Source organism: Euleptes europaea, chromosome 2 (assembly GCF_029931775.1).
Source record: "Euleptes europaea isolate rEulEur1 chromosome 2, rEulEur1.hap1, whole genome shotgun sequence".
Taxonomy (NCBI): domain Eukaryota; kingdom Metazoa; phylum Chordata; class Lepidosauria; order Squamata; family Sphaerodactylidae; genus Euleptes; species Euleptes europaea.
The window spans coordinates 139,738,534-140,026,891 of NC_079313.1; the positions used below are offsets into that span (position 1 = coordinate 139,738,534).

The window sequence follows — 288,358 nt, forward strand, 5'->3', positions numbered from 1 at the left end:
CCCGCCCGGCGGAGGGATCCGAGGGGGCTGGATCCAGCCTCAAAGTTTCTCAAAGAGGGGGTCGTTTTTAAAGCCGCGGTTCGTGCCGGGGGGGAGGGGCCTGTGGGCGGGGGCAGCCGCAGCTCCAGCTGGGTGGGGAGGGGGCGAGGGTGCAAACAGCAGCGCAGGGAACAGCAAGGACCGTCTCCCACCCCCCCGCCTCTAATTGTGTTATGGGGGGGGGGAAAGATGTGTTGGACTTTGCATTTGGGGGGGGGGGATCCCGTCGAAGATGCAAGAAAGGGCTTTCCTGTGAATCCCGATCAGGGCATGAAGTTCACAATTTTTCGTGCCTCTTGTCCCCTTCATCTCCTCGGGGGGGGGGACTTTTCTGCTGGCGCCGGATCTGGAAAAGTCTGCCCAAGTCAACGTGAGGGGGGGGTCTCCTTATGCCCCCCCCCCGTCTCCCAGAGACGTGAATCGGCCTGGAAGAGCGGCCCGACATTCCTATCTGGGAGGTGCAGGGGGCAGGAGAAGGGGGGGGCGCAACAAAACGGGACCGTGGGACAATATCTCGTTGCGATACGCCCGGCGAAGAGGACGCCCCCACCCCTTTATTTGTCCTTCCACTTCACTTGGACACCCGGACCCACGGAGCTGCCCCCCACCCCTCCCGCCCATTCGCCGCGCCCCCCAGCCCCGCGCTCAGCACCGGCCTGCGGACAGCGCCCAAGCGCGGCCGCCTTCAGCACCAGGGCGGCGGACAGCGCCCCGCCCGCCCACCCACCCGCGACGCGCCTCTGCCCTCCTCCACAAGAGCCGCAGAGCCTAATCTGGCGAACTGGGTTGGTTTCCCCACTCCTACACATGAAGCCCGCTGGGGGACCTTGGGCTAGTCACAGTTCTCCCAGCCCCACCTACCTCACAGGGTGTTTGTTGTGGGGAGGGGAAGGGAAGGTGAGTGTAAGCCAGTTTGAGCCTTCCTTAAGTGGTAGAGAAAGTCGGCATATGAAAACCAACTTCTCTTCTTCTTCTTAACTTTGTGCAGAGCTCCTCCCCGAGGGGGTGAAGGCCTGGGCCGTGGCCTCGTTCTTGCTTGATGAAGGCTTCTGAAAACCTAATTTCGGACTGAGCATTGGGAGATTAAGGCTTCTGAATGCATAGACACCCTGGTGAAATCACAAGACACACATGAAACTGCCTTCTACTGAATCAGACCATCAAGAACAGTGTTGTCTATCAGACTCGCATTGTCTCTCCAGCGTCTCAGGTGGAGGTCTTTCTCATCCCCTGCTTCCTGGTCATTTCAACTGGAGATGCTGGGGATTGAACTAGGGACCTTCTGCATGCCAAGCAGAGGCTCTTCTGCTGAGACTTAGGGTCATAAGTAGGGCCAGTTTCCCCACCCATGTGACAGCTTGGGGCAGCACAATTGATTTTACTTACTTACTTTATTTATAGTCCACCTTTCTCACTGAGGCTCACGGCACATAACACAGTGTACATGGATGCAATCAATATAAGATATGGCATCTAATAAGCAACATAATCAGACTAGGATTTCAGAAATTTGAAACAAAGCAAAAAAAAAGGTATTAAATTGGTTTGTTAAAAGGTAAAGGTCCCCTGTGCAAGCACCAGGTCATTCCTGACCTATGGGGTGATGTCACATCCCAAAGGCAGTCTTTGTTTGTGGGGTGGTTTGCCAGTGCCTTCCCCAGTCATCTTCCCTTTACCCCCAGCAAGCTGGGTCCTCATTTCACCGACCTCGGAAGGATGGAAGGCTGAGTCAACCTTGAGCCGGCTACCTGAAACCGACTCCCGTCGGGATCGAACTCAGGTCGTGAGCAGAGCTTTTGAATGCAGGACTGCAGCTTAACACTCTGCACCACGGGGCTCCTAAACTGGTTTGTTAAAGATGTAGAAATGGTAGACGATAATGTGGTAAGAGCAGGATAATTCATACAGCAAACAGATAATGAAGATGATACACAGTGGAGGAGAGGACTATTCATGGCTACTAGTAAAAATGACTTCTAGTCATGATGCATACCTATTCTCTCCAGGATCAGAGGAGCAGGCCTGTTATTTTAGGTGCTTTGGAATGCAGGCAGGATAATGCTGCTGCGGTGATCTTGTTTGTGGGCTTCCTAGAGATACCTGGTTGGCCACTGTATGAACAGTCTGCTGGACCTGATGGGCCTGGGTCTGATCCAGCAGGGCTTTTCTGATATACTCGTGTTCTTAGTTCACAGTATTGTTCTTTATTAAAGAACACCTTCCTGACCCATTCCATTGTAATATAGCCCTATTACCTGTGTCAAAATGCCCTCCTGAACAATTCTGTTTGAGGAAATACAGAAGCGTGGGAGCCTTCATGACCTCCTCTGGTAGGCCATGCCACCAGGTAAGAACGCACCTGTATGGGCAGTTGCTGATCTTGCCCATGTTTAGGCCAGCATCCCTAGAAGGCCCTGCTTGGACATATAAGTTTTGTGGTGGTACATGGAAGGAGAGGTGGTTTTGCAGACATGAGGGCCTTGGGGCATGAAGGGCCTTGGATGTGATAGTCAGCACCTTGAATCGGACATGGTAACTGGTGGGCAGCCAATGGAGTAACTTCCTGAGTAGGGTGCTGGCACACTGCTGGGGCTCAGCTCCTTCCCAGCCATCAACGTCCCGGGAGATTATTGGCATCCTTTCCTGGGCCTTTGTGATTGAGGGTCAGATCTAAGCAAAGCCCTGGTGCAGGCCTATGCCCAAGCCTATGCCCAAGCCCTGGTCACACAACCCAATTATCAAGAACTTTCCCCCAGGATATTGTTGGGTGTGTAGACAGAAGACTTTGCAATGGCGAGATTGTGGGTAAGTGTCATGGTTAATCTGAGCTGCTGTTGTCAACCAGCCAGTCTTTGATCAACTATTTGAGGCCTTGCCTACATCTTCCCTCATCACTACTGAAAGCTTAACTTGATCTTTCTGTAGTAGAAAAGGGCAAGAGTCCAGTAGCACCTTAAAGACTAACAAAAATATTTTCTGGTAGGGTATGAGCTTTCGTGAGCCACAGCTCACTTCTTCAGATACAGCTAGGATGTGAATCCATCTGTCTTTAAGTAGAGGAGAGTGAATTCAGACAAGCATTAGTATGTAAATGTTAACAGTATGTAAATGTGAATAGCAGGCGTGATGGGATTAGGTGTGGTATGCAGAAGAGTGTCAGGGTCTTGACTGGGATCTTCCTGCCTTGGTCAAATGCCGTGCTGTACTGCGGGTTTGTTTCTATGAGTGATATCAAGCAGCCAGGCTCTTGACATGAGTTAGGCCTCTCGCTACTTAGTAATGCTTTGTAGTTTCGTTTTCATGCGCTGTACAAGCAGCTTATTCTCCCACCCTCCCTCCCTGCTCCGAACTTGGGGCTCTAACGAGCCTCACAGTATTATGACTAGCCTACTCCCCTGCTCACCACCCGGCCCCGTTATCTTTTGATTCTCAAGCTGCCTTACCCTGCACTTGGGACAGTGTCATGCTTAAAGTTATGCTTTGTAGTTCTGGCAGCCATTAGCAGCTTTGAATTCGTGTTGTGCTCATGCTGTATTCCTACGTGCTCTTCAATAAACATTTACCTGCTTCATACTCATCTGTCTGAGCAAGTGACTTATTGGGATTGCCGAGGGCAGCTGAAGAACCTCACATTGAGTCTGTGATGTCCAGGGGTCTCTCCCCTGGACATCACAAACTCTTCTGCATACCACACCTAATCCCATCACGCCTGCTATTCACATTTACATACTGTTAACATTTACAAACTAATGCTTGTCTGAATTCACTCTCCTCTACTTAAAGACAGATGGATTCACATTCTAGCTGTATCTGAAGAAGTGAGCTGTGGCTCACGAAAGCTCCTACCCTGCCAGAAGATATTTTTGTTAGTCTTTAAGGTGCTACTGGACTCTTGCCCTTTTCTACTACTGCAGACAGACTAACACGGCTACCCACTGTGATTGGTCTTTCTGTGTCTACCAATAACCTTATTAGAAACATAGAGCTGGAAGAGGAAGAGTCATCTAGTCCAACCCCCTGAACAATGCAGGAAATTCACAAATGTTTCTCCTGTCATGCCTCCAAGTGGCAGCAGGCATTGAGGGTTAGAACCATAGAATCATAGAGTTGGAAGGGACCCCCAGGGTCATCTAATCCAGCCCCCTGCAGGGTTGCTGGCAAGAGGCATTCTGCCATAGAAGAACACCTGGCAACCCTACTCTCAGCCCTGATACCCGAGAATCTTTATGTCAGGGACTGAATTGAGGATCTCCCATGTGTTCTAGCTCTTCTCCCAATGGATTGCCTGCCTGAGGGAAGGTTTCTGCCATCTATAGCACCTGCACTTCTTTTTCTCACCTCTGCCTCAGCATTTGGCATCTACAGGAGATCCTGGTATTTGCCATTTTAATTGGGGGGGGGGGAGCCACACAATTAACGATCACCCGTCTTGACTATCAAGGTCAGTTTTCTCCTGGTCCAGAAAAACGCCACGTCCCACCTTGGGGAAAGTCCCTCTGGCCGCTCTTGTGGTGCTGTCGGTGGTAACTGCTCTAAGATTTGTTCTTTTAATCCAGAATCAATAGCAAATTTCATTTAAAAATAAATTAAAGCCGGCATTGGAAATCATTCACCATGTGGGATGGGGCTGTATGTGGAACCGTCTAAATGGCTCCCTTTGGCTCATCCATCACTGCTGGGGTGAATGGGGGGGAGAGACTCTGCAGCACTGATTCATGGGAAACCTACTTAAATGGATCAGCTCTTCTCAATGAGCGATTGATGCAGGGTAAGAGGCAAACCTCTTAACATACACCAAGACGAGCTTATCAAGGCAAACGGGCCAAGAGCAGAAGTGGAGCCTGCGCTGGAATGGCAAGTGGTCCTTTCCCTGTGAAGCCAGCCGTTTTCACATCACGCCTGGCCTATGCAGGGAAAACAGCAAGAGATTCAGCCCCTGACGAAAAAGAGACCCAGCTAGCTGGGGGATCAAGACTGCTTGTGCGGATTCCTAATCAGAGCAGGTTTTTCAGTGCAAGCTTTCCCAGAAAATGCTCGAAAGAAGCTCAATTCCTTGCCCAGAGTCGCATGAACACATGAGGCTGCCTCATACTACATCAGACCACCATTCCATCAAGGTCATTATTGTCTACTCAAACAGGCAGCAGCTCCCCAGGGTCTCAGGCTAAGATCTCTCACATCACTGATCCTCCTTTCACCTGGAGATGCCGGGGATTGAACCTGGGACCTTCTGTATGCCAAGCAGAAGCTCTGCCACTGAGCCACGTCCCCTCCCCTCAAGTGCATGTACACTTGGTATCAGCATACTGCACTTTTGGTTCCTTGCTGGCTTTCTTTGGCATGTGGGCAAACGTCCACGCAGGAGGAATCTGCCATCATATTCAGGGAAAGAAGCACTCCATGAACCAGAAGAGCAGGAGGAAGAAAGAAGGTGAAGAGTAGAGAAGGCACATATTGGATTCTACGCCACTCAGGGCCTTTCTGCTTCATGGTTCTGATGGAGGCTGGAGCTCACTCAAGGCCTCTGCAGCCCGTTGGGTGGCCCACCCTCCACCACCCCTGATCTCAACAAGTCTGTTTTCACATGAACACACATGAAGCTGCCTTATACTGAACCAGACCCTTCTTGGTCCGTCAAAGTCAGTAGTGTCTACTCTGACCGGCAGGGTCTCTCCAGGGTCGCAGGCAGAGAGAAATCTTTCACATCACCTATCTGCCTAGACCTGCACAGCCCTGCTTTTCCTTTTTGTATTTTGGTTCTTTTCTCGCCTTGATTGCGGTCAGGTTTTTCAATCAGCTTGGCTGCTTTCAGAGAGACAGTTGGTGCTGGTTCTACCTGCCAGGCGGGCATTCAGTGGGCAAGTGGATTGCCCAGGAGGACACTCGCCAGCTCTGCTGCTTAGAAGAGCCCTGGCCGTGCCCATGGGCCAGCTGCTGACCCCAGCTCCTCCCCAACTTCCTTGAAGAGTCCATATGCCGGTCCAGCTGGCCACCACTGCAGGAGCATCTTGGGAGGGTCCCTGCTGGCTGCTTAGCTGCCTTTATGTGGTGGAGGAGGGGGGGTTACGCCTCTGCTTGCAACCCCCCCCCCCCCCACAGGAGCATATGAACCATTATAAGGAACTGCCTTGCATTAATATAAACATTTAAATTTAACAAGGCTTAAATAATCACGCTTTACTTTGATTAATTCTTCTTTATTAAATGCAACTTAACTTAATAAAAAGGGCAAGAGTCCAGTAGCATCTTAAAGACTAACAAAAATATTTTCTGGTAGGGTATGAGCTTTGGCTCGTGAGCTGTGGCTCACGAAAGCTCATACCCTACCAGAAAATATTTTGTTAGTCTTTAAGGTGCTACTGGACTCTTGCCCTTTTTAGTCTTTAAGGTGCTTTAAGGTGCTACTGGACTCTTGCCCTTTTCTGCTACTGCAGACAGACTAACACGGCTACCCACTGTGAATTAACTTAATAAAGGCATTTAACTTAAATTTTGTGGCACCTTTGAGCAACTTTGAAATTAAAAACAAAACAAAACCAACAAGTGGCGATCAAGGTAGGCATTATTCCCCTCCTTGTCCTGCTGGACAATGGACGCCGCCTACCTGGGCACCTCCCACGGAACAGGCAAATCTCCAGAGCCCAAGTTTTCCAGCCGCTCGGTTTGGCTGCGTTTGCATTTGCCTGAGCTGGAAAGCAGCACACGAGCACGCACGAAGCATCTCAGCAAAAGGGAAGAAGGGAAAAGCTGAGCTAGTCACCTTGATGGAATTGCTGTGGTGGATGATGCACACACACACACACACACACACACACTGCTGGCAGTAAACAACTCTGCAGCCAGCAGGAGGGGAGGAGTGAGTGTACGGAGGTAGCCCCCAATTAACAGAGGAGGAGAAGAACTCTTGCAAAGCAGGAAGAAGCTGGCGAGAAGGCACAGGGCCTTGGCACAAGGCCTTGCTAAGGAGTCATCTGGGTGATTTCTCACTGCCAGCCCAGGCAGACCTGGGCTGAAGCGAGGAGGAGAAGGAGGAGGAGGAGGCAAGCTTACCCCCACTGTCATGGTAGGCATGGCCCTAATCCAAGGTGAACAGCTGCTCTGGTTTAGCCTGCTCTTGACTGCCCGACGCCTGTAGCACTCCGGGGTCCCTTTCCTAGTCAGTTAAAATGCCAGTCTGCGGGGGAGGGATTTTTATTATGGGGCTCAGGGACTGAACAACAGGATTTGCAAAAATAAACTCCCAGCAATTTAATACATGAGAAACAGCCATGATGGCACAATCGGAGAGATTCCCCCCACCAATACCTACACAAGGCAGGATTTTTTAAGATGGGATTTTGGTGGACAATGTCAGATGTTCGCAGGGGGACAAATTTAAAAACAAAAGCCAAGCCTAGGAACAAATCACATTGGCAGGGAGTCACTCGGGAGGTTCACTCCCCCTCCCTGCAAGCATGCTCAGGGAGGGTGTGGGGGAGCAGGACCCTGAGTCCAATTAGCGCCATCGCTTCAATGAATCAGTGTTTCCGAGTTATCGTTTGTAAACTCACCAGAGCATGAAAGATGATTAATTTATTGCAATCAGGCCAGGACGTTTGTTGCTGTCCTCTCACAGTTGCCGTTTTTTGCAGTGGGAAAGGTGTACAAATGATTGTTGATTCACACAACATCGTGTTGTTTTGTAAATTACATCTGCGATCCAAAGAGCTCTGGTGACTTTCAGCAATGAAGGAGAGGCTCAGACAAGGAAAGAATCAACAGTAAACATCACCTTTTCTCCCTGGGCCCTTGGATCCTCTCTCTGTCTCTGTTTGTTCGTCTGCAGCCCACCTTTCTTTCAAAGATGCAAAGTGGAATACAAAATATAAATAACCTTCCAATCAACTCATGCATGTTGTGGTTATACTTTGCTTTGAGCTGCATGTGAACAAATTAATACGCAGACCTCCTCACCCACCCACCATTTGTTCCTTTGAAGCAACCTAAGCTGCTGTGGGACTTTGAAAGGGTTGCCAGGCTCCTCTTCACCCCTGGTGGGAGGATTTGGGGGTGGAGCCTGCAGAGGGTGGGGTTTAGGGAGGGGAGAGACTTCAACGGCATAGAGTCCAATTGCCAAAGAGGCCATTTTCCTCCAGGTGAACTGATCTCTGTCGGCTGGAGAACAGTTGTAATTGCAGGAGATAGCCAGCCAGTTACCTGGAGGTTGGCAACCCTAGACTTTGATTATTCAGAAACTACCATTATCCTTTGATCTTCAAGATTTCCGCAGGGTCTGTAAGATGGAGCTATTCCGTCGGGCTTATGGTTGAGGTCAGTGATGGTTCTCCCTACAAAGACTGGCCTCCCTATGTTGCCTAGTCATGTCCCCCCCCCTCGCTGCTGAACCCCTTTCCCCATTTTGGGGGGAAGTCAGTTCCATCTACCAATTTGCAGACAACGTATGTGATTTTAACACCATCGGGTGGGGGGGGAGTATTACTCCCCCATTTATTGGAATGATTTGGGTTATTTTAAATGTATTTAAATTATGTTTTGAAGTTTTATTAATTTTCTTGTTCTGGGTTTTGTAAGACACCCTGAGTCCAGCCTTTGGGCCTTTGGGCTGGGGAGTGTGGGGTAGAGACCCAGCATGGTGTAGTGGTTAAGAGCGGTGGTTTGGAGCAGTGGACTTTAAACTGGAGAACCGGGTTTGATTCCCTACTCCTCCACATGAGTGGCAGAGGCTAATCTGGTGAACTGGATTGGTTTCTTCACTCCTACACACAAAGCCAGCTGGGTGACCTTGGGCTTGTCACAGCTCTCTCAGCCCCACCTACCTCACAGGGTGTCTGTTGTGGGGAGGGGAAGGGAAGGTGATTGTAAGCCAGAGTTGGTTTAGTCTTCCTTAAGTGGTAGAGAAAGTCAGCATATAAAAACCAACTCTGCTTTTTCTGCTTCTTCTTCTTCTAATATAAAATAAAATAGAAGTGACAGGGTTTACAAGTAGTTGAGGGAAGGATGCATAGGTGGGGGGCTCAAGAATGAGTGGGTGGGAAGGGAGGCATGACTGGGGGGCGGGCAGTGAGCAGAGGAGAGGAAGGGGGGTCCTGAACACTCTCCACTCAAGGCCCTATAGACAGCCCCAAAGTCCCTCCAAAATGTATCATTCTCAGTGGTTCCCCACAACACCTATCCGAGGAGGAAGAGGAAGAAGAAGAAGAAGAATTGGTTTTTATATGCCGACTGCCACTTAAGGGAGAATCAAACCGGCTTACAATCACCTTCCCTTCCCCTCCCCACCACAGACACCCTGGGAGGTAGGTGGGGCTGAGAGAGCTTTGACTAGCCCAAGGTCACCCAGCTGGCTTTGTGTGTAGGAGTGGGGAAACAAATCCAGTTCACCAAATTAGCCTCTGCAGCTCATGTGGAGGAGTGGGGAATCAAACCCAGTTCTCCAGATTAGACTCCACCGCTCCAAACCACTGTTCTTAACCACTACACCACGCTGGGGTTAACCAACCCCACAGAAGAGGCAGCAAACCCCGAAGAGAGCCTGGTGGCTGTCGCAAGATCTGCTGTTCGTTCAGTAAATAAAATTCCTCCATAAAGTTCCCTGGGCTGGTCTCTCGTGGCGTTGACTTTTTATAGCCTTGGCATATTTCACTCACTGCGACCGGTCAGCGGAAGCTCCTGCCTTCTCCGAAATGCAATTAAACGGTGACATGCAAATTATAACGGGACGCTTGACTCCAATGAAACAGTTATGGCTAATTGCGGCTGCCCCTTCCCTGCCGCCAGATGCAAAATGGGTTGCTTCTGAACTGCCACCTGGCGAGGATCCATGCCAAGCCAAAGAGCCCCAGTGGAAGCTGGTCTTTTGCCAGCCATTGGGCCAGTGGGCACTGGGGGATCGTGCCCTTTGGAGCCGTGGGCTGCCCTGAAGGGGCATGGCTGGTGCCATGGGAGGCCAAGGAATAGATTCTTGAGGCCCAGATTGGCATTGGGTGAACCCTAGGATTGAGCGTCAGAGAGAGAGACAAAAAATATACAGCCTTGATCCGATCTGCCTGGGAAAGGAGGCCTGCAGAACAGCTCCCAATCCTGGAATGCATCCACAGACCCTGAAGCTCTAGGGATGCCAACATCCAGGTGGAGCCTGGAGATCTCCTGGAACTACAACTGATTTCCAGATAACAGAGGTCTGTTCCCCTGGATAAAATGGCTGTTTTGGAGGGTGGACTCTTGGGCATTATAGCTTGCTGGGCTCCCTTCCCTCCCCAAACCCTGCCCAGGCTCCACCCCCCAAATCTCCAGGAATTTCCCAACCCAGAACTGACAAAGCTAAGCAGCTCCCCCACCCCACCCCACATTGCAAAGGATCCCAAAAGACACCATTATCCCCTGAAAATCTTGTTGGTTTCTAAGGTGCCACTGGACTAAAATCTAGCTGTTCTGATGTGTATATCATCATGTGTAAAGTCTGTTTGACTGGACCCAGAAATCATCCGTGATAACGCCCTGGGTTAGTGAGGGCGGAGAAGGAAGGCAGAGTGACATCGCCCACATTTCTCAGATCTCAGAAGCTAAGCAGGATTGGTACTTGAATGGGAAACCACCAAGGAAAACTCTGCAGGGCAAGACAACTGAAAACCACCTCTGCTTCTCGGTGGCCTTGGAAGCCCCTTGCCGGGGTCATCATAAGTAGATTGTTACTTGACAACACTTACATACATACATAATGAGGAGGAGGAAGAAGAAGAGTTGGTTTTTATATGCCGATTTTCTCTACCACTTAAGGGAGAAACTGGCTTACAATCACCTTCCCCTCCCCTCCCCACAACAGACACCCTGGTAGGTAGGTGAGGCTGAGAAAGCTCTAACAGAGCTGTTACTTGCCCAAGGTCACATGAACACATGAAGCTACCTTATACTGAACCAGACCCTTGGTCCATCAATGTCAGTATTGTCTACTCAGACTGACAGTGGCTCTCCAGGGTCTCAGGCAGAGGTCTTTCACATCACCTACTTGCCTAGCTGGCTTTGTGTGTAGGAGGAGGTGAAACAAATCCAGTTTACCAGATTTGCCTCTGCTGCTCATGTGGAGGAGTGGGAGCAGGAGGAGGAGGAGGAGAAGAAGAACAAGAAAAAGAGGAGGAGGAGTTGGTTTTTATCTGCCGACTTTTTTTTTTTTTAAGGAGTCTCAAACTGGCTTACAATCTCCTTCCTTTTCCCTCCCCACAACAGACACCCTGTGAGGTAGGTGGGGCTCAGAGAGCTCTAAGAGAACTGTGACCAGCCCAAGGTCACCCAGCAGGCTTCATGTGGTAGAGGGGGAAAACCAACCTGGTTCCCCAGATTAGAGTCCGACGCTCATATGGAGGAGCAGGGAATCGAACCCGGTTCTCCAGATTAGAGACCACTGCTCTTAACCACTACACCACGCTGGCCATCTTGCTGGAGGGAAGGTCAGCCTATAGATGACACATGAAGAATAACACCTGACCATCGGTCCATCAAGGTCAGTATTATTACTCAGATTGGCAGCAATTCTCCAGGGTCTCCGGCAGAGGTCTTTCACATCATGTACCACCTGATACTTTTAGCTGGAGGTGCCTGGAATTGAACCCGAGACCTTCTGCATACCAAGCAGATGCTTAGCCTCTGAGCTGTGGCCCCTCCCTGATCTCAACAAATGATCTCAATGGACTTCATAATTCCTGACTTCTGGAATGTAATCAGTGCTCACCGACCTTGAAGGACGCTGCATGTGTGAAGGTCATGCTAAATCCTTGAACCTGTTTTCTCCCCATTCCCCTATTTTGGGATGGAATATGCATTTATTGTTATTAAAATGCATTCATTTCTCACCCTGATTTTCTGGTTAAGTGGTCTAATCTCTCACTGTTAATAGGGGAAAGTAAAATGTAAAAGTGGAGCCCATGAAAAATAAATGGTGTGAACCTATAAATGCTGCATTAGCTATGGCTGTTTGCATACATTATGCACGCAACATATTGAGGGAAAGGAATTTGTCCCCCGCAAAGGAGGAGAGGCGCGTCGCAAATCACCGCTTTCCCGAGCGCCCCTTCATAACGGAATACAATAAAATCAAAGCGTAATAGTCTTTAATATGAGATTTGAAGTCTTCGCCACCTCCTCTCTCCCAGCGAGAAGCAATAATCCATGCAAATCCCATTGCTGTGTTTTCCATTTGGTGCTTTAGTGGAGGGGTGGGGGTGGGGCTTGACAGCCTCTCCCTCACCAACAAGGAAAGTATTTAAACAATGAAAGAAGAGCATGAAGGAGGTTGTTCCTGGCCTTGGTAGGCTCTGTCCATCCCCTTGAGCCGCAGCGAGCCGGTCCGATTTCAGCTGTTCCTTCTCCAAGGAATGAAAGGAGGTGATCCATACCCTCACCTGGGGAGGCTGTGACATCTGCCTGTGGGGAGGGGGTTTCCAGCCCTCTCTAACTGCTGTGATGTGATTCATCAGCTGCCCCACCTTACAGAATCATAGAGTTGGAAGGGACCACCAGGGTCATCTAGTCCAACCCCCTACACAATGCAGGAAATTCACAATGGCCTCCCTCACACACCCACAGTGACCCCTACTCCATGCCCAGAAGATGGCCAAGATGCCCTCATGATCTGCCTAAGGTCATAGAATCAGCATTGCTAGGGTTGCCAACCTCCAGGTACTAGCTGGAGATCTCCTGCTATTACAACTGATCTCCAGTCAATAGAGATCAGTTCACCTGGAGAAAATTGCCCCTTTGGCTATTGGAATCTAGGACATTGAAGTCCTAGAAGTCCCCTCCCCAAACCCCACCCTCCTCAAGCTCCGCCGCAAAAACCTCCCACTGGTGGCAGAGAGGGTCCTGGCAATCCTAAGCATTGCTGACAGATGGCCCTCTAGCCTCTGCTTAAAAACCTCCAGGGAAGGAGTGCTTACCACCTCCCAAGGATGCCGTTCCACTGAGGAACCACTCTGTTACAAAATTCTTCCTAATATCTAGATGGAAACTCTTTTGATTTAATTTTAACCCTTTGGTTGGGGTCCGACCTTCTGGGGCAACAGAAAACAACTCAGCACCCTCCTCTATATGACAGCCCTTCAAGTACTTGAAGATGGTTCTCATATGGTTATCACCTCTCAGGCCTTGTCAGCCTGTCTTCCTTCCTTCCTTCCTTTGAGGCACTGCGGCTCAGTGGTAGAGCATCTTCTTGGCATGCAGAAGGTCCCAGGTTTGGTCCCTGGCATTTCCAGCTAAAGAGATCAGGTGATGTGAAAGACCTCAGCCTGAAACCTTGGAGAGCTGCTACCAGTCAGATTAGGCAACACGGATTTTGACAGACCAAAGGTATTCAATATTCGGCAGCTTTGTGTGTTCAAAAGCTTGCAGCCCATTTCAGTTAAATCAGACACAGGGGGTGTCATTCATGCAATGACAATCAACCGGTTAAACCAATCACTGCCAGTCTTTGGAGAGGGGCTGTGGCTCAGTGGTAGAGCATCTTCTTGGCATGCAGAAGGTCCTGGGTTCAGACCCTGGCACCTCCAGCTAAAAGGACCAGGTAGCAGGTGTTGTGAAGGACCTAATGAGTGGAGGGCGATTGTTTAAGGTTGTGGGTGAACTAGAAAGCTTTCTGCCCAGTTGTGGCTGAAAGGAGATGGGGGTGCAGGCCGTGTTTGCCCAGCAAGAACAACCTAAAAAGAATAAAATTACTGATGCCACAGAGCTGAAGGAACAACTAAATTTAGAGACTCAGGGCAAACATGGCCAATTCATGAAGGGAATCAAACAAAAACATACATACAACTTGATAAAGCTTTTGCGAAAAGAGTACCAAAGCCGGGCGGCTCGTCACAACTGTATCATTTAAGACAAGATCTCATTTATAGCTGAATTGTTTAAGACAAGATCTTGTGTATTTACATCATTTATTAGCAATTTTTCCTGATATTTTTTTCTGTTAAGTCCATATGGCACCTTGCTTTTGTTACTTTGGAATTTGATACGAAAAGCTATTGTGATTCTGAAACTTGTTACAAAACTTGCTGTGCGTGATATAACTCACAATAATAAGCTTGTTTAATTGGTAAGTCCAACTGGTTAGTGTGCTTCATTACATGGTGGCTTTCTACAGTCATTACGTTTGGTAACCTCCAGGTGGTAGCTGGAGATCTCCTGGGATTACAATTGATCTCCTGGGATTACAATTGATCGCCAGGTGACAGAGATCAGTTCCCCTGGAGAAAATGGCCTTTGGCAATTGGACTTTGGCAATTGGACTCTATGGCATTAGAGTCCCTCCCCTCCCCAAACCCGTACTCAAGCTCCACCCCAAAACCTCCCGCTGGTGGCAAAGAGGGACCTGGCAACCCTAATGGCATGGATTATTTTGATCTTGGTGGCCAGCGAGACCCCTTTACACACAAGAATCAGAGAAGCATGCCTGTTATCTTAGGTGCTGTGGAACACAGGCAGGATGGTGCTGCTGCAGCCGTCTTGTTTGGGGCTTCCTGGAGGCACCAGGTTGGCCACTGTGTGAACAGACTGCTGGACTTGATGGGCCTTTCTTATGTTATTAAGAATAATGTTTAGCTCCTTCATGGCTGCTCTTCCCAGTCTCAATCTTCTTCTGATTTCTTGGTTGCAGTCTCCCTTTTGGTTGATGATGGAACCAAAGAATAAAAAATCTGGAACAATTTCAGTTCCTTCATCATCAGCCGTGTAATTCCCCAGCAGTCACGGTAATCACTAGCCATGAATAAAGCAGACCTTGCAAGACCTTAGCTGCTGTTCAGCAATTTGCAAAGTGAAAGAGGCCTTGCAGGAAGCTCTGATAGGATCTAGTAGCTTCAACACATGATTTATCTTCACTGCCTTTCAGCAGCGGGACTTGGCAATTATCTTGCAAGAATGAGAACATCACCTTGAATGACATCAATGCGTTACTGGCTACTGCCAGTGCTAACACTATGCTGGCTACCTCTCCCGAAATCCTAGAACTTGAGGAAAGCTGACGGGCAGCGGATTCAGGATGGACAAAAGGAAATGCTTCTTTTACAAAGCAAGTGATTACAATGTGGGGTTCTCTGCCAGAGGATGTAGTGATGGCCACAAGTTTTAAAAGGGGATTAGACAGATTCACGGAGGTCTATCAGTGGCTACTAACCATGGTGGCTAAAGGGAACCTCCACGTTCAGAGGCAGTCAAACTCTGAATCCCATAGCCAGGAGGCAATATCAAGGGAAAGCCTTGGCTTCTTTGCCCTGTTTTTGGACCTCCAGAGGAACTGGTTGGCGACTGTGTGGGACAGGATGCTGGACTAGATGGACCGCTGCTCTGATCCAGCAGGGCTCTTCTGGTGTTCTTATGAAGGTCTCGGCCTCTAGGCCCTGTTATTGGACCTCCAGAGGACCTGGTTGGCCACTGTGTGAGAAGAGGATGCTGGACAAGATGGACCACTGGTCTGATCCAGCAGGGCTCTTCTGATTTTCTTACGAAGGCCTTGGCTTCTATGGCCTGTTGTTGGACCTCCAGAGGAACTGGATGGCTACTGCGTGAGATGGGACCCTCACTGGTCTGATCCAGCCGGGATCTTCTGATGTTCTTATGCTTCTAGGGGTTGCTTTCTCTGACCCATCAAGGCAATACTGCAGGGGACCAAGATTTAAAGAGGCGGGGAGAGGGAGATCCCCTGCCTCCTGCTGTGAGGTTGCCTTGAAGGCTCTCTTGCTCACGTGAGCCAATGAGCCTTCCTTTCCTCTGCCTGCCTTCTGACGGTCTCATGACCTCGCTGGGCTCCTCTGCCAGGGTCTGCCCACCGAACAGCTGCACGCGGCACAGGTAGCAGACGTATTAATGATCTATCTCTGGAATCTGGATGCCGACGTTGCATAATTGCATTTAAATGGCTGAAACCTACTAAGATCTTTTATTGTATAATCAAACGTATTTAAATCATGCTAGGAGGAAGCAGGCAGGGCATAAATTTTGCACAAAGCTGGGAACATCTCCAGGTGTGGAGCAGAGGACTTTGCATTCCTCTCAGTCACCAGAAGAGTTCCGTCTCCCTTCCAGGAGGACAGAGGGATCATAAGTCATCCGTGCAAGTACCCTGATGCCGATGCCAGGAAGAAGAGCGCACAGAAATCTTTTGCCCAGCAAATACCTTTGGCCATCTTTTCCTCCTCCTGCAGAGTGGGGGTTGGTAATAGGGTAGTTTGCTGTTTCTGGGGAGTGAAGGGGTTCGCCCCCGGCTGAAATCAGGCCGACGGCTTGAATGAGATATAGGACCGCTTCAGAATCACACAGAAGCGAAAGGAGAGGAAGCCACTCCAAATGGACGTCTGGGGAAATGTGCAAAGCAGGGACGTGTCTGCTTCCCCAGAGGGCTGTTGCACACACACCTCTCTGATGGGAGAAGTTGTCCAAGATTCCTCTTTGGCCATCACAGAAAGAGAGCCGTGGAAGGCACCGGAGTTACTTGTCCCCTTGTTTCTGTGTATCATCCAAAGCCGATTCTCACGCCTGCACAAAGGGCTTTACAATTCTCACAGCAGGATTCAAATTTCACACTTTAGTAGGAAGCTGTGAATTTTTAGGATATGTTATAGGTTTTCATTGTAATTTATTGTATTATGATGTATTGTATTTTAATTGGAATATTGTTGGCTGTTGTTGTTCTGGATGTGAGCTGCCCTGAGCCTGGCCCCAGTGGGGAAAGGGCAGGACAAACAAACAAACAAACAAACAAACACCCCTTTGATGTAGACCAAGCCTGGAGACTGTTTGACAAATGTTACGAGAAAACAGGGACTGCAACTCAACATATTTAGTTCAGTGAATAGGGTTGCCATGTCCCTCTTCGCTACCAGTGGGAGGTTTGAAGAGGGCGGGGTTTGAGGAGGGCGGGGTTTGGGGAGGGGAGGGACTTCAGTGCCATAGAGTCCAATTGCCAAAATGGCCATTTTCTCCAGGGGAACTGATCTCTATCGGCTGGAGATCAGTTGTAATAGCAGGAGATCTCCAGCTAGTACCTGGAATCTCTGATCAGCATGTGAACTGGCTACGTAGCAGTCCATGTTGATGCCTGATGAAGATTTACCAAAATCGAAACAGGAGAGTACTGGATCCCTGTACCCACCTTATACCAACAACAGGCTCACAGGAACCACGGTATCCAAGTGGATGGTCATTACACCTTATTGAGAGTCTTGCATTATTTACTCCAGGTCTTGCAAACTGAGGGCCATGGCTTCTTTTATACAGTCAATCCATCTCTTGTTGGGTCTTCCTCTTTTCCTGCTGCCTGGTGTAGTGGTTAAGAGCTGTGGTTTGGAGTGGTGGACTCTGATCTGGAGAACCGGGTTTGATTCCCTCCTCTTCCGCATGAGCGGCGGAGGCTAATCTGGAGAACTGGATTTGTTTCCCCACTCCTCCACATGAAGCCAGCTGGGTGTCCTTGGGCTAGTCACAGCTCTCTCAGCCCTACCTACCTCACAGGGTGTCTGTTGTGGGGAGGGGAAGGGAAGGCAACTGTAAGCCAGTTTGAGTCTGCCTTAAGGGGTAGAGAAAGTCAGCATATAAGAACCAACCTCCTTCTCCTCCTCCTTCTCCTCCTCCTCCTTCTTCTTCTGATTGTCTTTTCTAGAGAGAGTTCAGGCTTGATTCGATCTAAAACCCTCTAATGAAACAACGGCATTATACTCTGTGTCAATCATTTTTGGCCCTGGATTGGCCCAGTTATATCCTCCATCCACAAACAAAATTGTTTCAGACCCTGAGTCTGCGTTGTTTGCCATCAGAAAATGTGACTTTTGCTGAGACTGCAACAATACAGCACTGAGTGATGATTGTGCATTCCACGAAACACATCTAACCGTATGCTGTGGTAGACACTGGAAAAGCAACTCTTAATACTGAGAATGGAATAATAGAATCGTAGTGTTGGAAGGGACCACCAGGGTCATCTAGTCCAACCCCCTGCACAATGCAGGTAATTCTGAACTACCTCCCCCACACACACACTCAGTGACCCCTACTCCATGCCCAGAAGATGGCCAAGGTGCCCTCCCTCTCATGAGAGAACATTCATTCAAGGGGGGGGGGGGAGCTTGTCTAAGGCTTGTCCAAATGGTTTTTTACAACAGAAGACCCCTCCCACCAGGTGCCTTCAATTGTCTTTAACCTTGGGTAGCCAGCTCCAGGTCAGGAAATACCTGGACATTTGGAGCCTGGGGAGGGCGGGGTTTGGGGAAGGGAGGGACTTCAATGCCAAAACTGAAGCACTGAAGAACGACGTGGACCACTTTGAATTCAAAATGTATCATTCAGAAATCCGAGTGGAGTGTCTGAAAAACTCAGCAAGTTTGGGCTCTTTGCAAATATTCCTTTCTGCTTAAGCCCACTGGATATCGAAGCTAAGTGTGCCAGACCTTGCGAGCAGAGGGTATCCGGGCACTCTGCTGGCAAGCAGCTTGGTCCAGCCACACGGCCCTTAGCAGCGCCTTCCTTTTTTGGCCCCTTCAAAAACAAGCGGAGTCGGCGGCCTCTGGCCCCGTGCCTAACCCTTCCCCCTCCTCTGCGTGGCCCTGCAGTCGCACCCCCCCTCCCTCTCTTATTCCCCGAGATCTTCGTGCATCGCAAGCTGACAATATTACCAGCAGCCGGCTATCAAACAAAAGACGACATTTTATTACACAAGCATGTTACAACAACGATAACAGCTCCATGGAGACAGCTAAGGGCAGATTTTAGATATAAAAGGAATAATCAAAAGGAAGGCTGTGCCAAGAATTTACTGCTCGCGTGGGGAACGCTGCCCTGTTTACTCAATGGAAAAATAATGCCAGGCGGAAGATGGATTGAAACACCGATGGGATTGGGTGGCTTCGCAAGGGGCTTGGGGGAGGGGGATAAGATACCGCCTGAGTCGATGGAAGCCAAGTAGCAGGGGTGGATTGGGATGTTCCAGCAGTGGCCGGAACAGGCTGGGCCAAGCGCCCCCTGCAGTGCAGGCCACCTTGACTGCAGTTGCCTGCATTTATCCTTGATTACCAGAGGCCTTCTGCCATTCTGCCCCAGATTCAATCTTTGGTAATCTCCAAGGATCAGCTGGTAGGAGATGTGAAAGACCTTGACCCGAGACTCTAGACAGCTGCTGCCAGCCTGAGTGGACAATACTGACCTTAATGGACCATTGGTCTGAGTCAGTAGAAGGCAGCTTGATTTTTAAGTGGGTGGGGGCATGACTCAGCATGGCGAGAGCCAGTGTGGTGTAGCGGTTAAGAGCGGTGGTTTGGAGCGGTGGACTCTGATCTGGAGAACCAGGTTTGATTCCCCACTCCTCCACATGAGCGGCGGAGGCTAATCTGGTGAACTGTATTTGTTTCCCCACTCGTACACATGAAGCCAGCTGGGTGACCTTGGGCTAGTCACAACTCTCTTAGAGCTCTCTCAGCCTCACCTAACTCACAGGGTGTCTGTTGTGGGAAGGGGAAGGGAAGCCAGTTTGATTCTTCCTTAAGTGGCAGAAAAAGTCAGCATATAAAAACCAGCTCCTCCTCCTCCTCCTTCTCTAGGAGACCCTGGAGAGCCGCTGGCAGTCTGAGTAGACAATACTACTTGATGGGCCAAGGGTCTGATTCAGTAGGGTTCAGGCACATTCTTGCACTGTTTCATTGATGGGACACTTTTTGCAGGCAAAGCTCATTACAGTTTGGACTTTCTTTTCTGTTCCCATGACCTGTGTGATGTGTGCTTCTTGAGTTGCTTCCTTCTCAGGTGCCACCCCCAAATCTCCTGTAACCCCTACTTGCTCAGTATTTCCTCTACCACTCAGTCATAAGAGCCTTTCTCTCACTGGAGGAACAGGACTTAGGGTTTCCAGGTCCCTTTTTGCCACCAGCGGGGTTTTTTTGGGGCGGAGCTTGAGGAGGGTGGGGTTTGGAGAGGGGAGGGACTTCAATGCCATAGAGTCCAATTGCCAATGCAGCCATTTTCTCCAGGTGAACTGATCTCTATTGGCTGGAGGTCAATTATAATAGCAGGAGATCTCCAGCTACTACCAGGAGGTTGGCAACCTTAATGGAACTGCAGCATTCTCTCTCACTCACTCCAGCATGGAAGTGTCAACCTGCCCCCTGCCTTTACTTTTCCTTTGGTAAACATGAGGAACAGTGATAGGTACATAAATTAGACATTAAATTATAAAGGTTTATTAAAAGAATAAATCACACACCCCATTCCTCTATGCAACAGAACCAAGCAAAGATTAAAAGAAGAATGAACATAGAATCATAGAGTTGGAAGGTACCACCAGGGTCATCTAGTCCAACCCCCTGCACAATGCAGGAAATTTACAACTACCTCCCCCCGACACCCCCAGTGACCCCTACTCCATGCTCAGAAGATGGCCAAGATGCCCTCCCTCTCATCATCATAAAATCAGCATTGCTGACAGATGGCCATCTAACCTCTTCTTAAAAACCTCCAGGGAAGGAGAGCTCACCACCTCCTGAGGAAGACTGTTCCACTGAGGAACCGCTCTAACTGTTAGAAAGTTCTTCCTAATGTCTAGGTGGAAACTCTTTGGATTTAATTTCAACCTGTTGGTTCTGGTCCGACCTTCTGGGGCAACAGAAAACAACTCAGCACCACCCTCTCTATATGACAGCCTTTCAAGTACTTGAAGATGGTTATCATTTCCCCTCTCAGTCTTCTCTTCAGGCTAGGACCCAAAATTTGGTGAGCTCCCACTTGTCCGTGAAAATCTGGCCAGCTGCCCAGTGGAGTGGCTGTATATCAATTGTGGCTGCTCACACACCAGTCACAGGTTTTTCTGCACTCTCTCTCTCAAAAAGTCACTTTTGCCCCCGAATAAGCAGGTTTGTGGTGAATCATTCCTCTCTTGCTTCCTTTCATTTAACTTGTTCTTCTACGGCAGCCTCCCCGCAGACGATGCCCAGTCACAGCCCACCAGAATTATTTCAGCGATGATTTTGTGTAATGATTTCCAGGGCCAGAAATCAAACCTGAAAGGAAAGGCCCTGTTTGCTTTGCTCTGTTTTATTTGCCTCTGAATGTTTCCTACAACGGAGGAAAATCAATAGCAGGAGAGAGAAAAGGACGGGCGCCTCGGAAGACCTGCTCCCCAATTTTGACAATGTCGCTTTGCATTTAGCGCTGCGTCTATTCCTGGCAGGAGGATGCCAAAAATTATTCTTCACTCTCAATTTGGGCTCATTTCTCTCTGCTTAGAAGCTGCAGTGCATTGCTCAGGCGGGAATGAAGCTGGAACTGCGCACAGGTATCTCACCAACTCTGATGCGCATCTGAGCCATCTAAGGGGGGGGGATAGAACTGGAATGCTTGAATCACCCAATTTCCAGACTCTTTCCAGAAGTCATTAGGAAGGAGTAGACACACTGCTCTGAATGAGACTCTTCAGCTTAGAGCACCCAAACTTGCATTTCCACCAGGTCCCTCCCGGGACCCCCAAGGAAGCGAGAGGAATGCCACAGATGATTTCTCTGCTCCTCAGATTAGCGAAGGCATCTCTCAGTGGGGATTTCTGCCTTCCAGGCAAAGCTCTGCCGGCGCAACCCTCTTCTTCACCGCCTTCCGTTTCCTTCACCACCAGTACAGAATCCAATTATAAGCAAACAGTACCTTTGCAGAATTCCTGTCCAGTTTAATTCAAAAATAATCCAGAGGTACCAGACTGTTTGCTCAGATACCCAAAATGGCATTTTTGCAATTTTGTTAGAAGAATTGGTTTTTATAAGTTGACTTTCTCTACCTTTTAAGGAGAATCAAACCAGCTCACAGTCCCCTTCACTTCCTCTCCCCACAACAGGCAACTTGTGAGGTGGGTGGGCCAGCTGGCTTCATGTGCAGGAGTGGGGAAACAAACCCAGTTCACCAGATTAGAGTCAGCCGTTCTTAACCATTACACCACGCTGGCTCTCAGAGGTATTAGAGGTACCTCTTAGAAGTACTGCACACTTTGCAGCAGACAATTTTCACCGGCTGTGATCACTTGAGCCAAATCTCAGATGATAGATCTATTTGTTTGCACACACACACACACACCCCATCACCAATGGCTGCTGAACAACTCTGCAGTTTCACAATAGAGATGGTGGCGGAATTCCTGTTCTTCTATTATGCTGAAACCGATTCTCATTATACGTTGCTGAAGTCCCTCCCCTCCCCAGGCTCCACCCCCTCAAATTTCCCAATATTCCCAGGTATTTCCCAGCCCAGAGCTGCCAACCTTAACCTTGCCACAGAGACAGTGCAGGAAAGGGTCAGAACCAGTGTGGTGTGGTGGATAGAGTGGCATACTAGGTTCGTGAGCTACCCGAGTTTGAATCCCCACTTCTACCACGGAAGCTCATCCGGTGACCTTGGGCCCGTCATAAATTCTCAGCCTGGCCTACCTCAGAGGGCTGTTGTTGGGAGAAAAGGGAGGAAGGGAGAATTATGTTCTAAACTGCTTGGAGTCCCAACTGGGGAGAAAAACAGGATATGAATAAATGTGTTCAAATGCAAATGCATCAAGGAGCCTGCCCCACAACTGAGGGGCCTCTCTCTGGTCAGAAACAGCACAGCTGTTGTGAACCTGTAAGAGCGGTTGGAAGAGTTGCAATGTCTTGCGTGCAAAGGAACTGAGAAGAAGACCCAGCAGGGGGGCAGGCAAGCGGTCAGCTAGGTAGGGCTGTAAGGCTAGAGACCTCTCCATCCTTTTTTCACACCTATTGTCTGTCCTTAGACTGATATTCTTAGGGGACAATTTCCTCCTTCTTCTTGGAAGTCACTCTACCCTCTCTCTCCCTCCTTAGCTAGATAGACAGCTGGAGGCTCCACCTCTTGGCTTTTCTATCCTACAAATGTAGTTCCCTCAATAAAGTCAACGTTGGGCCCTTATGGCCCCGGCCCATAAGAACTTTTAGAAACCTAACACAGACAGTAGAAATGTGCCCTTGTGCATTGCAGCCGGCCACTGCAATTATAGCCATGGGAAAGAAAGCAGAGGAGCTCAGCCAATGGAATTCAGCACCAAATTCTCTGCTTATGCAGCGGGCATGGTGCCCACAGCCCTACGATGGTTCCTTGGCAGGCAGGTTCCACCATGGCTCCCCAGCCTCTTCCCGCAGGAACACACTCCCAGTAGTGGCCGGTGCCCAAATCTCTCACCCAGCTCTGAGACGAAGCCTGGCACTGATTCCCACATCAGGAGCTGCCTTTGGGAAGGGGCGTGGCTCAGTAGTAGAGTACCTACTTGGCATGCAGAAGGTGCCAGGTTCAATCCCTGGCATCTCCAGCTGAAAGGTTCTAGTAGTAGGTGATGAGAAAGACCTTTCTCTGCCGGAGGTCCCGGAGAGCCGCTGCCAGCTTGAGTAGACAATACTGACCTCGGGGGACCGATGGTCTGGTTCAGTATAAGGCAACTTCATGTGTCCCCTTGATCCTGTCTGCCATGGGAATACTGATGCAGGGATCAGCACTTGGCTAAGGCTCGGTCTCAGAGCTGTGGGAGAGATTTGGGCACAGATCCACTCCGGGGAGGGTGCTCCCGCTAAAGGGGCTTTTCTTCCTTGCAGCCGCAGAACCATAATGGAGCATGTCGAGACGGAGTCCCCCGGCCGCCTCGCCTCTTGGCACCTCACCAGCCAGACCGGGAGGCTGTTAATTGAGCCTGGACCGGAGCTGGCTGAGCCCAGCTTTCCTCTTTCCCCGGGGGCTGCTTCCTTCCTGCTTAATTCCCAGCCAGGTCTTTAAGCAAAGCCCCTGTGGCAAACTCTTCTGGGTGCTTCTCTTAGAGCCAGCATGGTGCAGTGGTTAAGAGCGGCAGACTCTAATTTGGAGAACCGGGTTCGATTCCCCACTCCTCCACATGAGCAGTGGACTCTAATCTGGAGAACCGGGTTCGATTCCCCACTCCTCCACATGAAGCCTGCTGGGTGACCTTGGGCCAGTCGCTGGATGTGTGACGATGCTGTTGAGGCTCCCTGAAGAGTAAAGGCAAAGCAGGTAACATTTGAGGAAAACTCAAGATGAGTCTACATAGGCAGTGGACTGAAGTGGCAGAGAGGACTGTACCACTTCTGACTGCAGGTGAGAGGGTCGCTTAAAATATATATATCTGTGTGAACAACTCCCTGCATGTAGGATGTTGGCACAGCAGGCGGGGCCAGAAAGGGCCTCTCCCACTTGAAGGCTGGGCTTCTACCACCCCCTTTTGCTACAGACGTAGAGCGGACCTCAGGATGGCTGGCATGAGAGTATGGCTGCTCAAATGTGGAAACTCAGCTGGGGGCAGCAGGATCACACAAGGTTTGGGCACCTGCAGGGTTGGCATTGCGCTTCCTTGGTCTTCTGGCAGGGGGCACAGAAGACCCTGGATCCCTGAGCAGGAACTTGGGCCATTTATGTAGGCATGTGTGAGCCATCAAGTGGCAATTGACTTACGTCGACCCCCGCAAGGGTCTTTCAAGGCAAATGAGAAGCAGAGGTGGTTTGCCATTGCCTTCCTCTGCGGAGTCTTCCTTGACAGTCTCCCATCTGAATATCTACCCTGCTTAGCTTCCAACATGGCCACACCAGCAAGGGTCTTTCAAGGCAAGTGAGGACCAGAGATGGTTTGCCATTGCCTTCCTCTGCAGAGCCATCCTTGGTGGTCTCCCTTCCAAGTACCGACCCTGCTTCGCTTCTGCGATTAGACAAGATTGGGCTATACCACACCATTCCACATCCCTCGGGCCATTTCATCCAGGCAAAATAAGTGTGACTTAATTTTGTCCGAAAATGCATCCATCTGCTGATGGCAGTTTGTGCACCCTTGGCGCAGTGCTTGGGTGCTGAACTGGGAATGCAGGAGGGGCCGTGGCTCAGTGGTACAGCATCGGCTTGGCATGCAGAAGGCCCCAGGTTCAATCCCTGGCATCTCCAGCTAGGGACTAGGCAGGCAGGCGATGTGAAAGACCCCTGCCTGAGACCCTGGAGAGCCGCTGCCAGGCTGAGTAGACAATACTGACTGTGATGGACCGAGGGTCTGATTCAGTATAAGGCAGCTTCATGTGTTCATATGAGGTGCAGAAAGAGGGCTCATCATCTAAAGGGGCTCCCAACTTAACTCTTGCAATGCTGACAGCCACCCTGACCCCACAGATTGCTGCCGGGTGCTGCCTTTCTGGAGATCTCATCTATTAACCTATCAGGAAGCAGCGCAGGATTGTGTGTGTGTGTTTCCACGTCCTCGCTGCTGTCTTTGTGTTTTCTACATGAGTTTTAGCTTTGGTTTAAATTGGTTTTACAATAAAGCATTTTGATAATGCTTTATTGGCCTCTTGGTGGTCCTGATTGGGCAGAAAGGGGGGATGTAAATTTTGTAAATAAATAAAAATAAATGTGTTGCTAGCTGCGCATCTGGCCGGCTTGACGACATCCATCCTTCTGTTTGCCCATTACATTTTTACCCCGCCGTTCCTTGAACGAGTTGCCGGTGGTGCTCAAGGTCCTTCCTTCCTCCGTCCTTGAAAAACAAACCTCATTCTGGGAACGAAGGCGACCCATGGAAACAGCAGAACTGGACTGAGCCCCAGCGGCTCAGCTGTGCTTTGCTGAGCGCCCTTCCTTCCCGGGTCCTGCACAGCCGCTGGATGGGTTCCAGCGGCGCTGAAAGGTGCCAGTTCATTACACCTTTGCTTTGGGCTGTGTTTTCTTGTCTCTGGCCATAAGCAGGTTTGACTAAAGAGGTAAATTAGACCTTCTCTAGAGGAAAGGTGATTGATGAGGCACTCAGAGGTGAGCAGAAGTGGTTGGTGTGAGAGTGGGAGGGGGGAAGAGAGTGGCCGTCCAGCTGGAAGGGTGCCTTCCCTTCCAACGTGGTGTAGTGGTTAAGAGCAGTGGTTTGGAGCGATGGAGTCTGATCTGGAGAACCGGGTTTGATTCCCCACTCCTCCATATGAGCGGTGGCGGCTAAGCTGGAGCACCCGGTTGGTTTCCCCACTCCTCCACATGAAGCCAGCTGGGTGCCCTTGGGCTAATCACAGTTCTCTTAGAGCTCTCTCAGCCTCACCGACCTCACACGGTGTCTGTTGTGGGGAAGGTGATTGTAAGCAGGTTTGATTCTCCCTTAAGCGGTAGAGAAAGTGGGCATATAAAAACCTTCTCTTCTTCTTTGCAGCAGCAGCACTGTTCTTCTTGCCACTTGCCAGATGCGCTGCAGCCCTCCAAGAGGAAAGCAGGCACACCCTGAAGACCCTCTGCCCTCAAATATTTCCTGGGAGCCTGCAAAGGGATCTAGAGAAGGGATCTAGTCTGCACATACCTAGAGAAGGTTGACTGCAGTACCGGTCCAACTGGAGAGGGACGTGCTTTTCCAAGCATGATGAGCATTCAAAAACGGCCAAAGATGAATTGAGGACTGTGTTTACCACAGAATGTGCTGTTTGGCAAAGCTGTGCCTGCCCGGAAGTGCTCTTGTTGGCAGAGTATGCTAAGTACGCAGAGAAGAGTCAGACCCACTGATTAAAGATAAAGGGCACTTTCACACATGCCGGATAATGCACTTTCAATCCACTTTGCAGCTGAATTTTACTGTGTGAAATGGCAAAATCCACTTACAAGCAAAATGCATTGAAAGTGGATTGAAAGTGCATTATTTGGCATGAAGCCAGCTGGGTGACCTTGGGCTAGTCACAGTTCTCTTAGAGCTCTCTGAGCCTCACCTACCTCCCAGGGTGTCTGTTGTGGGGAAGGGAAGGAGACTGAAAACCTGTTTGATTCTTCCTTAAGTGGTAGAGAAAGTCGGCATATGAAAACCAACTCTTCTTCTTCATCATAGGGAAGGGGCCATGGCTCAGTGGCAGAGCATCTGCTTGGCATGCAGCAGGTCCCGGGTTCAATCCCCAGCATTTCTAGTTAAAGGGACCAGGCAAGTAGGTGATGTGAAAGACCTCTGCCTGAGACCCTGGAGAGCCGCTGCCGGTCTGAGTAGACAATACTGACTTTGATGGACCAAGGGTCTGATTCAGTATAAGGCAGCTTCATGTTTTCATGTGTATCATTATCTTCTTCTTCATCAACTTCAGACAGCAGAGATCAGTTTTCTTGAGTTAACTAGCAGTATTTTTTTTGGGGGGGGGATTCTATGGCATTATACCCCACTGAGGTCCCTGGCCTCCCCAAACTCTTCTCCCCAGGAATTTCCCAACCTGGCGTTAATAATCCTGGCACGATGGTGCCAAGCGCCCTCAGTGCTACTCCAGGAAATATATTCCTCTCCCTGCCCCATCTCAGCCCTGGAGGGATGGCAGGTGTGCAGCCCCCGCCCTGGATTTAATTGCTGTAATCCTTTTAAGAAAGGGTTTTGCATTCAGTAGGTAATGGGCTTAACAGGAATTACACACAAGCTTGCTTCACGCATCCAAGGAATTGGGATGTGCACCAAAGTTTGACCAAACCTCAGCTGTGCAGGCGGCTGGTTTTGGGACTGCAGTTCGGGTTGCCAACTGCCGAATGGGAAATTCCTGGAGATCTGGGGGTGGAGCCTGGGGAGGGCGGGAATTGGGGAGGAGAGGGATCTCAGCAGGGTATAATGCCATAGAGTTCCCACAACAGGGGAACTAATCTCTGTAGGCCTGGAGATCACGACGGCTCAATGCTTCCTGTTGAAATGCAAGAATTGCACAAGGGCACAGTGGGAAGAGGGCTTCCTGGTGGATTGTAGCCCCTGGAGAGTGCAAAGCCTCTCTGCTAGCCAAAGAGAGATTGCTGAAGGGCAGAAGACATCTTGTGATAGGGTTGCCAAGTCCCTCTTCGCCATCAGCGGGAGGTTGTTGGGGGCGGAGCCTGAGGAGGGCAGGGTTTGGGAAGGGAGTTCAATGTGAGTCCAATGGCCAAAGTGGCCATTTTCTCCAGGTGAACTGATCTCTATCAGCTGGATAACAGTTATAATAGCAGGGGATCTCCAGCTAGTACCTGGAGGTTGGCAACCCTGTCTTGTGAGCTTGTGTGTTAAGTCTCCAACAAACTGCCCCCTCCTTGTTGGTGGATTCCAAAAGTTGCCAGTTAGAGCCAAGTGGTTTCCCTCCCACCCAGGGCCTGTTCTGGTTATTGAGGGGCCCTGGGCCCTCTATGCCCCACTGGGCCCTTCCCTTCCCTTCCCACTCACCCACCTGCATCTCCTTCCTCTGCCCACCAGCCCTCCCAAACACCCTTTCTCCATGAGTGTCACACAGTGCATGGTTGGAAGAACCACCGCTGTCACCGCAAAAAGCACTCCCTCTCTGCAGCGCCGGCACAATTTTAGAACACAAGCACAAGACATGCTGGGTCAGACCATCAAGTCCAGCAGTCTGTTCACTCAGTGGCCAACCAGGTGCCTCCAGGAAGCCCCCAAACAAGACGACTGTAGCATCCTCCTCTTGGCTGTGCTCCAAAGCACCTAAGATAACAGGCATGCTCCTCTGATCCTGGAAAGAATAGCTATCCATTTGTACTAGTAGCCATGAATGCCCCTCTCCTCCATGAACATGTCCACTCCCCTCTTAAAGCCTTCCAAGTCATAAGAACATAAGAAAAGCCCTGCTGGATCACACCCAGGCCCATCAAGTCCAGCAGTCTGTTCACACCGTGGCCAACCAGGTGCCTCTAGGAAGCCCACAAACAAGAGGACTGCAGCAGAATTTATCCTGCCTGTGTTCCACAGCATCTAATGTGACAGGCCTGCTCCCCTGATCCTGGAGAGAATGGGTCTGCATCAGGACTAGTATCCATTTTTACTAGTAGCCATGAATAGCCCTCTCCTCCATGAGCATGTCCACTCCCCTCGTAAAGACTTCCAAGTTGGCAGCCATCACCACATCACGGGGCAGGGAGTTCCACAAGTTCTTTCCCACCCAAGGCAGTGATGCTTGGCAGTGTGTGTGGCAGGGAGCGTGAGTGGTAGAGCACCAAACATCTGGGGGGGGGAGTTCACTCAGGGAAGAGGTCAGTGGCAGTGGTCCCCGCCAGAAACCCTGGGCCCTGGCAGCTGTGCCTCCTCGAGGTATGCTGGCACTGGCCCTCCTCCCGCCTCCTGCAGCCATCTGCGCTCCAAAGCCCTGGCCCTGCTGGAAGAAGCTCTCCTGGAGAAGCCGGAGCTCGACTCTGAGCATCCCCGGCCACGATTTATGGAGCTCATTGCCGGAGCGCTGCAGCTTCCGCTCTTTTACTGCAGGTGGGAAGGATAAAACATCCCAGGAAGTGTTCCTATTTATTCATTATGGTTATTTATGGTCCCGTGAACGCCCTCGGCTCCCGGCACTGCCTTGCCAGAGACAAACCTGGAAATCAGGCCAACCCGTCAGCTCGCGGGCAGGCGTCCTCGGGAGAACCGATGCCAAAAAGGCAGACCACGCCAGATGGTCTCCCTGCCCTGAATGTGTGCTTCTCTCTCTGCCTCCTGTACGCATGCGCAGACGCACAATAGGCAATAAGCGGCAAGGGTGCACCATCTATGTCATCCAGAATGCTCATTCACATCACAAATGGCACCAGAGATTCACATTCACTGGCCAAATGGTTTATGTATCACCAAGAAGGACACCCTTTCCCATGCCAAGCAAGAAGCACCGGGCTTTTTCAGGTTGTCTGGGAGTCTTACAGTCATAACTAAGAAGCCTGCCCCCATCTATGGGCATGAGCCAGAGCGGTGTAGTGGTTAGAGCATCAGACTACGATCTCAGAGAGCCAGGTTTGAATCCCCTCTCTGCAATGGAAGCTTACTGGGTGACCTTGGGCCAGTCACACACTCTCTGCCCAACCTACCTCACAGGATTGTTGTGCAGAGGCAGGTAATGGCAAACCACCTCTGAACATCTCTTGCCTTGAAAGCCCTGTGGGGTTGCCATAAGTCAGCTGTGACTTGGGGTGGGTGGGAGATGTTTGAGCATCTTTTGAAGTTAGTCTCTCTCTGTCCACATCATTTAGAAAGAAGAAGAGTTGGCTTTTATATGACGACTTTCTCTGCCACTTAAGGAAGAATCAAACCAGCTTAAAATCTCCTTCCCTTCCCCTAACACAAGGATGTATTAAATGAATGGTAAATAACTGACTGCCCTGACCTGGAAAATCAGATCTCGGATGCTAAGGTCAGCTCTGGTTAGCACCTGGATGGGAGACCAGTAGGGAAGTCCAGGATTGCTATGCAGAGGCAGGCAGATGCAAACCACCTCTGTTCTTCTGCCTCGACTTGGATGGCCCAGGCTAGCCCGATCTCACCAGATTTCGGAAGCTAAGCAGGGACACACATGGTTAATATTGGGATGGGAGACCACCAAGGAAGTCCATGCACAGGCAGGCAACGGCAAATCACTTCTGGGTGTTGTTTGCCCTGCCCTGGATGGCCCAGGCTAGCCCCGATCTCGTCAGATCTCGGAAGCTAAGCTGGGTCGGTCCTAGTTAGTACTTGGATGGGAGATCAGCAAGGATGTCCAGGGTCGCTACGCAGAGGCAGGCAAGGGCAAACAAACTTCTGAACATCTCTTGCCTTGAAACCCCACGGGGTCGCTGAAAGTTGGCTGCGACTTGATGGCGCTTTCCACTACCACCAAATGACCGAGCAGTGCAGCAGCTTCAGCTCTTTTTGAGAGCCACAGCTGATGGTCACCAATTTTCTGCTCTGATGGAATACAACAAATCAGTAAACGGAGGCTAACTATGCTGAACCACCCCTCCCTCAGACATACAGATTCAGTGGCATCTAAATCTGGCTGCTTTGCCGGTGTGCTCCCCTATCCCCTTCCAAAGGACTCTCAGAAGGGGCCCCGCAGTTATCTCCCCCTCCCACCATGTATTGGGGGGCCGTGAAACAAAAAGCCCAGACCCCAGGCCTGGCTCCAAGGCAGCCATCCCTGGGCAAGATAACAAGAACCCCGAGCTTAATACCTCTAACATCTGGAGCCTCATTCATCATCCAAGAGATACCAAGATTGCTTTGTTCTCTGATAAGCTCTGGCATTTCAGATTTTTTATAATCCCCTCAAAGGTTTCTTTCATTTAGAAGAAAGCGGAGAAAAACAACAGGCGCCCACCTTCGGAATTCATCTCGGCGCTTTCCTTGCGATGACCTGCTAATACAGGAAAGGGAGAGAGACCGACCTCCCCAAAACACAATGATTTAGGGACCATTTTAAAGTACTCAAGAGCTCTTCAGACACTAGTGGTGGGAATCTTCCGGGAGGGGCAGGCTCCCTACGCCCCCACTTTGCCATTAGATAGGGTAGCAGGCCTCGGGCTTCTGGTACGGAGGGCCTGACCAGGATGGGCGGAGTAGGGAGATTCCCACCACTAGTGTGGGAATCCCTGCAAATGAACGTAAGAACCTCAGAAGAGCCCTGCTGGATCAGACGAGTGAGGGTCCATCTAGTCCAGCATCCTGCCTCATACAGTGGCCGGCCAGTTCCTCTGGAGGGCCAACAACAGGGCACAGAGGCCGAGGCCTTCTCCTGATGTCGCCTCCTGGCACTGGGATTCAGAGGTTGACTGCCTCTGAACATGGAAGCTTCCTTTAGTCACCATGGCTAGTAGCCACTCCTAGACCTATCCTCCATGAACCTGCCTAATTCCCTTTTAAAGCTATATTTGTGGCCATCGCTACATCCTCTGGTAGCGAATTCCACATTTTAATCACTCGTTGCGTAAAGAAGTATTTCCTCTTGTCAGTCCCAAATCTATTGCCGGTCAATGTCACTGGATGCCCTTTAGTTCTAGTATTTTGGGAGAGGGAGGAAAAGTTCTCTCTGTCTACTCTCTCTCCCCAGTGCATAATTTTATCAGCCTCTGGAAGGGGACCAAGATCCCAGGACAAGAGTGGCTGGCATTCTGCACGACTCCTGAAGACAGCGCTGCGTCTGCCCACTCTCAGAGCGGTTGCTCTGGCCTGCTCCCTCCTTCTGGAGTGAAAAGCCAAAGGGGAGCGCTTTCGAGCGCTGGGCCCCGTTTGCTTAAACTACCCAGCAGAAGACGCTCCAAGCTGCCCTGTAGTGGCTGCCGCTGCTGTCACACACCTTTGAAGTGCAGCAGCTCCCCACGATCCATGTGCAAAGTTGCAGCATCGGCTTCCCTTTACCTGGACACTGTGGGCGTTGCAGCGACACCAACCCAACAGTACTGGAAGGGAAGGGATTGTGTGGATGTGAAGCTGCCTCTGTACTGAATCAGAACCATCTCAGTCCATCAAGGTCAGTATTGTCTAAGACCAGCAGCGGCTCTCCAGGGTCTCTAGTGGAGGTCTTTTGCATCACCTGCTACCTTGATCCTTTTAAATGGAGATGCCGGGGATTGAACCTGGGGCCTACTGCATGCCAAGCAGAGGCTCCGCTGCTGAGCCACGGCCCCTCCCATTTCCACTGAGCTGGCACAGGAACAGCTCCAACACTGTGTGGGTCACTGATGAACTGAGCACGAGAAACACCTTGCCAAGTGACTGGTTTGGTGGGCTCTTTGGACTATTTTGGTGCTGCTGATGAACTACACTGATATGTCCATGTGTCCGTGCACCACTTAAAGGGGCCCTCAGATACTTGCTCTCGGAGAGAGTTCTAAATCAGGGCAACAGCCAGAAGAAATATCTCTCGACGTGCCTTGGCCAGATATTCCTGCTTTATAAACACCACCCTTACACCCTGCTTGTATCAGACGAAGAGAGCTGTGGCTCTCGAAAGGCTCATTCCCCCCAAAATCTAAGGTGCCACGGGACTCGAATCGAGCCACCTTTATAGGAGAAGGAGAAGAAGAGTTGGTTTTTATATGCTGACTTTCTCTACTACTTAAGGGAGACTCGAACCGGCTTACCATCACCTTCCCTTCCCCTCCCCACAACAGACACTCGGTGAGGTAGGTGGGGCTGAGAGAGCTCTAAGAGAGCTGTGACTTGTCCAAGGTCACCCAGCTGGCTTTGTGTGTAGGAGCGGGGAAACGAATCCAGTTCACCAGATTAGCCGCCGCCGCTCATGTGGAAGAGTGGGGAATCAAACCCGGTTCTCCAGATCAGACTCCACCGCTCCAAACCACTGTCCTTAACCACTACACTTCATTCATCCATTAACCTTTAATAGGCATAGTAACCACTACACCACGCTGCTGTAGTGGTCAAGAGCCACTCAGGGATGACGGCTGAGACTCCAAGGGGACAAGGAACGGACCCCTAAGAAATAGAGGGGTTTTTATGGCAAGCGAGGGCCAGATGACAGGCAAGCCTGTGCCCCCACCCGAAAACAAGCAACCCGCGACTCTCCTGCTTCCTCTGGCCACCGGCTTTGCAGTTCCTGGGTTAATGGCTTGAACAACAGCGTTCAGCTCTACTGTGCCACCGAGACCTGGAAGCTTCCCCAACGAGGTGTTTTTCGCAGAGATAAGGAAGGAAAGCTGCCGGCATGCAAATCTCCCTCAATGAGGCCCAGCCCACTTAGGGGAGCAGCTGCTCCATAGCACTGGCCATCATTACCCAGCAGAATGGAGCAAAGGGGAGCCGGGGCAGCTGCAAATCCCCTCCACTCTGGTGGTGCGCCTGGAAGCTGCCAACACCGAACACGCCTGCCAGAGAGGAGGAAAGAGCGCCATGGGAGAGAAGGCGCCTCTGGCACCGTCAGCACCTTTGGAGAAGGGTCATGCCCAGAGTCTTCTGCCGGCAGGGAGGCCGAGGCCCAGAGAGACACTCGCTTTCTTTTCTTTCTTTAAAAAAAACGTTTCTTTTTTTAGAAAACCAAACTTTAATATCTCATAAATCTTAGAGAAGCTCAGTGTCTTCAGCCAGTCCCTTCATGGGTCCAGGACAGCGGAGTTCATGGATACGTCCAAGGGGAAGGCGACCAACGGGGCCCTCAGAAATTCTCCAGCAGCTCCGCAATCCGCTTCTGCTCGCTCTCCTGGTATTCTGGGTTTTTCCCGTCTCCGATGTTCTCTGCATACTCTGCAGAAAGGAGAGAAGACCCTGAGAAAGAGGCACAAACAGCAATGGGGTCCCTTTTGGCGCCACAACCGCCAACATGGTCTTGGCAGCCCTTCGAAGGGCAGAAAGGCGGGGTAAAAAGTTTTGTAAATAAATTTTAAAAGCTGTCAAAGGCTTTCACAGTCAGAGTTCATTGGTTCTTGTAGGTTTTCCGGGCTGTGTGACCGTGGTCTAGGTATTTTCTTTCCTGACGTTTCGCCAGCAGCTGTGGCAGGCATCTTCAGAGGAGAAACACTGAAGGACAGTGTTACTCTCCGAGACACTGTCCTTCAGTGTTACTCCTCTGAAGATGCCTGCCACAGCTGCTGGCGAAACGTCAGGAAAGAAAATACCTAGACCACGGTCACACAGCCTGGATAACTTACAAGAACCAAATTTTAAAAGCATTCTTGTGAGAAGCCCCGCCAGAGGCCTCTTCGCCCCGCCGGAGTCTCTAGCAACTGCTCCAGCACTGCGCGGCCCTTCCTCTCCCTTCACCGGCCGCCCCCTTCTCGGAGGTCAGCAGGAACCTGACCGAGGGTCCAGTTACTGGGAAGACCGGTTCCCTTCTCTGTGCCGCCTCCAAGAGAACAACCAGCATTTTGGGGAAAAAGGGCTGAAGAATGGCAGAGAGACAGGAGGGCCAGGGAGGGCGCCGGCACTAGGAGTGGAGCAAAACCTGAACGCCCACAGAGGAGGTAGCAAAATTTCTTTTAGTTGCTATGAGGAGGTAGCAAAATTTCTTTTAGTTGCTATGAGGATTTAAGGAGCTAAGAAAAAGAAGAGTTCGTTTTTATATGTCGACTTTCTCTACCACTTAAGGGAGACTCACATCAGAGTCCACCGCGCCAAACCACTGCTCTTAACCACTACACCACACTGAATTCGCATTGACAGTTATGGAACCTGCGCTGCCGTGTGTCTGAAAAACTCACCATATCCCTTAACACGAAGCTGGCAAATGGGGAAGGCTTTCCCCCCTCTCGAGCACCGACAAACAAAGCAGGGAAGGAGCTCGCTGCTGGCACTCCCGGGAGGAGAGCCCTGAATATTTATGAAATCCAAGGCGAGCTGCTGCAATGGGGGGAAGGGGGGCTCCAGGACTTTGCATGCTACAACCTCTGCTCCTTCCGGGGAGACGGGAGGCCTTGAGGCCAGGCAGCCTCCTCTGCCGCAGGGGGCGCGGCGCTCCTTTGGGCTTCTGTGACTGGGAGCCCACTGGCTGCCTGGCAGCCCTTGGAGAGGCTGGAGAGGGCAGAGATCTGCAGTGCCATCTGTGCCCCAGGCCCTCCTGAACGGGCGCCAGGGGCAAGTCCGTCTCCCTCCCTCTAACAAGGACTTTGAATGAAGACAAGTGGCGAGGGAGATGCTGCCCTCCCAGAGTTGATAACCATCTTCAAGTACTTGAAGGGCTGTCATATAGAGGAGGGTGCCGAGTTGTTTTCTGTTGCCCCAGAACGCCAGACCAGAACCAACGGGTTGAAATTAAACCAAAAGAGTTTCCATCTAGACATTAGGAAGAGTTTTCTAACAGTTAGGGCGGCTCCTCAGTGGAACAGGCTTCCTCGGGAGTTGGTGAGCTCTCCTTCTCTGGAGGTTTCTAAGCAGAGGCTAGATGGCCATCTGTCAGCAATGCTGATTCTGTGACCTTAGGCAGATCATGAGAGGGAGGGCATCTAGGCCATCTTCTGGGCACGGAGTATGGGTTACTGGGTGTGTGTGGGGGGAGGGGAGGTAGTTCGGAATTTCCTGCATTGTGCAGGGGGTTGGACTAGTTGACCCTGGTGGCCCCTTCCAACTCTATGATTCTATGATATCTCTGCCCTGGCTCTGGAGCCCAAACTGCTCCAAGTCCCTTCACCCTGAGAATGGAATGCAGGATATTTACCCAAGGAGCCCTTGGTGCAAATCTGCTCAGCTGTGATGATCAGGACACTATTTCTCAGCCTCGCCCTAACTCACAGGGTTGTTGTGAAACATCTTTCCCAGACCTCCTACCCAAGAGTTGCTGGGGACTGAACCGAGGGCCTACCGCATGAAAAGCGAGGTGCTCTATCACTGAGCCACAGCCTCCCGCCCCCCAGAAAGGTTCCACGTGGTGCTGTTCCATGCCAGTCACATGAATCTGGGGGCAGAGACACAGGTGCCTCCACCGGGGCAGGACAATTAAGCAGCGGCTTTTTCGGGCACTGTCAGCGACTGCTTCTGCTCCAACCTTCTCCACTAACCATGTCCATAAGTTGCCAGAAAAATCCTCCCCCCCAAACATGATGCCATCAGGGAGAGGAATCAGAATGCCAAAGCTCCCTCCCTCCTTCCAAACATGCTGTCAAAATGTCATTAGCACCAAGGAAGCAGCAGACGGGCAAAAGGCTTTCAACCAGCAGCTGTGAGGTCGCTGTTCGGGACGAGGCATTCAGCTGCCGGAAGTCAATTGCCCTTTTCCCTTGCTGACAGAGAGGGCCTGAAGGGGGGGGGGCTGAGTGCCCCACCCCACAGCAAGGCAAGAGCCAGGCTGGCAGGAGCAGAGCCGCCCCCCCTTCCCCTGATCAGTGAAATGGCCAGGCATGGAGAAGGCACGGGCTCATGCTTTGGCTGCTCCCCTCTTTCCTTGGGACAACTAGGTGGGCGCTGGATCTCCCTTGGGTACCTGGACTCTCCCGCCATAGAGGACCACTCAGGATGAGCTGACCATGAGACCCTCTCCCAAAAAACCAATATGTTCCAAGACAGGGCTTTAAGGCAGGGTCCAGCACGTAGCTCCCCCTCAACCGGCAGAGAGCGAAAGAACATGCAAGCGAAATCATTCAGATGGCTCGAGAAAGTGAGCCAAGCTGCAGAGAAAAACAAGCCTGAAGGTCCCAGTAAATCACACCTCGGGAAATAGCCTCTCAATGGGAATTGGAGACGGTCAGGCGACACCCCCCCCCTCCAAGGGAAGACTCTCCAGCATGCTCCCCCATACGGTGCTGGCCTGCCCTTGGATCTCACATGAGACTGGCAGATTTTGGGGCCCCATGTTGAGCTCAGTGCCCCCTCCCCAGCATGGCCCCCTCCCGGACGCCTCCACTCCCCCCCCCCAAGCTCCAGCTTGGTCAGTCGGCAGAAAAAAAGCGTTAATGAGCCCTTCCGCTCCCCCCTCCCCTCCCCTCTGAAAATAAACAGCCAGAGGCCCGCTCTCTCCCTTGCATCGGAAGCAATCCTCGGCCCTCCCCGGGGGCCCATCAGCTGTCAGCCTGCTGGAGAAATACAGAAAATATGTAGGCCATAAAAATCAAACTAAGAAACAGGCTTCCAATTAGCATGCAAAAAAGCAGGAAGGAAAGGAGGAAAGAGCCCCACATGCAAAACAAGGAAGGCTCCAAATTGGCTGTGGCCCAGGCCCAGGGAAGGCTGCTTGGGGGGGGGGGCACTCTTGCCAGGGAGTGCCCAGACCAACACCCTCAAGGAGAAGAAGGAGAAGGGGAAAAGTTGGTTTGTATATGCTGACTTTCTCTACCACTTAAGGAAGAATCAAACTGGCTTGCAACCACCTTCCCTTCCCCTCCCCACAATAGACACCCTGTGAGGTAGGTGAGGCTGAGAAAGCTCTAAGAAAGCTGTGACTAGCCCAAGGTCACCCAGCTGGATTTGTGTGTAGGAGTGGGGAAACCAATCCGGTTCTCCAGATTAGCCTCCACAGCTCACATGGAGGAGTGGGGAATCAAACCCGGTTCTCCAAATCAGAGTCCACCGCTCCAAACCACAGCTCTTAACCACTACACCACACTGGCTCTCCCTCCCTTCAGCCCCTTCCAATCCCAGGGCCCAGCCTCCCTCCAGACAGCAATGGATAAACCAGCAGAGCCACAAGATGTCTGCATTATGACCCAGCTGCGCAGTCCTGACCCAGGAAGACGGGCTGATGGATGCCCATGCACAGAAGCCGCCTCTTGGTGAGTTCGACCACTGGCTGATGAGCCGTCAGTGCCAACACAGACTGATGGAGGAAAATGAGGTCGAGGGGCACCTGCGGAAGCTCTTCTAACACCCCCCATGTCCATGGGGCGCTTCGGGCAGGCTGTTCGCCTCCCCTTTCTGTGCCGTGGTTGAAAGAGGACCAGGCTGCAGGGACTCTCAAGGGGGCATACACCCTTGTTTCCCAACGTGGTGCCAGCGCACTGTAGCGATCAGAATGTCAGACTAGGATCTGGGAGAACCGAGTTTGAATTCGCACCCTGCCATGGAAACTGGCTGGGTGACTTTGGGCCAGGCACACGCTCTCAGCCTAACCTACCTTATAGGGTTGTTGTGAGGATAAAATGGGCAAGAGGAGCATGATGTAAGCCACTTTGCGTCTCCACTGGGGGAGCAAAGTAGTGTATAAATAAAAGGCGGTGTATAAATGAAGTAAATGAAAAATGGTGGAGGGCATAAGCATTGAAAGATCTCAGGCTGGGTGGAAACAGGAGGAGGAGGAGGAGAGCTATTCCAGTCCCCTTCCTGGGGTTTCATCTTGCAAAGCAAATGAAGGGGCCCCTGTCCCTCAATGCAATGTGTATATCCCCCTCCCCACCCCCAATCCAACGGTAGACGCAAAAGCCTACAAGTTGGAAAAATCAAAGAAGTGAGCCAATGACCCCGCTTCCCAGCACTTGCCAATGCAAGCAGTTCAGAGTTCCACAAGGAGAAGAAAGGGGCCAGCAGGCACAGCGAGGGGAGGGGGCAGTGGGTGGCTTTGCCAGGGGCTCCCAGCATTCAGGAGCAGCAGAGGAGAGGGGCAGCCCTTCCCGGGACTTTGCTGCTGCTGGTCTGAGCAAGAAGAAGAGCTGGTTTTTATACCCTGCTTTTTCTCTACTGAAAAGAGTTTCAACTCGGCTTACAACCTCCTTCCCTGGTGTAGTGGTTAAAAGCAGTAGCTTGGAGCGGTGGACTTTAATCTGGAAAACCAGGTTCGATTTCCAACTCCTCCACATGAGCGGCGGATGCTAATCTGGTAAACCATGTTGGTTTCCCCACTCCTATGCATGAAGCCAGCTGGGTGACCTTGGGCTACTCACACTCTCGGCCCCTCCTACCTCACCGGATGTCTGCTGTGGGGAGGGGAAGGTGATTGTAAGCTGGTTTGATTCTCCCTGAAGTGGTAGAGAAAGTCGGCATATAAAAACCAACTCTTCTTCTTCTTCCTTCCTCTCCCCACGACAGACATCTTGTGAGGTAGGTGGGGCTGAGAGAGTTCTCAGAGAACTGTGACTGGCCCAAGGTTGCTCAGCAGGCTTCATGTGGCTCATGCGGAGGAGGGGGGAAACGAACCTGGTTCTCCAGATTAGAGTTGCTGTTCTTTACCACTACACCAAACTGCCTCTGGCAACACTATGGGGGCTGGCACTGGAGCCAGCAGGCCCAGGAGAAGGACAGGCACATCTTGTCTTGCTTGGGCAACAAATTGCCTAGGGCTGACCCCGTCTGCCAGCTGTGGAGTGAAAAAGGGGCTGGCTTCTGCCCAGCCCTAGAGGCTCCTTCCCTGCCGGGAGACCTCACCTTTGATGATGTGCCGAACAATCTTGATGGAGCTTCCCCGCATGTTCAGGATCTGATGGACTCTCTGGCGGATCTGTTGGGGAACCAGAGCTCAGTTAAGAAGAAGAAGAGACGGGGTTGCGGCCAGGAAATCGCCAACCTTCTGTGGTAGGAGATGGAGGGGCTGTGAGGGAGGCCACCGTTCACTTGCGGAGGGAGGCAGGAGAGGAAGGGGGATTCAGGCCAACGGGCAGCCAGGAAGGTGTCAGAAATGAAACGGGTACACCTCTAACAGTGAGAGCGATTTCTCAGTGGAACAGGCTTCCTTGGGAGGTGGTGAGCTCTCCAGGATCAGAGGAGCATGCCGAATACATTAGGTGCTGTGGAACACAGGCAGGATGGTGCTGGTGCAGTCGTCTTGCTTGTGGGCTTTCTAGAGGCACCTGGTTGGCCACTGTATGAACAGACTGCTGGACTTGATGGGCCTTGGCCTGATCCAGCAGGGCCTTTCTTATGTTCCCTGGAGGTTTTTAAGAAGAGGCTAGATTGCCATCTGTCAGCAATGCTGATTCTATGACCTTAGGCAGATAATGAGAGGGAAGGCATCTTGGCCATCTTCTGGGCATGGAGTAGGGGTCATTGGGGGTGTGGGGGGGAGGTAATTGTGAATTTTCTAAATTGTGCAGGGGGTTGGACTAGATGACCCTGGTGGTCCCTTCCAACTCTATGATTCTAACAAAGGCCCCTCACTGACCTCGCCCGTTCTGTAGGTCAAGGAGAGGTTTCTGTGGGGCTTCAGGTGTGATCCCTAATCCAAACCGACCAATGAGCAGGGCAGGAACAAGCAGGCAGCCTTGCCTTGAGAGGTCTGGCTACCTTTCTAGCCCACAGGGGTGCCAGAAGAGCTTGCCCCTGGCCTGGGGAAAGGTCTGCCAAAACCTGCGCTGTGTGACAATGGGGGGGGAGGGTACTGGGCTCCTGGCCACCTCCCTTACCCAGTTGCCCCCATCCCCTCACTTCCACCTCTGGGAACGAAAAAGAGCCGTGCTGTGTCAAGCCGGTGGTCCATCCAGTCCAGCATCCTGTCTCACACGCCTGTCCCAGAGGCCCAACACGAAGGGCTTAGAGACTGAGGCCTTCCCCTGATGCTGCCTCCTGGCACTGGGATTCACAGGTAGGCTGCCTCTGAATGTGGAGGTTCCCTTTACTCACCATGGCTAACAGTCACTGATCGATCACTCCTCCATGGATCTGCCTAATCACCACCACCCATTTAAAGCCACGCAAAAGCCCCACAGAGGGTTGGTGGGCTACGGATGGTGGGAACAGTGGTGTGTGTGTGTGGGGAGGGACATGGCCAGAATGCCTGGCAGGATTGGCGGCGGCTGTGCTGCCCTCACCTGGGCGATGTTGCTACTGCAGATCTCCGCCATGATGTAGCAGATGAGCTGGAGGGCAAAGAGGCCGGCGTCCAGGCGGCGCAGGTAAAACTCGTCTTCCAGGTCATCGTCTATGATCTCGCCACGGCGCACCATGTCCTGTGGGGGGAGCAGGGGCAGAGAGGTTGAAAAGCTGCTCCCCATGCGAGAAGCAGCGGCACCCTTTGCATTACTGCCTACTTCACCGCAAGTCCCCCTTGTAGACACCCGCAGCCGGCCTTACGGTCAGCCAGAGTGAGCTCCCTCTACACCTGCATTCCCAGGGACAAACATACCAGATATTAAGAGACTGTCTTTTTAAAAACAATTTTAAAGAGTTGTTGGTTGTTGGTTTTTTTTTATATGCCGACTTTCTCTACCACTTAAGGGAGAATCAAACGGGCTTACAATCACCTTCCCTTCCCCTCCCCACAACAGACACCCTGTGAGGTAGGTGGGGCTGAGAGAGCTCTAAAAGAGCTGTGACTAGCCCAAGGTCACCCAGCTGGCTTCATGTGTAGGAGTGGGGAAACCAACTCGGTTCACCAGATTAGCGTCTGCCGCTCATGAGGAGGAGTAGGGAATCAAACCCGGTTCTCCAGATCAGGCTCCACCGCTCCAAACCACCACTCTTAACCACTACACCACACTGGCTCTCAATTCCATACTCTCAATTCCATACTTGTAGTGCTTAAGTTTTATTACTCATTTTAGTTAATTTAATACATTTCTATGTCATGAACACATGAACACATGAAGCTTCCTTATACTGAACCAGATCCTTGGTCCATCAGTCACTATTGTCTACTCAGACTGGCAGCCGCTCTGCAGGGTCTCAGGCAGAGGTCTTCCACATCACCTACTTGCCTAGTCCCCTTAACTGGAGATGTCGGGGATTGAACCTGGGACCTTCTGCATGCCAAGCAGAGGCTCCACCCCTGAGCCACGGCCCTTCCCCCTACGGCCCTTCATCTTTCCACCTAATTCCTGGTCTCCAAAATGGTGAACATATCTTAAACATTAATGCATCTTAAACGTTCAAACATCTCAGTCATTAAATAAAACCTAAAATAAACACTTATGCACATAAAAATATTTTAAAAGCACACAGGCACAGAGCAGAGTTAATAAGAGCGAAAGAACCCCACACAAAGCAAAAAAGTCGTCACCCAATGGTGGAAGACAATGATAGAGGGAGACAGACAAATCTCCCCGGAAAGGGACTTCCAAGGTGTTGGTGCCACGACCAAGAAGGCCCTTTCACAAGTTGTCACCTGTCTAGCCTCAGATGGCAAGGGCGAGTGAAGCACAGCCTCAGAAGATGACTAACAAAATTTCTGGCAGGGTATGAGCTTTCGTGAGCCACAGCTCACTTCTTCAGATACAGCTAGAATGGGAATCCATCTATCCTTAAGTAGAGAAGAGTGAATTCAGACACCCAATGCAATAGCATGTAAATGTCAAAAGCAAGTGAATGACATTAGCAGGCGTGATTGGATTAGGTGTGATGTACAAAGGGGTAGTAGGCGTGGAGAAATCATCATTGGTAATGAGGCAGGAATCCCAGATCTCTATTAAGTTCCGGAGAATGCATAGTCTTGAGCTTCATTATTATTTGTAATTCAGCAGTCTCTCTAATCTCCCTCTGAAATCCCTTTGTAAGAGAACTGCTACTCTTAAATCAGCAACTGAATGTCCTGGAAGGTTAAAATGCCCCCCCCCCCGGTTTCTACATGTTGTGGTTTCTGATGTCAGATGTATGTCACATGAAGCTGCCTTCTGCTGAATCAGACCCTTGGTCCATCAAAGTCAGTACTGTCTACTCAGACCGGCAGCAGCTCTCCAGGGTCTCAGGCGGAGGTCTTTCACATCACTGTCCATTCTGTCTTTGTCACAACGACTGGCCCGTTTGTCCAATGTTGCTGGCATGTGATGGCATAAATCACGTTAGAAGATGAACAGGAGTATGAACCTGAGATGGTACGGCTAACACGGCTGGGCCCAGTGATGGTGTTGCTAGGATCTATATGAGTTACCAAATTACACAAACTTGTGCTGTAACCACGGAAAGTTAAGCAAAAACACAGCACCTATGACCAAATCACAGAATAGAATCATAGAGTTGGAAAAGACCACCAGGGTCATCTAGTCCAACCCCGTGTACATTGTAAGAATTTCACAACTACCTCCCCCACATGCCCCAGTGACCCCCACTCCATGCCCAGAAGATGGCCAAGGTGCCCTCCCTCTCATCAGCTGCCTAAGGTCATAGAATCAGCATTGCTGACAGATGGCCATCTAGCCTCTGCTTAAAAACCTCCAGGGAAGGAGAGCTGACCACCTCCCGAGGAAGCCTGTTCCACGGAGGAACCGCTCTGTTAGAAAATTCTTCCTAATGTCTAGACGGAAACTCTTTGAATTTAATTTCAACCTGTTGGTTCTGGTCCGATCTTCTGGGGCTACAGAAAACAACTCGGCACCATCCTTGATACGACAGCCCTTCAAGTACTTGAAGATGGTTATCATATCCCCTCTCAGCCTTCTCTTCAGGCTAAACCTTTCCTCATAGGACTTCGTCTCCAGACCCGTCACCATCTTTGTTGCCCTCCTCTGGACACATTCCAGCTTGTTTACATCTTTCTCAAATAGATGTAAGATAAGAACAATCCATAAATAAACAAAAATAGACATACCTTTTAGATAGGATGTTTGTGAAAAAGAACAACTCCATGAACCGTCACTTTTGTGTTCCACAATTTAATGCGGCCAACATTAAATTCACCCATGCCTCATTTCATGCACATTCTGAAGCTTCGTCAAACCACAGAGCACACCTCCTCTGCCTCACAATAAAACACATTGTTTTACCAGGTTGATAATTGCACACATTTTACATGGGAGACATATACAGCCCAGTATAACAATTTGAGACAATCTAACCAGATGTTTGTCTAATTGGTAATACATTATACAATCTATATACATACCTGGTCTGATATATATTGTCTGTATATGTATATATCTGTAAATGTGCATGTTTTACATGGGTTTCAATTGACCACAGAGGAAGGCCAAACAGACCAAAACGAGTCTGGCATGTGGTTATAGATATCAACCTTAGGAAATGCCACTGTGCTGTCTTAACGTTTTAAAAATAATTTTTATCTTTACATAGCGCTTTAAATAAATTATATTTTCATTATCTATATATTTTGTTTATCCCACCCAACCTTGGGTACCCAGCTGTTGTTCTTTTCACACACATCCTATGTAAAAAGATTTATATGAGAGCAAAGCTGGCAGCTTGGTCAGTTGCAGGCCTTGGCACCGGACTCCATGCTCATTTCGATGGGCTTAGTCTGGAGTAACTCTCCTTAGGAATGTACTGTAAGTGCCAGTCCGCTTTCACTGCCTTTCTGCTCCGAAGTCTGGTAGAAAAGCTGCAGACCGAATGGCTCCTCAGTCTCTCTCTCTCTCCCCACCCCGAGCAAGCCCGCCTTGCCGCCCGCTGCCACCTGGACCCCCGCCAGCAGTAACTCAGGCCACGTGTGACCTTTCAGCAGTCTTGGCGTTGGAATTTTTGTTTTGCCAACCCGTGAGTGCCCTGCCGCTCGCGTGATTTATTATACGGAGGCCTGGCAGGTGGGCACACTCTGCCGGAGCAATATTTCCTCATTAGGGCCGTCGCCAGCAAGAGCGACTCGTACCTGCAATGCTCAGCAAGGAGAGGGTGGGTGCGTCGCAGGGAAAAACCTCTACACAAGGTCGCAGCGCCACAGCTGAGGCAGGCTTTCCCCCCCCGCGCCTCGGCCAAATGCCCGGCCCCAAGTAGAGGAAAGCTCCAGCGGTGGAATTAAGCTGCGGCACTCCCTGACCCCCATTCTAAGACTCTGGGGGGCAAACTCCCCAGCAAAGGAACGGCTAATGGGAGGAGATGCAGGACGGCAGCTGGCACTGGCACCCGTACGTACGCCCTGGGGAGACTTTCTCCCTCTCTCATCATACTAGAACACGGGGTCATCTGCTGAAGCTGGAGGGTGAGAGATTCAAAATAGATTAAAGGAAGTATTTTTTCACACAACGCATAGTTAAACTGTGGAACTCCCTGCCCCAGGATGTGGGGATGGCTGCCAACTTGGAAGGCTTTAAGAGGAGAGTGGACATGTTCCTGGAGGAGAGGGCTACCCATGGCTGCTAGTCAAAATGGAAGCTAGTCATGATGCATCCCTGTTCTCTCCAGGATCAGAGGAGCATGGATATTACCTTAGGTGATGTGGAACACAGGCAGGATGGTGCTGCTGCAGTCAAAGTCTTGCTTGTGGGCTTCCTACAGGCACCTGGTTGGCCACTGTGTGAACAGACTGCTGGATTTGATGGATCTTGGTATGATCCAGCAGGGCTTTTCTTATGTTGTTATGACTGCAACTGCCAATTTCCAATCTGCCCACTTGAGAAAGGCCATGAGCCAGGCCTACAGGACCTGTGATCCAGCAAGCCAAAGACAGATCCCTCCCTCCAGTCACATACTGTAAAGAAGAGTTGGTTCTTATAGCCTGCCTTTTCTCTACCTTTAGGGAGTCTCAAAGAGGTTTACAATCACCTTCCCTTATCTCCACAACAGGCACCTTTGAGGCAGGTGGGGCCGAGAGAGTTCAGAGAGAACTGTGACTAGCCCAAAGTCACCCAGCAGGCTTCATGTGGAGGAGTGGGGAATCGAACCCGGTTCTCTGGATTAGAGGCTGCCACTCATGTGGAGGAGGGGGAAGCGAACCCAGTTCTCCAAAATTAGAGGCTGCCGCTCTTCACCACTACGCCAGGCGGGCTCTCTGTAGTCTGCCAGCTTGACCTGCACCCGCCCTGCTCTCTGTCAGAGACTGGAGGGAAGGTGCTGCCCCACCTGAGCAACCTTCACCTGCCCAAGAAGGTGCTGCACTGGCTGGGAAGCTCCGCCCTCTCCCGGGGCTCTTGCTCACCTTTGCCCCTGCTGCAAGCACCCTGCTCCTCAGATCACCCCTCAGCTCCTTCTGCCTGGACTGATCCCCTCCCTGGCCCTTCCTTCGGTACACAATCCAGCCTCAACTCTGGATTTACAGTGCCTGCCCCTTGGGCGAGTCACTGGGACTTGTTCCAGGATAGACGAAAGGAAGTGCTTCTGCACCTGGTGATTACTTGAACTGTGGAACTCACTGCCACTGGATGCAGTGATGCCATGAGCACAGAGGGCTTTAAAAGTGGGCTAGGACACACTCAGGAGGAGAGGTCCATCGGTGGCTACTAGCACTGGTGATTAAAGGGAAACTCCTTATTCAGAGGCAGCAAACCTGTGAACACTGGTGCTAGGAAGCAACACTGGGGAAAAGCACCGGCCTCTGTGCCCTGTTGCTGGATGTCCATAAGAACTGTCTGGCCACTGTGTGAGACAGGATGCTGGACTAGATGGACCCTGTCTGGTCTGGTCCAGCAGGGCTCTTCTGGTGTTCCTATGAAGGCTTCGGCCTCTGTGCCCTGTTGTTGGACTTCCAGAGGAACTGGTTGGCCACTGTGTGAGAAGAGGATGCTGGACAAGATGGACCACTGGTCTGATCCAGCAGGGCTCTTCTGATATTCTTATGAAGGCCTCGGCTTCTGTGCCCTGTTGTTAGCCCTCCCCCACTTAGTCTCACATTCATCACTGATCCTGCATTCAATCACTAGCCCGGTTGCAGCAGCGGCCTCTCAGGGAAGGTACCAGAGTCCTCTAGGGCTCCCCCGAACTCTGCTCAGGATAGCAGGAATCCGACTGATGCTCACAAGCCGTGGCAGCAGTTCTATCGTTTCCCACGATTTCTGCACATTTGCCTTGACAGCTCTTGAAATTTTTAAAACGAGTGGCAAGATTCAGGGAGCTGTCAGTGCCGCCTGCCCCTGGCTGACATCTGACAAGCCGGATGGACGACACCTGCAATCCCGGCAAAGGAACTGATTTGGGAGGCAGAATCCACCGACGGCACGAGTGGGAAAAACAGGAGTGCCACAAGGGAACTTCCTCCACAGTACTGACAGCGGGACAAGAACGGCACATGCCAAGAGATTAAGCACCAGCCCCTCCCTGGGGGAGCAGGAAGCCCAGGGGTGCCCAGCGTCCTCCTGTTAGCCACTACTGCACCCCCTCCCTCTCCCAGATGTTTCAGCTCATATGCCAAGTGGTCCTCCTCGCCTCTCCTTCCTCCCTCCAGTCGTCAAGATGCCAGTCTCCCAGGGAGAGCTTAGTGTGCCGTTCCTTATCTGCCGCAAGATGCCCCATGCCGATGGGAGATGACAGACAGAAGATGGGCTGGTGTGAAGCTGAAACCAGCTCTTCCATCAGACTAATAAGGCGGCAGTGACAGGTGAAGAATGGGAAGCAGAGAGAGAGAGAAGGGGGGGAGAAGAAAAGAAAGAGGAAGAAGTGGTGAGCTGTCCTTCCCTGGAGGCTTTTAAGAAGAGGTTAGATGGCCATCTGTCAGCAATGCTGATTCTATAACCTTAAGCAGATCATGAGAGGGAGGGCATCTTGGCCATCTTCTGGGCATGGAGCTGGGGTCACTGGGTGTGTGTGTGGGGGGGGAGGTAGTTGTGAATTCCCTGCATTGTGCAGGGGGTTGGACTAGATGACCCTGGCGGTCCCTTCCAACTCTATGATTCTATGATTCTAAGAAGAGGAAGAGGAAGGAGAAGTTGGTTTTTATATGCCGACTTTCTCCACCACTTAAGGGAGACTCAAACTGGCTTACAATCACCTCCCCTTCCCCTCCCACAACAGACACCCTGTGAGGTAGGTGAAGCCGAGAGAGCTGTGACTTGCCCAAGGTCACCCAGCTGGCTTCATGTGTAGGAGTGGGGAAACCAACCCCGTCTACCAGACTAGCTTCTGCTGCTCATGTGTAGGAGTGGGAAATCAAACCCAGTTCTCCAGATCAGACTCCACCGCTCCAAAACACCACACCACACTGGCTCACGGAGGCCAGAGCAAAGGTCTCCCCAGTCAAGAAGTCTTCATCCCTGGCTTTGGTGTGAGAGGAGGGGGGAGCGTGCCATCCTGGGGGTGAAACCAGGCTCCATCGCAGCAGAGGTTGGCTGGTGATGCCTGGAAGCAGCCACTGTCCATCGCCAGGGGAGGGGGGAGGAAGCTCTTGCGGTGACCGTCTGCTCCTAAAGGGAAGCCACTGGATTGCAACAAAGGCGCCTGGGAGCCAAAGAGCGGGAGGGCTTCCGGCATCCCAAGGCTAAGGCGGGGCTGGGAAAGGTCTCTCTGCCCCAAGACCCAGGTCAGAGAAGTCCTACTCAGTTGCAGGTGCTGCGAGAGCCATAAAGCCCCTGTACACCCTCTCTGGTTTATGCATTTATTTGCATCTCTTATGCCCTGCCTTTCTGCCCAATGGGGACGCAAAGTGGTTTATAGCATTCCCCTCTCCTCCATTTCACCCTCACAACAACTCTGTGGAGGTGGGGTTGGGCTGAGAGCCTGTGACTGCCCCAAGGTGGACCCAGGAAGCTTCCATGGTAGAGTGGGAATCCGAACCTGGGTCTCCCAGATCCTAGTCCAACATTCTAACTAGATGTGTGCATTCATAGAATCATAAGAGTTGGAAGGGACCACCAGGGTCATCTAGTCCAACCTCCTGCACAATGCAGGAAATTCACAACTACCTCCCACACACACACCCAGCGACCCCTACTCCATGCCCAGAAGACGGCCAAGATGCCCCTCCCTCTCATGATCTGCCTGAGGTCATAGAATCAGCATTGCTGACAGATGGCCATCTAGCCTCTGCTTAAAAACCTCCAGGGAAATAAGAGCCCACCACTTCCCGAGGAAGCCTGTTCCACTGAGGAACCGCTCTGTTAGAAAATTCTTCCAAATGTCTAGATGAAAACTTTTGATTTCAACCCATTGGTTCTGGTCCGACCTTCTGGGGCAACAGAAAACAACTCGGCACCCTCCTCTATATGACAGCCCTTCAAGTACTTGAAGATGGTTATCATATCACCCCTCAGTTGTCTCCACGGCACCTCTACCACAGCTGCAGCCCACGTCTCTGACTTATAACATCTGGGGAGCTCACATGACCTTCGGGGCAAAGACTTCCCAGTTTGCTAAAGGATCACGCTGGACAGACACGGGTGGGGCACAGTCTGGCTGACTGTCAGCCACAAGGACCAGCTCTGAACGTAAGTAGAGCCCTGCTGGATGAGACCCCTGGTCCATCTAATCCAGCATCCTTCGCCTTTAGGCCCAACTTTGAGAAAGTTCCAAAGCCTGGAACAGAAGGATCCGGGGGCTGAGGAAGTTCAGCCGGCCTGTGAAGCAATGCCCCCCGCAACGAAAAACACGGCGTGCGTCACGCTGTGCATTAACCCCCGTCATTCCTCTCCTGCCCGCGAAACAATTCCACGCAATGGAAACCATTGGCGGGCGCACTCAAGCGCCATTTAAGCTATCAAAACCCACGGACACCGCCTCGCTTCCGAGAGCCCCATTTCTCCTTTTTAAGGATGGAACGACTTAGCTGTGGCACAATTAGCATCTAATTTGTAAGTCGTTATGGCGCAAAGTATCCGGTGAGAACATTTTATTGAATAAACCTGCTGAGCATAATTTTCTCACGGAACTCAGAACAAAACGCATTACGCCGCCTCCTGCTTCTGCCTCCTTTTGGCAGAGACGACTGCCGAGGCATGCCAATTACATCCCATTTCAGAGGCGTTAAGTGCCGCGGGGTTCGGCCACCTTCCCCCCTGAAGGAAGGATGAAAAGAGCCGGAATGAGGACGGGGCGTTCCCCTCACAAGCCGCCACTTTGAAAGTTTCTGTGTAGAGTCTGCGGCAGAGCTCAGGAGATGCCCCCGTTCTCTTTACTTCCTGAAGGGTTGGGCCAGTGAGGTGCCCAGGATGGCTGCTGAGCCCGACTTTGCGGCCCTCTCCACGATGCTCTGTGCTCGCCACCCCCCATCTAAAATTCTGAAGGACGCCAGCCTCTTTTGCCCCCCCCCCCATTCATTGCAGCCCTGACCTGGATGGGCCGGGCGAGCCCGATCTCGTTAGATCTCAGGAGCTAAGCGGAGTCGGCCCTGGTAAGTAGCTGGATGGGAGACCACCAAGGAATACAGGGTTTCTATGGAGAGGCAGGAAACGGCAAATCACCAGCGTGGTGTAGTGGTTAAGAGCGGTGGTTTGGAGCAGCGGACTCTGATCTGGAGAACCAGGTTTGATTCCCCACTCCTCCTCCACATGAGCGGTGGAGGCTAATCTGGAGAACTGGATTTGTTTCCCCACTCCTCCACATGAATCCTGCTGGGTGACCTTGGGCTAGTCACAGCTCTCTCAGAGCTCTCTCAGCCCCACCTACCTCACAGGGTGTCTGATGTGGGGAAGGGAAGGTGATTATAAGCGGGTTTGATTCTTCCTTAAGTGGGAGATAAAGTCGGCATACAAAAACCAACTCCTCCTCCTTCTCTTCTTCTTCTCTCTGATCTGACCTCCTTCTCTCTGCTCTGACCTCCTCCTCCTTCTCTCTGCCCTGACCTGGATGGCCCAGAGAAGCTCAATCTCATCAGATCTCAGAAGTGAAACATGGTTGGTCCTGGTCAGTACTTGGAGGGGAGACAACCAAGGAATACCAGGGGTGCTACGCAAAGGCAAAGGCAGGCAATAGCAAACCACCTCTGTTTGTCTCTTGCCTTGAAAACCCTACGGGGTCGCCACTTCACGGCACTCTCCACCTCCACCGTTCATTGCAGACTCCCAGAAGGGCTTGCAACCGCACCTCCCAATGTAGCAGGGACGGGCACACAATCCCTCAAGGGCAACCCCCGTGGAGAGTCAGGCACTGTCTTGCTTGCAAGCAATGGGGCGGGAGGAATGGAAGCCAGCTGGGATGATGTAAGAACCCCCCCTCCCCAATAAGGCACAGGGAAAAGAGGAGGGCTGCGGACACCGTTCCAGGATGGGGAGGGGGGAAAGGAGAAGGGACCAGGGACACCTACGTGCTTTTCGCCTTCTATCTTCTTATCGGCTGCCTGCATCGCGTCCAGGTACTTGAAATACAGCTCCATCAGTCTATCCACCTGCCGGGGGGGGGGGGAGCAAAAAGAGAGAGCAATGAGAGAAATATGCATTTGACCCGGGCAAAGGACCTGCAAAGCAGAGGGCCGTTCTGTGGTAGACTATAATCTGGGTTTGATTCCCCACTCCTCCACGAGTGGCAGAGGCTAATCCGGTGAACCAGGTTGATTTCCGCACTCCTACACATGAAGCCAGCTGGGTGACCTTGGGCTAGTCACAGTTCTCTCAGCCCCACCTACCTTACAGGGTGTCTGTTGTGGGGAAAAGAAGGGAAAGTGATTGTAAGTAGGTTTGCTTCTTCCTTAAGTGGTAGAGAAAGTATAAACTTTCTCTATAGTATAAACTATAGTATAGTATAGTATTATAGTATATAGTATAAACACCAACTCTTCTTCTTCTGTGCCCTGTTGTTGGCCCTCCAGAGGAACTGGTTGGCCGCTGGGTGAGACAGGATGCTGGACTACGTGGACCTCTAGTCTGATCCAGCAGGGTTCTTTTTACGAGTCCAGAAGAGCAATCCTGCTGAATCGGTACAAGGATCGAGGCATCTGTTGCCAGCAGTGACTGGACAGAAGCCTCTGAGAAGTCCAGATACCAGTCACAAAGATTGCAGGCTCAACCCCTGACCCCCTGCTGCCTCTGAACATGGAAGTTCCATTCAGATCTCGGGGTTCACCATCACTAACAGATCTCTCTCCTTCCATGAATTTTGGGGGGAGGGGAGGAAATCAATAAAAAAGGGAGACTTAGCAGCATTTGAAAAGCATTTTGGTCACATTAATTGTCTTCTTTGCAGAATAAAACCAACAGAATCCCCCCGGGGACTTGTTTGCAAGTCCCACTGGAAATACTGACTGGCAGAAGCTGATATTCGGCTCACCTCTAGCAGCCCAATCCTGCTTCTGGGCGTTCTTTTAATTGATTTTCAAGCAGATACTTATTTTGAGCCAATATTTTCAGGAGCACCAAAAACAACAGCAACCCCCCCACTCCTCATTTAACTCAATAATTGCAGGCAGAAAAGCTGGCTTGGCAAACGGAGTCAAAAGCCAAAACTGCCCTCCCCCTGCGATGAATCCCCCTCTCCCCCCCCCCCCCCGTGGGGGAAGACCCTCTGGCAGACTGTTCACAGGTCTGCCCCCTTGTGATTTTCTGCGCAGTCAACTTGGATGGTTTTCTGGGAGTCAGAAGGGCTCGAACACCTCTGCCAGCCATGAGATGCCCACAGCTGGGCTGGCTCAAGACCTAGCTAGTAGGATGGGCAGATGGGGCAGCTGGGTGCAAAGGAAGCAGATCCCGGTGAGGCGCCAGGAAAGAAGCCCCCATGCCCCTCTGAGCCTCGCTGCCCAGGGGCTGTTTCCTAACCTGCATCTTCAAGATGGGCCCAGAAGCCCGGGACAGTTCCCTGGTGTCTGATGCAGCCTCACCTTCCCCACTGCACCTCTGGCTATGAGAGCACTGCGTCGGGCGGCAGACTTTGGGGTGATGTGGGAGGGGGGCAAAGAAGGGGACAGATTGCACCCCAGATTAATTCGTGGACCAGAAGGGGTGGATTTTCCTCCGGAGGCAAAGCTCTGCTAGTTCAATCTGGTAGAATCAATACAGCCTTTTATTTATTTATTTTTATTCGTATCCTGCTTTTTCCCCTGGTCGAGGACTCAAAGCAGCTCTTTGCATCGTTCCCCCCACCTTCACGTAACCCTCACAACAACCATCTTGCATGGTGTAGTGGTTAAGAGCGGTGGTTTGGAGCAGTGGAGTCTGATCTAGAGAACCGGGTTTGATTCCCCATTCCTCCTCCACATGAGCAGTGGAGGCTAATCTGGAGAACTGGATTTGTTTCCCCACTCCTCCACATGAAGCCAGCTGGGTGACCTTGGGCTAGTCACAGCTCTGTTAGAGTGCTCTCAGCCCCACCTACATCACAGGGTGTCTGTTGTGGGGAGGGGAGGGGAAGGGAAGGTGATTGTAAGCCGGTTTAATTCTTCCTTAAGTGATAGAGAAAGTCGGCCTATAAAAACCACCACCTCCTCCTCCTCCGGAGGGCTGGTCTGGCTGAGGGGTTGTGATGGGACCACAGTCACTTGTCAGGCTTCCGGGGTTGAGTGCGGGATTCGAACCCAGTAGTCCCAGGTCGTATTCCGACACTCTAACTGCTACTCCACACCAGCCAACAAATGACAGGGTCAACACGCTCCCACCCCTGGGACTCCCCCTCGCAATGGGCCCCAATCCCACACGCCCACCCCCCATTTCTTACCTTCTCGCTGTCATTCTCTGTAAACTTGTTGAGCAGACGGGTCCTCTGCTGTCCTCTGAGGTTCCTCAGGAGAGAAGCGAGGATGGAGCAGATGTGTTCTGGAGGTGAACAGACAGACAATTTAAGAAGGATGTAGACAAGCTGGAACGTGTCCAGAGGAGGGCAACAAAGATGGTGAGGGGTCTGGAGACCAAGTCCTATGAGGAAAGGTCGAAGGAGCTGGGTATGTTTAGCCTGGAGAGGAGAAGACAGAGAGGGGATATGATAACCGTCATCAAGTACTTGAAGGGCTGTCATAGGGGTTACCGCACTCAGACTTCTAGGGCATTTTTTAAAGTTGGACAACGTTATATAATAATCGTTTCCGATGTGTTCCCTACCGCACTCTTCTACTCCAGCACGGTATAGGATTTCAGAAACGTTGCATGGAGGTGGGGGCGGGGGGTTCTTGCCGGACTTGCGGGTCCTGCCACCGCGCCGAGAGGCGCCCTGGAGAAGGGCGGCTGGCTGGGATTGCGGGGGGGGGGGGCTTCTTGCCAGACTCCCGGGGCCCGCCACCGTGCGTTTCCGATGTGTTCCCTACTGCACTCTTCTACTCCAGCACGGTATAGGATTTCAGAAACGTTGCATGGAGGGGGTTTTTTTTTTCTTGCCGGACTTGCGGGTCCTGCCACCGCGCCGAGAAGCGCCCCTGGCTGGGCTGGGAGGGGGGGGGCGTGAGGGCTTCTCCCCGGACTTCGCGGGTCATTAGTGATGTCACTTAAACGGAGCAAACCAATACACTGCTTGTAAAGGGTTTTTGGATACCACGGCCAATAAACGGTTGGAAGATGTCTTCACAGCTGAAGGGGCCAAAGTTAGTGGGAACACTATTTTTTACAACGATTTCAAACTCTTAATAAATCGGTGGGAAAACATTGAAAGTGCGAACAGATTTTTTTACAACATTTCCAAACTCTTGAAACATCGCTGGGAATACCTAGTGCGGTAACGGCCATAGAGAGGAGGGTGCCGAGTTGTTTTCTGTCGCCCCACAAGGTCTGACCAGAACCAACGGGTTGAAATTAAATCAAAAGAGTTTCCATTTTTCTCCCCAATTCTTGCATTGGAATCCTTGCTCTGCTAAGGAAGCTCGCTGGGTGACCTGGGGCCAGTCACACACTCAGCCTAACCTGCCTCACAGGGGGGTTGTTATGAGGATACAATGGAAGACAGGAGAATAATGTAAACTGCTTTGGGATCCCTTTGGGAGAAAGGTGGGTTATAAATGCAATAAATCAAGAAATAACCCTGCACCAGCTACCATCTCACCCCAATCTGGGGCACGTGGGGCAGAGAAAACCAGCAAGGCTTTAGCGCAGACAGGACCTTTGGCATGCCCTGAATTTTGCCCAGGGTGTGGGCAGGATCTGGGGCCCAGCTTGTTTAGGACCCGAGCCCTCGATCAGGACAACTGGGGACACACCCTCTCACCAAGGCATGCGCAGCCACGCTCTGTATTTCATGCATGCCTTGGCTTGCGGACATTTCACTGCAGAAGCTGCCCCAATTTCTCCACATACCCCTAGTGATTAAAGCTGATGAGGTGTGTGTGTGTGTGGGGGGGATAAAATGTGCCCCTTTTGTCTTGCAGGAGAGGTGGCGTCAGCATTCGCTCCGTTTCAGAGAGGCAAATGCAGAATCCAGAAGAGAGGGGTCCCTTTCCTTGCTGCCGCCAAGACAGATGAACTGCAGCTTCCTATTCCAGTAAGACCGGAAACAATTTTATTAAATTATTTTCCAGCTAAATCAAAGGATATTCGAGTTATGTTTCTCCATATGCTAACGGTTGCTAGAACAAATTTTGCAAGATATTGGAAAAGCAATAAATTCCCTGATTTAAATAACTGGCTTGATAAGGTTAAAGAAACCTATGCTTTAATTAAGTTGACATATTATAACAATGACAAAAATACGGAAGAACTGGACGCTTGCTGGAATTTGACCATTTCAAGGATGGAAAAAACACTACAATGTGTAAATCGCAGAGAGGGAGTGATGTAATAATCATGTGGATTTAGATAAATAGAGTATTGCTTGGTTCATCGTTATGGGAACTTTAGTTATATTAGCAACATGGTTTTAGTTTCTTTTCAAGAATTTGTATTATGAGTATCTTAGTAATGTTATGTTTCCATTTTCTTTTATTGTTATATTAGCATTATAGATAGATAAATGAATGAATGAATGAATGAACGAACCGCAGCTTCCTCGGCTCTGTCTCAGCCCGGGCCCCTGAAAAACGGAGATCAATTTCACCCAGCACAAGTGACATTTACCTGCTTGCAACTGGGGAGGGGGGAGGGGCTTTCCATAAGTGGACACCCCCCTTTTTTCTTAAGAGGAAGGCCCCACATGATGGACAAGCCCCGGCTCTCCTCCCGGGCCTCAGGCACTGCATCTGGCCGGGGCACCGCGAACAAAGGACAAGCGTGCTCGGAGCACAGGTTTCACGAGCCGCTAATAAATGTGGCTTCCTCCGCAACAGATTTCGGCCTGAGGAGGTGTCAATTTTTCACACGCCAAGGAGACATGGAGAAGCGCCGGGCAGGGAGAGGAGAGGAGATAACAGGTTTATCAGGGGGCCGGCCCCGGCTCGGCCGCTCCATCACTCCGAAGGGGCGAGGTGAAGGATGGCGGCGGAGACGCCGGCGCACAACCTGTGTCAACACGGCAGGCTGCAGCGGTCGGCCACGGAGGCGCGCACTACATCAAATCCGTGGCCTCTGCTTTAACAAGAGGAGTGTGGAAAACTCTGAGCCCCGGCAAGACTGTTTGCAAATAATCGGAGTCCCAGGGGTTCTCTCTGCTGGCTGGAGAGACAAAGATGGATGGCAGCACGGCAGAGGCTCGAGTTTCAGCGCTGGAAAAAAAAGGGAGCGAACAACAACGGGGAGCCTGCACTGAAAAGCTGGCATCCCTAAATGTATCCACTAATAGCCTAGTATTCCCTGTTACCGTGTATGGGTATGAATGCTAGACAATGAAGAAAGCTGATAGGAAGAAAGCAGATTCCTTTGAAATGTGCTGTTGCAGGAGAGTGTTACGGATACCGTGGACCGCCAAAAAAAACAAATCAGTGGGTTCTAGATCAAATCAAGCCTGAACTGACCCCAGAAGCTAAAATGACTAAACTGAGGCTGTCGTACTTTGGTCACAATTATGAGAAGACAAGAGACACTGTAAAAGACAGTCATGCCAGGAAAAGTTGAGGGCAGCAGGAAAAGAGGAAGACCCAACAAGAGATGGATTGACGCAATAAAGGAACCCAAAGCCCTCTGTTTGCAAGTTCTGAGCAAGACTGCTAAAGATAGGATGTTTTGGAGGACATTGGGTCACCATTAGTCGGAAGCGACTTGACGGCACTTAACACACACACACACACACACACACACACACACAATAGCCTAGAACACACATCAACAAAATGCTCAGGAGGGGCTCAAGGCCCATGGCCAAAGAAGACTGGGCCCGCCTGCCCAAAAGTCCCCACCGGAGCTTTCCTCCCAGCCAAACGCCACTTCCACTTCCCTTCCGGCAGTGGCAGCGGGGAGAGGAACCGGCACAGCCTCTGGAAAGCTCTCCGGGCATTTTGCTAAGTTAACGGAAGAGAGCTGAAGCCAGAGGAGCAGAAATGTTCCTCTGACAGCAGATCTGTGAGTCTCCGGGGGCTGATGACACCCTGCGGGAGCCAAACACTCTGAGCACACCGGGCACAACAGCCTGGACCGGCTCCTGGCTGGGTGAGGGATGCGACGGAGGAGCCAGGGAGCTCACCACACATACCGTTGGCCCAGAGAGACCACATTTCCAGAAATGTTGAAGACACGGAGAAGATCACCCTCCCACCGGGGGGGGGGGGAATTGAAATCTGGGGGAAACCTGAAATACATGCAAACTTAATTTCTGATCAAGCCTAAACTTATTCTGCTGCTTTGACAACATAAAACAAATCACTTAGAGCCAGCGTGGCGTCGTGGGTAAGAATGGTGGTTTGGAATGTAGACTCTAATCTGGTGAATTGGATTTGTTTCCCCACTCCACCACATGAAGCCAGCTGGGTGTCCTTGGGCTAGTCACAGCTCTCTCAGCCTCACCTACCTCTCAGGGTGTCTGTTGTGGGGAGGGGAAGGGAAAGGTGATTGTAAGCCGGTTTTAGTCTTCCTTAAGTGGCAGAGGAAGTCGGCATATAAAAACTAACTCTTTGTCTTCTTTTTCTTCTTCTTGTTCTAACTTAACCAGCATATCAAATTGTACTAATGGACGTATTTGTGGAATTTGAAGGTATAAACCACCTTCGTTTTCTACAAGTAAAATTGTCAGTGTGTCCAGAGCTGCAAACTGCTGCACTGTAGCACAGAGATCTTGATGTCTGCTATCTGAGAAGTGGGACAAGTGACAGAAAACAAATATTGAAGTCAATGGGGAAAGCGTATCATTTAGCCAGAACCAGTCACAGAGAGTTACAATGCGCAGGGCTAACAGCATGCTTGGACATCATGTGAAACTTCATAACACCAAAGACACCGTGAACTCTATTACAATTTATCGTCCTCGTCACATGGTGTAGTGGTTAAGAGCGCTGGTTTTTAGCAGTGGACTCTGATCTGGAGAACCGGGTTTGATTCCCCACTCCTCCACATGAGCGGCGGAGGCTAATCTGGTGAACCGGGTTGGTTTCCCCACTCCTCCACACGAAGCCAGCTGGGTGACCTTGGGCAAGTTGCAGCTCTCTTAGAGCTCTCTCAGCCCCACCTCCCTCACAGGGTGTCTGTTGTGGGGAGGGGAAGGGAAGGCGATTGTAAACTGGTTTGATTCTCCCTTAAGTGGGAGAGAAAGTCGGCATATAAAAACAAACTCAACCTTTTTTGCTCCATTCCCCCCTTTCATCATTGTTCAGAACATAATTCCCCCTTCCCAAGATAGTCTAATGGTTATTTAAAACAAACTTCAATTTTAGATTGTACATAATGTACAGGACATCACACTTTGCTGAACAGTGGTCCCAATTTCCCCTCTGGAATCCTAAAATCCCCCCCCAGGGGACTCCCCCCTTGTTGAAAACCCGTGATTTAGACAATAAAATAACCACATCCATGAAAAAATGTGTACAGAACGTATAGGATTCAATAAGCTATATATTTGGTGAGAGAAAATCTTAGCGAGAGAATTTCATTGATTCCCCCCCCCCCAAAAAAAGGGGGGTCAGTTTTCAGCACTCCCCAAAAATGTCTCAATTTTTTCCATCAGAAAAACCATCTCCAGTAAAAAAAAAAAAAAACACCCCACAGCCGTCCCCCCATTTCCCCATTCACTCCCCCCCCCACTCCCCATCTCGAGAGACGCCTGCCGCGACAGCCTTTCATCTCCGCTGCGTGGGCCTGTCTGTGCGCTCCACCGGCTGCCTCCAGGCCTTGGGCGACTCTTCAGGCGCCGCAGAGGAGCAGACGCCGCCGTTTTGCCAAGAAAACTCCCCAAACAGCCGCATCAAGGAGCTCAGCAAAAAACCTCGCCCAGCTTCAAAAGCTCCTGCCCCGGGGGAGAACTGAATTCGCGTCCAGCAGCGCCTTAGAGACCAACGCATCTCTCCCGGCCCAGGGGAGAGCAACCCAGCTCCAAACTGTTGGGGGCAGCTGAAAGGGAGGACCTTGAGAGCGGCAGGGCAGACTGGGGGGGGGGTCATCACCCCCACCCCAGGGCAGCCGGTCCTAAGAACATAAGAAAAGCCATGCTGGATCAGACCAAGGCCCATCAAGTCCAGCAGTGTGTTCCACAGCGCCTCATGTAATAGAAGGAGTTGGTTTTTATATGCCAACTTTCTCTACCACTTAAGAGAATCAAACCGGCTTACAATCACCTTCCCTTCCCCTCCCCACAACAGACACCCTGTGAGGTAGGTGGGACTGGGAGAGCTCCAAGAGAGCTGTGACTTGCCCAAGGTCACCCAGCTGGCTTCATTTGTAGGAGCGGGGAAACCAATCTGGTTCACCAGATTAGCCTCCGCTGCTCATGTGGAGGAGTGGGGAACCAAACCCGGTTCTTCAGATTACAGCCCACTGCTCCAAACCACCAGTCTTAACCACTACACCACACTGGCTCCTCTGATCCTGGAGACAATAGGTATGCATCATGACTAGTCTCAGTTTTGACTAGTAGCTGTGAATAGCTATCTCCTCCATGAACATGTCCACTCCCCTCTTTAAGCCTTCTAAGTTGGCAGCCATCATCACATCCTCGGGCAGGGAGTTCCACAATTTAACTATGCATTGTGTGAAGAAATACTTCTGACTCTGTTTTGAATCTCTCACCCTCCAGCTTCAGGAGATGTCCCCGCGTTCTGGTATTATGTGAGAGGGACATTCTCCCTGTCCACTCTCTCCATCTTCTTCTGCGGGATGCTGCCATATCCCCAGCACTCAGAAACCCACCATGCTGCCTCCTCAACGAGGCAGCAGCTCTTCCAACTCTCAGGTAGGGAATGGTCTTTCCTCATACTGCTGCCCCCCCAAGATTGCTTTAAACTGGAGAGGCTGGGGGTCTATCATGGGACCTTCGACAAGCAAAGCTACCAAGTTATGAGCTGCCTCCCATCGCGGGAAGGGGCAACCTGGGCCCAGCCTCTTACAATGTACCTTCTGCCCTTCTGCTAAGGGATTCGGGATGCCAATTGTAGCGATTACCCCTACAAGGACCCTGTGAGGTCGCTGGGGCAGTACAGCAAGCAGACTACAGGCACCCAAGAGAGCATCAGAGCCCAGCCAACCCCAAGGATGCTTGAGCAGCAGGGCAACCTTGGGAGACACAGACCACGGGCCCCCCAAGTGCTGCATGTTATGGATGGGAGGGGCCGTGGCTCAGTTGGCAGAGCCTCTGCTTCGCATGCAGAAGGTCTCAGCTTCAATTCCTGGCATCTCCAGTTAAAAGGGTTAGGCAGGAGGTGATGTGAAAGACCTTTCTCCTTCTGAGACCCTGGAGAGCCACTGCTGGTCTGAGTAGACAATACTGACTTTGATGGAACGAGGGTTTGATTCAGTATAAGGCAGCTTCACGTGTGTGTGTCAGAAGCGCAAATCCTGGAGAGGGGCCATGTCTCAGTGAAAGGGACTCTGCTTGGCATGCAGAAGGTCCCAGGTTCAATTCCTGGCAACTCCAGTTAAAATGATCAGGCAGCGGGTGATGTGAAAGACCGTTCTCCTGCTGAGACCCAGGAGAGTTGCTGTCAGTCTGAACTTGATGGACCCATGGCCTGATTCAGTACAATGCAGTTTCGTATCGCTATGTGTTCGTGTGCTGCTTCGCACCCAGGCCTGGATCGAGGATTCAGCACAGACCAGTTTTTATCAGTCCCCCCCCCTCTCCTGCCCCGGGCTCCCATCACTAGGCAAACGGACAGAGAAGCCTTGAGACGCAGCCAGTGTTTAAAACACCCTAATTAGATTGAGCCTGGCTCTGGAGGTGGCGTGCCAGAATACAGATTAATCTGTCCTGGAGCTGCAGCGTTGGCAGCTGCACCAGCAGGAGGTCCCATCAAATCCCGCCATCTCCCCCCTCCCCTGCCTCTGTTGTTGTTTTTTCTCCCACCCACCCCCCACTTTACATTGCATTATAACGGACATCTGCCTAGCAGGGGAGGAAGGCGGGTGGGCGGAGGGGAAGTGCTGGAATACATGGATGGCGGCTGGAGGAAAAGCAGGGCTGTCCCTCAAAGACCCGCCGTTCGGGCCTCGAGAGCAGGCAGAGCCCTGCTGAGCCTCACAAAGGAAGGGCGGGGTACGCCTCCGACAAAAGGAAGGGGAGGAAACGCAAGGGAAGAGCTTGGCACCGGCCCCTTTGATCTCCGGTGAGGAGCAGCCTCACCCGGGAAGACAAGCAGGCTCTGTGCCCTCCGTGCCAATCCACGAGCCACCCCCTCCGTTTGTTATTTGTCATAGAGGAAATTGGATATTTTCTTCCACTCCAGAGCCCAGCTCTTTGCCCATCAAAATGGGGGGGGGCACCTCCTCGGGCAAGAAAGCTCCATGCCAGGCCGAAAGGAGGCTCTGGAGGAAGCCGGTGATGCTGGACAGCTGCTTCTCCCAGCTCCCTCCACTGCCCCAACCTCCCAACCCCAAGGAGCTGGACATTTCCTCCTTTTGTCCCACAGATCTTTGTGCTTGCAATGGTGCGATCACCACACAGAAACCGCAGCACACCGAAATGGGTGGGTGGGGGTACAGATCCTTTCCATCACGAAAACACAAAAGGAAACAAGGGGAGCCCCCTTTTTTGCAACCAGCCACGCCAATTCTAAAACATTTGCATTTGGACAAGAGTTTGTTCTTTTTTGAGATACGAAAAAGTCGACAAAGATACAACAAAGACGAACATTTGCTTATTCTTTCCCTATCGCATCAGACCCCCTCCTCTGCACCCTTCACAAACCCCTCCAAGTGTACACAGGAACTCCTTCAGTCTCAGTCCCACTAATGAAAGATGCTTTGGTCAAGGGACAGGCGCTCCCAGGTTATGGAGCAACCTCCCAGGGGAGGTGCGCCTGGCCCCCTCTCTTTTGATCTTTAGGAGGCAGCTGAAGATGGCCTTATTTAAGAATGAACTTGGTTAAGTTTAATAGCAGCCCTGAGTTGTGATTTTAAATTTTGGTTTTTATGTTTTTAATGTAGTTTATTTTATGTGTTTTATCTATGTTGCAAGCCTCCTTGAGCTTTGTAAGGAAGAAAGGCAGCGAATGTTTTAAATGAATGAATAAAATACACAAAAAGAACACCTCTTTGGGTGTTTTTGGCGACCCAAAACCTCCTTCTTTGGAGGTGTTTAAGCAGAGGCTAGATGACCATCTGTCAGCAAGGCTGATTCTGTGAACTTAGGGCAGATCATGAGAGGGAGGGCAAGAAGGGTTGTGTCAGCGTTTGGCTCTCGTGGCCCTTTTTTACATGCCCAGGGTAATGCCGATCATCACTTTGGGGTCAGGAAGCAATTTTCCTCCCGGACAGACTGGCCAGGGATCCTGGAGGGGTTTTTTTATGCCATCTTCTGGGCATGGAGTAGGGGGTCACTGGGGGTGTGGGAGGGAGGTAGCTGTGAATTTCCTGCATTGCACAGGGGATCGGACTAGATGACCCTGGTGGTCCCTTCCAACTCTGATCCTATGATTCTAAGGCCCAAGTGTTAAAGATTTGGCAAAGGGAATATCCTGTTTAGGAAGTTGCTGAGCTAGCTGCAGGGCAGAGGTTACACAAGGGAGAGTCCTACTAAAGGTGAATTCATACATGTCCCTGCTACAAGCCCCTTGAGACATAATTCACAGCAGCAACTCAGAAGCCAGGGAAATCTTGGGTCTATTTTGGAACTTGGCATTTCAACGTCTGAGTGCACCTCAGAACACTTTACATTTATCAAATTTTCTGAGGGCAGCTGTGCTAGTCTACAGTTGAACAGCTGGATTTGAGGCCAGGAGCACCTTAGAGACTGAGATGTTTTTGGAGGTATCTGATGAAGGGAACTTCAGCTGTCAGAAGCTCACACCCCTCCACACAATCTTGTCGGTCTCTCAGGTGCTCGTGGGCTTGAATCCAGCTGTTTACATTGATCGTGAACCTGACTCTCAGGTCTTCAAAGCGGGGACAGGCAACCTGGCCACAGACTCAGGGGTTTCAAGGAGAAGATTGAAGGATGGCCAGTGTACCTGTTAGAGGGTTGGACGAGGGCCTGGGAGACGGGGGCTTCGATCCCACTCAACTTATGGGGCAGCTCAACCTGGCCAACAAGAGAGTTGGGAGAAGAAAACGGAGGGGGGAGAACTACGCACTTTGCCCTGAATTCCTAGGAGGTAGAAGGGGATGAAAGACAGACCAACATCCAGCACAGCTGGTCTGCTGGGGAGGTTCCAAGCCCCCGCCAACCCAAGCCCCGGCCCATCCCCCCAGACCCGCATCGAGAACGCCAGCCCCCATACACAAGGCTTCCCCATACTGAATCAGACCCTTGGTCCCTCAAAGTCAGCAAGGTCTAACTCAGATTGGCAGCAGCTCTCCAGGGTCTCAGGAAGAGAAAGGTCTTTAAGGAGACCAAGAAGAGTTGGTTTGTTATATGCCGACTTTCTGTACCTTTTAACCGGCTTACAATCACCTTCCCTTCCCCCCACAACAGACACCCTGTGAGGTAGGTGGGGCTGAGAGAGCTCTTAATAGAACTGTGACCAGCCCACGGTCACCCAGCAGGCTTCATGTGGAGGAGTGGGGAAACCAACCCAGTTCACCAGATTAGAGTCTGCCACTCATGCGGAGGAGTGGGGAATCAAACCTGGTTCTCCAGTTTAGAGTCCACCGCTCTTAACCACTATACCACACTGGCTCTCACATCACCTGCTGCCTGGTCCTTTCAACTGGAGATGCCGGGGATTGAACCTGGGACCTTCTGCCTGCCAAGCAGCTGCTCTAACGCTGAGCCACAGCCATTCCAGAACTTGCAACACTGCTGCCATGAGACACAAAGCCTGCTGGGGCAGCCAAGCTCTTCTTCCCCGTCAACCATCTTAGCATTCACGACAGGCAGCCTTTCCCTCCCCCTGGCCAGGGCACAGCAGTCCCCGCCGAGGTCACATTTTGCCTCCTCCTTGAGTGTTTCTAATTTTCCCTTTTTATTGCCCAACCCCAAGTATTTAGGCAATTAACAAATTAATTTTCTTCAAGCTACTTGACACCTTGATTCATTAAGCCCGTGACGCTGCCAGCAAGGCGCACAAAGCGCCGGCCAGGAGATTTACACGTTTCAGGCAGAATGGCAGCTGCGCTTGTCACGGGGAAGGTTAAATGGGAAGCAGCCTGGAAGCCCCACTCGGGGCACAGCATCCCTCAGAGGGCCAGAAAGGGAGTCTTGCTGCAGGGACTCACTCAAGCCCCCCAGAGACCATGGGATAAACCCTTCCAGGATTAATGTCACATGAACACATGAAGCTGCCTTATACTGAATCAGACCCTTGGTCGATCAAAGTCAGTATTGTCTACTCAGACTGGAAGCGGCTCTCCAGGGTCTCAGGCTCTCTCAGGGTCTCTTTCCCATCACCTATTTGCCTAGCCCCTTTAACTGGAGTTGCCGGGGATTGAACCTGGGACCTTCTGCATACCAAGCAGAGGCTCTACCACTGAGCCACAGCCCCTCCCCTCTGATGTGCAGTAAGAGATGAAGGAAGAGGAGAAGAGACCTCCCAGCCCCTGGCAAAACCAGGGGGGCCTGAACGAGACACATGTGGTCACATGTAACCAACAGCAGGTGTATTGTGGGGGGTGGGGGACATTGGTAATTCTGCACAGAACCCACACAGCACCCTATGAAGGGCCCCAGGAGGGGTGTGCAGCTGAGGCTCCGTGCCATTTGCCTGCCTGCGCTGAAGTGTTTGTCTTGGGTGGGGAGATATCGGTGGGACATTTGGAAAACTTTTTTAACTATCGGGGCAGTTCAATGGTGGAAGTGGTTGCCCAGGGATGTGGTGGGTTCTCCCTCCTTGGAGGTGTTTAAGGGGAGGCTGGACATTTGTCAGGGATGCTTTTGTTCAGGGGTGTCGAACTCATTTGTTATGAGTGCTGGATATGACACAAACGTGACTTGGTCGGGCCGGGCCATGCTTTACCAAGATCGGGACCGGGGGTGGGGGGTTGCCTCGGCTGGCTCACGGGCAGATAAGACCTCTCAAGGGGCCAGATCCGACCCCCAGGCCATATATTTGATGCCGCTGCTTTAGTTCATCCTGCATGGTGCAGGGGGTTGAATTGGATTGTCTTGAGAGCCAGCGTGGTGTAGTGGTTAAGAGCGGTGGCCTGGAGCGGCTGACTCTAATCTGGTGAACTGTGTTGGTTTCCCCACTCCTCCACATGAAGCCATCTGGGTGACCTCGGGCTAGTCACAGTTCTCTTAGAGCTCTCTCAGCCCCACCTACCTCACAGGGTGTCTGTTGTGGGGAGGGGAAGGTGATTGTAAGCTGGTTTGATTGTTCCATAAGTGGTAGAGAAAGTTGGCAACTCTTCTTCTTCAACTTTCTGATTCTATGGTTCTACAGGTGTGGGCCCCCAAGACTCGTGAGGGGATTCCATCTTCCCCCCACCTCAACCACCAATGACCATGCAGGAGGTAGGTGCATTCTTTGTGCTTACAGAACAATCTTTTGAGAAGGAATTTAGACTCCCCAATGCATTTTTTTAAGATTTCAGATTTTTCTGCAAGCCTAGGGGGGGCCCTTCCCAAGTTTGCAGGAAAATCAGTTTAGTGATCGTGTGGCCCCGATCTGTGGATTTAGAAATCCACAGACGGGGGCCACTTCACTGTTAGCTATTAGAGGAAATAGGGTAAAGTTTCTCCCCTTTCGTTGCATTTTCTGCAGCTCACCGAAGAGACAGGTCAAGCAGACAGGTTCAAAGAGACGTGCTTCATAATGAGCAGGAAAAACAGTGATGCTGGATGCAAAAGAATCTCCTTCTACAAAGACTTGTCAAGATGAAAGGCTGCACAATTATGATGCACTGAACTTGGATTAGAACACTTTATAAACCCGGCTTTTAATACCTAAATTGATACCTAATACCTAAATTGCTATTAACTAATGCTAATCCTGACCAGCATTTGTAGGTTTATTGCACAGTCCCCACGGTGCTAGAACTGCTTCTATACAGAGGAAATACACAGCTGGAGGACCTTGAACTCGTGGCTGTAAAGAGGCGGTGGCAGCAGGGGCTGTGACCAAATCCCCGCCAGCTGTGAGAAGTGCCAGGGGCTCCGGATAAACACACCCACTTCTTCTCAACAGCTTCTCAAGACAGAAGGAGCTGGAAGTCCCTGGCAGCAAGGGCCAGCTCGCCTCATGGGGCTGCGGGACTCCCACGGTCCTGCGCCTCAGGCAGGGCGCCTGGACCTCAGGTCTCAGCACCTTCTGCCATCCAAAGTGCTGTAAGAGGCAGGCTGAAGGGCACCTTTTCTTTTTTTAACTAAGAAGCCCTTATCAGACAAAGGGGGGATCTCTTTTTATGAAGCAGCAGGAGGAGGAAAAGGAAGAAGAGGAGGAGGAGTTGGTTTTTATATGCCGACTTTCTCTACCACTTAAGGAAGACTCAAACTGGCTCACAATCACCTTCCCTTCCCCACAACAGACACCACGTGAGGTAGTTGGGGCTGAGAGTATGACTACGTCACCCAGCTGACTTCATGTATAGGAGTGGGGAAACAAATCCAGTTCACTAGATTAGCCTCTGCCGCTCATGTGGAGTAGGGAATCAAACCTGGTTCTCCAGATGAGTCCACTGCTCCAAACCACTGCTCTTAACTACACCACCAAGGTCAAAAAGAAGAAAAGAAGAAACCAGAGAAGGAAGCTCTTTGTACAGGGAGCTAGGTCTTTAAGATGAGAAACACAGCCTTGTCTCAAAGTGTCTGTCGCACTCTGGCTTGTTTCATCCCCTTTCTTGCCCATCTGCCCCCAAAGTAATTGGAGTCAGGTCAACGGTGCTGATGCCCCCCTCCCCCCAATATCTCTGTCAGTCTCCATCCTGCCGGTCAAGGAGCAGCAGGTGTTCCCGGGGGGGGTACAGGTGGAGGTGGAAGCAGGCACCTGCAGGGTCACGCGAGGGGAGCCCGCCTCGCGCCAAGCCCGGTCCAAACACAGTCACCAGAGTCCAAGTGGCAAGGATGGGGGGGGATGGGCACATTGGCAGGATAAAGGCAGAGGTTGTGGGCCAAACCCTGAAGAAAGGAGGAGCTGCAGTCACCAAAGGCAATGCTGGTGGAGGTTCTGACTGAGCACGGACCAGACGTCTGCTGTGAACCTCAAGGTATCAAGCATCGGGAGCAGATTGAGGAGGGCCGTATCGCTGGGGTCGCAGAACAAGGTCTTGATGGCGGTTGCATTATCTGGATGGCTCCTGTACGCTCCTGGTGAGTTGTCCAAGATGTCTCTTAGAGCTCTCTCAGCCCCACCTACCTCAAGGGCGCATGTTGTGGGGAGGGGAAGGGAAGGCGATTGTAAGCCGGTTTGATTCCTCCTTAAGTGGTAAGAGAAAGCCATCATATAAAAACCAACTCTTCTTCTTCTTCTTCTTCTTCAAAGGGTGTGTGTGGAAGCCCCCCTCCCCAACTTCTGTCCCAGAGCAGTGCGTTTTCGGACAGTTGCTGCCAACCACCCTGGCCGATAGAACGGCCTGCCCCCCACATCCTTTAATTGTTACTTAGTTGGAGAGATCAATTGCCTCCAAGCGTCCCCCGCAGCTCCCCTCCCTCAACTCCCGCCCAGCTTCTGCTTCTACAGGGATCTTAATCCTTCATCAAGAAGATTATAACAAGCCAACTAATCCGAAAACAAACAGCACCAGCGCTGGGCAGAATTAGGCGTTTGGCTCGGTGCTAATTTCGATCATTAACTTGCCATCACCTGCAGCAATCCTTAATTCCTCCCTACACCATCCTCTGGGAGCGTTATTTAATGGGGAGACGCAAGGGGCCATTTTTACACATGGCTGCAGAGCTGGGCTGGCCGGCTCCCTTTCCCTGCAGGCTGAGGGTGGCTACACTTGAGAGGTCTTGGCACGGCTCTGGGCGAGGGGGCAGATGTGCCCCGCCTGCAACATCACGGACAAACCCATGCTGGGGCTAAACGGATTAAAAGGCGCCGCAAGGAGAAAGAAGGGCAAATGTGTTCACCACAAGGACAGACACGGTGCTGAAAAGGGGAGTCGATTTCCAAGACTGGCCACAAAAGAGATAAGGAAATGAGGTGAACCGTTTCGGACCAGGCCTGGCCCAGATCCACGGCAGGGACCTGCTACTGGCCAAGATGATCACCACGCAAACTCCACGGTCTTTTACGCAGGGAGGTTTCCCCTCAGTCACCCCTGCCGACTGCTTCGTCACTTCCTTTTGATTATGCATGCCTTTCCCGCCCATCAATGGTTGCCTCGCTCTCCCCGCGCATTTTGCCAAGGTTTTCCAGATTCTGGCTAAAACAGCATCCAAAAAAAACGCACGGGGAGAGCAAGGCAATCTCTGATGGGCGGAAAAGGCACGCATAATCAAAAGGAAGCGACGAAGCAGTCCCTGCATACAAGGCCCATCTCTCTCCCCTCCCATCCACAGACCTACATAAAACTGTTTAAAACCCAATGGACAGGGGAGGGGCTGTGGCTCAGTGGCAGAGCATCTGCCTGGCATGCAGAAGGTCCCAGGTTCAACCCCCGGCACCTCCAGTTAAAAGGGATGAGGTGGTAGGTAATGAGAAAGACTGAGACCCTGGAGAGCTGCTGCCAGTCAGAGTAGACAAGACTGACCTTGATGGACACATGGGCCTGATTTAGTATCAGGCAGCTTCATGCAATAGCAACTGATGCCAGACTAGCAGCCAGTGCATGGGCTTTATGGATGCCAGAGACACAAAAGGCACATGGGGGGGGGACTTTCTTCCCATGCTGTGCTCCACAGAGAATTCCCACTTACATGTTCAAAGGACCATGTAAGGGGACCATGTTAGCATGACCTTGGCATGCAGAAGGTCCCAGGTTCAATCCTTGGCATCTTCAGTTAAAGGGCATCTCCAGTTAAAGGGACCAGGCAAGTAGGTGATATGAAAGACCTCCGCCTGAGACCCTGGAGCGCCACTGTCAATCTGAGTAGACAGATTGAGTAGACTTTGATGGAACAAGGGTCTGACTCAGTAGAAGGCAGCTTCATGTGTTCATGTGACCACGTGGGCTTCCAGCTGAGTCAAGCCAGTGAGTCATGGCACATAGCTGACCACAGGGCTTCAAGCTTGTTTAACGGAAGGAAGTCACAATGCTGCCTTATGCTGAACCAGACTGTTGGCCATCAAGGTCAGTGTTGTCTACTCAGACTGGAAGCTCTCCAGGGTCTCAGGCAGAGGTCTTTCCTGTCACCTACTGCCTAGTCCTTTTAACTGGGAGATGCCAGGGATTGAGCCTGGGACCTTCTGCATGCCAAGCAGATGCTCTTCTGATGAGCCACGGCTTCTCCCTTTGCCATCTTGGGCAACAAGTACACTTTTTCCAGGAAAGGTCTCTGAGACAACCCCAGAACCCTGCAGGCTATCGGAGGCTGCCAAGGTGAGGCAATGCAGTGATTACAACCCCGCTGGCTGTGCATCTTGGCATCCCACCACAACCTCAGCACTTCCAGGTACAAAAACCCGCCTCCTTCCAGCACAAAAGGCAGCGGCACTGATGAGGTTCTGTTGCAATCTTCAAAGGCTGCCAAGTTCACTGCTATTAAATATCCTTCCTATCTCCCCTCCGCAGCCCGGAGATTAGGGCGCCCACGGTGGCCTCCCGTTCAGGCAGCCAAGGCAGGCAACTAATCTCCCCCATCAAAAGAAGTTTTGTTTGTACATACAAGATCAGAAGATGGCACAAACAAGAGGCCGGCTCTCCAAGCGGCGCCTCTATCGCAGGGACAGATAACGGCAATAATTAAAAATGTATAGTGGGGGAAAAGGAGGTGGTTTTGCCAGATTGGAACGGAGTGGTGGCGGGCGGGCGACAGGAATGGAGAGAGGACGGCACCCATCTCTTATGCTTTCCATTTCCACGGGCACCTCTGTGAGGGCCAGGGCAGTGGCCAAGGGGAAAGGAGCAGAAAGGCCCCATGGCAGATCCCCACTAAGCAGCGCCCTGGGTGGCCTGGGCAAGCTCAGCTGAAGATAGCCAACAGATAAAGGATGGTAGCTCAGTTTGTAGAGCATCTGCTTGGCATGCAGAAGGCCCCAGTTTCAATCCTCGGCATCTCCAGTTAAAGGGACTGGGAAGCAAGGTGATGTGAAAGACCTCTGCCTGAGACCCTGGAGAGCCATTGCCGGTCAGAGTAGACAATACTGACTTTGATGGACCAAGGGTCTGATTCAGTGTAAGGCAGCTTCATGTGTTCATGATGATGATGATGAAGAAAAAGAAACAGAAGAGTTGGTTTTTTATATCCCACTTTTCTCTACCTTTAAGGATTCTCAAAACAGCTGACAATCACCTCCCCTTCCCCTCCCCACAACAGACACATTGTGAGGTAGGTGGGCCTGACAGAGTTCGGAGAGAACTGTGACTAGCCCAAGGTCGCCCAGCAGGCTTCATGAGGAGGGTGGGGAGTCGAACCCGGCTCTCCAGATTAGAGTCCGCAGCTCTTCACCTCTACACCACGCTGGCTCTCTCAGATGCTCTGCCATGGCTCACTGGCAGAGCATCTGCTTGCCTGGAAGAAAGTCCCAAATCCAATCCTTGGCATCTCCAATCACAGAATCTGGAAGGAGGTGATGTCAGGCAGCTTCACGTGTACTGCAGGTGTGTTGTGGCAGGCTGTCATGACTCAGCTACAAATCAGCAATCTGATTTGCTCATGCTCAGAGGCTCCAGATGGCTGAAATTAAGCTCTATGGTCAAGCCTGCATGGCAGAGAGAAGCAGCTCCCAGTGTCAAGCCAAAGACCCCAACAGAATCCGCATAGCTGTGTGTGGGGGTGGGGATGGTGGGGGATTGAAGGTGAGAAGGACAGAAATTATTCTGAGGAGGCATGGGGCCCCCTGCGCACACCGTCCCACGGTAAACACGCTTCAGGTTTGTTCTATAAAGTTTAATTGAGACCGTGAAATTTCATAATAAACAAGAGCTGTCCTGGCCACATTGATTAATAAACATCCAACAGCTGGGAGAAGGAGCTTTAAATAAGAGGATAAACACCGTTTTACACCTAATCTCCCATGTGAAATGCAAAAGGACCCCACAAGGTAATGGACTGCCCCCCCCCCCGAGAAGCCACTGCCACCCCTTCCAAGCAGTGCCCCCCTTCCTCCAAACCCCTCGAAGGGGAAGGGTGAGAAGCACACCCAACAGTCCCCAAGCAGCCCTGACTCTGCCCAGATGCTCGGGCGGGGAGCTCCTGGGATCATAGGAGAAGCGGGGCCAAAGCACAGCTACAGAGGTCTATACCTGGGAAAAGCCACGACTGGTTCCCCAGGGCTTCAGGGTCTTTCAAAAGTAGCAGGCCCTCTGCAACTGGGGAACTGGGAGCTGTGCTCTTCAGAACCCTCTCTGCTCTGAGCACTGCCTACACTAGGGGATAAGTGAAAGGCGGGGATCCGCCAGGGCCTGGCCCCCCTCACCTTGGCCCAGCGGATCCCAACTTCACCACCCTCAAACGTTGCTCTGTGTGCCCAAAGCGTCTCTGGCTTCCAACTTCAACAGCAGGGAAAACTGGGTTGGGAACAGAGGAGACCTTGCTGGCACCTTGAGAGCCAGCATGGTGTAGCGGTTTAGAGCGGTGGACTCTGATCTGGAGAACCGGGTTTGATTCCCCACTCCTCCACACAAGAGGCGGGTGCTAATCTGGAAAACAGGGTTGGGAGGTATAAGCTTTTGAGAGTCAACCATCTGGTATCTGATGAAGAGAGCCAACGTGGTGTAGTGGCTAGAAGTGGTGGACTCTAATCTGGTGAACTGGATTTGTTTCCCCGCTCCTCCACGTGAAGCCAGCTGGGTGACCTTAGGCCAGTCACAGATCTCTCAGCCCCACCTCCCTAACAGAGCGTCTGTTGTGGGGAGGGCAATTGTTAAGCCGATTTAAATCTTCCTTAAGTGGTAGAGAAAGCCAGCATAATAAAACCCAACTCCTCTTCTTCTTGCAAAGGCAATCACAAGACGGTGTGTGAACAGGACGGGGGAACTGAGATGTAGGTCAGCCCAAAATCTTGCTGGGCGTAACCAAAAACAGCTCTCCTGGATTCTGGCCGCTAGGGAGAAAGACTCCACTTGCAGATTCAGAAAAGAGTGCCCCCTTGCCTTCCTTTCGAGAGGAGGGGGGAGAAATTAGGCCGGTTCTGCTGCGTCCACCAGGAACAGATCCCCAAAGGCGAATCGTGGCGGCACTACCCGTGGGGAGCCCCGTTCATGCTAGTCATGGGCCATGCGCCCCTGCAGTGGCTCCTGAGGATGAAGAAAACTAACCCGAACCTAAGCAGTCCCTCCCACTCCACCCGGACACCTTCCAGGTGTGGGGAGAAGGCAGGGTGGCAGCACATGCCAAGGTGAGGATGGAGCCATCTGCAGACCCAGCAGTGACAAGTATGGTAGCTGAAGGGAATGCTGTAGATGTAGTGTACCTTGATTTCAGTAAAGCCTTTGATAAAGTCCCCATGATCTTCTTGAAACAAAGCTAGTAAAATGTGGGCTGGATACTGTTAGGTGGATTGGGAATTGGTTGACAAATGGAACCCAAAGGGTGCTCATTAATGGCACAACTTCATCCTGGAGAGGAATGACCAGTGGGGTACCACAGGGGTCTGTCCTGGGACCGGTACTATCTAATATTTTTATAAATGACTTGGATGATGGAACAGAGAGCATGCTAATCAGATTTGCAGATGTAAAATGGATTTCAATAGGGAGAAGTGTAAAGTACTTCACCCTAGGCAGAAACAACATAAGGTACAGGATAGGAGAGAGTTGGCTTGACAACAGTACATGTGAAAGAGATCTGGGAGTCTTAGTGGACCACAAACTGAGCATGAGTCAACAGTGTGATATGGCGGCTAAGAAGGCCAATACAAGTCTGGGCTGCATCAATAGGAGTATTGTGCCTAGATCAAGGGAAGTAATACTACCACTGTACTCTGCATTGGTCAGACCTCACTTGGAATACTGTGTCCAGTTTTGGGCTCCACAATTTCAGAAGGATGTTGACAAGTTGTAGCGTGTCCAGAGGTGGGCGACTAGAATGGTCAAAGGTCTGGAATCCATGCCCTATGAGGAGAGACTTCGGGAGTAGGGTTTGTTTAGTTTGGAGAAGAGAAGGTTGAGGGGACACATAATAGCCATGTTTAAATATTTGAAGGGATGTCATGTTGATGAGGGAACTAGCTTGTTTTGTTCTCCGTTGCTCCAGGGACTAGGACTCGGAGGATTTAAACTAATAGAAAAGTGATTCCACCTAAACATTAGGAAGAACTTTCTGATGGTGAGGGCTGTTTGACGGTGGAATGCACTGCCTTGGAGGGTGGTGGAGTCCCCATCTTTGGAGGTCTTTAAGCAGAGGCTAGATGGTCATTTGTCGGGAGTGCTTTGATTGTGGGATCCTGCATGGCGGGGGGAGGGTTGGGGTCACTGGGGATGTGGGGTGGGGGAGGTAGTTGTTAATTTCCTGCATTGTGCAGGGGGTTGGACTAGATGACCCTGGTGGTCCCTTCCAACTCTATGGTTCTATGACTCCCTGCTTTGGGTGTTCCCGCCTTGAGACTAGGCAAGTGGGAACGCAGGACAGGTCCTTCTTGGTCGTGGCACCCCCTGAGAGATTAGTCTGCCCCCCCCCCCTCAGTTGTCATCTTATGCCAGCGAGTTAACAATTTTGTTTTGTTTTGTTTGGGATTCTCTCAATGACCCTTCCTTCCTAACCAACATTTTAATTGCCTTTTTAATATTTTGTATGTATTTGAACTCGGTTTTTAAATTGTTTTAATGATGTATATCTCTCTCTCTCTGTGTTTTTTTTTGGGGGGGGGTAGTTTTAGTTGTATTAAAATGTGATTTCATGATGTATGTCTTAACTTGTTAGCCACCTTGGGAGGCCCTCGTTAGAACAGAAAGGCAGGATACAAATTTTGTAAATAAATATATAAAATAAATAAAAAGAAGAGTAGGTTTTTATATGCCAACTTTCTCTACCACTTAAGGAAGAATCAAACAGGCTTACAACCACTTTCCCTTCCCCTCCCCACAACAGACACCCTGTGAGGTAGGTGGGGCTGAGAGAGCAGTGACTAACCCAAGGTCACCCAGCTGGCTTAATGTGTAGGAGTGGGGAAACCAACCTGGTTCACCAGATTAGCCTCTGCCGCTCATGTGGAGGAGTGAGGAATCAAACCCGGTACTTCAGATCAGAGTCCACTGCTCTTAACCACTGCACCATGCTTGGCTTTGCTTGCCAAAACCTGCTCTGGGAATGCCCCTCCAAGGAGATCTCATCTGACTTGGGGGGGGGGGGGGCTACTTCACAGGCCTGCCTGCAAGCAAACCCTTTGCGGAAGAGGGGAACCCATTTGGGAAACTCTCATGCAGTGACCTTCTGCATCGAGACTGCCTCTCTGGCCAGCTTGCACAGCAAACGCACAGCTGGTAACCACAACTTTCTTGCCTGTCACCCAGACTGGCATAATTATCCTCCCAAGTTAATGGACCATTAAGACAGACAGATGCCTGCCTGGCTGCTATGTCAGTCAGCAGCACAAGGACGCCCCCTCATTATCACGGACTGGAGACATACCCTAGCGAGCACGATGATGTCTCTACCCTGTGCCCTGCCAGGAAGCCCTCCTGTGAAACACTAATGAAACAAAGAGGAGATGCCTGTGCCCTTGGTGCTCCTACTCATCGCTGGCACAAATCTGGCACAAGTTTGTTTGTGGGCTTCCTGGAGGCCCCTGGTTGGCCACGGTGTGAACAGACTGCTGGACTCGATGGGCCTTCTTGGTGTGATCCAGCAGGGCCAGTTTCTTATGTCCTTAGGCACTGAATGAACAGCCTCCAGGCATTCTGCTACCACAGAGACCCTTCCCGGCATGCAGAGAAGTCACTACGTACAGGCCAGGCCCGCTCTCTGCCAGTCTATGGGTTGAAGGAACCATCCACCAAATCTGCGACGTTTCCAAGGCAGCTTGTTCCGGAGAGCGACCCGAATGAGTCACGGCTTCTGCTTTAAGAATAAAAACCCCTTTGCGACAAGGATCACGTACATGAATCCAGCGAGTGAATTCTTACAAATCTCCTGTCAAAAGCCTGCCGTGTATTAACCTGTCGTTACTGTCTCTGGATGCCCCCAAGGAAACTGAAGGCCAAGTTCAGCAGCAGGCCAACCCCCCCCCCCCCAACAGCAGCTGGGGCAGCTCATGGGGCCTCTGCAGAGTGTCTGCCTTTCAAAGGACAAGCCGGGACAGAAGCCCAGGAATCCTGGCGGAGGGCCTTCCCTTTTCAACGCCATCTCAGTGGGTAGCCATGTTGGTCTGCAGTAGTACAGCGAGATTCGAGTCCAGGAGTGCCCCAGAGACCAGGAGGTGGAGGTAGAAGAGGAGGAGAAGGAAAAGACCCATCGGGTTGGTTTTTATAAGCTGACTTTCTCTATCACTTAAGGAAGAATCAAATTGGCTTACAATCACCTTCCCTTCCCGCCCCACAACAGACATCCTGTGAGGTAGGTGGGGCTGAGAGAGTTCTGAGAGAACTGTGACTAGCCCAAGGTCACCCAGCAGGCTTCATGTGGAGGAGCGGGGAAACCAATCCGGTACATCAGATTAGAGCCCACCACTCCTGGCCACTACACCACACTGGCTCTCTTCATCAGATACCAGATGGTTGACTCTCAAAAGCTTATCCACCCCCACCCCCCCACAAATCTTGTTGGTCTCAAAAGGTGCTACTGGACTCCCAATCAGCTTTTTCAAAGCCGTTACTGAAGTTCCTTTGTGGGACCTTTCTAGTGGCCAGTGCACAACCCTTGGAGGCACAAAGACCATACGCACAAGCACAGAGTGAAACTAGTGGCTGTGCCAGGAAGCAGAGAGGGCTAAAAATAAAATAGAGAAAAATCAATGCAAATGCATCGCAGCGCAGGGCCCGAGCTCAGAAGCTGAAGGTGCTGGGACCAGCTAAAGCATCTCCCGTTCAAAGGATCTTGGGAAGGGTCTTTGTCTGCATGAGACCCTGGAGAGCTGCTGCCAGTCAGAGCAGGCAAGACTAAACTAGACAGAGGGATTTCCCACACAACTCACAGCCTTAAACACTACAAAGACGGGCTGAAAGAAAACCCACCTCTAATCATTTTGCATTATTCCTTTTACAGAAAGCAGAGAGTGCTCGGAAGCTCATTTCAGTGCGCGCAGAACGCAACAGGGAGATTAAGTGATGAGTGCGAAGAGAGAGAGCCAAGAAGGGCCCCTTTCTGCGGGGTGTCAGGCAGGGCTGGCGGAGGAGACCCAGAGCAGCCTTTGCTCAACAGGAAGGAGAAATAGCCATCAAGGCACACATTTTAATCCTTGCTTAACACAAAGCACTCGTTAAAGAACAGCTTAACGCCATTCTTTAATTTAAACGGCATCGACTGTTTAAGGCTTTATAGCCAGGCAGGAAAAAAAGTCCTCTCTGAAGCTTCCCGGTGAATAGGAGGGGGTGGCAGGCCCGTAGAGCCGCCGTGAACTGCCTCCCTGGCCCCGCTTCTCATGCAAGAAAGGCCAATTCCAGAGGGGCACCTGTGGGTCAGAGAAGTGGCGGGTTGAGCGGGGCCGAAGCCCTCCCTCCCAACAATTCCTCCCTGCCCCGTCACCCCAAGAAGTTCCTTCCCCGACACCCCAGTGTGGTGTAGTGGATGGGGTGGTGGACCAGGATCCCGGCTCACCCATCGGGTTCGAATCCCCCCTTCTGCCACGGAAGCTCGTTGGGAGACCTTGGGCCCCTCACAAACAATCTCAGCCTGGCCTACCTCAGAGGGCTGTTGTTGTGAGGAAATGGAGAAGGGGAGACCCAGTTTCTAAAAGCCACTTTGAGTCTGCACTGGTGAGAAAAGTGAGATGTATGGAAAGAGAGTCATAAACGCAAAAGTGTGTTTGCAAGCGTGTCTAGGGTTGCCAACCTCCAGGTGGTGGCAGGAGATCTCCTGCTATTACAACTGATCTCCAGCTGATAGAGATCAGTTCCCCTGGAGAAAAGGGCCGCTTTAGCAATTGGACTCTATGGCATTGAAGTCCCTCCCCTCCCCAAACCCCATCCTCCTCAGGCTCCGCTCCAAAAAGCTACCACCAATGGCAAAGAGGGACCTGGCAATCCTAACTTGGTGGCAAGAGGGTGGGGTGAGAGGGAGCCAGCTCCTCCCTGTCTTCCTGTGTCTCTGATCCCACCTCCTCCTCCCCTCCAGAAGGGGTACTGGGGTTCTGCCGTGTGCGCCTGGCCCCAGCATCCAGGAGGAAGCAATGTAGCTAGGGTTGCCAACCTCCAGGTGGGGCCTGGAATCGCAAGCCATCTCTAGACTTCAGATATCATCCTCCCCTGAAGAAAACGGTAGGTTTTGAGCATATGGCATCAAATCATAAGAAAGGCCCTGCTGGGTCATACCCAGGCCCATCAAGTCCAGCAGTCTGTTCACACGGTGGCCAACCAGGTGCCTCTAGGAAGCCCACAAACAAGAAAACTGCAGCAGCATTTATCCTGTCTGTGCTCCACAACACCTAGTATAATAGGCCTGCTCCTCTGATCCTGGAGAGATCCATGTGAGTTCCGTCCCCTCCCCAAACTCCACAGTTCCCAGGCCCTGCCCCAAATCCCTACGAATTTCTCAACGTGGGGCTGGCAACCCTAAATGGACGGCTGGTCTCTGGCCAATCCGCACACCCATTTTCACAGCATCTGCACCCAGCCGTATCAAAAGTACTTTCATTCATCTGCAATCAAACGTAGAAACAAGACTCACGCAAAAATCTGAAGTCAGAAGTTCAACTTATTATAGGTTTGAAGGCCTGGAAAGAATTTCCCCCGCCCTACATAACTTCTCCCAATTTTTCCGATGATAAAATGGGGGGAACTGTAGGGAGCAATATAAAAGCTCCTATGGAATACTCTCTCTTTCAGAATGAGTGAAATGCTTTTTAAAGACAGCATGTGGCGCATGAATATTTTAACGTAAGACAATCCACAGAGCATTAGAGAAAGATAATGTCGGCGTATATTCTGCAGGCATATACGACATCGTCAGTGATAGGTTTACTGTTTCAATGCAAATAATTGTTGCCCAAAGTATTTATTTATTTACAGAAATGATATCCTGGCTCTCTGCCCTCACCAGAGATACGAAGCTGGCTAAAACAACATACTATGGTATTTGTTGATAATATGCTACTAAACAGTTCTATACTTTGCGTGTCATATCGTTTAACTGGATACCCAAATATGTAGCTAGTTCAACTGTGACTGGTTCTGTCCAAATAATAAACTTTCCTTTTTTTCTTGTAAAATCTGTTTTTCTTGTTTGAACTATTTCCTCCGACCTCTCAAGATACATGTGCTAAGGTAGTAGCAAATTGCAGCTCCCTCAAATATATGCAGTTTCGCTTGTAGACAACTAAGCCATTTATACTTTCAAATTCCATAAACATGCCAAGCAGTACAATTTTATAAGCTAAACAAGTAATAAATAATGCATTTATGCTGTTAAAATAGTAAAATAAGGTTTGATAGGAAAGTAAGAATTGCTTGTATTTCAATTTTTGCAAAATGTCCACCCCACAAAGAAAGCCCCGGGGGAAAAGGTTTCAATTCTATTTTTTTCAGATCTTGCATCTCTCATTTTGGTTGCCACCCCAAAAAACCCAGAAATGCCCAAAAGGTTATTTAAGCTAACCGTTCAGTTACTTAACCCGAACCCGGTTTTTAATGCCACAACGGCACTTTTATCATTTTGTAATTGTTGTCTAATCTGAGGCTATCATATTTAGGTCACATTATGAGAAGACCAGAGTCACTGGAAAAGACAGTCATGCTAGAAAAAGTTGAGGGCAGCAGGAAAAGAGGAAGAACCAAGAGATGGATGGACTCAATAAAGGAAGCCACGGCCCTCAATTTGCAAGATCTGAGCAAGGCTGTCAAAGATAGGACATTTTGGAGGACTTTCATTCATACTTTCGCCATGAGTCGGAAGCGACTTGACGGCACTTAACACGCACACACACAATTGTTGTCATTCAGATGATGACAAAATGTGGTTGAAGGACTGGGGAAAGATGACTTCGGTCACCTCGAGCACAATCAAGGGCACGGGGTGTCCTGCTTACGATGGAGACAGACCAGAACGTTCTGGGCTGCGCTGGGAACCAAAACGCACGCCCCGACCCCGCACATACACTGGGAAGCGTGGCACCTTAGGAGGAGGTCATTCCCTGCTCTCTTGGCTGCCACCCACAAGAAGCGGCTGCGAGGTATGGATGGAGAGTGTGGGAATGAGTCTCCAGACAGTGTTTCCATTCTGATTCAGGACATCTCTTGATGTTGAACTGCTGAACAACTCTTACTGTAAATCCCGCCCCCCCCCCCCCCAATATCCAGCTGGTACCTCTCCGGCCGCAATTTAAACCCATTATTGCGAGTCCTATCCTCTGCTCCCTGCCCTCCAAATCCTTAAAGAGAGCAATCAAGGTGGCAATAAGCCCCTCACAACAAACAATATCCACATTCCTACTCAAGTATCATCATGGCTTCATTGACACTCAGAGTGTCGGTCTGAGGCTCAGCCCACATATCAATTAGCCAGTGCTCAAACTACAGAGATGGCGAGAGCTACAGTCGTCAACTCCTGGCTGGAAATTCCTGGAGATTTTTTGGGGGGTGGAGCCTGAGGCGGGACCTCAGGTGAGTATAATGCCATGGAAACCACCCTCCAAAGCTGCCATTTTCTCCAGATCTCTGTCATCTGGAGATCAGTTGTAATTCCGGGAGATCTTCAGGCCCCAGCTGGAGGATGGCAACCATAGGGGCCAGCCACACGTGTGGCCTACTTGGTAGTGCACAGTGCGAATGGGGGACTTCAGAAACTATATCCCAAGAGATGCCTCTGAGCCACTGAAGGCCTGCAGGGATGTGTACCTATCAGCAGAAGAGCGATGGAAGAGCATCTGCTTGGCATGCAAAATATCCCTGGTATAATTCCCGGTGTTAAAATGATCACGTGATGTGAAAGACCCTCCTCTTGAGACCCTGGAGAGCCGCTGCCAGTCAGAGTAGACAAGACTGTCCTTGATGGACCGAGGGTCTGATTCAGCAGAAGGCAGCTTCATGTATGTGTGAGACGCCCAGCAAGGCTCAAGGGATAGAGGCTCGGAGACACACAGCAACTCAACACACGCAGCCCCTCTTCCGACACAACGGGCTGGACAGACCCTGGAGAGATCTCCAGAACGTCTCCACTAATTGGGCCTGCAGGAAAGTCAATCGCTCACCTGCCCACTGATACAAAACAAAGAAAACTAAAAAAACCAAGATGCTGATACTGTGTCAAGTCTCTACCAAAGCCACCTCTGGCCTGTCTGCCAAACCCCCCAGCCCACTTCCAGGAATCACCAAGTAAGAGGCAGGCAAGCCCAGAGCCTGGAAATCCAGTAACCCCATGTTCTCTCCCCGCCCCTCAGCTCAGCTTCTCCCAATCAATCAGGCTCCCTGTTTACAGTGTCGAGTTGGTTCCCATGTCGAGAATGGCTGCAGCAGACAAAGTTGGGGTTAGGGGGAGGAGGGCCTCTGGCGCACCAGGGGCTCGTTCCATTACAAGGGACTCCCGGGCCAGTGGTATCCTCTGCCACAAAGGAGGCTCATGGTCCTATATCAGAACCACTGATGGGAACACCCCCTAACCAAGGGGCATAGTTAAATTGTGGAACTCCCTGGCCCAGGATGTGGTGATGGCTGCCAACTTGGAAGGCTTTAAGAGGGGAGTGGACATGTTCATGGACGAGAGGGGTATTCATGGCTATTAGTTAAAATGGATGCTAGTCATGATGCATCCCTATTCTCTCCAGGATCAGAGGAGCAGGCCTATTATATGGGGTGCTGTGGAACACAGGCAGGATGGGGCTGCTGCAGTCAATGTCTTGTTTGTGGGCTTCCGCGAGGCACCTGGTTGGCCACTGTGTGAACAGACTGCTGGACTTTATGGGCCTGGGTCTGATCCAGCAGGGCCTTTCTTATGTTCTGAAGGGCTCCTGAAGAACATCAGATGGGCCTCTACCTGAGGCACACCAGACAGGCGGATCTGTGCAGCTTCACGGCCCCCCTTGCAGGTTGGACGGCAACACTTTTAGTGCAGCAGCTTTCCTCAGGGTTCAGGGGCTCAGGCGGAACGACTGCCTGAAACGCTCGTGTCCCATGGCCATCCCTGCCTCCTCCAACGAATGCCCATTTCCAGTTGGCCTCTGTACAGCACTGGTTATTTAACAGGAAATTAGACACCCTCCGCATTTGGAGAAGGGTGCCCTTCCTCAAGGAGAAGGAAAGCACGATCTGGGGATTTGCCTCCCATGAGCCGTGCTCAGCTCAATGCAAGCAAGACACTTCATCAAGCGCAAGAGTGGTCCAGGGGTTGGAGATGGGGTCTGTAACCGGGGAAACCAAAATCCAGCCCCTGAAGGGCCACGGAGCTCACAGGGCAATGCTGGGCCAGACATTCTTTCTCTGCCTTATCAATCCTTCACAGGGTCATTGTGAGGATCCCCTGTGGAAACACCTCCTGTGCATGCCTTGTAAATCCCTTTGGAGTTAACGGCAGCATACGAAGAGGAATGCCAGCATAATATTATTCAGAGAAGCCTCATCTTATAAAGTAAAGGCAAAATGGTATAGCCCGATCTCATCACATCTCAGAAGCCAAGCAGGGTCGGTACTTGGATGGGAGACCACCAAGGAAGGCTCTGCAGAAGAAGGCAATGGCAAACCACCTCTGAACACATGAAGCTTCCTTATACTGAATCAGACCCTTGGTCCATCAAAGTCAGTATTGTCTACTCAGACTGACAGCGGCTCTCCAGGGTCTCAGGCTGAGGTCTTTCACATCACCTCCCAAGCCTAGTCCCTTTAACTGGAGATGCCGGGGATTGAACCTGGGACCTTCTGCATGCCAAGCAGATGCTCTACCACTGAGCCACGGCCCCTCCCCTCTGCTTCTCACTTGCCTTGAAAACCCCTTATTGGGGTTGCCATTATTTCACTGCGACTTGATGGCACTTCACACACACACACACACACACACACCCTATAATATTTGATGACGCCTTTGGCAAGGCAAGTTTCCAGCTGCCACCAGGCACCCTCCGCTGCACATACAGTGTTTGGGACACTGGGGCCCCGCCCCATCAGGTGGTCCTAAATTGTGATTTTAATGTGTTTTTTTTAATTATTATTATTATATACTCCATTTTAAGTATTTTATTTATACTGCAAGCCGCCTTGAGCTCTGTAAGGAAAAAAGGCAGCTAACAAATGTTTTACATAAAATAGACACAGCAGCAGCAGCAGACAATCACACACACACCCAGTCCAAGAGGTGCTTTGGGGAGACAACGTTTTCAGAAGTGCCAAAAGGCAGTAGCCAACCAGGTCCCAAGGCATACCCCAGAGCCTCACGCCTGTTCCTTATCTGCAAACCCCATCTTGGCTTCGGCCCACTGCAACGAGCCTCCCGAGCAGCAGATAAAGAGAGATGAAGCGTCTACAATCCAACCGCGCTACACAAAAGAGAGCTACCGTGCCCAAATCGGCAGGTCAGGTCAAGCGGAGTCCACAGATCTCTGCCAAGCACAGAACCGCTTGGCGAGAGGGCGGGCAAGAGGGAAGCCGAGGGAAGGAGGAGCAGCAGCCACAACCCGTTGGCGCCTGTGATGCCTGATGTTCGCGTCACACTTCACTGCTCGGAGCCAGGGAAAAAAACGCTGCTTTGGAGGTGACATTTGCAGTTGGCTCATTACTCTTTTCAAAAGAGTTTGGCATCAAAGAGACAACTTCAAACGACAGGCGCGCATACGCAGATGCAAGAGCTAATTAACCACCCTGCCGGTAGTTGGGCTGGCGAGGAGTCGCCGGGAACGAGCGGAGCGTCCTTGTGCATGCTGACTGCGCAAGACTCTTTATGCATTCTGAGCCACCAGGGCAGGGGCGGGGGGATGATGCTCGGGAGATTGGGGAGTGCCCCTTCCCTAGGAGGCCGGCTTCCATTCAATCCTACCTTCGTGCTCCTTCTCCGAGGAGCCGACCTTCTTGATTTTCTTTGGAGACTTCATGAAGAGTGGGAAGATGGTCCTCAGGCCAAGGATGTCCACGAATTTGTGGCAGTTGTCTGCTCCCTCCGGCCCAATCATAGCGTGATCCAGCACTTTCAAGGCGCTGCTTCTGGAGATTTTCTTTTCCCTGTGAAAGAAGACTTTGTTAATGGGGGTCGGTGTGGAAGAGCGGGCCAAGGTGCTGCAGGACTAGGACCGAGGAGACCCGGTTCTAGCCCCTGATCAGCCTGGAACTCCCTGGGAGAGACGCCCTCCCTTTTCTGACAGCAGCATGGAAGGATAAAAGAGTGGCTGAGTTTTTATTATTCATTATTATCTGCAAAGTTTATATCCCACTTTTCTGCCTTTACAAGGGCCACCGAGGCAGCTAACAATTTAAAACATACAAGATAAAATCTATATATCTGTTTCTCAACTGGGCCCTTTGCCCCGGATAGCTAAATCCGCAGATGGGGGCACACTCCCCCCAACAGGTTTTTCTGCAGACTCGTGGTTCTGCAGAAAAATCTGATTATTTTTTTTAATGGGAGGGGGGTTTAAATCCCCCCAAACCCTCCCTACTGAGTCAGTGGGGAGAGTGAGCTGGAGACGGCAGAGCTGTGGTGGTGGGGAACGAGGCCTGGCCATGGCTCCTAGCGAGCCTGCCAGAGTGGGGCTGTGTGTGGGGGCGGGGGGAGAGAAAGGGAGTGCTGGGGCAATGTGGCAGAAAGAGATAATTGGGGTAGTGGGGCGGAAAGAGAGAGATGGGGAGGGAAAGAGAGAGAAGGGGTGGCAGGATGGAGAGCGAGAGGCAGAGAACTAGGGGGAGAGGGGAGGAAACAAAGGTGGGGGTAATGCCCCCTCCCCGCCAGTTTCTTGCAGGTCCCCACTTGCTACATTATAAAACCAATGACATCAACCCCCCTCCTAAACATGCTTCATTAAAACAATTTTGAGAAGAATTAAAAATACAGAGCTTAAACATATACGAAACATAAAAACATTAGTTCTTGTAGGTTATCCGGGCTGTGTAACCGTGGTCTTGGTATTTTCTTTCCTGACGTTTCGCCAGCAGCTGTGGCAGGCATCTTCAGAGGAGTAACACTGAAGGACAGTGTCTCGAAGACATCTGAAGGACAGTGTCTCGAGACATCTTCAGTGTCTCTGAAGATGCCTGCCACAGCTGCGGGCGAAACGTCAGGAAAGAAAATACCAAGACCACGGTCACACAGCCCGGATAACCTACAAGAACCAATGAACTCTGACCGTGAAAGCCTTCGACAATAAAAGCATTGGTTAGGAAGGAAGGATCACTGAGGGAACGCCAGACGAAACAAAAGAGGTCTTCACCTGCTGGAGGAACAGAAGGGGATGTACAAATCCCCCTTGGGAGAGACTTCCAGAGCTTTGCTGCCACGGCCAAGAAGGCCCTCTCCTGGGCTGCCACCTGCCTAACATCAGAAGCCACGGGTCCCCGAATAAGCAGAGCCTCTGAAGAAGCCCATAATGGTCGAGTGGGTTCATAAGGGATTATTAGGCGGAAGTGCTGAAAAAATCTTCTATGAATTCTTTTGCTCTGTTAGAACGAGTGTAATGCTTCTTATAGCAAGGTTTTTCACATTCACATTCCCACACTGTATAGTATAAAGAACTCTGAGGACTAGTTCAATTTTCCCAGTGGAAAAACAGGGAAATTCTGGGAGACACCAGGGGTGGGGGAACCTGTCATCCCCCACCCCCTTAGGCATGAGTGAAATGAAAAACAAGGTTTTACTCAAAAATTATAGTATGAAAATTTTTTATATAAGGTAATCTACAACTTTGGATAATGCCAATTCTCACTGTAGACATGCAACGTTATCAAGAATTGTTTTCTGCAATTATTATGTCCTTAACGACAATACATTATTAAAGACTTCAGTGATTTCAATGTTATAAAGTTTAATTTAATATCCAATTATGCTGGTAGTCCTACCTCATTACTGAATGAGAGTGTTCCCATCCAAATAATACACTTTCTCTTCCTTACTGCAAAATGTATTTTCTACCTTCAACGTTTGCTTTTTCCACCTCTCCAATGGCAAGAAAAAAAAAGATACACCATACTATGGTAGCCCAGGATTTTGGCAGTTTGCAACTCTTTCTCAAGTACTGGGTATACTTGCAATTTTTCTTATTGAAAAGAAAGACATTTACACTTTTAAATTACATGCATTATCACATATATATGCCAAACAGTACAATGCTATATGCTAATTAAATTACAAATGATGTCTTGCGTTTTTAAATCAGTAAAAGATGTCTCGGTTTGATAAGAAAGTAAGTACTGCATATATTTAAAGTTTTTCCCAAAATGTTGATCCCCTCTACCACCACCCTCCAAAAAGAGGGGACCCTGTTTTTTCCCATAGCTTCGAAATTTCCAAAAACGTTACTTCTCTACTCCTGTGGCATGAAAACTAAAAGGAACAGACCTCCAGAGGACCAACCCATATAGAAGAAGAATACACACACCTGCTGCATAATTTGCCTTCCAACTGCAGATTGTCTCTTTGTGGAGACCTAACATTGCTGGCTGGAGAGAAGGATTATGGGGAAGAACCAGCACATCTCAGATGCTCTGCCCGAAAAGCCTTGGTCCAAAGAGCAATCGAGCTTGTGCAAGAAAGGCAAGGGGAGGGACTCTCTCGCAAGAGTGACTGGCATGAATCGCCACTGGCAGGGGAGAGCTGTTGGCAGTTCACCTCCAAAACCTCTTCTCCATTTCATCCACAGGTGCAAAAAGAACCGGCGCCTGCCACCCACACACCATTTCTGCCCACTGCCTCAAATCACGAAGAATCAGCCCCTTCACCTTTTGACTCATTTAGAACTCAGCTCTTGCAACGAATCTCTACCGTGCGCCAGGAGAGCTCCTGCAATCCGGCAAAGTTCTGCCTGCACTCCTTCCCTCCCCTCCCCTTTGAAATCACCACACTGGGAAGGGCCTGGTAGCTGCACCCCAAAAACCTCCAAGAAGACATCTGGCCAGGCCTTCTCGGAAGCCTCTGTGGGAGTTGGTTCTCCCCCCCTCCACCATCAGCTGGATCCACCGCTGCAACCCTCTTCGGGCTAAATCAAAGAGTGGGCACGGCAGTCTTGGACACATGCTGAACACAACAAAAGGTGTATATCCGGAAGCATGCAATCAGCGCACTGCCAGTCACATCTCACCAGTACATGAAAACCGCATGCCCTCCAGACCATCGAGGCACAAGCACCAAAGTCTCCCCATTTCAAAGTCCACAGAAGAGACCAGTGTAGGTGAGAGACCCGTCAGCCACAAAACCATCCATCAGTCCTCCTTGTTCAGTGGTTAACTTGCATCTCTCTCTCTCTCTCTCTCTCTCTCCCCACCCCATCTCAACCCACTGCTTCTTGCACTAGCCTCAGCAGAGAAAACTGCTGCCTCCTTTCTTACCAACGTCTTTCTGAATATTAAAGGACATAAGAACAGCCCTGCTGGATCAGACCCAGGCCCATCAAGTCCAGCAGTCTGTTCACACAGTGGCCAAGCAGGTGCCTCTGGGAAGCCCACAAACAGGACGACTGCAGCAGCATTGTCGGTGTTCCAAAGCACCCAATACAATGCTCCTCTGAGACTGGAAAGAATGCCCCCTCCCTGTCCCTCTGAGACTGGAAAGAATAGATATGCATCATGACTGGTATCCATTTTGACTAGCAGCCATGGAGAGCCCATGGAGAGCCAGTGTGGTGTAGTGGTTAAGAGCGGTGGTTTGGAGAGGTGGATTCTAATCTGGAGAACCAGGTTTGATTCCCCACTCCTCCACATGAGAAGTAGAGGCTAAAGTATGGTCTTCTCAGACTGGCAGAGGCTCTCCACTGTCTCAGGCTGAGGTCTTCCACATCGCCTACTGCCTGGTCCTTTTTAACTGGAGATGCCGGGAATGGGACCTGGGACCTTCTGCATGCCAAGCAGATGCTCAGCCATTGAGTCATGCTCCTTCCCCTACAACAGGCAAGCATCGAGGGGGAGAGAGTTCCAGAAGCATGGCGCCACCATGGAAAAGGCCCCGTCTCCAGTCGCCACCTGCGGTCTCTGACGGCGGGGGCATAGAGAGAAGAAGAAGAGTTGGTTTTTATATGACAACTTTCTCTACCACTTAAGGAAGAATCAAACTGGCTTACAATCACCTTCCCTTCCTCTCCCTACAACAGACACCCTGTGAGGTAGGTGGGGCTGACTAGCCCAAGGTCACCCAGCAGGCTTCATGGGGAGGAGTGGGGAATCAAACCTGGTCCTCCAGATCAGAGTTCACCGCTCCAAACTACCGCTCTTAACCACTTCACCACACCAGAGTTTGAGAGGCAGATCTTAACTGGCAGGCTGGACAGTATGGGAGGAGATGGTCCTTCAGGTACCCTGGCCCCAAGCTGTTTAGGGCCTCAAAGGTAAGAACCAGAACTCCTAATTGTGCCTGTAAACAGATGGGTAACCAGTGCAGATCTTTTAGCACAGGGGTTTTCAAGAGCATCACCACCCAGCGCCTCCTTTCTTACATTCCAGTGGTTTTCCTTTCCTGTGTGTGGCAACAGAGCTGGCATCCAAGGGAAATGCAGGACAGGAGGTTGCAAAGCAAATCCAGCAAGATTTTCTGCTTTTTTCTTGGCTGCTGCCAATGGCAGGTGCAGGAAGGAACAAAACACCCGCCCTTGCAAAATGCTCCTCCAAAACCCTGCTGTCTGCCAGCCATGCCAACCACACAGATGCGGGGAGCAGGCATTCTACAGCTGACAGAACTTCATTCGGCAAAGCGTTAACTCCCAATTTGTTCAAGGGGGCGTCTCATTCTGAGAGACAAAATTCTGAAAACATAAATTGAAAGATCAGCCACGGGGATGCCTGAATTGGAACACAAACAGATGAGAGGAACAAAGGGGAGGCAGAAAGAGTGGAGCAAATCTTGGCTGCCTCTTCTGAGGCTTTCCAACACAATGCAGAACTCAAGGCCAGCGCAGCCTCTGCGAGCGTTCCCTCGCAAGCTAACCATGCCGGATCAGTTCCTTAACATTCCTTAATTAGCAGGTGGATGACTGCGGGTTTCAGTGACAAAGGAAAAGTGCCCTGAATTAGTGACTGACTTATGATGGACACCGGGGATTCACTGATGTGATCACTACATGATTTCAGTAACCAGGATGGACAAGGATCCAAAGTACAAGTGATCCCAAGATCCTGTCAGCATCCATTGGGGTAACCAGATCAAAATGATCCATAACTGAAGCAGTTATGGGTATTTCTGCCCTGACCTGCTTGGCCCAGGCTAGCCTGATCTCGTCAGATCTTGGAAGCTAAGCAGGGTTGGCCCTGGCCAATACTTCGATGGAAGTCTAGGGTTGCTACACAGAAATAGGCAATAGCAAACACCTGTTTGTCTCTTGCCTTGAAAACCCTACAAGACTGCCATAAGTCTGCCACGACTATGCAGAGGCAGGCAATGGGAAACCACCTCTGTTCGTCTGTCCAGACCTGGATGGCCCAGAACGGCTCAGGTTAGCTAGATCTCGCCAGATCTCAGAAGCTGAACTAAGCTAACTGCCCTGGTTAGTACTCTGATGGGATACCACCAAGGAAGTCCAGGGTTGCTACACAGAGATAGGCAATAGCAAACACCTCTGTTTGTCTCTTGCCTTGAAAACACTCCGGGACCGCCATAAGTCAGCCGCAACCTGACAGCACTTTGCTCTATCACTGGGTATTTCCAGAATATAATTTCAAGTAAAACCCAAACCAAACTTAAAATATAGCATTTACAGTTCTTAGGGGGACCCCTCCACCCCACTCCTGCGCCAATGCCAAACTCCGTGAGCATCTTTAAGGGCCATTTTCTTCCAAAGCTGCTCTCCTCTAGAATCCTACAATCAGAGTTGGAAGGGGCCATACAGGCCATCTAATCCATACAGGCCATCTACCCCCTGCTCAATGCAGGATCAGCCTCTGTTAACTCCCTCCATCCCTTCTGCGTGTTTCAGAAGAAAGAGGCAACAGTTCTACACAAATCCCCTGCAAAGCCAAGTCTACAATATAGGCTTTCTTCCCTATCATATTGCAGCTTCACATTTACAGTTTCAATGGTACGATCAATTTAAATGCCTAATGAGATCGTGCGTTTTAAGAGCCTGGGCTTCGAGGCATTAGGAGATAACACGGTACAGGTTATCTTTCAACTCCGCACAGCAGAGCGCTGGAGAAAAGTCCAATGAGAAGAAGAACACAGATATTTCAACATTTGTTAAAAGTAACCCCCTCCCCTCAGTTTCCACTCCACCTTGAGAGTCAAAATAATAAAAGGCTGAAAAATAAAGTTCAGGTTTTGGCTGGAGAACTTAAGGACTGTTTTCGGGGGAAGTGTAATTGCATATTGATCAGCATTTAGGTAGGATGCAGAGAGCTGATCCCTGGAATATTCATTGGGTTTAAGTTCAGGCTTTTAGGGATCAATAGCTGTTTGACTGGACTGTCTCGGGTTGATTTTATTTGAAATATTTATTCTACTGGAGGATAGGCAGTTTATCTTAGTCTCATCTTGGGCTTATTGAAGTATCTTTTAGCTGAGAACTAATTCAGATACGAACAGACTGGGAACCTCAAATGAAGACGGGGTCAGGCAGTAAGAAGGCCAAGAGCGAGTGTCCCCCGCTACGCCTACGCAATCCACGAGGCGATTCTCCAGCAGACCCACACGGAAGGCAGCCATCGGTTGCTGCCTACCCAAGCTCAGGAGGCCGTTAAGTACCTGGCAGACCATAATACCAGGGATGTGTGCCTGCCGCTGAGTCACAAGTTCACCCGATCCACATCTCCTGTGTGAGCCTTTTCAGTGGTGGCCCCTACACTGCCCAACAACTGCCTGGAAGAAAGGAAGGAGAAGAAGAAGAGTTGGTTTTTATATGCCGACTTTCTCTACCACTTAAGGGAGAATCAAACCAGCTTACAATCACCTTCCCTTCCCCTTCCCACCACAGACACCCTGTGAGGTAGGTGGGACTGAGAGCTCTAAGAGATCTGTGACTAGTCCAAGGTAGTAGAAGCGCGGAAACCATCCCAGTTCACCAAATTAGCCTCTACTGCTCATGTGAAAAAAGTGGGGAATTAAAACCAGTTCTCCAGAACAGACTCCACCACTCCAAACAACTGCTCTTAACCACTACACCACGCGGGCTCTCAGGAATGGTTCTAACTTGCTGGTATCCCAGAGAGGCAGAAAGAGGCTTTTTAAGAGAACTTTTTGGGCCCATGCAAGGTTTGTAAATTGCAATGTTATCTATATGAGGGCCCAGTTGTGGTTTGCTGCTGTTTTTGCTGATTTTTACTGGAAGTGTTTTGGTTTTGCTTGTCTGTTTTAAATACCATGGTTTTAACTGATTGTGTCATCCGCCCAGAGTCCCGCTGTGGGGAGAAAGGTGGGAAACATACTTTAATTTAACTTGCGTGCAGATCGCAGGCAGAGTGAAGATTCTTCCCTTGACCAATCTCAGAGGCAGCGGCGGGGACCGCAAGTGGAAAAAAAAACCACCAGAAGGAGCTAATGAGAGACCGGAACATCACTCTACACCACATTGGCCAGGCTGCACATGGAGTCCTGTGTGCAGTTCTGGAGGCCTCACTTCAAAAAGGATGTGGGCAGAATGGAACGGGTGCAGAGGAGAGCGACGAGGATGATCAATGGGTTTAAATTGCGGGCGGAAAGATACCGGCTGAATGTTAGGAAAATAATTTTTACACTAAGACTAGTTCAGCAGAGGAATAGGCTGCCTAGGGAGGAGGTGAGCTCCCTCTCACTGGCAGTCTTGAAGCAGCGGCTGGACAAAGACTTGTCAGGGATGCTCTAGGCCAGGGGTCTCAAAACTGCGGCTCCAGAGCCGCATGCGGCTCTTTGGCCTGTTGAGTGCGGCTCTCCAAACTTGGTTCAGAGCCCCTGCTCTTGCGCCCGCTTGCGCCGGCAGCCGGGCTGCGGAGCCAGCACGCCTGAGAGAGAGAGAGAGAGAGTGGGCGCGCGCTGTCTCTCCCCCCCTCACACCGTGGAGAATGGCCGGGGCCCCCTTTCCCTTGCCCTCAATGGTTGGGAGGCTAAGCCTCCCCTCCCCTCTGGCTGCATGATTGCTGGGCGGGCAGCTTGGCGGTTTCTGCCCCCCCCCGCCTATCAGCTGTTGGGCGGGCTTCCTTTGGTAGACCTGGCCTCCGGCTGAGTCCCATTGGGAGGCCATGTCTACCCACTGGCTTTCTTGGCGGTAGACCTGGACTCCGAGGAGGGGAAAAAGTCCCCCTTCAGAGGCCAGCTCTACCAATTGGCTTCTATGGGCCTCCGGAGGCCAGGTCTACTGCCAAGAAAGCCAATGGGTAGACCTGGCCTCCCAATGGGACTCAGCCAGAGGACAGGTCTACCAATAGGCTTTTATGGTGGTTGACCAGGCCTCCAGACGAGGACTCCGGACGGGGAGGGGGAAATGGCAGGGACTTACAATTTAATTTTTATCAATAAATAAGATCACTATTAAGTAAGATATCAAGTTTTATTCAGTGTACCTATAGTTTAATTAAGACTTAAAACTTTAATTAAAGTTTATTAAGTTAATAAACAGTGTACCTACCTATATAGTTTAAGTTTAAGAAATGTGGCTCTCAAAAGAAATCTCAATCGTTGTACTGTTGATATTTGGCTCTTTTGACTAATGAGTTTGCCGACCCCTGCTCTAGGCTGATCCTGCATTGAGCAAGGGGTTGGACTAGATGGCCCCTTTCAACTCTTATGATTCCAACAATGAAGAGCAGCAAACTTCCACCCCGCACCAGGCTCACAACAGCAGCCCCACTGCAGTGATCAGGGGGAGGAGGAGGAAGAGTAGGTTTTTATATGCCAAATTTCTCTACCACTTAAGGGAGACTCAAACTGGCTTACAATCACCTCCACTTCCCCTCCCCACAACAGACACCCTGTGAGGTAGGTGGGGCTGAGAGAGCTGTAAGAGAGCTGTGACTAGCCCCAGGTCTCCCAGCTGGCTTCGTGTGAAGGAGCAAGGAAACCAATCCAGTTCACCAGATTAGCCTGTGCCGCTCCTGTGGAGGAGTGGGGAATCAAACCCAGTCCTCCAGATCAGAGTCCACCGCTCAAAACCACCGCTCTTAACCACGCTGGCTCTCACTACAATCCAAACTCACTACAATCCAAGCGTCGGTTCTGCCAACACCCATGAAAGTCACACCTGGTCACCTTGAAATTATAGCGATCAACAGACCAATGGCTGGCCAGGCAGGAATTCCCCCGCTGGCCCCTGCTTGGGCGCCTGGCAGTGGTCCTGGAAGGAGGTCGAGGGGGCACCCTGAGAGGCTCCCACTGCAGGGAAGTCCCCACCAATACCAACCCACGGCCCCAAGGAGGTTCGGACGAAGAAGGGGACCGAAGCTCAGAAGCCCAGGGAGAGAGGCCAAAAGAGGCCGCGTGCAGAAATAGCAGAGAAGGAAAGCAGACAGGGGAGCCTCTGACTCTGCTAGGTAACCACAGCAGGAAGCTGCTAATAAAAGGCAGTTTCAGTAGATAACACACTAATTTTGAGTTTTTAACCAGTCGATGAGAAAGGAAAACAAGAGAGATCACGACTTAGGATTTTTCATCTCTCTTCTTTTCTCCCGTTTTGATTGAAAGAAAGAAGTTAAAAAAAGGAAAAGAGGCTTGACTAGGGCTGCTGAAGGCAATTCTGCCACCTGCTCCGGCCCAGACTTTTTTCTTGGTTTCAGTATGCCTGGGCTGTGCCCACCTCCACCCCTGCTCATTCAGCAAAGGGAAAACCAGTGCAAATGGATTTGATCATTGTGTAGGGATTCCCGAACCCTTTTTCCAATCCATTTTTCCATTGTCACACGTGCCCCCCCCTGAAACCGCAGAGGCAAGCTCAGTCCCCACTTGCCACGTAACAGGAGAGCCCTTAATCAGTGACCCTTTGAGAAAGAGGGGGGTCTTCTCTTCCACAGCGCTGGAGCAATAAGCCCCATGTCAGCGTTCAGAAGGGACCTGTCAAGGCAATCCCCCCTCCCCACGTTAGAAGAAGCCTCCGGTTTTTTTCCTGCCTCAGGCAGCTCCTGATCGGAGAAGGAATTGAATTGTGCTCGGCGAGAGACATTAATTGGATGTGACATTTCTAAACCTCTATTGGAGACCACCAACTTGCAACTGAGTCTGCTCACATGCCCTGCTGGCCGCTTGGAATCTCAATGTGCCTCCGCCCCTGGGCTAGGACACACTGGCCCCAAGGAACGGGGCTGTCTTCATTCTCTCCCAGGCGTCAGGAGCAGAGGGGCCTCTGGCTGCTTGCACTGGCATTCCAAAATCTATACAAGGAGACACGAGACTCTTCCCCCAGCCCTGCTGCAACCCAGAGAAGCCAACGAGCGAACACCAGAAGAGCCCTGCTGGATCAGACCTAGTCCCATCCAGTCCAGCAGTCTGTTCACACAGTGGCCAACCAGGTGCCTCCAGGAAGACCACATGCAAGACGACTGCAGCAGCACCATCCTGACTGTGTTTCACAGCACCTAATATATTTGAAATGCTCCTCTGAGCTCCTCTGATCCTGGAGAGAAGAGGTATGCATCATGACTAGTATCCATTTTGACTAGTAGCCATGAAAGCCCTCCCCTCCACAAACACATCCACTCCCCTCTTAAAGCCTTCCAAGTTGGCAGCCATCACCACATCCTGGGGCAGGGAGTTCCACCATTTAACTATGTGCTATGTGAAGAGGGTTCTGGGATGGAGCTGCCGCTGCCGGAGAGTGTCTGGGCCCTCGACACACAGCGAAATGGTCCCGGCTCAAGCCGCATATCCTGCTTCGCTTCTGTCACTGAAGGGGAAGAGGTCTGCCCCGCCCCCCCCAGCTTTGAGTATTCTGAGATTCATGTCCCAAGCTACGCCAAACAGCTCATGTGCAAGCCACCCCATCGGCAGACAGCCAGGACAAATGTCCGTAGGAGCAGCATCCAGCCTCGCCCCACTGCTGGCCCCCAACCCTTACCCACTCACAGAGGTGGTGGAGGAGGAAGCCCTGCTTTTTCGGGGCAGCCCCTGCAGCTCAAGAACCCCGGCTGTTGCCCCTGCTGCTTCACTCTTTGTCCTTCAGAGCTCCTTTCCAAGGCAGGGGGACGTTGCCTCCCTGTCATTATCTGCCAGCTGGGACTAGGGGGAGAGGAGGCTGGTAAACAAGCACAGCCTGGAACAGGAGAGAAAGCCATTTAAAAAGCATTGAAATGCAAGGTCCCACCCATCTGGCTCCAGGACTCCAGGTAATTAGTTTTGCAAGACTAGCAGAGCAGCTTAGCATGCAGAGGAGAAAAGGACGGGGGATCCAGGAGGCAGGGAGAGCTCCCCTCTTGCCTGAGCTTTCAGAGCTCTGACACTTGGCTCTTGTTCGCCTTAACGACAAAGCAGCACCCCTCTTGGATCAATCCACGTTACTGGTTATTTACTCAGTTGCATGCTGCTACTCACCACCCAGTCTTGGGTGGCAGGGAAGCATCCTCTCTCCCCGACATGCAGCTCAAGGCCAGAGAAAGTCCTTTCAGCACAGGGTTCTGGGGAAGGGCAGTTCAATTTAGAATAGAATCATGCAGTTGGAAGGGACCACCAGGGTCATCTAGTCCAACCCCCTGCACAATGCAGGAAATTAATAACTACCTCCCCCCACATCCCCAGTGACCCCAACCCTCCCCCCCGCCAGTAGGCAAGCAGGCAAGTAGGTGATGTGAAAGACCCGCTGCCAGTCTGAGCAGACAATACTGACTTTGATTGACCGAGGAGGGTCTGATTCAGTATAAGGCAGCTTCATGTGTTCATGCAGGATCCCACGATCAAAGCACTCCCAACATATGGCCATCTAGCCTCTGTTTAAAGACCTCCGAAGACGGGGACTCCACCACCCTCCGAGACAGCACATTCACCGTCGAACAGCCCTCACCGTCAGGAAGTTCTTCCTAAGGTTTAGGTGGAATAGCTTTACTCTTAGTTTAAATCCATTACTCCGTGTTCTAGTCTCTGGAGCAACAGAGAACAAGCTAGTTCCCTCATCAACATGACATCCCTTCAAACATTTAAACATGGCTATCATGTCTCCTCTTAACCTTCTCTTCTCCAAACTAAACAAACCCAATTCCCTAAGTCTCTCCTCATAGGGCATGGATTCCAGACCTGTGCCCATTCTGGTCGCCCTCATACATAAGAACATAAGAAAGGCCCTGCTGGATCAGACCAAGGCCCATCAAGTCCAACAGTCTGTTCACACAGTGCCCAACCAGGTGCCTCTAGGAAGCCACTAACAAGACGAGTGCAGCAGCACCATCCTGCCTGTGTTCCACCACACCCAAAATAATAGGCATGCTCCTCTGATACTAGAGAGAATAGGTATGCAGCATGACTAGTATCCATTCTAACTAACAGCCATAAATACCCCTCTCCTCCATGAATACGTCCACTCCCCTCTTAAAGCCCTCCAAGCTGGCAGCCATCAACACATCCTGGGGCAGGGAGTTCCACAATTTCACTATGCGTTGTGTGAAAAAATACTTCCTTTTATCTATTTTGAATCTCTCATCCTCCAGCTTTAGCAGATGACCCCGTGTTCTAGTATTATGGGAGAGGGAGAAAAACTTCTCCCTGTCCACTCTCTCCAAACCATGCATAATTTTATAGACCTCTATCATGTCTCCCCTCAGCCTTCTTTCCAAGCTAAACAGCCCTAAGCGTCTTAAACGCTCTCCATAGGACAGTTGCTCTAGTCCCCTAATCATTTTGGTTGCTCTTTTCTGCACCTTCTCAAGCTCTGTAATATCCTTTTTTAGGTGTGGTGACCAGAACTGCACACAGTATTCCAAGTGTGGAATCACCATAGATTTGTACAAGGGCAGTAGGATATCAGCAGTTTTATTCTCTATTCCTCGTCTAATTATGGCCAGCATGGAATTTGCCTTTTTTACAGCAGCCGCACACTGGGTTGACATCTTCCTTGAGCTATCCACTACCACCCCAAGATCCCTTTCTTGGTCTGTTGCTGCCAGCACAGAACCCATCAGTGTATATGTGAAGTTGGGATTATATTATATTATATAGTACCGGTCCCAGGACAGACCCCTGTGGTACCCCACTAGTCACTCCTCTCTAGGATGAAGTTGTGCCATTAATGAGCACCCTTTGGGTTCGGTTGGTCAACCAATTCCCAATCCATCTAACAGTAGCAGTGTCCAGCCCGCATTTTACTAGCTTTGTTTCAAGAAGATCATGGGGGACTTTATCAAAGGGTTTACCAAAATCAAGGGCTCACAGTACACTACATCTACAGCATTCCCTTCATCTACCGTACTTGTCACTCTTTCAAAAAAAGACATGAGATTAGTTTGGCATGACCTGCTTTTGAGAAACCTATGTTGACTGTCAGTGATCACAACATTTCTTTCTAAGTGCTTACAGACCGTCTGTTTAATTATCTGCTCTAGTATTTTACCTGGCATTGATGTCAGGGTGACTAGGCGATAATTGTTTGGGATTTCTTCCCCCCCCCCTTTAAAGATGGGGACCACATTTGCCCTCCTCCAGTCTGCTGGAACCTCTCCTGTTCTCCATGAATTCTCAAAGATTATTGCCAGTGGTTCTGAAATCGCTTCAGCCAGTTCTTTTAACACCCTTGGATACAGTTCGTCCACCCCCAGAGACTTGAATTCATTAAGAGTAGCCAGGTATTCCTGTATTATCTCAGTGTCTATACTATGCTGTAATTCCCCTATTGCATCCTCTGCTCCATTATTCCCAGGTTGAGCACTATTCCCCTTTTGGGAGAAGACTGATACAAAAAAGGAGTTAAGTAATTCTGCCTTTTCTGCCTCCCCTGTTAATAACTCACCATCCTCTCCATGCAATGACCCGATCATTACCTTGATCTTCCTTTTGTTATGGACATAACCAAAAAACCCTTTTTTGTTGTTTTTAACTTCCCTGGCTAGCCGGAGCTCATTCTGCTCTTTAACCTTCCTGACTTTCTCCCTACATGTGCCGGCTACTTGTTTGAATTCCTCTTTGTTGGTTTCTCCCTTTTTCCATTTCTTGTACATGCCCTTCTTAAATCCTATCTCAACCAAAAGTTCTTTAGTCATCCACCCTGGTTTCTTCAAACCTCTACCTTTTTTTCTCCTCATGGGAATTGACTGAAATTGCACCTTCAATATCTCCCTTTTAAGAATTTCCCATCCTTCATGTACTCCCTTCTCATTCAATATTCTCACCCACGGGATCACACCCAGTAGTTCCCTAAATTTATTGAGATCAGCTTTCTTAAAGTCTAGGGTACATGTTTGACTATTTCTTGCTTCTCCTTTCTGCTGTATAACAAACTCCAGGAGAACATGGTCACTCCCATTTAAAGATCCCACTCCTTCTACCCCATAAACCAAGTCATCATAACTGGTTAAGATCAGATCCAAAATGGCTGTTCCCCTTGTCGTTTCTTCTACTTTTTGGACTATGAAGTTGTCTGCAAGGGAAGTGAGGAATTTGTCGGACCTAGTTGTTTTGGCAGAGTTAGCCTTCCAACAGATGTCAGGATAATTGAAATTTCCCATTACTACTACATCTTTCTTTTTTGAATGTTTGGACATCTGTTCCAGGAAAGCATTATCTAACTCTTCAGTTTGGCTTGGGGGTCTGTAATATACCCCCACAATGACATCACTATTTTTCTCTCCCTTAATTTTTACCCAGATGGTTTCAAGCTGGGTTCCAGCGTTTAAGTCCTGGATCTCCTCGCAGGTGTAATCATCCCTAATGTATAATGTTACCCCTCCCACCTTCCGATTTGGTCTATTTCTCCAAAATAGGTTATACCCTTCAATTAATACATTCCAATCATGAGACTCGTCCCACCAGGTTTCCGTAATGCCTATTACATCATATTTGCTTTTTGCTATTAAAAGTTCTAGTTCATCTTGCTTATTTCCCATGCTCTGAGCATTAGCGTAGAGACACCTTAGACCACAGGTCCTTCTTCTTGGCAGCTTATTTAAGATTGTCTCCCTCCCATTGTTACGTTTTTGAACTGTCTTTCCTTGTGTATGTGCTACCCTCTGCAAATCATTCAGATCTATATTTGCAATTATTGTCCTCACTTGAGGCTTTAAATTTACGTATCGCTCCCCCGGAAGATTTAGTTTAAAGCCCTCCTTATCAGGCTTGCAAGGCTGTGGCCAAACACATTTTTACCCACCTTTGAGAGGTGCAAACCATCTCCCGATAGAAGAGCATTATCCAGGTAGCGTAAGCCACGGTCCAAAAAACCAAACCTATCCTGGCGACACCATTAACGCAGCCACTCATTTCTTTCCAGAATTTTTCGTTCTCTTCCCAATCCGCATCCTACTACAGGAAGAACCGACGAAAACACAACCTGTGCTCCCAGTTCCTTCACCTTTTTACCCAAAGCTGTATAGTCCCTTTTAATACTTTCTGGGCTGTGCCAGGCAGTATCGTTTGTTCCCACATGAATAAGAAGGAAGGGATAATGATCTGTGAGTCTAACAACTCTATCCAGACTTTCCGTCACATCCCGGATATGCGCTCCCGGCAGACAACACACCTCTCGAGACAACAAGTCCGGTCGACACACTTCACCCTCTACCCCTCTCAGTAGGGAATCCCCAATAACCAACACCAACACTCGCCTATTCCTACATTGGGGAGCAGAAGTTTGAGTCCTGTCATCCACATGGACTTGAGAGACCAGAGAGGACTGGGCGCTGAACCTTTGGTCCAATGATCCAGGCTCAGCATCTATAGGGAGGTTTTTGAAACCGATTGCTAAGCAGCAGAGGAACGGAATGTCTCCTGACTTTCCTATTTCTGCGGGTAACATTCTTCCACATGTTCTTCTCCTGAGGTGGGTCCCCCTCCCTAAACGAGTTATTTGGCCCTCCTCCTCTTGCTGCACAAGAAGACCGGGAAGAGGGCATCCATAAGGACAGCCCTGCTGGATCAGACCTAGTCCCACCATGTCCAGCAGTCTGTTCACACAGTGGCTCAACCAGGTGCCTCTAGGAAGCCCATAAGCAAGACGACTGCAGCAGCACCATCCTGCCTGGGTTCTCCAGCACCTAATATAACAGGCATGCTCATAAAAACATAGGAACCTAAGAACGGCCCTGCTGAATCAGACCTAGTCCCATCCAGTCCAGCAGTCTGTTCACACAGTGGCCAACCAGGGGCCTCTAGGAAGCCCACATGCAAGATGACTGCAGCAGCATTATCCTGCCTGTGTTCCAAAGCACCTAACAGAATAGGCATGCTCCTCTGATCCTGGAGAGAATAGGGATGCATCATGACTAGTAGCCACGGATAGCCCTCTCCTCCATGAACATGTCCACTCCCCTCTTAAAGCCTTATGAGTTGGCAAGAGCCCAGTAGCACCTTAAAGACTAAAGACTGAAGAAGTGTGCTGTGACTCACAAAAGCTCATACCCTGCCAGAAATTGTGTTAGTCTTTAGGGTGCTACTGGACTCTTTCTCTTGCCATTGGGTGTGTGAATTCTCTCTTCTCTACTTAAGGATAGATGGATTTACATTCTAGCTGTATCTGAAGACGGGAGCTGTGACTCACGAAAGCTCACACCCTCCCAGAAATTTTGTAAGTCTTTAAGGTGCTACTGGGCTCTTGCTCTTTTCTAAAGCTATGGGAGTCAGGCTTCCCTGATCTGAATCCCAGACAAGAGAGAGGATCAGCCCCCCGCCCCTTGAGAATGCCTTCTTGGCCCCCCTAGCCCCCCCCCCCCCAATGCCTAGAGCCTGGAAGGCCAGTGTGGCTCATGCGCAGAGGAGCATCAGAGTCTTCTCACCTGAGCATGAGGTTCATCAGCTGCAATCCCTCCCCCTTCAGGAAGCGGTCCCGGTTGGAGCTCAGCATCAGAGAGGAGCAAAGAGAGTCGAACAGGTTCTCCATCATCTCCTGCTCCTCCGCCGTGCTCGGGTTGTGGCGCTTGAACACCTGCAGAAACAGAGAGCCAAGAGCGTTAAGGCCCTACGGGGGGGGGGGGGGAGACTCCAAAGTTTGCAATAAGCTTGCTCACGACAAGCGGATTTCTATGCCATGGTAGCTCAGGGAGGTAGAATAATAGAATCACAGAGTTGGAAGGGACTTCCTGGGTCATCTAGTCCAACCCCCTGCAGGAAATTAACTACTACCCCCCCCCTCCAAACACACACACAGTGACCCTACTCTATGCCCGGAAGGTGGACCCCCCCCCCCCAAATCTTTCAGGATCCCTGGCCAGTCTAGGCAGGAGGAAAATTCCTTTCTGACCCCAAAATGGCGATTAGCATTTCCCTGGGATTTCTTTACACTGTATTTCTTTACATTGGTTATTATAATAGTTCTCTTTGTCTCTATGCGTGAGTTGCTGAATCACTGCATTTAGGCTTTTGATTCTGTTCCCTTGTACTTTTGCTTCTCATCTCTCTAGCAATTTTAAGAGTTTCATTAGTCGTCATTCATCCTATTCATTTCTTTTGGCTGCAGAAATAGTCTTCACACATTCTTCCTTGATAATATCTCTGGTTTCAACCCACAGTTCTTCTGGTTCATGTTCACTTGGACTTAGTAATGCAAATCTGTTCTTTACATGGTCTTTTAAACGCTTCAGGAAAGTTGCTTAGATTGTATTTGGACACTATTAATATTTTGGTGTTTTTCTTCAGCTTTATTCTAATTGATAACAACAATTCACGGTCTGTACCACAGTCGGCTCCTGGTCTTGTTTTAGCAGATAGAATAGAGCTTCTCCATCTTCTGCTTCCAATTCTGTAATCTATTTGATTTCTAAACTGTCTGTCCAGTGATGTCCATGTACACAATTGTGTATTTGGTTGCCTGAAATTGTGTTCGCAATGAACAAATTGTTTTCTTCACAGAATTCTATGAGCCACTTTCATGCTTCATTACATGATCTTAACCCAAATATCTCAACAGTACTGGATTCTACTTTGTTTCCTACCTTTGCGTTCCAGTCACCTATGATTTTATCAGCACATCTTGTTTAGGTGTGTGATCAATTTCTTCCTGGACACTTGCATAAAAGCTTTCAATTTCTTCTTCATCAGCACCTGTAGTTGGAGGGTGAACTTGATTGATGATTATAAACTTTTCTTGAAGTCTAATTGATATTATTTGGTCAGACTATGCATTATAGCCTGTGCTGCATCTCACCTCACTATTAGAGCAACTCCGTTTCTTCTGCGTTTGTCATTCCCTGAGTAAAACACAGACTGAAAATGTTCTAATCTGGTCCACATTAGTTCACTCACTCCCACGATTGCAACGTTTAAAGGGTCCATTTCTCATTTTATGATTTTGAGCTTACCTTGATTCATAATTCTCCCATTCCATATTATGTATGTCAAACAGCTCTGGACTTTCCTTTGGCATCCATTCACACCAACAACTGAAGGTTCTCTCAGCTTTAGTCCAGTTGTGCCATTAAGAATCACACTACTCATACTTTTCTTCCACTCTTCCCCAGTAGCTGATTGAGTGTCATCCGAACTGAGTATACCATCTTCCAGGACTATATCCTTTTTCATTTGGGATTGCCTCATCATAGGGTTTTCGAGGTAAGAGGCAGTCAGAAGTGGATTGCCATTGCCTTCTTCTGCGCAGTACTAACCAGGGTCGCTCTCAGAACAGCAGGGCTGGTATGCCCGATAGTGTGAGCCTGATGCCACTCTGAAGCCACTATGCCAGGGACCTCTGGAGTTCTCTACAAAGGGACAACCAGGCTAGAAGCAGGGACTCCTGGCAGCATAGGGTCTCGGGGTCTAAGCATTAGGATTCCATTAGGAGGTGGCGGGCGCTCCTTCTGCCCCCCCCCCCACCGTTTACTAGACTGGGGCCATGAAGAAGCTTGGCCAGCCACCAAAGGCCAGCAAATGGGATCATCCCAGCCCCTGCGGCCCAAGAATGCCCCGTTCCTACTGGTCCCCTCGGAGCTCCCGCATTTGGCCCCCGCCTCTCTTGCCTCAGCTCAGCTCCGCGCAGCACCCTGCCTCCCCCTCCTGCCCGGCCCCAGTGCTCTTCTCAGCAGGAAAGAGGGCAGCAAATTACTCACCGACAACTGCTGAAGCAGCACATCGATCCCGTCCAGTTCCCCAAGCAACTCCCTGTTGTCTACAGGAAGGGAGGGAGGGGGAAGGGTGAAAGAGGGGGGGGGAAATGAAGCCCACTGTCAGATTTTACAGCCATCTAACACGGGTATATCAGCAAGGAAAATCAATACGGCTTGACAGAGTACAGAAGCTGCAGCCCGAGGGGGGGCGGAGAAAGTTCAGAGGCAGAAACCCGGGTGAAGCCAAAGGCAGGAGACAGACAGAGAGAAAAAATGGGAACGTGAGTGAGTACGGAAGCGGCAAGGAGGAGAAGGAGGAGGAGGAGAAGAAGGAGGAGGAGGAGAAGGAGCAGAAGGAGAAGAAGGCTTTATATGCTGACTTTCTCTACCACTTAAGGGAGAATCAAACTGGCATACAATCACCTTTCCGTCCCCTCCCCACAACAGACACCCTGTGGGTTAGGTGGGGCTGAGAGAGCTCTTAGAGAGCTGTGACTAGCCCAAAGTCACCCAGCTGGCTTTGTGTGTAGGAGAGGGGAAACAAATCAAGTTCATCAGATTAGCGTCATGTGGAGGAGTGGGGAATCGAACCCAGTTCTTCAGATCAGAGTCCACCGCTCCAAACCACCGCTATTAACCACAACACCAAGCTGGCCGGGGGGGGGACGGGGGGAGGGAATGCAGCTCACCGTCCTTGTTCTGGAGGAGAATGGCCAGCACTTCGCTGCAATACAGCTTGTTGGCATCAAAAGGCATCTTGGCCTGCGGTGGGGAAGAAGCACGGAAGATCATCAAGGGCTCGGCAGCGCCGGGGGGGTGGGGGGAAGTGTGACTGTTACACTGACACTGGACTGAGCCAATCACACCCTTGTTTCAGAGGCACTCCCAAGAGATTAGAGGCGTCTGGCAGTCTCCGCTGAGGGTCTAGATAAGCCTGGAGCTCCGCTGGCTCTTCTAGGTGTTGCTCCTGCATTCCCAGCCGAGGAGGTTCACGTCTAACGCCACCATCTATGCACAAGGCAATGCTCGGGGCAGCGGAGAAAGACATCCTCCATAGCCATCACGGAACATCTTCGACGGCTCCCCCAGGCCCTCCTGCAAACTCCACGTGACCCTCTTTCAGGAGCTTCTGCAGACCTTTCTCAACGGGCAGGCCCATGGGGGTTTACACTCAATCTGTTTTTGAAACTCATTATTAATGGGGGTCATTACATGTAGGCTAGACGGTGGCAACCTGAGAAAGGGCCTTCTCGCCTGTGGCACCAAAACTATTGAATTCCCTCCCCTTGGAGAGTCATCTGTCCCCTTCTGCTGCCAGCAGGTGAAGACTTTTCTGTTTTAGAATCATAGAATCATAGGGTTGGAAGGGACCACCAGGGCCATCAAGTCCAACCCCCTGCACAATGCAGGAAATTCACAACTATCTCCCCCCTCCACACCCCTAGTGACCAGAAGATGGCCAAGATGCCCTCCCTCTCATCATCTGCCTAAGGTCACAGAATCAGCATTGCTGACAGATGGCCATCTAACCTCTTCTTAAAAACCTCCAGGGAAGGAGAGCTTACCACCTCCCGAGGTGTTTGGCATGCCCTCCTTGCTGGTCCGTCTTCCCATTCGTGTACCTATTTATTAATGTCAATTTCCCCCCTGCCTTTCCCCAATATGCCCCCTTTCTCTTTTTTTATCCTCATGACTACATACATGTATCTGTGAGTTTTGAAGCTTGTTTTAATGTTCTTAGGGTCCTTGAGGACCCTAAACTGGATGGAAAGGTGGATTAATTTTTTTAAAAAAAATAAAGACACGTAAATGTATGTCCTAGTTCCATGCTTGTGGGCGAGGGGAAGTCCGTCTACAAGCTCTCCAGAAAACACCTGCAACTCTGCTGCCTCTGGCCAAACTGCAAGAGGACTCTGGGGCTGGCCCAGTTGGCATTTCCACACCTCTGCATAAACCTCAGTGGGAGTCCAGAGAGAGGACACCTTGCCCTTCCCTTTAGGAATTAATCCGAGATAATTAAAGGGATGCACAAATCCCCCGTTCTGCAAACACAGGGGGCTGACACACATCTGCAGGAAGAGACTGGTTTTCAACAGGACCTCGAGCGACCCACAAGCCTTGGACACAAGAAGTCGAGGACCGGGGCATTTGACTCAGCTTCCCAAGAATCTTGGCTTTCTGTTTTAAAGAAGGCCCAAGTTCCTAGTTCTCATGGGTGCAAAGATCGGCTCGGAAGTAATAAGGACTCGTGAGACTTTCAGTTGGCCGAGATGTCTGAGGCAGATAACAGCTCTCAGGCTTTCCCCAGGCCTGGCAGTTTGAGAAATGGTTTCAAAATGCCCACACAGAGTTGTAGGGAAACGGGGCCCCTCATTTTACCAACAGGGAACACAGAGGCTTCACGTGTGCACCCCACTCAATGAGCTGACACTGGGAGCCGGGCACCAGTCCAATTTTCTGATCTGAGACTCAAGGTGGTTAAGAGCTTGCAGGGTGGGGTGGGACCCGGGGAGATCTGGTTTAAATCAAATCAATTTTAATCACAATTTAAATCACTAGTCAGTAAGACTAAATTTAAATCATGGTTTTCTACATAAAGACTCATTCTTGCTGGTATAATCTTAATATTTACAACCAGATGAAAGTTTCATTTTTGGAATAATAAATTTTTAGAATAATAATAACAGTTATAAAAAAATCATTAATTTAATTATACTATTAAAAATACAGAGATAGATAATTACATAATTATTGCGAAGTGAACTCCAGTTTCATTCGGGCCACCAGGCCTTGCATTTCTTTGCTTCAGTGTCTACATTTTGCACGCATGCCTGCCTTACCCATAGGTAGAGGAACTTCATTAAAATATTCCCAAACTGGTTCTCTTTTACGGCCTGCTGCCGTTATAGATTGTCTCCTCCAGGGAGAGAATAATATGATAAACCTCAGGCTATCCACACAAAGATCCCAAGACTTGTGGAGTGTTCTGCTCAAAAGGTTTCCCTTTCATTTTTACCGCTTGCCCCTCCCTCCTCACACTTAGCTCCTTGTGCAGATCTATGCCACTCCAAACAATCTTCTATTCAGTGAACTTTTTCAAACTTAGCACATAAGAGGTAAAGGGTTGATTATGTGTACAAAGATTGCAAAGGAACAATGGGATTTAGGTCTTTTTCTCAACTCTGTATGTTTATTTTGTCACATTTTGTATTGTGAAGAAGAAACATGTTATCTCTGCAGACACAAATTCACAGTTTTGAGCACGGCAAAACCAAGCATCTGTGATAATGTCTTCTAGATAGAAAAATTGCCCAAAATAATCTTACAGAAACCTCTGGAAGAGCATGGCATTAATGAACGGATTAATGGAATTCATTTACCACAAAATTTAAACAGTGCATGAATATATAGTCTCATGCTACATAATTAAAAACTAATCCCTGTTTCATGATGGATAACCTTTGGACTATAAAGTATCTTAAACAGGAAACTATTTAAACTATCTTTAGATTGTTCTATGAGGAAAAATCGTTTTATTAAAAATATCCAATTTTAAATTTTAAAAATCCAATTTTTTAAAAAAGCATTGATTTTTATCCACCCCGGGTGGGGCAGAGGGGCTTCTGGCTACCAGAAAAGCAAGAAATGAAACCCCACAAGCAAAATGTAGGAGTTGCTCTTCAGCGACGCAAATAGCATGGTAATGCAGGAGCAGAGCAGGTGCAGAGGCTGAAGCAAATCGGCAAGGCCTTTTCGGTGATGGCCCTCGCAGCCCGCTCCCCCCACCCCCGGGGTTAGATCAAACCCCCTCAGAATCCTGCCATCTGGAATTGAGAGGGAACGGTATGAAATCCTGCACCAACCTATGGGAAATTTGTTTGAAACCGAGAAACTGTAACATGAGCGTTATTTGCACAAGTTTCTAAGGCTTTCAGTTGGTGGGATAAGAACATCAGAACATAGGAAAAGCCCTGCTGGATCAGACCCAGGCCCATCAAGTCCAGCAGTCTGTTCATACAGTGGCCAACCGGCTGCCTCTAGGATGCCCACAAACAAGACGACTGCAGCAGCATTTATTCTGCCTAGGTTCCACAGCACCTCATATAATAGTTATGCTCCTCTGATCCTGGAGAGAATGGGGATAACCAGTATCCATTTTGACTAGTAGCCCTGAATAGCCCTCTCTTCCACAAACACGTCCACTCCCCCCTTAAAGCCTTCCAAGTTGGCAGCCCTCACCACATCCTGGCTACCTGGATAATTACAAAGGAGGGAACTATTTCTGTGCTTGACACACACCTGCTCCGAATAAAATCAGACAAGTGGTTCGCTGTGTGTGTGCGTTTGCGTGTGTGTGCGTTTGAAACGGAGGGCATCATGACATTATTGCCTGCAACAAGAGATCACAGGTAGCTCCCTGCTAGCAAGCGCACGGGGGTCACACAGGAGCATTGGCAGACCTTGCCAGTTGCTGGGATATTCCTGTACAATTCAGCTGCGCTCGGGAGGGAGGCAGGGCATTCGTGCCAGGGACAGAGACTGTCACTGCTCTGCTCAAAGAGGGGGGGGGGATTTATACCATGCCTTATCTCCCTGGTCTCAAGGCAGCTACCAAAGCGACAAGACGTTGCAAATGCATGAAAACAACCTAACAATAAATCAGCACGACGAAAACAATGCAACCAGCCTGCCAAGATCCTCCACCAAATACCCTCACGAACAAAACATAAGGACGCCCCTGCTGGATCAGACCAATGAGGGGCCATCAGGTCCAGCATCCCGCCTCCCGCAGAGGCCAACCCATCGCCCTGGAGGGCCAAACAAACAGGAGGAGGAGGAAGAGGAAGAAAAAGGAGGAAGAAGAGTTGGTTTTTATACCCCAATTTTCTCTACATTTAAAGAGTCTCAAAGTGGCTTCCAATCACCTTCCCTTCCCGTCCCCACAACAGACACCCTGTGAGGTAGGTGGGGCTGACAGCGCTCTAAGAGAGCTGTGACTAGCCCAAGGTCACCCAGCAGGCTTCACGTGGAGGAGTGGGGAATCAAACCCGGTTCTCCAGATTGGAGTCCACCGCTCCGAACCACTACCCCAGGAAGCCAACAAGCCCCCTTTGTTCATTCAACAGCACCACTTGAATTCTTCCACAGGTAAACCTGCTGAAAGGCCACAGAAACCATGTGATCTTGCAGTGTCACACCCACACCTCAAGCCAGTCGGGGGCCTGCTGTCATGCCACAGAATTTACATAAACATTACAGCTGTTCAGGGTGGGTAAAGTTGAGAAAAAGGATTGGCATCTGTGACAGAAGGGCAGGGTCATTTTGCCTGCAGGAAAAGCCGCACGCAGCACCCAGGCACAGGATGGGCAGTGTGCTACGTGCCAGAAGGAGGCACAGAAGGAAGGCTAAGATGTCAAAAAGAGAGGACCCAAGATTCAAAAATCAGCATCTCCTCCGAAACAGCTCAGGCCTGCTTCTCGGCATATTTTCCCCTTCCAGAGCCAATCCTGAACAACCTCCAATTGTAAAAATGTGGCACCCAGAAAGGCAAAAACCCACACTGGAGTGTGGGGGGGGGGGGAGCTCGATTCCCCTCCTTCCTCTTCAGAGCTGTGGTCAACTCCAGGAGCCTCCAATTTCTTGGCAGGGGACACTGTCTAGACATTAGGAAGAATTTCCTAACAGTTAGAGCGGATCCTCACTGGAACCGGCTTCCTCGGGAGATGGTGGGCTCTCCTTCCCTGGAGGTTTTTAAGCAGAGGCTAGATGGCCATCTGTCAGCAGTGCTGATTCTGTGACCTTGGGCAGTTCATGAGAGAGCATCTTGGCCATCTTCTGGGCATGGAGTAAGGGTCACTGGAGGTGTGGGGGGGGAGGTAGTTGTGAATTTCCTGCTTTGTGCAGGGGGTTGGACTAGATGACCCTGGTGGTCCCTTCCAACTCTATGATTCTATTATTCTACTGTGTTGCCTCTCACTATCAAAATAGAGAGGTGCTTAAGGCACAGCCAGGGGTTTGAGGCCTTGGACAGGAACCAAAGGGCTCTTAGCAGAGAGAGAGCGAGACGGGGGGAGGGACTTATTATTTTATTATTTATTTTCATCATTTATAGTCTGCCGTTCTCACTTGGACTCAAGGCGGATCACACAGAGTGAGTCAATACAATCGACAGGATGGGGTGTTCAATAAACAATACTAGGGTTGTAGAACCAATCAGAAATCTAAAGACAGAACGGAAGCAAAGCATAAATCCTGGCACTAACTGATGTAAAAATTACATAGTAGGATCCTAGTTTCAGTAAGCTATACGCAGTAGCATAGACCATGGTCCCTAATAATTTCTCCAAGTAACATTGTGAACCATTTTGTCCAGTGCAACTCTATTGCATGCGTAGAAAAGCCCTCCGGAATAATTCAGTTTTGCACAGTTTGCAGAAAGCCGGGAGAGCGAGTGGGGGCCTTCCTCACCTCCTCTGGCACGCCATTCCACAAATGGGGGCCAGAACAAAGAAAGCACACATATGGACAACTGTTGGTTTTGCCCATTTACAGGCTTAGAAGCCTTCTTTCCCCACTCCTTCTCTTTTTAATTGTATTTTTGTCCTTCATTTTTCTACCTCAAGCCGTTTTGGGTCCTCACTGGGGACAAAGGCAGGGTATAAACGAAGAAACAGGCCACCGCATCCGTTCCCTTTCCCCCTCCACAGCAGTTCCCTTTCCATCCGCCCCCAGACGGCAGCATGCCGGCTCTCACCTTCAGCCTCTTGAGGAGCCACTGCATGAGGCCCTGCTGAGCAGCATCGGAACACATCTCTGGCCGGAACTCCGCCATGTTCTCAATGATGGCTGCAGGGAGAGAGAAGAAAAGGGGGATTCGTCAGCTGAGGGATTCCCGGGCCTTCAGCAGGTCCCACGCTTTTGCCTTTGTGCTCCCTGCTGTCTTCCGGCCCTGGCTCACACTTCCTGCGTTTACCAGCACCCCTCTGGAACCCAGAGATTTTGAAGCAGCAGGGAAAAGCCAGAGACACACCAGTTCACAAGAGGGAGGGCAGGAAGGGATGAATCAGTGTTTGGCTCTCAGGGCCCTTCCTTACATGCCCAGGGAAATGCCGATTGCCACTTTGGGGTCAGGAAGGAACTTTCATCCAGGAGGGATGCAGCTCAGTGGTTAGAGCCTCTGCGTGGCATGTAGAAGGTCCCAGGTTCAATCCCCGGCATCTCCAGTTAGAGACTAGGCAAGTAGGTGATGTGAAAGACCTCAGCCTGAAACCCTGGAGAGCCGCTGAGTAGACAATACTGACTTTGATGGAGCAAGGGTTTGATTAAGTATAAGGCAGCTTGTAAGGTCTGAGTTCACCTGTCACACCCCAATCAACAGACGTCCAGACAGAGTCGTCTAAGAAGCAGTTTATTTGGGAAGCATAGGGTGTATAGCAGCAAATTACAGGAAAAGGTACAAGGACTCAAGTGGGGGGGAAGCGGGCAGGTTGAAACATATACATCAGAAAGGCACCGTTGGATACCAGGCTGAGCCTGGTTCCCATGATAGATTACAGTTATCGCGCCGGGGCGCAGGCCGTCATAACAAACTTGACCTTGACTCCAGCTGCGCTCTCAGTCTGGAGCTCACATTCTGCCCCCCCTAGAGCTCCCCCCTCCCCACCTCAGCCGATGGGGCGGGTTTATCTGGATACGAAGCATGGAATTGACGTAGCAGGCGAGAGGCGGAGATGTGACGATGTTTAACCCATTCGTCATGGGCGGGTCTGAAATGTTTCCAACGGACTAGGTACTCCAGCCCCCCCCCCCATGAATGCGGGAGTCAAGGATCTTGGAAACCACACAGTACTCCTCCCCCCCACCACCATTTCGGGAACCTCTGGAGGCTCTACTGGATGCCACTGAGACGCGGGCACGAACTGTTTTAATAAACTGACATGAAATACTGGATGGACCCTTTTGAACTTCTTGGGGAGTTGCAACTCCACTGTGACTTCATTAATAACTCGGGTGATAGGGAAAGGTCCGATGTATTTTTCACTCAGTTTTCTGGAGGGTCGCAGAGACCGTAGATTTTTGGTGGAGAGATATACCAAATCACCCACCCTGAGCGTCTAGCCGGGGGACCGATGCTTGTCCGCTTGAGCTTTATATTTTCTTTTGGCCCGTTCTAAGTTTTCAGTTAACCAAGGCCATGTAGACTGGATGGTTTGAATCCAGTCCGACATCTCCGAACCCCCTCCCTCCCCTGACACATCCACCTGCCCGACGGGGCCAAAATCTTTGCCATACACAATGCGGAAGGGGCTGAAGCCTGTGGATTGATGAACAGAATCGTGCATACTCTGCAAAAGGCAATAGATCAACCCAGTCATCTTGGTGATAATTCACATAACACCGGAGATAATATTCTAGTACAGCATTAACTCTTTCCGTCTGTCCATCTGTTTGGGGGTGGAAGGCACTTGACAGGCCTTGTTCAACTCCTACCAGTTTGAGGAATGCTTTCCAGAACTTGGCTATAACTATAGACCCGCGGTCTGAAATTATTTTGCGCGGGAACGAATTATATTTGAAAACATGTATGACAAATAAGTGAGCCAGTCTTTGAGCAGAGGGCATGCCTGCACAAGGGATTAAATGCACCTGTTTGGAAAAAAGGTCCGTAACCACCCACAGGACAGTTTCCCCCCAACTCAATGGTAAATCAGTCATGAAATCCATGGCAATTACCTCTCATGGCCCTTGAGGCCCTTCTAACGGCTTTAGTAGCCTGGTGGGCTTGCTTGTCAGGCGTTTCACGGTGGCGCATATTGGACAGCTGCGGATGAAGGAGTCCAGGTCAGAACGCATAGCCGCCCACCAGAATTGACGATGGAGCAAATGTAGTGTCTTTACAAACCCAAAGTGTCCAGCGGTTTTTGCTCCATGAGCTAGTTCCAATACCTCTGCTCGCAAAGTTTTAGGCACATATAATTTAGTGTCTTTGACCCATATTTCCCCCCGCCGCTCAAGACCTGAAGGCAGTACATTGTTATTCATCTCGGTTAGGCACTCACGTATCAAAGTGTCACGGAAAGACTGGGGCAGTCCTGCTGGAATGACAGGGTCGCCCCCCACTTGGGGCTGGGTTGAAGTGTCACTGCTAGCGTCCCCGGGCGGCAGCGGAGGAATAGGAGGGACAACTCCCTTAGTGGGTTGCGGGGAGTCGCTCCCGGCCTGGGCTTGCCAGGCCTGGGCGCGAGTTAGGACTGCTAAGGTGGGGAGGATACCTCTTTGCTCTGGAGTAAACAGGGACTTGGTGGGTCGTTCCACCTTAACAGGGTATTGAGGAAGCCGAGCAAGAGCATCAGCTAAGAAGTTTCTTTTGCCCGGAATGTGTTTGATTACAAAACAAAAGCGAGAAAAGAAGTCCGCCCATCTGATTTGTTTTGCGGTGAGTTTGTGAGTCCCAGTTAAAGCCTCCAGGTTCTTGTGATCCGTCCAAACCTGGAAGGGAGTCTCGGAACCTTCTAGGAAATGTCTCCAGACTGTTAAAGCGTGTTTCACTGCTGCAGCTTCTTTTTCCCCAAATGGGCCAATTGAGCTGAGATTGGGAACATTTCTTTGAGAAATAGGCACATGGGTATAACTGGCCACCCTCCCCCTCTTGCATGAGGGCCCTCCCATGGCAACGTCAGAAGCATCCACCTGAACAATGAACTGGCGGTCACAATCCGGATGCTTAAGTACCAGTTCAGTTGTGAACAAACATTTCAAAGTCTCAAAGGCTACCTGACAGTCCAGGGTCCATTCTACTTTTGCGGAAGGCTGGGTAGCGGCAACTCCTTTACCCTTGGTTTTGAGTAAGTTAGTAATCAGAAGCGCAACTTGCACAAAGTTGCTGAGGAAATTGCGGTAGAAATTAGCGAACCCGAGAAATCTCTGTAATTGCTTGCGAGTAGTTGGCGGCTCCCAGTCAACTACTGCTTGTACTTTGTCAGGGTCCATGGTTAATCCTTGGTGTGAAATTCTATAGCCTAGAAAGATTAGCTCCCTTTTATGGAATTCACACTTGGAAACCTTAGCATAGAGGTGGTTCTCTCTGAGCTGTTGCAGAACTTCTTTGACTAGGGTGATGTGCTCATCCAAACTCTTGGAGTAGATGAGGATGTTGTCTAAGTAAACCACCACCCCTTTAAACAACATCATGGAGGATCTCATTGATCATTTGCATGAAGACCCCCGGAGCTCCTTTTAATCCGAAGGGCATTACAAGGTACTCAAACATCCCAAAGCAACTAGAAAAGGCAGTCATCCCCCTCTCGAATCCGTATGCGATAATACGCTTCAACCAAGTTCAATTAGGTGAAAATGCACCTTTTTTTAGCTGGCTTAGGAGATCTGGAATGAGGGGAATGGGGTAGGCATTAGTCTGGGTGACTGCGTTAAGTTTGCGAAAGTCTATACACAGTCTTAGGTCACCTGTCTTTTTTCGCACAAAGAAGGCAGGAGCGCAGCGGGGGGCTGTGGAGGGGCGGATGAAGCCCCGTCTGCTCCTGGGTGGGAACGAGGTTCAGGGCTGCTAAGGATGCCCAGGTCCTGTCTCCTTCTTCTTCCGATGTATCCACGTCGGCGGGACTGGAGGTGGTTGTAATCCGCGACCCAGATGGGCCTTCATTTGTAATCTGAGCCCTCGACGGGGTAGAAAGGAGCGCTGGCGGTTCTTTTCGAGCAACCTCGTCATTCATGTGGAGGGCGGCGGGAGGTTTGTGCCCGCTTGGCGCAGCGCTTTTGCGACGGCTTTCCACACAGCTCCGGGGATGACCTTCTGCTTGCAGGGCAAGTTGCAGCGAAATGGCCCATTTTACCGCAAATGAGACATGCTCCCTTTTAGAAACGTTTGACCCAGTCCGAAACAGGAGCGGTTGGTCTCCATGGAGGTGGGGCAGCACGGTCTTGCCGTGGATCTGTTTCCTTCGCTCTGCATCTGGAGAGAGCGAGGGATTGCCGGCGGCTTTCCACCTCCTCCGCAAGTAGGACCCATTTCTCGAGGTTAGGCGGATCTCTTTGCATGTAAGTCCAGTATAGAACTTCAGGGTGCAATCCTTCACGAAACTATTGCACTCGAGTATCATCACTCCAGTCAGTAACTCTACTGGCCAGACGTTGAAACTCCCCAGCGTATTCTCGGACAGCCTTGGTGCCTTGGCGCAAATGAAGGATGGCTGCCTTAGCCTTGTCATTTCGGAAGGGATCCTCAAATCGCCTTCTCAGGGCCCACATGAAGTCATTCAGGGTTCATATGGATCTGGCCCGTGAATGAAACTGTTGGATCATCCAATCCTCAGCCTCTCCCTGTAATAGGGAAGACACGTATCGCACCCGGCTGTCCTCAGTGCGGAACAACTGCCTTTGCTCTCTCATGAAGCTGTCTACCTGATGTAAAAAATAGGGTAGGGCTTCCGCAGAGCTGTTAAAAGTAACTCATAAGTCTTTTAAGGACACATGCGGATGGGGCGGCGGGTACTGCCAATGCGGAGGGAATCCCCCCGGCCACCCCGGCGGGACTTGCGGTGGCACTTGTGGCGGCGCTTGCAGGGGGACTTGAGGAGGAACGCCGGGTTGCGGCGGCAGCGGCAGCAATCTCACCGGGGATTGTTGCCTCCGACTCCATTCGCGGCATAGAGCATCCATTCGCTCTTGCATTTGGGCCATCTACTGCTGTAGTTCTCGGTTCTGGAAGCGTAAACAAGAAACTTCATCTGCCGATCCGCCTCTGCGCCGGCCTTGAGAAACGCCGAACTGGCCATTCCAATCCTCGGCCGCTTCTCCACCGTACCACCCGAGAGACATCGAAAGGAGCATTCCAGTCTTCAGCATCCTCTCTGTCCGAATCCCCCTCGCCCGGGTATTCACAGATATTTTGGGTCAGGGAATAGTGTACGGTAGCTCGTTGACAACGAGCTAGGTGTCTTGGGAGAGCCATAAAAGACAGATCGGAAGAGAGCGAAAACGTGAAGTCCTTCTCTCTCGACCCTGGTCCCGAGCCCAGCAGTCCAGTATCCTTGGATCGTGCTCCGAGGGCTTTGCTGTGGTTTTGGCGGTTTCGGATGCCCGGGTCCCGACCAACTCCGCCGTCCAGGCCTCGGCTTTGGCCACAGCCGCTCCCAATTCCGCCACCTGAGCCATGGCGGTGACTCGGAGAAGTTGCTCCAACAGGGGAGTTAGAAACAGTTTCACTTCTTCCAGGTTGGTAAGAAGCGGCATCATTTGCCACGCCACGTCTGTTGCAGCTGACCCAAAATCTGACAACAACAGTTCTTGGATTTGGGCTTCCGAGGCCGATGATGGTAGTTCCATGATGCGTAACACAATTTTGACGGCGGTGTTACCTCGAACTGAAAGCGGTTGCCTCCAGAGCCTTCAGCCATAGCGGCCCGTAAAAAAGGACTGTCCAATAAATCCTCAAGAGCCGCGGTGTGCGCGACCCACTGCGTTAGTAAGGAAGTCCCTTCTTGGGTTAGCAGGGTCTGCTCCTCCGGCGTACCCCCAGCGGCACCATTATTCAAGTGATGGAATTGGTTCAAAAGGTAGGACCTGGTGGCCTTCCTCCTTTCCTCACGCCGGTGCCAGTCAACCTCTCTCTGGGCACTCCGAATTCGATCCTCAGTGTCCTCTTGCAGGAGCTGTCGGAGGATTTCTCGTGCGGTGGAGGCCTTCAGTTGACCCTCCCGGTCTTCCTCTTCCGAAGAGGAGCCAGTGAACCCAGGTGCTGTTGCCATGCACTTTAGGAATGAGGCAATAACCACATCCCTTAAAATAAAATAAGAAACTAAAATAAAAAAGGAGAAAAGGACTTGAGTCCTATTGTAAGGTCTGAGTTCACCTGTCAAATCCCAATCAACAGATGTCCAGACAGAGTCGTCTAAGAAGCAGTTTATTTGGGAATCATAAGGTGTATAGCAGCAACTTACAGGAAAAGGTATGAGGACTCAAGTGGGGGGAAGCGGGCAGGTTGAAACATATACATCAGAAAGGCACTGTTGGATACCAGGCTAAGCCTGGTTCCCATGATAGATTACAGTTATCGTGCAGGGCGCAGGCTGTCATAACAAACCTCTGAGCTACTTGACCTTGACTCCAGCTGTGCTTTCAGCCTGGAGCTCACACAGCTTCATATGTTCATGTATTCAGATTGGTTCAGGGATCCTGGAGGATTTCCCCATCTTCTGGGCATGGAGTAGGGGACACTGAGGGTGTGTGTGTGTGTGGGGGGGGGAGGTAGTTGTGAATTTCCTGCATTGTGCAGGGGGTTGGACTAGATGACCATGGTGGTCCCTTCCAACGCTAAGATTCTATGATTGTATGGACACAAAGGGGCAGAGCCTGAAGCGCCCAATAGTTCCTTGCCCCGTGCAGAGTTCACGCTCCCATTCCCTGTTGCAAGCCTCAAATGTTTACACTTCTGGACCAACAGGGCCGGGACATTTTTCTAGCCTTTCCTTCCCCGACCTGAATACCTGGCCAGAGAGAGATGGATCTCTTTAAATGAGTTAGACACGACAGCCTCAGAGCACTGGCTGGCCATTAAGTCGTAGCGGAGCCGCTGTAATGGGTTGCCCCAAGGATACTGGGCTGACGCGAGGTCACTCATCACCTCATCCTAACATCGAGCTTCCAAGGAAACGGCAGGATGAACAAAAGCCGCACACAGACGGCTGAGCCAGTGTGAACCACCTCGGCTCCTCTCACTGACACACAGGAGGCTAAAAACACCCAGGTACGTTCCTGACGTTAGCCTGACTCGGGCACCAACACTGGAGATCCTCGTGCCTGTCAGAGAGGTCTCTGGGGCAGCCTTGTTGCCTTCCAATCACTAGGTTACATTCCAGAAGCACATCCTTCCCCTCACACCCGCAACACCCTCAGCCAGGGCTTGTTTATTTACCTCATTTATATCTCTCCTTTCTCCCCCAAAGCAGCTTACATCTTTCTCTTCCATTTTCTCCTCATAGAACCATAGAGTTGGAATGGGCCATAGAGGCCATCTAGTCCAACCCCCTGCTTAATATAGGGTCAGCCTAGAGCATCCCGGACAATTGCTTGCCAGCCTCTGCTTAAAGACTGCCAGAGAGGGGGAGCTCACCACCTCCCTGGTAGCCGATTCCCCTGTCGAACAAATCTTACTGTAAAAATATTTTTCCTAATATCCAGCCGGTACCTTTCCACCTGCAATTTAAACCCATTATTACGAGTCCTATCCTCTGCTGACAACAGGAACAGCTCCCTGCCCTCCTTTAAGTGACAGGCCTTCAAATACTTCAAGAGAGCAATCATATCCCCCCCTCCACCTCCTCTTATCCAGACTAAACATTCCCAGCTCCCTTAGCCTTTCCTCTTAGGGCTTGGTCTCCAGGCCCCGGAACATCCTCGTCGCTCTCCTCTGCAGCCTGTGAATTAAGAGTGTGATCAGTTCTGTCCGGTGTCAGCGTAACAGTCATACCTCCCTCACCCCGGCGCTGCAAATCTTGCGTGCTTCTTCTTCCCCTCGCAGGCCAAGATGCCTTTCAATGCCAACAAGCTCTAATGCAGTGAAGTGCTGGCCATTCTCCTCCAGAACCAGGACAGTGAGCTGCATTCCCCACCCCCGGCCAGCTTGGTGTCGTGGTTAAGAATGGTGGTTTGGAGCGGTGGACTCTGATCTGGAGAACCGGGTTGGATTCCCCACTCCTCCACATGAGCGGCGGAGGCTAATCAGATGAACTGGATTTGTTTCTCCACTCCTACACATGAAGCCAGCTGGGTGACCTTGGGCTAGTCACACTCTCTCAGTCCCACCTACCTCACAGGGGTGTCTGTTGTGGGGAAGGGAAGGAGATTGTAAGCTGGTTTGATTCTTCCTTAATTAAGTACAAGAGAAAGTCGGCATCTAAAAACCAACTCTCCTTTTTCTTCTAGTTCGGCCTTCAGATACAACAGTGAGCGATGGCTAAATCCCAGACTCCCTAAACCTGGAAGCCCTCAGTCTCAGGTGGTGGTGGTGGTGGTGGGGCACAGAAGCCCCAGAATTTCTCATTAGGAACCAGCTGCAATTAGTTTTTGAAGTCTGAATGTAGCCTGTAATGTTTTGCTATTATGCAGCGTTCATTAAAAAGATATAACTTTCAAAATAATTACACACTCAGCATTCCCCAGCCAAGAAAATTCTAGCTGGGTGCTGGCAAGCAAAAGAAATGGGTGCTTTATGGGGGAGGAGGGAATCTTGCATTTCCAGAGGTGAGCGCTGGGTGGGGGGGGGGGAGAAAGGAACTGCTGAGAGATATCACAGCGACCAGCCAGCTCCCCTCCCTGGTTGACAGCAGGATTCTGCAGGAGTGCCATGACGTTTGCTGGTAAAGACGAGGCATTCTACCAACACCACCGTACAGTATCACTTTCCTCTGCTCTGGTTTAGACCTCACCTAGAGTATTGTGTTCAATTTTGGGCACCACAACTTAAGAAAGATGTAGACAAGCTGGAAGGTGTCCAGAGGAGGGCAACAAAGATAGTGAGGGGTCTGGAGACCAAGTCCTATAGGAAAGGTTGAAGGAGCTGGGTATGTTAAGCCAGAAGAGGAGAAGACTGAGAGGGGATATGATAACCATCTTCAAGTACTTGAAGGGCTGTCACAGAGAGGAGGGTGCCAAGTTGTTTTCTGTTGCCCAAGAAGATCGGATCAGAACCAACGGGTTGAAATTAAATCAAAAGAGTTTCCGTTTAGACATTAGGAAGAATTTGCTAACAGTTAGAGCAGTTCCTCAGTGGAACAGGCTTCCTTGAGAGGTGGTGAGCTCTCCTTCCCTGAAGGTTTTTAAGCAGAGGCTAGATGGCCATCTGTCAGCAATGCTGATCCTATGACCTTAGGCAGCTCATGAGAGGGAGGGCACCTTGGCCATCTTCTGGGCATGGAGTAGGGGTCACTAGGGGTGTGGGGGGGGGGAGGTAGTTGTGAAATTCCTGCATTGTGCAGGGAGTTGGACTAGATGATCATGGTGGTCTCTTCCAACTCTATGATTATAGACAAGAACTGGAGGCTCCAAGGCACATTGCAGACCCCCCCGCCCCGACGAGAGGCCCACGGGGCCATGGCTGGTCCTCCTTACCCAACGTGTTGTGGACGCCGTCTGCTTCTTCCTTGATGCCTTCATCCAGACGCTCTAGGTTTTGCACCAGCAAGGCCACCACCTGCCCTTCGACCTGAGCCACCGAAAGGGGGAAACAAAAAGGGTTAGGGGGGAAGCGCTTTGGCGGGAGGGGGGGAGCCCGAATCAAGTGGAGCGGAGCCTGCGGCAGAGTCAATGCAGTAAAGAAATCAAAACATTACAGAAAAAAAGCGGGCCCAGAGAAATGTTTTGAACGATCTCGCTCAGAAAGCTTCCCCCCCCCCGCCCAGCAAATGGCACCAGTATGTTTCTTCCCCTTAATTAATTGGACAATTTTTCTGTGTCAAAAACAACAGAAAAACACTGGCAGAATATGAACCTTGTCACAAGCCTGCTATTCCCTAAATCAAGCCTTGATTGACTTGCAATCTCCCTGAATTCCGGAGCGCCGGGCCGAATGGCCCAACCGGGCATCAGCGGGGCTGTCAGTCCTGAAAGCTGCTTGCCGGGCTTCAATTGCCGGTTGCCATTTCAGCGGAATTTCCCCCTGGCTCCCTCTGTCCTGCCTCCCCGCCTGAGCTGTCTGGGAAACGGCTGGAGCCAAATCCAAGGGCCGAGCAATTACACATAATGAAAGCCTTGGGGAAGGAAGGGGAGGCTTTTGAAAAAGGGAGAAAAAACACACCAAACGATCACTCTGGCTTTTATTATATGGCCCAAACACAGTTAGCTGCAGTTGAAGGCAATTTTATCTGATTAAAACTGTCTCTCTCATTTTTTTTTTTGGGGGGGGGGGTGCTTTGGACATCGACAACACTCATTCTGAGCAAAGAAATTTAGCAGCCGAGCACGTCCGCCGCTGCGCCTTGATGGATTTAGCTAATTGGGATTTTCCAGGGCCGAGTCTGATGGGCTTCCAAGAATACTCTCCTTAAAATGCCACAGTCAGACAGTGAGTCCCCCTCGCACATCTCATGCACAACTCTGGTGCTACGTGTAGAAACATGAACACCAGGGCCAAGAAGCAAGTCCCAGGCACAGAAAGAAAACTACCTTCTGGGTCCCAGAGCAAACAGGGCTAGCAAGCAGGCTTGTCTTGCCCTGGGACCAGAGTTTGTTGAACCAGCAATACTGGGGATTGAACCTGACATCTTCTGCATGCAAGGAGGGGGGCACGCTACCAATGGGCAATGGCCCCCTCTGCCAAAGCTCACCACACTGAGCCAATGGATGCAACAATAACAGTTAAACTGCACAACTAAACTGCCAGCATGGTGTAGTGGTGAAGAGCAGTGGTCTGGAGCGGTGGACTCTGATCTGGAGAACCGGGTTTGATTCCCCACTCCTCCACATGAGTGGCAGAGGCTAATCTGGTGAACTGGATTTGTTTCCCCACTCCTCCACATGAAGCCAGCTGGGTGACCTTGGGCGAGTCACAGCTCTCTCAGCCCCACCTACCTCACAGGGTGTCTCTTGTGGGGAAGGGAAGGTGATTGAAAGCTGGTTTGATTCTCCCTTAAGTGGTAGAGAAAGTCGGCATATAAAAACCAACTCTTCTTCTTCTTATCTGATGCCCTCGCCCCTATGCGTGACTCTCTGCAGGATGGTCTGCAGCGCCGGCAAGGTGGGAATCATCTTAGCAGGTGCTGAACAGACCTCCCCTCCGGAGAGGGGAGATGGCCACTTTGTGGCCAGGAAGCAATTTTCCTCCAGGCCAAATTGGCCAGGGATCCTGGAAGGTTTTTTTGTTTTTGCCATCTTCTGGGCATGGAGTAGGGGTTAACGGGGTGTGTGGGGGTGGAGGTAGTTAATGAATTTCCTGCATTGTGCAGGGGGTCGCACTAGAAGACCCTGGTGGTCCATTCCAACTCTACAATTCTATGTCCCTAAAATGAAAAGGAATCACTCAGAACTCCCAACGTGACCCATTTTGTTCAATATGGACAATAATAATAATAAAGAAACGTTCTCCAGGCAGAGTATTGGCAACTGCCTGGAAGAAAGGAAGGCACACAAAAGGAGCTTTTGTCCTGGTTTTATTGCTTCTCAGCAAAAGAGATTCAGGATATATCCTCTCCACCACTGGTGCCCCCTCCCCTCCATTCTCCCCCCTCCCTCGCTTCATTCATTCCAGCCAGCCCTTATAACGGGGAGCTGGTAATTAAAAGAATTCAGAGGCCAGCCAGAGCAACTCATCCAGGGCAACTGTAATTAACCTCTGGAAGGTAACATCCCAGCCACGAAGCGTGGAAGATTGCAGGGGAGAAGATGATGCCCGGCCTGCTCTCCCTCCCCCTTAAAAAAAACCCTGACAGCTGCCGCCTCCCTCCCCAGGTGCTGAGAGGCCACACCAGATCCCTGGCCCTCTGTGAAGGCAGCCGTTCCTCTAAGATGCAGACAGGAAACGTCCGCCTGGGCAGCCACCAGTAGGTCAGCAGGCATCTTTTCCTTGCCCCGTCTCTGCTCTGCAGGCTTTCGCCCCAAGCCCCAGTGCTAGGAAAACCCTCGCGAAGAACAGGGATGCGCTGAAGCCACCAAGCAAGAAGCAACCTGGAGTGATATCCCACAGCTGCCCTCGCTACGAGGTGGGAAAGAAGCCAATGGGTTGGAAGGGGAACTGAGAGAGAGAGGAGAGCTGGCATGGGGCAGTGGGGAGAGTGGCAGACGAGGATCTGGGAAGCCCCAGTTCGGGTCCCCTGGAAGCTCAGTGGGAGACTTTGGGCCAGGGACACACTCTCAGCCTCACCTACTTCAGTGGTTCCTCAGTGAAACATGCTTCCTCGGGAGGTGGTGAGCTCTCCTTCCCTGGAGGTTTTTAAGCAGCCATCTGTCAGCAATGCTGATTCTATAACCTTAGGCAGATGATGAGAGGGAGGGCACCTTGGCCATCTTCTGAGCATGGGGTAGGGGTCACTGGGAGTGTGGGGGAGGTAGTTGTGAATTTCCTGCATTGTGCAGGGGGTTGGACTTGATGGCCCTGGTGGTCCCTTCCAACTCTATAATTCTATTCTATGATTCTATTCTATGATTCTAACTCCCCAATGCATTACGGAAACGGAACACTTGAAGGCCTGTCCCAGGGCTCCCTTCTCCCCATCCCCCTGAAATGAAACCCTCCTCATCTTCCTTTGGGACCCCACTCCGGCTTTCCATGAGAATGCTGAACAGCAGTTGGCACAGGCATAGGTTCTTCTTGCAAGGCGCTAACGGTCGGCCGTTGAGAAAGGAGTCGTCTTAACAGGTGCCACAGAGATGCTTAGTGACCGTCATGCTGGGATGCACGAGCGGTGTGCTCTCAAGAAGCCTGACAGACGGGGGGGGGGGGGGCTCGCGGTGCTACTCACCAGGGCGTCTATGAGGACTTCTGCTCCTTCCTCACTCTCATGGAGGGTGTCGATGTCAGTCAGCTCCTGTAGAAGATCCACTACAGCTATGGACACATGTAGAGGCGTTAAGGAGAATGGAAGATCAGAAGAACCCTGCTGGATCAGACTGGTGGTCCATCTAGTCCAGCATCCTGCCTCACAAGGTGGCCAACCAATTCCTCTGGAGAGCCAACAAACAGGACGCAGAGGCCAAGGCCTTCATAAGAACATCAGAAGAATCCTGCTGGATCAGACCAGTGGTCCATCTAATCCAGCATCCTGCCTCACAAAGTGTCCAAGCAATTCCTCTGGAGGGCCAACCACAGGGCATAAATGCCAGGGCCTTCATAAGAACATCAGAAGAGCCCTGCTGGATCAGACCAGTGGTCTATCTAGACCAGCATCCGGCCTCACACAGTGTCCAAGCAATTCCTCTGGAGGGCCAACCACAGGGCACAGAGGCAGGGGCCCTCTTCTGACTACTTCCCTTTCAAAGCTGCCTATGCCTGCTGCCATCATTGCATCCTCTGGCAAAGAATTCCACATTTTAATCACTTATTGTATAAAAAACACAGCAAGTATTCTTGAATCTGCTGCCCATCAGCTTCACTGGATGCCCTTGAGTTCTAGTATTTTGGGAGAGGGATAAAAAGTTTTCTTGGTCCACTCTCAATACCATGAAAGGTGTGGCATTAGATTATCGGTAAAAAATTCCTCCCACCGTCAGGCCCCCATCTGAGTAAACCCCCTCCATTGCAATCCTGGAATTCATGCAGACCCAATCTCTAAAAACCAGTCCTAGTGGCCCACCCTCCCAGATAACTTCCCCGACTCAGGTTATATCTGCAGTCCATCACTTGGAGGATCTGTGTGCTGCCTTTCCGTTGGAGTTCCTTTTACCTCCTGCTCCATGTCATCACGATTTTGCTACTCCTGATGCCCAAAGTCCCCACCTCTATGCTGACCTACAGTGAGGGGAAAAAGTATTTGATCCCCTGCTAAATTTGCCCGTTTGCCCTCTGACGAAGAAATGACCAGTGCATAATTTTAATGGTAGGTTTATTGTAGCTGTGAGAGACAGAATAACAACAGGAAAACCCCCAGAAACAGACAGAAGAGAAACATGGTCAGCAGCTCCAGCTTCACAGATGGGAAGGGGATCAGAGAAGTTTAAAAAACCCTTCCCAGTTTCTAGTTATTTCACCATCTTGCATGGAAATAATTGCAAAGTCTCTGGACAAGACCAGAGAAAACCGCACCTACAAAACCCAGCCTGCATTTGCCATGTCGTCGTTGATAAGTGGATGGTGAACGAGCCTCAGAACAAAGCCCCAGCATTCAACAGGGCCAGAAGCAGCACCTGTGTCAGCCCCCACCCCACCCCACCCCCAACAGAGAGCCCAATTCCCACTCATTAATGGAGGGCCTTTCACAACACACATCCCCTTCAGCGGCGGCAAAGTCCATCAGCCCGCCAGATCCGTGCTCATTAGGCCTACTTGAGTATTCCTGGAGACACACTGATCAATGGTGACCTATTCCCTGTGCGGCAAGAAAGACAGCCTGGGTTTCAAGATGTCCTACATCATGGCCCCCTGAAGGAGCTCTCTAAACCAGCTCAGCCGCCAAGGACCCCGCTGTGAAGCGGGTGCTCTCTCCTTCCCGCCCCACACCTCCTCCGGCAACGCATTTGTATTCTTGTTTCAACGATGCAAGCTCTGTTTTCCCTCATCGTGATTTTCGCTTCTCATCTGGAGAAGGGGGAAAGGAAAAGTCCATGACCAGGTGCAGAGATCCCTAAAGCCGCTTTCTTCACAAACGTTTATGTAAAGTTCATTTTCAAGTTCTTTTATCTGCGGCTCAGACAGAAACGCCGCACAGTTCCTTCGTAGCCATCTCAAGACTGCCTTTCCATGTACGAGCCCCCTCGCCTTTTCAGAACTGAAGGCTGAGCACTTCCCCACGGAAGGGACACGAACTGCTGGGGGGGAGAAGGCTTTTTCAGCTACACAACTCTGACGCTCTAGCAGAAGTTACACGGCCTGCTGGGTTTGAGGGAAAAGACAGAGGAGGGCAACGAAGATGGTGAGGGGTCTGGAGACCAAGTCCTGTGAGGAAAGGTTGAAGGAGCTGGGTCTGTTTAGCATGGAGAGAAGAAGGCTGAGAGGGGATATGATAACCACCTTCAAGGACTTGAAGGGCTGTCATAGATAGGATGGTCCAGTTGTTTTTTGTTGCCCCTAGAAGGTCGGACCAGAACCAACGGGTTGAAATTAAATCAAAAGAGTTTCCATCTAGACATTAGGAAGAATTTTCTAACCGTTAGAACAGTTCCTCAGTGGAACAGGCTTCCTCAGGAGGTGGTGAGCTCTCCTTCCCTGGAGCAGACAGTGTTATGCAGTGACAAAAAAGGCTAATGCGATCTTGGGGTGTATCAACAGAGGCATAACATCCAAATCACAAGATGTCATAGTTCTGCTATAGAGAGAGCCAGCGTAGTGTAGTGGTTAAGAGCGGTGGTTTGGAGCAGTGGACTCTGATCTGGAGAACCATGTCATTTGCACACAGCAGGACAGGTTGGAATCAAACAGAAGCGCCACTTCCAGGGCTCCTAATTCATCTTGGCGAGGGGGCAAGCAGGACTTGCCTCTGTCGTAGGTGCCCTCAGGGCTCAGCTTGGTTGCAACCACACACACACATACACACACACACAGAGATGGCCATAGATAGGGCATAAAATGCCAAGGTCACTTAACAGCTGTCTGGGAGCTACAATCTTCCCTGATCTGCTGACTGGAACAGATGCTGCCCGCCATACCAAAGAGTTTTGGAGAAGGGAATGCCCCCCACCCAAAGCTCTTAAAGGTAAAGGTTAAGGTCCCCTGTCCAAGCACCGGGTCATTCCTGACCCATGGGGTGACATCACATCCCGACGTTTACTAGGCAGACTTTGTTTGCGGGGTGGTTTGCCAGTGCCTTCTCCAGTCATCTTCCCTTTACCCCCAGCAAGCTGGGTACTCATTTTACAGACCTCAGAAGGATGGAAGGCTGAGTCAACCTTGAGCCGGCTACTTGAAACCAACTTCAGTTGGGACTGAACTCAGGTCGTGAGCAGAGCTTGGACTGCAGTACTGCAGCTTACCACTCTGCGCCACGGGGCTCAGTCAAAAAAGCTCTTAGCCTCACCTAATTTAAGCCACCATGAAGACATTCTCTTTTACCAGCTCTAGTTCAGCAGAAGAACTGCCTGGTCTTGCAATTAACTCCACGGCATGGGAGGCTGTTCACCCCTCACCACCATAGAATCGAATCATAGAATCACATAATCATAGGGGAGGGGCTGTGGCTCAGTGGTAGAGAATCTGCTTGGCATGCAGAAGGTCCCAGGTCCAATTCCCGGCATCTCCAGTTAAACAGACTAGGAAAGTAGGTGATGTGAAAGACCTCTGCCTGAGACCCTGGAGAACCGCTGCTGGTCTGAGCAGACAGTACTGACTTTGATGGACCAGGGGTCTGATTCAGTATAAGGCAGCTTCATGTGTCCATGTGAGTTGGAAGGGGCCATATAGGCCATCTAGTCCAACCCCTTGCTCAATGCAGGATCAGCTAGAGCATCCCTGACAAGTGCTTGTCCAGCCTCTGCTTAAAGACTGCCAGTGAGGGGGAGCTCACCACCTCCCTAGGTAGCTGATTCCACTGTCGAACAACTCTTACTGTAAATTTTTCCCCTAATATCCAGCCAGTACCTTTCTGCCTGCAATTTAAATCCATTACTGTGAGTCCTATGATCCTCTGCTGCCAACAGGAACAGCTCCCTCCTCCTCTAAGTGACAGCCCTTCAAATACATAGAGAGCAATCATGTTCCCCCTCCACCTCCTCTTATCAAGACTAAACATTCCCAAGTCTCTCAGCCTTTCCTCTTAGGGCTTGGTCCCCAGGCCCCTGATCATCCTTATCACTCTCCTCTGCACCCACCAGGGCAGCATCTTTCAGCCCAGTATGAAGAGCCGAGAGGCAGCTCAGCATCTCTTTTGGGGGGAAAAAGGCTTCCAAGTGCCTCTTCCTATCTTTGGAGAAAGCCACCAATGGAAGGAAACGTCTGCCCAGTTGTTTCAACGCAGTCTGTGGACCTTTCCCAAGGGAGGAAATGCTTTCCCTTTCAACACTTCAGCGATGCCGTCACTTGGCATCTGCAAACATCTCTTTACCCCCTGGAGGGGGGAGACACTTCAGATCACAGGCCAGAGAGCTGCCCCCAATCTAATGGACAGAAGGATTTATGCCCGCTCAAAGAAGGGTTAGCAAGGGAAATTCTGACCAGGGCTCTGCAGCAGCTGTCACCAACAGAAGGGGCTCCTCAGGAATGGAAAAGGCCCAACCAGCTGAAGCTTCCCCCCACCCCCAGAAAAGGACACCACAAGCAAGACTCTCCGCCCCAGTTCCAGGAAAACCCCACACTGCTGATGCCGCTCCACAAAAATGACAAATCCACACTAACCTTCTGGCACCAGACCCGGCCTTCGAACCACCCACTACCTCTGGAGAAAGCAACCAAAGGCTATCAGCCGAGGCCTGGGAAACAGAGGCCCTGGGAGGCGGAGAGAGCACTGGGACCATTGCCTGCTCAACAGGAAGCTGCATGAGGTTTTCCTCCCATTCCTGAACACAAAAAGACAGGCAGCAGAGCATGTTGGCTGCAGGCAGAGGTTGGCAAAAGGAGAAAGAAAACCGACCAGCTTCTAAAATCAACAATTTCAATCGCAAGCAGGTGCATCCCATACAATAGGCGCATAGTTTTACAGTGCTGGGGGAGCCCTGCCTGTGGCATTTGAGTACACTGTACGCGGTCTAGAATATTCCTATTGCGGCAGAGTGTTCCTCAAACTTGAGTCGAGCCTTGGAAAGTTCTCACAAAGGAGACTTTGGAGGAAAACTATGAGCTTCCTGCTTGCCTCCTTGTGTGCAAGCCCTTTTGCACTGCTGAGCAACATACCAGGATTCAGTACAGACCCGGCAATCAACTGAGGGACCACAGAAACCAGTCGTGGCTTTGTCTGCATTTCTATGGTCTGCCAGATCATAGAATCATAGAGTTGGAAGGGACCACCAGGGTCATCTAGTCCAATGCCCTGCACAATGCAGAAAATTCACAACTACCTCCCCCACCCCACACCCCCAGTGACTCCTGCTCCATGCCCAGAAGATGGACAAGGTGCCCTCCCTCTCATGATCTGCCTAAGGTCATAGAATCAGCATTGCTGACAGATGGCCCTCTAGCCTCTGCTTAAAATCCTCCAGGGAAGGAGAGCTCACCACCTCCCGAGGAAGCCTGTCCCACTGAAGAACTGCTCTGACTATGAGAAAAGATTGCAGCCTTCAAACAGGAGGGAAGGAAGAGGGGGTAGGAGCCGGATGATGCCATCCTTCCCCTACCCCGCCTGCCTTTCTCCGCCCCCCATGGCTGCAGCTCAGTTTCAAAGACAGCAACAGATCCAGCAACCTGAGTGGCTTAGGAAGGTGGTCCAGGAGAGCCCAGACGTCCAGATTTCCTCCGGAACCTTTCGCCCCAGGTTCCCCTTCTCACTCACCATGAAATGTTATTAGGACACCAATTCAACTGAGACACTGAAATGCTATTAGGACACTCCAGCGGTTTTGAAAGGGGAGGTAAAAAACTCGGCTCTCTGCTTGGTGCCACACTTTAAGAATCCAAATTAAATGTGCTCAATTATACACCCAGAGGGGCACTGGAATCCAAGGGGGAGACATTACTGAATGACGTGGCACTCGCAGGAGCGAACAAGGGGACACGCGCGGTCAGGCAGAGAGCCAGGCTCTCTGCCGCAGAAAGGATATCTGTGTTGTCGTGCCCAAGAAGCCCGAGGAGGGAGTGGACAGCGTTCAGTTCCACCAGGAGGTGGTACAGGTCCGGCATGGTGGCAATGACGTGCATCTCCTGGAGGATGTCGTTCAGGTCCAGCTCCGACTCCATGAACCTGCGGACAGAAGTGAGACGGCATCAAAAGGTTGCTGTAGACCAAAGCTTCTTAAAACTGTGGGTCGCGACCCCGTATGGGGGTTGCATAACTGAATGTGGGGGTCGCAAAAAAATTGGCAACAGTAAAAAAAAATTATGATTTATTATCAGTAAATGTTTGATTTGTATCCCCCTTTTATATACCTATGTACCCGGGGTCGCATAAAAATTTATTGGGCGAAAAGGGGTCACGAGTGGAAAAAGTTTAAGAAGCCCAGCTCTAGACCACAGGTCCCCAACGTGGAGCCCATGGGAGCCACGGTGCCCAAGACACCTTCCCTAGCACTAGCCAAGTCGTTTTCTCACAACAACAGCCCTCTGAGGTAGGCTGGGCTGAGAGTTTGTGATGGGCCCAAGGTCACCCAGCAATCTTCCAGGGTAGAAGAGGGGATTTGAACCAAGGTTGCCCAGGATGCTGGCCCACCACTCTGTCCACTATACCAGCTGGCTTACGCTGAGGAGACAGAGCAAGAAACCCCTTCCTCTTCACACCAGATACACGAGGGCCGGGGGAGAGAGACAGCCCTACATGATCAGAGGTAATCCCGTAATTAAACAGGCTACAGTTATGTATTTAATATCAATAGTCATATCATTGTCCACGTGTGTTTGGTGAGGTGGCACACACAACAGCCACGTGGCTCTTTGGTTAATGGTAATGGCACATACACTGCACTGGTCAGGCCGCACCCGGAGTCCTGTGTGCAGTTCTGGAGGCCCCACTTCAAAAGGGATGTAGATAGAATTGAGAGGGTGCAGAGGAGAGCGACGAGGATGGTCAGGGGCCTGGACACCGAGCCCTGCGAGGAAAGGCTGAGGGACTTGGGAATGTTTAGTCTGGAGAAGAGGAGGTTGAGGGGGGACAGGATCACTCTCTTGAAGTATTTGAAGGGCAGTTCCTTAGAGGAGGGCAGGGGGCTATTCCTGCTGGCAGCAGAAGATAAGACTCGCAATAATGGGTTTAAATTGCGGGGCGGAAAAGTTCCAGATGGATATTAGGAAAACACTTTTTACAGTAAGAGTACAAGCAGCAGTGGAATCGGCTATCCAGGGAGGTGGTGAGCTCCCCCTCACCAGCAGTCTTTAAGCAGCGGCTGGACAAGCACTTGTCAGGGATGCTCTAGTAGGCTGATCCTGCATTGAGCAGGGGGTTGGTCTAGACGGCCTGTGTGGCCCCTTCCAAATCTCTGGTTCTAAGATTCGATAAGTGTGGCTCTCTGCAAGCCATGCAGCGAGTCTCCCCTTCATTACAGGCTTATAACAGAGAACATCACTGGCTGGATCTTGGGCACTTCACGTCCTTTCAGTCCCAGTTTGTAGCTCTTCTTGCCTCCGTGCCCTTCCAAATGCAAATCCAGGCAACCGTCTCACGCATCTGATACCACAAGAAGTCTTTTAACTGCATTTGTTTTACTGCTGTGGACTAACAAGGCTCCTCTTGGGGATTCATTTATTCTGAGAAGTCTTTCCAGGCTGTTTTTGGCTGTTACCCACCCGCTGGAATGTATCGACTCTGGAAAAGGTCTTTCGCTAACTGGCCTTTCCTTCACACTTAAGCAAACTCCAGAGGGAATGGAGGATGGTAAAATTCTGCACTGTGCCGGGTGGGAGAGTCGCCGAAGAGTGCAAAGGCTCCGTGTTAGGTCCCTCCTCTGCCTGCCTAAAGAGGCAGAGACAGACCCCGACAGGTCGAGAGAGAGACACATGAAACAGATCAGGAGTAGGCCCCAGAATTAGGCAGTAACACTGCAGACTGCCAGGAAAACCAGCCAGCCTGGTGAGCAGAGAGGGGGGAGCACAGGGGCAGAATGCTATCAAGAGCCCAGAATGGACTTCAGAGGAGAGGAGGAGCAGGAGAAGGAGAGGCTCTCGCCATTTGAGAAACTGCCACTCAAAGAGATCTCCAGCAGAGTGGCAAAGCTGCCCCCGTCTAGTTCAACGCAGCCCTCCACGTTCCCAGGACACGACGTGAAACCGCCCTCCTGGGCGAGCTGTCAGCTGCCGCTGGAAGAGCCGTTCGGCTAAGTTGGCAGCTTCGAGCGCATTGTAGCAATGATGGAAAACCGATGTGGATGAGATGAGAAGACGGCACTTGGCAGGCAGCAAAGGCAGGCAGCAAACAGCAATGGTCACCACCGGGTCGGGTTAGGAGGGGCCAAAGAGGCTCGGCAGAGACTGCAGAGGCAAGATCATAGAATCATAGAGTTGGAAGGGACCACCAGGGGCATGGATGGGGGAGAGGAGGCACAGATGTTGCTGCAACTCTTCGGGGGGGGGGGAGGGCTTATGCCAGGCCACAGCACCTGTGCCAGGGAACCACCTGTGCCCCCTGAAGAAGAGCAGTGGAGTGGAGGGCAACAGGATCGGCTGCCCGGTTTCCTCCTGGAACTGCATCGCTTTGGAACTGGAGCACACTCTTGTTGCTCAAAGTGCCGGCCAGCCTCTCTCCACGGCCACACGGCTGCTTTCTGCGCTGTAAGCTTTCCTTTACGTGCTTTATTGCACCAGCTTCTTCGAGCCCCCCCCCCCCCCCCGCCTACCTTCAAACGCGGTTGCTGATTTATACCCGGCAGATAAAGATGTGCAATGAGATACATCCCCTTTCATGTCCCTGCCTTTTTGATACCAGCTGTGACAGGAGAGAGCCTCGCTGTATACAGATCTGCGTCGAAGATCAGCCGGCCCGACTGTGTGTCTTGTGACAGAAGCCGACCTGTCTTGCTGACAGAAGTCACGTTCTCTCTTCACGTTCTCTCTTCAGTTCAGTACAACTCAAGTCTGATTTGATGTGACATTCAGAAATCCCTGGATCTGCTAGAGGCCCAGGAAATAAAAGGGTTGAGCCACAACCCGGTTTTGGCCCAGATCTCCAAAGCAAGACCCGCCCTGGTCTACCTTGATATTTCTCTCTGCCTGCTATACCTTTTGTTAATAAATACAAAAGCTCGTGTTAAACCCGTTGAAGAATATACAAAAAAAGTAGCACTAATGACTAAATGGAAACAGTTCAATCATTGCTTATAACGATAAATATATAACAAAACCACGATTGTGTATATTGATTTTATCACAAACATGAATGTTTGTGATAAAATCAATATTCACAATCGTGGTTTTGTTATATATTTATTGTTATAAGCAATGATTGAACAGTTTCCATTTAGTCTGTGCTACTTTTTTGTAGATGCTATACCTTTTGTGGCAGCTTCGACACCCTGGTCTAAGAAAATTATTACTATTATTATTATTATTAGGTTATTTATAGTCTGCCATTTTCTCTGAGACGGGTTACACAGCTTAGGTCAAGTACAATCAACAGGACGGGAAATTTACTGAACGGTACAAGAGGGTTTGGACTACAGAAATCTGAAAACAAGCACAAACCTCAAGCAGAGCTGAAACAAAACATGACCTTTTAAAAGTGATACATACCGTGGTGCAGAAATTACCTAGTCGGTTGCATACTTGCAGTGATAGGCAGCAATATAGTAGTACAGGCCACTTCCCTAACCCTTGACTAATGCAAATTTCTGAAGCATTTCATTACAGTACGGTCCTATTTATTTGCACAAACAAAGCCCTCTTGACTAAGAACATAAGAAAGGCCCTGCTGGATCAGACCCAGGCCCATCAAGTCCAGCAGTCTGTTCACATAGTGGCCAACCAGGTGCCTCTAGGAAGCCACAAACAAGACGACTGCAGCAGCGGCATTCTGCCTGTGTTCCACAGCACCTAAGATAATAGGCATGCTCCTCTGATACTAGAGAGAATAGGTTGTGCAGCATGACTAGTATCCATTCAAACTAATAGCCATGCATATTCTGTTTTGAATAGTTTGCAGAAAACCAGGTGAGGGGGAGCCTCCCTAACCTCCTCAGGGAATCCATTCCATCAGGTGGGGGCCACAACAGAGAAGGCATGAGGACGGGAAGAAGCCAAATCCGGGAAGGCTTACTTTTCAGGATTGTCAGGAAACTTGATCCGAAGTTCCTGGTTCTTGTAAGACCTCTTCTCAAACGTGAGAATCATCTTCTTGACTGAGCTTTCATCCAGAGGCTCCTCCTGGTCAAAAACATACACAGTTGGAATTCAGGGCCAGCCAACTTCCCCACCAACCCATCCTGTGTGCTAGACACACACACACCCTCACTCGCGCAGGAGTTCCCTCCCATTAGCCAAAATCAGGCTCTCTTACCAGCCCCCCACTCCTACCTCCTTTCAGCAAAAGCTGCACCCCTTTGCCGGGGTTTAGGCTTCTTAACAGCTACAGTAACAGAGAAGAAAAAATTCCCCATCTGTAAGGGATGCTTAGAGGGACGTAAGGCTCCTTTTTGTTGTTGCTATTAAGTATACAATGGGTGTGTGCCTTGTCTTCGGGAGGGGCAGTGGCTCAATGGTAAAGTATCTGCTTGGCCATGCAGAAGGTCCCAGGTTCAATCCCCGGCATCTCCAGTTAAAGGGACCAGGCAAGTAGGTGATGTGAAAGACCCCTGCCTGAGACCTAGGAGAGTCGCTGCTGGTCTGAGTAGACAATACTGACTTTGATGGACCAGGGGTCTGATTCAGTAAAAGGCAGCTTCATATGTTCATGCTTCCCCTTTCCTGTGGGTTGAGAGAGGGAGGAAGAGAAACCTACACATCGATGAGTCCCGATGGAAAAGATGCCCGCTAGGGTGCTTATTGAGTACCTTGAATCCCACCTCTACAAACAGAATCCAGGTACTATTTTGTGCATCGAAGAAACAAGAAAGCACACGCCCAATACTATTTTAAAATGCAGAAGGGAGGAAAAGGAGTTTTTTTATAAAGACTTTTACAAATCAGCCTCCCACAGTGCACTAAGAGCCTCCCTCCTTGGCAAGCTCCAGTAGTCCTTTGCCAAAAGGCCTGAAAAAGTCCCTAAGGCAGCAAGCAGGCAACAGAGGAAACCATCTGCTTTGCCAAGGCAACTGGATCAGCACTCCCACACCCAACCTGGTCACATGCAACTGACTTGTTCTAGTAGGACAGGGGTGGATACCTGCAGAAATGCAACCAGGAGGGGCAACATCCACCCCTCTGGATGCACCTGACCCCCCCACCTGTTCAAGCAGTTGCAATGTTTAGTGTGCAAAGAAACTGAGAAGAATTCCCAGCAGGGGGTGGGAAAGTGGTCAGCTAGTTAGGGCTGTAAGGTTAGAGACCTCTCCACCTTTTTTTCCACACCTCTTGTCTGTCCTTAGACTGATACTCTTAGGGGACAATTTCCTCCTTCTCAGAAATCCTTCTACCCTCTCTCTCCCTCCTTAGCTAGATAGAAGAAGAACAGTGTGTTTTTATATGCCAACTTTCTGTACCACTTAAGGCAGAATCAAACCGGCTTACAATCGCCTTCCCTTCCCCTCCCCACAACAGACACCCTGTGAGGTAGGTGGGGCTGAGAGAGCTGAGACTAGCCCAAGGTCACCCAACTGGCTTTATGTGTAGGAGTGGGGAATCAAACCCGGTTCTCCAGATCAGAGTCCACCACTCCAAACCTCTGCTCTTAACCACTATACCACACTGGCTCTAGACAGATAACTAGAAGCTCTGTCTCTCAGCTTTCCTATCCTAAAATGTAGTTCCCTCAATAAAGGCAACTTTATGTTTAACCAGTGAGTCTGACCCTTCTCTGCGTACTTCGAACACTCAGGCAACACCACCAGCCATGGATTGCTTTCCTAGTGGTGCGGGCTGTGGCTAGAGGAACTGTGACACAACCAGAGCTAAACTGCCCTGCCGGGCAATGAAGCCCCCGGTGCAGCATGGGTAGCGAGAGGGGCCCCAGCCTCAGCTGCCTCATCACTCACTATCAGCCATGGCATTTGTGAGCTTCGTTTGCCCCCCCCCCCCAGCGAAGTCATCAGGCAGCCAAACCTGATTGGCTATGCAGGGTCATGGCGCCGTTACATGGTCCCTGATTGGCTGGCGTCATGCAGCAAAGGTGCAAGAAGCCCTAACAATGGTGCCCAAAGAGCAGCCCCCTGGGGGCCTGCAAATAGGAAGGGAAAAACCCCAAGGCAGGCTGTTGAATCAGGTTCTCAGGAGGCTTCCTGCAGTCCTCGGAAGCCAGCTTTTCCCCACAAAAATGTCCAAGAGCAAAATCTGGCACGGCCCACAAGCACTCCCCTAAGCAGCAGGGACTCCCCTCCCCAAAGAAGTCGCTCACATGGTGTGGGGGGGGATAGAAGGGAGCCCCTGCCCACCCCAAATGAGAGGGTTTACTCTAGCCTTGAAAACCAAGAGAAGCTTAATACCTGGAGCTTATCCAGGAGTGAAAAAGAGCTGAGAGACAAGACCCCGGCCAATTATTTCCCAGATCCTTAGCTGCTAATGAGCTCCCCACACCCACATGTCCTCTAAATATCTGTTGGGCAGAAAGAGGAAGGGGAAAAGACAACCTCCTGAACATCCTCCTCCACCCACAGACCGACGAGCTCAAAAACCTGCCTGCCAGCAGAACAAAACCCTTTTGCGTGGCCCTCAGACACCTGAGCGCTGCTTTCCCTTTGCTCCAGGGGGGACCCTAAGAAAGAGACCCCCCCCCTCAGCCCCCTGAACAGAAGTGTACCTCCTCCTCTTCCTCCTCTCCCCTTTCAATTATTTGGAGGAGCTTCTTCTCGTCGTCCGTCTCCTCTGTTGCTGGGGCCTCCTCTTCCCGGTGCCGGCCACGCTCCCGCACGCTGCCTGGCTTGTGGCGCACTTTGACGTCTTCGTCCTCATCTTCACGGGGTCGTTTTGTCCCTCTGTTGGGCTGGAGATAGAAATCAGGCTGATGAGCTGGGGGAAATTCATCTCTCCCCTGCCTCGGGGTGCCAAAAAAGAACTCATATCATGACGTGACCTTTGGAAGCAGAGAGGGCCTGGGTGGAGTGGGTGTGTGTGTAAAGTGTTAGGGAGACCCAGGTTCAAAAACCCCTCTTGCCATGACCATGGGCCAGCCTCCTGTCCCCGCCTGACCTGCATCACATTTGCCTCCCTAGAGGAATGCAATAAATAAAGATAATAAAGTGTTTCCAAGCTGCAAGCCCAATCCTGTCATATGCGAGAGAGAGAGAGAGAGAGAGAGATGCCAGCATGGTGTAATGGTTAAGAGCAGTGGTTTGGAGCGGTGGACTCTGATCTGGAGAACCGGGTTTGATTCCCCGCTTCTCCACATGAGCAGCGGACTCTACTCTGGTGAACTGGGTTGGTTTCCCCACTCCTCCACATGAAGCCACCTGGGTGACTTTGGGCTAGACACTCTCTCTCAGTTTCACCTACCTCACAGGGTGTCGTGGGGAGGAGAAAGGAAGGTGATTGTAAGCCGGTTTGAGTCTCCCTTAAGTGATAGAGAAAGTCGGCACACAAAAACCAACTCTTCTTCTTCTTACCGCGGTTAAAGCCGCAGTCTAGGGGCAACAGAAGAAGGTTGGTTTTTATATGCTGGCTTTCTCTACCATTTAAGGAAGAATCAAACTGGCTTACTTTCCCTTCCCCTCCCCACAACAGAAACCTTGTGAGGTAGGTGAGGTTGAGAGAGCTCTAAGAGAGCTGTGTCTAGCTAAAGGTCACCCAAGCTGGCTTCATGTCTAAGAGTAGGGAAACCAATCCAGTTCATCAGATTAGCCTCCGCCGCTCAAGTGGAGGAGTGGGGAATCAAACCCAGTTCTCCAGATCAGAGTCCACCACTCCAAAACACCACTTTTAGCCACTACACCACACCGGCTCTGCCACACATGCTAGGAAATTCCCACCAGAAGCACCACACCAGCTGCTTTGCATCTTACCTTTCCTACTTCTGGCAGCTCGGAAGAGAAGGCTAAAAATAGCTTCTCGCAAAAAAACCAAAATATTTAAAACAAATCCAGCGGCAATTAAACTGCACCAAACAAGCCCGTATATTAATTTTGTATTAGAATATTAAGTGATCTTCAAGGATGCTTATGTACTTTTAAACTGTTTGCCTGTCTCCTGGAGGCTAACTGATGGTCGGGGAAGGGCCGTGGCTCAGTAGTAGAGCATCTGCTTAGCATGCAGAAGGTCCCCAGTTCAATCCCCGGCATCTCCAGTTAAAGGGACTAGACAAGTAGATGATGTGAAAGACCTCTACCTGAGACCCTGGAGAGCCTTAGGAAGGTGCCGTGGCTCAGCAGCAGAGCCTCTTCTTTGCATGCAGAATGTCACAGGTTATATCCTCAGCATCTCTAGTTAAAGGGACCAGGCAAGTAGGTGATGTGGAAGACCTCTGCCTGATACCCTGAAGGGCCGCTGCCAGTCTGAGTAGACAATACTGACTTCAATGGACCAAGGGTCTGATTCAGTATAAGACAGCTTCAGGTGTTCATGTGTTCAAGGTCCCCAGTTCAATCTCTGGCATCTCCAGTTAAAAGGACCAGGCAATAGTTGATGTGAAAGTCCTCTGCCTGAGACCCTGGACAGCTGCTGCTGGTCTGAGTAGATAATACTGACTTTGATGGACTGAGGGTCTGATTCAATATAAGGCAGCTTCATGTTTTCATATGTCAATGAAAATGGACCCTCCAGGCCCTTACTACAGCTAAAAGACTTGTATTACTACACTGGATAAATGCCTACCTCCTATAATCCAACAGACTGAGGACCTCACAGCTTTATCTACATTTGAACTTATGGAATGCAGACAACAATTGCGTCAGGACATATTTGGAAACCTTTGATGGAGGCCTATGTGTACACCGGCCACCGTTGTTGTAATATTTTATATTTCTTTTCTGTTGGGGAGTTGCAATTAACAGGAAACCTTAACACCAAATACTGTCATAAGTCTGGGTGAAGAAAAACATTGTTAGACTGACACTCATGAAGACAAGCGAGCCCTTAGAGAGAGCAGACACCCCCCCCCCCCGCTGCCCTCAGAGAATGGGACCAGATGCCGGGGGGGGGGAGCCCCTCCCCTGAAGGCGGGTGCACCCACAGTCTGGCCTCAAGAGAACAGCTTAATACAATGGCAGGTAACCCCAAGTCCTAAACCACTTAAGCCTTTTAAAACATAAGAACAAGCATTCTGGATTGTGTCCACAAGCAAACCAGGATATGGTGCAAACCTTTTCTTTTCTTTTCCATTTCCCCCCCCCTTTTTTTTTTTTGCATTTGGTATATTTTTTTAACAATTTTATTTTATTTTAACAAACACAAATAACCACAACCACATTAAAACACTAAAACATAAACTCAATATAACAATTTATACGAAGCTTGCCATCCGAAATTGCAATCCTATTGTCAGCCTCATTAAATTACATTGCTCTTTGTTTATAACATATTATTCCATATCAGTTAGCACAGTTATTGCTTGTTTATTACCTAAAGCTCTTTTATTTTATCTAAATTTGATTCAGTTCTGTTCCAAATTTCTAGCTATATATTTTTTTTAAAAAAACATTCCATTTTTCCTGAAATTCTGTGATTGGCCTATTGTGTATAAAAAAGAAGTCAATTTTGCCATAGTTGCATATTCTGTTAATTTGTTGATATATTCATCTAAATCTGGGTATTTCTCCACTTTCCATTTTGCTGCATATGCCATTCTTGCCATCAAATTCCACCTTCACCACATACTTAAACTGTTCATTATGTGTTTTTGAAACATGGCTTGGTAAAATATTTAATTTTTTGGGTAGTATTTGGTGCAAATCTTGAAGAGCAGGTCAAACAGGACCGTGTCTGTAGCTGCAAATTCTGAACCACCCGATTCCCCAAATCTTCCGCATGAACTGCAGTGGTCCAACTTCCTTCCATATTACCAAAGGATGTAGAACTGCAGCAGGATCCGGCTCGCCTGGAAGGGCAGTAGCCCCATGCCAAGCCAGGTCGATGAGAGAGGCATGGAGCAACGGACACCCCTCAAATCACCCCCTGCCAGGCAGACCTGGTGGACAGGTGGGGGGGGGAGGAGCAGGACTGCCTAAAAACACCTTTATCAGTTTTAATGCTTGCAAACAGAACCTCTGGCGGGTCTGGACTGGCCTGAGACAACTAAGGGAGGAACATGATAGGGGTTTATATAATTATGCACAGGGTGGAAAGAGAACTTTCTCTCCCTCTCCCAAAATACTAGAACTCAAGGGCATCCAATGAAGTTGATGGGCAGCAGAATCAGGAAGGACAAAAGGAAATACTTCTTTACAGGGCCAGTGATTAAAATGTGGAATTCGCTGCCAAAGGATGTAGTGTTGCCCACAGGCATAGGCAGCTTTGAAAGGGCAGTAGGCAGATTCACGGAGGAGAGGTCTATCAGCGGCTGCTAGTCATGGTGACTAAAGGGAACCTCCACTTTCAGAGGCAGTCAACCTGTGAATCCCAGCACCCAGAGGCAACGTCAAGGGCAGGCCTTGGTCTCTATGCCCTGTTGTTGGCCCTTCAGAAGAACTGGATGGCCACTGGTTGAGACAGGGTGCTGGACCAGATGGATCCGGCAGGGCTCTTCTGATGTAATGAGTCCATCCAGCCCATTACTTAGTCTAGGGTCAGCCTCATCTAGATGGGAGGCCTAGAAAAAGAGATCAGTGTCCTCAGCATGCAGGCAACACCTGGTGGTAATGTGGGCACAGACTAACACTGGCACTGGGACAGCCTGGCACCTGCCCTGGGCAGAGCGATGCGCCTGGAGGCCTCCCTGTCTCTGGACAGAGGACTTTGTGTTGGCTTTAATTAGATTTATTGTATTATTTTAGCCTGCCTTTCTCCAAGGCACTCAGGGCAGTATATATGGTTCTCCCCTCTTCCATCTGATCTTCAGAACAGCCCTGTGAGGTAGGCCAGGCTCAAAGCACCTGAAAGACTGTTTCCACCCACATATTTCTGCCCAAATGCTAGGATAGGGACCTGCTAGTGTGCAGGGCCTTGCGGGAAGGCCTTCTCAGACCACCACACAAACATCCCAGCTGTTGGATCCCCTCCCTCAGGAGGAGAGACCAAGCCCATCTCTCCCTGCCTCCTGGCACAGATAAAGGATCTTAAAAAAAAAAAAAAAACTCTGGAAGGCCTTTGAAATAGTTTGACGAGTGCTGCAGTTTTGCAAGGGCTTTGTGCTGTTTTTAGCTATTTTATGACATTTCAAATGACTCTAATTTTGGGTTTATGAGCTGCCAGCTGCCTCGGGCGGCTTCGACAGGAGGGAGGATGGAAGACAAATGCCCCCAAGAAACCCCAACTCCACAGACAGACCTGTCCCCCCCCCCCCAATACACACAAGCACAGCTTCATTTGCAGGATCAGAAGAGCATGCCTATTATCTTGGGTGCTGTGGAACGCAGGCAGGATGGTGCTGCTGCAGTTTTCTTGTTTGGGGGCTTCCCAGAGGCCCCTGGTTGGCCACTGTGTGAGCAGACTGTGGACTTGATGGGCCTGGGTCTGATCCAGCAGGGCCTTCCTTAGGTTCTTATCAGCAAGAGGAGAGGCCAGAAGGGGCCTGGCTGGAACCTGCAGCAGTAGAGATGCCGGGGGTGGTGGTGGTGGTGGTGGTGGAGAGACAGCCTCTGGAACCGACCCACTGGACAAGAGTGGAGCTACCACAGCCGGTGCTGGGTGCCTCCGTACCAGGTGCAGAGGAGCGATCCACAAAGAGATCCCAGGGCAGGAGTCCCCAACACCTTTCTTGTTGTCTTCCAAGTGTTTTTACAAAGTGGTAAGCCTCGACCCTGGATGGGAGACCTCCAAGGAATACCAGGGCTGTGACTTGGAGGCAGGCAATGGCAAATCACCTCCAAACGTCTCTTGCCTTAAAACACGCCCCCACCCCCACCCCCAGGATCGCCATAAGTCTGATGTCACTTGACAGCAAAAAAAAAGGGAGAGCCAGGTGGGGCTTCTGACTGACCAACATAGATAAATGTAAAGTTCTGCATTTAGGTAGGGAAAATTGAATGCATAATTATAGGTTGGGGGAGACTTGTCTTGGCAGTAGTGTGTGCAAAAAGGATCTTGGGGTCTTAGTAGACCAAACACTGAACATGAGTCAGCAGTGTGATGCGGTAACTAAAAAGGCAAATGCGGCCTTGGGCTGCCTCAACAGAAGTATAGCGTCCACCTCCCAAGGAAGCCTGTTCCGCTGAGGAACCGCTCTAACTGTTGGAAAGTTCTATATCTAGGTACCAAAAATGAGGGACATGCATACTGGATTGGGGATACACTTCTGGGCAGCAGTGTGTGTGAACACGATCTTAGGGTTCAGATGGACCGTAAGTAAAATACAAGCAGCCAGTGTGATGCAACAACAAAAAGGGCTAATGCGATCTTGGGGTGTATCAACAGAGGCATAACATCTATAACATGGGGTTGGACTAGATGGCCTGTATGGCCCCTTCCAATTATATGATTATATGCTCCATGCCCAGAAGATGGGGAGAAACCTTCCAGGATCCCTGGCCAATGTGGCCATGAGGAAAACTGCTTCCTGACCCCAAAGTGGTGAACAGCATTTCCCTGGGCACGTAAGAAAGGGCCACCTTGTTCATGCCCATCTCGAAGCGGCAAGTTAAAAGTTTGTGTCTGACCCGTCTACTGAGGCAGCACACAATTCAGGCTGCCGGTTCTCATTTTTCTCCCTCTCTTTTTTTTTTTAATTAAAAAGCAATGAGGCTGCAGCCATAATGAAGGGCCGGGGGAACACACCATGGGCCTGGATGCAAAGTAATGTAGCATAGACGAGGCCGCAGCACCAGAACCGTTTCTAAATTAAAACCCTGCTACAAAGGCAGCTCCATTTCCTCCAGGCCCCCAATCGATGTCATTATCGGCAGCTACGATCTGCTTCGACCTCAATTGGGGGAGGGGGGAATCTTCTCTAATATGCAATAACAGAGTCATTATGATAAATTAGAAACGCGCCTGGAGTGTAATTATGAATGCTGCCTTCTAATGTTCACCGGAACGTCGCCGAATCCCCTGAAAAAAAAACTTAAGATCTGAAGCGGGGGGGGGGGGGGGAGAGCTTTTCAAGAACTTCCCAATACAAAAACAGCTGGATTCGAATCTGGTAGCGTCTTAGATACCAGCAAGATTTTTGGAGTAGGAGCTCTCGAAAGCTCCTTTCCCAGAAATCTTGCTGGTCTCTAAGACACTACTGGATTTGAATCCAGCTATCTTAAGGGATAGCACAATGCACAGATTGTATGTAAAAGCCAGAAGGAACCCAGGCCTTCCCTACCTGATAGTGTGTGTGTGTGTTAAGTGCCGTCAAGTCGCTTCCGACTCATGGCGACCCTATGAATGAAAGTCCTCCAAAATGTCCTGTCTTTGACAGCCTTCCTCAGATTTTGCAAACTGAGGGCTGTGGCTTCATTTATTGAGTAGATCCATCTCTTGTTGGGTCTTCCTCTTTTTCTGCTGCCTTCACCTTTTCCTAGCATGATTGTCTTTTCCAGTGACTCTTGTCGTCTCATAATGTGAGCATAAAGTACGATAGCTTCAGTTTAGTCATTTTAGCTTCCAGGGTCAGTTCAGGCTTGATTTGATCTATAACCCACTGATATTTTTTTTGGCGGTCCACCTGATAGCCTAGGATGGGATTATTCACCACGGACAACCAGATGAAGGGAAGCCATGCTCAGCCACCACCCGAGCCAACCTCCCAAGAAACCCACCTGCCCTAGAAAAACGTTCCTTCCAGCAAAATAGGAAAAGAAAGAAAAGGCAGAGAAAACCAATCGTTCTGAGCTCAGTTAACTGCCAACCTTCGTGAGCAATTCAGTGAAATTGGAACCGGGAAAGGGGGGGGGGGCTGGCGATGAATTAACGCGTTCTGTTTAATAATAGAAATCTGTCTGCCAGGCCTGGTGCAGAGAAAGAAGTAACCTTGTTACTATGGAGCTCGGAAACCATTTGTTAAAGAAATCTGAAATGAATCTTCCTAAGTGAAGGAGGGGCTCCCTTTGTGCGCGGTTCCGCAGCAGCCGAAGCTCCGCTAGAAAGAGTCATCAAGAAGAGCTAACCCATTAGCTGTCAATTTAGAAAGACTTCGGGAGGCAAGCCCCAAATCTCCAGCGATATCTTCCCAACCACCTCTTAATCTTTTTTTGTAACACCTGTGTTAAGCCGGCCTGCTTTCAATCTTGCTTTTCTCTAGTGCATCTCAAAACGAATAAGCCGTGGCAGGCAGGGCAGCGGCTCGACGCTCGGGAAAATAAAGGAAAAGGAAATTAAGCTGCCCTGCAGAGGCGAGACGGACAGGTGCCCCCCTCAAGCCACAATTCCCAGCAGCCAAAAACTGAGCACAGAAAAGGGAAATACATGTTGTCCTGAAGAATTTTGAATCTAATCCTTGGCTTCTCCCCGTTCCAAATAAATATATTAATTTGGCTTTGCCATTTCTCCAATGTTTTTTCTTCTACAACAAATGGGATCATTTGAAATAAAAAGTTCATTCTTGGCAAGACGTTTGTCTTGATGGCCGAAATTCTTCCCAACCAGGAGATTTTTAGTTTAGTCCATCTTTCTAGTTCTCTCTCAGTTTTCTGCCATATTGATATATAATTGTCTCTGAATACTATTTTATTTGAAGCTGTTAGTTTTATCCCCAGATATTTCACCGGGTCTTCGGTAACCTCGCAGCTGGATATATGTTTGATTTCATCCTTTTCCTCTTTTGTCATATTTATCGCCATAATTTTAGTTTTAGACTTGTTGATTTTATAACCAGAAAAATTGCCGTATTCTTCTATTTGGTCTATCAAATGGTGAGCTCACCTTCCCCGGAGGTTTTTAAGAAGAGGCTAGATGGCCGTCTGTCAGCAATGCTGATCCTTAGGCAGTTCGTGGGAGGGAGGGCATCTTGGTCATCTTCTGGGCATGGAGTAGGGGTCACTGGGGGCATGGGGGGAGGGTCGTTGTGAATTTCCTACATTGTGCAGCGGGTTGGACTAGATGACCCTGGTGGTCCCTTCCAACCCTATGATTCTATGGCGCCCGCCAACACCTTCCCTGGCCCTCACCTGTGACAGATAGCCAGAGCATGATGCTTTAGAACGGCCACAATGTCCTCAGGTTTTTGAGGCCTTAAAAGTTTCCATCGCGACAGCCTTGCTCAGCATTCCTGAAAATACAGGCTTGCTTCGGCTGCCACCACAGCTTTGGTTTTATTCTCCCTCTCTCCTCTTCCGGAGGTCATGCGGTCCCCGTCTGAAGGAGCTAATCTCGCCTGCTGAAACTGTTTATGCCCACGGCGTTACAACATCCAAGCACGTTGCTCTGCAAAAATTTCATGAACTTCTCACTTAAAAGATGAGGCGGAATCAACGAGGAGGGCAGAGAGAGCCTGAAATGATGCCAAAGAGCCTGCTGTATTTTTTATCGATGCTTGTTCATTCATCTTTAACCTGCTATCCTTTCTTTTATACATATTATTTTATAATAAACACTGCAAAAAGAACGCAGTGCTTTGGATCTTCTTCATTTTTCTGTAGGAGAATTATCAAATTAGTGGCTTCTCCCCTTTTTCTGGCAAGAAGGGTAACTGGATAGTTTTGACACCTTCCTCCATCCTAGCTTGACTAGCCTTCCCAAAAGGGACTAAGCAAGTGTTTTTAGAAAGTGGGTGTGGCCGTGGGGGGCTCTTGCCCACCTGGGTTTCTGATCGGCTGCGCACATTAAAGCAATGTTGCTTCGGCTGCCACCACAGCTTTGGTTTTATTCTCCCTCTCTCCTCTTTCCCAGTGTATTTTTTTTTAATTGCCCCTCTCCTCCTCTACACCTGGGCTTTCCCTGTGTGCGTGGCTCCGCCTCCTGCAGCAGCCATTTTCGAGTTGGCTCCGCCTCGTGTGACAGTCCTTTTGTAGTTGTTCCCACTACCTTGTGTCAGAATTCCAAAGGTGCCCACAGGCTCAAAAAGGTTGGGGACCCCCCTGATCTAGTGGAGAAGATTGAAAGAGCTACTGAAAACATCTTAAACTTCCCTTGCCTGCCTTTTCAACAGGAGCTGAGCCTGCTGGGAAAGCCAGCCTGCTCAGAGAGACTGTCACAGCATCTCCATAAGAAACGCCCTGCTGGATCAGACCCAGGCCCATCAAGTCCAGCAGTCCGTACACACAGTGGCCAACCAGGTGCCTTTAGGAAGCCCTCAAACAAGACTTTGACTGCAGCAGCATTGCCCTGCCTGTGTTCCACAGCACATCATATAATAAGCCTGCTCCTCTGATCCTGGAGAGAATAGGTATGCATCATGACTAGTATTCATTTTGACTAGTACCATGGATAGCCCTCTCCTCCCCAAATACGTCCACTCCCCTCTTAAAGCCTTAGAACATAAGAGCATAAGAAAGGCCCTGCTGGATCAGACCCAGGCCCATCAAGTCCAGCAGTCTGTTCCTACAGTGGCCCGCCAGGTGCCTCTAGGAATCCCACAAACAAGGCGACTGCAGCAGCATTGTCATGCCTGCGTTCCACAGCACCTGATATAATAGGCATGCTCCTCTGATCCTGGAGAGAACAGGCATGCATCATGACTAGTAGCCATTTTTACTAATCTCCTGTGACACACAGACTGGCCTGCAAAAACCATCTGTCCTGACCCCAGGGCATCTGGATAGAACCCTTTCTCAGGGGTCTCCATTCGTAGGAGAGGCAGAAGAAGCTTTCCCCTGTGCATTTCTCTGAGTTTAACTCTTAGATCGGGGTCCCCTACCTTTTTGAGCCTGCAGATAATTTTGGAATTGTGGCACTAGATGGGGGGGGGGGGCAGCCACAAAATGGTTGCCACAAGAGGGGGAGCCAACCATAAGATCTCAGGGAATTTGGTCATGTATAACTCTAATAACAACTATTCAACAGTGCAGGCAGAAGCTCTGCTTAACAGGATGCCTTTTCAAATGTATTGTTAAAAATGTATTGTTTACAAAAAAATTGCATTCGTATAGCTGTTCTTCAGTCACACAGTGACTAAAAATACTTGGCGGGTGCCAGGAAAGGTGTTGGTGGGTGCCGTGGCGCCCATGGACACCATGTTGGGGAACCCTGCCTTAGACCGCCACTTAATTCTGACCAAAAAGACCAGATTGAGGGGAAAAAATGTTAGATCCCTTTTGTTTTTAAGGACAGAGTCCAGTTAAAATATTTGGTCCCTTCCAGGCACAGCAGGCCCATAAGGCAAAAAAAAAAAAACCCAAAAGTTTCATCAACACCGTTTAAAATAAAATAAATAATAACCAGACAAAAAGGTAAAGGTCGTCACCTGTGTAAGCACCAGTCAATCCTGACCCATGGGGTGATGTCACATCCCAAAGTTTACTAGGCAGACTTTGTTTGCATGGGGGGGGGGGTTTTTGCCATCGCCTTCCCCAGTCATCTTCCCTTTACCCCCAGCGAGCTGGATACTCAGTTTACCGACCTCGGAAAGATGGAAGGCTGCGTCAACCTTGAGCCGGCTACCTGAACCGACTTCCGTCGGGATCGAACTCAGGCCGTGAGCAGAGCTTTTGAATGCAGGACTGCAGCTTAACACTCTGCGCCACAGGGCTCTTTTTAAAACCAGACAAACAGGAAGAGAATAAGCACACAAGAGAAGCAGTGCTAAGCAGACGGCAATCCAGCAATCTCGGTGTAAGAGAACCATCTTAGACTAAGGAGGACAGAGTTGCACCAACCTCCCTGAGGACAAGGGGACTCTCGGACAGCAAGGCTTCTGCAGTCTTCTCCCTTCACAGTGCAGGGAGGCTGACACGGAAGAAAGGGAGGGGCTGTGGCTCAGTGGTAGAGCCTCTGCTTGGCATGCAGAAGGTCCCAGGTTCAATCCCCGGCATCTCCAGTTAAAGGGACTAGGCGAGTAGATGATGTGAAAGACCCCTGCCTGAGACCTTGGAGAGCCACTGATGGTCTGAGTAGACAATACTGACTTCGATGGAGCGAGGGTCTGATTCAGTAGAAGGCAGATTCATAGAATCATAGAGTTGGAAGGGACCACCAGAGTCATCTAGTCCAACCCCCTGCACAATGCAGGAAATTCACAACTACCTCCCCCACACACACACCCAGTGACCCCCTACTCCATGCCCAGAAGATGGCCAAGATGCCCTCCTTCTCATAATCTGCGTGAGGTCATAGAATCAGCATTGCATTGATCACCATCTAGCCTCTGCTTAAAAACCTCCAGGGAAGGAGAGCTCACCACCTCCTGAGGTGTTCATGGGAGAAAGCAGCCCTTCAGGGAGAAGCTACTCAGCTGGCATGAGAAAAAGGGGGGGTGATTTCACTGTGTGGAGGTTGGGGGCAGCAGAGACATGCCGGGCAAAAAGGGTTCCTATCACTCTGCTGTTTGCCTGCCTGGGGAAGGTTTCCCCCAATCTTCCAGGGCAGGTGGTTGGCCTTTGTGAGAAACAGGATGTTTGACTGCATCAGTGCCTGACAAATCCTAGGTTGCCAGGGCCCCTGGAAAGTTCACTACAGCGCCAAGTATTTTTAGCCATGGTTTTATTGCAGCGTCTCTCAATGAGAAGCACAAATCTTATTTATCATTTCACATCAGAACATGTTTTGATAGAGGGCACAAAAATACAGGGGCATGAAGTTCTTGCTGTCGCTTATTTACGTGTTAACTTCTCGTCATCCGATGGTGGTGGATGAATTCCCTTCTTAAGCAGTTGCTTTCTATACTGGCTCTAATATTCAATTAAATGGAGCTTTTAAAGCAATAATGGAATTATCAGAAAGACAGGAGAAGCCAGGTTAGGGGTTACCTGTTTGTTGTAGCGATGACAGTCAGGGCTAATCCTGTATTTATTTACCCATTCATTTATTTATATGCTACACTTTAGTCACAGCTTTAATAAAATTACAAGAAACCGGGAGGCGGTTAGGATTGGGATTTGTGGTAGCAATAATTGCAAAATAGAGTAATTAGTATACAAAACTCTGAAGACTGAAAAACGAAGAAGAGTTGGTTTTTATAGGCCGACTTTCTCTACCACTTAAGGCAGAATCAAACCGTCTTACAATCTCCTTCCCTTCCCATCCCCACAACAGACACTCTGTGAGGTAGGTGAGGCTGAGAGATTTCGGGGAGAACTGTGACTGGCCCAAGGTCACCCAGCAGGCTTCATGTGTAGGAGTGGGGAAACCGACCCGGTTCACCAGATTAGCATCCGCTGCTCATGTGGAGGAGTGGGGAATCAAACCCAGTTCTCCAGATTAGAGGCCATTGCTCCAAACCACTGCTCTTAACCACCACACCCCTCTGGCACCTAATTTTTTGGACTGGCTCCTAGAGCCAGATACAATTTGTGAAGGCCTAGACCTAAATAGACCAGTCTGATCCAGCAGGACTCTTCCCATGTTCTTATGCAACCCAGAGCACCGGGTGGCATGTGCTGGGGAGAGGCACATCTTCTGTGCCAACCCCACGGAGAGCGCCTGAGACCCTCCAAGTGACTCAATCTACCCTTCCTGATCTTGTGCTGCTGTTCCTCCAACTGCACGTGGAAGGGTAGGAGAACGGCACTGCGGAAGCCCCGCAAGCATGTGTGTTGTGTAGAGGAAACGGGCCCTTGGCCACCAAACGTCCCCCTCTTCAAGCCCACCTGGTCGCTCTCTCTCAGAAGGTCTCTCCTAGGAGCCACCCCCCTCCCCTTTGACGACAGCAACCCCACAGAAAATGGCATGGTAGGTTTTCGGCGGTGGGGAGCACGGCACAGAGTAGCAGACAGGCCACTGCTGAAACAACCATTCCTGGCACCAGGTGCGCCTGCTCCCGGGCCAATTTAAAACCTGTCACCGACACCACCAATCTTGCTCACTTTGTGCCGGCTCAGGCAGACAAAGCCCCGGTCCAGCTTGCCCATCTCAGCTCTCCTCAAGCATCACGTGGATGTCCTGCTCTCGAGAGCCAAGTGGCAATTGGGAACCAGCTGGCTGCCGCGGCACAAATCAGCTTTTGGTAATCAGGGCGGCTGCCTCCCCTCTCCTCTCCTGAGATAACTGGAAGAGGAGCCCTGGAAATAGCCGGACTTGGCGATGACCCCTTAATTACCGGCTGTAATCAGAAACCAGGCAGGCAGGCTCTGGGCACAGCCTTTCTGGGCGAAACGGCTGCAATATTTAATCTGCAGGCCGGGCCATCTGCAACCGCTCTGCCTGGCCGTCTCCACGCACACGGATTCCTGAGCCCTTTGTAAACCGCCAGGTGCCGCATCCGGAGTTATTGTCTTCTCTGATGCGCGCCGGGCCTGCCTCCCCTTCCGCCCAACACTTGGCACCGAATTAAAGGACAGCCTGCCCAGCGCTGGCTCAGCCAACCCTGGCACGGAGACAGCAGCACAGTTTGATGAAGCAGAGCACAGACTCAATGTGTAGAGGAGGGGGCTACCCAGGGCAATCAGAACGGGAAAGGAACTTGTCGGGCTGGCTTATCCAGGGAGAAGCAGGGTTTCCAAGGAACTCAGCAACCCGGGAGGGCTGAGGGAGACACCCAAACCATTTCTGTACACCTGGTCAAAAGTTCTGCCTGGGACTGACCCGTTGTACTCAGTAGGAAACTATTTTCAAATTAGTTAGCCTCAGCTGGAGCGGGAGGGGCTCAGAATGAAGATGCACACAACTGGGAGGTGCGAACAAATTGCTCTACCTTCCAATTAGGCAAAAGACCATCTTTTCCAAGGACTCAGTAGCACGCAAACAGTCTTTGTACAACCCAAATAAGCAACTCAGGGATGAAACAATGAAAAAACCGTACCTCCACCTAATCGCCATTTTATAATAACTTGCTCGGGCAGAAACTGTCCAATCACATGTAATCCAGCTTTTTAAAAAATCCATTTTAATAACACCGGGAGGGAACAGAGCTGCAAAACGTCCGGAAATGTTGAAGCCCATGGGGGGGGGGGGGGAAGAGTATTTTCAGTTGTCTTTTTTATAATGGAAATTGGGGGTGGGGGGAGTAGACATGTATGCAAGCTTAATTTCCTATCAAACCTAAACCTATGTTTCTGCTTTACCAATATAAAATGAATCCTTTATAACCTTAGACTGCATATAAAATTATACTAACTGGCATATTTATGGAATTTAAAGCCCTTCGTTTTCTACAAGCAAAATAGCAAATGCACCATCAAAGCGAAAGACAGCTCCAAACTGCACCCTCTGCTATCTTAATCTTAACACATTTCACTCATGTCAAATTTGCTCCCCCAAATTTCCCAGTTTTTCCATTGGAAAAATTGAACGGTACAGTTTGACTTAAATTTTGCTGTAAAAGTGCATCTCACCCATTCCAAAAGAATACAGGAGGGTTTTTTTTTCTGCTTCCCAGTTTCAACCAGAACCTAAAAAGTCTTTAAAAGCTGAGGGGGGGGGGAGTTTCCTTCCCAACTTTTTCTTAGCTTCCCACCCCCTTCAGGACTCCACCTCTCTAGTAGGACAGAAGCTGAGAACAAGGCCAGTGAAATCAGGGGAGGCTGCTCAGTATCTCCATTTGGCGGCCCTGGGTTCAAACTGATAGTTGCTGGAAGGGGACCCAACACTCTACGAAGGCCCCATCAAGCTAAGCCCTGAGCAGAAGCAGCACCAGAGTCCAAACGGCACGAGCACTGAAGCCTCCCTCCGGTTTTACAGGAAGAGAAACATTCCGGGTTCAGGTGTGGATCTGCAGCTCTGGAACCGCTGGAGATTCATGAGGTCGGCAGGAAGACACCTCATGAAGCTGCTTTATACTGAATCAGACCCTTGGTCCACCGAAATCAGTAGAATCATAGAATCATAGAGTTGGGAGGGACCACCAGAGTAATCTAATTCAACCCCCTGCACAATGCAGGAAATTCACAACTACCTCCCCCCGCAAACCCCCTGTGACCCCTACTCCATGCCCAGAAGATGGCCAAGATGCCCTCCCTCTCATCATCTGCCTAAGGTCACAGAATCTGCATTTCTGACAGATGGCCAACTAGCCTCTGCTTAAAAACCTCCAGGGAAGGAGAGCCCACCACCTCCCGAGGAAGCCTTTTCCACTGAGGAACCGCTCTGTTAGAAAATTTATCCTAATGTCTAGATGGAAAATCTTTTGATTTAATTTCAACCCGTTGTTTCTGTTTTGACCTTCTGAGACAACAGAAAACAACTCGGCACCATCCTCTATATGACAGCCCTTCAAGTACTATCTACTCAGACCGGCAGTGGCTCTCCCGGGTCTCAGGCAGAGGTCTTTCCCATCACCTACTCGCCTAGTCCCTTTAACTGGAGATGCCACTGGGGATTGAACCAGGGACCTTCTGCATGCCAAGCCGATGCTCTACCACTGAGCCACAGCCCCTCCCACAACTTCATGCCCCCTTTCTCCCCCACCCACTGCCATACAGCTATTCAGAGCTCCTCTCTATATAATCTCAACTGGATCAGTTTAGCAGAAGGGCCGTGCGAGAGAGTGTGTGCCCACCTGCAAAGTATCCTGCCCAGGACGGCAAGACCAACATGAATGGACAGGTTCCACCCCAGCCTCACTGGCAAAGGCCAATTCTCATGTCGGCATTGAGAAATGGAAGATTTTTTTGGGGGGGAGGGGGGTTTGCAGTGCTTTGAAATATGCCCGAGGAGATGCAGGCCCCTTTCTCTTCTGCCCGCAGGAGCCTTTCATTTCCAAAACCAGGAGGGGGGAAAATATGAGCAACATCAATCTTCTTTTTGCAGACGAGCCGCCGGAGCCAGCGAACGCTGTGAAATACGGCGCAGCGTTACGTTTTCTGCTGCCTTGCACGCCACATGCAAATTGCATCAAAAATACTTAGAATTAAAGAAGAGGGTAATAAATAATAGCAGGGCCCGAGAAAAATGAAGAAATAAAGACAGGAGAAAAATGAATGTTTTCACTTGGGATTAGACAGAAGATTAAGAGTTGGCAGAAACTGCTGCGTGTAGAGGAGCCGGTGGGGGGGCAGAGTGGGGGGGGGAGGGAAGCACCATTGGAATGATGCTGGACAGAAGCTGCCTCCAAGAGTAGGGGAGGATGCCACTTAGCAAGCCCTCGGGAGTGCTGAGCATGAGCACCAAAAACGGAGGCAACTGAGGCAACAGCCTCAGTGAGGAAACCACTGTTCCACATGGCTCCTTCTTTGGAGGATTTTAAGCAGAGGCTAGATGGCCATAGGCAGACCTTAGGCAGATCATGAGAGGGAGGGCAGGAAGAGTTGTGTCAGTGTTTGGCTCTTGTGGTCCTTTCTTACATGTTCAAGGTAATGCCGATCACCACTTTGGGGTCAGGAAGCAACTTTTCTCCAGGCCAGATTGGTTAGGGGTCCTGAATAATTTTTTTGGCCATCTTCTTTGCATGGAGTAGGGGTCACTGGGGGTGTGGAGGTGTGGGGGGAGGTAGTTATGAATTCATAGAATCATAGTCGGGAGGGACCACCAGGGTCAAGTCCAACCCCCTCCACAATGCAGGAAATTCACAACTACCTCCCCCCCACACACCCCCAGTGACCCATACTCTATGCCCAGAAGATGGCCAAGATGCCCTCCCTCTCATCATCAGCCTAAGGTCATAGAATCAGCATTGCTGACAGATGGCCATCTAGCCTCTGCTTAAAAACCTCCAGGGAAGGAGAGCTTACCATCCCCAAGATCCTTTTCGCACACACTACTGCTGAGACAAGTCTCCCCCATCCTATAATTATAATAATTTCCTGCATTGTGCAGGGGGTTGGACCAGATGACCCTGAAGGTCCCTTCCAACTCTATGAATCTATGTCCAGAAAGGCAAGGAGGGTTGGGTGCACGAGAAAGAGGCGCATATTTTGAAGGGGGTGGCCAGGAGGAGACAACCCCTGATGAGACACAAGGTGGCACACAGGCAGCCTTCCAGCAGTAGCTGGACGAACACTTTTTAGGGATGCCTTGGGCTGTTCCTGCATTGAGCAGGGGGTTGGACTGGATGTCCCTTCCAACTATATAATTCTAAATCACACACCGGGATCCCCAGTTGGAGAGTTCCCAATTGCCCCTTCTGTGGATATATTCTCAATCTAATCTCTGAAAACTGAACATGAGAGCCAGTGTGATGTAGCTAGATTCGAGTGCTGTGGCACAACAAGATTTTGGGGGTGTGCTCTTTCAAGAGTCAAAGTTCCCTTCGTTAGATACGAGTGTAGAGTAGTAGTTAGACTAGGATCTGGGTGACCCAGGTTCAAATCCCCATTCAGCTACGGAAGCTTGCTAGGTGACCAGGGGTCTGTCACGCACTCTCAGCCTAACCTACCTTACAAGGTTGTTGTGAGGAAAAAAGGGGGGAGAGGAGAACAATGTAAGGCACATAGATCCTCAATGGGGAGAAAAGTGGGGAATAAATGAAGTAAATAAATAACTAAACGTGGCTCTTTGCATGAACTTAAAAAAGGCTGCTTTTCTTTATAAAGAGAGGGAGAACCTCTCTTCTAGGCACCGTGCAGCAGAACAGCCCTGATCTTGACTGGCAGGTCACCTTAGGGGTCAAACATTGATCCAACTGGGTGACTTTAACCCCCACTCCCCCAGTTATGCCTATGAACTACCAGATCTCTGTAACTGACCCCATCTAACCGCAAAAGAACAAGGTGGCTGTTGATCTTCCATGTGATGATCATTCCCAGATTCTTTACTGGGGGGGGGGGATTCCATGAGAAAGGAGATGAGCAGACTAAAGAAGAAGGAACACTGGGGGGGGGGAGGGAACAATTAGCCTTTGGGAACAGCAGGATGAGACAGACCCTATGGATGAGAGGCAGTGTGGTATAGTGGTTAAGAGCAGTGGTTTGGAGCGGTTGTAAGCCCTTGGCCCAATCTGAACCAAAAACCACATCAGAGACAGTCAGGTCCAAAGAAGCTGGTTTTTACTGGTCAAATAGGTTAACAGAGCATAAAGAAAAGGTGACAGCAATGGAGCTTGCTGGCTTGCACTTGGTAATATAAAAGCATAGAAAAAAGCCAGAGATTACAAAATACAAACAGTGCCGTGGTTCCCACAGCTTCAAAAGGATTTAGGTATGCACAACAGTCCTTGAGTCTGGTCAGTGGGAAAACGAAACCAACTGAGATACAGGCCTGACAGCGGTGGACTCTGATCTGGAGAACTGGGTTTGATTCCCCACTCCTCCACATGAAGCCAGCTGGGTGACCTTGGCTAATCACAGCTCTCTCAGCCCCACCTACCTCACAGGGTGTCTGTTGTGGGGAGGGGAAGGTGAGTGTAAGCCAGGTTGAGTCTTCCTTAAGTGGTAGAGAAAGTTGGCATATAAAAACCAGTGTATAAAAACCAAGTCTTCTTCTTGTTATCTAAAAATATGCCATTTCATAGGTAACAATATTAAGTTAAATATTTCAGAATGTGTACCCTCCAAGGCTGTATAAAGACTATCCTATTCTAAATCAATAAGTTTTTAACGGGTATAGTAACCAATCAGTATGCAATTTTAAAGGAAATATCTAAATAATAAACAGGAATTTTTGATTTACATTCAGTGATTTAAGTCAGCCTTATTTCTCAGTCATTTAAACTGCAGCTTTAAAATTGCCTTGATTTGTCAATTATTCCTGTACAGTTGCCCAGAAAACTCTTCCTTGAGCCAGCAATCCCCAGTGTGGTCTAGAGGTGCTAAGGCACCAGTTTCCTTCTGGAGCCTTGAGGATAATCTCATAGAGTCCTAGAACCGGAAGACACATTATCGGACAGCTTGTCCAAACCCCTGCTTAATGCAGGAAATCTAAAGTTACCCCCTACTCCAGACATGTAACACAAAGGACCTAAACTAGACTAGTACTTGAAGGGCTGTCATATAGAGAATGGTGCCGAGTTATTTTCTGTTGCCCCAGAAGGTGAGACCAGAAGCAACGGTTGAAATTTAATCAAAAGAGTTTCTGTCTAGACATTAGGAAGAATTTTCTAACAGTGAGAGCGGTTCCCCAGTGGAACAGGCTTCCTCGGGAGGTGGTGAGCTCTCCTTCCCTGGAGGTTTTTAAGAAGAGGTTAGATGGCCATCTGTCAGCAGCGCTGATTCTATGATGATGAGAGGGAGGGCATCTTGGCCATGTTCTGGGCATGGAGTAGGGGTCACTGGGGATGTGGGGTGAGGTAGTTGTTAATTTCCTGCATTGTGCAGGGGGTTGGACTAGATGACCCTGGTGGTTCCTTCCAACTCTATGATTCTATGTGGAAAAGTGCAGTGTTTGCACTATAACAACAACAACAACCATTGTCAGCCATGAACACACAGATTCATGAAGAAGAAGTCCATCAATGGCTACTACCCGTGGCGCCGGAAGGAAGCCTCCATTGGCAGAGGTAGCAAACCTCTGAATACCAGAGCTAGGATGAAACATCAAGGGATCCCTGTTTGTTCGGCCCTCCAGGGGAACTGGTTGGCCACTGTGTGAGACCAGATGCTGGACTAGATGGACCCTCACTGATCTGATCCAGCAGGGCTCTTCTTATTTTATTTTATTTATTCAATTTTCTACCCCACTCTCCCTAACAAAGTCAGGCTCAGAGAGGCTAACATTCGATAAAACAGAGCATACAGCCAATACAATAAAAACGAAACCTAAGATTAATATATAAAATACATAGTACTTAAAAGTTCTTAAGTTCTTATAAAGGCCTCAGCTTCTATGCCCTGTTGTTGGACTTCCAGAGGAACTGTTTGGCCACTGCGTGAGGCAGGATGCTGGACTAGATCAGTGGTTCCCAACCTTTTTTTGACCAGGGACCACTAGGACTTTTTTGTTCGGTGCAGGGACCCCAAGGTTCAAAATAAAAATTCTGAGAATTTGAAAATAAACTTTAATCATAACTGTTAGTTAAACATTAAACTTAGAATAATATTTGAATATATATATTTTATAATAGAGAACTTTTAATTGAAAATATTAATTTATTATGGGTTTATAACTTTGTTTTGCGGACCTTAATTTAGTTCTCGCGGACCCCTGGGGGTCCATGGACCCCTGGTTGGGAACCAGTGGACTAGATGGACCTTCACTGGTCTGATCCAACACGGCTCTTCTGATGTTCATATGAAGGCCTCAGCCTCTATGCCTTGTTGCTGAACCTCCAGAAGAACTGATTGGCCACTGTGTGGGACAGGATACTGGTCTAGATGGACCACTGGTCTGATCCAGCAGGGCTCTTCTGATGTTCTTATGAAGGCCTCGGCCTCTCTGTCCTGTTGTTGGGCCTCTAGAGGGGCTGTTTGGCCACTGTGTGAGAAGAGGATGCTGGACTAGATGGACCCTCACTCTCTGATCCAGCAGGGCTCTTCTTATTTTATTTATTCAATTTTCTACCCCACTCTCCCCAACAAAGTCAGGCTCAGAGCAGATAACATTGGATAAAACAGAGAATACAGCTGATACAATAAAAACTAAACCGAAGATTAATATCTAAAATAAACAGTACTTAAAAGTTCTTATGAAGGCCTCAGCATCTGTGCCCTGTTGTTGGACCTCCAGAGGAATTGGTTGGCCAGTATGTGAGCCAAGACGCTGGACTAGATGTACCACTGCTCAGATCCAGCAGGGATCTTTTACTGTTCTTAAGTCGATGTTTGTTTACAAGAAGCCCACACCTGTCCCAGCATTGGGATTCAACAGCCAATATTTCTAGGGAAATTCAAGAAAAATCCAGCTGCACTTTAAATAGGAGCAAAATTATTCCATCATATGCTTTCGTGACTTTTTCTGACTCATGACAGCTTCTGCTGCAATAAATCTTGTTGCCTCTCCAGTTAGACATTGGACTCTTGTTCAATTTTGCTCATACAGACTAACACGGTTCACCCCCTGCCATTATGAGCTTTCTAGGGGTGTCAAAAGGAGCCCCGTGGCGCAGAGAGGTAAGCTGCAGTACTGCAGTCCAAGCTCTGCTCACGACCTGAGTTCGATCCCAACGGAAGTTGGGTTCAGGTAGCCGGCTCAAGGGTGACTCAGCCTTCCATCCTTCCGAGGTCGGTGAAATGAGTCCCCAGCTTGCTGGGGGTAAAGGGAAGATGACTGGGGAAGGCACTGGCAAACCACCCCGTAAACAAAGTCTGCCTTGGAAACGTCGGGATGTGACATCACCCCATGGGTCAGGAATGACCCGGTGCTTGCAGAGGGGACCTTTTCCTTTTACCTTTAGGGATGTCAAAACAGCACAACAGAAGTAAGTTTCATTGCAATATGCTTAGGATACAGATTTAAACTTCACAGCTCCCTTGGCCAGGATAGGAAGAAGCAGAAGAGAACCAAAGAGGAAAATATATTTTCAAAAGGAGGATTTAACAGTGCTATCTGGAAATGGAGTAGGAATTATCTGTTTGTGCTCACAAGAGTCCTGTGAGAGACATAAGAGCATAAGAAAGGCCCTACTGCAGGGGTGGGGAACCTTTTTTCTGCCCAGGGCCATTTGGATATTTATAACATCATTCGTGGGCCATGCAAAATTACCAACTTAAAAATTAGCCAACCAATACGTTTCCCAATGGCCCAGGTGGGAAAGAGTTAACACAGTTTTCGTGGGCAGTCCTAGCAGCTCCACCGCTAACGACTCTTCTGCAAGGGGGGAAAAAAGGTTCCTTTTCTCGGCAAAACAAACTCACATCTGCCTTGAAGGGAGGCTGTTCCTGCCCGCGGGAGGGGGCGGATCGCCAGTCTTAGGTCCTTCTGAGCTAGAGATCTGCCAGGACCCACGAAGGGCCAGACCGAATGATTTCGCGGGCCTTATACGGCCCCCGGGCCTGACGTTCCCCACCCCTGCCCTGCTGGATCAGACCCAGGCCCATCGAGTCCAGCGGTCTGTTCACACAGTGGCTCAACCAGGTGCCTCTAGGGAACCCATAAGCAAGACTTAGACTGCAGCAGCGGCATCCTGCCTGTGTCCCACAGCACCTAGGATAACAGGCCTGCTCCTCTGGTCCTGGAGAGCCGCTCTGACCCCTTCCTAGACAGGGGAGGAGGGTGGGGTATAAATGTAAGCAGCAAATAAACAAAACACGGCTATCCCTCTGAAACTAACCAAACCCAGCCTCTTTCTTGGCAATGAACCCAGAGGGATTCGCTGTCTGAATCTGTTCCAGCAAACCTGAACAGGAGTCTTGTTGCTGCAAAAGGAGGGGGGGAAGTTTCCCCCTCCCCCCCCCCCAGCAGAAGAAGCTTTCCTGGGCCAGGGCCTGCCCCAGAGAGGCCTGGGTTCGAATCCTCCCATAAAACTCAACGGAGGGGGGGGGAATCTGGAACCAGCCTGCCCGCCCTGCCTACCCCACAGGGCTGTTGTGGTCATAAAACGCGAGAAAGGAGGGTCAAACGTAAGGGGCTGCGACCCATTGACTCGCACGTGTCAACGACGGCACACATACACACATGCGGAACGCGTGTCGGGGTTCTCACGGTGCCCACCTGGTAGCTGAGCAGCTCCCCCACGTCCATGCCGCCCCCCCTGCGCGCAGACTCCCGCCGGACTGTCGCGAACGCCCGCAAAGCAGCGCAGTCGCGAGCCGCGCCGCCGTAAAGCGCGACCGCGCCGGCCGCCCCGCTGCCGTAAAGCGCCGCGTAGGCGCGCCAACGCCTCCGCCCCCAGGGAAGGCGGGGCCGTAAAGGCTCCCCGCGAGCGCAGCGGGAAAAGAAGCCGCAGCAGCAGCGGGCTTCGCGCATGCGTGGCACGGCATGCCTGCCCTGGTCTGGGCAACGGGGAAATCCACCGCACACAAGCTCAATATATCACAATACTCATTCTAACTGTTATACAAATTTCTTTTTTTTTTTTAATAAATATTTTTATTGGTTTTCAATATTAAATGGGGATCCAGGAAAAAAGAAAAGGAAAAAACAAACAAACAAAAAAAGACCCTTCGGTTAAACAATATTTTGCATTAACAGAAGAAAAGAAAAGTATTAGTAAAAAAAAAATGCATAGTCCTCCCCCCTTGTAAAGCTCAATAGGGGAGGACTATGCTTTTTTTTTTACTAATACTTTTTTTTTCTTTTCTTCTGTTAATGCAAAAAAGAAAAGGAAAAAACAAACAAACAAAAAAAGACCCTTCGGTTAAACAATATTTTGCATTAACAGAAGAAAAGAAAAGTATTAGTAAAAAAAAAATGCATCGTCCTCCCCCCTTGTAAAGCTCAATAGGGGAGGACTATGCTTTTTTTTTTTTTACTAATACTTTTTTTCCTTTTCTTCTGTTAATGCAAAATATTGTTTAACCGAAGGGTCTTTTTTTGTTTGTTTGTTTTTTCCTTTTCTTTTTTTCCTGTATCCCCATTTAATATTGAAAACCAATAAAAATATTTATAAAAAAAAAGAAATTTGTAAAACAGAACGAGTATTGTGATATATTGAGCTTAATGCAGTGGCAGTTCTCACTTCCGAATGCTTTTATAAATGTAGACGCAAACAAACCGTTTCTCAAGCTTTGGCAATGCCAGTGAAGAAGAGGAGGCCGTAATGTAAAGATCCCAAAGCGAGTTGGTTTGTTTTCCTGGTCTTGGCAACGGCTTGCAGGCTTGTCTCGGCCGGCCCTGCAAAGTGCACGCGGAGGGGCCAGGCTCACGTGAAGCTGCCTTCTCCGGAACCAGACCCCCTTTAGTCTGCCCAAGTCAGAATTGTCTACTCAGACTGGCAGCGGCAAGAGCCGCTGCCAGTCTGAGTAGACAATTCTGACTTGGACGGACTAAAGGGGGTCTGGTTCCGGAGAAGGCAGCTTCACATGTTCACGTGTACTTAGTATGCAAAAGTCGAAAAGAGCAAGAGTCCAGTAGCACCTTAAAGACTCACAAAAATATCTTCTGGCCGGGTGTGAGCTTTCGGGAACCGCAGCTCACTTCTTCAGATACAGCTAGAATGTGAATCCATCTGTCTTTAAGTAGAGGAGGTGAATTCAGACAAGCATTAGTATGTCAATGTGTGGGATGTGTAAAATTTTAATTAATTTAATTTTAGCATATTAGAAAAATGTTATTTTTCTATTATATTTGTAAGCTGTGGTTATTTATATAAGTCAGTAGAAAATAGTCCTGTTTAACTTAAACTGAACAAAGCAGGTGATTTTTCGTATCTGGAACAGGATATTAGGAAACTTTCACTTTTGAACCCAAAAAGGGCTGAAATGTCTTCCTCTTTTGCCTGGCAAAATAAAAAAAGCTTTTTTCTCCCTTTGCTTCTTAAACCTGGCGTCGTCTCTACTTTGTGATAATAAATCTGGTCACAGAGGAGAGTGTATTTACATCCAACAAATGTGAACAGTATGTACATGTGAATAGCAGGCGTGACGGGATGAGGTGTGGTATGCAGAAGAGTCCAGGATACTGTTCACATTGACATACTAATGCTTGTCTGAATTCACCTCCTCTACTTAAAGACAGATGGATTCACATTCTAGCTGTATCTGAAGAAGTGAGCTGCGGCTCACGAAAGCTCACACCCGGCCAGAAGATATTTTTGTGAGTCTTTAAGGTGCTACTGGACTCTTGCCCTTTTCTATTACTGCAGACAGACTAACGCGGCTACCCACTGGGAATTACTATGCAAAGGCTCCGTGTGAGTGCCAGGGGTGGGGATGGCAGGCACAGCCTTCTTCCAGGGATCCAGAGGGAGGTGGGGGGAAACAGGAGTTTGGCCCAGGCTTGGTGTGCACCAGGAGCCGGCACATTATCTTAGGTGCTGTGGAGCACGGGCAGGATAAATGCTGCTGCTGCAGACCTGCTGGACTTGATGGACCTGGGTCTGATCCAGCAGGGCTTTTCTGATGCTCCTGTGTTCCTATCTCCTGATGGGTCTTCCTCTCGTCCTGCTTTCGTAAACTTTTCCTAGCATTCTTGCCTTTTCCAGTGACTCTTGTCTTTTGACCAAAATATGACAGCCTCAGTTTAGTCATTTTAGCTTCTAGGGTCAGTTCAGGCTTGATTTGATCTTGTAATAGCAGACTTAGGAGTTAGATTTTCAAACACAAAGACTCAAAGCTGGAAGAATCAGATTTATTATTTCAAATAGCTATTTGAGTCTCCAGACTCTGCCCTTCAGAGGCTTTTCAAGATGGAGATGGAGCTCCCGACAGAGGTTGGTTTACACTTTTATAACCTTTTAATTAGCTCATTATAATATTCTAACTACGCATATTACATAGTAACTTGTCATTGGCTCAGAGTTCTAGGGAATGATTCCATTGGCTTATAATACAAATCAGAATAACTTTCATTGGTTACAAAAATAAGGAAAATCATTGGATTTCAGAAATATAAGAATAATTCCATTGGTTTAGATAATACTTGTTTAAAGCTATTGTTTGTGCACCTGGTATTTTTATCTGGTAACAATTAATCTTTTCCTCCCTAACAGTTCCCAGACATCTTGTCTGCTTTACTCTGTTTGTCAGCCTTGGAAGAACAAGCAATATTGTATAGTTATCTCTTCTTGAATTCTCTTTTGTCTGTCTTTAACTTCTAAATATATTTTTCCAGAGGCCCTCTGATTTTGGAGTTTTAATAATATTTTTTAAACTTTTAACTCTTACAGGTCTGCTGCTTCAATCTATAAGCCACTGATTTGTTTTTTTTGGCAGTCCACGGAATCTGTAACACTCTCCTCCAGCACCACATTTCAAAGGAATCTATTTTCTAAATATTATCGAAGGCTTTCATGGTCAGAGTTCATTGGTTCTTGTAGGTTTTCCGGGCTGTGTGACCGTGGTCTTGGTATTTTCTTTCCTGACGTTTCGTCAGCAGCTGTGGCAGGCATCTTCAGAGGAGTCACACTGAAGGACAGCGTCTCTCAGTGTCAGTGTGTAGGAAGAGTAATCATTGTCCTGTAAGTATCAAGATAATGTGCTATCATTATCTTGATACTTACAGGACAATGATTAGCACATTACCTTTGATACTTTTTGCAGGACAATGATTCAGCTCAAACCCCCCCTTTCTGACTATATATTACTCTTCCTACACCCTTGACACTGAGAGACACTGTCCTTCAGTGTTACTCCTCTGAAGATGCCGGCCACAGCTGCTGGTGAAACGTCAGGAAAGAAAATTCCAAGACCACGGTCACACAGCCCGGATAACCTACAAGAACCAATGAATCTATTTTCTTCCTGTCAGCTTTCTTCAATGTCCAGCTTTCACACCCATACATAGTAATAGGGAATACGATGGCTTGAATTAGTCTAATCTTGGTGGCCAGTGACACATCCTTACATTTCAGAATCTTTTCTAGCTCAAAATATTGTCGAAGGCTTTCACGGTCAGAGTTCATCGGTTCTTGTAGGTTATCCGGGTTGTGTTACTGTCCTTCAGTGTTACTCCTCTGAAGATGCCTGCCACAGCTGTGGGCGAAACGTCAGGAAAGAAAATACCAAGACCACGGTCACACAACCCAGATAACCTACAAGAACTTTTCTAGCTCCTTCATGGCTGCCCTTCCCAGTCTCCCTCTCCTTCTGATTTCTTCATTGCAGTCTCCCTTTTGGCTGATGATGGAGGCAAGGAATAGAAGACTTGAACAATCTTTAACAAAGGGCATCTTGCCTTAGGACTGCTGGTTTAGACCTTTGCGGACAAACTAATGCTTGGCTGGGTTTTTTTATTATTATTTTTATAAATCCACTGTAACCCGTCTCTTGTGCTTTCTCCTCCTATAGAAAATACTCCATAGAACCAATGACCTAAATTTCCCATCACTTGGGCAAGGGGGAATAAAACCCTGAGGATAAATGCTTTTCATTTGCAGGCAAATCCAAAGTAGCAATGAGCAATATGTGTTAGGGAGCTCTAATAGTTAGGAAAGAGAAAAGCTAATTGTCTGGAATCTTATAAAAAGCACTGTCTCCGGTACTTTCTTCTTCTTTTTTTAATCACCTTCTCCTGTATCATTAATAGCAGATTTTATGCAGTTAGCTCTTTGAGAGTTTGCTTGGGAAAAATAGGCTTGAAATTAAAAACATATATAATTTTTTGACAGAGGCCCCCAGCCAGCATCGCGGTCGTTCCGGTGGAGCCGAGGAAGTCACAGTCATGACAAAATTAACTCAACAAATCTCCACTCCGGAGAAGAGATAAACAGCCCGTGATGCCTGCATCATCCGCCGTCCTTTTATTGAGTATCCCGATAAAGCGCCAGCTGGGATCTGCGCAACGCTTACAGTGGTTCGGCAAGAACTGACAAATTCTGGAGGACATTACCAAGTTATTGGAAAGCCTGGTGGCCAACACTAATAAAGAAGACATAAAGACTCATGAAAAATTAAAAAGCAAACAAACCGGGGAGCTGCTAAGTACAAAGAGGGGAAGGGCTGACCCTCGGCGTGCAGACAGATGTTCAGCTGCCGACAAAAGCGTTAATTTACACTGCTGAGCAGGCATTTTGTCCCAGCTCCCTTATTGCTGGACTCTCTTCTGTTGCTTGTCTCAAACGCAGCTCCTTATTACAAAAATGTAAAGCTCTGAGCAGCAGAGGTTTCTCAGTGGCCTCCTCACACACCGCCTGGCTTGGGCTGCCTTGGGAACAGCTGCCGGGGGAAGGGACCCTCTGGGCTGGGTACTCAGAATATGGCTGCCATCCTCCAGGTAGCACCTGGAGATCTCCCACTATTACAACTGATCTCCAGACGACCAACATCAGTTCCCCTGGAGAAAAATCGCTGCTTTGGAGGGAGGACTCTATGGCCCGGCTGAGTTTCCCGAACCCCGCCCTCCCCAGGTTCCACCCCCGAATCTCCAGGAATTTCCCAACCCAGAGATGGTAACCCTAAGGACGAGACTTCACGGCCTTCCTTCCTTGTTTGTTGTTTATAAAATGTGTGTCCGCCTTTCTGCCCTTAACAAGGACCACCGAGGCGGCTAACAATTTAAAACATGCATGATAAAATTACATTACAAAACCATTCGAATCAACCCAGCATCTGGGTTCTCAGTTCCAGAGGCATGGATTTGATTTATTAGATTTATAGGCTGCCCTTTCCTGGACAAGCCAGGCTCAGAGCAGCAGCAGAGACTTGAGGGCCAGCGTGGTGTAGTGGTTAAGAGCGGTGGACTCTAATCTGAGTTTGATTCCCCGCTTCTCCACATGAAGCCTGCTGGCTGACCTTAGGCTAGTCACAGCTCTCTTAGAACTCTCTCAGCCCCACCTACCCCAAAAAGTGCCTGTTGTGGGGAGAGGAAGGGAAGGTGATCGTAAGCCGCTTTGAGACTCGTTTCAGTAGAGAAACGTGGGGTATAAAGAAGAAGAGTTGGTCTTTATATGCCTATTTTCTCTACCACTTAAGGCAGAATCAAACCGGCTTACAATCCCCTTCCCCTCCCCACAACAGACACCCTGTAAGGTAGGTGGGACTGAGAGAGTGTGACTAGCCCAAGGACACCCAGCTGGCTTCATTTGGAGGAGTGGGGAAACCGACCCGGTTCACCAGATTAGCCTCTGCCACTCATGCGGAGGAGTGGGGAATCAAACCTGGTTCTCCAGATCAGAGTCCATCGCTCCAAACCACCGCTCTTAAAGACTACACCACGCTGGCTCTCATGTAAAAACCAACTCTTCGTCTTCTTCCTTGACCATGCAATGGGCCTTGGGGGCATCCTTTCCCTGGCCATACCAGGCTTCTCTCGCCCCTCACACAAAAGGAGAGTTACGGGGCCGCCGGGCCCACCATTCCTCCAATGCTGATGCCAGGCGCCTGTGTGTAGCTCCTTCGTGACCCTGTTAAGCTCTGGCCTTCCTTTGTAGGGTCCGAGGAAAGCGGTTTGTGAAGTATGGGATTGGGTGGGCCAAAGATGGTGGGCTGAGGTGAGCCTTTGAGTCTCTTGCAGCTTGGGCAGGGGCCATGGCTCAGTGGTGGAGCCTCTGCTTGGCACACAGAAGGTCCCAGGTTCAATCCCCGGCATCTCCAGTTCAAGGGACCAGGCAAGTAGGTGATGTGGAAGACCTCTGCCTGAGACCCTGGAGAGCCGCTGCCGGTCTGAGTAGACAATACTGACTTTGATGGACCCAGGAGGGTTTGATTCAGTAGAAGGCAGCTTCAAGCATTGAATACAATAATTTGGGGAAGGGCTGTGGCTCAGTAGTAGAGCATCTGCTTGGCACGCAGAAGGTCCTAGGTTCAATCCCCGGCATCTCCAGTTAAAGGGACCAGGCAGGTAGGTGATGTGGAAGACCTCTGCCTGAGACCCTGGAGAGCCGCTGCTGGTCTAAGTAGACAGTGCTGACTTTGATGGACCAAGGGGGGTCTGATTCAGCAGAAGGCAGCTTCATGTGTTCTGCTGGTTCTGTGAACTCAGAGGCTGACTGTGTTTTGTAGCTCTGGCAACTGTCGGGAGAATTCCCCGGAGACCGTCTCTCAGGCTCCTCCAAACCTCGGCACCGTTTCTGCCCTCAGAAGACTCCGGTCCAACTTTATTGCTGCCTGGGAAACTAAATTTTCTCCCTCTTCTTGCGGGGGAGGATTCAATAACGGAGTAGCGTTATCCAATAAAGAGAGATGGAGCACGGGGACAAAATATTGAATTAAAGGCAAATACAGAAAGCAAACGAAGTAGAGGAGAAAGAGAAAACACAGAGGCTGTGGGGAGGGGGTGCTGGAGCCCAGCTTCTGTGGAATGCTGAGCTGAGCTAGCAAGGGGGTGGAGGGAGGGGCGCCGACCAACCGCGCATCTGCACAGGGTGGTCATCCGTACGAAACTGCATTTTTAAACAAGTTCTTGTGGGGGAGGGGAATGCCAGGACTTCATGCTTTCTTCTCTAGCCGGAGGGTCAATGTTAGGGGTGTTTGCTAGTGTCGGATTCCTATTTTAATTAAACTACCTGCCACTGTAATAGGAGATAAAACAGTCCCCTTTTTGCTGGTGGATAAACACATGAAGCTGCCTTATACTGAGTTAGACCCTTGGTCCATCACAGTCAGTGTTGTCTACTCAGTCCGGCAGCAGCTCTCCAGGGTCTCGGGCAGAGGTCTTTCACATCACCTACTTGCCTGGTCCCTTTAACTGGAGATGCTGGGGACTGAACCTGGGACCTTCTGCATGCCAAGCAGATGCTCTACCACTGAGCCACAGCCCCTCCCCTTGAGATCCAAGTATAACACTCGCAGTGGTCAAGTATCTCTCCACCATATTTTCCTTAATGAAATAGAAAAAAACTCCCCATTAACTGCTCAAGACCAGTGGGTGATGGGATCTAGAAAGGAAGCGGCCTTCTGCTGAAAAAGACCCTTGGTCCATCAGCTCTATCTCACACTTCCAGCTGATCTCAGGGAGATGGTAAAAACCCTGGAGGCAGTTTTGGAGTGGAGCAGGGAAATAAACTGAAGCTTAATCCTGACAAGGCAGAAGAGCTACTATGGGAGGACAGTCTGACCCAGGATTAGAGGTGTCACCTGTGGATGAGGTGGCACTCCCCTTGAAGGAACAGGTCTATAGTCTGGGGGTGCTCTTGGACCCAGGCCTACTCCCGCATTAGCAAGTGGCAGCTGTGGCCAACAGTGCCTTTTACCAGCTTCGACTGGTTGGCCAGCTGCAGCCTTTCCCTGTGCAGAAAAAACCCGTCCACTGTGAAAAAGAAGAAGAGCTGGTTTTGATGTACCGACTTTCTCTCCCACTTAAGGAAGAATCAAACTGGCTTACAATCACCTTCCCCTCCCCTCCCCTCCCCTCCCCACAACAGACACCCTGTGAGGTAGGTGGGAGTGGGATTGAGAGAGCTCGAAGAGAGCTGTGACTAGTCCAAGATCACCCAGCTGGCTTCACGTGGAGGAGTGAGGAGTGAGCTGTGACTAGTCCAAGGTGACCCAGCTGGCTTCGTGTGTATGAGTGAGGAAACAAATCCAGTTCACCAGATTAGCCTCCGCCGCTTATGTGGAGGAGTGGGGAATCAAACCCGGCTCTCCAGATCAGAGTCCACCGCTCTTAATGACTATACCATGCTGGCTGTCATGCCCTGGTTACATCTAGATTAGATTACTGCAATGGGGCTGCCCTTGAAAAGTGTTCAGAAACCTCAACTGGTACAGAATGCTGCAGCCAGGGTGTTGACTGGGGTGAGTGGTAGGGACCATCTCACTCCAGTCTTGGGCCACCTACGCTGGCTTCCATTTTGTTTCCGGCCACAACTCAAAGTGCTGGTCTTGATCTTCAAAGCCCTATATATTTTGGGACCTCTACAGGACCGCCTATAGAATTACAGAGTTGGAAGGGGCCATAGAGGCCATCTAGTCCAACCCTCTGCTTAATGCAGGATCAGCCTAGAGCATCCCTGACAAGTGCTTGTCCAGCCTCTGCTTAAAGACTGCCAGTGAGGGGGAGCTCACCCACCTTAGGCAGGCGGAAACCTGGGAGAGGGTCTTCTTAGTCATGGCACCCAAGCTCTCCAAATCTGTCCCCAAAAAGATCTGCCTGTTGCCATCTTCCACCAGCAGTTGAAGACTTCTTTGTTTCGTTTGGCATTCCATCAATGATCCCTCCTTCCTAACCAATCATGTTTACATGTGTTTTAACTTTGGGGTTTGTTTGTTTTAACTCTTTTAAAACTTGTTTTAATTAGGCATGTTTGGAATTGGGGTTTATTTTAATGGTTTTATTGTAATGTATTTTATTATGTATGTTTTAAATTGTTAGCCATCTTGTCGACCCTTATAAGGGCAGAAAGGTGGGATATAAATTTTGGAAATGCATAAATAAGAACAAGGGCTGGCTAGAAAGGAGGAAGCGAGCCACCCTCGGGCTTCCAAGCTCCTCAAACAGAAAGAGGGGTTTACATCTGAGGAAGCACGCATTGGATCCGGCTGCATGGATAAAAAGTTGTGTAAAGAAAAGACGCAACATCACCATAGAGATGAATAATTGAAGATCAGGCCTTTGGTTCAGTTTGCACATGTGGTGCTCAGCGTAGCCCTGTGCAGATGATAGGGAATATGTAGATAAGGAGCATGGAGAGGTGGAAGCAGGATAGAACCCACTCATCCCTCCCCCACCAGATCTTCTGTCCAGACCGTGGCCTGAGCACATCTGCAAAGTGCTCTAGTTTGTCTGGACATAAGAACATCAGAAAGGCCCTGCTGGACCAGACCAAGGTCCTTCAAGTTCAGCAGTCTATTCACGCGGTGGCCAACCAGGTGCCTCTAGGAAGCCCCCAAACAAGACGACTGCAGCAGCATTTATCCTGCCTGTGTTTCAAAGCATCTCATATAACAGACATGCTCCTCTGATCCTGGGAAGAATAGGTATGCATGATGACTAGTATCCATTTTGACTAGTAGCCATGAATAGCCTTCTCCGCCATGAACATGTCCACTCCCCTCTTAAAGCCTTCCAAGCTAGCAGCCGTCACCACATCCTGGGGCAGGGAGTTCCACAATTTAACTATGTGTTGTGTGAAGAAATGCTTCCTTTTATCTGTTTGGAATCTCTCACCCTCCAGCTTCAGCAGATGACCCCGCGCTCTGGTATTATGAGAGAGGGAGAAAAGTGAAATTCTTTAAATGCTGCTAGCGCTCTATAAATGCTAAATGTTCTCTCAATAAGAGGGCTGGTCTCTGCCCCCACAGAGCTTACAGTGTGATGGTGGGGAACCCGCTACAGAGGTGCCCTCGCACTCCAGGGGAAAGGCACAGCAGCAGCAGGGCTCTTTCGCCTTGCGTAGAAACAGTCGCTGTGAGCCTGGCCTCCCCTCCCTCCCGAACTCATTTCTCAGCTCCAAGGTTGCTCGGCCGTGCCAGCAAGGAGCCGAACCGGGGCCGTGCTCTGCCGGGTGGCTTTTGCCCATCCATCACCCGCCTGACAAGGATTCGCCTCCCACAAATAAAGGCACGACAAGAGTCCCTCCCAGCCCGTTCTCTCGGCCGTCGCCTCCGTGTCTCCATCATCTCTGGCATTATGAGCCATCAGTGGAGCTGTTTGTCAGGGGCCGCTGACAGTTGTGGGGAGAGCAGGAGGCGTCTGGAAGCAAAGTGCATGGGGGGTGGGGGGGACACAAAGGACAGTATCAGTCGAGCGCACTGTGTGAGGCCAGAATGTGCCAAGAAGAGGTCCGCCCAGAACGTCTCCCCAGGCCCAAGCATGCCTTGGTCCCTCCTGCCCTATTGTTCTCAGAAGTGCCCTTCCGCAGATCTTGCTTTCTCTCTAGGGTGGCCAACCTCCAGGTACCAGCTGGAGATCTCCTGCTATTACAACTGATCTCCTGCCGATAGAGATCAGGTCACCTGGAGACAAGGGCCGCTTTGGCAATTGGACTCTGTGGCATTGAAGTCCCTCCCCAAACCCTGCCCTCATTAGGCTCCGCCACCAAAATCTTCAGGTATTTCTCAACCCAGAGCTGGCAGCCCTGTTTCTCTCTCATGCTCACCCTTGATTCCTTTGAGGAGCTCAGGATCACATATGTTGTCCTCTTCTCTGTTTTGGTCCCTGTGAGGTAGGCTGGGTGAGCTCCATGCCTGAGTGGGGATTTGAACTCAGTTTTCCCAGGTCCTCTCAGGTCCGAGAGCCAGCATGGTGTAGTGGTTAAGCGCGGTGGTTTGGAGTGGTGGGCTCTAATCTGCAGAACCGGATTTGATTCCCCCACTCTTCCACATGAGCGGCGGAGTCTAATCTGGTGAACTGGGTTGGTTCCCCACTCCTCCAGATGAAGCCTGCTGGGGGACCTTGGGCTAGTCACAGCTCTCTTAGAGCTCTCTCAGCCTCACCTACCTCAAAGGGTGTCTGTTATTGGGAGGGGAAGGTGATTGTAAGCCAGTTTGATTCTTCCTTAAGTGGTGGAGAAAGTCGGCATATAAAAACAAACTCTTCTTCTTCTTCTCACTGCAGCACACAGATTTTGTGAGGTTGCTGGGATGGGTTGACACTTCACCTTACAAGGCCAATCACGACACCCAAGCCTGCCCACGGCTTTGCAGTTCAATACCAAGTGGCTTCACCTGGTAAAGACGATCGTACAGAACAGGGATGCTGCAAATTCTGCAGCAGATGTGTTTGGCGGGCAAACATGCCCTGCTTGATAAAACACGAGCAGAGCGCTGCTTGGTTTGGCGCCCAGCAACTTGAATGCTTGCCATCAAGGCTGGCACCCAAACTGCACATCCACGCTAAGCACTACTTAGATGATTACCAAATGGTAGGATTAAAAAGCTACAACAACAACAACCAATGTTTATTTCTGACTGATTCATATGATTTGTGACTGATCTAACTGTCTGTTTTGAACAACGGCCTGCTGAGCGGAGCATCCGTACATCAGCGATAGGGAGAGGGGAGCAGGACGCGATTGGTCAGTGGGAGAAAGCAAATATGCAAAAAGGCTGATTGTGTTGAACCTCGCTGTTAGGGAGAAATATGACGAAGTCATCTGCCAAACGGTCTCAAACAGGTCAACAAACAGACCGACACTCTGGCCATTTAAGCAAGGGTATTTAGTTCGCAGTCCCTGCTGGATTGCTTCAAGGCTTCCTTTGCATTATTCATGTTTTTACCGGCCTTCAGACGTAACTTCGCTCTGGCCTCGTTCTTCCCCTGCAGCTCTAGGATCCTGTTTTAGAACAAATTTAAATACTGCTTCGAGGCAAGAGCAACGCAAATTCCCCCTATTTTCATGCATAGCTCTTAACTTTGGGCTTCTCTCCCCATACCCATTTTGGCTTCTCCCTCCCACATGTCTGTCCCTCCCATCCAACCCCTTCTTTCAAAGCAAGGAACAAAAGAGGGAGTTAAACCTTCATGAAATGTGCAGGAAGACACAGAAGAGAGGCTGCAAAGGTTGGAAGGCGGCTCCCGGTAGGGAGCTGTTGAAAAAAGGTGCGGAGGAATACCCAGCAAAAACATATGCAGTCCCTTTAAGAGCTGACCTGGCCCCTCCAAGTTAGTGCAACAAGGCTGCGTTTTCAGGGGGAGGGACTCAGAAGATTTGGGTTCCCAAAGCAGTTAAGCAAACCTATCTAAGATTCAGGGGAAAGAAGGGAGCAGGCACGTAGTTTTCTTAAAGCATCAGTCCAGCAGTCTGCTCACACAGTGGCCAACCAGGTGCCTCTAGGAAGCCCACAAACAAGGTGCCTGTAGCAGCATTGTCCTGCCTGAGTTCCACAGCACCTAACAGACATGCTCCTCTGATCCTGGAGAGAATAGGTATGTATCATGACCAGTAGTCCAGTAGTATCCATTTTTATTAGTAGCCATGGGATAGCCCTCTCCTCCATGAACACGTCCACTCCCCTCTTAAAGCCTTCCAGGTTGGCAGCCATTGTCACATCCTCGGGCAAGGGGTTTCACATTTGGACATGTGAGGCAGCCCAAAGCCCAGAACCGAAAACGGCCTCCTCAGCATGTGGTGTCAGGAGGAGGAAATACCCCCACCTCATCACAGAGGCGCATTCCCAGTTCCCATCAGGAAGGCTACCAAGGAGCCCCGCATTGTGCAGGGGGTTGGACTAGATGACCCTGGTGGTCCCTTCCAATTCCATGATTCTACGATTCTATTCTTCTCTCCAGTCCTGCCTGGTGCTGCGAGCCCAGGTGGAGGTGAGGTGGAGAATCCCTTCTTGCGTTGGCTCCTCGGGCACCTTTCAATCCAGATGCCGCGAGATCTAATTCCGAATAAATAATTGTGCTGAGGAGCCCAGGTCCCCCGGTGATTAACTAAACACACGGAGGCTCAGCGAAATTGAATTAGTGGTGTGCACTCAGCCGGCATTACCCTCTTCGCGTCATGAATATTAATGAGGGGTTATTAAGAAATGTAAATGATGCCTCAGGGGGCTGGAAATGGGAGGGGGGCTCTCGGGGAGCTGCAGCTTGATATGACAAACCATTAGGAAAACAGCCCGACTGAAGCCACTTCCTAATTATGTCAGATCTGCTGCTTCCCGGGTGAGGTGGCGTTTCCGGACGCTTTCGTTTTTATTAAAACGAGAAAAAGCGAACCGGTTATAATTGGACGGTGAAATTAGCATTTGCAAAGCAGCAAATCTGCAACAGCGGAGAAGGGTTTTGATCGACCACAAACACTCCATGTGTACGTGTGTGTGTGTGTGTGTGTGTGTGTGTGTGTGTGTGTGGGTGGGTGTGTGGGTGTGCATGTGCTCACAATTCTGTGTATCCGACAGAACATGAAAGGATTTCTACCCTGCACATGAAAGCACCCAACAGTGGAAAGAAATAAGAACCGGCGCACCACCCTTTGCAAACGACAGCCCGCTCTCGGCTTTGGCAGGCACAGACGCCGCCGCAGCTCTGCCTGCGGAACCACTATTGCAGCGCTTCTGTGTTTTGGCCCCATGCTGGGAAGAAGAAAACAAAAGGCTGCCCTGCATTCTCTTGCGCTGAAGAAGGGGATATAATGGATTCTGTTTCTGTATTTGGCAAAGGGCACCGAACGCAGCTATTCTCAGTAAAATATGAAAATAGCGGAGTTCGATGCCTAACTTTGAAAAGGGCACGGCGGCTAACTATTCCCGTGCAGGAGAGAGTGGTTCCTCAGTGGAAGAGTGTTCTTCAGGGGGGTGGCGGGCTCTCCTTCTTTGGAGGTTTTTAAGCGGAGGCTAGATCAGGGGTGTCAAACATAAGGCCCGAGGACCAGCTCCAACCCCTTGAGAGCTCTTATCTGGCCCGCAAGCCAGCCAAGGCAGCCACCCCCTCCCTCTCGATCTGGGCTGGTGAGGCATTGCCCGGCCTGACCAAGTGACATTTATGTTATATCTGGCTCTTGTAACAATTGAGTTTGGCATCCCTGGGCTAGATGGCCATCTGACAGCAATGCTGATTCTGTTTGTGGACTAAGGCAGCTCATGAGAGGGAGGGCAGGAAGTGTTGCGTCAGTGCTTGGCTCTCGTGGCCCTTTCTTACATGGCCAGGGAAATGCCGATTGCCCCTTTGGGGTCAGGAAGCTATTTTCCTCCAGGCTAGATTGGCCAGGGATCCTGTAGGGTTTTTGTTGCCATCTTCTGGGCATGGAGTAGGGGTTACTGGGGATGGGGGGAGGTAGTTGTGAATTTCCTGCATTCTAAGAGATGGATTGACTCAATAAAGGAAGCCACAGCCTTCAGTTTGCAAGATCTGAGCAAGGTTGTCAAAGATAGGACATTTTGGAGGACTTTCATTCATAGGGTCGCCATGAGTCGGAAGTGACTTGACGGCACTTAACACACACACAAGAGGCCCAGAATAGATAAACTCTGCTCCAGAATCATCCAACATTGTCTCTGCATTTCCTTCTTTGACAGAGTAGCATGGCTGATAGAAAGTTTCAGGTGGGTAGCCATGTTGGTCTGCTGTAGAAGAGCAAGAATCAAGTCCAGTAGCACCTTAAAGACATAAGAACATCAGAAAGGTCCTGCTAGATCAGACCCAGGCCCATCAAGTCCAGCAGTCTGTTCACACAGGGGCCAACCAGGTGCCTCTAGGAAGCCCCCAAACAAGATGACTGCAGCAGCATTTATTCTGCCTGTGTTCCACAGCACTGAATGTAACAGGCCTGCTCCTCTGATCCTGGAGAGAATAGGGAAGCATCATGACTAGTAGCCATTTTGACTAGTAGCCATGAATAGCGTATCCTCCATGAACATGTCTACTCCCCTCTTAAAGCCTTTCAGGTTGGCAGCCATCTCCACATCCTGGGGCAGGGAGATCAACAAGATTTCAGAGTGTGAGCTTTCAAGAGTCAGAGCTCCTTTAAAAATGCTCGTACCCATGAGTGGAGTGGATGGAGGGAGCTTTGACTTTCATAAGAAGCGAATGCCCTGGAAATCTTGCTGGTTTTTAAGTTGCTCCGGAACTCCACGTTTGATAGATGAAGGGTTTTCCGTACATCTTGACTCACCAACAGGTCAAAGCCTGGTGACGTGTGACTTTCTCAAGAGCAAACAGCAGAAACATGGACTACAATGTCTTTTGTCCAATGTATATTGTTACACTGCTGATCAGAAAGCCACACTGAATTTCATACCTGGTTCTATCATCACAGTGGGGTCCAACAGCATTTGCAAGGATGACTTGGAAGGAGGCGGAAAGCTGGAGAGGTTCCATTCCTAACCAACTGCACTGCACACAGCCAGAGGAGGCAAACACACCTTTCCCTGGGTAAGCGAAGGTCAGGTATGCCTCTAGCTAGGCAACCCTAGCTCCAACTCAAGGTATGCAGATGCCAGCCCTGCCCAAACTAGACAGCAAGATGGGCCTCAGTGAGCCACACAGGTGTGTGCCCGGCTGCAAAGAGAGAGCTTGCTTCCTACAGATGCCTGGCCACTTGTTGTTCCAAACCTTCACCAGGTAGGAAAGGAACTTCTTGGGGAAATAGACTTGTTTGCAAGCTGCGGGTTTGTTTTGCTAGCCGGCAGGTTGCTCCTTTCTGGCCTGCCGCTCCCTCCCCTGCCTGGCCGCCTCCTGGTTGAGCATTGCTGGCCAGGAAACAGCAAATGTGATAAAAACTCATGCATCTTAACAGGCTCTCACAAGCGCTCCCCCCCCCCCCCGACCGCTTTGTGGAATAAAAGCTGACAGGTGCAGTTGAGTTAATCAGGGTGGATAATAGAGGGAAAGAAAGAAATCTCACACCAAATTGATGGAGGCAAAGAAAGAGAAAAATCGTGAGGCCAGGCTCAGAAGGATCCTGTTAAATTGTGATGAAGCTTAAAGGGGCAGCTGCCTTCCTGGAGGAACGGCAGCCCTGCCCGGGCACCACGCGCTGGGGAAGGGAAGGCGGTGAGCTGGGAGACCATCCCTGAAGCCTGAGCCATCGACCAAGTTGTGGCCATCAGGAGTGACGGATGAGCATAAATCACAAGGGAGCCACCTTCCTGTCAAGTTCCTCCGGTGCCACTGCATCTCCTGACTGGCCCCTGCCTGTGACCTCCACTTCTCCTCCCACTCTGCTGCTGCCTTCTATCCCACCTCTACTTTTTCTCCCCGGCTGCCCTTTAAGCAGGGAACTCCCTCCCAGAACAGATTTGTGCTTCTTCCCTTCCTAGGGTTGCCAGGTGGGTAGTACTGGCAGCCATTGCCCGCCAATCCACCCAGCCGCTTTGGAGTGGTGGCCAGGGGCATGCATGGGCACGCTCACACAATGACGGCACGTTCAGTTATACTTCTGGAAGCGCCACATCGCCATGGCTGCTTTAACACTCAAACCCCAACAATGGGCTGGGGAATTCCTGGCCGGGGGTGGGGGACCTCAGCAGGGTATAATTCCATAGAGTCCTCCCTCCAAAGCAGCCATTTTCTCCAGGGGAAGTTATCTCTGTCGGCTGGAGATTATTTCTAATTCCAGGAGCTCTCCAGACCCCACCTGGAGGTTGGCAACCCTCCTTTCACATTTGTTCCAGACTTTTGATTGGGACTTTAGGAACAGATGAAGCAGACTGAGAAGGGGCCCGGCAAGCCTCAATCATCATGCGGCACAAGTTATGGGAAAACGTGGATGAAACATGAGGCAAGTGCCCTGGGGATCCTTTCCTGCTCACACGGAGTCACCAGGGATGCCCTCCCTCGGGGAAAATGACTCCCGAACACTTGCCATCCAAGCAAGAAGAACACCAGAACACCCAGCGCTCTTTAGGTTGGGGAAATGGCCTATATTTTATTTATTTAACAAAATTTATACCTCACTTTTCTTGCCCTCCTCATAAAGGCCGCCACAGCAGTTAACGATTTCAAATGAAGAAGAAGAAGAAGAGTTGGTTTTTATCTGCCGACTTTCTCTCCCACTTAAGGGAGAATCAAACCAGCTCTCAATCACCTTCCCCTCCCCACGACAGACACCCTGTGAGGTAGGTGGGGCTGAGAGAGCTCTAAGAGAGCTGCGACTAGTCCAAGGTCACCCAGCTGGCTTCGTGTGTAGGAGTGGGGAAACCAGCCTGGTTCACCAGATTAGCATCCGCCACTCCTGTGGAGTGGGGAATCGAACCCTGTTCTTCAGATCAGAGTCCACCACTCCAAACTACCACTCTTAACCACTATACCATGGTGGCTCTCCATACATATATTATAAAATCACATCTATCTATCTATCTATCTATCTATCTATCTATCTATCTATCTATCTATCTATCTATCTATCTATCTATCTATCTCTGCTCATACAGCTATCGTCTTGAGCAGAAAATAATGGAATAAAAATGCCTTACTTAGTGTTATTCTTTTGGTATTTAATTATTACCGCTATAAATTTTGCCACAGACAGAGTAACAGAATCCTTTGTACCTGATAATAGTCACATCACCCACGCCCTCGGACTGCCAGATGCCTCGTTGGACGTTTCCATATTTTTAAATAAAGGAGTAATTAAACTGGCCCTCAGCTCATTCAATATAGGACACTCCGTGGTCATATGGTCGATAGTTTCAACTTTGTCATGTGAGCATTTACATGTTCTATTTGAGTAGGGCACTTCTTTATATCTGCCCTCCAAAACTGCCGAAGGACATGACATCACATCCTAAAAACCATTAAACCCAACAAAAAACACCATAAAGCTTTTGGGTCTTCCTACACCACCCACCACCCATCATTCACATACAGGGGTACACAATCTGACATAGCAGATCAAACTGATTCTGTTTCAGAAACTCTAGGGATCTCTTCCACCCAGACAGGGGGATTCCGTCAATACAGAGGATCTCTCTTTCACTCCACCCCACCTCCCCAACTCCTGCCCCTGCAGCCTAACATGAACTAAACCCATCACCAAAATACTCTTCAGAGGACCGGGCCATCAGAAAAGCTACAAAGAAGAGTGCATTTAAAGTAGTCAAGGTCCATTACAGCCGCCAATGGAAATCCGCCGGCATTATTGCGGTTTTATCACAGATAAATCAGAGAGCCGCAATGAGATGGAGCCCGTTAGCATTCAGATCTCCCCACTCCGACAGATTCATAACTCCGGCTTCGTATCTGTAATCGCACCCTGAAGTGTGGAAATTACCGGAGAGCGCAATGCAAATTGGTGGTCCCCTTTCCAGAGTTCACCACTGGAACTGCAGTTGGGGAGGGGAGGGGGTTATGCATAGACATGCCAGTGCCCCACTTCTCCTCTCCCCCAACCCCCCGTCATTATTTTAATTGCTAATACAGCTGAGAAGTGATCCCACTCCAAGGTCCTCATTACAGGGAAGTTAAAAGCACTGCTGTTATGGCAGGTTAACACCATTATGCATACAGAGAGAGGGGAAGGGAGCAGGCCGCGGTTCCTTTGTCCAGCAAAGTGATGTTAAAAATACTGCTTTCAAAAAAAAAAATTCACTTGCAGATAAGTACAGCGAAAGAGGAATGTAAAAGAGGGGGGAAAGGTAACCTTGCTAGAAGGCTGAAATGCAAACGAGCTTACAGATAACAAGCTGAAGTTTACCCAGAAAAGCTGAGGGCTCTGTGAAAGGACAGACTTCCTAACTCATTCCTTTGGGTCCCTGGAGCTTGAAAAAAGCCCCACACTCATCCCAGGTCTCTACCCAGTGACCTCTTTCCCTTACTCCCAGGGTGTGCTAGCTTCTCTCTAGGTCGTAATCACTGCCACCAACCAATCTGAAAGAATATCTCCCACTAGACAGATGTGTATATCCAGCACTCTGTGTCTGCATTGCCGTGTAAAGGCTCCGCCTAGTTTGCCGGGTCTCCCGCTTCACTCTTATTCACTAGCATGGGGATGATCTATTGCGCTCTTGAACTATCACACTCAAGGGATGATGAACTTACCTGCTGCTTCTTTATCATTCATTGGAAAGAAAGACCAAACAGGTCTTTACAGAGATCAGGCTTTGAGCATATGAAATGTAAGGAAGTTCAATAAACAAATACAAAAGTGTACACATGGTCTGTTCAAGCATCAGGCTGAGCACGGATACAAAGAAAAGGTGAAAACATCTAAACCTGAAACTATCCTTATCCATTGTTAAGTGTGGGTAGACTAGTAATTCTTGAAGTTGCAGTGTTTAAAAATCCATCATTACCATATGTCAAGGGGGTGAAGAAGAAGAAGAAGAGTTGGTTTTTATACCCTGCTTTTCTCTACCATAAGGAGTCTCGAAGTGGCTTACAATCCCCTTCCCCCACCCCCTACAACAGGCACCTTGTGAGGTAGATGGGGCTGAGAGAGTTTGGAGAGAACAGTGACTGGTCCAAGGTCACCCAGCAGGCTTCATGTGGAGGAGTGGGGAATTAAACCTGGTTCTGCAGATTAGAGTTAGCCGCTCTTAACCACTATACCACACTGGCTCTTATGACAGGTAAGGGCAAGAACAAAATGCAGTTTCTTGACACCTTAGTTCTCACTGCTGGACTTCTCTCTCAACACGTATTCAAGATGGAGTCCCTAGGTAAAGGTTTAGTCATTCATAGCTTGTGCCCATCCAAGGAAGATGAACAAGAGGAAGCCAGCTTCCTTTTCACCCCATCAGAATTTACTGTCTCCCCTTGGCATTCAATCTTCTCGGGAGTCAGGACTGATCTTCCTGCCACAATGGAAGGAAAAAACCACTCTACCCTTTGGTCTTTCTGCTCTGCAGGTGTGACATTCTGGCCAAAGTGTTAGAGGGTAAACCTTATGTCTTGCTCTGCCAGAGCCATGTGAACACATGAACACATATGAACACATGAAGCTGCCTTATACTAAATCAGACCGGCAGTGGCTCTCCAGGGTCTCAGGTGGAGGTCTTTCACATCACCTACTTGCCTAGTCCTTTAACTGGAGATGCTGGGACTGAACTTGGGACCTTCTGCATGCCAATCAGATGTTCTACCACTGAGCCATAGCCTCTCCCAATTGCACTGGTGAGCTCTATGCTTGGGATATGATGTCTCTTCCCCTAAAACCTTTATTTTTTTTGCCAGCCAGGTTCCACCTCCTAGATGGAGTGCCGTCCCAGTGGTTGAATTATTGGGGTGAATTCTAGGGTGTATGGCATTTCTCCACAGGCTCTTAAAACGGACAGGGATGTTTAAACTGTTAATTGGATAACCATTAAATACCCACTTAGACCCAAATCCCCACAGGCAAAGCAGAGAAGAATATAAAGAAAAGAGGCTTTCCTTCTGGGCACCTTTCAACGGTCTTATAAATGCTTTCATCATAGTCTACATATTTTGTTAAGGACTCCTAAAACGTTCCCTTAATTAAAGCATAGTGACTATGCCTCTGTTGCAGTTGCTCAGAATTAATGATAGTTTTTCCCCAGCTGCATTTGAAGTTGCCTCGGTCTTTCTGAGCACATGGAGAAAGCTCCGTCTTCTTCTGAGAGTTGCCTCTAAGCTCGGCATGGGCACGATTGCCTTTCCCATCAAGAATTGCAGCCTGGTTGTTCTAGCACGTGGTTGAACTTTTAGTCCAAACGCAGGTCGATATTGTCAAGTAAAATGGGGGTTACCAACTTGCCAGGGTGAAAAGAATGGTTCGTTTGTTGCAACTGCATAAAACAGGTTTTTTATTTTTAATATGATGGTGGTTAAGAGTGGTGGACTCTAATCTGGAGAACCAGGTTTGATTCCCCACTCCTCCACATGAGCGGCGGGCTCTAATCTGGAGAACCGGGTGGGTTTCCCCACTCCTCCACATGAAGCCAGCTGGGTGACCATTGGGCTAGTCACAGTTCTCTCAGTACTCTCTCAGCCCCACCTACCTCGCAAGGTGTCTGCTGTGGGGAGAGGAAGGGAAGGCAATTGTAAGCCGGTTTGCGTCTCCTTAAAAGGTAGAGAAAATCAGGGTATAAGAAGCAACTCTTCTTCTTTTCAAACTGGGAATGTACAGATGTGAGTCATACTGTCAGGCCAGATGGTAGAAGCCAAGTGTGTTTTCAGGTGACCACATTGTGGCCAATCGGCTGTCTGAATCTGGCCTTTCTAACCTATATAGAATCTCAGGGCTGGTTTTCACCAGGATAGTTAAGATATTTGTGAGGCTAAAGTGAGGAAGAGCTAGATTTAAGAGAGGAAGAGCTAGCTTTAAGTCCAGTAGCACTTTGGGGCACTATTACTATGTATGGGTGTGAAAGCTGGACAATGAAGAAAGCTGGCAGGAAGAAAGTAGATTCCTTTGAAATGTGGTGTTGGAGGAGAGGGTGACGGATACCCTGGACCACCAAAAAAAACCAAATCAGTGGGTTTTAGATCAAATCAAGCCTGAACTGACCCTAGAAGCTAAAATGACTAAACTGAGGCTGTCGTACTTTGGTCACATTATGAGAAGACAAGAGTCACCGGAAAAGACAATCATGCTAGGAAAAGTCGAAGGCAGCAGGAAAAGAGGAAGACCCAACCTGAGATGGAGTGACTCTATAAAGGAAGTCACAGCTCTCAATTTGCAAGACCTGAGCAAGGCTGTAAAAGACAGGACATCTTGGAGGACTTTGATTCATAGGGTCACCATGAGTCGGAAGCAACTTGACGGCACTTAACACACACACACAGCACCTTAGAGACAAACAAGATTTTCAGGGTATACGCTTTTGAGAGTCAAAGTTCCCTTTGACAGATACCTGATGAGCTTTGGTTCTTAAGAGCTTATACCCCAGAAATCTCTAAGTTGCTCCTGGAGACAAGTTCAGCTGTTCTTCTGCAGACCAAGAGAGTTACCTTTTGAAACCAAAGTGAGGAAAGCAAAATCAGGTAAACCTCCACAATTTCCTTGGAGGACGAGGGGAATAAAAATTAGAGAGTAGATTCAGATTACAAAAGGCAGGGCCGTCTCTGGCACTCTTCAAGGAACCTAAGCACGTAAAACGTCTCTGGAACTGCCTACAGAGTACAAAACAGCAGCTTGTTTCGGACACCCCATCATACCAAGATTAAGGAAGCCTGTCTGTGGGTTGGCACGATGCTTGAGCATGAAGAACCTTTGGCTACAAATCAGCCAGCAAATGAGAGTCAGGGAGTGTAGCTTGAAGTGGGTTTGCGAAGCACAGTTTGGCATGATTGACAAGCTGACAAGATAGTGGGCTGTCACATCTCCATCCCTGGCAGCCGTTGCACCCTGGAGACAGGAGTGAAGTTGTGAACAAAGGGAAGTGAGGAAGCAGCTGAGTTTCCTCCAGGCGAAACTGGCCCTCCTGCAGGCCCTCTACAAAGCTTAAGCCTGGCCCAACTTCTTGGCCCTGTGGCTCTTTGCTGTAGCATAGGTTTTTTAACATAGGTTTAAAAATTATGCATGGAGTGGTGAAACTGGAAACCGCAAGTTGTTTCTCCCTTTCTCATAATAACTAGAAGTTGTGGGCATCCAATGAAGTCAATGGGCAGTAGACTGAGGGCAGTTAAAAGGAAATGCTTCTTTACTCAATGAGGAATTAAATGGTGGAATTCACTACCAGTGTGAAAGTCAGGATGCTGGACCAGATGGACTTTGGTTGGACCCTGCAGGGTTCTTACATATAAACATAAGAACACAGGAAAAGTCATGCTGGATCAGACCCAGGCCCATCAAGTCCAGCAGTCTGATCATACTGTGGCCAACCATGCGCCTCTAGAACAAGATGACTGCAGCAGCATTATCCTGCTTGCGTTCCAAAGCACCGAATAGGCCTGCTCCTCTGATCCTGGAAAGAATATGTATGCATCATGACTAGCATCCATTTTTACTAACAGCAATGAATAGCCCTCTCCTCCATGATCATGTCTACTCCCCACTTAAAATTTTCCAAGTTGGCAGCCATCACCACATCCTGGGGCAGGGAGTCCCACAATTTAACTATGCGTTGTGTGAAAAAATACTTCCTTTTATCTGTTTGGAATCTCTCAACCTCCAGCTTCAGCAGATGACCCCACGTTCTGGTATTATGAGAGAGGGAGAAAAGCTTCTCCCTGTTCACTCTCTCCATACCATGCATAATTCTTCTTGGGTTCTTATAATGTCACTTCCTCAGCTTGGCTCCAGGAGTGAGCCGCGATAGTAGAAAAGGCTCAGGAGGAAAAGAAGAAGAAGAGTTCATTTTTATACTCCGCTTTTCTCTTCCTTTAACGAGTCTCAGACTGGCTTACAATTGCCTCCCCTCCCACACACACAACAGAAACCTTGTGAGGTAGGTGGGGCTGAGAGAGTTTGGAGAGAACTGTGACTAGCCCAAGGTCACCCAGCTGGCTTCACGTGGAGGAGTGGGGAAACAAATCCGGTTTTCCAGATTAGAGTCCACCGTTCCTAACCACTATACCATGCTGGCTCTTGTTATGGGGAAGTAAGCAGCAGATGCCAGCAGGTTGAACTCCCCCACCTCCCCAATTCACACTTTTGGGTCTATAAGTCAACCCCCCCCCCTTGAAATTATATAAGTGATTGGGACAGGCCTGAGTTGCCTCCTGCCGTCACATGAAGCTTGAACCTGTTCAGAGACCAGGCAGGATCTTGGCAAGGTCTCTCTGGAGAAGAGACACTTTCTTGCGGGGTGGGGGCAGCTTTTGCAATAGCTGCCCATCTTGACAGCTGTGGTTTTGTTTTCTGCTTCCTGAGCAGGAGCTTTTATTTATGGCTCCGCTTTCTTGATTTAAAACTCCACAAAGTGTGACAATCAAAATTAAAGATTTCTCCAGAAAGCCAGCCTGGGGGGAAATCACTGCCGAAGCCAGGGGAGATTTCCCAGCGGTGACGTGCAAATTAAAGGGGAAAAAGAATTTCTTTAATTTGGTGGCTTCGTTGTGATGCAGCTCACTGGGCACGTCATTACCAGCTCAGCAAACGCCCCTGGAATTCGCCCGGCTGTCAACATTTTCATTTCATCTACCGGCCACGGCCTGCCACTGCCTCAGTGGCACGGCGTGGCTTTGTTGCGAGAGGGGGCTGAAAGCATGGCTTTCTGTGGCATGTGTGCATGGGAAGGCGCCTGCCTGCTCCCCCCTGGTGCAGCCTGCGTGGAACTTCTACACACACACAACTGCCTGCCATAGAGCGAGAGAGACGTAGGTTGTCAAGCGATTCTCTCATTTCAGGCTAGGCTGTAATTGGTTTGACTGGGTGGGGTGGGGGGATTCAAGATGATGCAATGGCATCATCAAAGTCAGTATTGTCTACTCAGACTGGAGCAGCTCTCCAGGGTCTCAGGCAGAGGTCTTTCACATCACCTACCTTCCTAGTCCCCTTAACTGGAGATGCCGGGGATTGAACCTAGGACCTTCTGCATGCCAAGCAGATGCTCTACCACTGAGCCACAGCCCCTCCCCAAGATGGTATCTCCTGAGTGGCAGTGGATCTCCAGGGTCTGAAGCAGAGAAAGGTCCTTGAAGTGTCCAAAGCTCTCTTCATTTTTTATTTACAAGCCCCCCCCCCCCCAATGTACACAGGAAAGTACTCTAGCTTTGGCTCTTGCCTAGATAAAGGAAGGGGGTAGTCTTTTTCCCTTCCCCCAAGAACAAAAAGGGCTGAAGGCCCCACCCCAAAATGTAATCCAAACGGGGACTGTGGCATCTGCTTGGCATGCAGAAGGTCCCAGGTTCAGTCCCCAGCATCTCCAGTTAAAGGGACTAGGCAATTAGGGGATGTGAGAGAACCTCTGCCTGAGACCCTGGAGAGCCTTGGAGAGAGGCCGTGGCTCAGTGGTAGAGCATCTGCTTGGCATGACCTTGATAGACTGGAGAGCTGGGCCATAAGCAAGAAAATGGATTTCAATAGGGAGAAGTGTAAAGTACTTCACCCTAGGCAGAAACAACATAAGGCACAAGTACAGGATGGGAGAGAGTTGGCTTGTCAACAGTACATGTGAAAGAGATCTGGGAGTCTTAGTGGACCACAAACTGAACATGAGTCAACAGTGTGATATGGCGGCTAAGAAGGCCAATGCAATTTTGGGCTGCATCAATAGGAGTATCAAGGGAAGTAATACTACCACTGTATTCTGCATTGGTCAGACCTCACTTGGAATACTGTGTCCAGTTTTGGGCTCCACAATTTAAGAAGGATGTTGACCAGTTGGAGCGTGTCCAGAGGAGGGCAACCAGAATGGTCAGAGGTCTGGAATCCATGCCCTATGAGGAGAGACTTAAGGAGCTGGGTTTGTTTAGTCTAGAGAAGTGAAGGTTAAGGGGTGACATGATAGCCATGTTTAAATATTTGAAGGGATGTCATGTTGATGAGGGAACTAGCTTGTTCTCTGTTGCTTCAGAGACTAGGACACGGAGTAATGGATTTACACTAAGAGAAAAGCGATTCCACCTAAACATTAGGAAGAACTTTCTGATGGTGAGGGCTGTTTGACGGTGGAATGTGCTGCCTCGGAGGGTGGTGGAGTCCCCGTCTTTGGAGGTCTTTAAGCAGAGGCTAGATGGCCATCTGTCGGGAGTGCTTTGATTGTGGGATCCTGCATGGCAGGGGGTTGGGCTGGATGGCCCTTGTGGTCTCTTCCAACCTTGTGAACTTGTGCAGAAGGTCACGGGTTCAATCCCTGGCATCTCCAGTTAAAGGGACTAGGCAAGTAGGTGATGTGAAAGACCTCTGCCTGAGACCCTGGAGAGCCGCTGCCGGTCTGAGTAGACAATTATGACCTTAATGGACCAAGGAGCTGATTCAGTATAAGGCAGCTTCATGTGGGGAGGGGCCATGGTTCAGTGGTAGAGCCTCTGCTTTGCCTGCAGAAGGTCCCAGGTTCAATCCTTGGCAACTCCAGCTAAAGGGACTAGGCAGGTAGGTGATGTGAAAGACCCCTGCCTGAGACCTTGGAGAGCCTCTGTCAGTCTGAGCAGACAATACTGACTTTGATGGACCAAGGATCTGATTCAGTATAAGGCAGCTTCATGTGTTCATGTGTTCACGTGTCCTTCCAAACACTTGTAGATGGATAACTTCGGCAGGCAAAACATGCACATGCTGGACCATTTGAGCCGGGCCCACCCGCATAGTTGCTGAGCTTGCAGAATAGGCTTAACCCCCTACTACTCACTGTCCCTGTTCTGGGAGCGTTTTGTTTTCAAGTTGACTTATTGCATCTGGTTTAAACCAGATTGCATTTGTTGCTGCTTGTTTTCTTGTTTGCTTTGTCTGTGAGCCACATCAGACACATTTTGCTGAGAAGCAAGATAGACATCCCAGAAAACAAATAAATAAAATACAATTTCAGAAATCCGATCTTTCATCATTCAAAATGCTGTGGGTGTCCGTCCCCCCCCCCCCCACTGCCTGAGGGAAGGAAGGAGGTTCAACTCCAAAATATTATCACTGACATCACCAGGACTGCTGACTGGTAGGATTGCCAATCTCAAGGTGGTGGCAGGAGATCTCCTGCTATTACAACTGATCTCCAGCCGATAGAGATCAGTTCCCCTGGAGGAAATGGCCGCTTTGGCCATTGGACTCTACGGCATTGAAGTCCCTTCCCTCTCCAAATACCACCCTTCTTAGGCTCTGCTCCCCAAACCTCCCACCAGTGGCAAACAGGGGCCTGGCAACCCTACTGACTGGCATAATCCAGCACAGCTAAAGTATGGCTGAAGGAATTCTCAGATTTATTGATTTATTTAATTCGTTTATATCCTGCCTTTCTCCCCAGTGAGGACCCAAAGTGGTTGACATCATTCTTCTCTCCTCCATTTTATGCTCACAACAGCCCTGAGAGGTGGGTTAGGCTGAGACCATGTGACTGGCCAAAGGTCGCCCAGTGAGCTTCCCTGGCACAAGTGGAGATTCGAACCTGGGTCTCCCAGATACTAGTCTGGCACTCTTAACTACTACACCACACTGGCTGTTTCAGAAACTGCAAGAGAACAAAAACATCTGGAACATCTCTACAGCCTAGGGTGGCCAACCTCCAGGTGGTGGCTGGAGATCTCCCGCTATTACAACTGATCTCCAGCCGATAGAGATCATTTTCCCTGTAGAAAATGGCTGCTTTGGCAATTGGACTCTATGGCACTGAAGTCCCTCCCCTCTCCAAACCCACGCCCTCCTCGGGCTCCACTGCCCAAATCATTTCCCAACCTGAAGTTGGCAACCCTACTACAGCCTGAGCGAACTGTGTCTCCTCTGTTCAAGAAAAATATCCCTCCTTGAATGTCTTTGCCAGAGTTCAGCATTCTGGTTCCTATTGCTCTTAATAAAGAATTGATGATCTGTTCACCTGAGATTTGTATCCTACATTTTAAGAAAATGCTCCTGAAGAGATTTACACGTTTTCAAAACTTCAACGATGGCAAAAGATGCATGAGAAAGACCTCTGCCTGAGACCTTGGAGAGCCGCTGCCGGACTGGGCAGACAATACTGACTTTGAGGGACCGAGGGTTTGATTCAGTATAAGGCAGCTTCATATGTTCATGAGTTCCACTCTTAAAACTCTTGTTTCTGCGTGGTGTACTACTTTGCAAAAGGAAGAGCTGGTCTGTTTCTTGGCATCCCTCCTGGAGTCTTGTGGGCAGATGTTCCCACAAGCTCCAGTCTTAGCCCACACCTAGCTGCTACCCTGAGCCAGAATCTCCTTGGGCCAGTCATCTTCCTCCTGAGCCCAGATGAGAGCAAAGGGGACATGTCAGGGCACAGCGGAACTAGCCACCTAGGATTGCCTACCTCTAGGTGGGCCAGGAAATCTCCTACAACTGAGCACCGGACTACGGAGATCAGTTTCCCTGCAGAAAGCAACTGCTTTGGAGAGTGGACACTATACCATTGTAACCTGCTGAGGTCCCCGCCCTCCTCAAACCCTGGCCCCACCCCCAAAATCTCCAGGAATTTCCCAACCCAGAGTTGGCAACCCTACCCTCTGCTCCTCGGCTCTGGCTTCTCCCTAAATGAGTCTAGAGCTAACACCCCCCCTTTCTCCTGCCCCATTTCTCCCCTCCTCTTAAGATGAAGCAATGAAATTATTTTTCTACTTGAGCAGTTTTCAATTTAGATTAAGAAAAATCTGTGCTCCGTTAGCGGCGCTGCAGTAAATCACAGGCAAGCGACACTCCCGGCCTGACAGCCCGATCGCTTATCGGATGCAAACCTTTTTTTCAAGTTGACAGACTCCGAGTGTGACATTCACCGAGGGCAAAGACGGGAGCCGCAAGGGAGGGGGACGGGTACACTTGGGATGAGGTCATGCCTGGGGTAGGGGGAACTAAAAAAAAAAGGCTTGGCTGGGCGTCTTCCTGGGCACACCGAGGAGGACTGGGGCTGCCTTGGGGCAGACAGAACAGCCAAACACTGGCTTGCTGGTCCATCTAGTCCAACATCCTACCTCTGACCAGTCAGAGAGGCCCCTGGTAATTGCTATTACAATTGATCTCCAGTTGATAGAAGTCAGTTCACCTGGAAAAAATGGCTGCTTTGGCCATTGGACTCTATGGTGTTGAAGTCCCCTCTCTAAACCCCGTCCTCCTCAGGCTCTGCCCACAAATCTCCAGGCATTTTCAAACCTTGAGCTGCCAACCCTATTTGGAGGCCTGCGTAGGGCTGCCAATCTCCAGGTAGTAGCTGAAGATCTCCTGCTATTACAAATGATCTCCAGTTGATATAGGTCAGTTCAACTGGAGAAAATGGCCCCTTTGGCCATTGGACTTTATGGTATTGAAGTCCTTCCTCTCCTCTGCTGGTCTTAGGGTTGCCAGGTCCCTCTTTGCCACCGCCCAGAGGTTTTTGGGACAGAGGCTGAGGAGGGTGAGGTTTGGGTAGAGGAGGGACTTCTATAAGGACTGAGTATTGTTCCCGTGGTTCACTCATGCACTTTATGAAATTATTTATGTAGACTGAATAAGGATTGAGAATTTGGGCTCATATTTGTATTGTAAAGCCCTTATTGAAAGTTGGGGTCTTAATTACCTATGTGATACTTTTTTGCTCCAGAATTTTGTTCTTTGTATGTTTCCAATACATATTCTTAATAGCACTAATTGCTATAGTTTGGTCTTCTTATTATAGAAAGAATTGTCTTGTGCTACTTTCTTGATTTCCACACCACCTGGAGGTTGGCAACCTTAGCTGGTCTCCAGCAGCAATCGTGCTCATGCCCTGCCGACACCACCTTCTGCACTTGGCTGCGCTCGAGCAAAGGGAGGTGGTGCCAAGCGGATGAATGGATTTGCCCACTATCAAGGGCTCTCAGCTGGCAGGAGCAATGAACTGAGCTCTCTCTCTCCCTCCCTCCCTCTCCCTCCCTCTCCCTTGCAAGCGTGCACATGATCCGTCTCCTTCCTGCCCCTTCTTGCAAACTCATTAATGCCAGAAAAGTGATGAACGCTAATGACTGTACCTGCCCTTCCAGCACAATGCCTTGCACAGTCGAGGCAGTTCTGTGGAGGCGCATGGCAGTACAAGCTGTGTGTGTGTGTGTGGGGGGGGGGGGGGGTTCAAGAAGCACAACTCAGCCTCACTTGCCTTTGCCATTGGGGGTGGGTGTGTGTGTCTGGCAGCCAGAGGCCAGCCTGTTTCAGCACCAGGGGGTGGTTTCCCTTTGAACTTCTTTCCACGAAGGCCTTATAGAATCATAGAATCATAGAGTTGGAAGGGACTACCAGGGTCATCCCCCTGCACAATGCAGGAAACCCTGGACCACCTCCCCACCACCACACGCCCATACTCCATGCCCAGAAGATGGCCAAGGTGCCCTCCCTCTCATGATCTGCCTAAGGTCATAGGATCAGCATTGCTGACAGATGGCCATCTAGCCTCTGCTTAAAAACCTCCAGGGAAGAAGAGCTCACCACCTCCCGAGGAAGCCTGTTCCACTGAGGAACTGCTCTGGCTGTTAGAAAACTCTTCCTAATGTCTAGATGGAAACTCTTTTGATTTAATTTCAACCCATGGAACTGATCTCTATTGGTTGGAGATCAGTTGAATTAGCAGGAGATCTCCTGCTACTACCTGGCAGTTGGCAACCCTACTGCATAACGTAGAACATTCACAACTACCTTCCCCGCTCCCACTCCCCCAGTGATCCCTGCTCTATGCCCAGAGGAAGGCAAAAAACCCTCCAGGATCCCTGGCCAATCTGGACTGGAGAAAAAGTACTTCCTGACTCCAAAGTGGTGATCAGCATTACCCTGGGCATGTAAGAAAGGGCCACAAGAGCCAAACACTGATGCACCCCTTCCTGCCTTCCCTCTCATGAACTGCCTAAGTTCACAGAATCAGCATTGCTGACAGATGGCCATCTAGCCTCTGCTTAAAAACTACCCAAAAAGGAGAGCTTACCACCTCCCGAGGAAGCCTCTTCCACTGAGGAACCGCTCTAACTGTTAGAAAACTCTTCCTAATGTCTAGACGGAAACTCTTTAGATTCAATTTCAACCCGTTGGTTCTGGTCCGACCTTCTGGCACAACAGAAAACAACTCGGCACCCTCCTCTATATGACAGCCCTTCATGTACTTGAAGATGGTTATCATATCTCAGTTTTCTCCTCTCCAGGCTAAACATACCCAGCTCCTTCAACCTTGCCTCATAGGACTTGGTCTCCAGACCCCTCACCATCTTCGTTGCCCTCCTCTTCCAGCTTGTCTACATCTTTCTTAAATTGCGGTGCCCAAAACTGAACACAATTAACTTTCAGATCAAAAACAGAGCGGCCCAGTAGAGTAAAATATCTCTCCCACTGGTTTCTTAACATATTAGATCTGTGTCCCTTTATTCTTTTTGTGTAGGGATGGACCTGGTTGTCTGACCCGGAAAGCAGAAGGATGTTGCTGACCCCAGGGATGCCAGCAAATGATGCAGCAAGCACACGAGCTTCACGGCAGACACGTGAACCTGCTGTGCGCGACATCCGTGAACACCTGTGAGCTGGAGGCCAAGCGTTTTTTTGCCTGTCCGCCATCTGCCTGGCCTGGATGTCGGACAGCATTGCAAATGCGCCGTGCCTGGGATGAGGGCTCTTTGTTTCCTCGCCTTGAGGGGATTTTTGCATTTTGTGCAGTAGGTGAGGTCATGGGTGGTTGGGGCAGGTAATTAAATTACGTGAAGAGGGAACTACATCTCCCATAAGGCTACGCAAAAATGCACATGTGTGAAATAATATTGATAACGTGGACTAGAACACCAAAGGGCAAGGCCGGGATTTTTAAAATGTGGTCTTTATTTTTGTTTATTTATACCCTGCCTTTCTTACTAATGGGGACAGTTAGAGCGGTTCCTCAGTAGAACAGGTTTCCTTGGGAGGTGGTGAGCTCTCCTTTTTGGGTAGTTTTAAAGCAGAGGCTAGATGGCCATCTGTCAGCAATGCCGATTCTGTATTGTATGGTATTGTATTTTCTTGCCTTACAGAATCAGCACTGCTGACAGATGGCCATCTAGCCTCTGCTTAAAAACCTCCAGGGAAGGAGAGCCCACCACCTCCCGAGGAAGCCTGTTCCACCGAGGAACCGCTCTAATGGTTAGAAAATTCTTCCCAATGTCTAGATGGAAGCATTTTCTTCTGTCTTCTTGATTTGAATAACATGTCCTATTTGCGTAATCTTTCTTGGGGTCTTCTGCCTCCCTGCACTTCTGTTGCAAGAGCAGCTATCCTGGCGGGAGGAGGGCCCCGCCTTGAAGGAACCTTTTTCTGCATAAGGCTGGATGTGGCCTTTGAAAGGCAAATGCCCTGGGCATCTGCTTCCCCAGTGCTTTGCCAAAAGGCCGAGCCATTTCCCCCTGTGCAAAGTTGGTCCTGATGGCAATTTCCACAGATCCTCCCATTGTCTGGCCCTTATCTGCTGGAAACCAGACGTCGCCACCGGCTGGGTCAGCGCTCTGCTCAGAAGCCGGGCAATCTCCATCGCTCCGGCAGCTTTCTTCTCCCTCGTTAATCCTGTTCGGGGTGCGGAGGTTTAGAGGGATTCCTTTACTTACGCCGCCGAGGCATGCGGGCTCTCGAGAGGTACCCCAAGGTCCTTTCGCCTGCCCCCAGCTTTGGAGGCGAGAGGGCACTTGCTGACAAAGAAGGGCTTAGACATGTGGGGCGCGGGAGCTTAGAAAAACAAGGAGGACCGGAGGCTTGTAGGAGCCAGAGCCAAGCGGAGAGAGGGACTTGGGGGAAAAACAACCCCCCTCTCTCCGAGTCTAAAATCCTTGGTCACCCACTGAAACAGCTTTAAGTGGAAAAGAAGTCCTTTTTCACAAGTGGCAGAAAGCGCCGCGTTTTTTGCTTTGATGAGGACGGGCATCGATGGCTTTTCAGAAGCAGGAGAGGAGGTGGTTGTACGGCTTGCTGCTTTCTAGACACAAAAGTGAGAAGGGGGACTGAACACAGGCATGAAGCTGCCTTATACTGGATCAGGCCCCTGGCCCCTCAAGGTTGGTATTGTCTACTCAGACTGGCAGCGGTTCTCCAGGGTCTCAGGCAGAGAAAGGTCTTTCGCATCACCTACGGACTGGCCCTTTTAACTGTAGATGCCAGGGATTTGACTCATGCCATGCAGATGTTCTACCACTGAACCTTGGCCCTGCCCTTGCCATGTTTTCCCAACAGTGGTTGGGCATCCCTGGGGCAAAGGCCTGGCACAGAGGCCCCACCAGTCTGACCCAACAGGGCAGTTCCTTATGGTTGTCAGGTCCCACCTGGCCTCTGGCAGAAGTTTGCTTCATGCAGGACTCCAGATACTCTCACGCTGCATGCCTGGTGTGAGTCCGTCACTTCTCAGATACCTCAGAAGTGCCAGCATCGCGTGGGGATGCTCTACCGGTTCCCTCCAGAAATGCTATGGAAACCATAGGCCATTTATGCAGGGTTGATTTCGATGCTCGCTCAAAGCTCCTTTTTTAAATCTGACCTTTAAAAGGCCTGTTCAAGGTCCCGATGCAAGAGGAGAAAGTCAAACAAATTCTATTCCCCACTTTCCTGCTCCTTTGTGTGCATAGCCATTCGCAATTGTCATTCGTATAGCTAACCCTATGGCTGTGATTCTTCATGCTTCTTTGAGTGGATGCTTTGAGGCGGGGACGGAGCAAATAAAAAAAGGTTGCGTTAAAGGGGCTCTGAAGAAATGCGAAGCAGGTATGCGCGGGCTTCGCAGTGACTTCTGGAATGATGGCTCAGTGTGAAGAACTAAAATAAATAAATATGTGGGGCACTTCAGCCTGGAACGCGTGGCTAATTAACAAGCATAAATAGTCATAGAGTTTTTTGGGGGGTGAAGGCTAGAGTGTTGCTGGCACTTCTGGGGTAGACCTGGAAGTGTTGGAATCGTGCTGCGTGCGCACTGCCACCTCTCCAGCTGGCCTGCTTCCGCGCACCGGCCAGCTGAGGGGCGGCAGGCAGCCTGGTGAATCGGTGGGCAACCGGGCAGTCGGGAACACTATCACTCCTGTCGGCAAACTCCTGGTCTCTCTGCATTATAGGGTTGCCAGCTCCCTCTTCGCCACCGGCGGGAGGTTTTTGGGGCACAGCCTGAGGAGGGTGGGGTTTGGGGAGGGGAGGGACTTCAATGCCATAGAGTCCAATTGCCAAAGCGGCCATTTCTCCAGGGGAACTCATCTCTGTAGCTGTATATTGAACTATTTCGTGGAACTCTTCATTTTCCACGTCCTTTGTGAAATTGATATGGAGTCGACCAGCCAAGACTTCGCAGTCGTTTGCTACCAGTGCTTCTTCACGCCTGGAGACTATAAACCTCAGACCACATTATTAGCCTTCTAGGAACGTTTTTTGCTCTTTTGCAATTTGCATGTGAGGCTTCTCGTTGGTTTTTTACATCAGCATACCAGTATTTCTATTGTACTTCTTTGCAAGCTTCTACGTGAGTTATATTATATTGCTTTATACTGGTTACCCTTGTTAAATGTGATCTGTTTATTTTGTGACTGTTGATTCCTATACTGATTTTGTACAACTACCTGGAAGTTGGCAACCCTACTGCATTAGCAACCTCCTGCCTTACTTTGAGCCCCCTGAGCAATGGCGGGGGGGGGGCACTGTGGCTCGGCAGCCCCATAGCCATAGCCAGGCCCAGCGTCCCGGGCAGCTCTGTGGCTGCAGCAAAAGACCGTTTCACCCCCACCCCCCTTGGGAGCCTCATTTATTGTTGCAGCCTGGAAGCAGAACTGTCATCGCCTAAACCTCACTCATCCATTTAACCTTGGAGGAAGAAACACATTTGTGCCGGATAACGGCACATCAGATGTTGGCCGAGGGAAGGCTCACGGAGCCGGCGTGGAGCCTGATGGATGGCTTACACAGGCCTCGGCTGACCCAGCCTTGTACGTTATCTGCATTCTCCCAGGAGGCCCTCCATCACGCCAAGAGGGAAGGCGAGGCTTCTGCCAGATAGGAGCCACTGCAGGCTTGGGGAAAATGTCTTTGCGCACTCGCGCTCATGCACAGATATGCTGGACAGCCACAGCCAAGAAAACTGTGCCAGAGGACTGTTTAGAATCATAGAGTTGGAAGGGACCACCAGTGTCATCTAGTCCAACCCCTTGCACAATGCAGGAAATTCACAACTACCTCCCACACACACACATCCTCAGTAACCCCTGCTCCGTGCCCAGAAGTTGGCCAAGGTGCCCTCCCTCTCATGATCTGCCTAAGGTCATAGAGTCAGCCTTGCTGACAGATGGCCATCAAGCCTCTGCTTAAAAACCTCCAGGGAAGGAGCGCTTACCACCTCCTGAAGAAGCCTGTTCCCCTGAGAAAGCGCTCTAACTGTTAGAAAATTCTTCCTAATGTCTAGTTTTCATACCTTGAAGCCAAATGGCCTCTACGGCAGACTAAGAATGGCCCCAAATTGGGGGGGGGGCATAAACTAAAATCAGCGGCAATACGAAAATAAAAGAATGAAAGTTGTAACTTGTGTATGTGTTTTTTCTAATTTCAAATACATTTGAAAGGAATATTATCTGCTCCTCTTTTTTCCTTGCTGTCAGAAGCATTTAACTGAGAATGGAACTCACCCATGTGCTTGAGAACAATTTCCATGGTGACTGCGATGGAAAGATGCTGAGGGCCCTCCAGGTGTGGTGGGAGATGTTGCTGCACCAGAAATAACCCATCTGAGCGGCTCTCATCATGAGAAGCAGCCAGCCGCAGTCAGGGAAGGCCGGGTGCAGACGCCCATCCCGAAAGAGAGTTGAAAGCGGACTACAAGAGGCTTTGCTTCCCATGGTGCGCACACAAGATTCCCTTTCCTCCTTTGTCACTTCTGGTTCAACAGATTCTGCAAGTTTTTGTCACTTCTGGTTCAACAGATTCTGCAGGTTTTTGAAAGCTGCCAAACCTGTCTGATCAGAGGCAACAGAGGGATGGATGGGACAGCCATGAATAACAAGCCCTCTCCCAAGCTTTATTGCATTCTATGAACACATGAAGCTGCCTTACACTGGATCAGGCCCACCTTGGTCCATCAAGGTCAGTATTGTCTATACAGGTTTGCAGCAGCTCTCCAGGCCCTCAGCCAGAGAAAGGTCTTTCACATCACCCACTACTTAAACCTTTCAACTGGAGAGGCTGGGGATTGAACCTTGGACCTTCTGCATGCCAAGCAAATACTCTATCCCCAAGCGACGGCCTCTCTCAAAGTATGGCTTTTGAATACACATTAAGCTCCCTTATACTGAATCAGACCAATTGGTCCACCAGTGTCAGTAGTATCTACTCAGACTAGCAGCAGCTCTCCAGGTTCTCAGGTAGAGGTCTTCATGTCATCTCCAGCCTGGTCTTTTTAACTGGAGATGCCAAAGATTGAACCTGGGACCTTGGAGTGGTGGACTGTAATCTGGAGAAACAGGTTTGATTCCCCACTCCTCCACACAAGTGGCGGACACTAATCTGGTGAACCGGGTTGGTTTCCCCACTCCTACACATGAAGCCAGCTGGGTGACCTTGGGCTAGTCACAGCTCTCTCAGAACTCTCTCAGCCCCACCTGCCTCACAGGGTGTCTGTTGTGGGGAGGGGAAGGGGAGGTGATTGTAAGCCAGATTGATTTGTCCTTAAGTGGTAGAGAAAATTGGCATATAAAACCCAACCTGCCTCACAAGGTGTCTTTTGTGGGGAGGAGAAGGAAAGGCTATTGTCAGCTGCTTTGAGACTCCTTAAAGGTAGAGAAAAGCAGGGTAAAAAACCCAACACTTCTTCTTCAATCCCAAGAAGAGAAGCTGGGCAAGGTCCTTGTATCTGTGTGGGCCACTTCATCAGCTGCAAGCCCCAAAGGCGGCTAGCACGTCCTTTCCATACAGCGCCTAGCACCCGATCCGTTCTCCCCAGGTGCAGAACAGTAACAGATGCCCACAAAGAGGGCCTGGGGTTTGCTTCTTTCCAGGCCACCAAGAAAAATGGAAGGCTCCTTTGCTCCACATAGTTTTGGACAGCATTTCATGTTGTTTTACTTCTTCTGAGATTTTGACTCAAGATTGTATTTGGGGGATTTGATGGATGATCTTCGCTGTTGGCTTGTGCTGCTTTTACAGTGAGTTGCTTTGGGCAGCATTTGATGGAGAGGCCTCGAGCAGCCAATGGAGATCTTTCCCCTTCTGCATGCCAGGAGTATCATCTAATGACCAACGGGCAGCAAAGTTGTCTCTGGATGCCTCCTCCAGCTGGGCCAGCAGCAGCTGCCTCCCTCCGAGATGCCTTCATAGCCAGGGCTGCCTCCCCCCACCCCAAATTTGATTGGTGACCAGTGGGGTATCTGCAGACCAATGGACTGTAACATGCATGTTCTGCCTGGCACCCCACAGTACCTGGCATGCCGCATTCAGTGCCATCTAAGCCAAATGCTTAGGACCAATGGGGCAGGCAGGCTAGGGCCAATGGCGCAGGCAGGGTTTAGGAGCCTTCGCTGGAGACTCAAGCTCCTAGGTTTCCCCCCTGCTTATCAGCCTAATCAGCAGCCCCGTGGCGCAGAGTGTTAAGCTACAGTACTGCAATCAAAAGCTCTGCTCACGACCTGAGTTCGATCCCAACGGAAGTTGGTTTTAGGTAGCCGGCTCAAGGTAGACTCAGCCTTCCATCCTTCCGAGGTTGGTGAAATGAGTACCCACCTTGCTGGGGGTAAAGGGAAGATGACTGGGGAAGGCACTGGCAAACCACCCCGCAAACAAAAGTCTGCCTTGGAAACGTCGGGATGTGACGTCACCCCATGGGTCAGGAATGACCCGGTGCTTGCACAGGGGACCTTTACCTTTACCTTATCAGCCTAACTATTTACAAACATTACACCTGTAGTCATTGGCGGGGTGACTGCGAGGGAAACAGCCATGCATAAAAGGCCCCAGTTTTTAAATGTTTATTTAGTTTTAACTTGCAATGTTTTAATAGCTATTTTTAAGTAGGGTTGCCAACTCTGACTGGGGAAATTCCTGGAGATTTTGGGGTGGATCCTAAGAAGGGCAGGGTTTGGGTAGGAGAGGAGAGGAGAGGGGTCTCAGCAAGGCATAATGCCATAGAGTCCACTGTTATGTATGTAGCAGAGAGCAAGGCTCATGTTGAGCTTGAAGTCTGCTCCCAGGCTCCTCTCCGTTGCGGTGCTATTGGACAGGGGTCTATAGCCACCCAATCAAGAACTTGGCTTGCTCCTGAGCTCCCACTGGACAATGGACTACCACCGGCCAATTGCGGACTTGGGGGCATGGCTCCAGGTGGTTGAGTGAGCATATAAGCCAGGGTGCTGTGAGGGTTTAGTCAGAGTCCCACAACTGCAGTTGAAATCGCTTCGAGTTGTTAATGAGGCGGTTGTGCTGGAACTCCGTCTCCGGTCTCGTGCATTGCCCACGCATACATAATAACCACCATCCAAAGTAGCCATTTTCTGCAAGGAAACTGATATCTGTAGTCAGGAGATGAGACGTGACGGGTTTTCAAATTCAGCACCTAAGCCATTTCTCAGAGCTGTGCCCAGTGAGGCTCAAACTAAGTCCAGAGTTTTTTAAAAAACCAGTCAGGTCCTAGGCCATGAAGGGCTTTAAAGGTCCTGTCCAGCACCTTGAATGGGACTTGGAAACACACTGGCTGCCAGCCCCTGAATAACCATGCTGTTGCATTCTGGTCTAGCTGCTGCTTCCGGATTGTCTTCCAGGGTAGCCCAACATAGGGCACTTTGGAGTAATCCAGCCATGAGGTTTCAGAAGGGAGGATCGGTGCGGCCAGATCTAAGGGAGCAGAGAGTTGGCCAAACCAGACGCGACTGCAAGAAGGCGCTGCATTCCCGGCTTCCTTGCCCCAGCCCGGCAAAGTGCTCAGCTATGTCGAGGAGGGCTCCCTCTGCACGCCTGCAGGCTCAAGGAGCAAGAAACGGGAAATAAATGAGTCTGTTTATGGAGCCCATAATGTGGCCAGCCAAACAAGGTTGCTCAGCGAAGCGGTGCTGCTTCCATAATGGGAGGTTATTTACAGCCGTTCCTTCCGGGGCCACGCAGGAGCGATCGCACGGCAGGATGCCCCTCCGACAGGAGGCCAATGTCATGGCGAAGGAGGCAAAGGGGCACACCCGCCTGACTCGTGGCCATCCCTTGAACAGCGACCCACTCAGCAATCAGGGAAGAGCGGGAGGGACGAGGGTATTCTCCTGGCAGAAGCTGCTAGGTGACCGCGAAGACTAGGCTGCCTCCGGATTCCTCGCCCCCAGCGCATGCCCCTTCTTTCCTGCACAGGACGCAGGGAGTGTCCATCCCCAGTGCTTCATTGGTCCCTTCCCCAAGCGACAGAAGGTTCAGGGACGCCTTTGTCGGATTCCTTTCGGGTGGAAGAATTGGAGACTCGTCGTGTCTTTGGGAAGGGCGGCCATGAAGGAGCTAGAAAAGACTCTTAAGTGTAAGGATGTATCACTGGCAACCAAGATCAAGTTAATTCATGCCATCGTATTCCCTATTACTATGTGTGGGTGTGAAAGGTGGACAATGAAGAAAGCCGATAGGAAGGAAGTAGATTCCTTTGAAAGTTGGTGTTGGAGGAGAGTGTTATGGATACCGTGGACTGCCAAAAAACAAAACACAAATCAGTGGGTTCTAGATCAAATCAAGCCTGAACTGACCCTAGAAGCTAAAATGACTAAACTGAGGCTGTTATGAGAAGACAAGAGTCACTGGAAAAGACAGTCATGCTAGGAAAAGTTGAAGGCAGCAGGAAAAGAGGAAGACCCAACAAGAGATGGATGGACTCTATTAAGGAAGCCACAGCCCTCAATTTGCAAGATCTGAACACAGCCTGGAATCCCTTGCAAATTACACCATTGGGCATTTCTCGTGGCTGCCTGGAGGACCAGCCAACAGGGTGTGTGTGCTTTGCTTCACAAACATAATTGTATGGCTGGTTTGAATTGCTTGCATGCAACAGAAGATCTCATCCTTGGCAGAGGAAAGGAGAGCCCAAGTTAAATAGGACAGATACCAGCCCCGTACCAGCATCTCCCTTCGCGGTGGTTTTTCCAGCCCATGAAAAACTAGGCTGGCTCTCCACTCCAAAGGGCAGCACCTGCCAACCAAGATGCGGGCAGAGTGGCAAACCAGAACAAAGTTAAACCAAAGGGTGGAGACAATTCTTCATCTAAGGAAAGAGGGAAATAAGGAGGATGGTTAAGAGAAGCTGCCATTGCTGCCCGCACAGCTCTGTGATGTGAAAAGAGGTGCCTGCCAAAATTCCCTCTTCCTCACTACTATTGAAGGGGGAGCTGTAGGGTTGCCAGCTCTGGGTTGGGAAATACCTGGAGAATTTGAGGGTGGAGCCTGGAGAGGGCGGGGTTTGGAGAGGGGAGGGACTTCAATGCCATAGAATCCAATTGCCAAAGCGGCCATTTTCTCCAGGGGAACTGAGCTTTGTCACTTGGAGATCAGTTGTAATTCCAGGAGATCTCCATCCACCATCTGGAGGTTGGCAACCCTAAGTGGCTGTCATCCTCCAGCGCAGCTGTTCACCCTGTTCAAGGCAAGAGTACCTTTCTAGGTAATTCTGAAATGGAAGTAAAGCCAGTCCAGTAGAAGAAGAAGAAAAAAGAGAAGGAGAAAGAGAAGGAGAAGAAGAGTTGGTTTTTATATGCCGACTATCTCTACCACTTAAGGGAGAATCAACCTTGCTTACAATCACCTTCCCATCCCCACAACAGACACCCTGTGAGGTAGGTGGGGCTGTGAGAGCTCTAAGAGAACTGTGACTAGCCCAAGGTCACCCAGCTGGCTCCATGTGAAGGAGTGGGGAATCAAACTCGGTTCTCCAGATCAGAGTCCACCACTCCAAACCACCGCTCTTACATAAGAACATAAGAAAGGCCACGCTGGATCAGACCAAAGGCCCATCAAGTCCAGCAGTCTGTTCACACAGGGGCCAACCAGGTGCCTCTAGGAAGCCACAAACAAGACAACTCTTAACCACTACACCACGCTGACCGCCATGTTTTCTTGAGTCAAAGCTCCTTTTGATCATCAACCAAGCCTTTCACTTTCTGGGAGAATTCCCCTGGACAACTGCCCAGGAGGGCTTCTGTTGCTAACAGCTAGGAACAAGCAGACCTGAACCCCAGCGGCATTAGGAGCGCAGTGGGTTTCTCTGGGCTCCAACCCTGCAGTGCTGGGCGGGGCGCTGTCCATGGTAGGACAGCCACACTGGCTGCTACGAATCCCACCCAAGACTGCCCAGTTGCCTTCCCCCGTGGGCAGCCAATTAAGCCCCCGTGAGTCCATAGTGCAGATGTGCCCGGGGAGGAAGAAGGGGGATCCCACCCCAACTAGAGAGCATTTTGGGAAGTCCCATAATGAGGAGCCTGCCTTCTTGGTGGCAGCTGCCCACCTGAGGGTCTGGCAGGCTGGCAGTGATGGATAAGGGAGGCAGGTGGGCAGCGGAACATCCTGGTGACAGATTAGAGCTGCCAGCGTCCGACGCAAGCCCATTTGGTGCAGGGGAATGATAGATGCTAACACTAATTTTAAACACTGGCAACTGGATTCCTCCCGACAGGCGCCATGCTCAGAATTTAGGGCACAGCTGCTGGGTTCAGATAAGGTGCGAAATCTGTCCCAGCGTACAGAATGTTTCTTAATAATGAAAATTTGGTGATGGATGCGGCTGTCGCTGGGATATAACCTCTGCAGTCGGAACTGTTCAGCTCCACAGATGTCTGTTCTGGTCTCCAGGCAGTTTGGGAGAAGGAGAGTAGAGAGAGAAGGGAGTCTGCTTTGTTCTCCCCAGCTCCTGATGGGGCAGGGGATATTTTGCAGGGGGGGACAGCCGATGACCTGCTTAGGCGCGTGTTGTTCTTGGATGCAGTCGTGGCAAAATAACAGGGGACTTGGCTGAAACAGAGAGCTGGAAAAGCCGGCCTTAGAGAATAGGTGTGAGATGCTTCCGCAGCTCCTGGAGTGGCAACATTTGCAGAACAGCTGAATTCGAGTCCAGGTGCACCTCAGGGCAGGGGCCGTGGCTCAGTGGTAGAGCAACTGCTTGGCATGCAGAAGGTCCCCGGTTCAATCCCTGGCATCTCCAGTTAAAGGGACTAGGCAAGCATGTGATGGGAAAGACCTCTGCCTGAGACCCTGGAGAGCCACTGCTGGTCTGGGTAGACAATACTGACTTTGATGGGCCAAGGGTCTGATTCAGTGTAAGGCAGCTTCATGTGCGCGTTGGGGAGGGGCTGTGGCTCAATGGCAGAGCATCTGCTTGGCATGCAGAAGGTCCCAGGTTCAATCCCCAGTATCTCCCGTTAAAGGGACTAGGCAAATACGTGATGTGAAAGACCTTTGCCTGAGACCTTGGAGAACTGCTGCCAGTCTGAGTAGACAATATGACTTTGATGGACCAAGGGTCTGATTCAGTATGAGGCTGTTTCATGTGTTCACTTTAGAGATCAAACAAGATTCCCAAGGTATATGTTTTCGAGAGTCAAAGCTCCCTTCATCAGATACGAGTCAGAATGGAAATCCCTGAGCCCTTATATTCCTGTCAGGAGGGGGATTGCATTATACCTTTGCATCCTGATTCTGTTCTTTGCAACACCCCTCCCTCCTTCTAACTGGGATAGTATGGCCATTTACGCAGGGCAGTTTTCCTCGCTGACTGCTTCGGGTTTCCTTTTGATTGTGCATGCCTTTTCTGCCCGTCAGAGGTCGCTTCGCTCTCCCCGAGCATTTTGCCCATGTTTTCCGGATGCTGTTTTAGCCAGAATCCAGCAAACCCGGGCAAAACATGTGGAAATGTACGGGGAGCGCAAGGCGGCCTCTGGCAGTCGGGAAAGGCATGCATAATCAAAAGGAAGCCCCAAAGCAGTCGGCAGGGAAACCGCGAAGAAAACTGCCCTTCATGAATGGCCATGCTATTCCAGTTAGAAGGAGGGAGGGGTGTTGCAAAGAACAGAATCAGGATGCAAAGGTATAGTGCAATCCTCCTCCTGACAGTTAGAGCGGTTCCTCAGTGGAACAGGCTTCCTCGGGAGGTGGTAAGCGCAATGGTAAGCACAATGCAGGAATTTCACAACTACCTCCCCCACACACACCCAGTGACCCCTACTCCATGCCCAGAACATGGCCAAGATGTGCTCCTTCTCATCATCTGCCTAAGGTCACAGAATCAGCATTGCTGACAGATGGCCATCTAACCTCTTTTTAAAAACCTCCAGGGAAGGAGAGCTCACCACCTCCCGAGGAAGCCTGTTCCACGGAGGAACCACTCTGTTAGAAAATTCTTCCTAATGTCTAGATCAGGGGTGGGGAACCTTTTTTCTGCCAAGGGCCATTTGGAAATTTATAACATCATTTGGGGGCCATACAAAATTATCAACTTAAAAATTAGCCTTCTATCTTTGGTCAAATATTTAGCAAGAGGCACGACCGGAGACGGCTCCGAGTGTCTGCCACGTAGAGCGACTCGCTTTTGAGCTCTGCTGTCCCCAGATGGGTCCAAGAGATTCAGGCAGGGCAGCATCCTTCTGAGCTAGAGATCTATCAGGACCCATGAAGGGCCAGACCAAATGATTTTGCGGGCCTTATATGGTCCCCGGGCCTGACGTTCCCCACCCCTGGTCTAGATGGAAACTCTAACAGAGCGGTTCCTCAGTGGAACAGGCTTCCTTGGGAGATGGTGAGCTCTCCTTCCCTGGAGGTTTTTAGGCAGAGGTTAGATGGCAATCTGTCAGCAATGCTGATTCTGTGACCTTGGGCAGTTCATGAAAGGGAGGGCATCTTGGCCATCTTCTGGGCATGGAGTACGGGTCACTCTGTGTGTGCGGTGTATGGTCAATGCACCCGGAGCCGCCTCCTGAACAGCCCATAATGGTGGGGGGGGGGAGGAACATTTCGAAGTCTCCAAAATCTTTCTTAAATTCCCTTCGGGAACAATGCCTTATGGAACGCTCTGCTCAAACCCTGCCTCCTGGTGTAATCAAACAAGGAGGCTCTTGGTACAAAGACTCGAAATTGTATGTGCCCAAAGCGCTCCGAAAAGACGTCTTACACTTGGCTCATGGAGTAAAAACAGCTGGACACTTTGGATTCCTAAAGACCCTTCACCTGTTGCGCAGACAATTTTGGTGGGGGGGAATGTGTTCTGACATTGACTCTTTTATTCGCAGCTGTCCTGTTTGCGCCACAGTCAAACGATCTCAAGGCAAGCCCCCAGGACTACTGCAACCACTTGAAATACCCAGCAAACCCTGGGAAGTGATTGCTATGGATTTTATGACGGATCTCCCCCTCAGCGGGGGAAAACTGTGTTATGGGTTATCACTGACTTATTTTCTAAGCAAATACATTTGGTTCCATGTGCGGGGATCCCCTCCGCTCAGAAGTTGGCCCGCCTCTTCGTATCACATGTCTTTAGACTACATTCGTTTCCGCGCAAGATAATCTGCGACCGCGGAAGTAGTTACGTTGCTAAGTTTTGGAAAGCTTTTCTCAAATTGGTGGGGGTTGAGCAGGGGTTGTCTAGTGCATACCATCCCCAAACGGATGGTCAAACCGAACGTGTCAATGCTGTACTTGAATGTTACTTACGCTGTTATGTCAATTACCACCAAGATGACTGGGTGGAACTGTTGCCTTTTGCAGAATATGCCTACAATAATGCTGTACATCAGTCCACAGGTTTCAGCCCGTTTTATGCGGTGTATGGACAGGACTTCGGTCCTATCACCCCAATAAAAGGATTAGAGGGGGAGGGGGATGCCAACATTGCCTCTTGGGCACACACCCTCCGTACAACATGGCCCTGGCTGGTTAGCAACCTAGACCGAACCAAGCGCAAATACAAGGCGCAGGCCGACAAGCATCGTTCCCCCGGTGGGGACCTGCAAGTGGGTAACTTGGTATACCTTTCCACCAAGAACCTGCGCTCCACCCGTCCGTGCCATAAGCTCAGTGCTAAATACATTGGCCCATTTCCCATCATCCGCCTCATAAATCCTGTCACAGTGGAACTGTCTCTCCCCAAAACTCTGAGACGTGTACACCCCGTTTTCCATATCAGCCTTCTAAAGCCCCATGTTGCTTCCCCACAATGGCACCCGGAGCCGCCTCCTGAACAGCCCATAATGGTGGGGGGGGGGAGGAACATTTCGAAGTCTCCAAAATCCTCGATTCCCGCATACACCACGGGGCCTTGCAATACCTGATCCGCTGGAAACACTTCCCCCCTGCCTATGACGAATGGGTTCGCGCACGGGATGCCCCCGCCCCCAAACTCGTCAACGCTTTTCACAATACCTACCCAGACAAACCAGCCCCCTTGCCGGATGGGAGGGGGCCTTAAGGGGAGCAGGATGTCAGGCTGTTATCTCGGTTTAGATGTTTCCTTTCGTTTCTCTGCTGAACCGTCCAGACTTCAAGGACGGCTACACATACCAAAGCCTGGGAACGCCACTCCTGGGAAATAATGCTCTGTTTATGCTTTGTAATCTCCCGCCGTTTCTCTGCCTTATATTTCCAAATAACGGGCAAGACAAACCATAGCTGTCATCTTGCCTTCAATGCACTTTATTGCCTATTTGACCAGTAAAGCCATCTGCTTGGAATCTGATTGTCTCTGTGGTGATTTCTGGTTCGATGGGTCAAGAGCTCACAGTGGGGGGAGGTAGTTGTGAATTTCCTGCATTGTGCAGGGTGTTAGACTAGATGACCCTGGTGGCCCCTTCCAACTCTATGAGTCTATGATTCTAGGGTATAAAAACCAACTCTTGTTGTCCCCATCTTCAAGAAGGGGAAAAAGGAGGATCCAGGTAACTACCGACCCATCAGCTTGACTTCTATGCCAGGAAAAGTGTTCGAACAAATAATCAAACAGTCCGTCCTCGAGCATTTAGAAAGGATGGATCTGATCACTAAGAGCCAGCATGGGTTTCTCAAGAATAAGTCATGTCAGTCTAATCTTATCTCCTTTTTTGAGAAAGTTACTACCTTGCTGGATCAGGGGAATGCTGTAGACATAGTTTATCGAAACTTCAGTAAGGCTTTTGATAAGGTTCCACATAGTATTCTAGTTGACAAATTGGGAAAATGTGCGTTAGATCCTATTATTGTTAGATGGACATGCAACTGGTTGACAGATCGTACCCAAAGAGTGCTAGTTAATGGTTCCTCGTCCACTTGGAGAGAAGTGACTAGCGGAGTTCCTCAGGGATCTGTGCTGGGCCCTGTGTTGTTCAACATCTTTACAAATGATTTGGATGAAGGAATAGAGGGGATGCTTATTAAATTTGCAGATGATACTAAATTGGGAGGGGTAGCAAATACGGTAGAAGACAGAGCCAAGATGCAGGATGATCTTGACAGGCTGGAGAAGTGGGCTAGAACTAATAAAATGCACTTCAACAAAGACAAATGTAAAGTTCTGCATTTAGGTAGGAAAAATCAAATAGATAATTATAAGATGGGGGAGACTTGTTTGAGCATTAGTGTGTGTGAAAAGGATCTTGGGGTCTTAGTAGACCAAACACTAAACATGAGTCAGCAGTGTGATGCTGTAACTAAAAGGCAAATGCAGTCTTGGGCTACATCAACAGAAGTATAGTGTCCAGATCACGCGAAGTGATGGTATCGCTTTATTCTGCTCTGGTTAGACCTCAACTAGAGTACTGTGTTCAGTTTTGGGCACCACAATTTAAGAAAGATGTAGACAAGCTGGAACGTGTTCAGAGAAGGGCAACAAAGATGGTGAGGGGTCTGGAGACCAAATCCTATGAGGAAAGGTTGAAGGAGCTGGGTATGTTTAGCCTGAAGAGGAGAAGACTGAGAAGGGATATGATAACCATGTTCGAGTACTTGAAGGGCTGTCATATAGAGGAAGGTGCTGAGTTGTTTTCTGTTGCTCAAGAAGGTCGGACCAGAACCAACGGGTTGAAATTAAATCAAAAGAGTTTCCGTCTAGACATTAGGAAGAAGTTTCTAATAGTTAGAGCGGTTCCTTAGTGGAACAGGCTTCCTCGGGAGGTGGTAAGTTCTCCTTCCCTGGAGGTTTTTAAGAAGAGGTTAGATGGCCATCTGTCAGCAATGCTGATTCTGTGACCTTAGGCAGATCATGAGAGGGAGGGCATCTTGGCCATCTTCTGGTCACTAGGGGTGTGGAGGGGGGAGGTAGTTGTGAATTTCCTTCATTGTACAGCGGGGTGGACTTGATGGCCCTGGTGGTCCCTTCCAACTCTATGAATCTATGATTCTTCTTCTTATACCTGATCTTCGCTCACCCCAGGGAAAGGTGTGCTTGCTTCCTCTAGCTCTGTGCAGTGCAGTTGGATAGGAATGGACACCTCTTAAGTTTTTCCCCTCCTTCCAAGTCTTCTGCTTCATAGGAGCCATGCCTCAGTGGAAAAACATCCACTGCAGAAGATCCCAAGCTCAATCCCTGGCAGGTTCAGTGAAGAGGAACAGGTCGAAGGTGACGTGGAGGTTCTCAGCCTGAGAGCTGCTGGCAGTCTGAGTAGACAGTACAGACCCTGGTGGACCAAGGGTCTGATTCAGTATAAGGCAGCTTCTTGTGCATCCATGCCCGCTACAGAAAGCCTTGAAAAAACGCCTTCTCTTGAAAACATGAACACATGAAGCTGCCTTCTACTGAATCAGACCCTCAGTCCATCAAAGTCAGTATTGTCTACCAGCATCGGCTCTCCAGGGTCTCAGGCAGAGTTCTTTCACATGGTCCACTACCTGATTCTTTTAACTGGAGGTGCTAGGGATTGAACCTAGGACCTTCTGCATGCTAAGCAGATGCTTTACCATTGAGCCACAGCCCCTTCCTCCTCTTCATGTGACATGGCACAACTCAGTGCAAGGATGTGCCCCTGACAATGTGATGAGCATCTTGTGCAGCCCCTCAGCATTTCCTCCCAGGGGTATCCCCTCTCTCCCTCCCTCAGCCTTTGGTGAGTCCCAATTCAACCCACAGTTATGGAGCTTGTCAGTATGTTTAACCACATAGAGAAGGTAGGGAAAGGTATGTGTTTGTGTGTGTATGGGAAGGTCCCCTTAGCATTAATGCACCATGCTCCTGTGCAAAATGGCAAATTTTAGCGAGACATTTGCTAAATGGCCTCAAAGGCTGACACTACTCAGTACAATTACTCAATGGATAATTACATTATGAAATTTGCTGCCAGTGGATGTCATGACGGCCTGCAGCACAGATGGCTATAAAAGGGAGCAGAGGCCCATGGGTGGCTAGGAGCCATAGTGAGGGAAGGGAGCCTCCATATTCAGAGGCGGTAAACCTCTAAATACCAGTGCTAGGAGGCAATGTTAGGGGGGTTCCTTGTCCTCTTCGCCTGCTATTACAAGCTCCAGGCGACAAAGATCAGTTCCCCTGAGGGAAATGGTCACTTTGGCAATTGGGCTCTATGGCATTGAAGTCCCTCTGCTCTCCAAACCCCTCCCTCCTCAGGCTCCACCCCCAAAATCTCCAGGTATTTTCCAACCTGGAGCTGGCAACCCTAGGATGGAGACTTGGGAGGGTGAGGTTTGCAGAGCAGAGGGACCTCAGCAGGTTATAATGCCATCAGTCCACCCTCCAAAGCAGCCGTTTTCTCCAGGGGAACTGATCTCAGTCATTGGGAGAGCCAGGTCCCACCTGGAGGCTGGCAACCATAAATGTCCTGAGCCAAAGGGGCAACCGACCCCATCTTCCTTCTTTTTATATATATATATATATATATATATATATATATATATATATATATATATATATATATATATATATTATAATAAGAAAAAAAACAAATTATAAAAAACAAAGAAAACAATAATATAAAAAATACAAAAAGAGCACTTATACATCATTCAAAATTACCCCATACCATATGAATTATAAAATACACAGTGCTCTAATGGGTTGTGGTGTAGGTTAAATACGAACGTCTCCATCGGATGCCTCCCTGGGCCATTCATGGTCTTTTTGGAGGATGAGCCCCACCTTGCTCAACTGCCAGGCTCAGATGTGGCTTACTCATGGGGTTGCCAACAACCAGGTACTAGCTGGTAGTTCTCCTGCTATTACAACTGATCTCCAGCAGCCAGAGATCAGTTCCCCTGGAGAAAATGGCCGCTTTGGTAATTGGACTCTATGGCATTGAAGTCCCTCCCCTCCCCGAAACCCCGCCCTCCTCAGGCTCCACCCCCAACCCTACTTACTCATTTGGGTAAAGCTGAACAAAGATGGAATGCCCAGCTACCTGCCCCTTAGAGTTGCCAGCTCCAGGTTGAGAAATTGGGGCTGGAGCTTGAGGAGGGAAAGGTTTGGGGAGGGGAGGGACCTCAGCGGTATATCATGCCATAGAGTCCACCCTCTAAAGCAGCATTTTTTGGAGCGGCAGACTCTGATCTGGTGAACCGGGTTGGTTTCCCGACTCCTCCACATGAAGCCAGCTGGGTAACCTTGGGCTAGTCACACTCTCTCAGCCTCACCTACGTCATAGGGTGTCTGTTGTGGGATGGGGAAGGGAAGGTGATTGAAAACCGGTTTGATTCTTCCTTAAGTAGTAGAGAAAGTCGGCATAGAAAAAAACAACTCTTTTTCTGGAGATCAGTTGTGATTCCGGGATCTCCAGGCCTCACCTGGGGGTTGGCAACCCTCCTGCCTCTGGAGCTGAGTAACAGACACTCCAAGATGGGCGAGGATCCCATTCAGAAGCCTGGATCTCAGTGGCCCACGAGACCTGTAGGCGTCTCAGCCGGGGGCTGCGTGCGAATGGTGGGCCGGGCATCCAACTCACAAAGGGAAACTGTGCTCTGAGCAGCAAATGGTTCATTGGCTCGAGATGTTTAATCTTCCATTTGACCTTATCAGAAGCTTATTTGCACTGGGATTTGAAATTAAGTTTTCTTAAATCATCTGCTGCAGATTTTACACTATATTAATTTCTCTTCGAGCAAACGGGAGTGTCTGGGTGGCTGCGATGGTTTCCAGCACTTCGGGCGGAACAGAAGCTGGAGGAATCTCCTCCCACCCTCTGGTATTTTAGCTGGTTGCTGTCACACTTTTGGAGATCCATCTACAGCAGTGGTTCCCAACCTTTTTTTGACCAGGGACCACTAGGACTTTTTTGTTCGGTGCAGGGACCCCAAGGTTCAAAATAAAAATTCCGAGAATTTGAAAATAAACTTTAATCATAACTGCTAGTTAAACATTAAGCTTAGAATAATATTTGAATATATATATTTTATAATAGAGAACTTTTAATTGAAAATATTAATTTATTATGGGTTTATAACTTTGTTTCGCGGACCTTAATTTAGTTCTCGCGGACCCCTGGGGGTCCACGGACCCCTGGTTGGGAACCAGTGATCTACAGGCTGAAGGTCCCTCCATGCTGTGGCTGCCAACCTCCAGGTAAAACCTGGAGATCTCCTGGAATTACTACTGATATCCAGACTAAGTAGATCAATTCCCCTGGAGTAAATGGCTGCTTCAGATGTTGGATCCTGTGGCATTATAGCTCTCTGAGGTCCCTCTCATTATGTGGAGATCAGTTATAATTCTGGGGGGGAGGGTCTCCAGGTCCCACCTGAAGGTTGGCAACCCTAATCTGAGCACAAGCAAATGCGCTTTTGTATTCCAGCTTCGGCATATTTTTTTTCACATCCAGTGATATAGCCGACTACAATTGCCAACTCCTGGCTAAGAAATTCCTGAAGATTTGGGGGTGGAACCTGGGGCAGGCAGGGTTTGAGGAGGGGAGGATCTAAACTGTGTATAATGCCATTGAGTTTGCTCTCTGAATTTGCTATTTCCCCCAGGGGGACCGATCTCTGCAGTCTGGAGATCACTTGTCATTCCAGGCAGTCTCCAGGACCCACCTGGAGGTTGGCAACCCTAACAGACTGAAAGAAAATTGAGCTGGGGAAATCTTGGGACAGCTGAGATGAAAGTGTGCATTCTGCAAAGCTGATGTTCTTCTGCAATTAGACTTGCCAACCTCCAGGTGGGGCCTGGAGATCTCCTGGAATCTCAACTGATCTCCTATGGAGGAAATGGCTGCTTTGGAGGGTGGACTTTATGGCATTCCATCCTGCTGTGCCCCTCCCCTCCCCAAACATGCCCTCCTCAGCTGCCACCCCACAATCTCCAGGAATTTCCCAACCTGGAGCTGGCAACCCTATCTGTAACACCCACCCTCACTCTTCCCTTCCAAATCAATATTAGTCCTGGGCACGTGGAAAATAACTGCTCACACTCGGACCTGAATATGGCTCATTCATAGGGTTGCCAACCTCCAGGTACTAGCTGGAGATCTGCTATTACAACGGATCTCCAGCCGATAGAGATCAGTACACCTGGAGAAAATGGCTGCTTTGGCAATTGGACTCTTGGACATTGAAGTCCCTCCTCTCCCCAAACCCTGCCCTCTTCAGGCTCTGCCCCCAACACCTCCCGCTGGTGGCGAAGAGGGACCTGGTAACCCTAATCACGGGGTGCATGCCCCACACCGGCCTCTCTGTATGGAAGGCACAGGGTCAGCCCCCTGGCAGCAAAAAAAAAAAGGGGGAACTTTGGGAGATAATCCTGATTCTGAGCCTCCAACGGTAACTTTTTCTTGCTGCAGTCCGAAGGGGATGCAGCTCTCTGAGTGCCCTCTTCCCCTCTCTTATCTCTCAGCTCCGAGTGGGTTAGTTAATGTGTCTGAGGAGCAATATCATTTACCGTCTCCTGTTGCCAGGCAACTGGCCCAGGTGAGCTGTTGAACTTTATCAGGAGAGCAGAAATATACTGGTGTGCCTTGATACGCACGTGGCTGAAACGGGCTCCATGCTCAGAGACGTGGGCGTCTTTCCAGAAGTGTCCACTTCAGATGCCCAGTGGCAACAAACGGGGGACATGAGACTGCCGGAAGAGTTGGGGCTGCCAGGTGTGGAGGGCAGAGGGCTCTCAGCAGAGACCAGCATCTTCGGCCAGGAGTCCAATGAAGTGTAAGAGTTAGAAGATCAAATTAGGACCAGAGAGTCCTGTATTCAAATCCTACCTCAGCCACAAAGCGGCCTGGATGATTTAGGGCCAGTCATTCTGAACCTCCCTCACAGGGTTGTCTTGAGGACAGAATGGTGGCGGGGGGGAAGGGGCTTTTATCAGCTCTGAAAACATCCTCAATAAACACTGGGATGTGCCTTTGGGGAGAGCCAGCGTGGTGTAGTGGTTAAGAGCAGTGGTTTGGATTGGTGGACTCTAATCTGGAGAATCAGGTTTGATTCCCCACTCCTCCACATGAGCGGCGGAGGCTAATCTGGTGAACTGGATTTGTTTCCCCCCATATGAAGCCAGCTGGGTGACCTTGGGCTAGTCACAGCTCTCTCAGCCCCACTTTCCTCACAGGGTGTCTGTTGTAGGGAGGGGAAGGCAAGGTGATTGTAAGCCGGTTTGATTCTTCCTTAAGTGGTAGAGAAATCGGCCTATAAAAACCAACTCTTCTTCTTCTGTTTTAACAGCACAAAGGGGTTGCAGCTGGACACGTTTTGTGTAGCAGGAAAAAAACTTGGCTGGAAACTTCTCATGCAGTGAGGGATTAATAAGGAGGCAAGTTGTTTCTTAGAAGGAGACAACAAAAGGAAAAGAGAAAAGAAGACAAAATTAGAAGGGGACAAAAAAAGAAAAGGAAAAGAGAAAAGAAGACAAAATGGTCTTTCTTTCCTTCGTCCCTTTCCTCTTCGTTCCTTCCTTCATTCCTTCTTGTCTGAAAAAGTTATTCTGTGTGTGTGTGAATACCTGAACACACACGAAGCTGCCTTATACTGAATCAGACCCTCGGTCCATCAAAGTCAGTTTTGTCTACTCAGACCAGCAGCGGCTCTCCAGGGTCTCAGGCAGAGCTCTTTCATATCACCTACTTGCCTGGTCCCTTTAACTGGAGATGCCAGGGATTGAACCTGGGACCTTCTGCAAGCCAAGCAGAGATACTGTCACTGAGCCATGGCCTCTCCCCATGTGTGTATTCTTGGGCTAGGGATGGAAGGGCACTGGCTGTTAGTGTGGTGCAGAAAAAAAAGCTCAGAATGAGCCCTGTGGAAAACTTGGCACGGGGAGTGGGGGGGGGAGAGACTGTTTTGGGGGGGCCTGTCACATATTTTGTGTTTGTGTGTGTTAAGTGCTGTCAAGTTGCTTCTGACTCATGGTGACCCTATGAATCAGTGTCCTCCAAACTGTCCTATCGTTAGCAGCCTTGCTCAGGGATGGCAAACTGAGGGCCCCGTGGCTTCTTGATTGAGTCAAGAAGAAGGAGGAGGAGGAGAGTTGGCCCTTATATGCTGACTTTCTCTACCACTTAAGGAAGAATCAAACCGGCTTACAATCACATTCCCTTCCCCTCCCCACAACAGACACCCTGTGAGGTGGGTGGGGCTGAGAGAGTTCTAAGAGAGCTGCAACTAGCCCAAGGTCATCCAGGTAGTTTCATATAGAAGAGTGGGGAAACAAATCCAGCTCACCAGAGTAGCGTCATGTGGAGGAGTGGGGAATAAAACCCAGGTCTCCAGATCAGACCCCACCACTCCAAACCAACCCTCTTAACCACGACACCACGCTGGCTCTCAATCCGTCTCATGTTCGGTCTTCCTTGTTCCCTGCTGCCTTCTACTTTTCCTAACATTATTCTCTTTTCCAGTGAGTCAAAGCCCATCAAATTATACCATGTGATTGTGGCATCCCCATGATTGGCAGTCTGAGTATGCTCTGGGTACACTGGCTGAGGAGCCAAGTTTGGCTGACCTAGTGACTGGGCCAAGAAAGAGACGGTGTTTCCATCCATGGTCTACTTCAGCATTATGAATGAACATCAGAACATAAGAAAGGCCCTGCTGGAACAGACCAAGGCCCATCAAGTCCAGCAGTCTGTTCACATAGTAGCCAACCAGGGGCCTCTAGGAAGCCCACAAGCAAGACGACTGCAGCACCATTGTCCTGCCTGTGTTCCATAGCACCTCAGATAATAGGCATGCTCCTCTGATCCTGGAGAGAATAGGTATGCATCATGACTACTAACCATTTTTACTAGTAGCCATGCCCATGAATACTCCTCTCCCCCATGAACATGTCCACTCCTGTCTTAAAGCCTTCCAAGTTGGCATCCATCACCACATCCTGGGGCAGGGAGTTCCACAATTTAACTTTGCATTGTGTGAAGAAGTACTTCCTTTTATCTGTTTTGAATCTTACCCTCCAGCTTCAGCAGATAACCCTGCATTCTAGTATTATGGGGGAGGGAGAAAAGCTTCTCCCTGTCCACTCTCTACATAACATGCATGTATTTCACATTTCTCTGGTTTGGGGGAGGTCAGAGGTGAGTGGGTTTTCAAAGCAAATCTGAGCTTGCCCGCATTTCCCAGCCTATGTTAAATGCTTTAAAAACCTTCTGCTTCAGCTGTTGCTACCCACCCTGAGTCTCTATGAGAGCATCAGTTACACCCCCGCATCCCCCTCCTGCTTTGCCTGATGAGATATAGCACTTAGCACACTGATGTGCTAAAGAGGCAGGCCCAGGGAGATCACACCTGCACAGCCACACAGCTGTGGGCCCAGCAGAAGAGCCTTTTCCCGCCATCGATTCGGTGGAGAATGCGGGCGAGGTGAAGCGCGGTCAGGTTGGCTCATTATTGGCAAAATTGCTGTCAATGCAAATCTCCAGGTGCCTGTGGGGGAAAGAGCCATTAATAACTTCACCCTGATTGGGGTCGGAGGGCTGCTCCTCTACTCAGCCAGGCTGCAGACGGCGTCTCGCTCCACACTGAGATTTAATCATCCCGTTCTCCCCCCCCCCTTCTCTTTTGGAGACTTCAGCAGCTGCCTCATCAAGGGATGTCTTTAAATACTCCTTCAATCATTTGAAGCAGGTGTGATCAGCCCTTGCTTCACCACAAAAGACTCCAGCCGGGGTCGGAGGACAATTCACATATGAAAGTCTCTTTGCTGGCAGCAGAACACGCGAAGGGCTTGTAAAGGAAAGCACCGCTTTGGGTCAGGGTTTCCAGGTCTGGACGATAGGAGAGCTTGCAGGTGAATTTTGTGCTGTCTAGGGGCTCCTTTTCTCATCAAAGTGCTTCGGTGATCAGAGAAGCTGCTTGTGCTGAAATTTCCACTTCCATGCAGTTTTTGATGACATGGGAAACCTCTGAGATCCCAGGTGACCTTGCAGGTGGCAAACCGAGTTCTCCAAATTAGAGTCTGTCTCTTTACCAATACACCAAGATGATTCTAGTAATAAACTAGAAGGAATCATAGGAAAAAATTAGGAAAGGAATAAAAGTACATGGTTATGAGGCAATACAGCTGAATTAGACTTTAGAGGAGGGGCTTTGGCTCAGTGGTAGAGCATCTGCTCGGCATGCAGTAGGTCCCAGGTTCAGTCCCCAGCATCTCCAGTTAAAGAGATTAGGCAAGGAGGTGATGTGAAAGACCTCTGCCTGAGACCCTAGAGAGGTGCTGCCCGTCTGAGTAGACAATACTGACGTTGATGGACCAAGGGTCTGATTCAGTATAAGGAAGCTTCATGTGTTCATGTGTTCAATTTCTGATTGAGCCTTCATAGTGACCCTCCTGTCCATCTAATTTAAAGCTACTAAATTATTCTCTAGGCCTATAAAGTATAGATATTCATAGTTACCTGTTCAAAGACGTCTCTGATGCTGGTGTCATCAAGGTGACCCCACTGGATCTTCCACCCAAGCATCCTCGCTGCTTGAGGAGACCTGTACAATTTAGGGCTGCCGGTCCTCTTGCCCCAACCTCCACTCTCGCTCGGGTTGCCAGGTCCTTCTTTGCCACCGGCAGGAGGTTTTTGGGGTGGAGCCTGAGGAGGGTGGTGTTTGGGGAGGGGAGGGGCTTCAATGCCATAGAGTCTAATTGCCAAAGCGGCCATTTTATCCAAGTGAGCTGATCTCTATTGGCTGGAGATCAGTTCTAATAGCAGGAGATCTCCAGCTAGTACCTAGTGGTTGGCAACCCTAACTCTCGCCCACTTCAGAGGCCCTCCTGGGAACTTAATAAGCATTTTCACAGGTTTTCACAATGTCCCTGCAGCCACAAAGCAGCCACAAAAACCACACTGTGGGGGAGTTATTTGGCCAAGTTTGCTGCCCCACATGCAAACACTCCAGTTGAATCAGCGAAACCAGCAAGATAACACCCCCAGAGTGGTTTTTGTGTGAGAAAACCCAGCAAAACCAGCAGTCCACTGGAGTGGCCACAGTAGCGTTGCCAACCTCCAGGTACTGGCTGGAGATCTCCTACTATTAGAACTGATCTCCAGCCGATAGAGATCAGTTCCTCTGGAGAAAATAGCCGCTTTGGCAATCGGACTGGATGGCACTGAAGTAGGGTTGCCAACTGCCAGGTAGTAGCAGGAGATCTCCAGCTAAATCAACTGATCTCCAGCAGATAGAAATCAGATCACCTGGAGAAAAATGGCCGCTTTTGTAATTGAACTCTATGGCATTGAAGTCCCTCCCCTCCCCAAACCTCACCCTCCTCAGTCTCCGCCCCCCAAATCTCCCACCGGTGGCAAAGAGGGACCTGGCAACCCTACATTGAAGTCCCTCCCCTCCCCAAACCCCACCCTCCTCAGGCTCCAGCCCAAAAACCTCTCACCAGTGGCAAAGAGGGATCTGGTGACCCTGGGCCACAGGTATAGACACCAGCAAAGCTGCTGGTCAGCTAAACTGAGGGGTGTACCCAAAAGCCCCCCCCCCCCAAATGTCATGGAAGAGGCCAATGGACACAATCCAAGACGTTGCGCTCTGCAACTTTGCAGAGTGAAGCTTAGGGTGGCCAGGTCCCTCTTCGCCACCAACGGGAGATTTTGGGGGGTGGACCCTGAGGAGGGCGGGGATGGGAAGGGGAGGGACTTCAATGCCATAGAGTCCAATTGTCAAAGCGGCCATTTTCTCCTGGTGAACTGAACTCTGTCGGCTGGATATCAGTTGTAATAGCGGGAGATCTCCAGCTAGTGCCTGGAGGTTGGAAACTCTAGTGAAGCTGCTTGGTGGGAGGGTGGAGAACTTCCTGGGCTGGCCCCGAGTCCTGGGCTGATTCCAATGCATAGCAAGGGTGATTCTGACTAAAGGCACAGGCTGGAGAGGACCAGCCTTGCATGTAAAAGGTCCCAGGTTCAATCCCTGCCATCTCCACTTCAAGGCTTACAGAGCTGGCTATCTAGGCTAGTGGCCCCGAGCGATTAATGTTCTCCAGATGCAATTTCTTTTTCAACAGAAGCTGGGTGTGAGCGGAAGCAGAGAGCAGGCGTCCAGGAGGCTGAGAAAGGGAGCAACCTTTTCTTCCGTGGCTCTGAAATGAATGCAAATGGGCCCTGCTGATTTATTTTGGCAGAGATGCTTCATTTGGGTGATGCATTTGAAGGGGGCTAATTAGAATGCTATTAATATTTATAGGCCCTCTGTGAATGTCGATAGTCGCTATTGGAAGGTATTAAGCCTTATCTCTTGTCGGACAGGATTTCAGGGTAATAGGAGGCAAATCGAACCATGCTGAGACCTTGAACTCCAGATAACTCTGGCGACAAGCGTGGAATCAGCCAGCAGGGGGCAGCCCATTAAATCTTCTTTATTCCAGAATCATCAGGCAGTTTTGGAAATAAATAAGGCAGACCATGCATGAAGGGTGGGGTGGGGGTGGAGAGCCTCCTGGCAATGAGAACAAGGGGACTCCCACTCCCCACCCTTCTCAGCGATGAGAATCAGCTTCCATGGACGCTGAAAGAAGGCCCAGACCAGGGCTGGGGGGGGGGGATGGCTCCAGTAGAACCATAGAATTATACAAGTCAGAAGGGACCACCAGGGTCATCTAGTCCAACCCCCTGCACAATACAAGAAATTCACAGCTACTTCCGCCCCCCCCTAGTGACCCCTACTCCATTCCCAGAAGAAAAGGGGGTGGTGGTGGAAACCAGGATCTCTGGCTAATGTGGCTTGGAGGAGCTATTAGAGAGCCAGCGTGGTGTAGTGGTTAAGAGTGGTGGTTTGGAGCGGTGGACTCTGATCTGGTGAACGGGGTTGGTTTTCCCACTCCTACACATGAAGCCAGATGGGTGACCTTGGGCTAGTAACAGTTCTCATAGGACACTCTCAGCCCCACCTATCTCACAGGGTGTCTGTTGTGGGGAGGGGAAGGTAACCCTATCTACCACTCAGCCCTGGCCCCTCCCTTGCAACTGCCCTTGAAGTTCCTGCCATTGTTCTCCTTCTGCAAAACCCAGAAGAGTCCGCACTGGGCCAGCTCCCCTCCCTGCCGCCCTCCTTCCCTGCCTCCTGTGCCCATGCCTGTGTGCACAGAGCATCCCCACACCTTCTGCTGGCTCCTCAGCGGTGCCTCATTAACGCTCTGATAATCCATAACCAGTTCCTTTGCACGGCTGCTGACCTCACGAAGGAGCAAAGTTCACATCCATTTCCCTTCTTCTCATTTGTCTGTAGACCATGAAGAGGAACCGCCGCCGTCCCTTGGCCTGGCTGGGCAGCCGCTTTGATGTATGGCTGTAATAAAAAGCCTATTTTCAGCTCCCTGCTTGCCCGAGCCGAGGAGTCCTGGGTGGCAGCTGGCGCCAGGCGTTGGCACAGGGACTGGAGGTTTTTAAGCAGAGGTTGGATGGCCATCTGTCAGCAATGCTGCTTCTACGACCTTAAGCAGATGATGAGAGGGAGGGCATCTTGGCCATCTTCTGGGCATGGAAGTGTGGGAGTGTGTTTGTGTGGGGGGGAGGTAGTTGTGAATTCCCTGCATTGTGCAGGGGGTTGGACTAGATGGCCCTGGTGGTCCCTTCCAACTCTGTGATTCTGTCGCTCATCCCCAGCCAGGTCATGACAGCCTCCGTGCCCAGCTGCTCCCTTCCTGGCACTGCCTTTGTGAGCATTGATGTCCCTCATATCTCCCGAAGGGCACCGGATGCCACAGTGACAGTTGTGGTTATGGTTGGTAGACTGATTTTTCATCCACCTTTCTCACTGGGAATCAAGGCAGATTACAAAGATGATATGATCTACTGAATCAGCAAACAAATTAGAAATTATGATTTAAAATTGTTTTGGGGGAGCTAACAGCAAATATTCCAGGTGAAAGAGAATAACACAGTGGGACTGGGCGTATTAAAGGTATTCGGAAGACTTTTCAGTCAGTCTGCAAGCAGAGTACAAAATAGGAGCAAAGAACTCGGTCTGACAGCAAAGAGATTCTTTAAAAAATGCAGCCAGGCTGGAACTGAAGAACTGGAAAAACGACACGAACAGAAACTGTCTAAGGCAGTGAAACAACCAGTGCAGGAGAAATGTATCCCTTATATAGAACAATTCAGTCTAACAACAAAGATTCCTATCATAGAATAGAATCATAGAATCATAGAGTTGGAAGGGACCACCAGGGTCATCCAGTCCAACCCCCTGCACAATGCAGGAAATTCACAACTACCTCCCCCCTCTACACCCCTATTGACCAGAAGATGGCCAAGATGCCCTCCCTCTCATCATCTGTTCAAGGTCACAGAATCAGCATTGCTGACAGATGGCCATCTAACCTCTTCTGAAAAACCTCCAGGGAAGGAGAGCTCACCACCTCCCGAGGATAGACAGATGGACGGACAGACAGACAGACTTCCTCCTGGTCCATTTTTGCTCCCAAGAGTTTCAAAGTCCAAATTATTACGTGCTAATAATAAAGGGCGCCCTGACCTGGATGGCCCAGGTTAGCCTGATCTCGTCAGATCTCGGAAGCTAAGCAGGGTCAGCCCTGGTTAGTGTTTGGATGGGAGACCACCAAGGAAGACCAGGGTTGCTGTGCAGAGGAAGGCGCTGGCAAACCACCTCTGGTAGTCTCTTGCCATGAAAACCCCAAAAGGGGTCGCCATAGGTCGGCTGCGACTTGATGGCACTTTATACACACACAATAATAAAGGCCCATCTTTGTGCCTGATGCTTTCCAGAGCACAAGACGGACAATCCCTGCCACTGTGGATAGAGGTGCCAACCTCCAGGTGGTGCCTGGAGATCTCCTGGTATTACAACTGATCTTCGGGTTGACACCCTGCCTGTTTTCAGGGGGGGGGGGAACTCTTGGTGGGGAATTCAGTGCTCCTTACAGGGCAACTGTTCCCATCGTCTCCATCCTAGGAAGGCCGCAGGGGTGTCCAGCGAATCCACCCCGGATTCTTCACTGTTGTGCTGGGTGCCTCCCATCTGGTCTCTGCTAGCTCTGTGCACTAGCTGTCAATTAGATGGAAGGGAGTGCTTTGTTCCTGGGGGTGGGTCGCTGAGGGAGGCATTTTCACTGAGCTGTTTTTCAAGCGGCGGGCGCAGCGGGAGGGCATTGTGGGGCACCTGTGAACTGGGCTGTCCTGGAAAAATGTATATGGGGGAGGGGCTGTCAGGTTCATTACACCCTCCCAGGCAGACAGAGAATCTATGTCTACTTTAATGTGTGGGACTGGGGGTGGGGCGTGTCAGGGTGGGTCTCTCTCTTTATTCTCATTCATGATTTTAAGGCACCAGAAACCTATAGTTGCTCCGCCATGTGGTGACGAGGCAGAGAGGTCCAGCTGCCACTCTTAACCACTACACCATGCTGGCTCTCAAAAGAGGGTGGCAGGCAGGCTGTCCTTGGCCTGGAACGGCTGCGTAGGGGAGGGGAGGAGACTTTACCCCCCTGCGTCTTGTCATGTCAGGGAAGCAGAGCTCAGAAAAGCCTGCACTCGGCAAAAAATCCTTCTAGAATGGATAGAATTTGGCAGGGAGGAGAGAAATTGATGGGAGCCGTGTTGCATTTTTTGCTTGGCCTTACAAACATCCATTCTGAAAAATGCATCGTGGCCAGGTGGCTGCAGCAGCCGTTCTGACTCCCAAAGTCCTTGGTGGAGTTTGAGCTCAGTGTTGCACCAACAGTCCCCCCCCTTCCCTGTTTTATCCTCACAACAGCCCTGTGGGGGTAAGTAGGGCTGCCAAGCCCAGAGTGGGCAATTTCTGGAGATTTGGGGGCAGTGCCTGGGGAGAGACTCCAGTTGCTGCTAGACTCTATAGGATGCTGGAATAGAGTCTGCCTTCCAAAGCTGCCATTTCCTCCAGGGGAACTGACCTCTGCAACCTGGAGATCAGGTGTAATTCCAGCAGATCTCCAGGCCCCACCTGGAGTCTGGCAACCCTGTGGGTGAGTGAGGCTGAGAGAATGGGAGCAGCTCAAAGTCACCTGGTGAACGTCCATGGCAGGGAGGAGATTTGAACCCAGCCCTCCCAGATCATAGAATCATAGAGTTGGAAGGGACCACAAGGGTCATCTAGTCCAACCCCTGCACAATGCAGAAGATTCACAACTACCTCCCCCCACGCACCCCAGGGACCCCCACTCCACGTCCAGAAGATGGCCAGGGTGCCCTCCCTCTCATTATCTGCCTAAGGTCACAGAATGTGCATTGCTGACAGATGGCCATCTAGCCTCTGCTTAAAAACCTCCAGGGAAGGAGAGCTCCCCACCTCCTGAGGAAGCCTGTTCCTCTGAGGAACCGCTCTGACTGTTAGAATATTCTTCCAAATGTCTGGACAGAAACTCTTTTGATTTAATTTCAACCGGTTGGTTCTGGTCCGACCTTCTTGGGCAACAGAAAACAACCCCGGCACCATCCTCTATATGACAGCCCTTCAAGTACTTGAAGAGTCTAACCACTATGCCACACTGGATGTGGAAGGAGGGGCGTTTGAGAGAGAGCCCTCCTGCTCAACACCTGCCTGTGCCCAGAGGATGGAGAGAATCACCTGAAGGTGCACCTGGGGCACCTGCAGACCAAGGAAGGGCTGCTCAGGTTGTAGCAGGAGCCCATGCTCTCCGTGTGGCTCTGCTTCCCCCAGTGGACAAAGCCTCCCATTGCAATCAGAACCTGCGCTGCAAACGGAAAGGTTGGTGCTTTGTTCGCTTTTGCAAATTGTAGCAAAGGAAAAACCAAAGTCCCCCAGCACCTTAAAGACTAATGACATTTATTTCTATATGAGCGTTCGTGCCTCGTGAAAGCTCATACAGAAATAAAACGCTGCTGTTCTTTAAGGTGCTGCTGGATTTTGGTTGCTTTGTTTTTTTTACCGCCGCTGGGAAGTCACATTCAAAGAACAGGATCTCAGGGCCGTGCAAGATTTAGCAGATCCACGATCCACCTTCCATTTCATCCTTCTCCAAATGCAGCCGTAGGGGTGGGGCTGGGAGCACTGGTGTTTGTTTGTTTGTTTGTTTGTTTATCTATTTACTTTGTTTATTTATCTATTTACTTCATTTGTCTCCCATCTTTCTAACTGTGGCTCAAAGTCAAGTACAAATAAATGACAAACGACCAAAAAAAATTCACTCAGACCACATAAGTCTTTTAATAATCCAAGCAAAAGGGCTAAGATTACAGTATTAGACAATAATGCACATTTAAAAAAAACATCTTAGGCAGAACACAACATGACTGTGCAGAAACCGGATTACAAAAGTACAAAACAATGCAGTAAAACCAAAAAGATCACATTTTAACATGGCAACAGACCACAACCCCGTTCCCTTATGAAAGCACCCTCCTCAATCGTTCAATTCTGCTACAGTTCTACTCCTTTTACAGAATTGGCCTCCGCAGTATTTCTGCTTTGCACATCATGCAGAATGGGAGTCGCACAGGGAAAGGCCGTCCTGCCAGGCAGGAAGCACCACAGAGGATGCGGGTGAACAGGCAGCTGCCAATCTTGCCCGTTTTCAGGGTGGCACCTTCAGAAGACTTTGCTCAGACGAGTGAAGCTGTCATAGTGAAGCACAGCTGGAGAGGCATTCCTGCAGGGTGGTGGGTTCAGGATCATGGCATGGCCAAGGAGGGGGGGCACGAACTGCCTTCTCATCCAAAAACCCTCCCCTTTCATTATCAAAGTGCATTGGGGGGGCTGTTTTCTTTTTGCATCAGGTTACCCTACAAGTTCTCAATGAAGGCCAGTTTCTTGCAAGAAATCTCCCAGCTGCAGTGGCTTGGGTCCAATCATTAGGGTTGCCAGCCTCCAGGTACTAGCTGGAGATCTCCTGCTATTACAGCTGATCTCCAGCCGATAGAGATCAGTTCCCCTCCCCAAACCCCACCCTTCTCAGGTTCCGCCCCAAAAACCTCTCACTAGTGGCGAAGAGGGGCCTGGCAACCCTACCAATCACCCTTCAGTGCATTTATTCCGTGTTTCCTCCCTCGCTCCAGCTGTCTCTTTCGCCCCCTGGGAAGACGACCTCTGGAGCGAAAGCACCTGTGGGGATCAAAAGCCCCATGGGTGGAGGCTACTGCCCTGGGGAAGGGGCAATATTTCCCTCACCCCCTCCTCTACATATGTGGGTATATGACAGAAGAGGGAAGGGGAGATTTTGGGGGACGCCCACACATGTGTAACTTTTCTGCCGTCGAGGTCCCACGACTCCAGGAATCATCTTTCTGGGGTTTAAAGGGAATTTGGGGAGAGGGACATGCAGGGGGGAACCACTTCCGGCCGAACTTTCAGCTGAAGGCTGCTTTGGTCCAAGCCAGTAAAAGAGATTTGCTTACTTCTTTACTTACTAACTGAATTTACGTCCCACCTTTCTTGTTGAGACTCAAGGCAGGACGCACAAGGAAAACCAACGCAACAGGAACAGTATAATGCATTCAACAAACAATGGAACACAAGCTGCGTCACAGAATTAGAGAATACACGAGAGAATTGCACGATGCATAAAGTAGGATTACAACCGTGAAGGACAATTTGGCTGACTGTTTGCAAGCCCTCGGTGGGCAAACTCCTGCCCAGCCCTCAACTGAGCCGACGGAGAAAAATGACGGGGTTCCGACATTGCAGTTGGCACCCAGAAATGATGCCACAGATTCTGCAATGCTCTAGGAAGTTCCCCTAATTTGGGGCAATCCCTAGAGCATGTGTTCTCAACAAGGGGGGAATTCCCCCCTGGGGGGGGACTTTTAGGGTTCCGGGGGAGAAAGTGGGACCACTGTTCAGCAAAGTGTGATGTAGATTATGTACAATCTGTAAAATTGTAGTTTGTTTTTAATAACTGTTAAACTATCTTGGGAAGGGGGGAATTATATTCCGAACAATGGTGAAAGGGGGGAATGGAACAAAAAAGATTGAGTACCACTAGACCCCTAAAGCATCACAGGGGCTGTGATGTCTCTTCTAGGTGGAGTTGCCAATTCTAGATTGGGAAATTCCTGGAGATCTAGGGTGGGTGGGGGTGGAGCCTGGATAGGGTTGCCAACCGTCAGGTGGTGTGGTAAACAGGTGGTGGCTGGAGATCTTCTGGGATGACACCTGACCTCCATCCGACAGAGATCAGTTCATCTGGAGAAAATGGCTGCTTTGAAATGTGGACTCTATGGCATTATACCCCAAACCCCGCTCTCCTCAAGCTCTGCCCCCAAAATCTCCAGGTATTTCCCAACCTGGAGCTGACAACCCAAAGCCTTGAGAAGGTGGGCTTTGGGGAGTGGAGGGAGGTCAGCCGGGTATAATGGCATAGGAGACCACCCTCCAAAGCACCCATTTTCTCCAGGGGAACTGATCTCAGTAGTCTGGAGATCAGTTGTAATTCTGGGAGAGCTCCAGAAGGCTGACAACCCTAGGACTCGGGTCTGGGAACCTGGGCTGGGAATGCACATGGAAAGTTGCCACATGGAAGCGCATTTGCTGATGCTCTGTAGGACCCGCCGAAGCAGCAATGGGGAAACCAGGCAAGCCGGTCCCCGTGTGGGAGACGCCTTTTGTCAGGCGGGCCGTTCCACCAGGCGGCTGTCTCAGTGAGCATACTGAGAGGTGCTGTCCTGCAGATACACAGTTCCTCGGCCATGAAGGGCTTTGGAGGTGATAGCTCGCAACATGAACAGAGATTGGTTGGATTAGTCCAGGAGTCCGTGATGGTGCCCACGGGTGCCGTGGGGCCCGCTGACACCTTTCCTGGCGCTTCTGATCTGCCACTTGAGATATGATGGGCTGTGCAGATTTTTTAAAAATGCCACTTTGACAACAGCTGCTGGCACAGCACAAGGATCTTCACTGTGGGCTAGAAGATAAGTCACGGCAGCCATTTTGTGGCTGCGCCCGCCACACTGTGCCAGAACTCCGCAGGTGCCCCCAGGCTCAGAGAGGTTGGGGACCCCCCTGGATTAGTCCAACCCCCACCATTCCAGGGCAGTTTACTGGGTGACCCTGAGCCAGTCACACACTCTCAGACTAATCTACCTCACAGGGTTGTTGTGAGGATATAGAGGAGAGGAGAACATAACAAAAACCACGCTGGATCAGACCAAGGTCCATCAGGTCCAGCAGTCTGCTCACACAGTGGCCGACCAGGTGCCTCCAGGAAGCCCCCAAACAAGACTTTGACTGCAGCAGCAGCATCCTGCCTGCGTTCCACAGCACCTCATAGAATAGGCCTGCTCCTCTGATCCTGGAGAGAATAGGTATGCATCATGACTAGTATCCATTTTGACTAGCAGCCATGGATAGCCCTCTCCTCCATGAACATGTCCCCTCTTAAAGCCTTCCAAGTTGGCAGCCATCACCACATCCTGGGGCAGGGAGTTCCACAATTTAACTATGCGTTGGGTGAAAAAATACTTCCTTTTATCTGTTTTGAATCTCTCAGCCTCCAGCTTCAGCAGATGCCCCATGTTCTAGTACTATGGGAGAGGGAGAAAAACCTCTCTCTGCCAATTTCTCCAAACCATGCATAATTTTATAAACCTCTATCATGTCTCCCCTTAGCCGCCTTCTTTCCAAGCTAAACAGCCCTAAGCGTCCTAACCGCTCCCCATAGGACAGTTTCTCTAGTCCCCTTCATCATTTTGGTTGCTCTTTTCTGCACCTTCTCAAGCTCCGCAATATCCTTTTTTAGGTGTGGTGACCAGAACTGTACACAGTATTCCAAGTGTGGTCTCACCATAGATTTGTACAAGGGCAGTAGGATATCAGCAGTTTTATTCTCTATTCCTCCTCTAATTATGGCCAGCATGGAGAATGATGGAAGCTGCTATGGGACCCCAATGGGGAGAAAGATGGGGTGCAAGTGAAATAAATAAAGGAAACCAGAAACTGATTGGGAGCCGATGGAGTGTCCACATAATAGGGGTTGTATGCAGATTCTGCCTTGCTCCCCACAGTAAATGAGCCGTGGGTTCTGTACCAGCTGGCAGTGGCGTAGCGTGGGGGGTGCAGGGGGGGCTGGCCGCACCGGGCGCAACATCTGGGGGGGCGCGCTAGCACTCGCAGCTCTCTGCCCCGAGGGGCCGGGTCTCCATGGCTGGGGGAGGGGGGGCAGACCCCCCCGTCCCCAGCAGCTGCTCTTCTCCAGAGTCCGCTCCAGCCTCGCCTTGCCCGCCAGGGTCTCAAGGGGAAGCCTCCCCTCCTGCAAAAGGGCGCTTCACCCGACCCGCCACCCCTTTCCTCTCCAGTGGGGACCCAAGACGGCTCACGTCGTTCCCCTCTGCGGCATGTTATCCTCACCCCCACCGGGTGAGGTGGGCCAGGCGGAGAATGCACGCGCTTGGCCGAGACCACCCAACACGCGTGCACGACGCAGCCGGGATTCGACCCCTGCCCCGCCGAGCCGAGCGTCCGCCAAGCCACCCTTCCTGGCGCCGCAGCCGGACTGGCCGCTTGCTGGCAGGGAGGCAGGCAGGCAGGCAGGCCGGCCCCGCGCCTCCGCGCCAGCCCGGGGGCACGCGCACCCCCCCAGCCCCCCGGCCCGCTCACCTGCGCGGCGTCCAGGCGGCTCTTGCTCTTGCTGCGGGGCCAGCAGACGTGGCGCAGGGAGGCGAGGCCCGGCCCGGCCCCCTCGCCAAGCACCTGCGCGGCACAGGGAGCGGAGCCGGCCCGGCCCCTGCGCGGCACAGCAGCCCCGCTCCCGCGGGAACGCGCCCTTTCGGCGCAAGGCCGGCCCTTCGGCTTCTGCCGCCGGCCTTTCCTTCCAAGCCAGCCCCTGGAGCACGACCTGCAGCAAGACCCCCTCCCCAAGCCCCAGAAATCAAGCTGCCCTCCCTTCTGCGCCCCCCAGCAAAGCCAAGATTTGAACCCAGGCCTCCCAGGCCCCAGTTAGCACAACATGCTCTGCAGGGGACCAGTGCCCCCCCCCCCCCCACAGGCCCTCTCCTTGGAAACACATTACAGCCCTGGCGGAGGCTGCGGACACCAGGATGCTCTTCTGAGAAGTGTTTGAAAATAAACTTGTATTTAGATGCATTTTACTTTAATTACATCAGTATTTTCATAACAAACAATACATGTGCTTAGGGGGTAAGGGTTTCTTTAACTAATCTAGTGGAAGAGACTCGAGTGCTAAAATCCAAGGGTTAGGGGGCGCAAATTACTTGCCTTGCCCCGGGTGCTGACAACCCACGCTACGCCACTGCCAGCTGGAACTCCTGATTAGGCTTTGTGGGCAAGCAGACCCTTGCAGAGTTTGTTACAAAGGACTACCATGGCCTGGATCCACATGGCCAGATGAGGTGGGCCAAAATAGGGAGCCATCTTCTGTGCTAAATGAAAGCGGACATTTTTTTGTTTGCTTGCAGCTGCATCAACCTGCTTCTCTAGCAACAATGCTGGATTCGGTATAACCCCTAGACCCTTCACTGGGTCAGTGAGGGTCAGCTGAACCCCACCAAATGTGGGAAGCATAGAACCCTTCAGGACCTCCCCCCCCCCGAACAGCATCACCCCTGTCTTGGCAGGATTCAAAATGTAAAGCTCCATCCCCGCAGCTGGGCAAAACCCTGCCAAGAACTTTAGGTCTGCACGGGGCTGCATTTTCAGAACGAGTGTCTGTTTAATTGAGAAGCTCTTTTTTCTGAAAAGCTGGAAGAAAGAAATAACCCTGTAAAAGAATAAATGAAAGCAAATAAATAAAAATTCAGGCATCATATGAAAACTCTCCAAATGCTCTTCTGCCTGACAAATACCATTGCCTTATAGTGGGGCACATTGACGGCTAGCTCGTTCCTGGCACAGCTGAAAAATGGTACGGTGCTGGCACCTGCTGGCCGAAGGGGCACAGTGTGTGTGTGGGGAAGTCTTTTCATTAAAATAGTATAGAATTGGAACATGCACAACGCAGGCTGGGATGATATCATGGGGAGAGGCTGTGGCTCAGTGTGCAGAAGGGCCCAAGTTCAATCCTTGGCATCTCCAGTTAAAGGGGCCAGGCAAATAGGTGACGTGAAAGACCTCCACCTGAGATCCTGGAGAGCTGCTGCTGGTCTGAGTAGACCATACTGACTTTGATGGACCAAGGGTCTGATTCAGTATAAGGCAGCTTCATGTGTTCTTGGGGAGGGGCTGTGACTCAGTGGTAGAGCATCTGCTTGGCATGCAGAAGGTCCCAACTTCAATCCCCAGCATCTCCACTTAAAGGGACCAGGCAAGTAGGTTGTGTGAAAGACAATACGGGCTTCGGTGGACTAAGGGTCTGATTCAGTATAAGGCAGCTAGCTTCATGTGTTCATGTGACCTGCAAAGGTGGGGTGAAGGCCCATGGGTGGTGCAGCAGAAATGGGGGCGATTCAGCACAGCACAAGCAGAAGACTTACCTCTATGGGCTGGGGGGTTTGCAGGTGCGGCCACCTCCGCTGCTGCAGCATTTCTCCGTGCCGGGGCAATCCCTGTCATCCTGGCAGCCCTTGGTGCAGGTGTTGGTGATGGCAGGAGGCACAGGTGGGCAGAATCCAGGCTTGGCTGTGATGGAGAACAGCCCCAAGGGCTTGAGACATACAGCGTGGGACCACCCAGGAAGGGGATCCTGGATGGACTCCAGCATCCCCAAGATGGCAAAATCAGGACCTGGGGGGTGGGGGGAGTCCTGTTCCCACAGATGTGTTCTTTCCACAGCTCTGTTTCACCTTTGGGTGAGTCTGGGAACGCCTTTTCTCAATGGAGCAGCAGCTCAGAGAATTCTCTCTCTCCTTCTCTCTCTCTCTCTCTCTATATATATATTTGAATCCTGTCCTTCATCCAAGTAGCTCGGGGCAGTATCCATAGCCCCCTCCCTTTTTATCCCCACAACAACTCTGTGAAGTAGATCAGGTGAGACAGAGTGTCACCCAGGGATCTTTGCAGCAGAGTGTGGATTTGTACCTGGGTCTTCCAGGTCCAACACTAACCACTACACCACACGGCCTCTGTGTCCCAAGGTGACCACCAGCCTCTCCAATGGAAGGAAGGCCACATAGCCAAGGATGAATATAAACACACAGCCAGTGCATATAGGGAGCGTGTTAGAAAAGCTAAAACTCAATTTGAACTGAGGCTAGTGAGAGATGCTAACAACAAAAAAGGGGTTCTTTGGTCATGTTCAAAGTAAGAAAAAGAACAAGGACATGGTAGACCCATTGCGGGGAGAGCAAAGTGGAATTGCAACAGGTGATGAAGAACTGCTCAATTCCTACTTCCCCCAGTCTTCTCTTGCAAGGGGAATGGTGCCCAACCTGCCAAGTCCCTCAGCCTTTCCTTGTAGGGCTTGGTCTCCAGGCCCCTCATCATCCTCGTCGCTCTCCTCTGCACCCGCTCCATTCCGTCCACATCCATTTTGAAGTGAGGTCTCCAGAACTGCACACAACACTCCAGGTGTGGCCTGACCAATGCAGTGTACAGCAGAGCTATGACATCTTGCAATTTGGATGTTGTGCCTCTGTTGATGCACCCCAAGATCACATCAGCCTTTTTTCCCCTCTGCATCACACTGACTTCTCATATTTAACTTACGGTCCACCCATACCCCAAGATCTTGCTCACACACACTGCTGCCCAGAAGTGTATCCTCCAACCAGCATGCATGTCCCTCATTTCTGTTACCCAGATGTAAAACTCAGCACTTATCCTTGTTGAATTGCATCTTGTTCACATCCACCCACTTTTCCAGTGCGTTCAGATCACATTGAATTCTATCTCTGTCTTCTGGTGTGTTCGATGCTCCTCCCAATTTGGTGTCATCTGCAAATTTAATGAGTAGCCCCTCCACTCCCTCAGTCACATCATTTATAAAAATACTGAAAAGTACCTGGCCCAGAACTGAGCCCTCTGGCACCCCAATGGACCCCTCCCTCCATTCAGATGAAATGCCATTGACAACTACTCTTTGTGTGCGGTTCTCCAACCAGTTCCCTATCCACCTAACTATCCTAGGGTCCAGTCCACAGTCTTCTAGTTTATCCATCAGAACATCCTGGGGAACCCTGTCAAAATAACATCAACCACATTCCCTCGATCCAGTAAGCTGGTGACTCGATCATAGAAGGAAACAAGGTTGGTCTGGCAGGACCTGCTGGGGACAAATCCGTGTTGACTAAAGGACTTTGCTGATGTAATTTCGGACCCTCTGTCCATCATTTTTATTTTTTTATTTATTTCATTGTTATATCATTTCTCTTCAGATAAGAGCTCAAAGCAATTTGCATCAATGAACAATTACATCAATTCAAATAGATACAAATATAATATAATAAATATCCAATAATATCCTATAGAATCATATACAATAATACAAATACATAAAACCAATCTAATCTCATTCCTAAAACCGTAGTGACCCCTGCAAGTAACATCGAATATTATGATGCCCACAAGCCAACTCTGCTTCACAATAGAGAGATAATATGAACCAAAAGAACACCAGAATAATTCTGCCTTATATGGCCTTCCTTCCGTTGGAGAGGTTGGTGGTCACCATGGGACACAGAGTTCATGTGATGTAGTGGTTAGTGTTGGACTGGGAGACCCAGGTACAAATTCACATTCTGCAATAAAGAAGTCTTGGAGAGCAGGGGAGATACCAGAAGAATGGAGGCGGGCAAACGTCCCATCTTCAAGAGGGGAAAAAGGAGGATCCAGGTAACTACCGACCCATCAGCTCGACGGCCATGCCTGGTAAGTTTTTAGAACAAATCATCAAAGAGTCAGTCCATGAGCATGTAGAAAAGATGGCTGTGAGTACTAAAAGCAACCATGGGTTCCTCATCAACAAGTCATGTCAGACTAATCTCCTTTTTTGAGAGAGTTACTACCTTGCTGGATCAGGGGAATGTGGTAGACACTATAGTTTATCTTGACTTCAGTAACTTCATTGACAAGTTGGTAAAATATGGTTTTGATGCTATGACTGGATCTGTAACTGGTTGGCAGATCACACCCAAAGAGTGCTTGTTAATGGTGCATCTTCCTCTTGGAGAGGAGTGACTAGTGGAGTTCCTCAGGGATCTGTCCTGGGCCCTGTGCTGTTCAACATCTTTATAAATGATTTGGATGAAGGAATAGAGGGGATGCTTATTAAATTTGCAAATGATACTAAACTGGGAGGGGTAGCAAATATGATAGCAGACAGAGCCAGGATACAGGGTGATCTTCACAGGCTGGAAAACTGGGCTAAAACTAATAAAATACATTTAAACAAAGATAAATGTAAAGTTCTGCATTTAGGTAGGAAAAATCAAATGCATAATTATAGAAAGGGGGAGACTTGTCTTAGCAGCAGTGTGTGCGAAAAGGATACACTGAACACGAGTCAGCAGTGTGATGAGGTAGTTAAAAAGACAAATGTGGTCTTGGGCTGCATCAACAGAAGCATCCAGTGTCTAGATCACGCGAAGTGGTGGTATCACTTTACTCTGCTCTGGTTAGACCTCACCTAGAGTACTGTGTTCAGTTTTGGGCACTACAACTTAAGAAAGATGTAGAAAAGCTGGAACGTGTCCAGAGGAGGGCAACAAAGATGGTGAGGGGTCTGGAGACCATCTCCTATAAGGAAAGGTTGAAGGAGCTGGGTATGTTTAGCCCGGAGAGGAGAAGACTGAGAGGTGATATGAGAACCATCTTCAAGTACTTGAAGGGTTGTCATATACAGGATGGTGCCGAGTTGTTTTCTGTTGTGCCAGAAGGTTGGACCAGAACCAACGGGTTGAAATTTAATCAAGAGTGTCTGGCTAAACATTAGGAAGAATTTTCTGACGACCAGAGCGGTTCCTCAGTGGAACAGGCTTCTTCGGGAGGTGGTAAGCTCTCCTTCCCTGGAGGTTTTAAAGCAGAGACTAGATGGCCATCTGTCAGCAAGGCTGATTCTGTGAACTTAGGCAGTTCATGAGAGGGAAGGCAGGAAGGGGTGCATCAGCGTTTGGCTCTCGTGGCCCTTTCTTGCATGCCCAGGGTAATGCTGATCACCACTTTGGAGTCAGGAAGGACTTTTCCTCCAGGCCAGATTGGCCAGGGATCCTAAAGGGTTTTTTGCCTTCCTATGGGCATTGAGCAGGGGTCACTGGGGGAGTGGGAGGGGGGAAGGTAGTTGTGAATGTTCTACGTTATGCAGGGGTTGGACTAGATGACACTTGGGGTACCTTACAGCTCTATGTTTCTATGTTTCTAACTATGGGTGTCCCAGCAGAACTGCAGCTGAGCCACAGCCCCTCTCCAAACAGAAGAGGGCTGGCAATTTTGCACAGTCCCTGGACGTCCTCTTTCCCCCACACCCCTCCCATCTCCATGTCTCTGCCCAGGCCCCAGAACAGCCTTCATCCCAGTTCACCTTTCACTGGCTCCAGACAGACTTGGCCGCACCCAGTGAAACAGCACTTCTTGGCTCCAGGGCAGTCGCAGTCCTTCTGGCAAGTCACTTGGCAGACCCCTTGAGCTCCCCGGGGGCAGGAACCGTGTTTCTCTGCAGGACAAGACCGACCCAGTCAATGCAAAACCTCTGGGGTTGTGAAACTGTCCCAGCCTGTGCACGTATCAATAGGACAGGAATTGGAGTGTGCATATCGATTTACCGAAATAAAAAAACATACACACACCGGAAAATACCTTTTTGGTATTTTTCAGTTTTTTAAAAAAAACTGGCATGAAAAAAGTCAGCAATACAGGGAGCCAAAGAAGCAGTTCCCAAATAATGCTGATTTTTTCCAGCATTATTCGGGCTGCTTTGGCCCACAGTCATTTTTGATCAACCCAAACCCGAAAAATACCGATTTATTTATTTATTTTGCGCAGCCCTAGACAGGAATCCTTTCCTTCACTGAATCTGGCAAGCCCCAGTCTTGGAAATCCTGTTTCCCTCACAGAAATCTGCCTTGTACTGACTCAGACCATTGGTCTATCAGCATCAACCTTGCCTACTCTGACTGGCAGCCGCCTTTCACATCATCTCCTGCTTCGCCCTTTCAGCTGGAGATCCCAGGGATTGCACCCGGGACTTTCCGCATGCCACACTGTTGTTCTTCCCCTGAGCCACGGCCCCTCCCCACCCACTGCTCTTGCCCAACCCACTTATGTCCTACCTGGCAGTACCCGCCTCTTCCTCACCTGGACCCTGACAGGTCTGTTGGCATTCTTCTTCCGTGGCAAAGTTGTTCCGGTTCCCCTTGCAGCCGGTGTAGTTGAAAGCTGCACACAGCCTGGTGGTGGAGTTAAAATAGAACCTGGGGATGTGGTTTTCACATGGGCCGGGCTCCCTGGGGAGTTTGCAGATATCTGTAGCCATAGAGCAGAGAGAGAGAGAGAGAGAGAGAGAGGCAGAGGGTGCCTGGGTGAAGCTGATGGAAAAGCCAGGTGGAGAACGGGAGGAGTAGCGGAGATTTGGCCCATCAGAGGGTCTCCTGAACTATCTAATGGGGATACACAAAATGCTGATGGTGGGCAACATAGTTCTTGCAGAAATGGAGATAGTTGTGCATTGTGCAGGGGGTTGGACTAGATGACCCTGGTGGTCCCTTCCAACTCTATAATTCTATTCTATGATTCTACCTGCTGCCGTGGGCATGAGCTGCTTCTGTTGGCAGCAGAGGATAGGACTCGCAATAATGGGTTTTAAATTGTGGACGGAAAGGTACTAGCTGGATATTAGGACTTTTTTTTTTTTTACAGTAGGAGTTGTTCTACAGTGGAATCAGCTCCCTAGGGAGATGGTGAGCTCCCCCTCTTTGGCAGTCTTCAGACGGAAGCTGGACAAGCACTTGTCAGGGATGCTCTAGGCTGACCCTATATTAAGCAGGGGGTTGGACTAGATGGCCTGTGTGGCCCCTTCCAACTCTAGGATTGCATGATTTCAAGTTTTTAAAAATGTCGACAGCCATGCCAATTACTATGGCTTCTTGTGCCATGGGGAGATGCCTCTGTGCACCCTGGATTCATGGGGGGGGGGGGCGGGCGGTCTCTTCATGCTCCTAAACGAGAGACCATCAAGGCCACTGTCTGAGTGGACTGCACCAGCGCCTGCCCTCCCTTTCACCCCCCCATTCCAAGCCTCTACACCCCACCCTGTGCTTCTGCTCAGCCTGTTCTGTCGGCCCCTGGGGCCAGGTGGGCCTTTCCCTCCAACTCAGAGGAGGCATCAACACTTACCAGGATCTCGGCAGGTTTCCCAGCATTCCATCCGAGTGGCGAATCTGTTTGGGTTGCCCTTGTGCCCTTGGTACATGGACCTCTCGCAGAGCTGTCTGGCTGGGTTGTAGTAATACATCTTGATAGAGGTGTTCCCCTGCCTGGGATTCAGGGGGAGCCGGCACATGTCTGCAGCCGAGGAACAGAGAGAGGTGCTTCAAGGGAGGGTGGGTCACTGGGGGTGCGGGCGGGGGGGGGGGAGAGGTAGTTGTGAATTTCCTGCATTGTGTAGGGGGTTGGACTAGATGACCCTGGTGGTCCCTTCCAGCTCTATGATTCTATGATTCTATTCAATGAGGATGGGGGCTGGGGCAATCAGTGGGGCCTAAGGAGCATCCGACTTTCATGAGTGAAAGAAGAAGAAGAGTTGGTTTTTATACGCCGACTTTCTCTACCACTTAAGGAAGAATCAAACCTGCTTACAATCACCTTCCCCTCCCCACAATAGACACCCTGTGAGGTAGGTGGGGCTGAGAGAGCTCGAAGAGAGCTGTGACTATCCCAAGGTCAACCAGCTGGCCTCATGTGTATGAGTCGGGAAACAAATCCAGTCCACCAGATTAGTGACCCCCCACTCATGTGTAGGAGTGGGGAAACCAAACCGGTTCACCAGATTAGAATCCGTCACTCATGTGGAGGAGTGGGGAATCAAACCCGGTTCTCCAGATCAGAGTCCACTGTTTCAAACCACTGCTCTTAACCACTACACCACGCTGGCTCCCAGGGGTGAACACCAGCCTTGCCAGCTCCAGGTTGGGAAATTCCTGGAGATTTTGGGGGTGGAGTCTGGGGAAGTTGGGGTTTGGGGAGGGGGGATTTATGTGGGGTATGATGCATTTTCTCCAGGGAAACTAACCTCAGTTGTAATCCCAGATCTCCAGCCACCAGCTGGAGGATGGCAACCCTAATGAACACTGATGAGTCATAGGGGGCTGTTGCTGCTCCAGAGGCCTCCCCCACCCGGTTCCTGGCATGAACCTCCAGTCCAGAGGGGTACCAGAGCATGCCCTTGTGCAGAACGGGGCGGGCATTCCAGGTCTCTGCTGTTGGGTAGGCCAGGCATGCAACTAGAGTTGCCAACACTGGGTTGTGAAAATGCCTGGAGATTTGTGAGTGGAGCCTGGGGAGGGTGGCATTTGGAGAGGGGGAAGACTTCAGCAGAATATAATGCCATGAAGTCCACCTTCCTAAGTAGCTGTTTTCTCCAGTGGAACTGATCTCTGTAGCTTGGAGATAAGTTATAATTCCAGATCTCCAAGCCCTGCAGGGAGGTTGGCAACCCCAGCCTGCATGGTTACTCAGCATGGTTACTCATGGTTATGAGTTGAAATTAAATCAAAAGAGTTTCTGTCTAAACATTAGGAAGAATTTTCTAACAGTTTTAGCAGTTCCTCAGTGGAACAGGCTTCCTCGGGAGGTGGTGAGCAATCCTTCCCTGGAGGTTTTTAAGCAGAGGCTAGATGGCCATCTGTCAGCAATGCTGATTCTATGACCTTAGGCAGATGATGAGAGGGAGGGCATCTTGGCCATCTTCTGGGCATAGAGGAGGGGTCACTGGGGGTGTGTGGGGGAGGTAGTTGTGAATTTCCTGCATTGTGCAGGGGGTTGGACTAGTTGACCCTGGTGGTCCCTTCCAACTCTATGATTCTATAAGGAAAACATTGTTTCCTAACATGAAATAACCCAAAATTTCCTTGAAGAGGATTCCTAAAAAGAATAAAATACAGTAAACAACAAAATCAGAAAAAAGTGCACATTAAAGAAGCAATTACAAACCTCTCAAATTTGAATTCAGAATAGAGATTCTCTAGCCTGAAGGCAAAAGTAGCATCTCCTCTTTCAGTTTCTCTCTTTCAATATTGTGTGAATAACAGCATTAAAGCTAGTTTCAGAAGGGGTGGAGGACTCAGGACAGCTAGCTTGTGGGAAGAGGGCAGGCCCACTTTTACAAGCCTGTCTGCTTACTTGGTTTCTTGCAGGCGTGTTCACACTCCTCCAGCGTTTCGAACCTGTTCTCGTTGCCCCTGCAGCCCCCGTAAGTGAAAGTGTCACACTTCTGAGCATCTGGGTCGTAATAGTATCTCAGCTGGGCAGCTCTGCACTGGCCTGTCTCTGGGGGCAGCTTGCAAATCTCTGGAAATGCAGAGCAGAGGTTATGACCAACGGAGCGAGGGAGGTACCGGAAGGGCAACCAAACTTGACACCCATTTCCTTCCAGACCAGCAAAGTATTCCTGTCCCAAGGAATGTACGATTCAAGGAGTTTACAAAATCAGGAAATAAAATACTGAATCCAAAAATTAAAAATGTAACATTATTGACAATTTTCCTTGTATGACCCGCAAGGCAGATTACTGCAGTTGAATTTTTAAAAGTGGCTGAATTGTCCCTTTGTGTGACCTTTTATTTCAACTGTAGACTTGTATGTATTTATAGATGTTCATATAGGGCCAAAATCTGGGCGCCATTTTGGAGGCAGTAAAGGAACAATGTCTACTTGTGAGGTGTTGTTAAGTCGCAGCAGGCTTAGGGCAACCCCTCATGGGTTTCTCAAGGCAAGAGACTTTCGGGGGTGGTTTGCCATTGCCTGGACTTTCTTGGTGGTCTCCCGTCCAAGTACCAACTACAGAGGACCCTGCTTAGCTTCCAAGATCTGATGAGATCAGGCTAGTCTGGACCATCCAGATCAGGGCAGACAAATAGAGGTGGTTTGCCATTTGCCTGCCTCTGCATAGCGACCCTGGTCTTCCTTGGCGGTTTCCCATCTAAATACTAACCAGGGCCAACCCTACTTAGCTGCCAAGATTTGACAAAATCATGCTAGCCTAGGCTATCCAGGTCAAGGCAAAAAAAAAAAACAATACATGTGCACGATTTCATGGTTTTACAAACCAAAGCTGGGTTGGACTAGATGACCCTGGTGGTCCCTTCCAACTCTATGATTCTCTTCTCGCCAGTCACACATCATAATTGATTCCTATTGGCATAAAATGCTTGGGTGAATACCGTACAGAGCCTTCTACATTCCTCTGGCACACAGTTTAACCATAATCTTTGTTTTGAAGTGCTAACATGCTATAATATAAATGCTAATTTTTGAATCTGAGGGCCCCTTTGGAATTCAGACAAAGTGTGGTGGGCGCAGCCACAAAATGGCTGCCACAAAATGGCTGCTTCAGGAGGAGGAGCCAGGCATAAAATGGCTGCCACAGCTTATGTTCAGTCACATAGTGCAGATCCTTGTGCTGTGGTGGCAGCTGCTGCCAAAGCAACCTTTTAAAAATTTACACAGCCAATCAAATCTCCAGGGGCCACACAGAAGCCCTGCTGGGCAAAAGCCCCACTTGGCCACACCCGTTTTCTAAAAATACTTGGCGGGCACCAGAAAAGGTATCAGCGGGAGCCATATCTAGAGTCCAATTGCCAAAGCAGCCATTTCCTCCAGGGGAACTGATCTCTATCAGCTGGTGATCAGTTGTAATAGCAGGAGATCTCCAGCTAGCACCTAGAGGTTGGCGACCCTAGTTCCCCTGGAGAAAATGGCCGCTTTGGCAAGTGGACTCTATGGCATTGAAGTCCCCCCTCTACAAACCCCCCTCCTCAGGCTCTGCCCCCCAAAACCCCCACCAGTGATGAAGAGGGACCTGGCAACCCTAAGGTGAACTGATCTCTATCAGCTGGAGATCAGTTGTAATAGCAGGAGATCTCCAGCTAGTACCTGGAGGCTGGGAACCTTAGCCATAGCACCCATGGGCACCACATTGCGGACCCTTGAACTAGACATTACAACATCCACGAGCCTTACTTGTGGATTCTGTTGCCATTTCAGAAGTGAATTTTGGCCATCTAAAACTGCCATCCAGTGCGGCCAGTCCTAGCAATCTTGTTCCCCTACAAACACACCTTTTCAGGTGCTGAAACAGCTGCAGAGGACGGTTCTGGCACCAGGTGGAGGGACGGGACAAGATTGCCTGGTCCCTCTACACATGAACACATGAAGCTGCCTTCTACTGAATCAGACCCTCGGTCCTTCAAAGTCAGTCTTGTCTACTCAGACCAGCAGCAGCTCTCCAGGGTCTAAGGGATGGGTCTTTCACATCACCTACCTGCCCGGTCCCTTTAACTGGAGATGCCGGGGATTGAACCTGGGACCTTCTGCGTGCCCAGCAGAGGCTCTACCACTGAGCCACAGCCCCTCTCCTATTTTTTAATGATCCTTCCGCAGGTTCACCTACGGAAACCTTGTTATGACTATTACTTCCTCTAGACAGTCAAGCTCAACCGTCTTCTCGGCGCTCCACCAGGACCGTGGCCGACCCCAGCGGGGCCGATCCAAGGACCTCACTATACCATCCAATCGGTAGTAGCGATGGGCGGTGTGTACATAGTGCATAGTGTGTACTATGTTGGGAATGAACCTTGCAGCATTTTAAAATGGCCCAAGTTCACCTCTAAAATGGTGGCAGCGTAAATGGGTTGGACCTGCGGACGGCTCCAGAAGAGCCCCCAAACTGAAGTAATCTCTTCTGGACTGCAGGGCCGGCAAGTTTTCAGTTTGGATTGGTCTCCCCATCAGAAGGCCTCTTCCTTTCTCACTGTGAGTGGAGGCGTCATTTAATGCAGGTATCTTGTCTTTGGCAAATGCTAGAGGAGATGAGTCGCCAGCTTTGGCAATTGGTGCAATCTCCTTGCCTCCCTGTTGCTTATATTGCCAGAAAATGCCAGCTGCCTTGACTGGGGCCCCCTCCCTAGCCAGAGAGAATCTGTCACAAGTCAGCGGGTCCCCATCTCAATCCGTCTTCCTGGCTCTTACCTGGATTCCGACATCTCCAAGCGCATTCGGTCTGGGTTTCAAACCTGTTGTCATTGCCTTCGCAGCCGCCGTAAATGAACGGTTCACATGTCTTGTTGAATGAGTTGTAGTAGAATCTGGGAACGTGGTCTGAGCAAGGGCCGGGATCTGGGGGGAGCTTGCAGACGTCTGTGGGACCAAATGCGGGAATCAGCATGCAAAGGAATGAATGCGGGCGCTCTGAGTCAAATCTGCATGCAGCAGTGGATGGACCAAGGGTGGCCAACCTCCAGGTGCTAGCTGGAGATCTCCTGCTATTACAACTGATCTCCAGCCGATAGTGATCAGTTCCCCTGGAGAAAATGGCCACTTTGGACTCTATGGCATTGAAGTCCCTCCCCTCCCCAAACCCCGCCCTCCTCAGGCTCCGCCCCAAATATCCAGAGTGAATTTTAAAATCCACACTCACAATTTCAGACCTCCACGTTTTTGTTTTGTTTTGAGGGCATAAGATACAACCTCCAGGTGGTGGCTAGATACCACCCAATATTACAATTGATCTCCAGGTGATAGAAATCAGGTGCATTGGAGAAAATGGCTGCTTTGGAGGGTGGACTCGATGGAATTATAGCCTGCTGAGGTCCTTCCCCTCCCCAAACCCTGCCCTCCCCAGGCTCTACCCACTAAATCTCCAGGTATTTCCCAATCCAGAACTGGCATCCCATTGCCAGCCTCCAGGTATGCACAAGGCCCCAGGTTCAATCCCCGGCTTCTCCATGTTAAAGGACCTCGCAGTAGGTGAGGTGAAGGACTTCCTCCTGAGACCCTGGAGAGCTGCTGCCAGTCTGAGAAGACAATACTGACCTTGATGGACCGATGGTCTGATTCAGTAGAAGGCAGCTTCATTGGTAGGGTTGCCAGCCTCCAGGTAGTAGCTGGAGATCTCCCGTTATTACAACTGATCTCCAGCCGATAGAAATCAGTTTCCCTGGATAAAAGGGCCGCCTTTGGCAATTGGACTCTATGGCACTGACGTCCCTCCCCTCCCCAAACCCCGCCCTCCTCAGGCTCTGTCCCCAAAACCTTCCGCCGGTGGCAAAGAGGGACCTGACAACCTATTCGTGGGGTATAACACCACTGACCCTGTCCTCCAAAACAGCCGCTTTCTCCAAGCTGACCTGGTCCTTGTCTCCTGGAGATTAGTTGTGGTGTGAGGAGATTTCCAGGCCCCATCTGGAGGCTGGCATCCCTACGTCCGTGCCACCACCAAGCCCCCCCCCCCCAGCACCCTGCAGCTTCTGCAAGTTTCCAGACAACACCAAGGAAAGGCATCAGGTTGGGGGGGGGGCAGTTCCCCAGTTTCCCCACCTTTTCTGCTGCAGGTCTCGACGCACTCTTCTAATGTGGGGAATCGGTTGGCATTTCCCCTGCAGCCTCCATAAGGGAAGGGCAGGCAGGCCTTGGTTGCCGGGGAATAATGGTACATGCGGGTGTAATTGAAACAGGGCCCGGTGTCTGCGGGCAGCACACAGATATCTACCAAGACAGAAGAGTGGGTTAATTCAGTCCAAGAGCCCTCCACTTCCCACTTGGCCATTCTCAGTCATAGAATCTTATGTTCATATAAATTGTGGAACTCCCTGGCCCAGGATGTGGTGATGGCTACCAACTTGGAAGGCTTTAAGAGGGGAGTGGACATGTTCATGGAGGTGAGGGGTATCCATGGGCGAAAACGCATGGTCGCTGTATCCTCCTTTAATCCCTGTTTTAGCAAGGATCGAACGCACATTAGGCGAAACGCATGCATTTGATCCAGGCTGAATCCTGGCTGAAACAGGGATTAAAGGAGGATAAAGCGACCATGCGTTTTCGCCCCATGGCTACGTCAAAATGAATACTGGTCATGATGTGTACCTACACCTATTCTCTCCAGGATCAGAGGAGCAGGCCTATAATATTAGGTGCTGTGGAGCACAGGCAGGATGCGTGTTTGTGGGCTTCCTAGAGGCACCCAGTTGACCACTGTGTGAGCAGACTGCTGGACTTGATGGGCCTGGATCTGATCCAGCAGGGACTTTCTTACGTTCTTATGATGCATGCCTATTCTCTCCAGGATCAGAGGAGCATGCCCATTATATGAGGTGCTGTGGAACCTAGGCAGGACAATGCTGCTGCAGTTGTCTTGCTTGTGGATTTCTTAGAGGCACCTGGTTGGCCACTGTGTGAACAGACTGCTGGACTTGATGGGCCTTGGTCTGACCCAGCAGGGCTTTTCTTATGTTCTTATATAATCACAGTATCATAGCGTTGGAAGGGACCACCAGGGTCATCTAATCCAACAGAGTCAGATCAGGGAAGTCCAGATTCAAAGTTCCCTCTCTGAGCCACAGCAAGGCACCTGCTCTCCTGTTCAACCAGAATTAAGCAAATGAAATCTCCTGAGTGTTAGATCCTAAATTTATGAATCGTCACATCTCACATGTCAAATGAAAATGGCGTATCCTGAAACAGACCCTTGGTTCCACCAAGGTCAGTATTGTCTACTCTGACTGGCAGCAACTTTCCAGGGTCTCAGGCAGAGAAAGGTCTTTCTCATCACCTGATCCTTTTAACTGCAGATGCCGGGGATTGAATCTTTTGCATGCCAAGCATATGCTCTGCCACTGACCACAGCCCATTCCTGGCCTTCAGGCTCAGATATCAACTTTGTTCACAATAGTCTTTCCACCATATCTGGGAGTACTTTGCTTGCCAGGGAGGGTGGGATAGAAATCCAAATAAATAAATAAATAAATAAATAAATAAATAAATAAATAAATAAATAAATAAATAAATAATTTCCCTTATACCCTGCATTTCTCCCCAATGGGGACCAAAGTGGCTAACATTGTTCTCCTCTCATCTATTTCATCCCCACAACAATCCTGGGAAATAGGATAGGCTGTGTGTGTGACTGGCCCCCAAGGTCACCCAGCAAGCTTTCATGGCAGACTGGGGATTCAAACCTGGTTCTCCCAGACCCTCCTCCTACACCATGCTGCCTCTCAACTATCTCACATTTTCCAGGGCTGGATGCTGATGCTGAAATAAGTCCCCTGTCCCAACCTTCCTCTGACTTGAAAGCCTGGGCATTTCCTTCTAGCTCCATCTTACCTGGGTGCCGGCAAATATGCTCACATTGCTGGAGGGTGAAAAACCTGTTCCTGTTGCCCTGGCAGCCGCTGTAAATGAAGAGCTTGCAGGATTTGTTGTGTGGCTCGTAGTAGTAGCGGGGCATATGAGCCCTGCAGGGACCAGGGTCCATGGGGAGTTTGCAGACCTCTGCAGATGCACAAGAAAAGAAGGGTTGTTAGAAGGAGAAGAAGAGTTGGTTTTTATATGACAACTTTCTCTACCACTTAAGGGAGACTCATACCGGCTTACAATCGTCTTCCCTTCCCCTCCCCACAACAGACACCCTGTGAGGTAGGTGGGGCTGAGAGAGCGCTAAGAAAGTTGTGACCCAGCTGGCTTCGTGAGTACGAGTGAGGAAACAAATCCAGTTCACCAGATTAGCCTCCGCCACTCCAAACCACCACTCTTAACTATGGAAACAAGGTCCATGACTTCTCCAGACGGCCCCCAACCTACATGCACGATAGTCATTCAAATTCGAGATAAAACAGGTCCCTGAAAACCCGAGCAAAATGCAGGGAAATGCAGGAGGAGAGGAAGGCGACCTCTGATGGTCGGAAATTGCATGCATAATCAAAACAAAGACCCGAAGTCGTTGGAGGGGTGACTGCGAGGGAAACAGCCGTGCATAAAAGGCCAAAGGGTAGCTCTAGGAATTGCCAGAAAGTTCACTCCCTGTATGAACTTTCATTAAGTACATGAGGCTGTTTAAAAAAAAATCTCCAAGAACATTGTGCCCCCCCACAACCCTCCCGCCAATAGGAGTCCATACTAAGCAACATCCCTCCCCGACAGAAGCCTAAGGTTGCACACCAGATTAGTGGCCGCTCTGAGATTGATTGATTGATTTAGAAATGTATATGTCACCTCTCCAGTTCACAAGTAAAACAGTACAATAAAATCCTAAAACAACAATAGGAAAACAAAGCCATAAATAGGCAACATAAAAACAAACCAGGGCATAAAACCCACATTAAATCCATATTCAGCTCTCTCAAACTCCTCAGACAGTCTTCAGTCTAGAAGGCCATAGAATGACCAAAAGAGATGAAACTCCTTAGTTAAAAGCCTGGGTAAAAAAGTAATATTTTAGCCCAAAGCTCAAAGAAATGTAAGGTTGGGCCGACGTGACCCCATGAGGAATGGCATGCCGAAAGGCAGGTACCACCACTGATAAAGCCCTACATCTGCTCAACACCTGCCTTACCTCTGTGAACATAAGAACCTAAGAAAGGCCCTGCTGGATCAGACCAAGGCCCATCAAGTCCAGCAGTCTGTTCACACAGTGCCCAACCAGGTGCCTCTAGGAAGCCCACAGACAAGACGACTGCAGCAGCATTATCCTGCCTGTGTTCCACAGCACCCAAAATAATAGGCATGCTCCTCTGATACGAGAGAGAATAGCTATGCAGCATGACTAGTATCCATTCTAACTAACAGCCATGAATACCCCTCTCCTCCATGAATATGTCCACTCCCCTCTTAAAGCCCTCCAAGCTGGCAGCCATCACCACATCCTGGGGCAGGGAGTTCCACAATTTAACTCTGCGTTGGGTGAAAAAATACTTCCTTTTATCTGTTTTGAATCTCTCACCCTCCAGCTTCAGCAGATGACCCCGCCTTCTGGTATTATGAGAGAGGAAAACTTCTTCTCCCTGTCCACTCTCTCCAAACCATGCATAATTTTATAGACCTCTATCATGTCTCCCCTCAGCCGCTTTCTTTCCAAGCTAAACAGCCCTAAGCGTCTTAACCGCTCCCCATAGGACAGTTGCTCTAGTCCCCTAATCATTTTGGTTGCTCTTTTCTGCACTTTTTTTTTTTTTTTTTTAATCTTTGAGGGGTACAGGAAAGGAAAAAGGGAAAGGGGTGAATGTTAACATTATAAAAACAATACGGTATTGTAATATGATTTCTAAATAAAATATAATTACAAAATATCTTTGGTTTGTTATTCTTACATCATAATAATCTTTTATATTCTAAAAGTTCTTATTCTTATCTGAGAGTTATTTGACATAAAAAGTAAGCAAAATATTATAATATCTTAACGTGGATTATTTATGTTAGTTGCATTTCATATATGTATAAAAAGATGCCCACTTTTCCTGGAATTGCTCAGTGGAGTCGCTAAGTTTAGGATTTAATTCATCAGTCATTTTAGCCATTGCTGCATATTCCAGAAGTTTTTCTTTCCAATCATCAATTTCAGGTGTGTGGGTTTGTTTCCATGTTCTTGCTAGGATTGTTCTGGCAGCTGTTGTGGCATATTTAAAGACGTCATACAGTTTTTGAGGTAAATTTGACGATACTATACTGAGTAAATAAAATTTTGGATCGAATGTAAACTTCATATCTAACATCAATTCTGCACCTTCTCAAGCTCTGTAATATCCTTTTTTAGGTGTAGTGACCAGAATGGTACACAGTATTCCAAGTGTGGTCTCACCATAGATTTGTACAAGGGCAGTATGATATCAGCAGTTTTATTCTCTATTCCTCCTCTAATTATGGCCAGCATGGAATTTGCCTTTTTTATAGCAGCCGCACACTGGGTTGACATCTTCATTGAGCTATCCACGACCACCCCAAGATCCCTTTCTTGGTCTGTTGCTGCCAGCACAGATCCCATCAGTGTATATGTGAAGTTGGGATTTTTTGCCCCAATATGCATCACTTTACACTTACTCACATTGAATCTCATTTTAATGCCCATTCTTCCAGTATGTAGAGATCCTTCTGGAGCTCTTCACAGTCCGATTTTGTTTTAACCACCCGGTCATCTGCAAACTTAGCTACTTTACTGTTTAACCCCAACTCCAGGTCATTGATGAACAGGCTGAAAAGCACCGGTCCCAACACAGATCCCTGAGGCACCCCACTGCTCACATCCCGCCATTGGGAGAACTGACCATTGATTCCTACTCTCTGCTTCCTACTTTTCAGCCAGCTCTCAATCCATAAGAGGACTTGTCCTCTTATCCTGTGACTATGAAGCTTGCTTAGCAGTCTTTGGTGGGGGACTTTGTCAAAAGCTTTTGGAAATCCAAATACACAATATCCACAGGCTCATTCCTGTCCACATGCTTATTGACGCTTTCAAAAAACTCTAATAGGTTAGTGAGACAGGACCTACTCTTACAGAAGCCATGTTGGGTTTTGCCCAGCAGACCTTGCCCTTCTGCATGCTTGACAATTCTATCTTTAATAATGCTTTCCACCAATTTACCCGGAACAGACGTTAAGCTAACTAGCCTGTAATTTCCTGGGTCCCCCCTGGAACCTTTTTTATGGGTGTGTGTATGTGTGTGTGCAGACAGCAGGGCTTCACAAAAGGAACTTAGCCGGTGGTAGGGTTGCCAATCTCCAGGTACTAGCTGGCGATCTCCTGCTATTACAACTGATCTCCAGCTGATAGAGATCAGTTCCCCTGGAGAAAATGGCCACTTTGGCCATTGGACTCTATGGCCTTGAAGTCCCTCCCCTACCCAAACCATGCCCTTCTCAGGCTCCACCTCAAAAATCTCCCACCGGTTGCAAAGAGGGACCTGGCAACCCTAGCCGGTGGGCTGGTTAGTATGGGTAGTGGGATCTTTCAAGTACCCTCTCTCCAAGCTCTTTGGAGCCTTAAAGGCTAGAGCTAGGGTTTCTTAAATTGTGGTGCCCAAAACTGAACATAAGAACATCAGAAAGGCCCTGCTGGATCAGACCAAGGCCCATCAAGTCCAGCAGTCTGTCCACACAGTGGTCAACCTGGTGCCTCTAGGAAGCCCACAAGCAAGATGACTGCAGCAGCACCATCCTGCCTGTGTTCCACCTCACCCAAAATAATAGACATACTTCTCTGATATTAGAGAGAATAGGTATGCAGCATGACTAGCATCCATTCTAACTAATAGCCATGAATACAGCAGCCGCACACTGGGTTGAACAAAGTACTCTAGATGAGGTCTAACCAGAGTGAAGCGATACCATCACTTCACGTGATCTGGACACTATACTTCTGTTGATGCAGCCCAAGATGGCATTTACCTTTTTAGCTACAGCATCACACTCCTGACTCATGTTCAGTGCTTGGTCTACTAAGACCCCAAGATCCTTTTTGCACACATTACTGCTAAGACAAGTCTCCCCCATCCTATAATTATGCATTTGATTTTTCCTACCTAAGTGCAGAACTTTACATTTATCTCTGCTGAAATGCATTTTATTGGTTTTAGCCCAATTCTCTAGCCTGTCAAGATCACCCTGTATCCTGGCTCTGTCTTCTACCATATTTGCTACCCCTCCCAATTTAGTAGCATCTGCAAATTTAATAAGCATCCCCTCTATTCCTTCATCCAAATCATTTATAAAGATATTGAACAACACAGTGTCCAGCACAGATCCCTGAGGAACTCCACTAGTCACTCCTCTCCAAGTGGATGAGGAACCATTAACAAGCACTCTTTGGGTGCGATCTGTCAACCAGTTACAGATCCACCTAACAGGATCTAAAACACATTTTCCCAATTTGTCAACAAAAATATTATGTGGAACCTTATCAAAAGCCTGTGTCTATAGCATTCCCCTGATCCAGCAAGGTAGTAACTTTCTCAAAAATGAGATAAGATTAGTCTGACATGACTTGTTCTTGAGAAACCCATGGTGGCTCTTAGTAATCAGATCCATCTTTTCTAAATGCTCAAGGACTGACTGTTTGATGATTTGTTCGAACACTTTTCCTGGTATAGAAGTCAAGCTGATGGGTCGGTAGTTACCTGGATCCTCCTTTTCCCCCTTCTTGAAGATGGGGACAACATTTGCCCTCCTCCAGTCTTCTGGCACCTCACCTGTTCTCCAAGACTTCTCAAAAATAATGGTAAGAGGCTCAGAAATTACATCTGCAAGTCCCTTAAGTACCCTTGGATGCAATTCATCTGGCCCTGAGGACTTTGTTTCATTCAAAGAAACTAGGCGTTTGTGCTCTACCCCAATGCCAATCCTCGGCTGAAACTCCCTTCCCTCGTCATGTGTTCTATTCATGCTGTGTTTATGCTTTGTTCTTACCTGGGTAGAGGCAGTTGGTGCGACACTCCTCCAGGGTCTGGAACCGGTTTTTGTTGCCCCGGCAGCCACCGTAAGTGAATTTCTCACAGGTTTTGTTGGCGTGATTGTAGAAGTACCTGATCTTGTGATGTTTGCAGCGCCCCCGATTCACAGGCAGCCTGCAGATGTCTGAAAGACCAAAGAGGAAGGTGGGGAATTTCTGACAGGGTTCAAAATGTGGAGTTTGCCTGGGAAGCTGGACTAAGGAGAGTAGGGTTGCCATCTTCCAGGTGGAGCCTGGAGATCTCCTGGAATTACAGCACATCTCTAGATGACGGAGATTGGTTCCCCTGGAGAAAAATGGCTGCTTTGGAGGTTGAACTGTACGGCATTATGCCCCAGTGAGGTCCCTCTAGAGTTGCCAGGTACCTCTTCACCACCGGTGGGAGGTTTTTGGGGTGAAGCCTGAGGAGGATGGGGTTTGGGGGAGGGGAAGGACTTCAATGCCATAGAGTCCAATTGCCAAAGCGGCCATTTTCTCCAGGTGAACTGATCTCTGCCCCCTGGAGATCAGTTGTAATAGTGGGAGCTCTCCAACTTGTACCTGGAGGTTGGCAACCCTATGTTCCTCCCCTCTTTACACCCTACCTTCCCCAGGCTCCACATCCAAATTTCCAAACCCAGAGTTGGAAACTGTAATAGAGAAAGTCAGGCGCTAGAGGTGCAGGAGAACGGTGGGACTACAAGAAGACCTCTTCTGCCTCTTGGGCTGGGTTGCCTGCTCCGGGTTGGGAAATTCCTGGATCTCTGGGGGTGGAGCCTGGAGAGGATGCTGTTGGGGGTGGGGAGGGATCTCAGCAGGGTATGATGCCTTAAAGTCCACCTTCCAAAGCAGACACTTTCTCCGACCTCTGAAGTCTGGAATCAGTTGTGATTCCAGGAGAACTCCAGGATCCACCTCGAGCTGGCAACCCTACTTCCTGGTTGTGATGTCATATGTGGAGACCACAGTATCCAAATGCAGTATTCTACCTTTGCCAAAAAGTAACATAGGAAGAACTGTACAGGACATGCAAGGTCAGTTTACGTTCTCAGTTATCCTGAACGGCAACATCTGAACTTACATCAAACTGAATTGCTGTTCTCAGGTTAATTGGGTGAATGAAGCAGAAGGGAGTTGGGAGAGAGTCCACAACACCTTATAAAATCAGGGGCTCTGAATTCTTTTCTTTCGCTCCTAGAACAAGGGATTATTCAAATAACTTGCTGGGTGATTGTCATGGGTACACAAGGGAAGGATGGAGTTCATAGTTCCGGAAAGCACACATTACATACATAAGTACCATCAAGTCTAGATGACCCTGGTGGTCCCTTTCAACTCTATGATTCTAAGTTGGAACATAAGTACCATCAAGTCTAGATGACCCTGGTGGTCCCTTTCAACTCTATGATTCTAAGTTGGAACATAAGTACCATCAAGTCTAGATGACCCTGGTGGTCCCTTTCAACTCTATGATTCTAAGTTGGAACATAAGTACCATCAAGTCTAGATGACCCTGGTGGTCCCTTTCAACTCTATGATTCTAAGTTGGAACCAACTTACCGAGACCCTTCCAAGGGGTTCGCCAGGCAAGTGAGAAGCAGAAGTGGTTTGCCATTTCCTTCCTTTGCAGAGTCTTCCTTGGTGGTCTCCCAACCAAGTACGGGCCCTGCTTAGCTTCCAAGATCTGAAGAGATTGGGCCATGCCACGGCCCCTTTCTTGAAGGCACACAGTGACAAGCAAATGGCCCATTTTTGAACACAGGCAGGTGCTTTCTACTGAGTCACACCCTTGTTGATTCTGACTGGAAGTGGATCTTCAGGATCTCAAGCAGGGCGTCTTTCATATTGCCCATGACCTGATCTGTTTTCAACAGGAGATACCTGGGGCTGAATCTGGGACTTCTCCATGCAAAGCAGGGGCTCCAACCATGAGCCACAGCCCCTGACAAACTATTTCCACAACAGATAAACTGACTGCAAGATTGGTGCATAACCCTGAAATTGTGCTCTGTTCCCCCCGTCCCCTCACCTTTGTACATGCAGCTCCAGAGACACATTTCCAGGGTGAGAAACTTGTTCTCATTTCCGCCGCAGCCACCGTAGATGAAGCCCTTGCAAGTGTGAGAACTGGACGAATAGTGAAACATTGGGAAATATCCATCGCATGTGCCCTTCTGTGCAGGGAGGGTACAGATATCTGGGGCTGGAAAAGAGGGAGGCAAGAGAGAATGCCAATCTGGAGGGGCTCGGGAGAAAACCCTGGGGGCCAGCATGGTGGCAACACCAACCAAAGGTTCAAAGAAAAGATAATGTGCAGAAATGGTCCAGAGTTCCCAAGTAGGGCAGGAGTTTCGTAAGGCCCAGGATGAATGTCTGCAGGTGGCCCACATGTTTTTTTCGGCATGGGGGGGGGGGGGGACAGGCACAGCGGTTAGTGCAGGAGGCATGGTGCCAGAGTTTGCCTACCCAAAGTCTCTAAAACTGGATTAGCACAATTTTTAATTGTAAAATATTTGCTACCTACATCTCCCCTCCAAAATATCACGATAGGTAGCCATGTTATCATATTTTGGTCACATCATGAGATGACAAGAGTTACTGGAAAAGACAGTCATGCTAGGAAAAGTTGAGGGCAGCAGGAAAAGAGGGAGACCCAACAAGAGATGGATGGACTCAATAAAGGAAGCCACAGCCCTCAGTTTGCAAGATCTGAGCAAGGCTGTCAAAGATAGGACATTTTGGAGGACTTTCATTCATAGGGTCGCCATGAGTCGGAAGCGACTTGACGGCACTTAACACACAATACACACAGAGTCATGTTAGTCTGTCCGTAGCAGTAGAAAAGTGCAAGAGTCCAGTAGCACTTTAAAGACTAACATAATTTCTGTTAGTCTTTAAGGTGCTACTGGACTCTTGCTAAAGAATAACAATTAAAACAAGTTCAAAAGAACACAAAACATCGTAGCCAACAATGAACATAATGTTAACATATCAGAAGGTCCTGTTTCCTGCAGTAGCCAGTGCATTGCTTCTGAATAGCCCACGAATAAGGCACAAAGGCAATTGCCCTGTTCTGATGTCTGTCTCCACCACCTGATGGCCACAGGTAGACAGTCACTTGTCATGGAGGTTCACTGTGACTATTGAGGCTAATACCAATCTCTGGACTGCTCCTGCTTGGAAGGACATGCCCAGAGGTCCTTGGAAATGAATTTGCTTTTCCACCTTGAGGGAGTGAACATCCCTGAAGTGGAAAGCAGAGAGAGAGAGAGAGAGACCAGGGAAGAGGGCTGCAGAACGGTGTCTGGACCAGTCTGGGCTGTGTCATGCCAGGTATTTCCTAGCCCTCTGTCACCCATGAAGTGGATTGTGCCCTTACTTACCCTGATCCGTGTGAGCAGCCTGGAGGGCCAAGAATAACCCCAGGAGCAACAGTCTTCTCAGTCCCATGTCAGGCGCGTCGATATCTGGCTGGCAGGGGAGGCTATTTGTTTAATGCCGGAATGATAGAAAGGGAGGGGGAAGGAGGCAGACCGCACAATTGGCCAACCCCTCCCAGATGGAAAGGAGGAGAATCAATCCCAGCTCAGACCCACTTATGTGCTCTGGGCAGGGTTGCCAGCTTTGGGAAATACCTGGAGATTTTGGGGATAGAGAGTGTGGGGTTTGAAGAGGGGACTTCAATGGGGGACAACGCCATAGCGTCCACCTTCCAAAGCAGCCATTTTCTCCAGGTGAAGTGATCTCTGTCACTCAGAGATCAGTTGTAATCCCAGGAGATCTCCAGCCACCACCTGAAGGCTGGCAACCCTAGCTCTGGGTCTTGGGACTGGAACGGAGACCGACATGCACTCCACATATGAGCAGAACATGCCCCTCATTGTTGACACACACCCGGACCCCCAAGATGCGCGAGGGGAATTTGAGGCTGTGGCTGTGGCTCAGTGGAAGAGCCTCTGCTTTGCATGCAGAAGGGGTCAAGTGCAATCCCTGATGTCTCCAGTTTAAAAAAAAGGCCAAGAAATAGGTGATGTGAAAGTTTAGGACTGACAACAGGAAAAACATCTTCACACATACCATCTAAGCTAGTGGCCATGGCTACATCCACTGGCAACATATTCCATAATTTGGGGAGGGGCCGTGGCTCAGTGGTACAGCATCTGCTTGGCATGCAGAGGGTCCCAAATTCAATCCCCGGCATCTCCAGTTAAAGGGACTAGGTGAGTAGGTGATGTGAAAAACCCCTGCCTGAGACCCTGGAGAGACGCTGCCGGTCTGAGTAGACAATACTGACTTTGATGGACCGAGGGTCTGATTCAGTATAAGGCAGCTTCTATGTATTCATCTGTTCAGTTTCAACAACAGTGTAAACTCAGGGGGCAGATGTCTGAAAGGGAAGATGTACTGTCAGAGAGGAAAACCTCACATTCTCCCCATGAAATGTCAGACCAGCGGTGTAAAAAGAACCATAGAGGACTGCCCCAAAAGAGCCTTCCCCTGCCCTTTTGAGGGGTTAAATGCAATGCAAAGAGCTGGCATTCTCCAGATTTGTGGCCATATATCCAGCAGGACATTCCTCCACAATGGTTGAGGCCCCTGCCATCTAAAGGATACAGGAGGAAGTGGGGCAAAGAGAAAGTTGAAAGAAGGGTGTTCCCTTACTCAGTTGCACCAGCGTAAGGTTTGCCCCGCATCTTTCCAATAACTTCTTGTCCAGAGTTGCCCATTAAGCACATCAGCGCCTCCATTGGTTACAGCACTATCCTGTGCGAATGATCCCCAGATGCGGGGCTAATATGAAACTGGTTCCAGTCCAGGCTTGGAGCCGGCTTAGTGGGATGCCTTTGATTGTTTCCCAAAACATCTAAATAAATAAAGCTGCATTACTGCGGGCCCAAGCTACACACCAGTGTGGACTTCATTGAAAGGGACGGTGCATTTGGAAGAGAGCATTACATAGTGGTTAGAGTGCCCAACAAGGACCTTGACTTCCTGAGTTCAAATTCCCACTCTGGACTTGGGTGAGGCACTCTCTCTCAGACAGGCCTGCCTCAGAGGATTGTTGTGACAATACATTGAAGAAGGAGAACCAAGTATGAAGTTCTGAGTTCTGGGAAAGGAAAGGCAGAATTAAAGTGTGCTCTGGATCTAAAAGCTGACATCTGCATCAGGGTGGGGGCGGCTAAAGCAAAGAAAATAAATAAAGCAAAGAAAATCAATCAATCAATCAATCAATCAATTTGCTGCAGCACTTGGCTGCTTTTAGTGGTCAGGTTCATCTCTTTTTAGCCAAACATTCTGCACGTTTTCACAGCCTGTCAATTTTAAGATCCTTATCCGCCAATGCTAGACCCATATCTTACTCTGCTTGTATTTTCTTAGACGTTGATAGTTCTTTTCCGTAAACCTTTTTTCAGTTTTGGTCCTCCATTGCTTATTTCCTTGGGTTAGGATGAGGCTTTATTGCTTTGATAGGAGGTTTTTTTTATTATTATTATTATTTTAAATTGGTTTTGCAATAGGGTAGCCAGGTTCCTCTTTGCCACTGGCGAAAAGGTTTTTGGGGCGGAACCTGAGGAGGGCGGGGTTTGGGGAAGGGAGGGGACTTAAGTTTGCCAACTGCCAGGTAGTAGCAGGAGATCTCATGCTAATTCAACTGATCTCCAGCCGATAGAGATCAGATCACCTGGAGAAAAATGGCCGCTTTGGCAATTGAACTCTATGGCATTGAAGTCCCTCCCATCCCTAAACCCCGCCCTCCTCAGGCTCTGCCCCCAAAACCTCTCGCCAGTGGCGAAGAGGGACCTGGCAACCCTAGAAGGACTTCAATGCCAGAGGGTCCAATTGTCAAAGCAGCCCATTTCTCCAGGGGAACTGATCTCTATCTGCTGGAAATCAGTTGTAATAGCAGGAGATCTCCAGCTAGTACATGGAGGTTGGCAACCCTATTTTGCAATCTGGATCTTATTTAGTGCTGCCAGCTCTCGTTTGGGAAATTCCTAGACATTTGAGGGCATTGCCTGAGGAGGGACTTCAGTTTCTCCTAGACGCTGAGGAGCCCACCCTCCCAAACCACCATTTTCTGCAGGGGGAACTAATGAGTGTAGTCTGGAGACCAGTTCTAATTCTGGGAGAACTCCAGGGGCCACCTGGAGGTTAGTAACCCTAGGGGGATGGCATGCTTTTATGGGTTTTCTCTCACAAAAGATCTTCAGTGCTCTGCACACAGCGTTCCTCCTGTACCTCACCACAGTTCTTCATTCATGCTCCGTCTGTTTGCCAGGGCAAGGTGCTCGGTGCATACAATGAGATCCCTATCAGATGCACGGGACAATCGAATGCCTGGTTGATGCTATCAGCATCATTGTGCGAGATCAAAGCCACCCCCTTGCAGAACAATGCAGGGTGGGAGATGGCAGGAGGGCAGGATCCGGGATGGGAAATGGCTACAAGTCACTCTCTGGCCCTCTAGGGCAGGAGCCCCCAGCCTTTTTGAGTCGGTAAGCACCTCTGGAATTCTGATGCAGGGTGGTTGGCAAAATCACAAGAGGAGGAGCCAACCACAACATCTCTGGGAGTTACGTTACGGATAAATCTAATAGTACCTCTTCAGCATTTCAGACAGAAGATCTGTTTAACAGGATGCCTTTTAAAATGCACGTACTGTTAAAAAAATTTTTTTTTTTTTTTTTTTTTTGCATAAACACATGTCAAGATCCCCTCTTAAAGCCTTCCAGGTTGGCAGCCATCACCACATCCAGGGGCAGGGAGTTCCACAATGTAACTGCTTTGTGTGAAGAAACACTTCCTTTTATCTCTCTGGTGGCAGCAGGGTAGGGTGTATACGGTAAGTGGCTGCTGCGGGGAACTGGGCCTGGGAAAATGAGTTTGGTACGGGTGGGACCAGGAAGATCCAGACTTCCTTGTCCGCATGGTTGCCTCCTTGGCTTTGCTGGGGCCTTTCCCAAAACACCTCAGCTAAGTAGGTTTGGGAAATATCGGAGAAAAGATGAGGAAAGCCCAGGAGGTGCACAAAGGCACTGTGGGGGAGTGGGAGCAAATTTTGAGAAGTCCTTGTCATGCAAGGCCAAGCAGAGCCTCACCCTCAGATTTACCACCCTGCTGCTTCCTGGAAAACCCAGGATGTTCTTGGAAGGATGGTTGCTTCATGGATTTTTTATGAGTGGATGGCATTGCACAGTTGGAAAAATGCTAGCAGCGTCACCCTTTGAAGTAGGACGAGAAGGTGTGCCCCACACAATGCAGAGAACCAGAGCTGGGACCCTGTTAGCAAAGTGTAAGTAAATGACCTGGAACAAGGAGCTGCTGCAACAGTTCTCTGGTAGGGGGTTCTGTTCTTCATCACCTAGTATTCAGATAAAATATGCGCAATGTGCCTCTGCAGGATAATGTGAGCTGCATGCTTATGTAGGGTAGTTGTCAGCCCTGGCCTGGATGGCCCAGGCTAGCCTGATTTCTTCAGATCTCAGAAGCTAAGCAGGGTCAGCCCTGGTTGGTCACGGATGGGAGTCCAGGGTCGCTACACAGAGGCAGGCAAATGCCAAACCACCTCTGAGCGTCTCTTGCCTTGAAAACCCCATGGTGGGTCACCATAAGTCAGCTGCGACTTGATGCCACTTTCCACCACCACCACCACAGTTGTCCCTCAACTAGATTTCGGCCACCCTTTGATTGGGGCAATCCATGTTTATAGATTCATTGCCTGAATAAGGCTTGTCCCTCATGGTCAAATTCAAACCGGGGTAAATACTCTAAAACTGCATGAGTGTTTTCTTCTGGGAGTATAAATTCAGTCCAGAGTCCAAGCTATAGCCTCTGTTAAAGCAGAAGTAAATGTACAGAACAAGTTTTCAGAAGGCCGGCAGAAGCAAATGCGAGATGCTAGAACGGCACTGCTGACCATTTTAGCATCAGTAAGGTACCTTGCCTGTCAGGGCATTGCAATATGACACGGAAGAGTCAAGCCTGAAACAGCTCTTGCTGCTACATGCTGCAGATGTTCCACAGCTAATCATGGTTGAATTGTACAAACTACAAATGGATTTCATCTACCATTGTGAATGAAATTCTTGAGAACATGGCTCATATTGTTCTGCATACACTACTGAGAGAGATTAAAGAAGTCTGTTCAAACAGTGGCCAACCAGGTGCCTCTAGGAAGCCCACAAGAAGATGAATGCCTTTGCTCCACAGCACCTAATATAATAGGCATGCTCCTCTGTTACTGGAGAGAACAGGTATGCATCATGACTAGTGTTCATTTTGACTAGTAGTCATGGATAGCCCTATTCTCCATGAGGTTTTTAAGAAGAGGTTAGATGGCCATCTGTCAGCAATGCTGATTCTGTGACCTTAGGCAGATGATGAGAGGGAGGGCATCTTGGCCATCTTCTGGTCACTGGGTGTGTGTGTGTGGGGGAAGTAGTTTGGAATTTCCTGCATTGTGCAGGGGGTTGGACTTGATGACCCTGGCGGTCCCTTCCAACTCTATGATTCTATGATATGTAACTTCAAATAACATAGCAGGAGAATGCCATCACCCTGATCTGATCTGGAGAACCGGGTTTGATTCCCCACTCTTCCACATGAGCGGCGGAGGCTAATTTGGTTAACTGGATTGGTTTTCCCCCGTTCCTACACATGAAGCCAGCTGGGTGACCTTGGGCAAGTCACAGCTCTCTTAGAGCTCTCTCAGCCCCACCTACCTCACAGAGTGTCTGTTGTGGGGAGGGGAAGGGAAGGTGATTGTAAGCCGGTTTGAGTCTCCCTTAAGTGGTAGAGAAAGTTGGCATTTATTTTTTTTTAAAAACCCAACCCAAAACCAACCCTCTTTTTAATGAAATGCGCTCCCCAAATTACAGGTGAAAAGGCCTTAGAAAAATGGAAAATTCCCTCCCTACCCATGTCCCTCAATTGTCAGTCCTCTCAGCTCACCTGGGGCTTAACAACAGACTGTGTCCTTGTGTAGCAAGAAGGAAGCTGAAAGAAATCACCACATCTGCATCTGGTTTTTCTATCTGCACATGCTTCTGTTGCACATAAGGATCTCCCTTCCAGACTAGAACATAAGAACATAAGAAAGGCCCTGCTGGACCAGACCAAGGCCCATCAGGTCCAGCAGTGTGTTCACACAGTGGCCAACCAGGTGCCTCTAGGAAGCCACTAATAAGACGAGTGCAGCAGCACCATCCTGCCTGTGTCAGCAGTTTTATTCTCTAATCCTCGTCTAATTATGGCCAGCATGGAATTTGCCTTTTTTACAGCAGCCGCACACTGGGTTGACATCTTCATTGAGCTATCCACTACCACCCCAAGATCCCTTTCTTGGTCTGTCGCTGCCAGCACAGATCCCATCAGTGTATACGTGAAGTTGGGATTTTTTGTCCCAATATACATCACTTTACACTTACTCACATTGAATCTCATTTGCCATTTTAATGCCCATTCTTCCAGTATGCAGAGATCCTTCTGGAGCTCTTCACAGTCCGATTTTGTTTTAACCACCCTAAATAATTTGGTGTCATCTGCAAACTTGGCTACTTCACTGTTTAACCCCAACTGCAGGTCATTGATGAACAGGTTGAAAAGCACCGGTCCCAACACAGATCCCTGAGGCACCCCACTGCTCACATCCCGCCATTGGGAGAACTGACCCTTGATTCCTACTCTCTGCTTCCTATTTTTCAGCCAGCTCTCAATCCATAAGAGGATTTGTCCTCTTATCTCGTGACTATGAAGTTTGCTTAGCAGTCTTTGGTGGGGGATTTGTCAAAAGCTTTTTGGAAATCCAAATACACAATATCCACAGGTTCATTTCTGTCCACATGCTTATTGACACTTTCAAAAAACTCTAATAGGTTAGTGAGACAGGACCTACTCTTACAGAAGCCATGTTGGGTTTTGCCCAGCAGACCTTGCCCTTCTGTATGCTTGACAATTCTATCTTTAATAATGCTTTCCACCAATTAACCCGGAACAGACGTTAAGCTAACTGGCCTGTAATTTCCTGGATCCCCCCTGGGACCTTTTTTATAAATGGGTGTTACATTGGCCATTCTCCAGTCCTCTGGTACAGAGGCTGATCGAAGGGACATATTACATATCATTGTTAGAAGTTCACCGTCTGGTCCCTGTGACTTGTTAGTTTGCAGTTTGTGTAGACGTTCTAGGACTTCCTGCCTTGTTACCACTACTTGCCTCAGTTCCTCATTTTCCCCTCTCCAAAATCTCTGTTCAGGAGAAGGAATCTGCCCTGTATCTTCAACAGTGAAGACAGATGAGAAGAGTTCATTTAGTTTTTCAGCAATTGCTTTATCCTCCCTTAGAGTTCCTTTACTCCCATTGTCATCCAATGGTCCAACTGCTTCCCTAGCTGGTTTCCTATTCCTAATATACTTAAAGAATTTCTTATTGTTTGTTTTGATGTGTTAAGCAATATGCCCCTCAAAATATTTTTTGCATCTCTAATTATCTGCTAGACTAGACTAGACCAAAGGCTCACGTGACGTTAGCCACGGAGAGGGTTGCCAGCCTCCAGGTAGGGCCTGGAAATCTCCCAGAATTACAGTTGGTCTCCAGATGACAAACATCAGTTCCCCTGGGGAAAAAATGGGTGCTTTGGAGGGTGGACTGAATGCCATTATACCCCATTGACAACCCTCCCCTCCCCAAACTCCACCCTTCCCTGGTGCCACCCCCAAAATCTCCAGGAATATTCTAACCCAAAGTTGGCATCCTTAGGCTCAGAAGGATGGCATGGAGATGTTTGTTCCCAAAATCTCTCAGCTATGCTGCCTTTTTGCATGGAGGTTTCATTTAACTACCATGGCTGTCAACAGATCCATCTTTTATCATGGTGGAGCAAGAAGGGAAAATCCATCCATGCAAATACACTTTCTTGGGTGTACCGCAGTCTAGCCCCATTACCATTATGAGCTTGCACAAATATCTGTTGCCTACCAGGATGCAACGCTTATTGCAACCAACAATTAAGGAGCGTCTTGTAGTCACCCAACCCATTGAACAAATCAGATAACTCCTGGACATTGGGACAGGTGAGCCAGCAGGGTAGTGGGGGTCTTTCCATTTTAGGTTGTCAATGTCACAGATTACCAAGAAGGTCATAGAATCATAGGGTTTGAAGGGACCACCAGGGTCATCAAGTCCAACCCCCTGCACAATGCAGGAAATTCACAACTACCTCCCCCCCCCACACACACTTAGTGACCAGAAGATGCCCAAGATGTCCTCCCTCTCATCATCTGCCTAAGGTCACAGAATCAGCATTGCTGACAGATGGCCATCTAACCTCTTCTTAAAAACCTCCAGCGAAGGAGAGCTTACCACCCCTTGAGGAAGCCTGTTCCACTGAGGAACTGCTCTAACTGTTCCTACTGTCTAGATGGAAACTCTTTTGATTTAATTTCAACCCACTGGTTCTGGTCCGACCTTCTGGGGCAACAGAAAACAGCTCAGCACCCTCCTCTATATGAAAGACCTTCAGGTACTTGAAATGGTTATCATATCCCCTCTCAGACTTCTTCTCTTCAGGCTAAACATACCCAGCTCCTTCAACCTTTCCTCATAGGACTTGGTCTCCAGACCCCTCACCATCTTTGCCCTCCTCTGGACACGTTCTAGCTTGTCTACATCTTTTTTAAATTGTGGTGCCCAAAACTGAACACAGTACTCTAGTTGAGGTCTAACCAGAGCAGAGTAAAGCGATACCATCACTTCGTGTGATCTGGACACTATACTTCTGTTGATGCAGCCCAAGACTGCATTTGCCTTTTTAGCTACCACATCACACTGCTGACTCATCTTCAGTGTTTGGTCTACTAAGACCCCAAGATCCTTTTCACACACACTACTTCTCAGACAAGTCTCCCCCATCTTATAATTATCTATTTTATTTTTCCTACCTAAATGAGAACTTTACATTTGTCTTTGTTGAAGTGCATTTTATTAGTTCTAGCCCACTTCTCCAGCCTGTCAAGATCATCCTGCATCTTGGCTCTGTCTTCTACCATATTTGCTTCCCCTCCCAATTTAGTATCATCTGCAAAGTTAATAAGCATCCCCTCTATTCCTTCATCCAAATCATTTGTAAAGATGTTGAACAACACAGGGCCCAGCACAGATCCCTGAGGCACTCCACTAGTCACTTCTCTCCAAGTGGACGAGGAACCATTAACTAGCACTCTTTGGGTACGATCTGTCAACCAGTTGCAGATCCACCTAACAATAATTGGATCTAAACCACATTTTCCCAATTTGTCAACTAGAATACTATGTGGAACCTTATCAAAAGCCTTACTGAAATCTAGATAAACTATGTCTACAGCATTGGTTCTTGTAGGTTATCCGGGCTGTGTAACCGTGGTCTTGGAATTTTCTTTCCTGACGTTTCGCCAGCAACTGTGGCAGGCATCTTCAGAGTAGTAACACTGAAGGACACTGTCCTTCAGTGTTACTACTCTGAAGATGCCTGCCACAGTTGCTGGCGAAACGTCAGGAAAGAAAATTCCAAGACCACGGTTACACAGCCCGGATAACCTACAAGAACCAATGAACTCTGACCGTGAAAGCCTTCGACAATATTATGTCTACAGCATTCCCCTGATCCAGCAAGGTAGTAACTTTCTCAAAAAAGGAGATAAGATTAGTCTGACATGATTTATTCTTGAGAAACCAGTGCTGGCTCTTAGTGATCAGATGCATCCATAGGTCACAGCACCTAAGAACTGTTATTCAAGAAAGTCTGTGGCAACTCTTGATCGCTTCTGAATAATAACTCCCTCCAGCAATTTAAGAACATAAGAAAGGCCCTGCTGGATCAGACCAAGGCCCATGAAGTCCAGCAGTCTGTTCACACAGTGGCCAACCAGGGGCCTCTAGGAAGTCCACGAACAAGACGACTGCAGCAGCATTTATTCTGCCTGGGTTCCACAGCACCTGATATAAGAGGCATGCTCCTCTGAAGAGAATAGGTATGCATCATGACTAGTATCCATTTTGACTAGTAGCCATGGATAGTCCAATCCTCCATGAACATGTCCACTCCCCTCTTCAAGCCTTCCAAGTTGGAAGCCATCATCCTGGGGCAGGGAGTCCCACAATTTAACTATGTTTTTTGTGAAGAAATACTTTCTTTTGTCTGTTTTGAATCTCTCACCCTTCAGCTTCAGCAGATGACCCCGTGTTCTAGTATTGTTCCAGCCATGGGACATTTCCCCAGCTTATGGCTTTGATGGACAGTTTGTTGGGCACATCATTTCCCTTCTTCTGAGCATGCATAACTGACTCAATACAGCCTGGGGCAGGACTGAGATGATATTCAAAGAAGAATTTCCCCAGATTTCCTGGTCCTCCCCAAATGTTTTTGTCCTGTTGACTGGAGCATGTTGTAAAACAGCCCCACCAAACTCAGCAGGTAGCAACTCCTGGCCTTTAATTGTCTCCTTGTGACTTGTTACACAACAAAGCTAATTGATAACTGCTTGGTATCCTCCTATTTGGCTCTTCTTCAGCAGGGGCGAGGCTGAAAGTTTATCAGCTCCCTCTGGCCTATAAAGCTGTCCAAGCCCTGAGCATCCGCAACAGTTTCACCATGAAGTCCAGCGGCCTCCTCCTCCTCCTCCTTGTGAGCCTCCTGGCCCTCGGGACTGTGACAGCTTCTAATAAAGGTAAGCAACCTCAATCGCACCTTGCCTTGGAGCATCTTCCTTCGAGCCCTGCTTGGAGAACACTAGATTCAAGCCCCGGAGCACCTTCGAAACCAACAAGATTTTCCAGGTATAAGCTTTCCAGAGTCCAGGCTTCCTTCATCTGATGAAAGGAGCTTTGACTCTCAAAGGCATATACCCCCCAAATCTTGTTGGTCTCAAAGGTGTTACTGGACTCGAATCTAGCGGTTCTACTGCAGACCAACATGGGTACCCTCTAAAACTGCTTAGAAAAGACTCTTTGGAAAGGTGTATTCTCCTCAACTTCCAAATCATTCCAGATATATACATCAGACTAGTGGACTGCCAAAAAACAAATCAGTGGGCTATAGATCAAATCAAGCCTGAACTGACCTAAAATGACTAACTGAGGCTATTGTACTTTGGTCACATTATGAGAAAACAAGACTCACTGGAAAAGACAGTCATGCTAGGAAATGTTGAGGGCAGCAGGAAAAGAGGAAGACCCAACAAGAGATGGATGGACTCTACAAAGATAGCCACAGCCCTCAATTTGCAAATCTGAGCAAGGCTGTCAAAGTTAGGACATTTTGGAGGACCTTGATTCATAAGGTTGCCATGAGTCGGAAGCGACTTGACAGCACTTAACACACACAGACAGAACAGCAAATTATTTTTCCATGAAGGGTTAAATTATTTTCCTGGAAATGTTCCAGGGGGGTCTAGGGGTCTAGCAGCCAGAGCTCATCTATTCTGAGCATGAAGCTTTTCCTTCTGCTGAAATAAACCATAGAGCTTTGTGCTGAGGCGAGGAGGCAAGACAAGAGAGCTACGGAGAGAGGCATTGGTAGAGAGGGAAGTAAAGCCCCACCTACTCACCCACACTTTCACACAGCCCAAATAATGCACTTTCAATTCACTTTCAATGCACTTTGAAGGCTGATTTTACTGTGTGAACTGGCAAAATCCACTCGCAAATGATCGTTAAAATGCAGTGAAAGTGGATTGAAAGTGCATTATTTGGGCTGTGTGAAAGTGCCCACACACACACAGGGACTGAATTTGGACACTGTTGCAAAGATAGGGTTGCCAAATCCAGCTTGGGAAACTCCTAGATATTTGGGGATGGAGCCTGAGGAGGACAGGGACCTCAGTGCAATGCCTTATGCTCCACCCTCCAAAGCAGCCATTTTCTGCAGGGGAACCGATCTCTGTAGCCTGGAGATCTGTAATTCTAGGGGATCCCCAGACCCCACCTGGAGGTTGGCATCCCTATGCAAAGGGCATCTTGCAGAAAAAAGATATCTCTGAGGGGAAATTCCCATTAATTTATTCATGATTTGCTCATTTAAAACATTTATTAGCCACCTTCCTTGTGGAACTTAAGGCAGCTTACAGTATAAATGAAACATTATAGAGTAATGTCGAAGGCTTTCATGGAGGTTATCCGGGCTGTGTGACCGTGGTCTTGGAATTTTCTTTCCTGACGTTTCGCCAGCAACTGTGGCAGGCATCTTCAGAGGAGTAACACTGAAGGACAGTGTCTCTCAGTGTCAAGGGTGTAGGAAGAGTAATATATAGTCAGAAGGGGTTGGGTTTGAGCTGAGTATTGTCCTGCAAAAGTAATGTGCTAATCATTGTCCTGTAAGTATCAAGATAATGTGCTAATGAGGGTGTGGTATGTTAATATGGAACCATTGTATCCTGAAGTGCTGGCGAAACATCAGGAAAGAAAATTCCAAGACCACGGTTACACAGCCCGGATAACCTACAAGAACCAATTATAGAGTAACACAATAAAAACAACAATTATAAAACCCATGCAAATTCACAGTTTGAAAACACCAATTTGGACTGCTAAAAATAAAAAAAGCTAAATCAATTAAACACAGTCCTAAATAAGATTGTCTTCAATTGCCTCCTGAAGGTCAACAATGAAGGAGCCAGATGTTTGTCCCTGGGGAGGTTGTTCCATAATTGTGGGGCTGCCACTGAAAAGGCCCTCTCTTGTGTACCTGCCAAATTAGTTTCTTGGCTTGGTGGGACAGTCAGGAGCACCTCTCCCTGCAATCTTAATTCCTGGGCAGGATCATATGGGAGAATATGGTCCTTCCCTGGTCCCAAGCCATGTAGGGCTTTAAAGCCTGCATCAAGAAAAGGATTTTGTCATTGGTCTTTTATGCAGGAATGTTTCCCTGTGGTCACCCCCGCCGACTGCTTAAGGGCTTCCTTTTGTTTATGCATTCCTTTCCTGCCTGTCAGAAGTCCCCTTACTCTCCCCCCTGTATTTTGCCCGCATTTTCCAGATCCTGGCTAAAACTGCATCTGGGAAACATGAGCAAAGCTCGCGGGGAGAGGGAGGCAACCTCTGACTGTTGGAAAAGGCATGCATAAGCAAGAGGAAGCCCCAAAGCAATCGGTGGGGGTGACCGCAGGGAAACATCCCTGCATAAAAGGCCATTGTGCAAAATCCCCAGTGTGGGGGGGCAGGGACTCTTCTCCCCTACATCCCACATTTTCGCTGCTTCCCTTTTCTAGGGTTTCCAACCTTCAGGTACTAGCTGGAGATCTCCTGCTATTACAACTGATCTCCAGCTGATAGCAATCAGTTCACCTGGAGAAAATTGGACTCTATGGCATTGAAGTCCCTCCCCATCCCAAACCCTGCCCTCCTCAGGCTCCACCCTAAAAACCTCCCATCGGTGGTGAAGGGGGACCTGGCAACTCTACCCTTCTCCCTTGCTGTGAGTGATTTGCAGAGAGGGGTAAGGGAGGGGAAAGAGTTCCCTGTTCTGTCTACCCACATACTGGAAACTTCATTGTTGCATCTGCTTACATCCCAAAGTGTTTCTCTGCAATAAGCTCTTCTGCATTACAGGTGTGAAGCTGGGACAATGCCCTTTTTTCCCAGCAGTAGAACAAAAACCTTGTGTAAAACAATGCCGTAATGACTACAACTGCCCTGGGCCTCAGAAATGCTGCCCAAAGATGTGCTCCATGGTCTGCTTAAAACCTGATCGTCGTAAGTCTCTGGGCTGTTGAGATGGGAGAGGGGACAAAATCCCAGGGTCCCTCTTAACCGTACAGGGCCATGGGTCCATTGCTAGTCCTGTGATTCTTTTTCACTTGATGCTTAGATTGGTTTGGGGTGTGTGTGTGTGTCAGGGAATCTTGGTCTGCGGACCTCTGGTGACTTTTAGAGGTGCTGTTGTTGAGGAAGACCCAACAAGAGATGGACTGACTCAATAAAGGAAGCCACGGCCCTCAGTTTGCAAGATCTGAGCAAGGCTGTTAAAGATAGGACAAAAATCTGCTTCATTTAAACCTGTACAAAACAATATTTCCTGGGTAAGGACATAGTCATTATAAGTAGCTTCTTGTGCCTGACGAGAAAACCTGTCTTTTGCAGGACTTTGGTGAAGAGCAAGTCAGTTTCTCATCAGTTTGTTGATTACCACAAGGAGCCAGTACCTGGCAACAATTAGCTACTCACAGATCTCCTAGAGCTCTTTCAGCCCCACCTACCTCACAGGGTGTCTGTTGTGGGGAGGAGAAGGTGATCGTAAGCCGATTTGATTCTCCCTTAAGTGGTAGAGAAAATCAGCATATAAAAACCAACTCTTCTTCTTCTTCGAATCATAGAGTTGGAAGGGACCATCAGGGTCATCCAGTCCAACCCCCTGCACAATGCAGGAAATTCACAACTACCTCCCCCCCCCCACACCCCCAGTGACCCCTACTCCATGGCCAGAAGATGGCTAAGATTCCCTCCCTCTCATCATCTGCTTAAGGTCATAGAATTAGCATTTTTCTTCGGCTAATACCACATCTTTTTTGGGGGGGGGAATTCATTTGTCAACTCAGTTTTGTCAGAAATACCTTCATTCTAACCCCCCTCCAAACAGCCAGCAGTCAAAGACCTAACCTTTAATGAATCTCCTTGAACTGCTGATTGGCATGTTCCCAGTGAGGACCAGAAGGATCGTGAGAGGCGTTATTTGGTGGGACCTGGGAAATTCACGTTTATTACATTTGCTCGCAATAATATTCTTATTAGGTACCTACAAAGTCACCATTAAAATTCTGTTTAGTGGTTTCAGAAACACAAGGTCTAAAAAAAAAAAAAAACCAACCACCAGGAATTTTGCTAGTTGTACCTCATGTTTTAATGTAGCCTTTAACTTCCATCATCCCAATCTCAAATTTTAGGTTTTTTTTTTTTTTAAGGGCACCACTGGAAAAACAACTACAAAACGTTTGGAGTATAACTGGAAACCTTTTATAACGTAATTCATTGAATTCTGAAATTCTGCCACTGCATTTTAGCTCAGCCCACCAAAGGATGTGGGGTGGGGTGGAAATGGCGCAGGAGCCCAGCCAAGCTGAACAACTCCTATGATGCAGTGAGCCAGCCTGGCTGCAGAGGCCACTCAGCTCAGAGACCCCACAAGTGGTGGTGTTGCTCGTCCCTGGTTGCCAGTAGCCCTCTAGGACAGCAACCCACCAGAAAAGTTCCCAGTATGTAAAATGACCCCAGCGTGGAAGTCTTCTGGTTTATAATTTAGAGCAGCTTTCTGCCTGTGGTGCAGTATAATGATCCTACACAAGTCTTCAAGTGCTTGAGGGGCTGACATATAGAGGAGGGTGCCGAGTTGTTTTCTGTTGCCCCAGAAGGTTGGATTAGAACCAACGGGTTGAAATTAAATCAAAAGAGTTTCCGTCTAGACATTAAGAAGAATTTTCTAACAGTTCGAGCGGTTCCTCAGTGCAACAGGCTTCCTCAGGAGGTGGTGAGCTGTTCTTCCCTGGAGGTTTTTAAGCAGAGGCTAGATGGCCATCTGCCAGCAAGGCTGATTCTATGACCTTAGGCAGTTCATGAGAGGGAGGGCATCTTGGGCATCTTCTGGGCATGGAGTAGGGGTCACTGGGTGTTTGGGGGGGGGAGGTAGTTGTGAATTTCCTGTATTGTGCAGGGGGTTAGACTAGATGAACCTGGTGGTCCCTTCCAACTCTATGGTTCTATGATTCTAAGTCCACAGTGTGAAAGGGGTGGCCTGTCAGGATCCTTCCGGGATGGAAGACGGTTCTGCTTTCCTTGTGTGACTAACACTCCTTTCCTTTCACAGAAAAACCACAAGTGTGAGGCAGAGGCTGATCCCTCCACAGCCTGCTTGAGCTTAATTCCTGGTGTGTGGATCCAGGGTCCTGTGTGGAGACACTACTATGGACCCGTCTCCTTCCTAAACCTCTTGGCTCTTCCCTCTCTGCAATAAAGTTAATTGCTCATCCGTATAGAGGGCTGTTGTCTTATTGAGCCTCATTTCTCTGCATCTGTCCAAAATGCTGTTGGGATGAAGACAGTAGATTTAGCCACTCATTGAAGCTTGGCAAGATAAATTCTGCAGAGTATCCCAGGAGAAGAGCAGCGGCTGAGCCCATCCCAGAGGGAGAGGGAATCTGTTGGAACGCATGAACACATGAAGCTGCCTTCTACTGAATCAGACCCTTGGTCCATCAAGGTCAGTATTATCTACTGAGATTGGCAGCGACTCTCCGGGGTCTCAGGCAAAGATCTTTCACATCAACTACTTGCCTGGTCCCTTGAACTGGAGATGCCAGGGACTGAACCTGGGACCTTCTGCATGCCAAGCAGATGCTCTGCCACTGAGCCACAGCCCCTCCCCATTCTCACATTCTGCTGCCCAGGCCGGATGTGAAAGAGGTTCAGCACAGTGGGACCACCCTATCCCAAGGCCTGCCCCAGAGATTTATGGGCTGGGGCCCCCCACCCCTGTGACGGGAGTGGAAACTGTAGTGGTCAAAGGTGCAGAGCAAGAGGGAACGGGCATGAATGGAAGCACACTGGAGGTCTTCTCCAGTTCCACAATGGTAAAGCCCTGACAGCGAGTCTATCCACAAGCTCTTTTCTGGACACAAATTCTTCCCTGGCTCTATAATGGGTGAAATGAAGGGGCGAGGGCGTTTGCTGTAAGCTCCGGGCCAGAAGTACTCATTTTGGGACAGGGGTGTGACCAAACTGGGGGCATTCAGCCAGGCCAAGCAGCCCTGCTTCCCATGTTAGAGCAAGGTCGATAATTCCCCAGGGCATGAGAAGCAGCAAGTCCTTCTGGTTTTGTGAGAGAATGGGACCTGGCAACCCTAATTTTTACCCAGAAACACACACACACACACACACACACACACACACACACACACACATCTACAGACAGAAACATAACTAGGACTAGCCCTGTTGCTGCGGTGTAGAACAAGAAGTGGGGTTTGAGTGGTCCAAGAACAATGGGGGACACTGACTCTTTTGCCCCCTTTCGGCAGGGTGTAGTGGTTAAGAACCTGGAGAACCAGGTTCGATTCCCCACTCCTCCACATGAACGGCAAACTCTAATCGCCTTTTTTGTGGGCTTCCTAGAGGCCCCTGGTTGGCCCCTGTGTGAACAGACTGCTGGACTTGATGGGCCTTGGCCTGATCCAGCAGGACCTTTCTTATGTTCTTATGATGCATATCTATTCTCTCCAGGATCAGAGGAGCATGCCTAGTATATGAGGTGCTGTGGAGCACAGGCAGGATGGTGCTGCTGCAGTCGTCTTGCTTGCGGGCTTCCTAGAGGCACCTGGTTGGCCACTGTGTGAACAGACTACTGGACTTGATGGGCCTGAGTCTGATCCAGCAGGGCCTTTCTGATGTTCTCATGTTCTTACCCTCCATGTCCATATACCAGTCATTTTCTGTTCCCTGGAGCTGACTCTTAGTGACCCCAGAGAAGTGTCTAGTGAAGGGGAAATGGATACAGTTTGGTTCAGTTCTGTTGGCTTGAGTTCTGGGTCCAAGAGTCACCTCTAACAGTTGGCCTGCCTGATTTATCCCAGGTTTTCACAAGACATATAAAAGCAGAGTACATAAAGTACACACTAGTCAGGGACAGAGGAACCATCCTGGAGTTTAGGTATAGAATGCAGGTATAAGGTACAGTGTTGGATCCAACGATTCTGCTCTGCTACTGGTGGATGCAAGGCACAGGAACAGAGAATAAAACTGCTGCTGTCATACTGCCCTTGTACAAATCTGTGAGACCACACTTGGAATACTGTGTACATTTCTGGTCACCACACCTAAAAAAGGATATTGCAGATCTTGAGAAGGTGCAGAAAAGAGCAACCAAAAATGATCAAGGGGGGGGGGGTAGAACAACTGCCCTATGAGTTAGAGCAGTTCCTCAGTGGAACAGGCTTCCTCGGGAAGTGGTAAGCTCTCCTTCCTTGGAGGTTTTTAAGAAGAGGCTAGATGGTCATCTGACAGCAATGCTGATTCTATAACCTTAGGCAGATCATGAGAGGGAGGGCATCTTGGCCATCTTCTGGGCATGGAGTAGGGGTCACTGGGGATGGAGGTAGTTGTGATTTTCCTGCATTGTGCGGGGGGTGGGACTAGAATGTCCCTGGTGGTCCCTTCCAACTCTATGATTCTAAAACGCAACTGCCCTATGAGGAGCGGTTAAAACGCTTAGCCAGGAAGGAAGCCAGTTAAGGGGAGACATGATAGAGGTCTATAAAATTATGCATGGTATGGGGAGAGTGGGCAGGGAGAAGCTTTTCTCCCTCTCTCATAATACCAGAATATGGGGTCATCTGCTGAAGCTGGAGGGTGAGAGATTCAAAAGTATTTCTTCACACAAAGCGTTGTCAAATTGTGGAACTCCCCAGGATGTGGTGATGGCTGCCAACTTGGAAGGCTTTAAGAGGGGAGTGGACCTGTTCATGGAGGAGAGGGCTACCCACAGCTGCTAGTCAAAATGGATACTACTAGTCATGATGCAGACCTATTCTCTCCAGGGTCAGAAGGGCATGCCTATTACATTCAGTGCTTTGGAACACAGGCAAGATAATGCTGCAGTCATATTGTTTGTGGGCTTCCTAGAGGCACCTGGTTGGCCACTGTGTGAACAGACTGCTGGGCTTGATGGGCCTTGGCCTGATCCAGCAGGGTATTTCTTATGTTCTTATGAATACTGGTCACGATGCGTATCTATTCTCTCCGGGATCAGAAGAGCATGCCTATTATAGCTGGTGCTGTGGAACGCAGGCAGGATAAATGCTTCTGCAGTTGTCTTGCCTGTGGGCTCCCTAGAGGCACCTGGTTGACCACTATGTGAACAGACTGCTGGACGTGATGGGTCTTGCTCTGATCCAGCATGGCCTTTCTTATGATGCATCCCTATTCTCTCCAGGATCAGAGGAGCATGCCTATTATATGAGGTGTGTGGAACACAGGCAGGATGGTGCTGCTGCAGTCAATGTCTTGCTTGTGGGCTTCCTAGAGGCACCTGGTTGGCCGCTGTGTGAACAGACTGCTGGACTTGGTGGGCCTGGGTGTGATCCAGCAGGGCTTTTCTTATGTTGTTATTGTAGTCCATCATGATCAACGCTACACCACACAGGGACCAGGATGCCCCTTTATCAGCAGCAACATCGTCTGCCCGATGTGCAGGTGCACAGGCTTTGCAGAGGGGCTCTGAGAGATTCTCTCCGCAGTGTAGGGGAGTGAGGAGCAGGGCGCCCCCTGGTGGGACACAGAGAAGTAGCCCAAGAACTTGATACAGAGAAACACGTCTTTATTGTAAAGAAAGTGGTCGATTCCACCACCAGCCTCCTTCCAAGGTTCTGGTCATGATGGGGGAATTGGGTTGCACCATGCCGGTGTCCTCTCCTGGGACTTTGGACTTGCCATGGAGCACCTCCCCATCTTTTGACAGTCATAGCGAGTGACTCATTGTACGATGCACTTATCTATGGAAAGAAAAGCAAAACATTGACTTGGGTGTTTGGGAGATAAGGTTGCCAGGTCCCTCTTCGCCAACGGCGGGAGGTTTTTGGGGTGGAGCATGAGGAGGGTGGGGTTTGGGGTTGGGGAGGGCTTCAATTTCCATAGAACTGCTACACAATGTATCCTTACCCCGAGGGGGATGTGTGATGTAACCTACAACTTATTGATGAATATATAGAAATGTAAGACCATTGATTGAACGACTAATGAAGAATTATTAATTAAGAGTTTGAAACAGCCGTATCCTCATCAAGATTTTGGCTTCTACAAGACTACATGATATCTCATGTCAAGAAACTTACTGTACTCTTTTAAGAGACATTTGTGAACTCTTTGTCTTCACTGCGCTTTTGTCACTTTAGTTGTTTGTCATATTGTAGGTCACGTCTATATATGTTCACTTTGATGTGTTTGTGTAATATTAAGTAGCTTATAAAATCATTCTTGCACTTTTGTTAACAAGTTTCTCGCTCCTGTACTAATTTCCCAATCTATTGATACTAGTACAGTGGTGTCTATTTTCTCCCCACCACCTGGAGGTTGGCAACCCTACTGGGGAACAATGGAGTGCCAGCATGGTGTAGTGCAGGAGTGTTGTACTCAATTGTCACGAGGGCTGGATATGACATAAAAGTCACTTGGTCGGGCTGGGCCGTGCTTCGTCAGCCCAGATCGAGAGAGGGAGGAAGGCCTTGGCTGACTTGCGGCCTAGATAAGAGCTCTCAAGGGGATGGGTCCGGCCCGTCGGCCTCATATTTGACACTCCTGGTGTAGTGGTTAAGAGTGGCAGACTCTAATCTGGAGAACCAGGTTTGATTCCCTGCTCCTCCACATAGGCAATGGACTGTAATCTGGTGAACCAGGTTGGTTTCCCCACTCCTCCACATGAAGCCAGCTGCGTGACCTTGTGCTAGTCACAGTTCTCTTTGAGCACTCTCAGCCCCACCCACCTCACATGGAGTCTGTTGTGGAGAGGGGAAGGGAAGGCCACTGTAAGCCGCTTTGAGACTCCTCCTTTCCTTTTCCCTTTCCCTTTTTCTCTTCCTCTTCCTCTTCTTCCTCCTCCTGCATCATCATCATCATCATCATCATCATCATCATCTTCTTCTTCTTCTTCTTTCTCTTCCTCCTCCTCTTCCTCCTCCTTCTCCTCCTCCTCCTCCTCCTCTTCTTCTTCTTCTTCTTCTGCAATCAAGGCACTGCCTTTCAGGATAGGTGGCATCATTGCTAGGGCCAGATTCATTACTGTCTTCGACTGGGGGCAGATGGGTGTGCCTCCACCATGGAGCTGGCACAGGGGCAGGGGGGCAGTTACCAGCAAGGCAGATTTCTGTGTAACCCTACAGCTTCACCAAGCCCAGTGAAAGATTAAGCTATCCCTATTTTGTATAGATATATAGTGAGGTCTACAGACCAGTCATGCCATTCTTCGGTAGAGTGTTAGGTAATAGGGGAGAGGGTTGTTCTTGGTTTTAATCTGTGAGCATGGGTTGTTAAGAGGTGATCTACTGGCTATTGGGATTCCCTCTGTGATTTTGAATGAGATTCCCATCCGTGCTTAGAGAGGGTCAGAGTCCTCCAGACCGGACAGATGGAAGAAGAAGAGTTGGTTTTTATATGCTGACTTTCTCTACCCTTTAAGGGAGAATCAAACCGGCTTACATTCACCTCCCTTTCCCCACAACAGACACCCTGTGAGGTCGGTGGGGCTGAGAGGGTGTGACTAGCCCAAGGTCGCCCAGCTGGCTTCATGTGTAGGAGTTGGGAAACCAACCCAGTTCTCCAGGTCAGAGTCTGCCACTCATGTGGAGGAGTGGGGAAACAAATCCAGTTCACCAGTATAGAGCAAGTGGGGGGGGGGGGTTGCAGGTGGGGCACTCGGGCCTGAAGCGTCTGTGTCTGGGGTTGTGAGGTGGGCAGCAGATCTTCTGCCCACTAGAAAAGCATCTTTGCCTCCACGGGCACTTGGCTTGTATGTTTTTCAACAAAGCAAGTATAGCAAACCTCCAGGATTCTCATCCAGAGGGAACCAATTCAGAATCCCAAAGAAGCGGGTTGCAAGAAAAGTCCGTCCCCTTACCTGGCTTCCCGCAGGCCATCAGGCACTCCAGTTTGGTGTGAAATCGATTGTCATTACCTCCGCAGCCCCCATAATTAAATACCTTGCATGACTTTAAGGTTGAATTGTAGTAGTAGCGTTCTTTGTGTGCCAGACATGAACCTGATTTTGGGGGCTGCTCGCAAACCCCTGTAGCCGCAGAAGGGAGGAAGAGAGAAGGAAGCGTGTGAGATGGCGGAAGGGGAGAAGAGGAAGAAGACAGAGTCCTCCCAGTCCCAGGGCCTGAAAATGCTAGAGTCAAAATAAAATCCAGGCTAATTTTCCTGTGCATTAGGTGTCTATTATTTAAAAGATTCTCGGCCTTCAATTTGTTAGGTAATCATGAATGGCCTCCAGGAAGGGTGGAGTATAGGGTTGGTAGGTCCCTCTTCGCCACTGATGGGAGGTTTTTGGGGTGGAGTCAGAGGAGGGCGGGGAGGGGAGGGACTTCAATGCCATAGAGTCCAGTTGCTGAGGTGGCCATTTTCTCCAGGTGAACTGATCTCTATCGGCTGGAGATCCGTTGTACTAGCAGGAGATCTCCACAGAGTACCTGGAGGTTGGAAACCCAAGTGGAGCACCTGACCTTTCAAAATAGATTTTGTCCGGTCAATTACTGCTGAAATATTAGCCGAGCCGCCAGCTCTACCCTGTGCCCCCAGCCAAGGCAAAGAAAGTCAGGACCTCCGTACCTGGGCTTACTTTCCCACAGGTCTTCTCACACTCTTCCTCGGTCTTAAAGTTGTTGCTGTTGCCATGGCAGCCACCATAGGTGAACGTTAAGCATTTCTTCTCATCAGGGCTGTAGTAGTAACGTATCCCGGCAACTTTACACGGTCCTGTCTCAGGTGGTAATCGGCACTGCTCGCTGCGCACTGTTGGAGGGAGAAGGGAGGAGAATAAAGCCACCTGACCACACTTTGGAGCACTGGCTGCTCCAACCCTCTCAGCTGCCAGCATTGCTGGGCAGGAGCAGCAGGGAGGGACGCTTCGCCCGTACCTGAATCCAGGCAGCCACGGCTGCAGCCGGTGAAGCAGCACTTCTGGCTGAGGGGGCACTGCCGGTCATCTCTGCAGGTGGGTTTGCAAGGGGCATAGGTGTTCACCACCGGCATCAAGGGACACACTCCAGGATGCTCTGAAACAAGATCAGGGGGAAAGAAACGGGGTTTCTGTTGATGCCGGCAGTCCTTCCACAAAGCCCACCATTCCCCCAGGGAAGCCCGGGCAGAGCCGTGCCGTGAGGGTTCCTCCTGGCACCCCAGGCCAGGGCCCTGTGCCTTCCCTTCTCTCTGTGTGCTTCATGCTCCCTGTTGCCCCTTGGAGCCACACATAAAATGGAAACCTGTCTTTCTTTCAAAAGCCACGATTCTGGTGGCAAGCAGGTCATGGGACACTGAACTGGCCTAGGCTCAGTCAAAGGGAGCTGGAGCTGGAAGATGAAGGCTGTGAGCAACATGGGAGAGGGCATGGAGTCAGAGGTGGAAGTCTGTCTGTTATAATGCAGGAAGGCTGAATGGGGGCATTATGTAACTACATCTTCTGGGCACGGAGTAGGGGTCCCTGGGGGTGTGTAGGGGGGAGGTGGTTGTGAAATTCCAGCATTGTGCAGGGGGTTGGACTAGATGACCCTGGTGGTCCCTTCCGACTCTATGATACTATGATTCTATGAATGGTTTTGGTGATCCCACCACAGACAGAGAAGGCTCACCTTCTTCAAGCCTCAGCCCAGTAAATAGGGTTGCCAACCTCCAGGTAGTAGCTGGAGATCTCCTGCTATTACGACTGATCTCCAGCTGATAGAGATCAGTTCACCTGGGGAAAACGGCCGCTTTGACAATTGGACTCTATGGCATTGAAGTCCCTCCCTTCCCCATCCCTGCTCTCCCCAGGCTTCGCTCCAAAAACCTCCTGCCGGTGGCAAAGAGGGACCTGGCAACCCTACATTGAAATCCCCCCTCCCCAAACCCCGCCTTCCTCCAGTTTTGCCCCAAAAACCCTCCCACCGGTGGTGAAGAGGGACCTGGCAACCCTACCAGTAAAACTGCCTATCCAGACCAGGTTGTCATGTGGCTATTGCTGTCCTTCTGCACCTGCAGAGGGTAGCCTCTCTCAGCTCTGTGCTCTCCTGGACTTTGCAGGGCTGGATTTCATGATTTGCCCTCCCTGCTGGGGGCATACACTGCAGCCTGAAGGGAAGTGAACTACAGTCATGGTGGCAGAAGTGGCATCAGCTGGTGGTAAACTGAATGGGGGGGGGGCAGAAAAGAAGTTCCAGGCCTTTGTGACCATGCTTTACCGCTAAACTTTCTCTTTCCCCAATAGTGGACCCGGGGGGCATTCAGAACCCTCTCATTGTTTCGTTTCTTTATGTATACATTTTGCAGAGAGCCCAGCACTTGGGCAATTTCCTGAAACAGCTTTCAGTTCCTTTACTCATTGGTGTCTCCCCCCCTGCAATACTCAGGCACATGTGTGGGTTGATAAAACATCCCAAAAGAACCATCCATCATTTACACTTGTAAAAGGAATACTAGCATCACAATAGTTTTTGCCGCTGCACAGGAGAGCTTGTGGTACATCAGAAAAACACCCACCAAAAAGATTCTCAATACAATCATGCTTTCAAATGCAATAAAGGCTGCCTTTCTTTTTTTGCAGTGTTTTCTAAATGTGTGCATGGACATTAATAAAATGGAGAAGGGAGACAATCGCATGAACTGAAAGGACTGTGGATAACCTGCACGTGCTTCAGTTCTGAAATCGATTTAGAAATTCTCCTAGTAAAACTGGAATTATGGAGTAAATTCCATTCAGAGTAGAATTCTGGACCAATGCAGGAATGGGTGATCCACTAACTCCTTCATACATCTCAGGATTTCCCCCTCTGTCGAAATTAACCTTTGAGCATTTCCATGTCCCCATGCTCATGACTGTGAGATCGCAACGCACCTTCGGTGGCTTCCATACATAGCCGCCAGCATCCAACACTGCAACACTTCTGTGGTTTCGGCAGGGCCCTGGCACAAGCGTAGTCATCTGTGCATTCGCCCGAGCCATCGGTGACCTGGCCGGGGTAGAGAGACACCTCGGGGCAGTAACCGCTGAAGACTGAGAGTGAAAAGAGAAGAAAAAGAACAACAGGTTCATAACTGGCCAAATAGCCAGAAGACTTCAAATTCCACACAGGTCTTTGAGGTTAATATTTTGTGGCTGGTCTGCCAATTAAAAAAATATGTACCTGTCTAGATTCTCGGGTTTTGGTCATCTATTTTTTACATGTTTACCCTCCCCTCCCCCCAAGAAGCCGAGAGGCAAATGTGGTTCCTGCCTCCTTTCGTCCTCACAACAACTCTGTGAGGTAGGTTAGGCTGAGACGGTGTTTGACTGACTGATTCAAGGTGAATTTCATGGCAACATGAGGATTTGAAGCCAGGCTTTCCCAGTCCTAGTCCAGTACTCTAACTACTACACCACACAAAAGAGACACCACCCAGTTAAGAATATGCACAAAAAGGTTATTTTGGTTTGGTTCATTCTGTTCATGAACTTTTTTGCTTGTTCTTTTTTTGGATGCTTACATCAGGTGGTCTTGGTCACTATAGTATCTTGGTGATGTTTGTCTCTCAACAAACGGGGATTAAATACCTAGATATTTTATCCCACAGTGGAGAGATTTTAACTGTTCTAGAGGTTACTAATGGTGTCACATGTTTCTACATCTCCCCCTCCCCACTCACACACAAACAATTGGGATCAAATCCTATGAAAAGGTAGACCTCCCCTCGAGGGACCCTCCGTGCCCAGTTTCAGGCATGCAGGATAAACCATCCCTGTTCCGGAGGCCCTTGAAGGAGCCATGCATTAACTGATCTAGCTTTTCTCCACCTTCCAATTCTGACAACACACTCAGGGTTTGTAGCCCTTACCCAAGGCATTCTCCCTGCCATCTAGGGCAGTGCATATTGGTAAACCCAAACCGAAAATAAACCTGAAATTAGTTGTTTTGGCAATATTCGGGTTTAGTTTTGGACAATACCAAAACCTGGCAATCTGCCCGAAGCCGAATAGGCAATTTCGGGTTTTGGCTATTCACCTTTGCTCAGATTAATGGCTTTTTGACTGGTTTTGTTGGGACCCCATAGTTGAGGCCCTTTTGAAATAGGGATTGTGTAATCGGAGCCAACTTGGTCAGACCAAACTATCCATCACCTTTCAGTGGATTAATCTGGATAGCAGAAGGGCCATTAAAAAGATGGGGCTCACCCAGTGCTGTCTGGAGGGATATACCCTCCAACTAAAAACGACCAGCGTCAACAGCTGCAGATCAGGCTTCTGAAGAAAACATTTCTCTCCCATGTGAATGAGCAATCTCCTTCAGAAGAGCTGTCTTAGTTGTGAATTCGGCTTGCTCTGATATCACCCCCCCCCCCATGAAAACCCACTCTGAAACTGAAGGTCACCCTGAGTAGTGGCTTTGTTTCTCTGCACCCTGACCATCTCTTGAAATCAGATTTTTGATGACTATAATAAAGGACTGTTCATAGGATGTCATTTGCCACCAAAAGAAATGTTTTCTGTGCCTTATTTTTCTTGCATTTAAGCCATTTTCCTCGGTTTGGAATCTAATTTGCATGGACATTATGTTATGCTCTCCAGATACGAAGGGAGCCTTTGAGGTACCAGCCTGCCAGTTGGCTCTTTCCACCAGTCCTCGGCAAGGCTGAACTTCTGAACCTGAATATTGATGGACAGCTTGGCTCACAAATGCCTGGAGGATGAGGGCAACCCCTTTGCAGGCTTTTAAAATTGGACCCCTTTCCCAAACCTCACCAAACTTCGGTGTCCATCTAAGGAGAGTCCCTTTTAGCTGCACTGCAAATTTGGTGACTATCTCTCCAAAAATCCCCCCAGAGCCTTGAAAATAAATTCCATAGGCTATAATAGACTCAATTTTTTTCAGTAAACTTAGAAATAAAGCTGTATGGGTATTTGGTTTATTCTGGGTTTACCAAAAAAATCGGGCCCAATAAAACTGAACCCGAAATTTACCAGGTTTTTTTATTTATACCCCTACTGCCATCTTGGGAGACCACCAAGGAAGACCAGGGTTGCTGTGCAGAGGAAGGCACTGGCAAACCACCTCTGTTAGTCTCTTGCCATGAAAACCCTCAAAGGGGGTCGCCATAAGTCGGCTGCGACTTGACGGCACTTTACACACACACACTGCCATCTTGGAGACACAGAGAAAAAAGGGTCCCTTCGCACCATTATCTAGGGTTACCAGGTTCCTCTTCATCACCGGCGGGAAGTTATTGGGGCAGAGCCTGAGGAGGGTGGGGTTGGGGAGGGGAAGGACTTCAATGCCATAAAGTCCAATTGCCCAAGCAGACATTTTCTCCAGGTGAACTGATCTCTATTGGCTGGAGATCAGTGGTAATAGCAGGAGATCTCCCAGCTAGTACCGGGAGTTTGGCAACCCTAGCATTATTCCTTGAAGCGAAGGCACACAGAGGAATGGTTGCAAGTTTTTCCTTCTTCATTTCCTGGTGTTGGCAAGTCTCCCTTCACTCACCTGATCAGGGGGGCTTGTAATCACAACTGGGAAGAGGGTGACCTTGGCTTGACAGTTCAGAGCACATTTTGCCTGGGAGGTTCAGAGAGATGGGCTGGTCTTAGCCTTTTTCCTGCAGTCTACTATCCTATGGAGGGTTGCCAGTGCCAAAAAAGGAGTATCCTCCCAGGCTCCCACACACACTCACCTCTGTCAGGAAGTACACATTGCTTTCCATAGCTGCTTTTACAGCATTTCTCGTTTCCTGGGCAGTTGGAGTCTTGGGAGCAGTACTTTCCGTACACCTTGTCATCACTCTGCAGAACTGGGCATGTTCCGGGCTTAATCTTCCCTGGAGAGAGAGAGAGAGAACATTGCCATGTCCTTCACTGTTGCTGCAAAGGTAGAACATTCCAGCTCTTCTCCTCATGGAAAAGAGCAAATTCCTGCCATTTCCTGTCATGCCCAATAACCAAATGTGGCTTGCAGAATTTGCCTTGTTTATTTATCTATCTCCTTCATGCCCCACCTTTCTTCCCAGTGTGTGCTGACTGAGGCTTACACTATTCTCTACGCCATTGTTTTAGCACTACAACCCTTTGTTGCCAAGAGGGTGTCACTGCCCCAAAGTCTGCTGGAAAGCTTCCAAGGTCTGCGGCTGCCAGATCTCTTGACATGAGTCTCCCAGATCACATGAACACATGAAGCTGCCCTCTACTGAACCAGACATTTGGTCCATCAAAGTCAGTATTGTCTACTCAGACCAGCAGCAGCTCTCCAGGGTCTCAAGCAGAGGTCTTTCACATCATCTACCTGCCCGGTCCCTTTAAACTGAGATGCTGGGGATTGAAACTGGGACCTTCTGCATGCTATGCAGAGGCTCTACCACTGAGCCACAGCCCCTCCCATCCTAGTCTGACACTCCAACCACGACACCACACCGGCTTTTAACTTGGGGCGACCTTCAGTTTGAGAGCAGGCTTTCGGGGGGAGGGGGTGATATCAGAGCCAGCTGAAGTCATGACCACGGCAGCTCTTGTGAAGAAGATTGCTCAACCATGTGGATGAGAAGCCTTCTTCAGAAGCCTGGTGGTCAGCAGCTGTAGAAGCTGGTTTTTTTTTGTTGTTGTTGTTGGAGGGTATATCCCTCTGGACGGGATTGGGTGAGCCCCATCTTTTAAAATGACCCTTCCAGACTGGTTGGGTCTGACCAAGCTGGCTCCGATTACACAACCCCTACCTCAAAAAGGCCCCAACAAATCCATTCACAGATAGAAAAATGGGAGAAAGCACAGAGCCCTGCGTGTGAGCAAAGGTGAACAGCCCAAACCCCCAAAAGCAGAATATCTATTCGGCTTTTTCGGGAATCGCCTATTTGGTTTCAGGCAAATTCCCAGGTTTTGGTATTCGGTCGACCTGAAACCTGAATATTGCTGAAACAGCTAATGTTGAGTTTATTTTTGCTTCAGGTATATTGATATGCACAAACCTAGACAGGAGGCCAATAAAGAATGGGCAGAGAGGCTCAGTTTGTAGACGTGGGAGGAGAATTTTGTGGGACTCAAATTGGGGAATTGCTGCAGGGAAATTAATGTAGAGGCTGGAGAAGAGACTCTCAGTTCCTAGACTCTGAAATGAGGGATTGTCGGGGGTGGGGTGTCATTCTGAACTTCAGGGCCCGGATGAATGCCAGGCTTTCTGTGTATAATGCAATTAAGTTGTAGCTCTGTGCCAAGTTGGAGAACAGCAGTGAGTCTCAGAGAAACTGGACTATGGAGGAGGGGATCCTTTGGAAAAACTGGATCTTGAAGGATCTGAGTTGGTGAATTGATCATAAGATTCTAGTCCAGTAGCACCTTGGAGACCAACAAGATTTCCTGGGTATGATCTTTCAAGACTGGAAATTCTCATGAAGGGAGCTTTGATTCTTGAAACTTACACCCCGAAAATATTCTTTGTCTCTAAGGTGCTCCTAGACTAGAATCCAGTGTTTCTACTGCAAAGCAATAGGGCTGCTCTCTGAAACTAACTATCAACCACAAGATTCTTCCTTGCTAACTGGATGCCCACCCTGGTCACAGCTACAACCCTAGAGGAAGGGGGGCCCCTGCGAGAAGTGAGAAGAGTCTGAGGGAGGAAGAGAGCAGACAGGGGCATTCCTGACCCTTAGGGACACTCAGAAAGTCTGGTTCAAGGAGGGGGGAAGGGAAGCACCACTCACCTGTACAATAGGTGGGACATGCAGGTGGCAGCCAGGCCAAGAAAACCAGACTCCCTGGGAGGAGGAGGATCAGTCCAGGACCCATGGTTCAGGCAGGATACACTGCTGCCTGTCACACAGCCAGAGGGACTTCTTATATCCTGACCTTTCCAGCATTAAAGCTTTGCTTTCTTCAATGAAGCCCAACCCAGCCAAAACAAAGTGGGGAGGGTGAGAGAGAGGTGGAAGTTTTCCTGGCTCTGATACAAGTCACCTGTCTGGATGAAGCTGGACCAGGAGGGCACCAGACGTCCCCAATGGCTAGACAGGATGGAGACGCGCCAAAAGGCTCTTTGGAATGAGAGCAGCTGGGGGCCCTGGCCACCAAACAACATGCCTGCCCTTGAAGTGGTCAGTGATGTGTCTACTGCTAAGGAGATCTGCTCTGGACCAAGGAGAGGTGAATATCTACTGCCCAGTCTCAACCAAGAACAAGTTAATTCATGCCATGCATACTGTTTCCTATTACTATGTATGGATGTGAAAAATGGGCAATGAAGAAAGCTGATAGGAAGAACGTAGATTCCTTTGAAAGGGGGTGTTTGAGGAGAGATCTATGGATGCCATGAGCTGCCAAAAAGACCAATCAGTGGGCTCTAGAGCAAATCTAGCCTGGACTGTCCCTACAAACTAAAATGGCTAAATCGAGGCTATTATACTTTGATCACATTGTGAGAAGACGAGAGTCACTGGAAAAGACATAAGAACATAAGAACCTAAGAAAGGCCCTGCTGGATCAGACCAAGGCCCATCAAGTCCAGCAGTCTGTTCACACAGTGGCCAACCAGGGGCCTCTAGGAAGCCACAAACAAGACGACTGCAGCAGCACCATCCTGTCTGTGTTCCACCGCACCCAAAATAATAGGCATGCTCCTCTGATACTAGAGAGAATAGGTATGCAGCATGACCTTGACCAGTATCCATTCTAACTAACAGCCATGAATACCCCTCTCCTCCATGAATATGTCCACTCCCCTCTTAAAGCCCTCCAAGATGGCAGCCATCACCACATCCTGGGGCAGGGAGTTCCACAATTTAACTATGCATTGTGTGAAAAAATACTTCCTTTTATCTGTTTTGAATCTCTCACCCTCCAGCTTTAGCAGATGACCCCGTGTTCTAGTATTATGGGAGAGGGAGAAAAACCCCTCCCTGTCCACTCTCTCCAAACCATGCATAATTGTCTCCCCTCAGCCACCTTCTTTCCAAGCTAAACAGCCCTAAGTGTCTTAACCGCTCCCCATAGGATAGTTGCTCTAGTCCCCTAATCATTTTGGTTGCTTTTGTCTGCACCTTCTCAAGCTCTGTAATATCCTTTTTTAGGTGTGGTGACCAGAACCGTACACAGCATTCCAAGTGTGGTCTCACCATAGATTTGTACAAGGGCAGTATGATATCAGCAGTTTTATTCTCTATTCCTCGTCTAATTATGGCCAGCATGAAACTTGCTAGAAAAAGCTGAAGGCATCAGGAAGAGGAAGACCCAAGATGAGATGGATTGACTCTGTCAAGGAACCCACTGCCCTCCACTTGCAAGACCTGAGCAAGGCTGTTAAGGATGTTTTAGACTTCATTAATTCATAGGGTCACCATGAGTCAGAAGTGACTTCATGCCACTTAACACACATATACAGAGCCTGAAATGGATCATTCTTGAGCAAGGCAATTGAAAGAGGGGTGGATGGGAATCTTCAGTAACTCCTGATTAAATTGGATTGTTCGGATCCGTTCCAATCTCATTTCAGACCTGGTTATGGGACTAAAATGGCCTTGGTTGACCTGGTGGATGACCTGTGCCTGTAGAGGGAAAGGGGGGGGAATGTGACCCTATTAATTCCCCTGGATCTCTGAGCAGCTTTTGATGTCATCACTCATGGTATCCTTCTGGATCACCTTTTGGGCTTAGTAGTGGGTAAGGTTGCCAGCTCCAGGTTGGGAAATACCTGGAGATTTTAGGAGCGGAGCCTGAGGAGGGCAGGGTTTGGAGAGGGGAGGGACTTCAATGCTATAGGGTCCAATTGCCAAAGTGGCCATTTTCTCCTGGGGAACTGATCTCTGTTGCCTGGAGATCAGTTGAAACAGCAGGAAATCTCCAGCCACCACTTGGGGGTTGGCTACTCCAGTGGTGGGAAGCCCTGTTCTGCAGTGGTTTTGGTTATACCTCCAGGGTAGATTTCAGAGCGTGGTGCTGGGGGACTACTACTTGGCCCCTTGGCCTCTGGCCAACAAGGTCCTGCAAGGTTCCATCTTGTCCTCCATGCTTTTGAACATCTATGTAAAGCTTCTGAGAGAGGTCATCTGGAAATTTGTGGGGAGTTGCCACCATGGAATCATAGAGCTGGAAGGGACCACCAGGATCATCTAGTCCAACCCCCTGCACAATGCAGGAAATTCCCAACTGCCTCCCCCCACACCCCCAGTGACCCCTATTCCATGCCCAGAAGATGCTCCACCAATATGCAGATGATACCATGAACAGGTGCCTGGAAGTAATTTTAGGATGGATGAGGGCTAATAAGTTAATCCTGACAAAACTGGGGTACTACTGGTGGGGGACGGTCTGGAATTGGGATGTCTCCTTTTCTGGATTGGCTTGCACTCTTTCTAAAGGAACAGGCCTGTAGATTTGGGGTGCTCCTGGACCCAGGCCTCCTGTTGGGTAAACCAGTTGCCCTGGGGGTGTCTTTTGCAAGCTTCAGCTGGTGGGCCAGCTGCACTGCAACCATTCCTGGGCAGAAAAGATCTCACTTGTGTTTTGTGCATCCTGGTAACAAGGTATGTTTGAACACCTGCCTGTGCTGCTTGGGCCCTCATTACCAAGTAAAGCAAAGACATTATTTTTGATGAGCAGTTATATAGTCTGTGGATCTGTTTGTGGGTGTTTGACTGGTTATAACTCTGTATTCCTTGCTAACCGTGAAGTACAGCTCAGTTGGCTTTTAGTGCCTGCAGGTTCTCACACTAGGGCTCCAAAGTCCCTCTTCGCTATCAGCGGGAGGTTTTTGGGGCAGAGCCTGAGGAGGGCGGGGTTTGGGGAGGGGAAGGTCTTCAATACCATAGAGTCCAATTGCCAAAGTGGCCATTTTCTCCAGGTGAACTGATCTCTATCAGCTGGAGATCAGTTGTAATAGCAGGAGATCTCCAGCTAGTACCTGGAGGTTGGCAACCCTATCTCACACAGCCCAAACCAAAGTGTACTACCTTCCCCACACCTTGCTGCATAATTGCTTTGCTCAGCAGGCCATTGTCTGAGTAGACATTTAGAACACCCCCGACTGTATAAATCACTCATCAGTAAATGCTGTGTTTCAATAAAATTATATTTGTTTGTCTAATTAGTCCTTAGTGATGCTCATGGCTGCCAGACGGTTTGAGGTGAGACGGTTTGAATCAGCAGCATCCTTTGGGCACACTCAGTTTCAAGAAACCTCAAAGCAAACAGATTTGGCAGGCATTCAAGGCTGCTCAGCATGAACAGAGCAGATGGAGCAATGAGTTCACATCTGCATGCTACCTTCATATACCGTAAGTTCAACCATCGATTGTGTTCACACTGAAATTCACAGCATATGTACTGGTAACATCTAGCTTAGATTATTGCAATGCTTTCTACATGGCACTACCCTTGAAGACTGTCCGGAAGCTACAGCTGGTACAGAATGCTGACTGAAATGGGTTATTGGGGTGTGCGTTCTGAAATTCTGAAGCAAAAACTCTACCCAAAAATCTCTGCTTTGGGTTATTACCTAGATTTTTGGAAAGGTAACACAAAACCCATTATTCTTAGGCATTATGAAAAAGCCCCCCCCCCTCGTTGTTTTTCATGTTCAGGTGCTCACTGTCAGCAGCAGAACAGCTAGATTCGAGTCCAGTAGCACCTTGGAGACCAACAAGATTTTTGGGATGTAAGTTTGAGAGCCAAAGCTTCCTTCATCAGATACCAGGAAAAGTGTTCGAACAAATCATCAAACAGTCTGTCCTTGAGCATTTAGAAAGGATGGATCTGATCACTAAGAGCCAGCATGGGTTTCTCAAGAATAAGGCATGTCAGACTAATCTTATCTCCTTTTTTTGAGAAAGTTACTACCTTGCTGGATCAGGGGAAAGCTGTAGACATAGTTTATCTAGATTTCAGTAAGGCTTTTGATAAGGTTCCACATAGTATTCTAGTTGACAAATTGGGAAAATGTGGGTTAGATCCTATTATTGTTAGATGAACATGCAACTGGTTGACAGATCGTATCCAAAGACTGCTAGTTAATGGTTCCTCGTCCACTTGGAGAGAAGTGACTAGTGGAGTTCCTCAGGGATCTGTGCTAGGCCCTGTGTTGTTCAACATCTTTATAAATGATTTGGATGAAGGAATAGAGGGGATGCTTATTAAATTTGCAGATGATACTAAATTGGGAGGGGTAGCAAATACGGTAGAAGACAGAGCCAAGATGCAGGATGATCTTGACAGGCTGGAGAAGTGGGCTAGAACTAATAAAATGCACTTCAACAAAGACAAATGTAAAGTTCTGCATTTAGGTAGGAAAAATCAAATGCATAATTGTAGGATGGAGGAGACTTGTCTGAGCAGTAGTTGTGTGGAAAGGATCTTGGGGTCTTAGTAGACCAAACACTGAACATGAGTCAGCAGTGTAATGCTGTAACTAAAAAGGCAAATGCAGTCTTGGGCTGCATCAATAGAAGTATAGTGTCCAGATCACGTGAAGTGATGGTATCACTTTGCTCTGGTTACTGTGTTCAGTTTTGGGCACCACAATTTAAGAAAGATGTAGACAAGCTGGAACGTGTCCAGAGGAGGGCAACAAAGATGGTGAGGGGTCTGGAGACCAAGTTCTATGAGGAAAGGCTGAAGGAGCTGGGTATGTTTAGCCTGAAGAGGAGAAGACTGAGAGGGGACATGATAACCATCTTCAAGTACTTGAAGGGATGTCATAGAGAGGAGGGTGCCAAGTTGTTTTCTGTTGCTCAAGAAGGTTGGACCAGAACCAACAGGTTGAAATTAAATCAAAAGAGTTTCCGTCTAGACATTAGGAAGAATTTTCTAACAGTTAGAACAGTTCCTCAGTGGAACAGGCTTCCTCGGGAGGTGGTAAGCTCTCCTTCCCTGGAGGTTTTTAAGAAGAGGTTAGATGGCCATCTGTCAGCAATGCTGATTCTGTGACCTTAGGCAGATGATGAGAGGGAGGGCATCTTGGCCATCTTCTAGTCACTAGGGGTGTGGAGGGGGGAGGTAGTTGTGAATTTCCTGCATTGTGCAGGGGGTTGGACTTGATGGCCCTGGTGGTCCCTTCCAACCCTATGATTCTATGATTCTATATGTGTCTGGCAAAGGGAGCTTTGACTCTCGAAAGCTCATACCCCCCAAAATCTGATTCTAATCTGCAGAACCAGGTTGGATTCCCCACTCCTTCACATGAGCGGCGGATGCTAATCTGGTGAGCTGGGATGGTTTCCCCACTCCTCCACATGAAGCCAGCTGGGTGACCCTGGGCTAGTAACACTCTCTCAGCCTCACCTACCTCACAGGGAGTCTGTTGTGTGGAGGGGAAGGGAGGGTGATTGTATGCTGGTTTGATTCTTCCTTAAGTGGCAGAGAAAATTGGCATATAAAAATCAACTATTAGAATCATAGAATCATAGAGTTGGAAGGGATCACCCGGGTCATCTAGTCTGACCCCCTGCACAATGCAGGAAATTCGCAACTACCTCCCCCCTCACACCCCCAGTGACCCCTACTCCATGCCCAGAAGATGGCCAAGATGCCCTCCCTCTCACGATCTGCCTAAGGTCATAGAATCAGCATTGCTGACAGATGGCCACCTAGCCTCTTTGTAAAAACCTCCAGGGAAGGACAGCTTACCATCTCCCGAGGAAGCCTGTTCCACTGAGGAACCGCTCTAACTGTTAGAAATTTCTTCCTATATGGAAACTCTTTTGATTTAATTTCAACCCGTTGGTTCTGGTCTGACCTTCTGGGGCAACAGAAAACAACTCGGCACCATCCTCTATATGACAGCTCTTCAAGTACTTGAAGATGGTTATCATGCCCCCTCTCAGTCTTCTCCTCTTCAGGCTAAACATACCCAGCTCCTTCAACCTTTCCTCATAGGACTTGGTCTCCAAACCCCTCACCATCTTTGTTGCTCTCCTCTGGACACATTCCAGCTTGTCTACATCTTCCTTAAATTGTGGTGCCCAAAACTGAACACAGTACTCTAGGTGAGGTCTAACCAGAGCAGAGTAAAGCGATACCATCACATGATCTGGACATTATACTTCTGTTGATGCAGCCCAAGATGGCATTTGCCTTTTTAGCTACAGCATAACACTATTGAGTCATGTTCAGCGTTTGATCTACTAAGACTTCAAGATCCTTTTCACATACACTATTGCTAAGACAAGTCTCCCCCATCCTATAATTATGCATTTGATTTTTCCTACCTGAGTAAGGAGTTCTTACTTCTGTTCCACATGTGTAGCCACTAAGTCAGATTAACATTCCATTACCATGCATGTAAGGGAGGGGTAACATTTTACTACGTTGATAGATCGTGGGGAAATATTAACTTCCCCACACACGCCTCTGTTAATGTTTGGTATGGAAATCCAGATGGAACTTCCCAAACACATAGTCAAAATGCAATGGAGAAAATGCAGTCAGAGTTATATTACTTTATAAGACTGACGCTTGGCCTTTTGTTCCCACTGATGTGTGTCTGGGCTTGATCAAATTTTCTAATGTGCCCTTTGTTCAGCTGATGACTCAAAGATTAGCTGCTCTTTCTTCAGTGGGTTCTAGTGTTGTGTTCTGTGTTGGATTGTGAGGTCTTCGTTATGCCCAAATCTTTGTTAAGTTAGCAGAGTGCGCAAAGGCTATTGTGCGCAGAGAAGCCCATTCAAACCTCTCTGTGTGCCAGGAACAAAATTGCTCAGAGCCTTTTGTCCATTCAACTAATATGGTTCATTTATTGTAGGCAATCCATTTCTGGATAGGGTAGAATAAAACAGAGTTCCCTATCCATTCTAACTAACTAGGATGGAGGGAGATCCAGGACTTGCATCCTTCCCTCATGGTGACAAGATGGAGAAGAGGAGAGTGTGTGTGTGAGGAGGTGAGGAAGAAGCAGGAAGGAAGTTTCACTGAGTAGCAATTTACACCTCAAAGGGATAGATCAGAGCAGTAGAGAAAGGATGATGGCTAAATGGAGCCTCCGTGTTCAGGGGCAGTAAACCTCTGAATACTTATACAGGGGGCAACCATAGGGGTGAGTGTCTTGTCCCCAGTGTCTTTTCCCCTCTATCTCTCTGATTCACTAGTCTTGTCCCCCTCTGAGGTAAGAGACAGCACAACGTCCTTCACTTCCAACACTCTGAGAGCCACATTAAATTTCCAGGGAAGGCGGCAGGTATGTGTACGTGTGCAGAAATAGAAGTCTTGACCATACCCGTACTGGTAAATGGGTATTTTGGCTGTATCCCCCCCCCCCCAATTGTGTCCATTATAGTATATATGGAATTTTTTTGAGGAGCTCTGGGGAGGATGTTTTTCAATGTAGAGTCACCAAATTTTCAGGGTAACTGCAAGGGACTCTCCTTGCATGAACCGCAAAGTTTGGTAAAGTTTGGGACAGGGCGTCCAATTTTATGGGCCCCACAGGGGTTGCCCCCATTTTCCATAGGAAAGCCCCTGTCCATGCAAGGAGACCCCCTGTCCCCCTGTCCCAAACTTTACCAAACTTTGGGGTCAAAAAAAAAAAAGAAGAGTGAATTTCTCAACAAAATTGATGGAGTTTTTTTAGTGATAGAATCATAAGCCAATGGGTTGAAGTACTTAATATTGACCCTAGAATATATTGTAATACCCATTTCATATGGCCTCAAAATGTTCCTATAATAGGTCAAATTTTAAAAAAAATTACCCGAGGGCTTGCAGGACCCCAACTACCAGCTGTAAGGGCTCTCTGAGCTCACCAAAATCTATTCTACTTTAGGCAGATGATGAGAGGGAGGGCATTTTGGCCATCTTCTGGTCACTAGGGGTGTGGAGGGGAGGTAGTTGTGAATTTCCTGCATTGTGCAGGGGGCTGGACTTGATGGCCCTGGTGGTCCCTTCCAACTCTATGATTCTATGATTCTATTCATAGCCTACATTTTGGCAGCTGGATCCTCGAATACTTTGCTGGTGTGGGGCTTAATAGTTCTGTAGTTTTATTTCATCACTGTATGGCCCATTTTCAAGGACTCCACTCCACCTCCCTGTTCTCCCCATTTGGACCTCGAGGTCCTTGCAAGGGCAGCAAGGCCCTTTGGACCTTGTTGGATGTTGCCCTATTGTTGCTGGTTGCAAAGGGGGCTCCATAACAGTTCAAGCTTCAGGGCCCCCAAAATGTTGGTCCGCCACTGCCTATCTGCCACTGATTTATGCCTGTTCTGAAATAAACTCTTGGTGATCCATGTCACCTTCCTTAACACAAATTAACCCTGCTATACAATTATTATTTATCTATATTTATTTTATTTCTCAAAATGAAATATAAATAATTTCTGGCCCATAATGCTGTGCAGAGCCTCCAACTGCTTTGCCCTCTGGGCAGCCACATACAGCTTCTTGAAGGTTAAAATGTGAATTTTGCTCCCCTCCAATTCAGAAGGGTAGCAAGGAAGACACAGACAACCTTGGGAACCAAGGGCACGGGCCTCTCCTTGCTCAAAGGTCCAGATCACACAAAGTGATGGTATCGCTTTACTCTGCTCTGGTTAGACCTCTCCTAGAGTACTGTGTTCAGTTTTGGGCACCACAATTTAAGAAGGATGTAGAACGTGTCCAGAGGAGGGCAACAAAGATGGTGAGGGGTCTGGAGACCAAGTCCTGTGAGGAAAGGTTGAAGGAGCTGGGGATGTTTAGCCTGTAGAGGAGAAGACTGAGAGGAGATATGATAACCATCTTCAAGTACTTGAAGGGCTGTCATATAGAGGAGGGTGCCGAGCCGAGTTGTTTTCTGTTGCCCCAGAAGGTCGGACCAGAACCAATAGGTTGGAATTAAATCAAAAGATATTGTCGAAGGCTTTCACGGTCAGAGTTCATTGGTTCTTGTAGGTTATCCGGGCTGTGTAACCGTGGTACACAGTTACACGGTTACACAGCCCGGATAACCTACAAGAACCAATAAATCAAAAGAGTTTCCATCTAGACATTAGAAGAATTTTCTGACAGAGCGGTTCCTCAGTGGAACAGGCTTTCTTGGGGGGTGCTGAGCTCTCCTTCCCTGGAGGTGTTTAAGCAGAGGTTAGATGGCCATCTGTCAGCAATGCTGATTCTGTGACCTTAGGCAGATGATGAGAGGGAGGGCATCTTGGCCATCTCCTGGGCATGTAGTGTGGTGGGGTCATTGGGGATGTGGGGAGGGGAGGTAGTTGTGAATTTCCTGCATTGTGCAGGGGGTTAGACTAGATGTCCCTGGTGGTCTCTTCCAACTCTATGATTCTATGATCCTGGTCGGGCTGCACCCAGACAGGAGGCAGCTGCCACGGTGGCTTGTATCAGAGCCAGGAGAACTTCTGCCTCTCCATTGTTTCAACTGGGTTAGGCTTTGTTGTGGAAAGTAACATTCCCTGCTGGCAAGGTCAGTATATAAGGAGTCTGCCTGGCTGTGTGACAGGCAGCAGTGAGTCCTGAGCGCACCATGCACCCTGGCCGCCTCCTCCTTCCAGGGAGCCTGGTTTGCTTGGCCTGGCTGCCACTAGCATGTCCCACCATTTGTACAGGTGAGTGGCACCTCCCCACCCCTCCTTGAGCCAGACTTTCCAAGTGTCCCTACTGGTCAGCAGTGCCCCCGTCTATTCTCTTTCTCCCTCCTCACTTTTTCAGGTGCCCTCATTCCTCTAGGTTGGCAGCTGTGTCCACGGGCTGCTCAGGGGAGATGCATCCGATCCAATTAGCAATCCAATCTTGTGATCAGTGGCTTTACTTACTCAGATCCTCCCAATTTATCCAAAGGTTCCCTTCCTCCATCATCCAATTTCTCTGAGACAAACTGCAGCTTTCCAGCTTGGCATAGCTTTCCAGCTTAATTGCATTATACACACAGAAAGTCAGTCTCTGAAATTCATCTGGTCCATGAAATTCAGAATGCTTCCCCTCCAGGGAAGGGCTGTGGCTCAGTGATAGAGCATCCGCTTGGCATGCAGAAGGCCCCAGGTTCAATCCCCAGCATCTCCAGTTAAAGGGATTAAACAAGTAGGTGATGTGAAAGACCCCTGCCTGAGACCCTGGAAAGCTGCTGCCGGTCTGAGTAGACAATACTGACTTTGATGGACCAAGGGTCTGGTTCAGTATAAGGCAGCTCCATGTGTATTCATGTGTGTCTTCAGTACAGTTCTTCATTTCAGAGTCCAGGCACTGAGACTCTTTCCTTCTTCCATACTCCATAGACCCCTGCAGCAAGTAACTCTCCCATTTTGGTCCCACCGAATTCTCCTCCCAGTTCCAGCAACGAGTTATCTCTGCCCACCCTTCATCCTGACTCTTGTCTGTCTCACAGTGTGTGTAGCTGTTATGAGGCCGTCCTGCACCTTTACCTTCTCTTTGGGCAAAGATGAGCCTCGCAACAGATTGCAGGGTCTGGAGCCCAAAGCTAACATCCCTGATTTACTTGCTCTGTGATCCATTTTCACATTCTGCCCCCTTCCCTGTCTTTGGCCAGGTGTTTCTTTTGAACTTTTCTAACAGTTAGAGTGATTCCTCAGTGGAACAGGCTTCCTCGGGATGTGGTGAGCTATTCTTCCCTGGAGGTTTTTAAGCAGAGGTTAGATGGCCATCTGTCAGCAATGCTGATTCTATGACCATAGGCAGATGATGAGAGGGAGGGCATCTTTGCCATCTTCTGGGCATGGAGGAGGGGTCACTGGGAGTGTGGAGGAAGGAGGTAGTTGTGAATGTCCTGCATTATGCAGGAGGTTGGACTAGATGACCCTGGTGGTCCCTTCCAACTCTATGATTCTATGAACTATGTCTGTAACACTTTCCTGGGAGCAAGCCCCACCGAACAGCACTGAATAAGATTGCAAGAAGACCTGCTTAGGATTGCTTTTTAACTCTCTGATCCTTGGGATTTGCATTCAGAAGTTCACTAATCAAAATAGCCGAATCATGTATTTTCTTTAATATTGCTAGTATTTTCGTTTTGCCTTCATGTTGCAGCTGACTCAGGGCAAGAGATGTTTTCAAGGCAAGTGATGTTCAGAGGTGGTCAGCGATTGCCTGTCTCTGTGCAGCAAACTTGGACTTCCCTGGCTTAGGAAGTCAGACAGATCAGACAGAATCAGTCAAGATCGGACAGAAGCAGACTAGCTTGGGCAATCCAGGTCAGGTCATTGCTTGTACACCATACAGCACCATATCATATTATCTACCATGGCTTGTACACCATCCATGATTGCCAAAACCAATGACACCTGGTTATCTAAGAATATCTTTCGAAACTGCAGTTATTGTGGTGCCTTGCTGACC

At 49.6% G+C, this 288,358-nt stretch overlaps 1 protein-coding gene and 1 non-coding gene across 2 annotated transcripts; both read right to left on the reverse strand.

Annotated features, from left to right (window-relative positions):
* Positions 1-33,864: 33,864 nt before the first annotated feature.
* CTNNBL1 (catenin beta like 1) lies at positions 33,865-157,205 on the reverse strand. The gene is made up of 16 exons (XM_056844487.1): positions 157,166-157,205; positions 134,403-134,585; positions 131,769-131,875; positions 127,633-127,772; positions 121,755-121,852; positions 118,411-118,504; positions 109,040-109,131; positions 102,975-103,047; positions 102,289-102,347; positions 100,024-100,172; positions 83,069-83,250; positions 53,267-53,364; positions 50,928-51,008; positions 40,906-41,043; positions 39,527-39,599; positions 33,865-33,988 (listed from the first exon to the last, which is right to left on the reverse strand). Exons 1-16 carry the CDS (start codon positions 157,193-157,195, stop codon positions 33,900-33,902), a joined length of 1,686 nt encoding a protein of 561 aa, XP_056700465.1. The 5' UTR covers positions 157,196-157,205; the 3' UTR covers positions 33,865-33,899.
* A 47,432-nt stretch (positions 157,206-204,637) lies between these two features.
* On the reverse strand, positions 204,638-204,709 carry TRNAA-AGC (transfer RNA alanine (anticodon AGC)). The gene has a single exon. It is a non-coding gene; the product is annotated as a tRNA-Ala (tRNA).
* Positions 204,710-288,358: the final 83,649 nt, after the last annotated feature.

Excerpts from the sequence above, each read along its gene's own strand:
- CTNNBL1 (XM_056844487.1), bottom strand. The coding sequence starts at position 157,195 with ATGGACGTGGGGGAGCTGCTCAGCTACCAG. Across the intron at positions 109,132-118,410 it reads CGGCGTCCACAACACGTTGG|CCATCATTGAGAACATGGCG; the intron begins GTAAGGAGGACC and ends CTCTCCCTGCAG. Across the intron at positions 33,989-39,526 it reads TGTTCGGCACATCATCAAAG|AGTATGCAGAGAACATCGGA; the intron begins GTGAGGTCTCCC and ends TCCTTTCTGCAG.